The sequence below is a fragment of the Scardinius erythrophthalmus genome (genome assembly GCF_964197995.2).
Source record: "Scardinius erythrophthalmus genome assembly, chromosome: 7".
NCBI lineage: Eukaryota > Metazoa > Chordata > Actinopteri > Cypriniformes > Leuciscidae > Scardinius > Scardinius erythrophthalmus.
Window position 1 is genome coordinate 26,468,333 of NC_138227.1, and position 288,358 is coordinate 26,756,690.

Below are 288,358 nucleotides of genomic sequence, written 5' to 3' on the forward strand. Positions count from 1 at the left end.
CGTCTGTTTCATACAGGGCACGTATGTCAGGAGAGCAAACAGGGCAGCCAGTCTCACAGCCATCATGACATGCAGATGTGACATTGTCTTCTGCTCTCCAGCTCTTTGCCCACTGGTACACACTTGGCAGAAGGTTTCCAGCAGGGTTTCTCAGCTCATCTCCAGCATTCCCATTGAAATTTCCACACAGGCCACACACAACTCCATAGTAACTACTAGGCAGCTGCAGGTTAACCCTTGAGTTCCAGTCGTATGAGACGCGCAGACCAAAATCAGTTTCCAAAAGCGCAGCATTGCCACTCTCTCGCACCCTCACACGGCCATCAAGAAGATCAAGTGGAAGATTAAACACCAAACCGTCCACCTGACAGAAGAAATCAGAATCATTAAAGATATTGTGATTTTTAATTACTGTTTTATTACTTTAATATTGTTTTATTACTGCCTGTCTGTTTCTTAAGTTGTTGTTCTGTGTTTTGATTGGCCAAAGACAAATTTTCACCCCGGTTGACAAAAAAGATCTATTCTATTCTATTCTATTCTATTCTATTCTATTCTATTCTATTCTATTCTAAGTTTTTAATATGATTAAAAAAAAATAGGAATCCTGATTATTATTATTTTTGTGGGAAGGTATTCTAATATTTAAAAAAAAAAAACAGTTGTTCCACACAGAAAAAAATATCAATATCAATATATTTGACAAATACAAGTATTAACAGCATAGTTGAAATGAAATATAATTTCCAAATGATTAAAATATTTTGTTTAAACTTACAAATTTCAAAAGAAATTACTTTATATATTCTCTTTTTAAAATATGCACAAAATAGTTTAATATTCTTGGAAAAATAAACATTTAAAATATATTTTAATACATTTAAACCATAGACTGTAAAAAAATGTTTAAACATATTCAAAAAATCTTTTATATTTCAAAAATATTAAATAAAATTTCCACACAGTTTCCATTATTTATTTATTACGTGATTTGGATATAGTTGACGGTCAATGGGTGTTTTGGGTTCTGTTTAACAGGATTGTGATAAACCATTTTATTTTTGTATTCAGTTAATATTATATTAAAATTATTATATTAACATTTAAATATAAAAAGTATGTTATCAATAAAAATGTATACTAAAATAAAAGCTTATTTTTGTTTATGACATGCTGAAATGAATGATTGAGGCTGTTTTTTGGTTCATCTTCATTTATCTAAAAAAAGGCACTGCTAAGTCAAACAGGCTGAGTTGATCTGTTCATATCATGAATTTAAAATCATACTTTGACAGATGCCAGTGAGTTTGTATCTTTAAAATATCTGAAGTGACTCATTACCATGATCAGTCCCTTCTGATGGTTCACCACGGTAAGAGTGTTGCCATATACAATAACCTCCACCTCCCGCACATAAGACACACCAGGTTTGCCACGGTTTTCATTGCTCTGTGTCACAGAGAAGGGTTCCAGTCCGCTCAGATTCCCACAGGTCTTAGACAAGAGGTATCTGCAGGTGCCCTGGAAGTCATATTCATATCCATCAAAGGTGTGAAAGTGCGGATCGCCCCACGCCCAGCAGGTGCTGTTGTACAGAGGCACACACATGGCCTTGCCACGTTCAAATCGGCAGGTCTCTTTCTCTCGACAGTGGACGTCTTGACATGGATCTGTAGGCAGAAGCACAGAGAAGAAACACACAAAAAATCTTATATTTAATAATACACTACAGATGCTGTTTTTCTGCATTTTTCCTGTAAATTGCATATTGGTAATAAACACAATATACTCAAAACCAAAAAATAACATTTTACTGATTCCTTACACAAAGAAAATGAATAAAAGGACATTTATCTTGACCTGGGTGATAGCAGGCCCACACTCCCGCTCTCAGTAAACACTGCGTGTCATTAGAACAGCTGACTCTCTCACAGGAAAGTCCCTTCCCTGGATCACATTGACACTTCTGCTCACACTGGTTCAGGTAAACCACCTCCCCAGCCTGGAAAAAAACAGACTCGGTCATATGCAGGACAAGAAAGAGAATGAAATTCAGATAGGCACTACAGCTAATATGTGCGCATGTCCAACATCACTACGTTTAACTAATAGTAATCACCTTAAATGTGCGTCCCAGCTCATAGCAGCCGCATTGCTGGTGTTCAACACACTGTTGGCCATCAAAAAGATAACCATTGTCACAAGCGCAGCCCTCTGTGCAGGTTTGAGGACACTGGATTATTGTAGTGATCCCAGGACAGGCAGCAGAGCAGACGTCTGCACACAGCTCATAATGACTGCGGGCTGGACACGCCATTGCTGGAAGTTAATGATTAAGAATGACTGGATGAGAAAATAAACGATGATAAAACAGCAAGTTTTAATTTCAGACTGTTACTAATAGATGCAACTAAATATTACAATTAAGTCCACAATATGCCAAGATCTATTGATTAACAGGTTCCCAGACATGACATGACAAGTAATTATAATATATTTATAAATGAGTAAATAAAAATGGGAAATTTTACATTTATATTTTGAATATTTATATTATAAATATTTATTTATAATATAAATATTTATTTATATCTGTGAATATTTTGGCCATATTTTATATTAAATATTAAAATATAAAAGTATATTTATTAAAATATTTTTACACATTTTAAAGGCACACTATGCAGTTTCCGTTTTTGTCAAGAACTTGTATTTAACGTTACTGTCGTAAATAACACTCACGTAGAGCCGTCTCTGCACTCTTCCGACCACGCTTTCTTCGTTTTCTTCGTCGACTCTGACATGATTCACGTCTGAAATGCGTGCTAGTGTCCTTCATAGAGGCTGCTTCGTACGTTGTTGATGTATGTTACGTCGTGCCATAAAGCAAGTTATGGATTCGGCTTCGGCGAGATGTGGCGGGACGCCACCTCTCAAACTTGCATTGCTGGTTTGCTATCGAGATGATTCACCCAACTAGGAGTTTGTTTACCATCGAAATGACTTCGAAGCTGTTATATTAAGGTAAAAATCTTGCATAGTGTGCCTTTAAAATTGCATTTCAGCAAGAATGTTGTGACTGCATATCTAGCCCCAGATTTTTCTTAATTCTTCAATTTAAGGAAGTCTTTTCACCAAGGCTTCATTTATTTGATCAAACATACAGTAAAAACAGTCAAATTGTGAAACATTATTACAATTAAAAATAACTGCCAATATCTTCATAAATTTTGACATGTAATTTATTGAATGTGAATTTAGTGTGTCTTTGCTGAAGAAAAGTAATTCTTACTGAGCTTTCCGACCTCATATTTTGAATGGTAGTGCATTTCAACTATGCATATTTACAATATTATAAAATATTTGGGTAAAAAAAAATTTTTTTTTTTGATGTATGGGACATAATCCCTTTGTTTTGATGTGATATTTGATTCATTATAAAATTAGAAATCATAAAAAAAATGTTTTTCCAGAAGAACAAACTTACGGCAGAAAGAGTCTGTCCTCCATTTTTGGATAACGACTCTGGCTGCACGGCAACTAAATGCGTATCTCGCCACACTGTCGCAAACCACCTTGCTGTTTCCGCCAGACGCGCATGTATCAAAGACACAGTCGTTCAGATAAGCTGAAGGGTTCAGCACAGCATGACAGGCGGCAAATGGTCCGTTGGGGTCAACCAGAACTCCACAGTAGGGATGCTTCTCATAGATGGCTTTCAGTCTGGGATCACAGTCCACACATGTGCCGCTTTCACATCCGTCCCCACACACCACTCCAGGGACGTCCACTTTCCAGGCTCTCCCGAATACATTCACGTCCTGTGTAATATTGCCATCTGGGAGGCGGAAGTCATTGGAAGGGACTCCGTCAAAGTTACCGCAGAGCCCACAGGTTTTTCCACGGTAGTTGCCAGGAACGGTAACAGTAACTTTGTAAACCCGGTCATAGGTCACCTGGAGGCCCAAGCCGGTCTTGATGATGTAGTTACTACGGTCAGAATAGACCTGGACCAAGGAGCCATTTAAACTGTACGGCACATTAGTCAAAACCCCATTGACCTGTGGGAATAGTGTTGTATTAGAGTCATACTACATTGACAGTAATTCAACAAAAGTTTCAAATTTTTTAAGAACCTTAAATTCACATATCACCAGGCATTATGGGAGCTTCATTGAGCAGCTTCTGAAGAACAAAAGCAGACAAACCTCTACTTACCAAGATCTGGGGCTTGTTTTGTCTTATGACAAGGGTGCTGCCGTAGATGGTTAAGGCCACTAGCTTGGTAACAGCGACTATTCTATTGGGCCACCATCTCTCATTCTCCACCTGGACGGAGAAAGGGGTCAGGCTGGTCTGTTCCAGGCCACAGGATTGGGACAGGACGTAGGTACAGGTGCCCTGGAAATCAAAGCGCTTCCCATCAAAGGACACATAGTGTGGGTCTCCAACAGCTTCACAAATGGCCTTCCCGATTGGCTGGCATCTGCGAACGCCATCCATCAACTCGCACTTCTCATAGGGGCTACAAGATAACTTATTACAGACCACCTGTGGAAACAAACACAGGGCATTCATGTCTTTTTGTGCAAGATTTGTGAGATGGCTTTAAATAGATGATCTGAAATGCATAGATGCAAATCAGCAGGTTCAGCCTGTATATAGCATTATAGCATTAAATATTAAAATACTCTTTATAAACTAGGGAGGAAGACTGAACTCTTATTGTATTAAAAGATCACAGAAAAATATGATTTCTCATTATATGACTCCTCTAAACCCTTTCTCAAAGATAACAAGCCCTTTATAACCTTACAAATCAAATCAAACCCAATCACAATTACAATGTCAAAACTGTAGAATATTCCCTAACATCACTTTGGCGTGTCCACTTACCTGGCCGTTCGCTGTACATGTGCACACCTCCTCACAGTTATTGCCAGGATAGAACTGTTGGTAAAGCAAATAGTAGCGTTTGCCATAGAGACAGCCACACTGAGAGAGGGGGACGCAGTGGTCGCCACTCCTGACGAAACCCTGGTCACACACACAGCCCTCCGTACAGCTGCTACGACAGCCAGTGGGAGGAGCCAAACTATGACATGTGACTTCACAGCCAGAACCACAGAGCTCATAGTGGCTGTGAACAGGACACTGAACACCTGACAAGAGACAGACATGTGACTGGTTAATATATATTTTTAAATGGTTCATTACAATAGTATAATAGCATAGCAACATTTCAATGAAAACTCTATAAGGACTGTGGCAATCCCTTTGAACAACCCTCAGACTAGATTACATGTCAGATTTGATTATTAACTTAATACCCTTCTGTTGAATGTATTAAAACACCCTTTTATCCTTAACACATTTGTTTTTGAGCTCTGCTTTATATTTGTTGGCCTTTGTTAAGATGAATGGAACTGGTACAGTAGTGACTTACAAAAACTCTTGTGTATGAACACAATATTATACTGTATATGGTTTCTCAGAAAGATACAATCTGCCAGTGTTTGTCTCACCACAGAATTTAACAGTTCTCCAGGGTCTGATGGTTTTTCCCATCACCTGACAGGCAGATACATATGCCGTTATGGACTGGCACAGTATATCTCTCCTTCCATTATACAAACAGACATCGTAAACACAATCCTCAAAAAATGGTTCAGGGTTCAGCCCGGTTTGACAGTCCCTGAAAGGCCCCTGTGTGTCACGCAGAAGCCCACAGAAATCAGACGTTTTATAGAGACTCTTTTTGGCCGGGTCACAATTTTGACAACTGTCCGTGCATCCATGGACACAGTCTGGGATCTTGGCTACAAGCCAGCTGGCACCAAACTCCACCGGTCCTGAGGAAGGTAATGTTGTTCCTCTGACGGTCAGATCATCTTCTGGATTTCCATTGTAGTTCCCACAGAGGCCACAGACTGCACCCATGTAGATGCTGGGGACGGTGACGGTGGCAAAGCTGTTCCAATCAAACGTGACTCTGAGACCAAAAGAGGTTTGAACGACAGCAGACCAGCCACTTCTGAAAACTGAAACCTGACCTTCAATCAGACTGAAAGGGAGGTTCAACAGCTCACCATTGACCTAAAAGAGAAATCCAATTTTGCTTAAATTTCTCATTAAATGACAACATCAAGCTATTTGGAAAGATCAAATTGTTTGCATGAGGTTTAATGCATGTAACAAGAACTTACGGTAACAAAACTGCTGTATTGTCTATCAATTACAATGCTGATATTGTATACTTTGATCTCCAGTAACTTAGTGAACGTCACCGCTCTGCTTCCCCGAAACTCATTTTGCACCAGCACATCAAATGACACCAGTCCAGGATCTGAGACACAAACTCCAACCAACTGATATATACAGTTTCCCTGAAAGGAGAATGTAATAATGTTAGCATTTTACACAAAGGGTACTCCACCAAACATATGGACATTTTGATCTAACACTACATGCTAAGTTTTTTTATGTTGTCTTTCCATGACACTTTGAATATGCAGGAAATATTCAGGCAGAAGAAAATATATTTTTGTAGTTAAAGGAATAGTTCACTTTAAAATGAAAATTCTGTCATTATATACTCACCCTCATGTTGTTTCAAACCTGTATGAATTTCTTTCTTCTGCTGAACAGAAAGGAAGATATTTAGAAGAATATCAGTAACCAGACAGTTTCTGGGTCCCATTGACTTCCATAGTATATTTTTTTCCTACTATGGAAGTCAATGGGACCCAGAAACTGCCTGGTTACTGGCATTCTTCTAAATATCTTCCTTTCTGTTCAGCAGAAGAAAGAAATTCATACAGGTTTGAAACAACATGAGGGTGAGTATATGATGACAGAATTTTCATTTTAAAGTGAACTACTCCTTTAATGTGGGAGAAAAAAACAACTATATTTCACCAAGTGCAACATGTTCCTGCATCAACGTCTTTGTTAATCCTGGAACAACATTCAAATCAACCAATCAGATTTGAAGGACAAGCTTAGAGTTTATGTCAAGTTTAGGTTTACAACCAGGGTTAGATGCTTCTACATCAGTGTTATTCACCTGTCATTTTCCTCTGATTTTAGTGAGAAGTTATGGGTAGGGTTAGGTTTAAGGGTAGGGATAGGATTAGGACTGAATAGTACCTGGAAGTCGAAGTACTTCTTGTCAAAGGTGTAGTAGTGGGGGTCACCCCCTGCCATACAGGTGCTTTGGGAGACAGGATAACAGTCCCTAATGCCATTCACCAGCTGGCAGTGCTGTCCAGCCCCACAGCCTCCATCTTGGCATTCTAGTCGTCTACCTTCTGTGGAGCAACGGCAAAGCCGCTGACAAGCATCATCCGCCCAGAAAGCCTCCCCAGCGGGAATGTAGCGTCCATTGTAGGAACAGCCGCACTGGGCAGAGTGTACACATTTTGATCCACTCAGAACAAAACCAGGATCACAAGCGCATGTTTCGACACAGGGCAAAGTGCAGTTCAAAGGAGCCCTGAGGCCGCAGGTCAAAGGACAAGCGCTACCACAAAATTCATAATGACTGTTTTCAGGGCATCTGTAAGCTGAAGACACATTCGGAAATAAAACATCACAATTTTGATGAACAATGTCAAGTCAAGATGCTTATCATACTATTACTCACAACAATTGGCTGCATCTCTCCAGTTGGTTAGATGTATCCCAAAATGTTGACATACACTCGAATAGACCTCCAAGACATTACATAAGTAGTTTCTGTGGCCATCTGCCAAACAGACGTCATACAAGCAGTTCTGAATGTAAATAGCAGGATTGATAACAGAATGACACTGACTGAAGGCCCCCTTCATTAAGAGTCCACAGTAGTTTTCACCCTCCCATTGTTTAAGTGCTTGAGCATCACATTCATGGCCGCTATTGTCATCTCTACAGCCCTCATCCCATGTTAAGTTGTGAACTTTCCAACTCTGGCCAAACGCTGTTGCATTGGGAGCCTGGGTGTTTGAAGGCATTGTGAAATCATCATTGGGATCACCATTAAAGTTGCCACAGAGGCCACAGACTTTGTTCATGAAGGCAGTGGGCATGGAGACCATGAGATAGTGATTATAGTCATACTGCACATTCAGCCCAAAAGAAAACAGGATGGTGATGAAGCTGCCGGACTGGAACATGGATACTCCAACATCATCAAGAATGACAGGAAGGCTCCACACACTTTGGTCAATCTGTACAAATAAAAACATATTATTGTATATTAAACTGCAAAAAATGATCAGTCAGTATTTTTTTTGTATTTTTTTACAATAAAAAAAGCTCTAGATTGTAAGCATTTTCTCTTAAAATTTATTTTAGGCTTTTATCAGTATTTGAAGTCATCATGAAATCAAAATGTGCTTATTTTTTATAGAATATTTCAGTGTTTAAGCAACAATGTTTAAGTGTGTTTAAGTGTGCTAACAACAACGATACAACAATCCAATATAACAAGTTCCACCCTATTTTTTTCTGGTTTGAAAAACCATTGCACATGGATACTCTATTATTGTGCTGCTCCTTTAAGAAAGCAGGTAGAAGAATTACTACACCGTGCTGTTTGTCTCTTAGACTTGCCGTTACGCCGTAGTTCTCAATGCATGCAACAACCCTGAAGCACAGCTGAGCTATTTTCATCATCTTTTCAGACATCCCAAGTCTCCCGGAAGTTCCGGGAGTCTCCCGCATATTGATAGCGGCTCCCTGATACCCGCAAATGAGTTAAAATCTCCCGGAATCTAGAGCGAGCGAGCCAGAGCGCGCGTGCACAGCAGAGAGGGAGATGGAGCGAGAGACCTTGCGTGTGTGCGTGTGTGCGCACGTAAAATAGAGAGCATCTGATTGGCCTGTTTCGGTAAATCAACCAATCAATTGTCAGTGTGGGCGGGTTTTATCGCTTCTCCCGAACCGAATTAATCAGTTCAGTGTATCTAGAAACAGGAGCGCCATGGCAACGGGAGAGTGCTTCAAAAAAAACATGCAAAAAACGAAAGTATAAGATACATTTTACGGCAGACTACATGGAAGTGTACCCCTGTCTTATAAGAGTAAAACATAATGATAGTCTTGCACGCTGTAAAGTTTGTAACAGTGACTTCAGTATTGCCCATGGCGGGTTAAATGATTGTAAAAGACATGTTGAGGTGAGTTCAACAAGTTTCATTTCATTCATGTGCATATTAGCCTATTCCGACCTGTTTAAAGCTGCAATGGAATATAAATAAAAGCAGTTTACATGAATAGTATAAGCAGCTTATAAATAGTAAAAGTAATCTACAAATTGTAACATTATGAACAATAGGCCTATAGCCTATAGAAATGATGTATTATGCTTTTATATATTTTAGGGACAACAACTCTGTGGTGAATTGTCATATCCTTGTCCTCCTTCCATTTTTTTTTTTTGGGGGGGGGGGGGGGGGTTGGAGGGGGGTACCTCCCTGAAATGAACTTTTGCAGGTTGGGATGTCTGTCTTTTACACGTTTTTGTCTTCATAACTCTGAAGAACTTATGTCTGTAAGTGATGGTTAAAGTTGCATTTTCATGACAACCTTAAGTAAAGACCGTTTGAATTACATATTTTTGTGAAAAGTGTTAAAAATGGTAAAGATGCTAATCGCGTTAGCCTGTCTATGGCGTTTTCCATGTTAAGTTAGCATTCATGCTAATCGCTATATAACCATGTGTGGTTAATGGGTAAATTTAGTGTGTTACTGTATTTTGTGCTTTTCAAAGTAGTATTTAATCCTGTGTTAATAAGAATTTAACCTATTCAAGTTTATTAATAATGTACATTTGTATTTCTGTATTGCAGTTTCACAGTGTTTCTGATAAAACATCCTAAACGTCCTACTGCTTCCTGGGTGTTTATTGAAGAACCTGTTAGCTGTCTGCCAAGCTAGAAGTCCTACCCAAATTTTAGTAAGGCCAGAACAATTATTATAACATTATTATATTTCATAATAATATATATATATTTTTTGGTTTTAAGCATAAGCCTCACTATTTTTTTTTTAAGATTTATGCTTAAACCCTTAATCTCTTATGCAATTTTGCTTACTGAGTAAACTGATCATTATAAGGTTGTTTAGATAAGACAAAAACAAGACAAAATACTGATTAAAAAAAAAAAAATGAATGGCTAACAAGTTATGAGGTCTAAGCTATTATTCTCACATGAGACAATACTGTCAATATTGCAGTTGCAGTTTTAGTACTAAAATCATGCAATAAATACAAATAAAAATGTTTACCCTGACTTTCCCGGGATCAGAACCTTCAACGCTGATGGTGATACCGCCGATATTCACAATTACAAGTGCCACATAGGAGACTCTCATGTCGCCGCGGTTTTCATTTTTAGCCAAGACTTCGAAAGCTGGAAGGCTGTCATTTTTCTGACAGTTCCTGGTGACAACATAAGTGCAAGTGCCCATAAAGTCAAAATAACGCTGGTCAAATGTACTGTAGTGAGGGTCGCCCATAGCCCAGCACATTCCAACTGGTTTCTTCACACAGGTGGGGAAGGAACCCATCATCTGGCACTCCTCATCCTGACTACAGCCGATGCTGAAGCAAGAGCGAGGCACAACTACAACAAATGGAGAAAACTTCTGTTTTACACATGATACACATGATGCTGAAGTGGCAAAGTTTGGCAATTAAGAGATTACTGTGGTTTTAACAAAGTAATTAAGACAGCTGTGTTAGCTATTAAAAATGCATTGTTGGACTATACAAGGGACATAATTTACTTAAAGGAATCGTTTACACAACATTTTTAAATAAATTCTGTCATCATTTACTCACCCTTATGTTTTTCCAAACCTGTATGAGTTTCTTTCTTCTACTGAACACAATTTTGAAGAATGTTGGTAATTAAACCGTTGACGGTAGCCATTGATTTCCATAGTATTTTTTTTTCCTACTATGGAAAATGGCTATCGTCAACTGTCTGGTTACCCATATTCTTCAAAATATCTTCTTTTGTGTTCAGCAGAAAAAAGAAACTCATACAGGTTTGGAAAAACATAAGGTAAATGGTGACAGAAATTTTATTTTTGGGTGAACTATCCCTTTAAGACTGGCTATGCTGCATTAACAACAAATGTAAAAGCTTTTTTAAACAAAAGGAGGAATGTGTTTAATTGTGACATACCTGGATCAATGCATGGGGCTGGAGCTCCATATCCATTCACTTGATCAATTCCCACACTATAGACCCCAAAAGAAGCACTTGCATGGGTTACTTTGTGCCCACCTGCCTCAGGCTGGTAAACCAGCTCGGTCCAGGAGTACTGGCTGTTTTTGATGACCCTCCACTGACTTTTTCCAGGTAAAGGCAAGCTATCAAAAAGAATCCCTGCTTGCTCATTTGTAGGCACAATCAACAGGGCTCGGTTGTCAAAGCCAGCTATCCCATCAAGTGTGTACGAAGAACCGAAACAGTTGTTGGGCAGAATATTTACAAGAAACGGGTCATACATCACATTATGGGATGTTCGCACACCATTAAACAGAAAAAACACCTGGATTCCGTTGTCAGCAATGATGTTAAGACCATCTGGAAACTGGATTTTGTATTCTATGATAATACCACGCTGAAGTACATCATTTAATATAGTACGGCCAAATTGAACAGTTACATTCGTTGACTGCGATGCCTGGATATAGACGCTGTCGAACTGGCTCTGGAGGCTGAAAGGAGCCACCAGGAATTGAGTTCCCCATCTTTGCACCGGCAGGAGTTGCTCATAAACGTGATTGCATTTAGAAAAGCGCCACGTGCACATGTGGCCCGAGTACACGGCGATGGGAAGTTGCGAGGACACGCGGGTTCCTGTCAAGTCTCCTTGGCTTTGAATTTGTGCATTTTCGAAAGGGTCCATCACCAAAACTAGTTTACTGCCGACTCCATACAAGCGGCCTTCGAACCGGACCACCGCTCGAAGGAACACTTCCACCGTGTTCTGCTCTTTACCGTTGACAAGTACAAACTCCTTCAGCATGGATGGAGGAGAATTAGTAGGGGTGAACACAAAATATTCAGTGCCCCATTCGCTCATGGGGTAGACCAGGGACGTATCTGCCGTGTATTGTTTTGAGTTTAGTGAGGAAACCGTTATGTCATCGGTTGCCTGAATGAGGGCAGTATTGCGGGACCTCTTGGTGCCAGACAGCTCGACTTCTTTGGGGAGGGTCACAGTGATGCCCTGACCTGCAGTCAGTTGCATCTCCTGGGTGAAACGAAGACCAGGTACGTTGACCTTCACCAGGCAATTAGAATTCACAGAGGAGATATAAAGCTGAAAGAGCGGCATATCAAAAGGGGGTACATAATTTTGCATAAACGCGGTGGCAAATTCTTGTCCTGCAGATCGAGCCTGGCAGCCATCTTTAAGAGGTCAAGAGAGAAAGACTGAGATAATTAATTCCACATAAAAAAAAATGTTGCAACCAGATGTTTAGAAGACAATGGTATTAAATAAGTGCATTTAACAACACTTTCAAAAAGTTTCCAAACATTGTTATAATAATATATAATCAAATATTTAAATTTAAACGATTCATTTAAAAATATTTTAATTAATTCATACATCATGAAATGTGTTTACATAACAGATATTATCATATAAAAATTTATTAAATAAAATAAATAAAAAGAAAAGATAGAGCCTTACCCCAAAACAGAAATATCACAAAACAAACCAGGAAATGTTTTGCTCCCATGATTAGCTGTAAATAAATGTTAGTCAAATTAACAAAGAAGCGGTACATTTCAACATGCATTAATTTTTTACAAAATTGCAGCATACACAATAAGTTTCATCCACCATATATTTATTATGAAAAGCAACAAATTACTACTTCATTTCACACACCACATGAAAATAACTCTATAATGCTGCTTACCTTCATGGGAATCAAGAAATATACAGTCTATCTTATGCAGCCTTTTAAATACCTGTATTATCCCTGTATTATCTCAAAACCAATCAGAGATTAGATCCTGGAACCGGGAGGTGACCCATTTAAAAGGATCCATTTTCTCCCCCAAGACATGAATGGATAGCGTTAAATAATAGCGATGTAATTTTCCACATACAACAAACATACAACCTTTACAAACATTTAAAACAATCTATGTTTGACTTCTAGAACACCACAAATGATGTAAATAGTCATACAAACAATGTGTATGTAAATTGAAATACTCATATTGCAGTGAAATAAACAATGCTTTTCAAACCACGCAAACAATCATGAACAATTCAATCCTGAAACATTGTAAGCTTGGGATGGTAAATGACGTAAATGATATGTGATGTGGAATTGAGTTTTCATCAGCATAACAAACCATGGTACCGATTCGGCAGCTCAGAAATAAAAAACACACACAAAAAAACACCGTCTACAGGAATATGTCTCAAGACTATGATATTCCTGAAGGACCCAAAGGATCTGTACAGCATGAATCATTTCTATCAATTGCTGACTGAATCAGTCCAAGGGTTTTATGAACAAAAGGTTGAGCTGATTAAAACATTGGTTATTTATTTATTTATTTTTGCAATCTACAATCTACAATTTGCAATCTACAGTAATATATTTTCCAAAAAGACAGTAAAAAGTTAGTCTAGCTACATGCAACTGGTCACAAATACACACTGTCACAAAGTCTGGGAAAAGACAATCCACATGGGTTTTGAGCATCAAAAAAGGCCTGCAAACCTCACAAATACTATTATCAGAACACACAAGAGAGGATGTCAAGATTGTAACCATGAAACTTCCTGCATGGTTTGATGTTGTGTGAAAAGATATTCCCAGAGCGTCTACAGCTGAGATGTATGGCAAAAGAAAGAGATTAACCAAACACAGCCCACAATGAAGACGGACAGAAGGAGAGGAAATAAACAGTCGACACTTTAGTTCACTGTGGTTTCTGTTCATCTACAATGAAGTCCCATGAGTCAATGAAGTCCCACGAGTCCAGAAGAATAATGGAATGAACATCACTGTACATCTCATCCTCAATTTACAGAATAAGCACGGTGAAGCAGGTTGTGAATAATGCATTATGCCAAGCTCAAGAAGACAGCAGCACCCACCACTAAAACCTATTCAAAATGTACAGATTTAATGATAAAACGGCAAGTGAAGCATCCACTTGCTCGTGTTGCAGTTTTCTTTAAACTCACTTACTGCTTTTATTCTGCAAAAGTCTTGCAGTCAAAGGAGATTCATATCCATTCAGCGGTCACTTTTGATCAATTTAATGCATCCAACTTTGGAACATATCTGGTTCACCTCAATCTTACCTCCATATTTAATGGATTTGTGACCACTGACAGAGAACACAACAAAGCTTTGCATTAAAAAGGAGCATGTTTATCACTTACATGTTTATGATAAAAAAAAAAAAAAAAAAAGTGTATTTACATTTTAACAATGCGAAAAGCTGCCATTCCCTTGTGCTAAATCATAAGCAACATTTTCACTTACTGAAGATGTCCTCTGGGGCTCGACATTCACACACAACGTTATCTGTATACAGGAAAAACTTCTTTCTCTGACCTTTCTGCACACACGCACACACTGCATGCAATGGCCAAACAACGGTTTCTGGGTTTTCCACAGTATGATGTCATTGGAAGCATCAGTGGGCGAGTGAGGTTAACGGTGAGTGAGGAAAGCACATTCTTACTAATTAGTTTTTCCTCAATTGCTAAAACACAATTTCTGAAACCTTGCTCCATTTTCTGAAAACATTAAACACAAAAACTCATCTTCAAGCACTATTTACAAAACCTGACTCCTCTTGCAAAATGAAACCCTGCTCTCAAGTAAATATTTAATCTAAAAAAATCATATTTTTCCATCAGTCTTTTGATGAACGAAAACATGTTCTATCATAGTAGCTCAAAATTGATCAGTAATTACTACTGCTTTGCTCTTTGCATTTTTTTCATTCTCCTTGTACCCCTATTTTTACAGTACCTGCATCTCACAAACTTGTCCTTTGTCTCTGTGATACTATAATTCTTGTTCTTTATTGATATGAACTTGCAACCAGTCAAAAATCTATTGAGCAGTCAGTGCTGTTACAGTTTCTCGATTGCTAAAACACATTTGCTCACTCTGATACCACATTTTCAAAACAGTTAACGCACAGGATAAAACTGAAGCTCAATGGCCAAAATGACTCTTTTGTTAGCAAAATGCTCTAACACTCACAAAACATGCAACATAAGCAAATATTTCCATCAAACACCACAACTTGTGGTCAAATTAATTTATTCTTTCAATCAATCATTACACAATGGACAACAAAATACAGCCATCAAAATGTGATACTTTACAAACTCTTTACAAAAAATGGATACTGAAAAAAAAAAAAAAAACTACCAAAGGAAACTTATGGGTGGAAATACCTTTTAAAAAAAGAAAGATATACATTAGCTTTCACATTTAGCCTATTCGTTCTTGACGGTTATGCCACAGGTTCTCATCAACATCGCATTGAATGTTTTCCCTTGCAATGCACCGAGGGAAATACCTCCTTGCATGGTGTATCCATCCCTGGCAGTCCTCTGCACCTATTGCCAGGCAACCAGCATTCATTGCCTCCAGGACAGGCATCTGCTCATATGGCCGGTGATCATACACCTTCCACCTCCAAGCAGAGAAGAACTCCTCGATTGGGTTCAGAAAAGGCGAGAATGCAAGGAGGAATTGCATCATAATACGAGGCTGTGCTGCAAACCATTCATTCACAAGGCGAGAGTAGTGGAAAGCCACATTGTCCCAAATTATGACATACAGAGTAATACCAGGCCTCAACAGCCCTCTCTCTTCGGGTGGAATCAGTATTTCTTTCAATGCATCAAGAAATGTGATGAGGCGTTCTGTATTGTATGGGCCAACAGTTGGTACTGTATGTGGCAAAGGACCCCATCATTGGAGATGGCAGCACACATGGTGATATTGGCACCCCTCTGACCTGGCACTGTGACAGTGGCCCTCTGCCCAATGATGTTTCTCCTGCGTCTCCTCACTTTATAGAGGTTGAAGCCGGCTTCATCCACAAAAACGAATATGTGATGTGCTCCTTCAGCTTCAAGCTCCATTATTCTCTAAGAAAAAAGAGCAAATTATTCCAGTCACATGTAACTATGGTAAACAAGGTATTACAATAAAAAAAATCTGTACCTGCACATACTGGAATCGTGCCTCCTTTACGATGTCAGAACTCTGTACAGCTGCTTCATTCTGACATGGTTTCGTTTAAGGACTTGATCTATAGTTGCCAAACTCACTCAATTTATGCAATTACTGCTGCCTGGATTTCACACACAGTCTGATTGCATTGTTTGCCACTACCATACTGTATCTACAATGGCAGACTCCTGTGCAATACTAAATATCTTCCCTCTGCCACCAGTGTGTGGTAGTGTGTGGATTCTATAAAGTAAAAGCAAAAAGCATGTCAAAATTGACATTACTGTATGACAGTCACATAAATGGGATTGATAAAACATCTGCATTACTGTAGACACAGTTTGTTCTGCTAACAGGGCAATACAGTAAAGCTGAAATACACAGTGGTAGACATTACAGTAAAGCTGTGAATTACCTGTTCTCATTCCAAAAAAGCCTGACAATAGATGCCACAGTGCTCCGACTCAGAATGGGCTGGACCCTTTGTCCAGCCTCTCTAAAGGACAAGCCATGATTGATGACATGGTCAATAATTGTTGCCCAAATTTTATCTGAAACTTGAGCTCAATTTTGTCCTCTTGCTGCTGCAGCTCCTCCACCACGCATACAAACTCCTCTTCCTCAGGCCCCTCTGCCATGGCCTCAAGGGTGTAGTACAAAGTTCTGGGCCCTGTAGAAAGGCATTCTCTATGGGCCCCTCCCCACATCCACATGCTATTACAGTTTTTCTCGATTGTTTACACACATTTTCTGGTACTTGAGACACAATGACCACAACATGTAACTCATTCACCGACCCCCTGAGCCAATTCTGCTAAACTACAAGCACAATTCCTGTTTACACTCAAATTGCAGTTCTAAAACACACTTTTTTCAAAACACTACACACAATTCTTTGCTTTTGCCATTCAAATATGCACACTGACTCTTCACATGAGCAAACACCCGTCACACAGTTTTACAATCCGCAGTCATAGCTTTAGCATAAAAGGGCAACAGGTCAGATCATCAATGGAGCAATGGATGCCAACATTGGATTTTTTTTTTATTACTGTAACTGTATACAGTAAATTCTTCTGTTGTTTTGTATGTAGATCACTGTATGTCCTACTTTGTGTTGGTTGGGGATGTATACTGTGTACATTGTTTTTGTGGGAAAAATAAAATATATTTGTTACCGTGTATTTGTGTGTTCTGAGTATACAGTTTTTTACAATCGCTATGACAGATTTTTCAATACATTTAACACATTTCCTAAACTCTTAACGCACCAACACACCTAAAACACACAATTGGCAAAACGGTTAATTCCATGCTCAAAATCACACATTATAAACTAAACTCCAAAACTAATTTTCAAAATACAATACAGTTTTTCTCGATTGTTTACACACATTTTCTGAAAGCATGCCTCATATTCTCAGAACTCTACACACAAATCCAAAAACACACACACAATGGGCAAAACCCCTCAATTCTCCTGCAAAATGAAACTTTACATTCAAAACAATGTTATTTCTTCTCAAAATGGTGTTTTGTTTTCAAATGACACACACAAACCATCATATGAATAGACATTTATAAGAACCAGTTGAACACTGATGTGCTCAATGTAAAACACTATGATGAATGGAAAACACTTCTTCTCCATTCATCATAATGACTTAGGCCTTTTTTTGTTCAGTGTTACACTTTCTACAGACAGTACATACAAGTGTGTTGTAAAATATCTGAGAATATTGTTTTTACAGTTTTTACAGGCTCACATTCCTGTGGTCAAAGTCACTTCATCCGATTAAAATCGCAAAAACATCACTGGATGTTTAAAATGTAATATTTACAGTTTTTTTGGATTGCTTACACACTAAAATTAAAAGTAGTACACTATTAGCAAAACCTTACACTCAAGAAGCAAAACATCAGCCCATATTTGCACAACTATAAGCACATTGTCAACCTCACACTTGTTGCAAAACTCTACACACAGTGATTTGCAAAACACTAAACACACTTAACATACATTACACACAAAAATCTATCATGAAGTCACTTCCTTGCAATACCAAAGCACTGACTGTCAAATTACCGCACCGTCCAACCAATTGGTTCAACACAGTCATCAGGTGTGCAAACACTTGTTTGCTTAATTGTAGACACACCAATCAGGTGTATAAGCACTATAAAAAGCAGCAGGTGAGTTCATCAGTCTTCAAGCACAATGGAAAGAGTCAGAGAAAGAGTAAGACGAGGAGGAGAACGAGGAGGAGAACGAGGAGGAGGAGGAGGAGGAGGAGGAGGAGGAGGAGGAGGAGGAGGAGGAGGAGGAGGAGGAGGAGGAGGAGGAGGAGGAGGAGGAGGAGGAGGAGGAGGAGGAGGAGGAGGAGGAGGAGGAAGAGGAATCAACAGAGGAGGAATCAACAGAGGAAGAGGAAGAGATGGAGGCCATGCTGGAGGTAGAGGAAGAGGAAGAGGAAGAGGAAGACAAGAAGGTGCTCAAAGAGGACCGAATCTGACAAATGAGATCCGCGCAACACTGGTTGACCACGTTGTCAACCACGGCCTGACGCTGAGGGAGGCTGGACTGCGAGTACAGCCAAATCTAAGCCGATACACAGTGGCAAGTGTGATAAGAACATTTCGACTGGAAAATAGGTATTTGTACTGTATTCTATGCACTCAGCAATTCTGTTACCTTTTCCTGTGAAATTACTGTACTATTGTATGCTGTTTTTTTTTTTTCTACATAGGATTGAGGGTCAGGAACGACAAGGGGGAAGGCCTCCTATGTTCACAGAACAGCAAGAGAGGGAGATAGTAAACATGGTTTTGGCCAACAATGCTATAACACTCAATCAGCTCCAAGCTAACATTGTCAATAACCACGCCACTTTCAACGATATCCATCAGGTCTCAACATCAACACTGGCACGCATCCTAAAAAAAAACCATATTCAAATGAAGCAAATTTATCGAGTGCCTTTCGAGCGCAATTCTGAAAGGGTGAAACGACTGCGGCATGATTATGCAGAGGTATGTATTCACTTTAGCAGTGTGATCTTGCATACTGTCTCATAATCTTTTACTGTACTGTAATATGTATACTAGATCTACACTGAACTACACAATTTTGCCTGACACTGTTCTTCAGAGAGTTTTACGAATGGATGGAGAAGAGATCCAGCATGAGTTCATTTACGTAGATGAGGCTGGGTTCAACCTGACGAGAACACGAAGGAGGGGAAGAAACATCATTGGCCACAGGGCTATAGTCAATGTCCCAGGGCAACGTGGGGGTAATATAACACTCTGTGCAGCCATTACACAGAATGGGGTCCTCCACCGCCATGCCCATATGGGCCCTTACAACACAGCACTCATACTTACATTCTTGGACCAATTGCACAACATAACAGCAGCAAATCAAATCAATCATATGCAATACATTGTTGTCTGGGACAATGTGTCTTTCCACCGCTCTGCTCTGGTTCAGAACTGGTTTCAGCAACATCCACATTTCACCGTCCTATATCTTCCACCATACTCTCCATTCCTCAACCCTATAGAAGAGTTTTTCTCGGCATGGCGGTGGAAGGTATATGATCTCCGTCTCCAGGCTGAGGTACCCCTCATCCAAGCCATGGAGGAGGCCTGTGACCAGATGGAGGTAGTAGCAATGCAAGGATGGATTCGTCATTCAAGACGTTTCTTTCCAAGGTGTCTTGCTAATGACAACATTGCCTGCGATGTTGATGAAATTCTCTGGCCAGATCCAGCTAGGCGAAGAGACAATGTCTAGTTTTATTTATTTTTTTTACAGTAAACTTACAGTACAATGCGTAAAGTGACATTTTGTTACAGTATTATGAATCTCCATGTCAACATTTTGGGCGTGTTGAGAAATAAATGAGTTTCTTCAGTCTGCAACATTGGTCTTGTGTAGTGTTTGGTGAATTTACATTATATTTGTACTTTGTTGATGGTAGCCTACTCTAATCATAGGGAAGTAGAAGTGCTAAAAGTGTTTTAGGTTTATCACAGCAGAGTGTAACTCGTGCAAACAGAGTATAGTAATGTGAAACGTGTGTGTTTCATATGGTAACAAAGTGTGGTTTTTAAACAGAAGTGTATAGTTTTTACAAGAGTGTTTAATTATGCAAAGGATCTGTAGTGTTTTGCTAATTGGGTGTGTGGTTGTGCTAATTGTGTGTAGTGTTTTGAAAACACGGGCCCTGTTTTGAAAATTGTGCTTAAGCAATCCAAAAAAACTGTAAAAGTAATAGGTAGTTTACATGTAAAATAATACTAGGCAGAGCTGCAAAATGACCTCATGCAGATAAACTAAAATGTCTTCCTAAACTCACATGTGCATGGAAAAATATGGTATTATACTGTTACAGTTTTTTCTGATTGCTTAAGCACAATTTTTGTAACTATTGGCTATTTTTGCAAAACTCTACACACAAATAAGAAAACCTTTCACCCAATTATCAAAACATTGTAGTTCTCTTGCAAAAGCGAACACAGCTAGATTAACTCTTCACACCTTCGTAAAAATGGTGTTTTCGTATCAAACAGTAAACACAAGCCATCATCTACTAAGCACACAATGTGCCAACTACACACTGATGGTATGAATACAAAACACATCTGGCTTTTGCTTTCTCTGTGTACAGATGTCAATTTGAGGTCATACTTTTGTAATAGTGTCATGTAAACATACAAGGATCCAAACTTCAAGTATTGGTGTTTATTCACACTCATCAAAACCAAAGACCAAAGACAAAGTCAGAACACAAAATATTAATTTCACAAAAAAAACAAAAAAACAATCATCCTACATCATGTCGTCTTTCTGGGTCCGGCCACAAAATTTCGTCCACATCGCATGCAATATCCTCCAGTCCAAGGCACCGGGGAAAATATCTCCTTGAATGCCGTATCCAGGCCTGACATGATGCCTGGTCAATATCTCCACATGCCTCCTCCATTGCCTGTAAAAGGGCTACCTGTTGATGAGGATGACGGTCGTACACTTTCCAGCGCCAGGCAGAGAAGAACTCCTCGATGGGATTTAAGAATGGAGAGTATGGAGGGAGGTTGAGTGCCATGAAGGATGGGTGGTCTGTAAACCAGTTGCGGACCAAAGCAGCCCTATGGAAACTAACATTGTTCCATATGATGACATATCGGGTATGCTCTGGTCTCTGAACAGTGAGAATGTCATGTAAGGTGTCCAGGAATGCAATAATGTGTGCAGTGTTGTATGGGCCTATGGTTGCATGATGGTGAACAACACCATTTTGGCTTATAGCTGCACACATGGTTATGTTACCACCACGTTGTCCTGGGACATTGATGATGGCACGGTGTCCAATAATGTTCCTGCCACGTCTCCTGGTTTTACTGAGGTTAAAACCGGCCTCATCTACAAAAAGTAGCTCATGTCCCATGGCATCTGCCTTTAGCTCCATCACTCTCTGGACAAGACAAAACAAATGCAACACATCAGGCCCATGCACAGCACTACAGTATGCACTTCCAGATTCAGAACCAATGACACTATAGCTTACCTGCACATAGTCATATGGCAGTTGCTTTACACGTTCTGTGTTTCTCTCGAAAGGAACTCTGTAAATTTGCTTCATTCTTATTCTGTGGCGCGCAAGTACACGACTTAGTGCAGAAATGCTTACACTGTGTATATTTTGAAAGATGGTGTCATTATCAATTATGCGCTGTTGTATTTCGCGCAGTCTTATTGCATTATTGGCAATCACCATGTTCACTATATGGGTCTCTTGCTCTGGAGTGAACATTCTTCCTCTGCCCCCAGCATCTGGACGTCTAGCAATTCTGTAAAGTAACAATTTCAGTATTTTTGCATGTATGGTACTGTTGTGTTTCTCATTAGAGTATGGCAATGCTACAAAGTACTTACCGATTCTCATTTCGAAATGTCCTAATGATGCTTGCCACAGTGTAGCGGCTCAAATTAGGCTGAACCCGTTGGCCAGCTTCCCTCAGGGTCATCCCATGGTTGATGACATGGTCCACTATTGTAGCTCTGATGTCATCAGTTATTCTATTTCTCACTCTTCTTACCCTTCCTCTTTCCCCTCCTCGTCCTCTTCTTGCTCCTCCTTGTCCTCTTCCTCTAACTTCCTGTAACCCTCTCGCTTCTTCAACTCCACGTCCTCTTCCTCCAACTTCTTCACCTCCACGTCCTCTCCCTCGGCCTCCTCTGCCTCCTCTGATTCTCACTCTTCTCACTCTTACTGCTCCTTCCATTGTACTCCACACAGACAGCTTACCTGTGGCTTATTTATAGTGCTTAGGCTGATTGCAAAGTGAACTAATTATCTAAAACAGTTTTCACATGTGAAAGTGTGCCAGACAGTTGGCAAAATAGTGTTAATGATAGCCATACATGTGTATAATTTTGCTAGGAGTGTGTTGGAAATTTGGTAATTGTGTGTAAGCAGTGAGTTGTGTTTAAAGTTCTGCAAAAAGAGTGTTGTGCAGTGAATTGTGCCTACAGTTTTGCAAAGTGTGTGTTACAAAATTGCAAACTGAGTGCAAAGCAGTGTTTGTGCTTTTAGTTTTGCAAACTCAGTGAGTGGTTTTGCTATACGTATTAATAGTTTTAGAAATTGTGCTACAAGAATCACTATTAGCGCTTAAGCATTCAGAAAAAACTGTAAATAACAGTGTCATACTGTTGCTGGTCAACACGCAATTTGAAGCGACCAAGTTCTCCCATAATGCATTGCAAAAAACGGTAACTTGCAGTTATTACATGAAAACAGCATTTTGCTGTTAAATTTTCATGTAAATTTACAGGATTTTTTTACAGTGTATTTCACAATTGCTAAGACGCATTTTTTGAAACCTTCACCCATATTCTCAAAACTTTAAACACAAAACCCAGTCTTTAAACTACATTCACAAAACCCCTGACTCTTCTGGCAAAATCAAACACTTGCCTCAAAACCATTTGATCTGTGCTCAAAATCAAACTATGCTTTCAAAACATAAACACAGCCAGTCAATATATAAACACTCATCAGCATTCATTAGACACTACATCAAAAAATTGAGAACACAGCGTCCAGGGCATGTAGTTACAGAGAAAAAAATTATTATTGCATATAGAAAATAATTTTGCCATTAATAAAAGTAAATAATTCACAACTCAGTACAGCAAATATATTGCATACTGTAAGTACTGCAAGTTATACTGAATGTCTGTATTTTCAGTATAAAAATAAAGTAAGCCCAAAGAAGAAAGACAACTCTAAATGAAAAGCGTATTACACAAAATATTGTGCAATTGCAAAATCAAAGTCAATGAGAGACTCATGCTGTTGGGAGAACAAAGGAGTCCTTCCACCCTCATTTGGTAGTCTTGCAAATCTACAAAAGGGAAAATGCTCTTACAAATGTATACATACAGTAACAATAGTAATGGACATCACATTCATATGTAAAATGTATTGTAAATCTTTTTTTATTTTTTTCTCCAGTGCCCTGACAAACTTATGTACTGTATCAAATGTATACAGTAAACTCTCAGTCGCACAAATTAGAAAAACAATACATTTACCTGTTCTCTTCTCTGAATGTCCTGATTATGGTGGCCACAGAGAATCTGCTCAAATTGGGTTGTACTCTTTGTCCTGCTTCCCTCATTGTTATTCCATGAACAAGAACAGTTGCCCGAATTTGATCTGAAATTACTATTCTTGGTCTTGCTCTTCGTTGTCCTTATACTCTTCATCCTCGTCCACCACCTCTCACAAACTCTTCCTCCTCTGCCTCTCACATTGCTTCCATCCATTGTTGGAATCAACATTCAACGTACCTGGGCCCCCTGTGTACTCTGAACTGGCTTATATTCTAGACAACTGATTTGATCACATCATTAGAAACAAGTGTGAACAATTTTGAGTTGTTGTGTGTAAACGATGACAACTGTGTTGTAGTTGTGTTTAACTTTTGCCAAATGTATTTACCATTTTGCAACACATTTGCAAAATGTGTTTTAGTGAGTGAGAATGTGTTTAGAGTTTTGCAAAAAGAGTGGATGAGATTTGCAAACAGTGTCTTAACTACCTGAACTTGTTTAAGGTTTTGCCTACATAGTGACTGATTCGACAAAAGGGTTTAGGCCACTGAGCATTGGGTTCAGAGAATGGGGTTTAGTGTTTTAGCAATTGTGAAATACTGTATAGATGGATGAGGACTGATTGCTGATTGAAGAGTTGTGCAAATGAGCTTCACACAGGTGCATAGAGTTTTATAATTATGCAAGTACTTTCTATCAGCTGTGAATAGATGTTTTCTTTTTGTTCAACACAATGAATCCAATAGAGTTTGGGGTCTTTCAATGAGATCTGTGGTAACTGTTTTGACAAAGGGTGTGAAAAATGTGTGAAACAAATGAAAAAGTGTTAAAACATTTGCAAGAGATGACTTCTGCTGTGCTTATAATTTGATGGTGAAGATCAAGCGGATCCCAGTTTCATTTAGTGTGTCTTAGCAAATGAGAAAAACTGTAACAAATGGAAAGCACAATGTTCAGGGCCATACGATGCACTGTACTACAGTATACAATACTAACAGGGACACAAATCAAAGGAGTAAACATGTGATCAATGTGCTTCTTCTTGTCTTTGGGCTGGGTCAGGCCAGGCCAGAGCACTTCGTCGACATCACAAGCAATATTGTCCCTCCTCCTTTCTTGCCCTCCTCCTCTTTCTTGCCCTCCTCCTCTTCCTCCTCGTCGCCCACCTTGCATTCACACTCGTCCTTGTCCTCTCACATTGTTTCTTCTATCCATTCTCAGACTTTCTCCTTCCCACCTTCAACAACCTGTTTCCTCTCTGAACTGGCTTATATTGGTTGTGTCAAATCTTTTGAAACAGGTTAAATCTTGTATTTGATTGTTGCCTCTTGTGTTTACCAGTATGGATGACATGTGCATTAGAGTGCAGAATGTGTTTTGAGAATGAGAATGTGTTTAGAGTTTTGCTGAAAAGTCTAAGTGAGATCTGCAAATTGTGAAATGGTTTAAGGTATTGACAACAGACTGCACAATTAGCTAAATGAGTTCAGGCAACTGAGAGCTTTGTTCAGCCAATGGGTTTTAGTGTTTTAGCAATTGAGAAAAACTGTAACGATGTAGGTGTTGTTGATGCTACAGTCAATCGTTAGCTGAGGATTATAAATTCTGATATAAGAGGTTAAGATTGCAAGTTATTGCATTTCCTCGCCTTTTTGGTCTGAGGCTCTGAGCGAGGAAATGCCATTGTATTTCCAGTGAGGATCTGGATAAAGAGAAAACAACATTGATCAATACATAAAGGATGTGTATTGTGTAAGGCAACTTAAAAGAGATAAAGCACACCAGTTTAAAGTAAACCTACAGTTAGGCTGTGTAAAATGTGTATTTAAAAGCTGTTGGTGCAAATGGATACATTTATAGTCATCATTAATTGTAGAGTCTAATCCCCCACACACAGCTCTAAATACATGGTGCAATACTGCCATCTAGTGGTGATATATATACAGTCCATTTAGGCCCTATTGGCTGCTCTGTTCTTAAATAGATGCCAAGATGAAATTGCTCTTCTAATACCTGTCATCAATAACGGCTGTGCATTAAGAATGCATTGCACAAAGCTCCCAGGGCTCACATCTGAATATGAATAGCCCCAACTCACAGCTTACCGGCATTTACTCTGCACTATAGTGCCATCGATATCATAATACATGATATAGGGGCTTCCTTTGGCATGGGTTCATTTGGCAATATGCCATAAGTAGCACAATATGGCACAATTAATGCATCAAACTTGCTGTGGGTTGCATGAATGTGAACAGTAAAAAAAGTCTTGTCACTCAGTGCAGAGGGGAATGATCTGCTGCATAAGCCAAAATAAGTTTGTTAAAATTGTTTATCTTTTAATCTGCATAGAACTAATACATACACAGTACATTCACCATCATTTGTCCAAAACCCAGGACCACCCATTTAAACACCACTGTATGATAAATAGCAGTTCTCAACTGGTTGGTCGTGACCTGAAAATGATTTCAATGAGTGTGATAGGGTGGCAGACAGCAGGGGAGAAAAACAACAACAACAATGCTAAATGCAACTAACAAAACGTAACCGGTTAATCATGCAAAGATAGCACAATAAAAAGGCTTATAAACGAGAAAACATTACTGTCTTGCAACAACACATTGTAGATTTATCGGATGCAAATTCATCTGCCATTTCGGCTGGTGTCAAAAAACATGAACAAAAGACAAGAAACAGAGGTTCACCTGCAACAAGGACAAACCCAGGGTGTTTTGTTCAGATTTCTGTGCAAAATCAAGGCACTTTAATAAACCAAAAAAAGAAATAAAGTAAAACATATATTGGAACATGAACATAGTATCTGCACATTTTAATACACTGATTTCAAAAGTGAAAATCAAAAACAGCTGTTCAGCAATGACAGTTAATGCACAGGTGTTTCAAGAAGAACAAGTTCAACCCTTCTTTTACATAACAGTTGCAGTTCCCACAGAGACCACAGGTTGCAGCAAAGCATTTGCTAAAGAGGGCAAGACTGTAGAGATTTTGAGTCACCTTTTTGCTAAAACCCTGCAAATCTTACATTAAAAAGGCAGTGCATGAGTTATATTTATGTTATTTATATTCAAAAGATTATTAGTCTCATACATTTTCAGAATCTGTAAAGAACTAAGACATCAGGCATGTCCAAATACTGGTCTTGGCCACTTGAAAGCATGCAAGTGTCAGGAAGTAAGTGCACAAGACTGACCCATGTCTTAAAAATGCCAAAGCGCAGTGCCCTGAATGCACACTAAACCCACACTATCCAAAGAGGTATTCGAGGATAAGCGTATCCCATCATGCATCATGTTCGGGACTCACATGCCCCGAAATCGCGAAAAACATTTCACTGGAAGTTAAATTAGATATTACATATAGTCCGGTAATAAAACATAAAGTGTTGCACATTTTATTGGTGCAAAGATGAGTAGGTATTTGGTAGGTATGTGTATTTTGCACAATGTTTGCAACTGCTTTTTATCACTTATTTAGAAGCACCTCAATTTGAATTTTACAGATTCAGGCTGGAGATGATTAGAATTTCAAACACACCCATAACTATGTTTAATACAAGCCTTCTCTGGCCTTTACCCGAGTTATATCACTCCATATCGTAACCCTAGCAAACCTGAAACAAAAACCTGTTGATTTTCATATACAAATATTCAGTCAATTTTTCCTCCTCAGAGCTCCAATGAAACGCCTCAGGCTGTTGTTCGAACTTTTGTCTCTAACCGTGAACTAATTGTTTAATGAGGCGCCTTAATATCTGAATGTCAGTGCATCTACCTGTGCAGATCACCTAAGGCTCAGTCAAAGCATCATGGAAAAAATGTGACCTGTTTTTCAACTCAGCTTGCAAACACATTGACCTCACGAACATTTGTGTACGTGAACATACAACATGTACTAAAGCACATTTGCGCTGGAACCTGCCAGTTATGACGCAACCCTTGCAATTGGAAACAAGCTGCCCCCATTCTTGACTCACCGTTCCCTCCCCACACCTCCACAGCACACAAACACACAATAGAGCGTGTTTCTGTTTGTGACTACAGCAAGAACATATCCAGACAACACTCTTTTCTGCCCTTTTGATTGGTTATCTGGTCTTTGGGCAAAAGAGTGTGAAGAGTTTTCACTGAGGAGACTGTTTCTAGATCTTGATCATTCTCAAAACAACTTGTTCTTCACTATCAGTCCATCAAAGCTACAGTGCCTTATCACAAACCATCTTCATTTTTGTGGATGCAAGTTTTGAGTTCATGTTAGTTTACTTCTAAAAGTTGAGAAAATTAGCTTTTAACCAAGAATTTGAAAACTTATCTCTTCAGGGAGAACAGACCATTAAGATTCATGACTCATCCAGCACCAAACAGATCTTTGGCTGATCAAATGTAGTATGAGATTTTCCCACCCCTTATACCACCTGTCACTGGCTGTGTCCGAAATTGCCTACTCTTTTGAGTAGGTACTTACTATGCTAAAAAAGTATGTTTTATATAGAATAAGTGTGTGTAGTATGAATGTAATCCATACGTAATACATCCGCCATACTGTCATTATCATGTGACCTACCAGCTTCAGTTACGTCGCTTCACCGTCGTTCATAAATACTCTCCCATGGCCTCATTGGATAATTAAGTGTGCACACTTCAGTATCTCGCCAGAAGAAGTAGGTCATCCAGGTACTTTTTGCCTACTCTTTTATGAGTACTGTGAATTCGGATATACTTCTTCTGTCACATACTGTTTTTCGCCTACTTCATTGTGGTGTAGTATTCGATTTCAGATGTAGCCTCTGACTAGCAATACCTGGGAGCAAATAATTGCTCATGGCTTTAACACAAACTAAAGGCTACTTCCTGTTTCAGTAGGAAATATGCAAACACAGCAAAGAAAACAATCTCCCACACAAGAACACTTGTCTTCAAGGGTAAGCATCTGTGCAACAGCGTTTTAGTGATATGCTAAAATAAAGAAAAATAATAAGTTAAGAATAAAATTGGTAACATTATGAAAAAAATCATAAAAAGTCATCAAAAATAGATTTTTAATTACATTATGAAAGTAATTTTGCACCTTTATGTGTATTTAGGTGTGATTTTAATAACATTTATATTAAATTTAAATTATATTCCAAGGTTTTGAGTCAGTATGATTTTTTTTTCAGCAAGCATTATTGATTAAAAAATTTACAGTAAAGACATTTACAATGTTACAAAATAATAATAATGTAATAATAATAAATGTTTATTGAGCAGCAAATAATCATATTAGCATCATATTATGATTTCTGAAGGATCATGCAACACTGAAGACTAGAGTAATGTGCTAAAAAAAATCAGCTTTGCATCACAGGAATAAATTATGTTAACAAACTAATCAGTTATTGTAATAATATTTCCCATTATTACAGTTATTATGGCATTTTTTGATCAAATAAATGCAACCTTGGTGATCAGAGATTTAAAAGACTTAAGAGAAAAACAAATCTAATCAACCCCAAACTTTTTTTATGAAGTCAAAGATTACAAAGATTTTGTTTTTGGGGTGTACTAGAATATGTTTTCATGCTTGGTTGTTAAAAAAATCCAGACTCATTTTCGATGAAGCCCCTCCTTCCAAAATACGAAATGTGCTGTGATTGGTTAGCTGGCCCAGTGTGTTGTGATTGTCATCGCTTAATGCATGTTCGGGAAATGTCCCGCCCCTCCATAACTGTGAGTTCTGCCAGAAAGACTCAGGAGGTAAAAGAAAGAATGAATAAGATTTATTTAACAGTTGTATGCAAATTAGTATCAAATAGATGAAATGATAAAGTTCTTTGGCGTAGGCCCCGTCCGTAATCCAAATCTGGAGGGTAGCAGATGCTTGCAGTTCCTGCCTAAAGATGAAGGCAGGAGCAGAGCCTACCCCCGATAGATGGAGAGGGACCAATCTGGTGGGGAGGATGGGGGTGAATCCCGGCATCAGTAGCTGCGAATGTAGTAATGGGTGTTAACCGAAATTAATATTCTCCATATGTCGAGTGATGATTGGCTAGATCTGTGGTTATTGAATGATGTGACATTAGAGTCTTCACGGTAGACCTTGCGCTAGAGATCCCATTTCTTCTCTAGTGTAAATAATGATGGCGTCAATTTCAAACCAATTCGAGCCCGATTCAGACCCTGACAATGTTAACGAACAAGAGGATCGTACAGAACGGATTTCATGCACATACTTTGCAAGCACGGATTTCACAGGACGTTTCAGAGTGGTATGTTTTTTGTAATTTTATTATACATTATAGATACAATGTTATCCACCATTTAATAGTGATATTTGTCGGAAAACTAAGGTAATACAAACAGTAATCGATCACAAAACCATGGATAATTTTCCTAAGGAGAGGTGAACCGTCTTACAAAAGCGAGAGCTAACAAAAGCAACAGAAAACAAACTGTTCTTCACAAAATGTGCAGCGCACAGATAAACATTGGGGTTATAATGTTCAGGAACAGTGTTTAAAATCAATTTTAACCATTCTAAGTTTGTCAGCCTTAGGAAGGTTAAACAAATGAGTTTTGGAAATGGGGTGGACAAAACAGCATCTCTTTGATATGACAACAACACTGGCCAGGCCGCACACCTTTTTTTGTGTATTCTGTTGGTGCTGATTATTTAAATGAGTAACATTATGACTTCCTAAGATCCGGAAAAATCACGTTGTAGTCCAAACAAGCCGTTTGTTGAAAAGTGGATTCTTTTAAATAAAATATCTTCCTTTGGAGTGGACTTTGAGCTTTGTAACCTTGCAGATCTTTTTTATGCTCAAACAGCAACATTACACACTAACTAAAGTTGAAAAAGTGGAAAAGCATAATAGGACCCCTTTAACACAGCACTATTGTACCATCTGAACTGTTAACAAAATCAGATAAAAAATAGACTTTTCTTTAACATTTTCAAATTTGGACTCATGACAAGCATGGAGATCAGGAACTAATTATATAATAAATTCCTGGGTGACTGATTAATTATTTTAAGAATACAGCAAAGATCTCATATAGTTCTCATAGTTAGAGACTTTATACTGTATGCCTCCATTCTTTGGAAGTGAACAGTGCCAGGTACCTTTTCAAACTAACTGTTTATCAGCTCACCAGTGACTCAGAGGCTTAAGTCACGTATCCAAGAGTGACGAATAACAATGCATTTCGCAAAGCCACCTTTCACAACAAGTGTGGGACTACCATAACTGGTTCTTTTGCTTCTCGACAGCTGTATGATGCCAGCAGAACCAGTCATACCTTTGCTGACTTCAGCTGAAAAATCCGTTAGAAAGGGTGGGGCACTGCGGGTAAGTGTTATTTTGGCACTTTAAAGTAGCTGAGGAGTGACACCTTTGCCTACAGGTTTTCAGCAATCCTTCAGCTAACTAGAAGAAAGCCAGACGTGAATGAGTCAGATGCATGCCCGATACTCAAAACAAGATCAAATCATGGCGTCAAGGAGCCAGGCATACAAATCACCCATATCTTCAAGGATGTACAAATTTTCATAGAAATAACAAAAAAAAAAAAAAACGTTTTTAGACTTTAAGGAATAGTTCATTCATATGGAAACGTTTCCACTAAGGAATAAAAAAATAACTTTTTTATCCTATTATTCTGACTTAATTCTGAATTGTGAGAACAAAAAACATTTTTTTCCCCCGAAACAAGCTTCCATACTTTCGTCATTTACTCGTCCTCTTGTCTTTCAAAACCTATTAGAATTTCTGTCTTCCAAGGAGCACACAAAAAGAGGTTTACAGCACATGTCCAAGCTGCTAAAACACCAAAGGATAGGTTTAGCGGAGTGTCTGAGCTGTGCTCTTTCATACAATGAAATTGAATGGTGACCACGGCAGCGTTTCTCAAAAGCATCGCAAGCTAAGCTGATCGTAGAGACTATTGGTGGCAATGGTTATAGGCTGCACTTAGGCTTACAATGCTTTTGGGCTTTCATGCAAGATTTTTTGTGAATAATGACTTGGTCTGTATGTTCTGTGATAATGAAATGGTCTGTTCCTCACACAAAGCTATTGTATGGCTTTGGAAGACATATAGTGCACAAGTCGTATGGACTTTTATGAAGCTTTGACAACCCGTGGTCACCATCCACTTTCATTGTTTGAAAGAGCTCAGCTCAGACACTGCTAAACAACCTCTTCTTTAGTATTCAACTGCAATAAGAAAGTCATCCTTTTGGGGTGAAATAACTCTTTAATACACAGACTCATTTGGTATACAGGAGCCTCTCTTCCACTCACAATCGGATCGGATTCAGCACTTTCATTTGCTTAGACATTGCGTCCGTACATATGTTTTAATGGGAGTTGGCTGAGCAAGTCAAGTCTTGACTGCAGATTTGAAGGACATGAAGATTGTTCCTTTAGTTTAGGTGGATTATATGACTAATCCAACCCTTAACCTGTTTGCTGATACCCACAAGTCATGAAATCAATCAAACACCAGACATTAAAATAAATCTTTCACAAAATTACTTTCAGTTGTGTGATCCTTATTTACACCTGTAAAGCCTGACATATGATTTTTATAAAATGTAACAGTTATACATTAGACTTGTATGTCTCTTTTATGAGAATATGGAGCTTATAATCAAGAAGGGGAAAAAACAATAATTTTATTCAGAGGCCCAAACTGAGCAAAAAATGAGTGGTGGCATAGATGACTGTACAAAATCAAAGTTTTGATTAGGATGATAATTTAGAGGCCTTATGAATGCATGGATCAATTATGATATAGGCTTTATAGGGTTAAGCACTAATCCCTACATTACTCCACTAATATAGTCCCCTTGAAGGAGTGAATGAAAACGAGTGAGTGAATTCGGACACTGAGTGCGTCGGAAGGGCTGTCGCTTTTGTTTAGTTTGTGCTTGCTGTTTAATAATAATTTGAAACTTAACAAACTGTCAACTCAAGTAGTAATGAAAAGATTTTTCTAGAACTCTGTCGTGGAAACTAGCATGTATAAACCTTAATTAAACGATTTAAAAATCAATTAAAAAGGAATTATTACCTGCATGATATTACGCTGTACCCACATTGGACCAAAGGGCACCAACTTCAGGCGAGACAGGAATTAATTCAGCACGACCCTAACAGTGCATTATGGGTATCTCTAGCATTGAGCACATAGATATATAAACATAGATACCTCATTAGTAGCTGTTTCAACAGGCTGTTATACTGTACGTAAGCGGTCCGCCATATAGGAACACATAAAACACACTATGTTGTGGCATCATTGATCCTTACTGTGAATGGTGACTAATCGACCGATCCAAGATGGCGGGTGAGCCGACATGTCTGGTGCGGACGAATGTGCAGTATCTATGGTTGAGTGTACGTTAGTTGTACACTCGTTATTGCGGTGCATTGTAAGATTGAAAGAGTGGTTTCAGACACCACCACTGATGGCTGTCCCCTCAAATAGTGCCCTATTTAAGGATAAAGGGGTATGATTTCGGACGTTTTGTTGTTCTTCTTCTTACGGCAGTAGGCGCAGTTCTGCCACCTACTGGGTTGAAGCATGAAACCAAGAAAACTGACGTAGTCTGTACAATTTCAGAAGAATCTGTTTTTTTGTTCATGAGCCAAACTAAATTTGGAGCACCACTGAGTAAGTCATCGCGTTCGTTAACGAGGATCCACTTACCTACTGGTTGTGTTACAAAATGACTAATATGACTAACAACATTAACATAAAGAAACTCTTAATTATTCAGGCTTTTGTCTATGTTAGAACCATGTCTTTTGTTTGCTTAAAATTATGGTTATAGTTTTTATTATTGATTATAGTTGACGAAAAATAGAATACATAATATATTTGCTCTGTTGAGATTTGTGGGAAATGATTATGATGCTTAAACACTGTTTCTGGAGTCTTTTAGTAGTTTACATGCATAATATGTATTGCAAGGCTGGTTTTGGCTATGACGAATGACTTATGAACATGAAAAGACTTGCATCCACCTACTGACGTAATGATAACCTGAAGGGTCACGAAATTCAGAGTCCTAATTCAAAAGAGTTATTCAACACTAAATCTAACACTTTAATCATTTCTGATTTTAAACAGCTGAAAGAGACAACTGTAAATATATCTTTATTGCTGAAATATTGACAATTGTTTTTTTTACATTTTAGCATTTCACAATGCGACCTGCAAGACTACTTAATCAATTAGCTTCGCTACTGATTTAAAAATATAGCAATTCCATAACATCTAATAAAATACTAAACGAATAAGCTTCATGTACAGGTAAACATGTTAATAAAAATTATGCATTATACAACCTTTGAGTTTGTGTACTCATTGCTCAAACATAAAACAACGACAACATTAAAGTCACCGTGAATTCAGAATTGACAATTCTTATTTTTATATGGAATATTGCAGTATTTGTTATAAAGGATTTATCTGTGCACATAATTATATTTTTTTTAATTCATGCGCCCTCATAATCTTTAACCCTTGCGTTTTGTTACGGGTCAATTTGAGCCTTTTTGAGTTGTTGGACATACCGGTTGTCCTATGTTCTATTTTTCCTGACATTTTGTGACGTTTTCTCATTTACGGTCAGGAACAGGCATGGAAAGTTCAACACGCTGATGTGTTTTGACATATACACATAATTTCTGTTACGTTTGTGGTGTTCATGGGTCAATTTGACCCACATAATTTAATGTTTTAAGGCAACTGTACAGACCCAAAATAATAACATTCCTTTTTTTTTTTTTTTTACTACCCTATGAAGCTACAAAGGAGCCTTTTCCCACTTATTTCAATACATAAAACGATTTTGTTAGCCACAGATGGTAAAAATGAGCTATCATTTCTTTTTTCAAGCTATCTGAAATACTATTTAACCTATGTTGCTTTTCTTGAAATTTTGTGACTTTTTCCCATTTGGGGTCATGAACATGCATGCAAAGTTTCAACACGCTGATGTGTAGTGAAATGTGCATACAAAATTTTTTATACAATCTAGATGTTCATGAGTCAATTTGACCCATATAGGCAGCTATTCAAAAGCAATTGTACAGACACAAAACAACAACATTTCTTTGTTGTATGTCAGAGCTCTTCAACTCTAGTCCTGAAGTGCCAGTGTCTTGCTGAGTTTCACAAATTTTTTTAAGATTTTGAAAACAAAACAGTTTTACCTGTTAACTGTCAGTCCCACTTTTTGAACACATAAAAATGACTTAAAAATCTTGAATACTTTGGAGCACAGACTTAAGTTTGCTATCTTTTCAAAGGTGAAACATCACAGGTTATTGTAGAGCCTAAAAAGTAAAGTTATGAAAAGTTATAGAAGTTAAAAGTTTATGAAAATATAAAATATAACAACTTATACATTTTTATGTTTTATATAAAATATATATTTTTGCATAGCATGGTTGACTCTAAATCTAAGAACATCAAAAACAAACATCTGAACAAGTTCTGTGCCAAATTTTAGGTTGATATCTAAAGAAATGAACTTTTAAGTAAGATTTTTTGGGTGACGTACCAAACTTTTCCATGATATGACATTCAGGCTCCACTGGTTACCATATGAGGACTCTTTGATTTCCATATATTGTTTGAGTGATCTGACCAAAACATATTTCCATAATTTTCTAAATATTTATGAAGTAGACATCCTATTCAGAAGTAGTTTGGGCAGTAATGTTAAAATTTGATCTCTAAAACACATAAACACACGTAAAAAAACGTTTGGCACGTATACGAAATGGAAAATCTATCGCTATTTATCTATTGCGCTGTCATTTCTTTTGAAAAACAGTCACTAAATATGAAAGCTAGAGTCAGAAAGCTTTCAAATGATATGTCGTTTGTCAAGATTACTTTAGATGTACATTAAGATATTATAGTTATAAATGTGCAATCGAAAATGTCCTACATGTGTGGGGGAGGGGCAGTCTTAAAAACGTCTCAGGTTAAAAATGTAACCTTTGTTCCCTGAGAACAGGGAACGAGACAATACGTCATCGACGTTATGGGGAATCGCCTCAGCGTGACCAATGACTGAAGTACCTGTGGAATCCCGCCAATCGCATTGGCTCGCGTCAGCCGTGACGTGACGCTCTGGGGTGCCCAGGAAGTATAAATAGAGCGCCCAGAGAACATGTCATCCTCTTCGTCTGAAGGGACTGAACAGGCCGAACCGAAAGCATGGCAGGGAGACGTATTGTCTCGTTCCCTGTTCTCAGGGAACAAAGGTTACATTTGTAACCTGAGACGTTCCCTTTCGAAGGGAACCTCGACAATACGTCATCGACGTTATGGGGAACGCTATACCAACGCCGCCATGCTAAGGGGATGCCTGACCACTACAATAAGTCCAGGTAACAGGCCCTACAGCCTACACGTCAGGCTAACTGTACACCTGCTGCTTTAGCTCAAGGTCTGGACACCAATAAGTATATGGAGGCCTCAACAGTACGACTCTCAAATGGAGAGGAAGCCTAACACATATAACATTAAACCTACAACATATACTTGACAGAAAACTAGCTTGCTATTTGCATGAAGGCCTCTGCAGGATGACTCTGAAAGTAGAGGAAGCCTGAAACATGCAATATGTATATGGAGGCCTCAGCAGTACGACTCTCATATGGAGAGGAAGCCTAACACATATATCAGCAGTACAATAAGTATATGGAAGCCTCAACAATACGACCCTCATATAGAGAGGAAGCCTACTACATATACTAACACAAAACTAGCTAGCTATTTGCATGAAGGCCTCTGCAGGATGACTCTGAGAGTAGAGGAAGCCTGAAACATGCAATACCTAGCGCACATACTAACAATAACTAGCCTACCTGAGCTCAATAAGTATATGGAGGCCTCAGCAGTACGACTCTCATATGGAGAGGAAGCCTACTACATATACGAACACAAACCTAGCTTGCTATTTGCATGAAGGCCTCTGCAGGATAACTCTGAAAGCAGAGGAAGCCTGAAACATGCAGTATGTATATGGAGGCCTCAGCAGTACGACTCTCATATGGAGAGGATGCCTACTACATACTAACACAAAAACTAGCTTGCTATTTGCATGAAGGCCTTTGCAGGATGACTCTGAAAGCACAGGAAGCCTGAAACATGCAATATGTATATGGAGGCCTCAGCAGTACGACTCTCATATGGAGAGGAAGCCTACAACATATACTGACAAAAGCTAGCTAGCTATTTGCATGAAGGCTTCTGCAGGATGACTCTGAAAGCAGAGGAAGCCTGAAACATGCAATATGTATATGGAGGCCTCAGCAGCACGACTCTCATAGGGAGAGGAAGCCTAACACACACACTAACAATAACTAGCCCATCCTAGGCTCAATAAGTATATGGAGGCCTCAGCAATACGACCCTCATATGGAGAGGAAGCCTACTACATATACTGATAAAAAACTAGCTTGCTATTTGCATGAAGGCCTCTGCAGGATGATTCTAAAAGTAGAGGAAGCCTGAAACATGCAATATGTATATGGAGGCCTCAGCAGTACGACTCTCATAGGGAGAGGAAGCCTAACACATATACCGACAAAACTATATATACTGTTTACAAGCTAGCTTATTAAAAAATAAACATATCTATTCTGTTCAGCTATACACCAAGCCCTGATGCAGACCATCAGACTAATACTCCATCATCATAGGTCCGCTGGGCCTGATGTTACTTTAAAATGGGGAAAGAGGGAAGGCGGGCTTAAAAGAGGAGGAACAAAGCCTATCTGCTCCTCCCAGGGCGATCCTCCTCACGCCTAGACTGGAAATCCTCTCTCCTTACCCCCCGCCTTTTCCTCCTGGACTCGCGCCGTCTCATGGCCTTGCTCCGCACTAAAGGAGGGGCACGAGCGGCGACCGAGTCCCGCTGGTCCTGCCTACGCTCCTCGAAGCGAGGCGGGCCAGGACCCCAGGGGTGTCTGGGTGCGGACCTGGACCGGAGCGGTATACAAGACCTATATGCCGCCGAGCGCGCCTTCGCGAGGGCGAAACCGGAGCATCGAGGAGAAAAGTCCTCTCTTTCTCCCCAATGCCAGCCAGGTTCACCCACAGGTGCCTCTCCGTGACCACCATGGCAGCCATCGAACGACCGATGGCCGTAGCTGTCTGCTTAGTGGCCCGGAGAGCCAGGTCTGTGGTGCGGCGCAACTCGGCCACCGCATCAGGGGACAAGCCCTGACCCTGATCCAGGTCCTTCAGCAGGTCAGCCTGGTACGCCTGCAACACAGCCATCGTGTGCAGTGCCCCACCAGCCTGACCTGCCGCCGCGTACGCCCTGCCATTCAATCGAGATGTGGTCTGAAGGGGTTTGGATGGCAGGGTGGGAGTCCTCAGCGTCGATGCCCCCTCCCCCGCCAAATAGCTGGCGAAGGAATCTTCGATGGGAGGCATCGATGCGTAACCATGCTCCTGCATCGCCTCCACGTTTGCATAACTCAAACGCTGGAAGCGATGAATACGCGAGGAGTATGGTTTCTTCCATGCCTTCACGACCTGAGAATGGAGGTCAGGAAGGAATGGAAGGCTCCCAGGAATCGATGGGGTGTGGCCAGAGAGGAAGCGCTCATCAAGCCTCCCACGAGCAGCTTCCTCTCTTACGCGCTGCCAGGGCAACTCGAGTCTGGCAGTGGCACGCTCCATCACCTCCATTAATTCCTCGTACGCGGGGCAGGAGGGCTGGGCAGGCTCAGGCATCTCAACATCCTCGCCCGCCTCTCGCTCCTCCTGCTCGCCCTGGCTTGACGCCAGAAGAGCACTGCCTGCTGCCCTAGAAGATGCTGAAGATGCATCATCATCGGCCAGCAGTTCACCCTCATCCCGCGCTGACGATTGAGAGAGATTCACCCCTCTCTCAAAATCGTCAGCGAGGTCTCTTTGTGATGCCCACGATCTGAGTCTTCTCTCGGCCTCGGCGCGAGAGGGACCCGATCCGCGGGGCAAAGAAGACTGTCCCTCTTCCCTCGAGAAGAGGGACAGACGAGAACGAAGCGTCCTCAAAGGAAGATGCTCGCAGTGAACGCACTCCGCCCCCTCGAGAGCAGAGCGCGCGTGCTCTTCACCCAGACACCAAACACACAGGTCGTGTGAATCACCAGGTGCAAGACACCTCTCGCACGGGTAAACACACTTCCTAAATGTCTTATTAGATTTATCCATCTTACCAACTTACAGCACTCAGTAAACCAGTCCCTGAAGACGAAAAGAGGATGACATGTTCTCTGGGCGCTCTATTTATACTTCCTGGGCACCCCAGAGCGTCACGTCACGGCTGACGCGAGCCAATGCGATTGGTGGGATTCCACAGGTACTTCAGTCATTGGTCACGCTGAGGCGATTCCCCATAACGTCGATGACGTATTGTCGAGGTTCCCTTCGAAAGGGAACAGTGATTACATTTTTTTTATAGATCTTGCTGGATCTTGTACAGAAAAAAATTTAAAACAATGTGCTAAAGATAGGCTAGTGGCTGGTTCCCCGAAAATGATGTTGAGCAGATGAAAGATCTATAGAAGTAACTCATTGTGATATTCATCATGATATTCAGCACCATGAGGGGGCCAGCCAATCCTAGTCCTTGTCAAACATGTAATTCATACAAAAGTACAACACTCCCGAAACATCAATTCCTATTCATTTGAGATTCATGGAATCTTTCCCCCCAGCATTTACAACTATCCTATATAAATCATTCATGCGAAAATGCTGACTGCGTGAGGGAGAACCAGAATTTGAACTGATATATGATACAGAAAAGGCCTATCCATAAATGTCAATAACACACTTTGAATGAATCCACTCTTTACAGTCAGTATGGTGTAGGTGAAACTTGTGCAGGTGTCAGGTTTCATGAGGAACGTCAGCCAATGAGACATTCACATCCCAGCCCTGTCAAACGCGCACAGGGGTTAAGACAGTCAGGAAGTTCCCATTCTGCCAGGAAGGTTGACAAAGGAGCTCATGTAAGAATAGAGGCAGTCATAAGCGCATTTGAACGATACCTGCAGTGGACTAAAATTTGGTAAGTGGGACTTTTTTTCTTCACTGATTCTAAAAGCACTGCAGGAGTGGATGCCTGCAAAGTAAGGAGGGGTTTTCATTTTCTCTTAAATAAAACATTTAGGTTAGCTACCTCAGGAATATGAAAAAGCGGTATATCTTTAATGAAAATGATTCTTTTTCAAATGCACACTTCTATGATATGCAATTCAGAGTAGATGGAATAGCAGCAAGCTACAAGACTTATAATTGTTTGACAGCTTTTTTATACTGCAGATTCATTTGTAGGATACTTTGCAGAAACCTGCAGGTGCTCAAAGCACAGCATAACTCATCACACACCAGGTTATATATTAATCAGGCGACATGACGGCTCAAAGAAAGACATCTTTGTTCACAACTCTCGGTTAAAATTAGTCAGACGTCGCATTGCTGACAGTCATCAATTAAGGCAGTGGCCTCTGTGACTGTAAACAGAACATGTTGCCACTTGCATACCGTGTCCAAACAGTTGCATCATCAAACATGCAGGTCAGTATCAGCTAACCAGTCTAGTTTTTAACTTGTGTTTTGCATATTGCATGGATTTGGGTGTCAAAGACTAATAAATTATGCATCTATGAAAAACAACAAGAATGGGAACTTATGTCATCTACAAAACAGGAGCAGTTGCATCCTCTTTTTCTTTTTTTAAACAAACACATTTTTTTTTCCCTTTAAATTCTCTGTAGCCTAAATAGGGTTTTAGTTTCCACTGAACAGTAATTGTGTCGCAACTCCAAAACTTCAGTGCCTGTGTGTGGTTGGGATGTAAATTGCGGATTGCTCGATTTCAAAGCGAAGCATTGACAATCTCTTGTTTAAAGAGGTCAAGACAATGAAACTGTCAACTTTTAGCACACTTTTTGGATTTCAACACCGGGACACATTTAAAGGACGCACTGTCAGTTAGGCATCAACACATTTTACACTTTCATCAACACGCAAAGTGTTGTTTGAATTGCCACACGCATTTGCATGCACATTTCAGCAATGCCTAATACAGGCATTACATTTACTAGCAATAGTGTGTTTATTATTAGGATCATTCAATATTATGCATGCATCCTTTTGACAGGAGGAATAAATTCAGGTCAAACTGGGAACAGGAACGGCTCGCTCGGTTTCCAAACTCTGATGCATGGAACTTATGTTGACTCGTTTTGTCAGTGCATCATCAAAAATGTTTTATTTTTGATACAGCGGAACATTTGAAGCTCTTACTGTATGTTTTCATTCAGCTGCTGAACTTCACTCCCCCACATAAGACTCACTTTTATCTTCTGCTGTTGCAGATGAAGTGAAGCTCCAATCTGAAACTAGTGCTGTTCACGCCATGTCGTAATTACCGTAATTTCAAGATGATAACGCCGCATTCAAGCCATGTCATAATTACCGTAAGTAAAGCTCCGTATGCTTACGAATCACTCTTGCAAATCTGCAGTGGTCAGGTGGTACAGTGGCCACATGGTGCAACATGTTGTTTTCAGAAAATTACGAGTTTACACGTTGTAATTACAAGTTCTACAAGCACGTGAAGGCTTTTTACAGTTCAGAATCGGTTCGGTAATTACAACATGGCGTGCTCAGAGCTGTTCACGTCCTCGGACTGGGAATTATGCGTTTCTATGTCAACATATTAATGCCTAAATTATGTGCAGTGGTCAGGTGGTACAAATAGGAGCTCTCAGAAAATTCCCAGCTTACAATCTGTAATTACGAGCTCTATGAGGATGTGAACACTTTTTACAAGTTCTTGTAATTACGTAATTACGTCATGGCGTGAAGGCACTTTAGCTTTGGCGCGCTCCAGTAGCAAAGCTGAACTCTCATTTGGCTCGTTGTTATTTAAAATCGGACAATTAAATTGACTGACATTTAAAGATTTTAAAAGTTTGACATTTCTATTGTTGTTATTATTGTAAACAATACTTTGTTGCAATGGCGCGCTGAAAAATCTTAGCTAGGCTATATACGCCACAGATTATAATGGAAGTGTTCTGGTTTTGTGGCGTTTATGTAAATATAAGTTTACAAACGTGTTGCGTAGTCTTCACCTGTCTGTCCAAGTGTTCATGGCACACTGCATAATCAAATATTTGCATGATCAAATCCACGTATGTCTAAGGATGACATGCGCAAAACGACGAGGGCAACTGTAGCCCGATTAAGTCTCTTCCGTCTTCCATCTTAAAACCTCTGGGATCGCAAGTTTAATCACATATACTTACTTGACATTCTAGTTTATTCTAATAAAAAGGTTAAAAACAAACAGCTTATTTATTATCATTACAGCAGATGTACCAGAGGACATATATGGTGAGCTTCTGAAACGTCTTGCAGTTAAAACAGATAAGAACCACTTGTGTAGACAGTTTTTCTTGCACGTGTAAGATGACACGCATAGCGCAGTTTTTAGGTTTCACAGAATGATTCTGTTGCTCTGACTGTGACCGAGCTCCGCTTCAGTCAGCTCAGCTTCCTGTCCTATTCCGTGCGGCAGGGGCCAAGGAAGTGGTGAGTTTGTAATTAAACTTTGTTTTACAATCAAGATGTTATGCCTGAGAAGAAGCTTATATAACATTTATAGTAGTTGCGGTGTTACATTGGCTGTTGGATGTTTCACTAGTGATATTTGTATAGTGAAAGCCATATGGTCAATGGCAGTGCAGATACTGAAAATGACAACTAAAAGTGCTCTAGGTGTTTCCTCCTACTGTAAGTAATGACAGTTTCTTTCAAAACTTTGTCAGGTTCCTTTTTCCAGATTATGGTATATATATATATAAAAAAGCTCATTAATATTAAAATTACTACCTTACCAGGCGGTTTTCATACTACAAAGTGTGCATTGCATTACAACTATAATGCTTAAAGGAGATTTCTGTCTCAAAAGCTCATTCTCATGATTCATCCTCAAAATGTGCTAGCTTAGTTTTGTAAAATAAGGCTATCTGTGGTCTAGCAGAGCACAGTGCGGAGAAAAACCTTGTATGCAAACTTGCTTCTCTAGACTTTTTTTTCTAAAGTGACCAAACATTTGACTGTTTGCACAGTCATGTTAGCTTTCAGATACTGAAGGAAGATTGTGCAACACGTCTTGATTGCACTAAAGAACGCTCTTTAACCTGTCATGTTTGTGAACATCGTCGGTTGAATTTTAAGGGTTTTGAGTTCCGTGTCAACAGGCGCCCTAAATGATGTCACGCTTAAAGAGAATTTCAAAGCGCTACTCGCCAGACCTGTGGTTTCGTTTCACATGCTGAATTTTTCAGCAAATTTCCCTTCTGCAGACTCCCCCAGTTCCTGAGCTGTCTCGTACTCTTTTGGGGGGTTTTTGTGTGCTTGCGTATCTTGTCAGTGTTTTTTACCCAGACCTCCATCAGCAAATTACTGTTTAACACAAACCTTATGTAATCATAATCATATACTTATTGCATGAGCTCCATGTGGTTGGTTGCTGTGGTTAGGTTTGCGTCTGAGGCTGTGTTTTTACGTGCTTCTTTTCTCTGTAACCCTTTGATGAATGTTTGATGTCCTACTATTGTCGGTCCTGTATATCGTCATTGTTGCTTTTTTGTAACAAGTCAACCCTGTCATGAATAAAGGAATAGTTTGCCTTAAAAAGTATTCTGCTACCATTTACTCACCCTCACGCCATTTCATCTTTCGTTCCTTTGGGAAATGCAAAAGGAAAGCACTTTGAATATTGTGCTGATCACTCTTTTCCATGCAATGGCTATGAATGAGGACTAAAGGATGATGACTTCAGAAAACTTATAGCAGAAGAGTCGTATGGGCTACTTTTATGATATTGTAATAGTGCCGTTGAGATTTTTCAATCCTCATTAAAATAAAATGAAAAACCAACACAGTCTTCAAAATTTCTGTTTGTGTCCACAGAGAAAAAAATAAATAAAACCAACATTAAGCAACTTAAAGTCCCCATTTGGTCAATACTTGTATCTCTTAAAACTTAAAAGGAAAAAAAAAATTGTCTTTGTTTTAAGGTGAAAATACTCAGTAATGGTGTTGACTTATGAATTTGCACATGGTTTGTCTTAACGTACATTAAAAAACACCACATAGACATAAACAATATTAAAACCTTGATTTTCACCACAGGGGGACTTTAAGGGTTGAGTAAATGAGAGGATTTTTATTTGTTTAATGATTCCCTTAAATCTAATGCTAAAACTATCAAACTTCTCATTTACATAACTTCTGTTGTTGTTTCGATCTGTGCTTTCATTGAATGTCTTTTCTCATGGACCATTTTAAGAAAGTACCCAAGCAGGAATTCAGCCTTCTGTTTTTCAGCTTCTGCGATCACACCTGTGAAACATTTGTTTGTGTGTCTTATATAAACTATGTTTTTACCATCCCACAAGTCTTTCGTTTTCAGTTCAGGGCTAATTTAAACATTAGCCCAAACCATATCATATATTTTTGAGGTTTTTGGTTCACACAAGGTGAAAGCACTGAGCAACTGTAGATCAACAGACGGTTGTCTATGTTTAGAATCATTGATGCCATATCTAACATGTCACATGTGCCACTAAGCCAGATGTAGAACTGTGAAATATAGTAAAAAAAAAAAAAAAAAAAGCTGCCAGAATAGGTATTCACACTTTGTGAACTGGCGTAATGGGGAATAAAGCAACAATATGTTCCGTTAAAAATAATTTGATTTAGGCAGCTAATGACTGAAAATAAATAAATAAATAAGCCTCTTACACAGCATAACCATTATACTTTAGCTTTAGTCATTTTTTGTCCTACTCACCCATATCAGTCATAAACTCTTATTGTCAAGTCTGGTTAGGACGCTGTGTACTATAGCCTACTGCCAAATGCTACATGCAATTATGACATTATAAATGTACTTACTGATTTAACTGGAAGTTGTTAAAGAGTCTAGTCTAGGTGTGTATGAGACATAGATAACTGTTTGTTACTCACACTAAGTAAACAATCAGACAAAATTCATTTCCATAAGATCGGCGCAAGGCAATTTCTTAGTCACCAGTTTATTTGCTCCTGTTCCTGATTTTTTTTTTTTTGTGCTGCACAGAATCATTTTCATATCTTCTTTTTTTTTTGACCATTCCCTAATCTTCCTAAAGTCTATATGAAATCAGCTGACCCTAACCATCTTAATACATGTCCCTTCTCCTTTTGTGCATGTTATTCCCTCAAAAAGTCTAGCTTCACAGTCTATCATCAGAAATTTGAATTGAAACTTCATCTACTTCTGTAGTCATGTAGACTGATTTCCCATTGCTTTCAACATTGACACACCACCATCAGCTCAACCTGTTTGTGTGAACAATGGAAGATGCAGAAATCACACATTGTAGGACGAGGCAAAAATAATAATAATCCTGTTATACTCTGCTGTTGTTGATTTACGATTTTATGAGGTATGAAAGAGGTTTTTCATTGGTGGCTTTGCTGCAGGCTCATGTCAGGCCTCTTTCACGGGGCTACGTGTATTAATGATAGAGCACAAATTAGGTGGAGGCAAAACAAGTGCAAAAACTGGAGAATAGACCAAATTCAATTTGAATTCAAATACACACAAATATATTAGCCAATTGTTCAGCAACGCAAGCTTCAGGAGGACTGTCAACTCGCAGGCGTTGGACTGCACTGATAAATATTTTCAAATTGGTTCAGCTTATTATTTCTCCGAGGCAGCAGGGCGCACCAAATTGGAATTTAGGGAGGGGGTCTGAGGGGGTTTCAGACGGCTGTAGGTTACTGTTGATGGGAGATTTGCTGTCACATTTTTACAAGCTTGGATTTTGCTTGCTCCGACAACCAGTCCCACATCTTCTGATTAACAGCTTAATTGAGAGAATCTCTCTTGCCGTGACGACCTGAATTGAGCGTGGAAATTCCAAATTACGAGACGAGTTAAGCCACCGCAATCATTCTCTCTTTACGGAGCCAGCCTGTTTTTCTTTCTGGCTGCTGCACAGATACTGCAGTCCCTTAAGGATGAGTTTGCCAAGACAGCCTATCATTAAGACAGACATACTGGTATCACTACCACGATACTTCTTTAATTTTGGACACATTTAAGACATGTAAGCCAGAGTTGAAGACATGACAGTGTAATTAGGACAAAGTGTTCCAGGCTGGTTTCAGCTGCTGTTACCATTATATGATAATTTGCTAATTAGACTATCAAATATAGCTTTGTTAGGGTCAAAGCAAACTCTCCGCCCAGCATAGTTCTAAGTGTTCACGGGTTGTTGTACAAACAAAGCTCATTTTTCAGTATTTTGCATTTAGTGACAAGTTCACACATGCCACCAAAACACAACTTATCTCTGTTGGGCAGTAAAGGCCCTGATACTTCAAGTGAAATCTAAGAATTAACTGGTGTGCCAAAACGAAGTTTGTTCAGAGTTTGTTCAGATAGTTTGAAACTGCTTGCCAAAGCAAACTATCTGGCATTTTTGTTTTGTGTTTGTTTCATTATTGAGAGGAAAGTCCTAAATCTAAATGCCGCTCTCAGCAGTGTAATGTACAGTATGTATGTTGGGATATTCCCTATATACCACTGAAATGGAATGTCAAACTTCTTTTTATCCAGCCTTGCCAAGTTCGCGGTTTTCCCGTGGAATTGGGCTACTTTTATACTGTTACCGCGGGTTGTTTTTGTAATCCGCGGGTTGAAGAGATTTCTGTCCCTCCATTGACTGTCCATGCACATACCACTTTGTTGCCACTTAATCAAATTTTCTGATGAGACTCAATCGCTTTATATGATGAACAGGTTTCCTTTAGACTTTTATTCATATATAAACATTTATCAATATGGTAAACGGAAGCTCAAGCATGCTTGCTTGATGTATGATAACCAATGAGGTTCATTCTGGTGTTATGCAGCAAGTTTGAGCTTCAGCAAGAACCAATGAGGTTAAATTGTTGCGTTAAATTGCAATTATTTTTTCAAATATACACACCTTGTAAATTAAATGACTTTTTTTATAAGTTTCTATGCTATATATAGAAATATATGTTATTCTTGAGAATACATTAAATGTACAATGTTATATTGACGCTATTAAGGATTTTAATATCTGAACTAAGGGAATAATAAAACGTCCACGCCTGAGTTCATTTCATGGTGTCGTTGTCTAAATTTACCTGTTCTATTTGAGATTGTTCATTCATTCAAAATCACTTACTCTTTTTGTGTCAGCAAAATTATGACTTTGATTAAATTATAAATTATAGGCCTATTGTTTTAAAAGATATAGTTACAAGCTTTGCACAGCTAGGGAAACCGTACAAAGGGGACGACCAGTTGGGGTAGTAGAATGTGAATGGAGAAAGCAGGTGTATAAAGTCCTGTTTTCACTTCCCTGCATGGAGATCCCAGTTATTGTCAAAGCAGCAGGAAGTGGAAGCCCAACACAATGGGCACCAATAACAATATCTGGATGAAGAGTAGAGGCTTGTGAGATTGATATGCTGGTCACAGAAGGGGAATTTGGACCTTGGGTACTATAGCACTTATTTGATTGTATGGCATAAGCCTTTGCTATATTTAACCATTTTAAATGGAACTCAGGAAAAGGTCATTCCCGGGCTAGTTCCCATTTCCTAGTCCATAAGTGGGAACCAAAATAAATAGGTGTAATTGTTAAGAGGAACAGCCAACGGAAGCTGCACTTGGCCAGCTGTGTGTGTTAAACATCTGCCTAGATTAAATCATCAGGCCATTCTGGGAAAGGTACCATGTGGAAGTAAAGTCTTGAAAACATAATTGGCTGCGTTACTCCTGTACATGTCTATTTGTGTTTTAGTTTTATTGATTAAAGTCATTTGGCAGCTTGTCAGATGGTTTCACAATGAAGGCTGTTAAATGATAAAGGTGTGAGACAGGTTCATAAACCACATGCACGTCTGAAATGATTTACTTCTTACTGTTACAGGAAAAGAGGGGGCAGATTTCTTTACTTTTCTATTAAAATGTCTCAACTTCTGCTTGCCTCCAATTTAAGTTTAAGACTCCTTGAATGTTGTGTAGATGTTCCGGTGCGACTTCACAAGATCTTAAGTATTTTTCAGCTCTAGTGTTTGACCATTTTGATCTCTTCATTTGTGTTGTTGGTCTGTTGCAATATTTCTTAGACTCCATGAATGGTCAATACAATTTAGTTTTTGGGGTCTACTAGGTTTTCTTCCTTGAATATTCAAAAAACTTTTTTTTATATATTATTATTCTAATATTTTTTTTTACATATTTTGAAATTTTTGCAGCACCTCTCTTCCCAGTCTGTCGGTTACACTCTGTTTAGTTGTGTTGACTTCACTTCGAAAAACAAAAAAGTTGCATTCACAAGTGCACACCAGACCACAAAGTTGACAAATCATGAAGCATGAGTCAGTCCCCAGTAAATTCCGGATTGGATAAAGCCGACAGACTAACTTCTGGTGAATTTGTACTGTTTAGTCTGGTTATTTAGTCAGTTTCACACAGGACTGATTATATTCCTAGTTGCTTATTAACACTGACATATTTTCAACTATGGCATGCCATGGTGTAATAGATTACTGTGTATCTGTTTGAGATTAGAGAACGTTTTTCTTTGTGAATTTATCTAGGTTAAACATACAGTAGGCTGGGTTCACATGGGTTGACTGTATCAATGTTTTTGAGAAATGTAGATGTAGTGTTCTAATGTGTAGATTAATTTTTTTCTTTCTTTTCCTAGAACAAGAAGATGCTGCGTTTACTCATTCTGTTTTTGATTATTCAAGGTTCTGGTAAGTTCATTTTACCTACGCTTACATTATTCTGTCCTTCTTTGATCAAAAAACTCTGTCCTATATTCAGATGTTTATTTTTGGTCTCAATCCGTCTTTTACTTCTCATGTCTGTCTAAAGTATCTGTATCAGTGACAGGCTTGCGAACCAATCCCCCTGTTACTCGCCATTTAGCAGACACTTTTCATCCAAAATGCCTTGAAAACACTTTTTTTTTTACAGCCACTTAGATGTAAACAAATGAAAAGTATGTGACAAATGAAATGCTATATGTTAAAATACTAATTTCACAATAGAGCTGTTTCACCTTCACTATCTGGCAGTGGAATAACCTCTGAAGACACTCAGTTCTGACCTTTATAATAATTGGTTATAGGTTCATGTGAGCGCTAACCTCTTATTTATGTATTCGAATGAACAGCTGCAACAGAAGACACAGAAGGGAATTCTTCAGGAGATGACGGTATGACCTCTCATATTTTCTGACAATTCTGACAATTAAGGACACTTTCTTGAAATATATTCCACAAAGCTAAAAAAACAGGCTTTATTTTCAATGCAAAATAATTTTTTTTTTCTTATTTTGGAGGATGAACCATGACATCCATATAGTTTGGTAAATAACCATCACAGTTTTATTTTCTATATTCTTCATCTCATTTACCCAGGTGACGACGAGGATGGTGATGGGTATAGAGAGAAAGGTGGGTATTCATCTCCAGTCGCACATGTAACATGAAGACAAGTTGTTACTGTAAGACGTGACCAGCTCATCCGCCACATTAATTCTTGAAAGCAATCAATTAGCGTGTCCCAGCAGAGCGCCGCTGATAGCCCCGGCTCCATCCGCACCCCTGCCCGTCCCCTTAATGGACGTTGGCAGTCTCATTCAGCTCTCCTGTGCGAGGAGCTGTCCGTCTTCATCAGCAGAATGATTGCTCTCTGATAGAATTACTGAGCTGTTAAAGCAAGCCCTGCTCACCAGCTCTGACCAGAGGCAGATGGGAGGGGTAGGAGGTGATATGGAGGGATCCGCGGTCAGAATTGTGATTCATGCCCCAGCTAATTTCCTAGAAAAGACAAAAGAAATGTCAGTGATTAACAAGAAGAATTGGCTCAGAGATGTGGCCTAGATACATCGAGCTGTGAAGCTCATATGGGTGCAAATCTGGCATTCGTTTTATCTCACCACTATTAAAACTGTTTTAAAAATGTCTCTACTACACTGTAAAGATCAATAAATTGACAACATGCGTTTTTACATTGCTTTAACTCATCAAAATAAGTTACGCAATTTTCAAAATTATTTACTTAATAATTTAAGTTGAAATGACTCAAACATCCAAGTTGATTGTACTTAAAAATGTAAGGCAGCAACTTTTTCTTTTTTCACAGTGTATGTGGCAGATATCACTTTGAAAAGCCATAAACTCTGTAAACAGAAAAAAAAGGAAAAGAATGTGGCTGACCAATGACAGATGATGAAATGTTTGGGAAACCTGCTTAAAAAACAATCATATTTTTTAGCACTTCCATTTAGTGCCACTAGAGGCAAAGAAAACATTCACAGCAGCTTTAATAAAAAGCTTTAAAAAGCTGTAATGGGCCCCTGTTTTAACACATTCATTAGTAACATTAAAAAGTGTGTTACCATTGTTGATGTGATAACAGTTAAACCATGAATATCATCCTTGTGTTTGAATTTTTTTTTCAGTGATGAATGGGCGTCTCCTTGTTGAACCTGAAGCAAGTCCTGGATTAGATAAATCCACAGGAGACGAAACTGCAGGTTGAAAAAAACATCAAATTCTTCTATATATGGATTAATTCATATTTCAGACTGGCGTCAATGAATATGTGCACAAATTTAATGTACATCCTCCTTGTTTTTATTGTTAATTTGTAGGTGGAACCTTGGTAATCATCATAGCTGCCGTTAGCATCACAGTTCTGGCCATTGGGGCTATTGTAGGTAGGTTGGGTCTGTTAAAACAGTCATGCATTTAGCTTTCACAAATGTGTGTAAAAATCTTCAAACAATTTCATGATATAGTTCAACATGAATTTTACATGAAATATCGGAGCTGTTTGTTTCTTGTTGTTGTACGAGCTGTACTTCCTTTCCAGCAAATGGCAGCTTGATCTCATTAGTATTTGTAGGTATTTGTATAACATTTACATGTTGAGTTTTGTGTGTTTGGATGTACACCGAAATGTAATATATGGACATAATGACAGGTCATATAAAGTAAAAGTATTTAGGCTTAGTATATTTTACTATTATGTATATATTTTAACCCCTAACCTCACCTATTCTGTAAACCTGCTTATTAACAATATAAAACATATGATATACAGATTTGAACATATTTAATTAATGCCATTCTATTAATGTATTTTAATCAAAATGCAAATTGAAATCTAAAAACATAATATGCAATTTTAGTCACAGTATACTGTTATATAGATATTTTAGTGATGGAATTAATGTCATTCAATTTAATAGATTTAAATCAACCTATTAATTAATTGAATTTAATATTTTGTATGTTGTAGTTCATGTGTAAAAGTGCAGTTTTAGATGCTGTCAATCCGATAGCAAAGTACATTTCAGTGCTATGCAAATGTATGAAAACTTGTGCTATGAATACACTTTCATACGATACCTGCAACTAATGAGATCACGTTGCAAATGCAAGCCCAGGAATACTTCCTTTTTTATGGGATACATGCTATAAATGAATATCTAAAGTATAGCCCTATTGTCAAAAATAATTTAACATGGGTGTGTTCTTTACAAGCTCACTGAATCTAAATTTGTAGGTCAAATTCTTGTCAAGCCAAACTCTAGTGATGTGTGCTGGATGTCCTGGTTTATTTGACCGAAAAAAGCAACACAATTTCCATACAGTAGGCGTTCTGTGAGGTCGTTCGGTTCGGAGACTTATGATGTAACAATGCCAGGCCTTGTAATGCACAAACTAAAATAAAATTCTTTTTTTATCTTTACAGCTATTGTCCTCTTCAGACGCTACTTGCAAAACCGAGAACAGGGGTAAGACTGATTTAGTTTGGCTTGAAAGCAATTTTCGAATGACCTGTACGTCAGACAAACATATATTGAAGAAATGTTATTAAAAACTCATGCTGGGTTGAATATAGCAAAATCCATTTGACAGAAATGTGTGTGTACACCCCACAAACTATCACCCGCATATGCAGTGTGGATTTGTGCATGCCTTTGTGTGTAGAGGTTTGGAAATATCTGCTTCACCTCACTAATAATTTGGAAAATATTGAAGCTGAAGCTACGTATTTGCACTGCTATTGCTTGTTTATTAGTTGCTCTGCATGGTCCCTTATTACTGGTTCTAAGAAGGATTTGGCAGCACTTACTGGAAAATGGGTGGGGAAAAAAATTATTTTTCTCACCTTTAGCTTACTAGACACTTTATCTTGAGTGACACTTCAGTGCTTATATTTACAAGGTGGCTTTAGTGCTCCACCCCGTCAACTTTTGGGGTGGTCCAACCAGTCTGATGGGTAACAGATCTCTGAATCCCTGGTAACCCACTAAACACATGACGACAGCAGAATGCGAGACAATAGAGGGCCGCATGCATGAGGGATAGGCCACCTTTAGCAGCGGGTTGGTACATGTGCATTGATGACTCTACTTTCCAGCCATCTGTCAAACGCTCCTCAAGCCCTGAGCTGTTAGAAACAAGTCACTAAAACAAAAAGAAAAAAGGACAGAAAACAAGCCAGGCGTTGACTAACATGAACAAGATATGACCTGCTAAACTCTGTGAATATGTCATGGCCACATTTGCAAATGATAAGTTGCATTTAAAAAAAATAAGAAAACAGACTTTTTCCATGTCTGTTTGTCATGATGTTATCAGACAAAAACAGTGAGGGACAAAACTGCTCAAACCAGTTTCTTAGACAGAGAGAGAGAGAGAGAGAGAGAGAGAGAGAGAGAGAGAGAGAGAGAGAGAGAGAGAGAGAGAGAGAGAGAGAGAGAGAGAGACAGAGAGAGAGAGAGAGAAGAAAAGGGTGTTGCAATTTGTTGCATTTTGAATTATTATTGTTTTTTGTGCAAACACAGCCACACTTCCATACCGCAGTATAACAAATTACATGCCATTTATCTGTAGCCTACATTGCATGTATAGTGACCCCCTCAAAATGATTAATTTTTTGGTTAAGGTTCAGGCCATTTTAAAGTCTCTACTTTTTATACACTGCTTCTGAAGTAAGCATTCAGTCCACTGCGCTCTTAAAGAAACAGTTCACCCAGAAATGAAAATTCTGTCATCATTTACTCACCCTTATGTTTACAAAAATGAAGATTAGTTTTCCTTGCTGCTTGCATTCAATTCGTAAATTAAAATTCAGTTCACAATATCAGTCTGAATGATTCTTTCACAAATTGGACTCATCCGATTCTTGGGTTCAACTCACTGACTCAATGGATTTTTGTCACAGAGGTTAACAGCTTTGGCCCTGTCCCAAATGGCACACTCCATGTGCACTTCTTGCCATCTTGTAAACTCCACAAGGCTGCATTAGAAATCAAATACTTGCTATATCGTAGGCGAAAAACAGTGTGACAAAAGAAGTATGTCCGAATTCATAAAAGTGTAGGCAAAATGTACCTGGATGACCTACTTCTTCCAGCGAGATTCTGAAGTCCACATTCGATAGACACTTTACTATCCCATGAGGCCACGGGAGAGGATTTGAGAATGGAGGTGACGCGACCTAACTGACGCTGGTAGGTCAACATGGCAGATGTAGTACGTCTGGATTACTTTCATACTACACACATTCAAACTTTATAGAATATACTTTTTAGCGGTCAAAGTAATTACTTATTCAAAATAAGTACCTACTCAAGAGAGTATGCGATTTCAGACGCCGCCTGCAAATCCGTAGGGTCTTCAAGCCTGCTCCTGGGAACCCACTGTCCAGCAAAGTTGATTTCCAGCCTGCTTCAGCACACCTGCCTGTGCATGTTCAAGTGATCCTGAAAAGCTTGATTAGCCACTTCAGGTGTGTTTGATTAGGGTTGGAGCTAAACTCTGCAGGACAATGTGTTCTCGGGAGCAGGGCTGAAGACCTCTGCCATATGGTGTCCCATTTTCATTTTAGTTTTCTTTGCGGCCGATATGCGCCCTTGATTTGCACTTTTGCCGAGCTTCCACAAGCTCCACAGCAGGCTTCTATCAAGCAGTCAAAGCGGCATTACGCCACACCATGAAAGAGAGTGGATTTGGAGGAAGATCACGAGGGCTCAAGACCCGGATATACATCATTATCCGCGTTCCGCTTCGTCTTGCAAACAGTTGAGTGCGCCAGCCTTTCAAAGTATATTTCTTTGGCTGTGAGCATGGAAAGATGCGTTCTGCACGTGAGCACAGTGGATTTTGTTTTTTAAGCGCTCAAGTCACTCGTACATGTGCTGTTGTACACACACGGGCTGCATGCTGACGGGGTGTGTGGACGTCCTCGGACCCTCTTGAAGACGAAAATGACATCACACAGACAGTTACTGGACTGCAGATGGCCGAAGTATACTTTGTGCTTTAGGGTTCCATTTGGGACAAGGCCTTAATGCTGGGAAAGACTTTCAGTAAAAAATGACTTAAATTACAGTATGACCTTCGAAGACTGTATACAAATATGCCTAATTACATGATATCTAGTATGCGAAAACAGTACATCAAGAAAGTACACTCTACTTAGAACCTTAAAGGGCTCTGGTCAGGTGCTTTATTTATAGAACCTTTTAGGCTTTCCCATTATGGGATCATTTTATGGATTTCGTTTCAATTAATTTTGAATTCAATCCAAATGAGGTTCCTACTAGACAGTATGCAAGTATGAGTCACATGAAATACTTTTATGATGATATTTTAGTGCCTTTGCGTCCTTTTTGAAGCTTAAAAGCTTCATATTCAGTCCATATTCGATTTAATTGCGATAAAAAGTCAAACAGGTTTGGAACAACATCAAGGTGTGTAAAATCCCTTAAAGCCTGAAATCCCTTAAAGGTGACAAAATCAGTTAAGTGATTAAAAGTTAAAACTGTTTTTTGTCTCCCTCTCTCTCTGAGATTGTTTTGCAAAGTAGAGAAAAGGAAAGAACTGCATTTTTCTCTCTCTCTTTTTCTCTCACGTCCTGTCCCCCACTTTTGTGGCCTTTCGCTGTCGTCCTGATAGGTTGTGTAACTGAACTTGGCTGCTATGCTTACCTGTTTTGCAAAGTAATCAGTTTCAGTGAGTTGCTGAGTATGGTGATATGTGAGAGAACGCTGGGAGGGAGCGGAGTTTGTCTGACACCTGCCTCCCAACAGCAAGCTTAAAGATCCTCTGTTTTCTCTCTTTCTCTCTCACCCGCTCTTACTCTCTCTTTCTTTATTGAGGTTAAATTCTTCTGCGGGATTACAGGTTACCTCAGGGGAATGCAGTTAGCTGAGCCATGGCTTCTTCTTTTTTTCAGTGTTGAGTGATAGGGTGGCTGAAAGAGGCTTAATCACACAGCAACCACAGGCTCTGTGGATCAACACTGAACCTTTCTGAGCATGTTCACAGAAAGCACACTCAATAAAAAAACGATAAAAGCCCCCCGAAATGCCTTGCGGGGCAAAAAATCCTGCCATAGAGTTCATAAAGCCAGGCAAACTGTGAACGAATTCATCACTGAGGTAAATTAAACAGCATTTACCCGAGGAGAGCAAGCGTACGTACATGTGTTTGAACAGTATGAATGTGTCACAAAGAGCTCCATTCATCCTTCTCCTGAACTATAAGCTGAATGTGTCTCTATTCAAAACAAAAGTCAGGGTTAAGCTCCTCTCACATATATGTGTATGTATTGCTTTGAATAAAATGTGACCCATAGCTGACCCTATTCTTTACAGATATCAGCCTGGCTGTGTAAATTAATCCACTCATTGTCGGTGCTACTGCAATGCTTTCTTTCATAACACATTGAATAGGTCTTGGAGATGTTTAGCTTGGTGTGTCTGAACCATGTTTAAATGGGCCACATAAACAGGAATCACTTTAAAATCTTTTGAGACCAGATTTTGATGTCAAGTCAAGTCAAGTCATCTTCATTTATATAGCGCTTTTAAAAATGTAGATTGTTTCAAAGCAGCTTTACAGAGATAAACGTATAATTTAAGGTAACAGAGATTGTTTTGGCTTCATATCGGTTCTTTAATAAAGTTATTTTCCAGCTAAAGTTAGTTTTGATTGATTCGCTTCCATCGCAACGATCATGTGTTATTAAATTTGGGGCCGCTAAGACGACACCATTCTCTCTACACAGACTTTAAACGCGAACCTGTGAGAAACGCTAATGGCGTTCACATGATGCGCATTAAGAATTGGTTCTATAGTTATGTGTGTTTGAATATATGTGCGCAGGTTTGGAATTCCCTACAAACCAAGCCTAAACAAAGTACTGGCATTTCCTTATAATTTTTGATCCAGAATTTTATTTTATCAATTCGGGGTAGGTACGCGAATTGAGTTTCCCGACAACGCTTTATCTGTAGAGTGGTAAAGGGATCCTCCATAGGGAGAGACTAGTTGGCACTTCAGCACTGCGTTGGATCGGGTCCAGGCGAAGGTCCTTCATCAGATCTGGATACGGCCTGGATCCGGCAGGCTGCGGGAAAACCTCGGGATAAACAAAGACACTAAAATTAGCGTAGATGCCATTCTTCTTATGATGTAACGAGTACATATGTTTGCATATGGATTCAGAATGTCAGAAACACAACTGTATTATGATTGCTTTTGCCACATAAAACAGACTATATGTCATTTGTTGTGCTTTATGGGAGTGGGCGGAGCTAAAGAGTTGTTTTGGCACAATAGAGCACTGCAGTGTTCATTTTTAAAACATGTAATACACATTTATAATGCTATATTGTGTTATATTACCTTGGCAGTAAATGACAAAAAACGAATTAAGGTTCCTGCGTGATTTGACATCTTTCTCTCTTCCGACCAACGTAATCAATCCGTAATCAATGTTTATTTCCCTCTTTTGGAAAGTCGTGGAAACGCTATTGCAGATTTTTTTCTTTTGCTATAAAAGCAAATGCAAATACAAAAATGATATCTGCTGTCGTCTGCCATTCACTGCTATAGAGGTTTGCCCTACCATGACGATTTTTCGCTTTTGGGAAACCCGGAAATGTGGAGAGGGTCCATTGGATTTTTCAATTGGTTATTGGATTATTGCAGAAAAGAAGCTCTGCGACCAACAGAAGTTAATGATTTTTTACACGATTCGTCCATTATAATAATATTCACAAATGAACACAACTTTCATGAATTTTGAAGCCTAAATTCAACCAGCAGAAGGGAAAAGCTAAACGTAGAATATACACAGATGGACTATCAGTAGTAAACTATCAGTACATCTATAAGTTCAGTTGCAGTACAAATGAAAACTTGTTGTAAACTAGTACTCAGTTGTTGTGTACTCAGTTTACATTTAAAGTTGACTTAAAAGTATTATTTTATATACTAAAAAGTAGTATTTAAATAGTACACCTAAGTAAACTTAACTTACCTTTTTATTTTGTACTATTTACAGTCAGCGAAAGTATCAAATTTACCTATAAAAAGTGAATAATATTTGACTAATCTCATGACATGCCCCATTAAAAAATAAACGCCACTTTTATTAAGCTTTTATCCAGTGTGTGTCATTTTTTAAAATATCAATATAATATTGGTATAAAAGAGCTCGAGCAAGTCTTGAAGATTTAATCAATGTCTCCATAGTGATCTGACTGTTCTCATCTCTGTGTGTTTCTCTAGGGTCTACTCTGTGCCAGTAGAGCAAGGACAGAAAGCTGCCGTCTAAACGTCAGGGCCTTTTCATTTCCTCTCTCCACTGGATCCTTTCAGGGACGTGCCGCAAGTGTGGGATTTCTCATCCAAACGTATATATATATATATATATCTATAGCGGAATCTATTACGTCAGTAGACGAGAGTGTGTTGCAATCAAGAATTTTCTATGAATCGTTTTTAACTGCACAACGTCTAGCGTTCATGCACATATGCCATATGTTGCACTCACAGAGAAAGTCCTTTGACTGTGTAATACAGCTCATTGGACCTTTTCCCTCTCCACCTGCAATATTTTTTTTTATTTAAACCAAGTTCAGAACCTTTCTTAAAGGTGAAGTGTGTAATATTTTTCAATCTTTAAATACTTTCTTCTAAAAACTAACCCATTCATAGTTGTTTTCCACACACACTGTGGCTCTGTTTATTTGAACACCCTAACACAACAACACTGGCTAAACCAATGGCGTGAGTTTGGGGCAGGACTAGCCAATGTATGTTGGCTAAAATGTATGTATGACATTTTTCGACATGTTATTCTGTCGAACACAAAAGAAGATATTTGGAAGGACAAACAACACTGGACCCCATTGACAGATCCGGCCCACATCTGGTACGTGTGGATTTAAGCAAACATTCTCCCGTTTTTCTTTCCAGTACCCTGATGTTAGCCGTCCACAGCGCGCTAAAGTGATAAAGCTGGTCTCCGTCTCTCTCATTATTTGACAAAATAGAGAAAGAAGCAGGGAGAAATGCGAGTGGAAAAGTGGCTCTGAACACCCACTTGTCAACCGCTTTAAATTATGTTGTTTTCTTTTTTCTTTCTTTCTTTCACGGCGGACAACTCTTCTAAAGCACTGCAGATTTTAAATAGCTCTGGGATGCTGGGTAGCAGATTAATGTTTCATCCTGTTAGCTTTAATGGGGATGGAGGCAATCCGATGGGTGGACGAATAAGGATACGGAAAGACACAGCCCTCGTACAATGGGCGCCCAAAAGTCTAGTGAAATGCATAACAAAATGAGTGAAAAGTAAATTAGTGCACCAAAAAAAGTGCTATTTTCAGGTTTAAATTAGATTTGGAATCCCAGATCTATTTGGACCCTACCGTATCTAAAGCATCATCGATTTAAACTAAGACACTATAGCGAGATACTTACTTTTATCTTCCTCTTTCTGTCTCTCTCGCTATTCTTTTTTCCTTCCATTTTTTAGATTAAAATAGAAATCAATCAAAGCCCTTTTAATCTGAGTCTGAAGACTCAGTGTCTCGGCTCTTTATTGTGAATTTACACAAAGACGGCAGGCTAGCAAACACTCTAAGGCTGTCTGTTGAGACGAGGACGTTTTTCTGCGCTTTCTGTCTCGTTAAATGGTTAGTTCACCCAAAAATGTATGTATGACATTTTTCGACATGTTATTCTGTCGAACACAAAAGAAGATATTTGGAAGGACAAACAACACTGGACCCCATTGACAGATCCGGCCCACATCTGGTACGTGTGGATTTCACTTGTACCAGATGTGGGCCAGATCTGGGCCAACACTATGTTGCTGTCTGGGTATAGGCGTAAAATAAAAATTTCTGGCAAAAACATATTTTTTTGTGTTCCACATAAGTGTGTAAGTCAAACAGATTTGGAATTACATGGTGGTGAGTAAATAATGACAAAACGTTCACTTTTATGAAATAACTGTCTGCCCACCCCGCATCTGTGTGTAACAGAGGAGGGCTGCTAACTCCGATCTCTAAAAATGTTTCCATTTCTTTTCTAGCTCTAATTTCTGTTTCTTGATTGCCAGCTTTTCCTTGTGCTTGCTGGTTTTCTATTTAAATCTAAATGAAATCCAATCTTGCGTGCATCAGACAGCTTGAGCTCGTTACTTTGACGCGTGTGGGCGTGTATAAAGGCATTAGTCTGTAATATTAATCAAGATTTGCAATATAGTTATTCTGGTAAATCATTTGCTTAAAATGTGTCCTTACTGACAATAGCATTTCAGATGACTGGAATTGGAAAATCAAACTAAATAAGTAAATAAATAAAGCATTTCAGCTCTTTCGAGTCATTCTGAACCCCTCCCCCCATGTATATATTAAAACTGTTGGGCTTCATTAACGCCAACAACTCTCTTTTGGGCAGGTTGCTTTATTCCATGTGAAGGGACTTTATACTTCTGTAAAGAAAAAATAAAAATAAAATAAAAGATGTGTTTGACTTTCCCCATTCAAGTAACTCCTCAAATTAATCAGCAATGCAAGATAACCTTCAGCTCACATAGATTCACATTTCAATTCTGTTACTAGTTTCTCTAAGTTGATGTAAGAATGCAGTGGAAAGTGCAGATGTACATCTTCCTTCAGAAGTGGCTCTCGACAGTCTTTGAAGGGAAAATCATAAGAGATTGTATTGTATTTCCTGTCAATGGAGGCTGTTTCTGACATCAGCGCTTATTTTCTTTTATGTTATGCAAGGTATTCTGTCAGCAAAAAGGTATATGTATGACTTTCGGAGTACATTTGACTAGCAGTTTGATAATGTAGTAGTATACAACACTCCCAGTACTTGACCTCTGCTAACCATTACTGTTATTCATGGACATTTGTGTGATTTACTGAAGTTTAAATGTTAATGCCCATTGCTGTATATATTTTATAAGACATCCTGTCATCTATTTGTTGTATGAGACTTTTATATTAAATAAATATTATTGTTCTCAACTGTGCTATTATGTATTTGATTTAGGAGGAGGAGGAGGAGGAGGGGGGGGGGGGTGGCAAACATTAAATAATTATATGTAAATCTGAATGTATAGATACAAATCTGAATATATAAATGTAAATACTGAATATTTACAGATCGGAATATATAAATGTAAATACTGAATATATAGTTATAACTCTTAATATATACATGTAAATCTGAATATATAGTTATAACTCTGAATACTGTATATATTTATTAATCCTGAATATATAGTTGTAACTCTGAATATATAAATGTAAATCTGAATATATAGTTACAGATCGGAATATATCAATGTAAATACTGAATATATAGTTATAACTCTGAATATATACATGTAAATCTGAATATATAGTTATAACTCTGAATACTATATATTTATAAATCCTGAATATATAGTTGTAACTCTGAATATATAAATGTAAATCCGATTATATAGTTATAACTCTGAATATATACATGTAAATCCTGGATATATAGTTATAAATCTGAATATATTCAGTTATAACTATATATTCAGGATTTATAAATATATATTCAAATATATCTATTTGCGGCATATCTCGTTTTATGCAATATGGAAGAAAAAAAAACTTCTTTCTAGAATTTGCATGTTCAACTATTGAACATTTACATAAACACCTTGCTCTGTTTTCTGATATGCTAATGGTAAATATCACAGAGAGATGGTTTTGATATTTTCATTTTCCCTGACATCATCATATACTCATTTTCCACTGCTGACAGTCCAAATGAGCTCATGTGAGATAAGTAATATGAAACTTATCACTTATTGTACTGTATTTTTTCACAAGGACAAGATGAAGATGTTGAATTCAGATACATGAATCAGAGTCAAACATTTTTTATTCTCTCCTCTTGGGAGAACTCATGATAAATGTGTCTGGAAGCCTCTTGAGGGCGCTTGTGAGCCACACAAAGCTTCCCTCCAATTCCAAATGATTGACACACCTGAGGATGCACGTATTGAAATAATAAAACACAAGTACAGGCCTGTGTTGTACAAAGTTTGACGCTTAAACAGAGCTGTTTGGTGCAGGAGAGCAAAGGGATGAAGGGATTTTGTGTCTGAGAAGCGTGATTACGTTGGGATCTGCCGAAGTCTCAGCCGTTGTGTTACCATTGGCGTTTAGTGCTGCACGATAGCACACATCTTATTCCCCGGCGCGCTTCAGTGTGACAAACCTGAAGATCAGTTTGAAATAATGAACACGTTCACACACACACAACCTCTCCATCTTTTATGATGTTGTTCTCACAAGGGGGAAATGTAAGTCTGTAACCGCTGTCGGAACAGGTCTGACTGGCTCCTTTGTGGTCTCCTGCTGTTCTTCTGTTTATTGGCGAGCCAGCTGATCAATGTCGGGAAGAGTGTTAACTTTTGGTCACCACGTATGAACTAGACACCCAGACAAAAAAAAAAAAAAATAGAAAGAGGTTGAAAAGAGGGGAAAAAACTAAGTTTTTTCAAAGCCAATAAGTCAGTTTAAAGTAAATCAGTTCACTTAGAAATCATTTTGAGAATTCATCAATGCATCTTTTTTCTATGTAGGAAACAACAGATAAAAAACGAATTTCTTCTGTGAAGTACATGCAAGTGAAAGCCTTTCGAAAAAATATGTAGGGCAGAACTTGATTTTGTCCATCAGGAATTGATTGGATTGATATGGTTTGCTATTGGCCGATCTCATGTGAGTGACAGGTTGCCCCGCCCTCATGCCAGTAAACACATCATCGGAGAAGAGATGTTGTTGGAAGAGGGAGGGGAGGCTGTTTTAATTAAAGATTTCATGGTGACTTTAAAAGTGTGTGCAAAATAACTTCTTGCTTACAAAACATAACCTTCCCTCCAAAGTCATATAATGCAACATTGTAGCCCATAGGACGTTAAATATTTCTTTAAATATAGCATAAATCGTCTGTTAAAGCCTTTAGTGGGTTTTCACATCAGCTCTGTGAGAGGCAAGGCCATGTCAACAACTGCTTTCTTTCCAGGTAAAGCGTTACCGTTTCTAACTATTTTGCAAAGAAACAAAATTATGCCTTTTTACCTTAATAGCCGAGACCATTTGAAGGCTCTTTTCAAAGAGAAGCATGTCATTACTCTTCTCTTATATTACTGGAATTATATACCGTTTTGTTGTCTCTTTTGCACAAGTCAATTCAGTTGACATTCTGCCTATGCAATTGCTGTGTATTTTCATTTATAAATTTCCATTTTAAAGTGGCACAGAGGGGAGTATAATAAGCACATTAAAGTTAAACTCTTTGCATTCATCATATGTGGCAAGACTGCAATCATGTGCTTTGGATCAATCTATATAAAATCCCTAATGGCGTCTAAACACAATGAAGTCTGTAACGATTATAAAAACACATCATGAAGTTGCAAAAGAGGTCAAATGTTATTAGGCACCCAATCATTGAATGCGTTCAAGTAGCAAACAATGGTTAGGTAGAATAGCATACTACCATACTACTTTTAATATTGCTGAAGTATTTAGCATGTATAATATGCACAGTAGGCAAATATGCATATGTAACTTGAATTAACTACTACATTTGCCTAAATGATCAGTTTACAGGAGAGCTAACGTCTTTGTTAATATGCCATTGACTTGAGCATCACACACACAAGACATCACACAACACACACACTCACACTAGAGAGATTTTGCTAACCTTCCTTTGCCAATTCGACACCGTGGGAATCGTTTAACTTTGCCACCTTTCAGACGAAGGAAGAATGGAAAAAAGTGAGAAAAGATGTTTGAAAATTGAAACGTGACTATCATGACTAAAACTTGAAGTTGGGTTAACTTACAACCAAGCACCATGATTCCCATCACGAAAAGAACTGCAGCAATAATCAACCCTACTTGACGCAGAGAGTGGTAATCTGAAAAAAAAACAAAAAAACAAAAAACAAGTCAAGTTATATATAGATCAAAATGCAAAGCACACACACACACACACACACACACACACACACACACACACACACACACACACACACACACACACACACACACACACACACACACACACACACACTCTGGTCTAACAGTCTGAAAACACATAAAGTCACATTCATTTTAATTTCATCTCGTGGGAGACTTGAAATCATCAAGTGTTTCTCTCAGCAGGAGAAGCAGCAAAAGTCAGATTTATAAACATCTTAAACTTTATTACATTCAGAAATAATAAAAACATTTTATGAGCTCTCTCTCATCATTTAAGGGTGAATTTCACAAACATGATCACATCGCACATGCAGTATGTACATATGTTTGTATATATATATTTTATGAAATATAGAAAAAGAAAACCATGGAATATACATGCATTACTATTTTGGGAATTTGCATTTTTATTAAGTCATTATTTAGTATGTTTAATAAGCTCTTATCCCAAGGGACTGTTGTCTGGTAGCTGATTCCTGGTTTTACTATCCTTGTGAGAGCATTTGGTATCCACAAAGCAGGCAAAACCTCATACACGCACATGCACTCGCACTTTGAAGTAACAGTGAAAATCAACCAGCATAAAACACCCTTAACTGATGACTCTGGAACATATTCAAGCACTTCTAAAATCAGTTCCTGGGGAATGAATGCAGAACAGAGGTATCCACGGGTCACGGCTAATGAGGATATTTCTTGAACGTCAGATGCCCTACCTGCCCTAACAATAGGAAGTGATTGAAACAGCGACTGTCGCCAGGTCATAAGCTTTAAACTACAGCACTTGAGACAGTAATAGCGCTCATGCTCGGCACCTCTGTGCTTCTTATAAACACAATGCTTTCCACTGACAGGGAGGTGGAGTTCCTCTGGTTTGTGTGCGGACGCACTGTCAGCGGCTCAGATGCCACTGTACCAGAAAAGCCAGCAGACAATTAACACCTGAACAGCACAGTTGTGATTTTAAAAACGAAACTGCCACATTTCGTGATTAGTTGTTAATGGGTTACACAAGACAGGGTTTGTTATCTAAAACGCTGCATCCAAAATATCCCTACTTTCTTAGTAGGCAAAAAACAATGTGTACTGTAAGTAGTATGTCCAAATTCATAGTATTAAAAAAAAACAAAAGGAGAAAATTCCCCGGATGACCTGCTACTTTCGGCAAGATTTTGTAGTGCGCAATCGATGGACACTTTACTATCCCAAGAGGCCACAGGAGAGGACTTGTGAATGAAAGTGAAGCGACGCAACTGAAGCCATACCGTAGGACACATCATGACTTTAAAATCAAGTGTTAATGTTGTATATGTGGTGTTTTTTATATGCTTTAAGACAAACCATGTGCAAATTCATAAGTCAACACCATTACTGAGTATTTTCTCCTTAAAACTGCAGTGAACCAAAGACAGCCTCAAAAACACAGTTTGAAATCGCTGGTGTTTCTGACGTCACAAACTAGTGTAACCAATCAGGGGTGCGTTTCCCGTACAACGACGCAACTCGCTGCTTAACTACCATAGTACGATGCATCGTTAAAGAAATCAACTAGCCAGTCACGACTGTTTGCAGAAACCGTACTGTCGCAAATTGGTCGTTCAACCACGTTGGTTAATGATGTCACACAGGTGGGGGAGTAATAACTTTCTTTAATCAATCCTTGTCATGAGCAAAATAAGCAAGCTGACATTCAGTACAACCTGTGACTTTTATTTAGAATACATATAAATGTAATATACATCTATTAGTTTGTCAAGAGATTTAAAGCGTCATTTTTGAAGAGTGCGCATGTGCGAACGTGCTCTACCATGTAAGAACGAGCCTATAATTGAATCTGGAAATGAAGCAAAATAACTGAGAAAAATGAGAAATAGTCCTCAGATGCCATATTCGTAATTTATAGCAAAGCATGTAGCATTAATTCGATCTCAGCAGATTCATTAAGTCCACATGTCATGCAAACAAGAAACTATGCTTCTGACCACACCTCGAGGGCTGTCGTTCCAACCACACAACTTTGCGATGCTGTTTGCGAATGTTCGTTAGAACTATGGTTTCGGGAAACACCGACTCGTTGAACTACCCTGGTAACGACGGAACTTGTGACCATAGTTGGCTAACAATGCTTTTGGAAAACGCACCCCTGGTCAACGTGTGATCGTCAACATGTGGATCTCTGAGTTGGTGAGTGAAGTGGAGGCGGGGCTAATTTGCATATTCATAGAACAACGTATAGTAGCCTAAATGAGGCAAGGGTGTAGAGTTACATTCAAGCTATTTTAAGGAATGGAGATTTTTTTTAAGGAAAAAACGTTTATATATGTCATTTTGGTGATCAAAGATGAGTTTTAAGGGATAAAATGATTGACTACAGGCAGACTATAAGCAACTGCTGCTGATGGAACTGCAACGCCAGCCGGAAGTAAACGGTTAACTGATGTAGCTAAAGAACTCAAAATTCACTAAGCAACAGTGAAGAGGACGGTGTAGTAGAGGATAATTTCATTTGGCAAAATACATAAAAAGTTATTTTAAAAAGCAATAGAATGGTTGCTTTGGGCATTTAATGATATCAGAAACAATTACAAGGCCACATATCATAAAACATAACTTTCTTAATTTGTCAAGTAGTAACGACTACGGCAAATCAGCTGTTCTCCCGTAGTAGACGGTTACAGTAGAACGTTGCGAAGTAGCAGTTAATGTCGTGCCTGCGCGATAGAACGCCAGAGTGCCATTGCCGTTCTGTTGCTTAAAGTCCCTATAGTGACAACATGGCGGATATAATACGTCCGAATTTCATTCATACTACCAACAATCATGCTATAAAGAAAATACGTTTTTAACAGACACAAAGTAAGTTTCAAAAGAAATGTAGTAGCTACCTACTGTACAGTATGCGATTTCGAACGCAGTAAAACTATTAAGACATTTCTGTTAATCAAAATAAAGCTGAAATAAAATAAAATAAAATGTAAACATTAGTTGATGAACTAAATGTAAATTTGAAATTATGCCTTGGCAATAAACTGAAATTTAAGTTTAAGTAGAAGCACTAAAATTATTCACAGGAATTACAAAAAAAGACTAACTAAAACTGATTAAACTGATATAAATAAACCTACATAAGGAACTTTTTTTCAATAAATGACAAAAGCACATAATACAATTGCTAGAAATTAAAGAAATTAAACTAAAATTAACATGAAAAATAAAAATATAAAAATAAAAGCTAATTCAAAATACTAAAACAACTGTAATAAAACTATAATGAACACTAACATAACGCCACAAGATCACAAAATATTTGGTCTATTAGAATGTGTTGTTATTCTTAAAAAAAAAAAAAACTATTACTAATAAATAGGTTGAAGAACTAAAACTACTAAAACAAATAAAAATAAATAGAAACAGAAATATATATATATATATATATATATATATATATTTATATAAACCTAATAAACTGAAAACTGAAAAAATAAAAAGCTACTATAAATTAGTACTAAATGCTATAATAGTATATAAATAATACAAAAATAACACTGTGATCAGATTACTGTGATATTTTATCATCCATCACGTGTGAATCAAAAAGTCCAATAACTTAAAAACGTTCTAATGCAACTCTTATTTACAAAATATCATTCACGTCTGTAGCACAAACGGTGCAGGACGATTTACAGGCTAACGTTTAATACTTCAGGTTAGGGGTTAATAGTGATGTCTGCATTAGTAAGCACTGTTAATTACTAAATGATTAAATAGATACTTACTGTAATTAAACGGCTCATCCCATCTCTTATCTGTTGAAGAAAATGTACAAATGTAGGTTTTGACATAATAAACAAGACCTGAAGACAGTCTATGTGCCTATAAAATGTAAATGGACTCCATCATTTTCATGATATGCAAAATAAGCTACTAGAATATGTGTGGGTGTGTGTTGGCATATTCGTGTTCACTGTGATGGATCCATGAGCCTGCTGCTTCTAATGGGATGACACAATCAGAGGACTTTTCCTTTCACCCGTCCACCTTAAATTACCTCCAACACGAATTTCTATGATCCAGTCAGGGTTGAGCCAATGGGATGCTGTTTATGCAAATTACTTAATGGGTAAAAAGCAGTGGAGAGAGACTGATATGGGTTTTCATATTTTAATATATGCTATAGCCATGATGGAATTTAAAGGGATATCTTACCCGAAAATGTTATAATGTCGTTGTATGTCGCTATTTATTTACTATTATTTTGATGGTCCCTTTTGAACATTCTGTTGAATATAAGTAACTTTGCAAGTACATGTCAACTAACTCTCATTAGAGTATTAGTAGACTGTCTGCGTAATATCTGATAACTCTTTATTGTGATGGTCCTCCAACAGATATTATACTGACTATAAGTAACATGCAACTACGTCAACTTATTCTAACCCTAACCCTACCAATCTATTAATACTCTACTAACACTCTAATGAGAGTTAGTAGACATGCAGGTGCTGCAACGTTACTTATAGTCAACAGAATGTGTTAAAGGGACCATCAAAATAAAGTGAAACCGCAATTTCTATTCTATATATATACTGGCACAAGGGGAAACTACCACCTCCAATATATCAATGTATCATGAGTGAAAAGTCAGTATAAGCATAAGATGAGGAAGATGAGAAAGTTTACCCCACACTGTTACTTTGGTGGTTGTGCTGATGGTGGTTGTGCTGATGGTGGTTTTGCTGATGGTGGTGTCAACGGCAGTTGCTATGAGAAAATGAGAGGGAGAGGAGGTCAGGGAGAAAGACAAGGAGAGAAACCTAATCTAGCATGTACACTCTTTCCTCAAACTCACAGAATTATGAATAGGAGTGAGCTTTTGAATCCCGTTTTTGTCCGTAAATGTAAGTTGACAGCAAAGACTTTCAGTGTGAAAAGCAGACGCTTCCCCTTATCTCAATCCTATGCATTTGTCCGTAATTGCTTCTAATTAAATTCCAGCAGCACTCGTTCTCTGTCCGGCCCTGTCTTTCAAATTCAATTCTTGCATATTTCAATGGCACCGCTCTCCCAGGATATATGGTTGGTTGATTCTTCATAAAGCATATCAGCTCTCCACGACCGCGCTCCGCAATCCCACGGAAATGCCGCATTATCTTTAAGCCTCTCAGCATGGAAAGAGCGTTGAACATTTTCTAATTACCTGCTAATTAGTTTCTAAGTTATGTGTGCCCTTGATATGAATTGCATGAGTAAAGAGGAAGCCTCTCAGCTATTCATGCAATCCTCGGCTCTGTTACCCTCCCCCAATCCCACACTGAAAGTCCTCCTGTTTGAGTGGGAGGTTTTACCGAAGCTGTACTTAAGTCAGGGGCATCAAAGCTTACCCTGTCCGGTGGACGTCTTGTTGGGGGTCACAGTTGAGATGTTTGTGATCGCCACGGGTACGGTGATGTTTAACTGCTGTGCGTATGGGCTCATTGTCACCCCTGTCGCATTCAGGTTAACTGGAGGAACGAGGAGAACACTTCTGTGATTGAATTGTATTTGAGATTTGAGACGGTGATACAAGTCGAAACAAACAGCGCTGGTTTATTATGCCACCAGAAATCAATTCTTTCCGAGACGGATCAAACTTTACAGAGTATGTTATCAAGGTAAGGGAGACCAGGGAATGTCGTTCCACATCTGTAACTCAGTTTAGCTCTATTGGAAACACTTCGATTCAAAACAGCAAACATAGCATAGAATAAACAGATAACAATTCTATAAGACATTATAGGCAATCCTGGAATTGTTATGCGGGGAAATAAAAAAAAAAAAATCAATGCTATTAAAATCCTACAATTACCCATGGGTCCAGTGGTGTTAGACGGTGGTGTCGCGGTGGTGTCCTCTGTTTTTGTCATATTCTCAGCTGCATAACCTTCACAGACAGAAAAATACACACATTTTGGCTTTGGTGAGTAAAATAAATCATCTACTTCTTCAAAGACAGAAAAAGTTTGGGTGGAGAAATCTTGTGCAGGCAACTATCTATACGTGTGGTCATTTGGATGCTGATCATACTCTCACATATTTTGGAGTTGCCGTTAAGTAAGTTTTCTGGGATTCTGTTCAAGATCTTGGGATATTGATTTCCCTGGGGAATTTTCAACAATGTGCCTTGGCAACAATTCAAATATTATTTTGAAGGCTGATGGCTCTCTTATGATATTATTTATAGTGTATAAAAAGACCAGAAAATGGCATTAGCAAACCCCCCCATCTATTGAATGGATGAACTGACTTATAATTTAAAGCTTAATTTCAAAGTAATAGTGTGAAATACAAGTTTGTATGAATATGAAGCCACTATACTAAAAATATCAAGATAATAAAGAAGACTACAGACACAATACTGTGAAATTATAAATGCATACATTTGTAAAATATAAACGATGAACTGAGGGCTTAAATACAAAGTAATCAACGTAAAACAGAACAGGTGCGTAAATCAATTAACCAAGGAAACTAATGATGACTAGGAACTATATTATATTATATTAAATTATATTCACTTTAAACTGTCAAATTCAGAAGTAATACATATATATTATATATATATATATATATATATATATATATATATATATATATATGAAGAGTTCAGATGCAAAAGCCTCTAAGTGCCATCTGAAATTTTCTTCTAGAATGATCATTTTTATCAAGCTTGTATATTTAAGTTCAATAATTTCACTTTAATGACAATTCATAGGCACTTAGAGGCTTTTGCATCTGAACTCTTCATATATATATATATGCATATTACAGAAGGAGCGAGCGAGAATGTGATAGGCTGTGTTCAGTGGCACTCTCATTAAGACTGTAGAGACAAATATCTGAGATTTTCACAAGATGACATGAGGCATTTTTTACAGAGCATAACCAACATCTCCATCTGACACCATAATGACTTATGAGTGTTTAAAGAACACATTCAGCACAATGATGTTGGTTGGCTTCAGAGTTCAAGATTACACATGCAGCAGATGAATGCAAATGTATTCTGAGTCTGGCATAATAACAGCGTGGTGATGTAGAGTGCAGTGGTTTGTAATGAAGGCAGGCCTCTCATAGACCCTGCCACAGAACAAGGACTAATTGTGGTCTAGCAGAGATGAGTCGCAGCATTTTTTGTATGCATTTTCCGGCTACGCACAGTTTTTCCAACGAATCCCTTCACAAGATGAATGGCCACATGAGACTGAGCAATTCTACTGGCAATCGCTGTGATTATTGCAGAAAGGCTATAATCAATCTTTTATCTGAAGTTTTCATCTGGAAAAGCCCACATATTAGACCCGCTGGTCATTTGTGGTTTTTGGTAATGTAGAATTTTATTAAAAATAGGCTTTATCAGATTATGCTGACAAATGTTTATAGTGTACAGCCTACGTGTAACGTGATAAAAGATGCAGTGTGTGTAAGAGAGAAATAGAGGAGCAGAATAGTGATAACTCACTTCTGAAGACGAGTAACAGAAAAAAGGACACCCCTCGCAACATGATCTGAAAGAGAGAAAACACTCACAATCAAAAATACACAGACAGGTTATACTTAGAAAACATGATGTGTGTTCCATGTTCAAAATGACTGATTTCCCACAAACATCTGCTGTTATTTCAGCATTCTATTCTCTTTATCCTATTGCACATTTAAAGCACTGTGAAATGCCCTTTTTGCAACCCATTTTACTTCATTACTGTTTTTATATGTGAGAAACATGTTTGATCACACTTTAATTTAGGGAACTCATATTTACTGTTAACTCTGACTTTTGCTTCAATAAACTCTTAATTTACTGTAATAACCTTTATTAAAGCTTATGAATTTACCTTTAGTAAGGTAGTTGTTGTAGTGGTTATGTTTAGGTATTGAGGGATGTAGAATATGGTCATGCAGAACGAGGCATTAATATGTGCTTTATAAGCCAATATGCTAGTAATATGCAAGCTAATAAGCAACTAATTAATAGTAAGAATTGGTCCCCAAACTAAAGTTTATTAATTAGGGGTTGTTTGGATGGTTGGATGGTAGTAAAGTTGTTGTTATATACCTAAATGAGCCAGACTAAATGAGAGTTTGCCAAAACAATGTCTAAATGCGCTACCAGTCAAAAGTTAGATTTTTATTTTTTATATTCAGCAAGGATGTATTAAATTGATCAAAAGTGACAGTACATTCTTACAAAAGATTTCTTTTTGAAATAAATGCTGTTCTGTTGAACTTTGTGTTCATCAACAAATCCTAGCAGAAAAGACTTCTTTCAAAACCATTTTAAAAGAATCTAGGGAATCCATTTTAGATTTAATTTGGAATATTTAGCAACCGTGTATCTGTCATTGTGCTTTACGCTTCTCTCATGTTGCCCGTAAACATTCTGCCCATGTAATGAGAGCATTTGAGATGAAAGGTCTTGACATTTCCCAACGTTACCATTAGCCAATCAATCCTGAGATGTGGTTGTTTTAGAAATTTGTGCCTTTTGATCCATTAAAGCCAAACAACAGAAGGCTGCCAGTGTTTCTAATGGGAGGGGTTACTTAGCAACACTGCATAATACAAACACTGGATTATGACACATCAGATGACAGGCCGCCATTACAGTCACCAAGCTCTCCATTAGTATAATCAAACAACTGCAGGACCAAAATACAGCAATCCATAGGTGTGGAGAACAGACTGCAGCAGACTTGGCCAAAACTCAAGGCTTTGAATATGAACCAATGATAGCAGAGTAATAGGGTGTCAGGGAGAATGGGGTAAGATGAGTCACTGGGTAAACTGCGTCATCCCTGTATTTAGAAAACTGTGCACATATATTTAGAAAAGATCCATTACAATTGGATGCACATGAGAAAACGATAAGTAACTTTTTTTTCCATGTTAGATTTTCTATATCATGCAAGTTGTTAATATAAGCCATGCATTATTAAAATGAGCGTCACACGGTCAGACGCCCCTCCCACGATTAAAAGCTTAATAGTGGGAGGGGTTTCTCATTGGCATTATATGACCCCTTTTGTAATGATTCATGTCTGTGTTCCTGCCTTGTCCCGTGTTAGCAGTTCCCCGTTATGTTGATTAGTCTCCCCAGGTGTTTCTTATTTACCACGCCCCCTTGTTATCTTGTTTAGCTTGTTTGCATTTGTATTTAAACCTCTGTGCTTCAGTTGTTGTTTGTCGGTCGTTGTAGCCGTTTCCTGTTTCTTGTTCCTGTCCTTAGTGCCGTTGTTCTGTTATTTGCCCTGGATTACCTGTTTGTTTAAATAGATGACTGCTGCATTTGGATTCTCTCTCTGCTTTGTCCTTGCCTCATCATAACACCTTTAAAGTTTTTGTAAAGTTTTGTGAAATTTTTTTTGTCTCTTCTGCTCACCAAGGCTACATTATATAGGGATTCATATAGGGATTGTCAAAGTTTTTTTTTTCTTTTTTTTTCCGTCACCTTACTGAATTTTTCGTCAACGATACCAGGGACACCGAAGCACCGGGGAACATGAAATTTGGTGGGCATGTAGCCCCACTAGACTTCTAAGGAAAAATTTCGTTTGGTCCCCGGGGGCCACTCCCCCCCCGCGCTGGGCCCCCCCAAACCCAAAAAAATTCAGTTTTTCCTAAATAACTACCTGAACCGTGGCACCGAGGATGAAGAAATTTTTATGGTATGTTGGTCTACTAGACTTTTACGGAAAAATTTCGTTTGGTCCCCGGGGGCCACTTCCCCCCCCCTGCACTGGGGCCCCCGTAAATTTTTCGTCAATGATACCAGGGACACCGAAACACCGGGGAACATGAAATTTGGTGGGCATGTAGCCCCACTAGACTTCTACGGAAAAATTTCGTTTGGTCCCGGGGGCCACTCCCCCCCCCGCGCTGGGCCCCCCCCCCAAACCTAAAAAATTCAGTTTTTCCTAAATAACTACCTGAACCGTGGCACCGAGGATGAAGAAATTTTTATGGTATGTTGCTCTTAAGGGCCCACATCAACCTAGCCCATAATCACTCATTTGTGATTTGCGCCCCTCCCATAAAAAATGAAAATGCAATATTATTCTGCTTTAATCGCCCCTATCTTCAGTGGAGATGTTCAGAACTGCACCATATTTCATGTGTATGATTAACTTGACATCCTCTGGGGGTATCCTCTGCTAAGTTTCGTAGAATTTCATCCATGGGGGGGTATAAAATAAATTCATTTATGTGCACATTTAGTGACTGTACACTCATCGGCCTGTCAAGTCAAGTCAAGTCAACTTTATTTATATAGCGCTTTTCACAATACAGATTGTATCAAAGCAGCTTCACAGTATTAAATAAAATAGTACATCAGTGTATGTTTCTGGTGTAAAACATCCACGTTTGGTAATGCAGATCAATAGCACTGTTGAATCGATTAATCAAATTAAGTATCCCCAACTGAGCAAGCCAAAGGCAACAGTGGCAAGGAACCGAAAAACTCCATTAGGTGACCTAATGGAGAAAAAAAAACCTTGGGAGAACCCAGGCTCAGTCGGGGGCCAGTTCTCCTCTGGCGTTTATGAAGTAGAGACCGGATTTAACTGTAAGATTAAAATATTATATGAATGCCTGGCTGAAGAGATGCGTCTTTAATCTAGTTTTAAACTGGGAGAGCGAATCTGAGCAACGAACAGTATCAGGAAGGCTATTCCAGAGTTTTGGTGCTAAATGTGAAAATGCTCTCCCTCCTTTGGTGGATCTGGATATCCTAGGTATGACCAAAAGCCTCGAATTTAGTGATCTTAAAGAGCGCGATGGATTATAGGGCGATAGAAGATCCGTTAAATAAACTGGAGCTAAGCCGTTTAGGGCTTTATAAGTCAGTAGCAATAATCCTGTAGATGGTGCTGTTGAGCGAAGGGTTGCTGGTTTAGGATGATACTGTCACACACACACATGCAGGAATACAAACAAACGCAAGCATGCACACACACTGACATCCACACGCACAGACACACACCCATACACACACATACAAATCCACATGCACAGACACACACACACAAACACACACGCGCACACATGTACGCACACATACATACACGCACAGACACACACACACACACACACACAGACACACACACACACACACACACACACACACACACACAGACACACAGACACACACACACACACACACACACACACACACACACACACACACACACACACACACACACACACACACACACACACACACAGACAGACATGCACATACTATTACTTTTTTTAGGTATATACATAAACACGCAATACAGCCAAATTACTCCACGTCATTTATTTTTGTGGAAAGCCAGTGCAGGCCTGAGCGGCGGTCATATTTTGTACCGCGATGCGGTACATCTAGTTTTAACAAAAATGCAGTAAAAACGGTAATAATGTGAAATATTAATACAATTAATACAAAGAAATGTTTCTATCTTAATATATTTCAACAGATAAGGAACTCCCGCACACTATCGTTACTTGCAATTGAATGTAATCTTTATTATCTACGTTTCGGTCACACGACCTTCATCAGGAACATTCCTGATGGAGGTTGTGTGACCGAAACGTAGACTGTTGAAACGACCTACTTATTTGGTCTTGTTATCCTACGCACCTATCAGCTGCAGGTGTGCGATGGAATTTGTTCACTAATATCTTAATATATTTAAAATGTAATTTATTCTTGTGATCAAAGCTGAATTTTCAGCATCATTACTCCAGTCTTCAGAGTCACATGACCCTTCAGAAATCATTCTCATTGGCTGATTTGTAACTCAAGAAACATTTCTGATTATTATAATCGATGCTGAAAACAGTTGTGCTGCTTACTATTTTTATAATACTTTTTTAGGATCCTTTGATTAATTTGAAAGTTCAAAAGAACAGCATTATGCGGAATATAAATTTTTGTAACAACGCAAAAGTCTCTAGTTTTCACTTTTAAATGCATTTTTGCAAAGAAAAAACAAGTAATAAAAACTCGGTGAGTGTTTTAGCCATATTTTCTCACCTCATGGGATCACAACACTGAGAGATAGTAAATCTTTTCCTGGATTTTTTTGTGCGTTCCCGAGATTAGTCCTTCCTTAACATAATGCCGAAAACCCGAAGTCTCTAGGTGGTCTGGTTGAGGAGTAGATAGAAGTGCAAGATTGGTGCGCACAGACGCACAGAACAGAAATCATAAGTTAACAAGCGCAATTTCCGGGGGAAAATTGCGCTAAAAAGTTAACTTTTGAAAGGTAGTTTAGCTGTGATGTAAACTATGTCAGATACTTCGGGGTAAGTCGTGCCAGCGTCAAAACATACAGTGATCCTGAGATTTGCATTCAAATGCAGTAAATAATGTTGCATTCATCTTGTTGACAAGTAGGGGTCAATTTTTCTAATAATGTGAAGGGAAAACAGTATTAAAACGTTGAGTAAGTAACATTACTAAATGCACCAAGTACTAAGATCACAAATAACAGACAATCAGTAACAACCGATTATTATTATTATTATTTTTTTATTTTTTTGAAGGGTTGAAATTTAAATTACAATCATTACAGTTATCTCTACATAAGTTATCGTGCTGTTTGAATAGTTTCATGCTGTCTGCTCTGATTAGGGAACAATATTACAACACATTGTGCAATGATCTGGATGAGAGAAACAGCTTCCTCTAAGCCGACAGAAATGTGTCTCAATGTATGTTCTGTTGAAACCAGCACATGGAGAACACAACCCAGCAGGAAGCCGTTGCATCCATTTCTAGTTTATTTGTATCGAACTCAAGTTAAAAACTTAATTAAGACAAGTAATGACTGTTGACATGTCAAAGATGATTAATGCATCATATCAAAGCTTTAGGCTAAACATTTTTCTGAATAAATGAGCAAAACCAAACTGTGATACAGCTATACAATAATGGTTGTAGTGCTAATAACAAAAAACACATAGTACTCTGCACTACTTCCTGTAAAGCGTGAACTGCTGCACGTGTCTTCACTGAACATTCACTTTAAGTTAGCGTTGTAGAGTTGAACGTTTAGATCAAGCTAATCATTCCCATCTTTTATAACACTATTCAATGCAGAGATGATTCTGATTCATAAAGAAATGGAGCGAAAGTCTCAACGGATCAATCTATTAACGCCTGCAGACTGGCAACAGTAACATTCCAAACATGGTGTTAACTAATAAAACAAAAACTTGAACACAACTTTATAAGCTGATACTGTATAAATGTGTCTGTGACATTATTTTGTTGATTATTTTCAAATTTGTATTATTTTTATATGTACTAAAACATGCCTCATTTCTTTCTTCTGATTTTGGGGTGAAAAATTACCTATAACATTTCTACATGAAACACACAGAGAAGCCTTTATCTTTTCAAACTATTCCAAACATTCATAATATACTACACATTTATTTGTCCCTTTTCCATAAATTTGAATCTTTTATTTTGTGGCCTCCAAGACCTTTTTTTCATTAGAAGTAGCCACTTTGATATATGGAGGGCGAGCCTGTATTGAACTGTGGCTGTGTAACTGCAGGTGAGTGAGTGTGTTTACCGGTTTCTAAAGACAGATCGTCCTCTGGGTCTTACGTGATCGATGGATCAGATAAACCGAAAGGCTGGTCCACGGTGACCTCACATGCTTGGAGCATGTGTGCCTTCGACAAAGCATATATCTCTCTTTTTCTCTAATGCTTACTTTGTATTTCATACTCAACAAGCTCAAAATCTTTTAAAACAAGTCTACCTACAAATATTGACTGATTTATTTGACTTACCTTGATGCTCATTTTGATCTTGTGTATCACATCCAGTCAAGAGTTGAACAGAGAGCAGCATCTGTGGGTTCCTCGTAACCGAGAGAAAATGGATGTTGGGCAAAGCATTGACCACGCCCTTGCTGAACTTCCACTAACGCTCAGTCGTTCTCACTGGTGCCGAGGCCTCTCACTCCATCCACATCTGCCAGCCCTCTTTTATGCCCGTCTCATCAGCTATTGTCTACAATTCAAACTGTGTTAATGCCAGCCTCTCTCACATTGTGTGTGTTTCATCACTGTAACTCATTGCCTGTAGGCAGCTCTTCTCCGTGTCTGTCCATTCAAAATCTACCATGAGATCAAAATAAAGTCTGTATTTGTGCAGAACACAAATTAAAATCAATTTAATATATATATATATATATATATATATATATATATATATCTTTGTTATAGAAAAAACAACATATTTGCTAAGCAAGTTTCATGTCAATAAAATGTGAATGTGTAAAAACCATAGACTTACATTGAACCCCATGTTGCTCTTCGCGTATTTCAATGAAATGAATGTACTATATTATTGTCTAATAGTGTTTTTTTAATTACTATTTTGTATTTTTAGAGGATTTTATTGTACAAAATTATATTTATGCAGGAGTTACAATCCATTTATTCACTTTTTGAGCATAGCCAATCTGAAATCCTAAAATTAATATTTCTAACTTAAACTGTCATAAGTCTTGAATGATTTGGAGCACATACTTAAGTTTGGTGTCTTCTTAAAGATGACACCTTAACCAAGTTGATTTCTAAATTTGAGGTTAATCTCTCAAAAAATGAGCCTTCAGTAAGATTTTGTTTGGGCGCAGTACCAAACTTTTCCATGAGATGAAATTCAATGCGGTCATATTTGACTGCAAACAATGCAAGTTTTACTTTTTTTTCAGGGCCATTTCAGGGCCATCATGTCCATTATTTGTGTGTGTGTGCTGTTTGAAAATGTCTTGAACTGAAATCTGACTTGATCACATGCTTTGGTATCTTCATAATTTGTAAAGCAGCAGACTTAAACAAAAGTCTAATTTGCCCGCCATTCAATAACATTACAATATAGGATAAACATCTGAGATATTAAAGAATTTTATTTGAGAATATTTTCTCTTAGTTTGCACTCTTCTCCTTTAAATGATTACCTGAGAGTGACGTGCAGCAGAATACAGAGTTCTCTGAAATCGAGAGGAAGGAAACCACGTAACCACAGCTGAATTTGTTAACTGAATAGAACACTATGTTCCAGAGGTTGTCATGACAGCAAGGCCTCCTATGCCTACAATTTGGCTAGAGTACAATCATAAAACTATTGAAACTTTTGTTCAGTTTAGATGTTTTTAGCCTCCTCAAAAGAGCTGTAATGAACATCAAGCGATCTCTGGAAACCCTCCTCCTACACGCTCCAACATTTCTTGAGAAAGAAATTAGATTGCACAATTCTCAAATGATCAACATCTTCATTGCTCTGATTCAATAGTACAGGGTTAAGCATGGTTGACTGAACCCACCTTGTATAGACCACTGCTATTATATGTCCTCCATATTTAAACACCTACACATTATATAAATCACACTGTAAACTGTCTGTTCTGCAACAATAAACAATAGATGATTTCCAGAATTCAGAACGCCTCGTCCCCATGTCACGTTCTCAACACTAACCCCCGCAATCCCAGGATTCCTTTCCTTCCACAGAATGCTGCATATTGTCACAGTTTTCCCTTTGTCTTGTCAATTTAAAAATAAGACTTTTTAAATATGCAAAAAAAAAAAAATAATAATAATTTTGGATTCTGGTTATGATGCTAGGATGTTCCGGGTGGTTTCCAGGGTGTTGCTATGTTGTTGCTAGGGTTCTCTGGGTGGTTGCTAGGGGGTTACTTTCCTAGACATGGAACAGGTTAAAGGGATAGTTGACCCAACAATTTTCATTCTGTCATCATTAGCTCACCCCTAAGTTGTTCCAAACATGTATGAAACAATTGAAACCAAACAGTTGATGGACCCCATTGACTTCCATAGTATGGAAACAAATACAGTGTAAGTCAATGGGGTCCGTCAACTGTTTGGTTATCAACATTCTTCAAAATATCTTCTTTTGTGTTCAGCAGCAGAACGAAATTCATACAGGGTTGGAACAATTTGAGGGTGAATAAATTATGACCGGATTTTTATTTTTGGGTTAACTATCCCTTTAAAGGGGTGGTTCACTGCCTTTTTTCTTTGCTTGATTGTGTTTATGGGCTGCAATATAACATGTCTTCGTGTTTCGTTTGTTAAAAAACGCCTTATTTTTCATAAATTTCACCTTTATTGTAAGCCGCTTCCTCCTCTGTCATTTGAACGACCGGTTGACTTCCTGATTCTATGAAACCACTCCCTCAGAAAGAGGCAATGAGCTCAGATTGGTTAGTTCGGCCGGTGTGTTGTAATTGGCTAAACTGCGTCCGGAATCTTCACGCCCATTACCTTTACGGGCGACAGTTGCATGTGCTCCGGTCAAATGTAATGGTGTCAATATTGCCTCATCAGTTTGAGCCAGAATCAGACCCAGAGAGCGGTGATGAAGAGAGTCAAGCAGAACCTCCGCAAACACGGCTCTTACTAAACGTTTCTGAATGGTAATTTATTTTATTTTATTATTATTCTCTCAAAGAATTTCCATACGCTGTTACTTGAAAATGCTACTGCTGTTTGTTAGCTTTTGAGATACGCTTTCCCCCTGATTAAACATTTAATATAACTGAATACATGACTGAGTAATACCGTTTTTTAAAGATATTGTTTTATTGATAGAATGAACAACCGTTTAACTATTCACAAAGCTTAGTTTACTCAGTTTGTCGTTTTCTTTAGGTGTACATGTGATAGCAGCTGAAGTTTGCTGTTGCGATAATTTTTTGAAGTTTGTACACGTTTGTCTTATACACACAAAATAGCATCGAACTAACTAGCTACTATAAACAAACAGCTTTGGCATTGGTTTGCGTTCTTGATCAAATCAAAAAATTACGTCATAAAGTATACATGGAAAATACGTTTACAAAATTTGTACATATTACAAATTCGGGTCCAAAATGTTTGTACGCGTTTGTCATATACTAAAGCCAGCGCTGGCATTTTTTTACATCCTTGATAAAACTAAAACATTACGTCTTAAATTATACAGGCAAATACATTTAAAATGATTAAACCTTACTTGCAGGTTGTGGCCTCTGGTTTTAAAGCTGTAACTGCTTCATGTTGGAGTAATAGTTTCTTGTTGAATCCGGCATTGAACTCGTGTAGATTCTGGAAGCTGTCTTCCGTAAAATGTGCAGCACAGAGAGCTAAACTACGATTGTAATTGTCAGGAACATAACCAAACTTAAATTTGAACCATTGTTGACGAACTACAGCGTCTGTAGGAAGCCTGAACACAGAAGACCTGACAGCTACAGCTCTCCACTATAACTCCTCCTCTTCGACAGCAGAACATGTTCCGGAGGGAGGGTGGATGTAAATGTATGGGTTAGTTACGTATAAAACCCGGGAAGTATCTCGTTGTAGTCCCATTCGAGACGTTTTTGTAGGCATTAAACTTCCTGATTTTTAAAAGACAATATCTCCGCTTACGTTGAACTTTAAGCGCAGCAACTTTGCAGATACTGTTCATGCACCAACAGCAACATTACACAGTATTTAAAATGAAAAAAGTGAAATAGCAATCAACCACCCCTTTAAGGCACGTTCACACCAAGGACAACAACTAACAATAACTATAGAGTTTTAATTGTCCCTCTAAAAACTCTAAGAATAGTAGTCCACACTATACACCAGAGGGCAACAATATGATTTTTTATTTCCAGCTGATGAACAATAAAAACACTGATAACCAATCAGAATCCATCCTGTTTTAAAGAGCTTGAAAATTTAAAGCGATAGAAGCCAACTGCAGCACACTTATAATAAACAATGTTATCGTTATCGCTATGTTGGTGTGGATGCTAATTATTGTTATAGTTATCTTTATACTTATGAAATGTGCTATATAAATAAACTTGCCTTGCCTTGCCTATACTTAATGTTCTTGGCATGAACAGGCCTTTACTGTGTTAATGCAAGCCAATTATATTTTTCCTCCGCCGTTTTATCATTCACCATAGAAAAATTGTAAGTCTGAAAAGTGCAGGAATAAAAAAATAAAATAAAATAAACGTACTAAAATTTTTAAAGTTTAAAGTCACCATGAAATCAAAATGAAAATTTTTTTTTATCCATGCACATGATTTTTAAAAAAAAAATTATAATGTGCCTCATAATCTTCATAATCAAAATAACTCTCCCTCTCCCTTTCAGCGTCATCTCTTCTCTTCTCTGATGATGTGTTTACTGACGCGAGGGCGGGGCAACCTGTCACTCATATGACATCGCAGCAATAGCAAACCACAACAATCCAATAAATTCCCAAATGGACAGAATCAAGTCCCGCCCTACATTTTTCCTTGTTTGAGAGGCCGTTTCCCTTGGATATATGTCATAAAAGGGAAGAAATCGTATTGCAACTTCCGTTTCATGCCTACTTTACTAATTAGGGTAGGAATTAAAAAAAACTTTTTAAAGGTTTTTACAAGGACTCAATGGTATGGAAGCTTGTTTCCGCCACTGAATAAAACATTTTAAAAGATAATTGCGACTTTTTATCTCACAATTGTGAGTTTACATCTCGCAATTCTGACTTTATTTCTCGGAATTGCGAAATTATTTCTCAAGAATTGCGTGAAAAAGTCAGAATTGCGTGATATAAAGTCAGAATTCTGAGATATAAAGTCAGAATTGCGAGATATAAAGTCAGAATTCTGACTTTTTTTCTCGCAATTGCGACTTTATATCACGCAATTCTGACTTTATATCTCAGAATTCTGACTTTATATCACGCAATTCTGACTTTATAACACATAATTGCGAGTTTATATCTCGCAATTCTGACATCTTTTCTCGGAATTGTGAGATATAAAGTCCAATTCTAAGGGGGGGAAAAAAAGACGGACTTTTTTTTTTTTTACAGAATAGTTTATATCTCACAATTCTGACTTTATAACACGCAATTGCGACTTTATATCATGCAATTCTGACTTTATATCTCCCAATTGCGTGATATAAAGTCAGAATTCTGAGATATAAAGTCAGAATTGCGTGATATAAAGTCACAATTGCAAGAAAAAAAGTCAGAATTCTGACTTTATAAGACGCAATTGCGACTTTATATCTCGCAATTCTGACTTTATATCTCAGAATTCTGACTTTATAAAACGCAATTGTGACTTTAAAACACGCAATTGCGACTTTATTTCACGCAATTCTGACTTTATATCTCGCAATTCTGAAAAAGAAAGTCAGAATTGCGAGATGTAAACTCGCAATTGTGAGATAAAAATCGCAATTATCTTTTTTTTTTATTATTTTGTGGCGGAAACAAGCTTCCATACAATGGTCTCGTCATGTCAATACACTAAAAGTAATTGAGACTGCCTTAAAAAAAATACAAAAAAAGAGCAATTTCCCCAAAAGCTTTTTTATTAACTGTAGTGGGACAGATCTAGTTAATTTCTTCCCACTCTAACACTACCTAGCATAATGAAGAGAACAGAGTTTTAACAAGGACGTTTATGGAGCACCACTTAGCTTTGAGTGCATGTCCTTGCAGTTGACTGAAAAAGTGGCAATTAGGGACCAATGTAGTCATAATTTGTCACTGGTCATCACAGCATGGGACAGACCCATCATTATGAAATAATAAAAAATAACTAGCTATAAAACAACAGAAACCATGTATGCATGTAGAGCATGCATATGAGTGTGTGGGTCCAGTAAATCTATTCAAGTGCATTAACATTTAGACTGATTCAACTCCTGACTTTGTGAACTCATTTTAAACTTCCCTTTTCTCTTTAAAGGAGTAGTTCATAATTCTGTAATGAAACACTAGAGCCTCATGTCATTTTTTTGTGGAAGAATCTTTCAGCCCAGTTTTATGAACTGGATCAATTGATTATTCAAAAGGCTAACCTCAAAAGAAAGTTTTAAATAAATAATGTCTTAAAGTCTGTTCCTCAAACAAAGTTATCGTATGACTTCGGAAAACTTCACAAGTCACGTGGACCACTTTTATGATACTTCTATGATGCTTTTTGAAAAAAAAAAAAGTGTGAAATGTACATGATTCACATTTTTATCTTTTTGGGGAAATAAATGAGAAAATTTCCATTGTTTTCCATTTGCAGCTGCTTGAAAGCTCTGACAGAAGTAACATCTGAGAATCAATATAATCAATAACTCATCAATGAGACTTTCTTATAAATATAATAAATATAATTTGAGAAAAAAACAAAAAAACATTACAAATGTGTACAATGCAGGAATCAAACTGCTTTTGATGGGCCAAGTGGAAAAGAAAACACCACCAGATGAGTCTTTAATTACACCAATTTGGCTGAAACACATGTCTGGGTTATTATTGCATGTTTTAGAGGTAATTACCTGATTGAAATCTTCTGAGGTGTTCAGTAAGCGCCTCTGCAGAAACGTCTTTCTGGTTGTCAAGTGTCCTAAAAAAGATATAAAAAAAGATTGACGTTAAATAGGATATAAATCTGTCAGAGAGTTTAGTCTGCCATAGACCGTCAGTTTCAATCACTCTCACTTTCTTTAATGGTACTGTTTTAATTACTGGCTCTCACATTTGTTTTTCCATAAAAATGAATTATTACTTAAATTGTGCAGCTTGTTAAGGAGAGGTTTGCTATTACAGTACTTTTCAAAGATATATGATTTTGACTTGGTGGTAATTCGCTTTTTTTTACATCATATTATAAAATACACAGAGTCTGGTATTATTTAATAAACATAGTGCTGTCTAAGAAATCAAGGCTGAAACGCTGCATTTGGAAATGTCACCGCAAAACCTGTGCACTGAGAGCAAAGCCTCCTGGGTAATATCTGAGAATAACCATATTTGCAGAACTTTATCATCTGTGATTACGGAATAAATTGTGTTTGCTCACTGTTTTGGCCAACTCCACAATGCTCTGATTGCTAATGTACTGCGTTTTGTGTCATTTTCAGAAGGTAAATGAGCAGAAACCAGGAACCAAAACATACTGGGGCCGTGGAGTAATGGGAGATAGACTGCAAGCCAAATTCAATCAAAATTCTTATTACCTAAGTTCGTCTTGCTTTATTATTCATGTAATATTAAAATCTGCAGTGTGAAAAGGCAATTTTGACAGAAAACTTCAGCATGCAAATTCCATTATAAAATGCTGCTAGTTTGCACTGAAGTGCTTATGAGCTGACGCCAAACAGTGTTTCCCAGCAACCCGCAGCCAGAACCAGAGAGTTAGATGCGAGTTGTGACCAGCAGGACATGCGACTAAAACCCAACATTTGAGACTCAGAACAAATCTTTAAGACAAGAATAAAGCAACATACATTGTAGCCTAGACTGAACAGTTTACATCACCCAAAAAGCGCCAAAGATACACCATAAATTAGCCGGATTCCCCTGCTTCCCTGTCCCTGATGAATAACTTGGGATTGTGATTAATGGCAAGTCATCTTTTATATACACATATAAAAAATAGATTAATCTGTCCTCTGCAGATAAAAGTAATTTGTCACTTTTCAAAGTTAGAAAAAAAAAAAAGTGCAGAGTCAAGCGTTCTGTGGGCCTTTAACAGCGGTGACATAATCTATGAGTGCACAGCTGCAGCTACAGTAAACCTACTGGATGTAGTTTATTACAGCGCTCTACCCACAAATCCCTGCGACAGATTTGTGCATGAAAGCTGGTTGGCTGTCGCTGATCACGCCGACAGAGCTAAAAACTGCTTAACTGTGGGACACCAATCCTGATTTGAGCTAATGTCTCAATGGAAAAGAGGAAATGACAACATGCAGTTACAAACCAAGACTAATTGCAGGAAATATTCATTAATTATCTGTGCCTTTTGGTCAAAGCCTAATTTCCTAGGGTCTCTCATGACAATAGCCCATTCTTGTTCATTTTTGTTATATGACGACCACAAATTAGTATCAAAAGGTTGATTTTTTTTTTTTTAAATGAAAAGAATTACAATTAATTACAATTAATTTAAATAAAGTAGGCTAAATAAATAATACATAATTAACTGAGCTGATTGAAATATAATTAAATGAACTGGACTTACATTTTCTCAAAGTTAGCATGAAAAGTGGCCAGACAACACACACGTTGATTGAGTTTGTTTGTGTGTGTGAGCATGTGGGTGTGTTTGTGTACTACAAGGACTCATTATTATCATGTGACAGACTACAATACAAACTCAAGTGTGGAAGTTGGAGTGAGGGCTCTGGTGTTTTTGTGTGTAGAATTTGCTCAAAAGGGGAATGTGAACATACAAAGGGAAGTATGGGATTTATGCTGTTTTTCATACAGAACACTAAATGTTATCATCTCATCTGCGGTAGCCTCCTTATCCGTTACTGTGCTATTGTTTACTTATAAAGCATCATATCTCAAATAAGCAATTTTTGTCCGAATGTAGGCTATACCTGATTGTTCATACAAACATTATTTTTTTTTTTTTTTTACTCGAAGTAATTCTCCAAAGATTACAAAAGTGTTTTATGTATACTGTAATATAGGCCTGGCTAACGCTCTGTTAACCAAACTTGCCAGTTAACTCTTTCCCTGCCAGCATTTTTTTTTTTCATACAAATTTCATGGTTCCCCAGAATATTTTGTTGTATAAATATCTGAACATACAATATATCAAAAGAAATAACAGAGCTTCTGCTTTAAAAAACACACTTGAATGTGGGCAAGTTTCATGAAAAAACAACATTTTGAACAAAAAGCTGGATCGGATTCAGAAGATGATCAAAACAGAGTAGATCGGGTAGCCTGCATACTGTAATGACAGAAAATTTCATCAATGGTGGGGAAAGAGTTAATAGGACTATAATGTATTTTTAAATCATTCATGGAACATTTTTTTTAAACGTTTAAGTTGGACGGTTTTTAAGTTGGAATGTTCAGTGAACATTCAAAAGTAATATAATATTTGCAAAATGATAAAACTGAATGTTCCCTAAAAGTTCGCATGACATAAAAAACTGGGCATTTTGAATGGTCCGTGAAAATTCAGAAATAACATTTTCATAACTTAATGTGAACTTTAACACAAGCATTTTTTGAGTATTTTTTTTCTTAGCTGGAATGGACCTTTACTTTGACCTCTGGATGGTGCAGTTTTCGAAATGAGACACAAATGCAAGATCCGCAGTGTTCATTACTCCCTATTCCTGAGCACGTCGAAACATAACAGCCTATACTCTTTTAAAAAAATATAAATTGCCATACGTTCATGTAGCCTAATATACATGTGCATATAATACATCCATGTGTATTTATATACATACAAATATACATGTATTATTCATTAATTTAATATTAAAAGGTCACATTTGAAAGCGCTACCTAACTGAGACCTAATTGTCTGTTGCATTGTTTAATATGAAAATAAAGTTGGTTATACTCACTGATCTATATAATGTCATTCTATATAGATCAGTGGTTATACTAGATATGTCTTATCTTATTAATCAAGCATAATCAAGATGCTTCTCCTGCACATTGGACTAATTTACACCTGGATTTATGAACATTTGGACATACAGACTTACACTGTATTTGTACACATGGAGAAACAGTGTGATGAACGCTAAGAGGAAAACAGTACAATATACAGCGAAATAACATTTTCATTTAATATCCTGCTGTACTACTTGACAATCAACACCTCATCCTTCATTTGCATACCTTCGCTGTTGTAAGACTGTGGTTTATTGATCTGAGTTTTATTCATTATAAAGGAGAATGAGAAGAAAAAGCATAAAAAAGAAACTTTTTTTCATGTGAAATCGCATCCGCTTGGAAGCTAAAGATAATCACAGATGGGTTCATTCCAATCTAAGAACTAATCTTTAGGAAAAACAGCTATGCCCAGATGCTCTAAATATCATGGAATACTAAAAACGCAGGCGTTTCCTCCATCATAAAGCACCTGCAAGGTGGACAACATTAAACGCGGTGGAAAGGGACAGTAACTATGGCAACAATAACTTCCCATCTCCAGACATCGTGGCTGCTTGAGGCGTTTGACATGGCTGGTGAACTGGTCAACAGGGCAAGTGGATTGTGTCTACACAGAAGAGAGGAGATGAGATCGACCCACCTCAAGCCAGGTGTCTGAACAGTTGTTTTCACATTAGCAGCGTTGGAAGTCTGTTCCCTGTCACGCCGCCGCCAGGGCGCAGGGTCACGGCCGGGTCTCCATGGACATGAAGGAGAAGCTCAGCATTAAGGAGCATCGGAGAAAAAGGGAGGGAAGATTGCAGTGTTAGTTCTAGTGCCAAACGACAGCAATAAAATTTCAGAAATTAGAGCCGCAGAAGACAATGGGTTATAGACTACCTTTGATTTACAATTAAACAAGCTGTTACGCACTGGCATCCTTCCCAACCTGTAATTTAGCATCCACTCTTGATAAGCCAACTTAGTTGAAAGCATCCAGCAAAGCAGACAGAAGAAACAAGATGGATTTTAAAGGAACAGTTCACCCAGAAATAACCACACCGGTATGATTTTCTTTCTTCAGTGGAACACAAAGGAGATGTTTAATCTAAAAGCTGCTTTTTTCTCTCCATAAAACAAAGGTAGATAGAGACAATGGACTGTCGAGATCCAGAAAGGAACAAAAAAGCACCACAAAAGTAGGCCATGTGATACTTGGTACACAATGGTAACCCCCCAAAACGGCAACATAACAGAAACCCCTATAAATTCCAACATAACAGAACATTAAACACTAATGGATCTTCATCTATATTAATTCTGTGCAAAAACACACAAAGTAACACTTAATTTCAGTATTTACTCTCATTCTGTATCAAAGCACCATTTTTTTCCCTCTCTTTGAGTCTCAATTTCCTAATTTGTTACAAATATTGATATGAAATGAGTAATAATTGTAGTTCTTGAAACTGATCAGTATAATTTCTCCATTCTCATATATTTTGATTGAAATTTAAAAAAATATTAAGTATAACTTAAAAATATAATATGTTGGTCAAATACCAATTTCTTTTTGTTACAAAAACTTAAATATGCTAAATGAACTGTTGGATATTTAGTAATTTATTTTGGTATGTCCAACTTAGACAATCATTTAAGTGATATTCAAATATTTAATAGATAGTACACTTATTTATACTTTTTTTAGGGTACGTTTACACAAAATTATGTACTAAAAATAAAAAAAAATGTTTCCTTTGCATTTTTCGCGTACAGACGACAACGTTGACAAAACAATTCCCATTCACACAGATCTGTGAAAACAACTGAAAGCGCTGTATTATTCGTGCCAGGCCAGTAGTTGGTGACGCAACCTTCTAAAGAAAAACTAAACGCATAGACTGAACACGTAATATGCATGCGCATGACATCACTGTTTTCACAAATTTGTGACAATAGCGGTATCGTTTTCAAAAACTTGCACTGTTAAACCTGTTTTCAAAAGTTTGCATTTTCAGGCCCCCAAAACATTGTTGTCGTGTAAATGAACGACCAAAACACAGAATTTTTTTTTTGTTGTTGTTGAAACCGGTGTCGTGTAAACAGACCCTTAGAGGGTTTGCTGTATTTTAAGTATTTGGAGCTTGACAACACTTTTTTTTTTATGTTACATGAAAAAGTGCAGCATGAGCATTCTGCAAAACATCTAGTGTTTCACAAAAAATAAAAATAATATTGGAAGGTAAATAAATGTAAGGATTTAAATGTTTTCTCTTTAAGACAACCTTTTCCTTTTCCAAGCCAATGATTTCTTCTCAGACTAATAAAAAAATGTACCCTTTGCCTAGTTTCCCTGTTTAGCTCCTTGTGATGACATATACATGATAACAACACAAATGTGTGTCAAAGAAGGCTGTTGTTGATGTCGTTATTGTTGTCGGCTTCCGCAAACTCAAGGACTCGAGACTTTTATCCCTGTTCTCACATTCAAAGACTTCCTCTTGGGACAAAGCTCCACGCTTTCCAAGAATCCCAAGAGGAGCGTATGCCATCAGGAAAAACGATTAGGTTCAGTATAAATAATAGCATGTTTGATAGAACCTCATCGCTTAAAAAGCTGCATTACATAACGTGTGTTCTTATCAGGTTTTTTTTTTGTTTTTGTACTGAAGGTAGATGAGAACACAAAGTAAATGCTAAACTAGGCCTCAGAAAGATACATATTAAAGTACAGACAAGGGTCACACTTAGTAACTAACACGTAATCAAGTTCTTAGTAATACAAATGAATGACCTAATATGCAATTACTAGAGTAGCTTGTAATTGCACATTGTTTTTGCTATTGTAATTGATATTAATGTATATGAATGGACTCATTTTTAAAGGTTATGTTAAAATACTTCTTCTCTACACCCAGGCCTATAAGCAGAGACATATGTTTTTTGAAAACAGAAATTAGGTTGTTTTCAAAGAAATTAATTACATTTACATTTATGCATTTAGCAGACCATATTTATTCCTTTTAATTCACAATTTATAATGTTACAAAATATTTATATTTAAAATAAATGCTGTTCTTTGGAACTTTCTATTCATAAAAAAAATAAAAATAAATCACAGTTTCCACCAAAAATATTAAGCTGCACAACTGTTTTTAACATTGATAATAATAAGAAATATTTCTTAAGCATGAAATCATCTTATTAGAATGATTTATGATTTATGATTCATGTGACACTGAAGACTGGAGTAATGATGCTGAAAATTCAGCTTTGATCACAGGAATAAATTACATTAAAAAATATATTCAGATAGAAAAAAAGATTTTAAATTGTAATATTTCACAATATTACTGTTTTTACTGTATTTTTGATCAGATATATGTAGTCGTTGTGAGCATAAGAGAACCAAGACAACCAAAGTTTGAACAGTAGTGTGTGAGTAAGTCAATCGTTGGATGATTTCCAAGGAACCAATGGTGTTAGTTTGGGGGCGGGGCTATCTGCTTGTCCGAACAATGACAGACAAGTGGAGTGTTTCAAAGCCCTGTTTGATGTTTTAAAAAGGGGACATACTGTACGGCAGTAGCAGATAAAAAAAAATAAAAAATCTGATTTAGACCCCCAAAAAAAAAAAATCTATATTTACTGAACACATTAAACATTTAGGCCTAGAATGTAACAACACGGCAAACATATTTAAGACAAATAATAGGAAAAGTAAAAGGAAAAAAGTTTTATCAACACGTAAACCCAAGCCGGTCTAGACTGGCGTATTCATCAGCCCCTCTCTTATTAAACAAGCTCCCCTCTGAGCTCAAACGGCAAGTCCGTGTCTCTCCTGCGTCTGTACACCATAGAATCATAAACTCCGGCTGTTACGTCCACATCAGCTTTACCGTACACCCTTCCCTGTGGAGAAAAGTGCAACAAGCGACAGCTATAAACAAAAGAGATACAGCAAACTGACAGAATCTATTATATAAAAACTATTCTGCAATACCATAATGCAGAGTTTGTTTATATACCATGAATCCTTTGAATTAAAACTGAGAATTTAGATATGAAATGTACAGTTGTGAATTAGAGATCACACATTTGGCACACACTGGTTGTTGGTTCACACACACACCTCATGGTATGTGGAGACTGGTGCGCGCGGATCCAAGTGGCCAGCAGGGGGCAGCAGTGAGTAGCTCTGCAGGTCCTGGGACGTCCCCCAGCCTCTCACCTCCTCATAGTCATGAGCGAGAGGGCTGGTGCCGAATCTGCCATCTGGAGGGAAGGAAACTCAGCACATCAATACTTCAGCCGTGAACCTTCAAGTTGCAAAAACGTTTGAACGTTTGCTCAAATATTGAACACTCACTTTGCATAAAAACAAAAGAGCTTTTAAAAGCAGAGAACTTGGATGATGAAGTGATCTAAAAAGACTCCCCTCACACATTATGAGAGAAAGAATATATTTCTTTGTAGGCAAGGATCACTATTACGCATACTTAAGCCGGGGACACACTTAACGACTGTACGGCCGATCATGAATGTAATTCGATACTTACGACTGATCATGTCCAAACGTGCCGAGTCGCGTTAAGTCGGTGTTCACAGTCGGTGTTTAAAATCTGCTGCAGTCAATGGAAACAATCTGTAAGTGTGATCAGTTCAATCTTAGAATGTTTCAGCTAGTCGTCAAGTGTGTTCCCGGCATAAGGTATGTTCAAATCCCTAACTAACTATTAAATTAGTTAAATGCTGTTTGTGCAATAGGCGTGAATGATACATCAAATCATGTGGCTTGATGAGGGATAAGCTATTAGTTTTCTAAGTGATTTTGCCTGGCAGGTGATAAAACCCCAGTGAACAAATCCCAAAAACTTACATCTAGGGTCACACAAACACTCTGAATACCCTAGCAACTGTATAGTGATGGGCTATAACCACTCAGAACACCCTAGCAACTGCATAGCAATGAGATACAGACACTCAGAACACCTTAGCAACTGCATAGCGATGAGTTACAAACACTCATAACACCATAACAACTGGATAGTGATGGGCTACAACCACTCAGAACATCCTAGCAACTGCATAGCGATGGGCTACAGACACTCAGAACACCTTAGCAACTGCATAGCGATGGGCCATAACCACTCAGAACACCCTAGTAACTGGATAGCGATGAGCAACAAACACTCAGAACACCCTAGCAAGTGCATAGCGATGCATTACAAACACTCAGAACACCCTAGCAACTGCATAGTGATGGGCAACAAAACTCAGAACACCCTAGCAACTGCATAGCGATGCATTACACACACTCAGAACAGCCTAGCAACTGCATAGCGATGTGCAATAAACACCCAGAACACCCTAAAAACTGCATAGTGATGGGCAAAAAACACTCAGAACACCCTAGCAACTGCATAGTGATGAGCTACGAACAGTCAGAACACCTTAACAACTGCATACTGATGAGCAACAAACGGTTAGAACCCCATAGTAACTGGATAGCGATGAGCAACAAACACTCAGAACATCCTAGCAACTACATAGTGATGGGCAACAGACACTTAGAACACCCTAGAAACTGCATAGCGATTAGCAACAAACCTTAGAACACCCTAGCAACTGCATAGGCTACAGACACTCGATACAGCCTAGCAATTGCATAGTGATGAGCAACAAACAGTCAGAACACACTAGCAACTGCATAGCGATGAGCAACAGACATTCTGAACACCCTAGCAATTGCATAGTGATGAATAACAAACAGTCAGAACACCCTAGCAACTGCACAGTAATGAGCTACACACACTCAGAACACCCTAGCAACTGCACAGAGATGAGCAACAAACACTCAGAACACCCTAGCAACTGCATAGTGATGGGCTGCAACCACTCAGAACATATTAGCAACTGCATAGCGATAAGCAAAAAACATTAGACCATTAGCAGTCACATAGCAATGCCCTGGCAACCACCTACAACACCCTAACATTTGTGGCAGTGACATTAGAAGTAAAATATGTAGTTTATTCTGGGGATTTTTGCTAAATAGGCAGGAAGTTATTTGAGAAAGGGAGATTATTTGAACCTAAAAAATATAAAAAGTTAAGCTTTAAATCCCTATAAAGTGTGCATAACCACATTAAATGCAGTCTCACCATAATCCTCGGGGCCTTCAGGGTGAGTATACAGCGCAGGACTGTAGTAATAATGAGAACTCTGCTGCTATTGAGATGTAGAAAAAGAAAGGACATCTTCAGTAGCAATAAATATTTGTTTGTGAATTCAGGTGGGATCTGTTTCCTCACAAGGCAGCAAACGTTCTTTTTTTAATGTATTTTTATCTGAACGTTAAGTATTTTTATCTGAACGTTTTGCTAGAACAGCCCTTTCCATTGGCTGCGTGAGTGTCCATTGATATACCCGTCCGTAGCTCTCATAGACGCTGCTGTCAGGCTCAGAGCTGCTGTCGATGAGGAGCGTTCGCTGTGCCGAGGCGTTGATAAGCTCTCTGCTCGCATAGCGTGTTGAGCTGCTCGACATGGACCTGCAGAAACAGAGAAACTTCACATTCACAAATCACAACTGCAAGTTAGAAAACCAGACAAGAAAGAAGAACTTCTGCAACCAGGGAGGATTTTCCAAGAAGCAGTCAATCAATATAGAAGTCTGGAAAATTGAAAAATTAATGGGAAATTATTAGAAGGTTTACATTTTCAATTACAATTTATTCACTTAAAGGGGTGGTTCGGGATTTTTGACATCGGACCTCATTTTTAAGTCAGCCTGGTTGTTATTCATCAGTGGAGACATTTTTAAAAAAAAATTATCCAGTCCTTATATTTGGATAGTTAGCCGATGCTAGGCTAGCGCGAGTCAAGGGTAGATGTTAGCCAGCCATTAAAAACCGTTTTACCCACTCCACAGTGCACCAAACGCAAATCAATTATAACACTTGACTATCGATGCAAATGTACGTTGAGAGAATAATGTTAGAAAACAAACTTACCTTTCATCTCAATGATCCCAAAGGAACTAGTTTCTCAGCAGCTGCGGAATTTTACTTTGCTCCAGTTAGTAATGTGGCAAAAAGTAAACACAGAAAAGAAGCGCACTACAGTGTGTGCAGTACGTGTGTGTACCGGCTCACTCGGTTGCCTAGGTAATCAATATCACTCCGCTGCTGCTGTAGACAAAGGCTTATGATTACAGGGAACAAATTATAACTAATGCAATGTGATGAAAGGTAAGTTTGATTTCTAACATTATTCTCTCAACGGACATTTGCATCGATAGTCTAGTGTTATAATTGATTTGCGTTTGGTGCACTGTGGAGTGGGTAAAACGGTTTTTAATGGCTGGCTAACATCTACCCTTGACTCGCGCTAGCCTAGCATCGGCTAACTATCCAAATATAAGGACTGGATAATTTTTTTAAAAAATGTCTCCACTGATGAATAACAACCAGGCTGACTTAAAAATGAGGTCCGATGTCAAAAATCCCGAACCACCCCTTTAATGCATGTTGTATACATACACAGAATCATCATATATATGTGTGTATAATTTTGGCATTAATTTAAATTTATACACACACACACACACACACACACACACACACACACACACACACACACACACACACACACACACACACACACACACACACACACACACACACACACACACACACACACACACACACATATAGACCTATTCCATATTAATATATTAAAATCTGTTAATACATTAAAAATAATATAAATTATTTAATGTTACAAACTAATACTGTATGTTATATATAATTTTGAAGCGCTTTCTTACCCATATTTCACTTATAATCATCTTAACCACGAAGTAATGCCCACTTTTCACGATCAATTCCCAAAGGGTAAAATATATAATGTATATTTCTCATTGAATATTCTGGGATATTTGCTGCTTTACAAATGTAATTTCTGTTAAATTTAAAAGGTACACTATGTAACTTCTGGCCCTCTAACAGTTAAAAACAAAACTGCATGTATTTTGTAGAAGAACATTGTTTTGGTTGTGCTTCAGCTCTGCGTGACTTGCGGATGAATATGGTTATTCTACAGCTCATAAAACACTCACTATAGGCTTAAGAGAAATAATCCGTTTAGATGGAGAGGATCTCAAGATGACTAGCTGAAGATGTCACTGTAACTTTACCCATTAATAGACAGTACTTCTAAACTCCAGCACAGTTCTACAACAACCACAATGAACTGATCCTTCACAATAGATAATGTTTTACAATCAACTCTGTTAGAGAGATACATATGGCAATTTATCTCTTCAATAAAATACTTTACTCACATGTTGAGTAATAAAAACACCAACTCCATGTCCCTTTGACAACATTTCACATCCCTCAGTTCTCGCCACCTCTGAAAAGCCAAGCCAATGTTGGTTCTTGTTTTATTACAAGCTCTGTCACGTTCTCTTTTTGCCAGCAGACTCTTCTCTGTTCGGCGTTTGTTTAAAATGGGTGATTCCCCTGAGATGGGAGAATCGTTTTTGCTTGTTGTGACCACTAACCTCTGCCACTTCCACACCCCCCAAAGTAGCCGGAGCAGCTTTCCTCTATTTACAGATATGACTGAATGCCCGGGCGAGTGGCACAATTTCCTTTGAAAACCATCCCGACAAGTCTAAAATACACTTACAATTCATACTTTGCACGTGACGTCACAAGTACTGGCTGGTGGGCAAGAACGTCGTTCTCCAGCAACGAAACCCATTAAACTAATCAAGGATCTTGCCAGGACGTCGCCAGTTTTACTATACAAAAGTTGGTGTTTTGAGGTGTAAACAACATGCCAGATAGTTGTGCGATTGGATGCACTAACCGCAGATGAGATAAGCAACCTTCACAGTATGCACGTCTGTGCAGTGATCATTCCATCACTCCATCAAAGGTCATTTCAACATTTGTTTGAATACAATGGGTGTATGATCATGTAATTAATCGTGTCTTTAAGTTACGCTGTAGTTTCGTCAATCAACGCCACCAGCTGGTTCGGCGAGTCAGCTGTTTGTGTTATGAGTCTAAGCTAGGCTAACTGTACGTTCACACCGCCGCCAGCGAGAGCGGCAAAATTCATTGAAAATGAATGACTTCCGGGCACTTTGACGCTTTGGTGGCGGTGTGAACACACAGTAACAGCTGTCTTTTTTCTGCTAACAACAACAAAAGTGTGTGACGGTTGTTTTGAGGTTTGTGATATCTATGGTTTTCAATGAGAACCAGAGATGACCCAACAGTAGAGCTAGATTATTTACGGAGGAATTATTACCGCTCGATTATCTTAAAAAACCTTGTCTTCTTCACACAATTTAGCTACCTTGGAGTTAATCCTAGTCCATAGTTATGCAGCTAGCTCGCTAACAGACTTGATAGCTACTAGAAAGACCTGGAACTACAGGACTCTACGTTGAAATTACCCGTTTGTTGCCCGCCAGGTATCCATGGTAGTCACGTGACTGCAAAGTATGAATAGGCTTACAAGTTACCACAGTGAATCAGGGCAAGACAAAAACACGTTTTGGAAGAAGGATTGATCTCATTATTTAAATGTAGTTAATTTTGAACAAACACAAAGTCACATTGTGCACCTTTGAAGTTACATGCACTTAAGTTAAGTTACACACCTAAGGCTTAGGTTTCTCTTTTTTGTAAAATCCAACTAAAATCCAAAACTTTTGTCTATTCTGCCTTTTTTTTTAAGCTCATGACTCTGTCAAATGTAGGCTGGTGAAATAAAAACTGAGTCTATTTATGGAGATGCAAGCTAAGCAGCATTTCTATACACCATCTTGAGGGCTTCTATAGCCACTGGAAGCTGGAAGGCTCACCCAGACAGGCAGACGTTGTTCTGAATGCCTTCGAGCCATCACAGCATGCTGGTCTTGCTTGTTAGTGCGGCTTTCTAAGCCACACATCACCATTACCATTGCTCACATTAAGGTGTAGGGGTTTGTTCACTCTCCTAATCCCAAGCATTACACTTTGGCAGTAAATAACAACATAGCAACCAAGTAACAAGTTTTGCGGTCACATGTTCATCAGAAAGTAGTTTGTCTTTTATTTTTTTCAGGGTGAAGACACCTCAGGGTCAGGGCTGAGTGGGCATACTTGCAACAGAACTAACATGACTGACCTCTGCTCCTCGCTTTTGGTCTCCTGTGAAATGCTCCTGGTGTCCTCTGGAGGCAAAAACCAAAGGAGAGTGGGCTGTTAGAGGGCAAAAGTCATAGGAAGGAGAGCATGACAGAAATGAAAGGACACCAGAAAAGACAGAACACCAGAAAGACAGAACACGAGATTGTTTGTGTACGGAACATTCATCATACACCATTCAATTATTGGTTCCTCCCTACAAATTGTGTTGTGACAGTAGCTTTAATAAACTGATAAAAAGGGCCGTCCAAATTGAAAGCGAGAAGAGAGGACGACAGGTTCATGAATAGAGAGGAATCGAAAAAAAAAGTCGTGAGCGAGAGATGAGAGGGGAGAGACGAGACACCTGACAGTTTGAAGGAAGGGGCGAGGCGAAAAAAAAGACAGATGGGGTGAGTGAGAGAGAGAATGACAGAGGACGAAAGGGAAAGGGGCGAGATAAGGGGAGAGACGAAGGGAGGAAGTGACAGCTGCCGTGGAAAGGAGAGATGGCGGGATGATGCAGATGGCTGAGGAGCCAGCGAGCGAGATAAGAGAAAGAGAGAGAGATGGATTTAAAAGTGAGAAGTCATATTAGGATTCAGACAGTTCATCCCTTTTGCGCTGCGTGCTGTCGCTGAGAGTCGACCAGTCTGGGACACGCTGTCTAACAGCGCAGAGTTGAAGCGGTGACACGCTGAGGAGTTTCGCTGTCGGATACCTTTCAGACTCCGCCCTCTGTTTTTACATCTGACGAATAGAAAGCAGCTCAATGGATTTAGGAATAACAGGAGGCCGCCCACAACCAGGATCACCACGGCATAGACAGGAAGACCACGACCTGTTGAGGAACAAGTGTTATATAAAAAAAATAAAAAATAAAAGAGTGTGTATTTTTTTTAAGGGATACACAGTCAGTGGCCCCAAAAAGTATCTGGACACTAAAGACAAGTGACTTTAGTTGCTTATTTAATTACAATTAAATATTTTTTTAAACACAATAAATCATTATTTAAAAAAAATTATAATAAAAATGCTAATAATAATACTTATAACGATATTTAATATTATTGTTAAACATTTTATTATTAATGAATAATTAACTATTAAAAATAATAATAATTATTATTATTAATAATCTTTTTTTATATAACGGCTCATTTACTTTGTCCAGCCAGCGTTGAATAGTGGAACTAACGCCAATTTTCTTATAAATTAATTGTAATTAATTGTACCCAGTGTTAATTTAGGATCATTGATGCAATATTATAGTTTTTGTTAATGTATTCAATTAGATTTTATTTTTATATTTTATATTTATAGTTTAATTTTAATTAATTTGATCTTTATTTTATGTCAAGTAACCCATTTTTTATGGTTTTAGTTAATGATAATATCTCGATAGTAACTTAAATTTTTTAATGCCAATTAAATAGTACTTTTGGTGGAAAAGTCCTAAAAAGGAACAGACTTAATACATCCACTAAAAATCACCCTGACATCATTTGCTTAAAGGTATTTGCTCAGAAATGTGTTAGCTGGACTTACTTAGAGCATCATTTGTTACCACTTTGGTAGATATATTGGCAAGCAGTGCAGTGGCATTTTAAAGCATGACTTAAGCATTCAAAGACTTTTTGTGCACAAGATACATATATTGATGGCAGCTGTGCCATATATATGTTCATGAAGTTGAAAGATGTCATGGTTTGAATTTGCACAACTATTCTCTGTCACTGTCTTGTTGGATTTGCAATATGTCACTGTTTTGCAGAAGAGAGCGTACAGATTTGACACGCTCGAGTCATGCCTTGCCGCGTGAAAAGACCTCCAATGCCGCATGAACTAGTTTATTCACATAGACGAGAGACATTGATAAATCTCTCCCTGAAAAAAAAAAATCCCTCACACAGTGTATCATTCCCAAATCAATCTGATGACATAGGAACTATCCAAGGAAATTGCAAACCCTAATGAATCTTTTCTACACAAACCCAATCAAAATGCAAAGCAGCATCTGGCGGACCTCGAATTTGCCGCAAGCTAATGTCAGTTTATTCCGTACCCCGAATCAAGGGTCAATAACTGCCACTGTGTCCCATTAAATTGCACCAAAGCGTTCAGCCTGAGCAAAACTGCATCAAACCGCAGAAGAGAAAACATTGAGCCCCAAGGCTTTATGAAAGCACATGAAACAGGCCGGTAAAGGCCATGGAAACTGAAGTACGAGCTGAGAAATTGATCTGAATTCTGGGGTGTCAGGCCTTTTCTACATTTGATAAATAGCAGCTGCAGTGAGCCGGAGGAGGAAATGCAGCACCTGCAAAAGCTGAATCCTGGTCTTCTGGTGAGACCCCACCGTCAGCTTCCTCAGCATCTGAGAGAAACAGAGACAAGGTAAATCACTTAATGCAGAGGTTACAGAGCGCAGTCACTTTCTTCTGCTCTGACCATGAGTCTTAGCTCAGAAAATCAAAAGCGAATATTGATTCATGCATTGTTCTTGTTTGCGATGCATTTAAAAACACGCTGTATTATGTAGAACCTACAACACTAGTACTATGTGTAGTCGGCATTAGAGTCCATTAGAGTTGACGGAGAGTACAAAGTGGGAAATAATGAATTCCAATGTGTAAAATCAAAGATTATAGACTTAGTCTAGCCTGAAAAGCCCCACTGTGATATGTAAAGACTTGTGTCAGAGTAAATGGCTTATTTAATTTGACAAATGAAACAAGGTACTTGAATGGACTGTACAGTACTTTCACACCTTTGTTTTCATTTGCATTAAATTACATTTGGCTTAAACTGAGCTGAAATAAGGTGATTGATTGTAAAATCAATTGCAGTACACATACCTACACAACTCACACATGCTTTTTGGTAGTCTAGTTATTGCCGAATGCTTCTCAAACAAAGGCATACGCCATTGATCAAACGGAATTGAGTATTTGTTTTATTGGAGTTTTAGTGAGAACTGTACTATTAGTTGTTATTCATCCATAAAGGGGTAGTTTTAAAAAAATGCATTCCATGCTATTACAATGATGCTTTCACTCTTCAAATAAAAATACAAAAATTTACATGTAATAATGTAAAAATGTAAAGAAACACTTTACTAATGTTCAGAAGTTTGGGATAAATAAGGAATTTATACTTTTCTTTAGCAAGAATGCTTTGAATTAATCAAAAGTGAAGGTAAAGACATTTATACTGTTACAAAACATTTCTATTTCAAAATGATTTTGAACTTTGTTCACCAATGCATCCTGGAAAAAAAAAATCGCCATAAAAACACATACATTTATGATAAGAAGAAATGGTTCTTGAGCAGCTAATCAGAATATTAGATTGATTTCTGAAGGATCATGTGACACTGAAGACTGGAGTAATGATGCTGAAAATTCACATAAATGAATAAATTACATTTTCACATACAGGGTGGGCCATTTATATGGATACACCGTAATAACATGGGAATGGTTGGTGATATTAAAGTCCTGTTTGTGGCATATTAGTATATGTGAGGGGGCAAACTCCTCAAGATGGGTGGTGACCATGGTGGCCATTTAGAAGTCGGCCATCTTGGATACAACTTTTGTTTTTTCAATAGGAATAGGGCCATGTGACACATCAAACTTATTGGTAATGTCACAAGAAAAACAATGGTGTGCTTGGTTTCAACGTAACTTTATTCGTTCATGAGTTATTTATAAGTTTCTGACCACTTATAAAATGTGTTCAATGTGCTGCCCATTGTGTTGGATTGTCAATGCAACCCTGTTCTCCCACTCTTCACACACTGATAGCAACACCGCAGGAGAAATGCCAGCACAGGCATCCAGTATCCGTAGTTTCAGGTGCTGCACATCTCGTATCTTCACACCATAGACAATTGCCTTCAGATGACCCCAAAGATAAAAGTCTAAGGGGGTCAGTTCGGGAGACCTTCGGGGCCATTCAGTGTGTGAAGAGTGGGAGAACAGGGTTGCATTGACAATCCAACACAATGGGCAGCACATTGAACACATTTTATAAGTGGTCAGAAACTTGTAAATAACTCATGAACGAAAAATCCGATCCTGACAGCCACGGTCACTGTGTGGTTTTGTTGTATGTAAAGAGCAGCTTGGATATTCTTAAAATATCTCCTTTTGTGCTCCATGGAAGAGATGGGTTTGTTATATTGAAAGTGAGTAAAATATATCCGAATTTCCCTTTAAATAGCTAATAATTATTAAATAACTAAGGTTGTCAGTTCTGCTATGAGTGAACTCTGTGGCAGAGCCATGCTGTGTTTTCTGTACTTCCGTCAGCTGCCTGTGCTCATGACTAATTTGTTTTGCAAATCAAATGCTATGACATTACAATTGCAGAATTCATTATGTTTGCCGAGGGAATGTAGCTTATCATCATTTATCATACATCACACGGTTTTGTTTTCTGTCTCTCTCCCTCTATCGCTCGATTTTTCTCCCTCTCCCTCGCGCAACCGGGCAAAATACAGACTGAAATATGCATTCAGAAAACACACTGGTGCACTGATTGGTGTAGACGTTCAGTCATTCGGCTTATTTGCATGAGACTCAGCCGTGATCTTTGCCTTACAAATTAGATGTGATCGGTCAGATTGATGAATGGCTCATCAAATCAGTGGAAAGTAAAGCCTGTATCTAAACCTACAAGAAAACCCACCGTGGTCGGAACCCAAATGATGAATAATTTGGTCTATGTGTCAGGAAAGCTTTATCAGACAGGCTGAGCTGAATTTACCAGCAGTGGTGACCGTCAGTATTTTGTTGTTGTCTGCATAGCTGCTCTCTCCCATTGTATTGAGAGCGTTGACCGAAAAGTTGTACGCAGTGGAAGGGTTGAGGCCCGTGACGGTATACACGGTAGCTGTCGGAGGAAACACGTCCACATACATGAAACTCGCCGATCCTGACCACTGGTACCTGACAATAAAACAGATGTTTACATACTTGCATATGTTTTTTTCTTTATTATTTATTTACATACATGTCTAAGTTAAACTTAAGTTTTCCTTTCATTTTTTATTCATCTTGTGTTCTTAGATGACACCTGACTTGGGTCCAAAAATCTGAGACCACCAATTTTTATTACCAAATGTATTTTTCACATAAACATCTATGTGAAAAGTTGAAAATAAAAAACACCTTTTTTATTATTATTTATTTCCATACATTTCCATATTAAACTTGTATTTATTTTTTATTCCTATTAATTTTTAATGTTCTTAAATTATTTTATATTTCTTTTTCATAAAATGGGGTCCAAATATGCAATTGGTTCCATTTTTCATTTACTTTCATTTTTAATACATATGAATTAATGTATCAATCATTATTCATTTCATTAGTGATTTGTGTCAAAAGGTGAATATTATCTGATGTTTGGTTTGTAAAACCTGATTATCATGTGATCCAGCATGATTTGAGAATGATCCAAAAAAAAAAATAAATGAATAAGAAATATTTAAGTTTCTGCATTCAAGTTGTTCACCTTCTTATTCATTTTACGTCATAAATGTCCCGTGTTCCCTTTTGAGGGATCTCAGTGCTGCATTATGGCGTACCTAAAGGGACAACACCATGATACAGTGTCTCGTTCCCTTCTGAGGGAACCGGGTTACATATATAACCCTGAGACGTTCCCTTTCGAGGGACATCAACGCTGCATTTTGGCGTTCCTATAGCGTCAATGCCATGATGCAATGCATCGTTCCCTTCTCAGGGAACCAGGTTAGATATGTAACTCTGAGTCGTTCCCTTTCGAGGGAACTCAATGCTGTATCACGCAGTTCCTTTAGTGTCAATGCCATGACGCAATGCATCGTTCCCTTCTCAGGGAACCAGGTTACATATGTAACTCTGAGACGTTCCTTTTCGAGGGAACTCAATGCTGTATCACGCAGTTCCTTTAGTGTCAATGCCATGATGCAATGCATCGTTCCCTTCTCAGGGAACCAGGTTACATATGTAACTCTGAGACGTTCCCTTTCGAGGGATTTTGAATCCCACACTTTCAACGTGATCTCAAACTTTTGAACCAGACAGGACTGAATTACTATGAAATAAACCTACCTTTCCTATCAGGGAATCATATAGAAATGATGGTGCCATGGACTTAGATAAACATTTATATCAGCCAACTGAAATGTCTGCAGTGTTGTGACAGTAGACTGAGATATAACATATCCACAAAAAACTCCACGCTTTAGACACCTCACAGCTGCATTTATGATAACTTCACCTGACGCGGAAGTTCTGAGTCAAACCACCGTCAAACCCGGGCATCCACTCCAGAGTCACGGAGTTATGGTCGACACGGAGCAGCTTCAGGTCGGACGGGGGATCGGGGTGGTCTGACAGAGACAGAGAACACAAGCTCATTAAAACAAGAAAAACAACTACTGCCTAAATCATTTAGCACTGATTCCAGAAAGTTTATTTAAGAGGGGTAGAGAAACTGAGAGAGAGACAACGAGAAAGAAATTAACAGGCTACTGTACAGACAGAAAGAAATATGTGTGTCAATACACTATGAAACTGGTTAATTATCTTGTTGGCTCTCTTGGGAGGGGGTGAAGGGGTCAATCCGAAATAGGAAAGCAGAGAGCAAAAATCTGCACCATTCTGTTCCCCAGTCGACTGATGATAAGAAGCAAATACAATTTATTATCGCTGTGTCAGATTAATTATGAATATTCACGGCAGTAAAATCAGAGAAGGAGGTGTGGACAAAAAGAGGCGGATATTGGATTGTATTTCATGGTTTTTATGATAAACATTAAAACGTGCCTGCCTGAGTCGATTCCACAGACCTCAGAGAGAGAGAGAGAGAGAGAGAGAGAGAGAGAGAGAGAGCAATGAAAGAAAGAGACTACAATAGAGAAATAGCTATCAGTAAATAAGCTGACATATTATCAAATAATGTTTTCAGTGAATGATAAATATTCAGAATTTCATCTCTTTAAACATTTTTTGTATAACAACCTTGGTTCAAATCTCCATTATACTAAGTGTGTTAACAATGTTTGTGTAGTTTTAAAGCTACGAGTTTTCAAATGGTAATCGAGAGTGCATCTTTTAAAAGAGATTTTCTGATGACAATACTCCGAGGAACTCTCAATGCTGGAGAAATGGAGAGGTGGTTTGCAACGTAAAAAGTAACATCATTAGTATTACAAAGAGAGAGAGTGGCAGTCATTGTGTGAGAGAGGTAGACAGATCGATCCACCCAATTGTTCTGTAAATAAAGGGACAGACTGAAAACGAGCGGATGTTGATTACCACAACTTCATAATTAATTGATGCTCAGGTCGAGAAAAACAAAATCTCATTGCAGGGCAGAAGCTGGAGATAAGAACCGTGACACCTAGACATCGGTGTCTGTTTGTTTTCATTTATTATGCTTTTATTTATTCATAAATTTATGCTAATTCACTTTCACCTTTCAGCGGGGTTCAAGAGAAGGTGACCTGACTATGCAGCTAAAGCTGACCGTTCCAACTTCCTGTTTGTACGTACTGGTGCTGAGGAGCTGGATGTCTAGAGAGTCTTCTCCCATGCTGTTGTGGGCAGTGCAGGAGAAGATGGCATAGTCCAGAGCTGCACTCACGTTTATGACGGTCAGAATGCTGGTGTGGACGGTACCTGTCACCACCGTCTTCTCCATGTACCTGTATAAGGTCACATAAACATTAAAATGAGACATTCAGTATTAAAGCACAGTCAAAACTGTTTTGCATTTCTCAAAGGAATTTAAAGCCCTGCAAGGCAGCGAAGGCAACAAAATCGTATATAGATAGGCCAATTACATTTGGGTATGCAAATAAATGCAGTACACACACACACACACACACACACACACACACACACACACACACACACACACACACACACACACACACACACACACACACACACACACACACACACACACACACACACACACACACACACACACACACACACACACACACACACACACACACACACACACACACATTTAAATTATTTTCTGCTTAATATTTTTGCGGAAACTGATTCACTGCTGTTCAAAAGTTTGGAGTAAGTAATATTCAAAAAAGACTACAATAATTTCTATATTAATTTAAACATATTTCATAATTTCACAACAGAAATAAAAAACACAGTTTTGTCTGTAATTTTCATTTATGAGATAACTACTGGTCATATGGACTACTTCTAATAGTTTTTATTCTTTTTGATAATTTTTGGACATACATTAAAATATAAAACAGTTCTTTTAAATTGCAATACTAGATAGATAGATTGACAGCACTAACAAACACCGTAATTACAAGCTCTAAAACACATTAAACAAACATTAAAACTAATGCATGCACATATAATTAAATTTTACATTTACACACACATAGTTACGTGATCATGGCTCCACGCTCAGCAGAACTACCATCTTGAAAACACACACGCACATGCACACGTGCACACACCTATTTAAATGGGAACTCGCCTTTGCCTTCTACTGATCTTACTGAACATTAGGCAAATTATAATACTACACACTAACTAACCCAAACCCTAAGTCTATTGTTATCTCTTTTAGAAGACATTATTTTGTGTCTTTTTAAACTTTTTAGCTACAACAAACCAAATACAACAGGTCTTGACAATCAAGGCTGGATGAAGCTACTGTACTAATGACAACCTGGGATTGCCCAAGTCCAAAGGGAATCCATTCTTTGCCCAAGTGAAGTGCACACGAGGAACGCCTTGTGCCTGACACACCACATTTGCATCATTGCTGCCGTCCCCTCGGCTGGCCACCTTCCTCCATTGCGGTCCCTTCTGAAGCTCTGGAGCAACTGCAGGAACATGGAACAAGTGTTTTGAAGATTACAAGAAACTGAATATAGCCTACAGTACCGTTCAAACGTACTGTATGGGGTCGGTAAGATTTTTTTAATGGTTTTGAAAAAAGTTTCTTGTGCTCATCAAAGCTGCAATTATTTGAATAAAAATACAATGTATAAAAAAATGCAAAAATTTGTAAAACAATTTAAAATTACTGTTTTCTATTTAAATTCAGTGTCACATGATCCTTCAGAAATCATCCTAATATGATGATTTGCTGCTCAAAAATGAAACATTTCTTATTATTATCAATGTTGAAAACAGTTGTGCTGCTTAATATTTTTTGTGGAAACTATTTTAGTCTTTACTGTCACTTTTGATCAATTTAATGCACCCTTGCAGAATAAAAGTATTAATTTCTTTAAAAAAAATACTTACTGCCCTTAAAAGTTTGAACAGAAGTGTATTTTTTGTAATCATTTTTTTATACGTAATAAAATTACAGTCTGTTATTCACACAATGTATGGCTTCAAAAGATAAATATAAAGGATACAAGCCATATGCAGTGTTTATTTTTTACACAGTCTTTTGACACAGTTTTTTTTTAAATCCTTTAAATTTAGTCAATATTCATTATCATTACATATCCATAATGTTTCATCTGTTTTACTTAAACTAAAATGACATCTTAATTAAGCTGATGAAAATAAGTTAAATGTTAGTTGATGAGAAAGTGCAAAGTTCAAAAAGTATTATCATTTAATCATTTCACAAAAGAAATGAAAAACCAATTTTACGAGATAACCACTGGTAATGTTTATGTACTGTATGTACATGTACTACGTACAATGCACTAAAAATAAACTTGTTTTTCCACCTTAAACAAGCATAGTACATGATGTGACTCACAGCGCACGATGAGCTGTCCTTCTACACTGCCTGGAGGAGCTATGCCGTTGTCTGCTGTACACTGGTAAACACCTGCCTGGTCACGGGTCACCTTATAGATAGTTAACAAACCAGTGCCTTCATCTTCACTCTGCTCTCCCAGATCATCTACTTCCTCTTCACCCTATAAAGCACACACACATACATACACCTGTAAAAAAGCCACAGACTCACAAACAAAAAAAAGTCAGAAAGAGAGGCAGGCAAAGACTTCATCCAAACTTCAATTTTCCCAACCGCACACATAAAAAACATCCAGAGAAAGAGGACGGCTTGAGGTATCACAGACACTGACTAAGAATATGGGGCACTATAGATGCACAAATGGTAGGAAAACGGCCAGCTAACACTGAGAAATGTGGCCTTTGGAAAGGAGGCTTTAATGAAAGATATTTTTCTCCATTTAGACCAGAAGTATTAAGCATAAAGGTGAGACATTGTTGTAGTTAGAAGGGTGAAATATAGCACCTCTATTACAGAGTAGCTGTGACACATGGTGAGAAAAGAGAAGTCAGAGAGAAAGAGGGCGTTAGAGACAAAGAGGAGAGATGTGAGAGATAAATAGAGGTGATAAAAAGAGAGATAGCGAGTTAACTCACCTAACAAAGGACAATATAGCGGGAAAGGGTGAAAATAGGCAAAAAAACAGACGTGACAAAGACATCACTCACCATCCACTTCCAGGAAAACATACTGGAGGTGATGGGGTTGGCATCAGCGACACACAGTAAGTCAGCGGTGTCTCCCAACTTCACAGACACAGGATCAGACTTCATATAAACAGTCGGGGCATCTGGAAACCAGACAAAAATAATTTATTTTATGTGACTTAATCATAAAAAAGGTGACAGAATGTTAATCAAATAATATATTATGACACGACTCTGTGGAATACTTGATTCTGATTGGTCAATCGCGCCATAGCGGTATATATTTTCTTCGTGGAAGTTTTTGCGTTTGGTGAGCTAATAAAATATTAAAACTCAGTCAAATCAATATTTTGTGTACAGTTGTTTAACTATGTCATCCAGTATCGTGGACTCGCTCTCTCTCGTTTCAGACAAACGCAGCTGCTGCAATTTTCCAACGATTGTTTTAAACACTGTTGGATTCCAAGATAACAAACAGGTATGATTTTAAAACAGTTTCATCTGAAATCAATATCTTTTATCCCCATAATTATTTATGTGGTGAAATGCTGTGTAAGTGGCATGACTGTACCGTATCCTTCAATTAAATGACCGTCTAGTTTGAACTTGCCGCTTGCTACCAACTGCTCTCTCTGCTCTATCTCTCTAGCTTTGCGTTTAAAGACCTAATAAAATATTTCAACTCAGATCAATATTTTGTGTCTAATTATTTACTTATGTGGCAAGTAGCCGTGTAATAAGAGGGATAATGTATATCCAGCCGGATGTTATCTGAGAATAACCCCCCTCAGAGTGATGCAAGAGTAGTAAAATATATTATATTTTTACTATCATAAAATAAATCATATATTTTTGGAAACATTTTGTCAGTCAAAAATAGTCGATCTCCGAATGCAACGTAACAGGGAGGAGAGTAAATCAGTAATCAATATTGACCTTGTATTTGAAAAAGGATCCTCATATAAGAAACAATACTAAAATTTAGAGTCAGTTCCTTCGCATTCTGAAATCGACTATTTTTGACAGTCAAAATGCCGGCGGACACAGCTACAGTGAGTTGTTCAAAATCTTTCTTTTTAGTAAACTCTGTGTACACAAACAATGTTCTCAATGCTTGAGTTCATGTGTAGAGCCCCTGGTGATACTTCGAGCAAAGTTTCATGTTGTGTCGAGCCTTCTTAGTGTTTTAAAGATAGTGATTTTTGATGCTATTATAGAAGTGCCCCATTCACTCCCATTCACAAGGCATTTTAACCTAAACCGAAAATAGGGTCAAACTTAAAAGTGGCGTTTCCATTCTAATTATGCTTTTAAACGAAAGTTCATATTTTGTGCTTAGAGTCGTTTGAGTCATTTGCATAACAACATGCTAACATCAGACTCTTCGAGCCAACTGTGAACTTTAGTCAAGTCTCTGGTGCTTCATAGGGTGTCCTACATGTGAACATTAACCACTTCCCATGAAAAACTTCATTTTGGTTAAGATCCTTCATTAAAAGCTAGGTGTTCAGCAGCGTGCGCTAATTGTAGCGGCCCTTTTGTCAGGGCCATGACAGTTCAATTTCCACCTCAGCCAATTTCTATGACAGCACAAAAGATTTCGTGCAAAGTTAACTTACGGTGTTTGATTTTCTAAATTCGGATGTGTTGATGCTAGAGTTGCCATTGTTTAAGTCTCGATACAGTGTGTGTCTCCGCACTTCCTGTTTGAATTATTCACAGGGAGTGAAAAAAAGCCTTTAAAATCAAGGTCTATTGTGATGTCGTCCCCATTATGTGCAGTGTAGAAACACTTTTATTTCAAATCCTCCGGTATTCCTACATGGCTGGTTGCAAACAGTGTTCAAGTCGCTGTCACTACAGCACAGGCCGCACATGTTGGAAAAGAGGTAATGCTTACTGAGGCAAATTAACAACACTCTCGATAGGCTACAGAATTAACGCCCCCTCAAAAAGTATCTGTCACACTCAGTCAGGATAACTGTATTATTAAAATGGATCAGAGAACATTAATGAAGAATTATATGCAAAGTAGATATTAATAATAATAATAATAAAAAACCCATTAAGAAGCTGATTTCATTCAGCTATGTATAACTATTTTTATAGCTGAACACAGCTGACATTTCTAGATGTATAATATATACATTTGTCAATAATAACGCCATTTAGCAATAAAGGTTCTCTCTCCCAGAGCTAAAAAAAAAAAAAACCTCAATTTGTTTGAGCGGGAGTAGTACTAAAGGTTCTAGTTTTAAATGATCATTTTACATCTTTAAAAATTGGATTTGTACAGTATATGGACAAAATGTATGGCTAATTATTTGACGGCGTACAATAAAATCAGTATATTAGGTATAATTTTACACAATATCTGTAAGTCAGTGATTCTAATAAGTTTTCACAACTAAAACCTATTCTGTGCTTTCCATAACTTGCTACAGAACTTAATTTACAAGACTTAAATCACAAAAGTCTACATCCATCCATCCATCCATCCATCCTAAAAAAAATCAACAAAAATAGACTAAGTATAATAGATATTCTAATTATAAAATATCAAAATAAAAAGTACAAATTATTTAATAAAATCAAAAAATAAATATCACTGCTTTGCCTCTGAGAAGCAAGTTGTGTTGAAGTTCCTAGAAAAGTGGACCTAAAATGGTTGCCTCAGGCACGTACGGTAAACCCCACCAAAGCTGTTCTTCTGCCTCATCTCCATCCCTGCCCCCAGGAGGATCATACCCTCAAACAAGTGGGCCATTACCACCAGCGTTATCTCTGGCGTGTTGGCGTGTACAATCCTCCTCTGCATTGTTCCTAACAGGCAGAAAGAGGGGGGCCTACACGGAAAACAGTACCATCGGTAAAAGCTATTCAAATGGCCCATACATAATGAATATCTACCACTGTCAGATGCTATTGTATGAGGACGAGGAGATCCATTAGTGCAGAAGGATTTGCAGGAACATGCAGGCCTAGATTTGAAGAAGTGCTATTATTAAATCATTAAGGAAGTGGGAGTGCTCTTTCTTTCTTTCTCTCTCTCTCTCTCTCTCTCTCTGCGTCCCTCTCTTTCTCTCCGTTTCACTTTCAAGTGTGTGTACGTCTGTGTGGGTTTGAACTGGCAAATAAATATGTGGTACAAATATTGAGAACAGCATAGATTGGCTTTGCAGTGAAACTTTTGTGGTAATTTATACTGAAGGAAAAAATGTGTACTATTCTGACTGACAGCATTTTAATGATTAAATGATTAAATGAGATTGAAATGATTAAATGAGATTTTCACAGTACTGTGACAATACATTCTTATTAGATTAATTAACATTTATACATATTACATTTTAGTATTAAATGCTAATATCTTCAATTCACGTGGCATTAGAGTTTGTTAGCGAAGAAGACTGTGTCACCTCGCATGCTAATATGAGTTTGTTTTCCAATCAGCTGCAATTGTCAACAGCATCAAGTCATTTTGGTGTCTATTTTCAATCACACTGCTTAGTCTCGGCCACAGAGAAATTTCATTGTTTCCAAGTCCTGCTTTACTAAGTCCTGTTTTTTTTTTTAAAACATGCAGTGGGGCCTGAGACGACTACTAAACTCTTCAAATTAATATATTTTCATCTTCAATACAAATTTCAATACAAAATCACATTTTCAATGTAATATCCTACAGTTGAACAGAATAACATGAATATTGAATAAACATATTATAAATCTTATTGAGATATTATTACAATTTTAAAAAATTATTTACTATGTGAATATTCCTTAAAATGTAGATTATTCCTGTGATGCATAGCTGAATTTTAAGAATCATTAATCCAATCTTCGGTGTCACATGACCTTTCAGGATTCAATATGCTGATTTGCTACTTATTTATTATTATGTTTTATTATTGGCGCCAGATTATTAATAATGGTTCTTATTATTATCAATGTTTAAAAAAGTTTTTTGCTGCTTAACATTTTTTTCAGGATTCTTTAATAAAATAACTGTATTTGAAACTGAAATCTTCTGTAAGATTATAAATGTCTTTACTGTCACTTTTGATCAAATTAATTTGTTGTTACTCATAACAATATCTTAACAATCTTACCTAAACATTTGCACCACGGCTTCCACAAAAATATGCAGCACAAGTGTTTTCAACATTAATAATAATAATAATAAAAAATATTTCTTGAGCAGCAAATCATCATATTAGAATGATTTCTGAAGGATCATGTGACACTGAAGACTGGAGTAATAATGCTGAAAATTCATCTTTGATCACAGGAATAAATAATTTCATAAATTCATGTTTGTTTGTTTTTTTCTTTTTCAAAATCCTTATTTCCACAAATTTTGAATGTGGTCTCAGATTTTTGAAACTCCCCTACATATTCGGATTGGTTGTCTGTTGCTTCCTATAGCATTTTCCCTCTAGGAAGGATAAACTTGATATTCATAAATTGTTGCATATGGCCTAGTTAAGATGAGGTGTCAGAGTTAGTTTTGAGTTCCTCACACTGTACATCCAGTTTGAGCTTTGTGTGGTTCTTCCCCTCAGCGTTGGAACACTCTATGATGTAATCGCCCCCGTCTCGCCGAGAAACGTTCACGATTTCCAGGGTCCAGTCGTCGAAGTGATAACGAGGATCTCTTTCTGTCGCAAACATACAGAGACATGAAACAACCCACACAAAACAGGTGAATCACAGAGCTGCGCCAATACAGTTCCACAAAAACAAACACAAAAGTTCAAATCCTGAACATATACAAATTGAACACTTCTCCCAGGGGAACCTCTTTGGAGGAATACCACAGGGAGTTCGACACAGAACTGCTGAGATGCTTTCAACATGGAGATGAAGATCGCGACAGCGATGCTTATTTAGGCTGCATACATTATCACGAGATCACATCTGCCAAGGTGCAGTGCCAGAATCCATCGATGTTTTATTCAGAATGCATATGGCAACGTGTGTTTGCGTCTGTTTGAGTGTTTAGAGCGCCTGCGAGGGTGACACGGCTCGTAGTGTCATGTAGTGTCGTCTATTACCTTTCACAAGCTTCTCGCCCTGAAAAATCCACTCGCAGGTGATTTCGTCTGGATTGGCCAAGACTTTGACAGGAAGTGTGGCGGTTTCATCCTCAATGACCTGGACCAGATCGGGCTGGTCATCCGAAAACTCTGGAGGAACTGAATCACACATAATGACACACAGACGCGTCACAAACGTTTGAAGGTGCTAATGTGGAAGCAACATCACGTTGAACACAGGAGTCAGTTCCACGAAGCAGAGTGCTTGTCACACCATACGGTGCGTAATCAAAATATTCAACAAATAATCACATCATACATTAGCAGCTCTAATTCAAGACTAACACTTTCTCTGCACTGACACTAACATGCCATTATTTACACTGATGTTAACCACGTCAATTTAAAATGCACATCATTTTTATAATTGAATATTCAATAAGCTCAATTGGTGACACTTCCTAACGTTTTAAAAGATTAAAGTGTAATTAAAACTAATATATTTAATAAAAAAAAAAAAATATATATATATATATATATATATATATATATATATATATATATATATATATATATATATATATATATATATATATATATATATATATTATAAAACGGTTAGTTCCAATCCTTGATTCTGATTGGTCAATAGCTGTGCTTTATTCATGATAAAACACGGCTATGACCGCTTCACCCAACGGTTCTATTTATCACTGCGCCCTTAGCAACACCCTTAGCAACCACACGTATCAACATAAACAGAAAAAAACGCAAGAATTAAAAAGGCTAAAATGTTTAAAATAAATTTTGATTTACTAGATGGCATGACGATGAATGAGTGGTTTGAGGAACAATTTGGAGAGTCTTCTACAAATATGAACCGTCATGCTGAAGTGCTGAAATGTAACATTGATACATTCGAGAAGACTCGTAATGAAACAAGTAATAAAAACTCAGTGAGTGTTTTAACGCAATTTTCTCACGTCATGGGATCACAACACTAAGAGATAGTAAATCTTTTCCTGGATTTTTTTTGTGCGTTCCCGAGATTAGACCTTCCTTAACATAATGCCGAAAACCCGAAGTCTCTAGGTGGTCTGGTTGAGGAGTAGATAGAAGTGCAAGATTGGTGCGCACAGACAGAACAGAAATCATGAGTTAACAATCGCAATTTTGTCCGGTGGAAAATTGCGCTAAAAAATACCGTGCAGCAAACCCAATGGGCAGTGAAATGCTTCGGTGACTGGTGTAGTGAAAAGGGTTGCAGCATTGATTTTAAAAAAATCGCCACACTTCTCTCACTCAACGCACTTCTCCGTGACTTCTACGGAAGTACTTTTAGAGATTTTTACTTACTAGAGAAGTACTTTTCTCTTCTGCCATCTAACCCCCCTGCTTTTTACCTTCAACCCAAAAAGCAAAACCTCTCTAAATGTGTTTGGTACGTAGATCACGCAGCGGCAAAATCTGTTAAATCTTGTTGTGTTAAAGTTTTTTCTCATTTTTGACTGTTGCAGGTACACAAGAGAGCCTATGGGTGTGTGAACTACCTCGCAACAATGTTGCCGAGAATTTGTAAAGCAGCAGCACCTCCAAGGTTTACACAAATCACTGCCTTCGCAGCACCATGGTGCAGAGATTGTCCGATGCTGGTCTCGAATCGAGGGAAATTATGTCTGTGAGAGGACATAAGTGTGAAAGTTCACTACAGAGCTACTGGAGGCCAAACTTAAAATGAAGAAAGCACTGGAGCGACATTCTTGCTGCAACAGAAAACACTGCTGACAGTGCTGAGCCCCAACTAAAGAGAACCGCGTTAAATATCACCACAGTGGAGCCGTTTGAAATGAGAAAAATATTTAATGCGTGCACAATAAACGGAGATGTTCAAATAAATTTAAATAAACAACAATAAAACAAGTAATAAAAACTCAGTGAGTGTTTTAGCGCAATTTTCTGACGTCATGGGATCACAACACTAACGCCACCTTCACACTGGCAGTTGAAATCAGCTCTGATACGGCAGCGAAACGACCGGAAGTCATTTATTTCCTATGGAGATTCGCAGACCGCATGCGAATGGGTCCGAACCAGGTGCGAACGAGTGCGGTGCGAAAAAAATCGTGTCCGTTGGACATGCGGATGCGTTCAAAAAATTTAACGCTTGCGAAAGGCTACGGACGGTTTCTATCCGAAAATCCCAACGGAAGTTAGCGTTGCTATGGTACTGATAAACAAACCTGGATTCTTAACTTTTAATAAAATAAATAATGATTTTATAACGATTAGTTGTCATGTCATTTTTTTATTTTCATGATGTTTTAACGTTATTAGGGCAGTTAATACAATTAAATAATTCAATATTTAAATATACCCGCTTCCGAGGCTTCCAACCACTGATCTATATAATGACACACACACATATATATATATTGTCATTCTATATAGATCAGTGCTTCCGACGCTTTTCACCGTTGTGTACGACGTCCGCTGGGGGCGTATTGCGTATTACGGAGCTGATTTCAACTGCCAGTGTGAAGGCAGCGTAAGAGATAGTAAATCTTTTCCTGGATTTTTTTTTGTGCGTTCCCGAGATTAGACCTTCCTTAACATAATGCCGAAAACCCAAAGTCTCTAGGTGGTCTGGTTGAGGAGTAGATAGAAGTACAAGTTTGGTGCGCAGAGACAGAACAGAAATCATGAGTTAACAATCACAATTTTGTCCGGTGGAAAATTGCGCTAAAAAGTATCTCTTGTTAGGCAGCATTTTAGCAACTAAATTAATAACATTAAGAAAATAGATTAAAGACCTAACTGTTATCTATCAAAATATGTGCCCTTGTGTTTTTATTTAGGCTATGTAAATATTCAGTTTAGTGCAGAGAGAAAATAACGGAATAAACAAAAAAATAAATGTTTTCTCATGCTGAGAGATAAGCTATGCCTATTTGTGTGAAGAAATTTCACAAATATTGGTTTTGTAAAAAATAAAAAGAATGAGAAAGTTTGAGAACGGTTTGTTGTTTTTATTTGAGCTTTCATGCATATTACACATTGGAACGTTGTTGTTCACGGTCAGGGACTATTTTTTTCTAGCGGAAGGAATGCTTTGATTTAACTTCATGAAAGTTGCACTAATACATCTTTTTTACTTTAATATTGTGTGGTAACCGTTTTATAAAAGCAATAAGGTACGAGAGGCTGTGCTGTATCGTGAATAAGTAACGGCTGAAGGGCGTTGTTAGACACGACGCGAAGCGGAGTATATGTATATATAAACTCATATATATGTATATATAAACACACACACACACACACACACACACACACACACACACACACACACACACACACACACACACACACACACACACACACACACACACACACATATATATATAATTTAATTTCATAATTAGAAAAAAGGTTAAAAGTAGATCTAACTAAAATGTAAAGACAGCCACTTCATCAAAAGTAAAAGTAGATCTAGCTAAAAAATATTATAAAAAAATAGATCTAGCTGTTTTGCAGTGCATTGCTAATTATGATTATATCAATGTAGAGGGTATAGTATCTTTACGGTATTTTACTACTGGACAGAAAAGAAAAATTATAATATTAAAATGATCATCTTAAAATGGAAATATTGAAAAAAAATTTTTTAAATACTCATAGGGTCCAAATTAACCCTTAAACGCATACCTTAGACGTTGTTCGCTACCCTCCTCCTCTTTTATTTTTATAGTTAGACATCAGCCTTCTTAGTATTCCTCAATCAATTCATTATAAACAATATAACAAGAAAAAAAAATATATATAAACGAATGCCTGTTTTCCCATTCGTTTGTGGAAAAATAGTATAGGGTCGCTAATGACCCGAGGTGTCTAACAGTGTAAGTATATTTATTCTGCACAACAATAACTGAATCTTTGATGACTGAATAAGTGCAATTCAGTGCTTGATATACAATGATGAAGTGACGTTTCACTCATAGTTAAGGCGGGCAGAAAACAAAAGAATAGGAAGTATCATCAGAAAACTTGAAATGGCTCAGCGATTTACTGCAGAGCAAGTTCTGAACATGGTCAAATATTAGTGTCACTGTCACTAGATGGTGGATCTGGTGAAGAAGCTGTCAGATGTTGAAAATGATAGTTTAGTTTTAGATCGCAAATATGAGCCAGATGCTGAATGTTCTGGGAAATGCGCTCTGACGAGTACATTGATGATATAAAACATCTGCTCAAATTTAACCCTTGTAGCCTAAAGGTAACAAAATATGTTCTATTTTATTCTTCTGTAATTGCTACTCTAATATCAGAAGAGTTTTATATTATCACGGCAGGTAGAGATCCAGCCATGTTACACCCGAATACTGTATGTAATAATGACAAAGCATTCATTAATTTAAGGGTTAACAAGTGTGAAATGCAAGCAAACACTGGCTTTGGAGAGTTAATTATAACTGGACAGCTGTCTGGTAATGTTTTTAGAAATTGCAAAATACAAGAACAATATTCTATTGTTTTGATGTGAAACAAATCCAGAATATACAGATGGACTACTAAAGAAAGGTTTAAAAGACATTCGGAAAATCACTCATATTCAAGGCTAGTAACATTCTTAATTCATTAGGGCAAAAAGCTAATTTTGCAAATGCTCATAAAAACTGATTTGAGAAAGCAGAGGATTTGGAATCGTTTTCCTCTCTAATGTCTGAGTGTGAATAAGGCGCGTGATTTATTGTGCTGTTGATCTCTCAGAGGGGCTTCTGTGTCTTTGTCTCATTAATGTACATTGTGTCACTTCAGAGCAAATGAAAATGCAAATGCAGATTTTAACACAAACGATTTACTTACATCTACAAGCAGGCACGCACACGTTCAAACACACACACACACACACACACACACACACACACACACACACACACACACACACACACACACACACACACACACACACACACACACACACACACACACACACACACACACACACACACACACACACACACTAGGACAGTGAAAGATGAAATACAATCTTAATATAATACAATAAAACAGACAAAGTAATAATTTATGGTCTGTTCTTACACAAATCACAAACTGTGGAGATTCTGAAATAGTTGAGTGCGTCGAGAAAGTTGAGAAATAATGTGTGCAAACACACACACCTGGTTCGCTATCTTTGTGGGGACTCTCCATAGACATTTTTATACTGTCTAAACTGTATATTTTGTCCCCTTACACTAACCCTACCCCTAAACCTACCCATCACACAAAACTTTCTGCATTTTTACATTTTAAAAAAAAAACATTCTGTATGATTTATAAGCTTGTTTCCTCATGAGGACGTCAATTTAGCTCCCCACAGTGACACGAGTCCAACACACACACACACACACACACACACACACACACACACACACACACACACACACACACACACACAGAGTGACATTCCTTCATGCTCACAAAGCGTGTCAGGCTTTGAAGAGGTGGCTAGCTGGATCAGACAAAACAACATCAAAGTCAAACCATAATCATTGCAGACACAAAGACACACACACACACACACACACACACACACACACACACACACACACACACACACACACACACACACACACACACACACACACACACACACACACACACACACACACACACACTACCATATACTCGCTATACGCATTAGCAGGAATAGACTCATTCAAACATACATCAGAATGCTTGCCAGAGCAAAATAACACAATATATTCAATCTTCAAGCTACAGCAACCAAACTCAGGCTCAGGGTTAAAACTAAGGCTATCAATTAATGTATAAAAATAACGCACTAGTGAAAAAAGAAGAAGAAATGTATTAAGAAAGTATATGTGATGATAAATAATTAATCCCTCTCATTTATTTATAAATAAGTAAATACAACAATTAATTAGTTTATGGTATATACGGGATAATACGCAAGTAAATTATTCCATTATTTATTGTTTTATAAAGTAATTAATTAATTAGTCATCACATCGCAGAACAATTTATTTATTTAATTAATTTATGGGATATATGGTAAATAAATGAGTAAATTGTCCAATTATTTAATTAATTTATTTCATGTATTTATTTATAAATACATTTTTTTTTTATTTTTTATAAAACACAGTTAAAGGAGAACTCCGGTCAATTTTAACATTGAGCTAATTTTTTTGTACATTTGGAGTGCTGTCAATACAGAGAACAACGACAAAAATCGGTGTTGCCTACACCGAGTTATTCTATTTTTAAAATTTGCACCCTGTTGACTTCAATGGGGCAAGTACTAAACCTGCTTTTAGCCTCTTAACATCCTTGATGTGTCATTACAAGTGCACAGAAAATGTGAGTGATTCCTTCTGAGTGAACACGAGTGAATCTGACTGCAGTAGATGTGAAAGATATTAATAAAAATGATGTTATTTAAGCCAGCGCAAATACCTGTGTTTACATCCTGTTTTCGGTTGAAGTCCAAAGTAGTCGATTGCCGAGTTCACGCGCATAGGTTTAGTTACCTATGATCACGCGCGTGTACTCGGCAATCGTGTTCACTCAGAAGGAATCACTCACATTTTCTGTGCACTTGTAATGACACATCAAGGATGTTAAGAGGCTAAAAGCAGGTTTAGTACTTGCCCCATTGAAGTCAACAGGGTGCAAATTTTAAAAATAGAATAACTCGGTGTAGGCAACACCGATTTTTGTCGTTGTTCTCTGTATTGACAGCACTCCAAATGTACAAAAAAATGAGCTCAATGTTAAAATTGACCGGAGTTCTCCTTTAAAAACAACCATGGGTTGACCAAAGTGTTGTACATGAAATTACCTTATGAACATAGAAGACAAATAAATGAATATAACAAATTTCAAAACAATACTATTAAACTATTTGACTTTTAAACCATCCTCATCTGCTCAAATAAATAGGATTCAAGCATAGATTTGAAAACAAAAAGAGAAGGAGCTGTTTGGATGACTACAGGGAGATTGTTCCAAAGTGTCGGGCCGGGATAAGCAAATTCTCGTTTTGAGAAGGACTCGGACAGCAATCTTACATGTCCCGATCTGAGAGGTCTCGCTGATTTGTGTGGACGCACCAACTTATGTAATGATTCAAAAACCAAAATGAAAAATTTTAATTCTTTACTAAGTTTTATGGGCAACCAATGCAAAGATGATGTGCTGAAATTTAAACCTGCCAGTCAGAAGCCTGGTCATTATACCATTATAAATACATAAATATTGTGCAGAGGCTTACAAAATGGCTTATGTTCAATAACATGGAAATAAAACAATGTACAGTACTGACTTCTAAAGTCACTTTTTGTAGATGAAATGCTTTACTCAGCTCCAACAAATCATTTAATCGATTATCTGATATGTGCAAATAGTCATGATCAATTTTGTTGACTATATCTGCATATCATGCGATTATTTTGATTAAATACTGATCTGTAGTCAGCGGACAGTCCAAGTAAAAACTCATTCAAACATGCTCAAAAAAAAATAATACTCACAGAGCACATTGAGAGTGTAGAAGTTGTTGACACCCTCGGACAGCACGTTACTGAAGGCATGGCAGGTGATCCTTTTCTTCCAGTGATGGGAGCCAAGATTGAGGGACAGCTTACTGGTTCGGGACATCCCACCAAATTCAGCCTTTTTAGGAGCCTGGTCAACTCCTTTCAACCTGAGAGAGTGAAAGTCAAGCTTACAATGTTATTTCTCATGGATATTTTATACAAAGAAGAATTTCAAAAACATCCCCTTGGAGCAACAATGCAAAAATAGACTATGAATATTCGATAAAGCCTTCCACAGTAACAGTGTTCACCTGCTGTGAAATCTTTTTGTTTGCCCGACATGCGTTAGGGTCCCGTGGGGACCATTCAACAAAACTGAAACCATAAAACTCGAAGTGGGCCACTCCTCTGCTCACAAACACTGTAGTTTTATAGCTGAATTTCTTTAGAAATAAAAGCTGATCTGCTCACAATTGATGTAAAGATTTATTTTTTTTTTTTTTTCAAATAGCTACATATTGACAGCGCCAGAGACAGACTCTAACAAGGTAATGACTTAGTGATCACCAGCTGCCAGTCGAAATCTAATACTGAAGTAAAAAAAAAGGTCTTGGGATTTCCAAACTGCCCATCAGCCTTTGCTAACATTTCACACTTTCCAGTTTCTACAAAGAGCTTAGAGCCCTCCTGCACAAATTCTGCTCTTTTTGTACAGATACACATCACAAGTCATCTATTACTGCACACTTCTCAGCATAAAAAAAAAAAAAGCCGAATTCATCTGAAATGCATTCCAGTGAGACATATAGCCAAGTTTCCATCCAATTTTTGGCCATCAATATAATTATAATACAATATAATTTATATGCTAAAGTTAAATGGAAAAAGATTGTGTCGACATTTGCAAAAAATGATAGATACTTGGCATTTCCATCAGCTATATCGGTCAAATTTTGATGCGCTAAACCTTTTTTCACAAAAAAATCCTTGGATGGAAACCTGGCTTATGATGTATTTACCTGCGTTTTGTGAATCAAGGGTCAATGCTCTGCAGTTTTATTGATGTGAGTAAATTAGATGGGTGACGAAATGCCCTTGGGAGTGTTGAACTAAGTAATACGGTATTAGCAGTGAGTGTGTATTTGTGCATGTGTGTAATGATGTGGCGATGCGTGTATATGTATAAGTGAGTGTTTGAGTACATGATGGGGCCCAAACTCCAGCTGATATTTGCAGTGGGATTGCTGCTGCCAGCCAGGCACTCCAGATCCAGAGTCTGACCCCTGCGCAGCTCCTTCTGCTTGGCCACGATCTTCACGCTCACTGCGGGAACTGATCGAGGGACAATACAAAGACAACCAATTAGAATGTGAGTGAGGATTGCCATAGTGCATCCTCATTTTAAGGCATATTCAAAAAGAAGTTGTGCTAATTGACATTTACCAGATGCTTTTATCCTAACTCACAAGACTAAGAGTTCAAACCCAAACCATTAAAGGATTAGTTCACCTCAGAATACGTTTTAATCACCCCCACGTCATCCAAGATATTCATGTCTTTCTTTCTTCAGTCGAAAAGAATTTAAGGTTTTTGAGGAAAACATTCCAGGATTTTTCTCCATATAGTGGACTTCAACGGTCAACCAAATTGCAGTTTCAATGCAGCTTCAAAGGGCTCTACACAATCCCAGCCGAGGAATAAGGGTCTTATCTAGCCAAACGATCGGCCATTTTCTAAAACGAAATTTTAATTCTGAAGTGAACTAATCCTTCAACAATCCCTACAAGACTGATTCAAATATTAAGAGTCCTTGATAAGAAAATGTTATGATCAACAGTTCTATTCACTGCACACACTAAACAGTTGTACTTGTTGAACACTTATTATATCACTTAGGATCTACTGCCTATGTCTTGGTGCCAAACCCTGCAGGACACCTTCAGAGTCTATGCCTCGATGGGTAAGCGCTGTTTTGGCAGCAAAGGGAGGACCAACAGCATATAGGCAGGTGGTCATAATGTTTTGGCTCATTTGGTATATGGTATGTATTAATTAAGAGTTAAGAAGTACACCACACTAACCCAAATAACTGATATGGTTTTGCACACAGCACAGTATCATGTGAGTGGGTTTTAGAAACATACACAGAACCCTGAGTTTGCTTTGAGCGGAGAGCACTTTCTTGGCTTTGTTGGAGGAGTCGCAGCGGTAGGTGGCCAGATTGTCGCTGGGCTGGAGGGTGAGAAGGAGATCTCGTGACACACCACGCTCTGAAGACACCTGCTTCGATGCGGTTGGCACGACTTTGTTGTTCTGTAGTTCACGCACACACAGACATGGAGGATTTTTTAATGGCAGAAATAACAAAACACACTTGTTACTAAAACACCATCAACAAAAGCTTCCATGTCACTACACACCTTGAGCCACACCAGCTGACCTGTGGGATTTCCACCACTGGAGAAACAGACTAAACGGAGAGTTGTACCAGAGTGTAAGAAGACGTTTGGTGGAGGAGCATCTAACCACACTTTCTGAGGAGGATCTAAGAATAAGAAGAACAGACATTAACAGAACTAATATTTCAGTCAGCACAAGTGCATTGATGGGACATTTAAAAAAGAGTGTATCATTATGTTAACATTTATTTATTTTAGATGAGCTTTTATCCAAATTACAATAGATTAATTTTTCTCAACAATCACTACAGTTGACATGTTTGGGATCGCTAATAATTGTTAAATGTTTTTGATAGAAGTCCCTTATGCTCACAAAGACTGCATTTAGTTGATAAAAATACAGTAAAGCTGTAATATTGAGAAATTATAAACTAAATGTTTTCTATTTTAATATACTTTAATATGTATTTTATTTCTGTGATGGCAAAGCTACATTTTCAGCATCATTACTTCAGACTTCAGCGTCACGTGATCCTTCAAAAATCCTTCTAATATGATGATTTGTTGATCGAGACATTTTTCTGACTATTATCGATGTTGAAAACAGTTGTGCTATTGGAAACTATGATACAGTTTTTTTTCCAGGATAATTTAATTCAGTACAAAAGGAAAGCATTAGTTTGAAATAGAAATCTTTTGTAACATTACAAATGTCTTTACTGTCACTTTTGTTCAATTTAATGCATCCTTGCTGAACATAAGTATTAATTTCTCTAAAACAAACAAACAAAACGGTAGTGTATGTGTTCTCTGGGAAACAAACATATAAAATTGCCTATACCTGTACCAGTTAAGCTACTGAAATAAATTAATTCATTTATCAGGGATCATTCCACCTAAATGTTAGATAAAAATGTTAGTGGTCTCTCACAGTAAACGATAAGATCTTCAGATCGAACACTGGAGAAGCGGGTGCCTTTGTTGAACGCCTCACAAGTCAGAGGAAGACCGTTGTCCTCACGTGACACTTTATGTGTCAAGTTAGACATCGTCCTCATCCCACCATTATCCCCCTGCAACACAAATATTTCATATGAGATCTTACACGTTTACTGAGAACAATATATGGTCATCGTAAAGAGCCATTATAAGGCAACATAATATTCTTTGCGCACAAGAGTGAAAACATCAAATTATTCCACCATGATTCACTCTCTTTGACGCGTTCACATTATCGAAACTGATGTGATCTGACATATGGTCATTAAAAACCAATAAAAAACAAAAGCGCTGGAATACATTGTGGCTCTTCTATCTCATTAGCCACTTTCCGACCAAGTAGTTACAGGAACTTAGTTCTAGGAACTGTCCACTTCTAAACAGTTCTAAGAACTACTCTCACTCAAACTCGGTTTTGCTGTTTGTGTTCGCACTGGACTTGCGTTCGCACTGGACTTGCGTTCGCATAGGAACGGTAAGAGGGGTAAGGGAGTGACCCAAGCACGGTGACTTTTATTTTGACGGCGCAGACGGACCTTTATTTTGGCGGCGCTGAGACGCCAGAGCAAACAATGTTCGCATTCTCTGTGTTTATTAGTTAACGATCTGTCTAACAGTACTGTTTAATATGTTATTAGATAGAACTGTTATAGAAAGTAGACAGTATATGAAAAAAAGGTTGCTAGCCTATGCCGTGTGGTTGATGTCCAGAGTTGCTAGCTGGGCAGATAAACATAATCATGTTTGGCTTGGTCCCCTCAAAGTTGTGTTGGATTTTCTCTTCGGCATAAAGGTTTAGAGACCCATCTATCACTGTTTTCCATGTTTGTATAGTTAGTTTATGGAGTAAATATAACGTTATAGGCTATAATCTGTGTGTTTACATTCTAGCTGTTTTAAAAATGGCGGGTGCTGGTGTTCCGCGTGCGTTCGTTCAATCAGCGTACACTAACGTCACGGGTAGTTCCTATAGTGCTGGTTTAGACCCTACTCTGAAGTAGGACTTAAATTAGTTCCTCCAGAGAATGTCTAATTAGGGGAGAAATTTCACTCTCAGTACACTTCCGGCTTCTGAACTGGTTGCAGTTCCACTCTGATTCCATATGAGGGCGCTCACAGGACGAGTGCAGAATGAATGGAGGTCTATGGCGCTATACCAATAAAAATCCACTTTTCTCAGGATATAATTTTTTGTCTAGTAATTTGAATGTTGTATTCGAAAGGAGATGCAAATAAATTACACATTGCTATTGTTAGATTTTTTAGAGTCACTTATTTGCTTTAAAAAGTCTTTTAAAGTGTCAATGACATCATACACATCGTACGACCAGAGATACTGCTTAACGGCAATCCTTCAGTCACTCTGGTGCGTTCGCGCTCTGCACTTTCTTTTCACTCGAGGCATCGACAACACAGCTGACACAGGGAAACACAACACAGCTGACACCGGTAAATACACGTGCTAGAAGAGTTTTTGTTTTGTTTGTTTCTGGTCCCGCTTCGGATGCCACGATGCCATCAAGCGGTCTCTCTGGTCGTAATCAATCCTTCACTGACCAATCAGCATTCATTAGCAGAATGCTGGCGTGTTATGGGCAACAACAACTCAACCTGTAAGAAATCGAAAGGACATAGGTACTCGTTCATTCAACTTTCGACCTATAACCCATGTTGAACTTGCAAAACCTATAATCAAATCTGAGATTTCTCAACGGCAATCGGGTGAAAGAGACAAATTTAGCCGTCTAGCCCCATAGACTCCCATTCATTCTGCACTCATGGGTGATCGCCCCCAGTGGAACTCTGGTGGAACTACAACCAAAATTCGGTACAATACGCTGATTTCACGTAGCCGCCATTTTGAACTTGAAAGTGAGGCTCCGGTGGGAAGAACCCCGGAAGTACAGATAAACAACAATGCCTTGGACTACCAACCTGAAGCTGCTGCCGCGATTTACACTATTGGAAGATAATATCTAATATAGGATATGTATATAGTTCATTCCTGCTTCATTTTTTACTCTCTGAATTATAAAAAAAAATATTTTATTTATTAATAAATTTCACTGTATATAGTCTAAAGTATGAAAGAAATGTATGTACAGTTTTAGAATTGACACAACATCATTAAACACAACAACGCCATCGCATTCACGAGTCTCCTACTGTATGATTAAAGGCGACACTTCCGGTTTTCTTCCCACCGGAGCCTCGCTTTCGATTCAAAATAACGGCTGCGTGAAATCAGCGTATAGGACTTAATAGGGAGTGGGCAGGCTCTCCGTAGACGGGCTCTGGTTCCTCCAAATGGAGTTCCTAGAACTAAAATCGTTCCTAGTTCCTGCGGTGCGAACACACCGACATCCGGGTACTTTAGCCAATAGTTCTAGGAACTGTGAAAAGGTTCCTCCGGTCGGAAAGCGGCTATTAACTGCATAAACAGATGTAAGTGTGGCAAACTTAGTGTGAGGATTTAGTTTGTTTGTTTAGTTAAATTGTTATATTAGTTTGCTTCTCTTGGTGTTCTGTTGTCTCTGTTCCCACTATTATTCGTTACTATAGTGATAGATGTGATCATGACACCTGTTAGTCCTTTAGTTCGTTATCTGTTTTTTATTTAAAGGGATGGGTTGGAGTAAAATCAACCTAGGGTCCTTTGCACCATGACCTCGAGCCAAAAATATGGAACTCACTGACAGAAGGATTCTTTCAATTTCAAATACTCACAAACGCTTGGTAAAGAGAGGCGGCAGTGTGTGTGCGACTCCGTGGTTAAATGTACTTCCAGTTTCATCTCAAAATGCTTTTTATGATGCGAAAGTAATGTAAACACAGTCAGTTATGTCTTAAGAGATTAAACAGACAGGACAAACCACATTTTATAAACCACATTTTACAAGAGATCTGTGCATTGGTGTGAATGCAGCTTATTTGATCTCCCGCTGTCTATAATGTCATCGGTAATAATCCAACAACAGTAAATCTGATAAAAAGAAAAATCACTCACAGCTCTTGAATGGAAAATGTTCAGACAGCCTAGTCTTAAATACTGAAAGCACTCTTTTTTTTTTTTTTTACTAGATTTTACTGTTTTAATTGTTTTAATATTTTTTTTTATTATTTTTAAGAGTACTTATTACTTGTGTAATTAAATAATAAAAAGATTTTACATTCTATTAATACGATTAATCAATAAGAAAAAAAAAAGTAGATAAAGAAACGGTTTGGAATCAGATCGTGAGGTGCCAAAAGATTCCCACCCATGTGAAAAATCTCATTCACTCTGATATAGAGTTTTTAATTCTGCTAATTTGCTAATCTCTAATTTACACCTGCTCAGAGAGTTGACCCTGGCTTCATGGTTACGTACGGCCAAACTATTAGAAAATATCATAAAGAGTAGCTCGAAGAGAAAAAAAGAAAAATAATAAATTAACACCGGCATGTAAATGAAAGATCAGATGTAAAACACCTCCAAATGAACAAGGAGTGTCCTGTTAAGCACAGAGCAGCCTCGGGTCAGCTTTTATTCACTTAGGCCTATGTTTCATTCAAATCAACCTCTAGAGAGGAAGAATTGGAGATAAAAAAAAAGAAAAAAGAGAGAGACTCTAAAAGCCCCTGATCTCGCAGAATATTATGTAGTAACTAATAGAATCTAAAGTAAAAGCACAGTCTTGATGGAGACTTTGAATCACTCTCTGTTCAAGGCTCGCCGGCTTTATTTCACACAATAATTGAAAAATATTCCTTTAATCAAGCGCTACACCTCACAAAGCCTTTCTGTCGGTAAAATGGCTCATACGGGTATTTAGATGGTAGTTTGTATTGTTGATGAACCTATCAAAAGCAGGACATGGAGACAGTTTCAGAGTGCCAAGTAAAACAAAAGTTTTAATCATAATTTATACATTTTTGTAAGAGAAGACATTTTCACGTCCTCTATCTTGAATGTAAAGTGTTAGGTTGAATACCTCAGAGATGGTAACATTCGTTCTGTTGAGCTCCTTGAACCCGAGCCACCAGCGGATGTCAACCGGTGGATTACTGGAGGAAGTGTAACAGCACAGATTGATCTCCTGTCCCTCTACAGCTTCAAAGGAGCCCAGTAACGTTACATCAGCTGGCTCAACTGTGAGCAAAAGTGATTACCACAACAGAAAGTGAAGCAAGACAAATGGAGTCAGCATATCTTCACAGCAAATTGTTTAAACACGCTAGTCACGCCACAAAGGATTTGAGGCCATTATGATACGTTCTCTTGATGCTCTTACAGTACCGAAATAATGATCTAGCTGATCAATGAAATGGTGAGAAGTGTCTAGAGAGATCTTCTAATAAATGTCCAAATGGTATCAGTATTTGTGTGACTATGTATTCTCAATGAGCCGTATGTGCTAATGACAGTAGCTTTGTGATAAGACATGGATATTTGACATTTTGAATTTGTGGTGACAAGACCACCGTTACAAACCATCCTCTGTTAATGAAAGATTACAGAAACTGCAAGTAGCAGCAAGTATTGCCCTGATTAACTTGTCAGCCATGATACAGCCATGTGTAATTGGCTTATTGTAAGTGACAGTGTGTCATGAAAGATCAAGCTTTTGTTTTAAGGCTATGCTGAAAACTACTAGCAACAACAGGCTTGTGGCCTTCTTAAAAGTCTAATGGGTTTTTGAGCAGAAGTTTTTTAAGATGAATTTTTACTGACTACTCACACATGACGGTAAGAGTGCGAGTGAGGGACATTGGTGAACGAGATACTTGGTTGACGCTTTCGCACTGCAGCACAGCATGATTGTCCTCTGGCTTCACCTCCATTCTCAACGTGCTACTGGATCTACGTGACACAACGTCCACCTCCCAGCTAGTGGACAGGACTTCTCCATTCTGAAAAAGAGAAAAGATGGTGCTGACATACCGAGAGACAGACAGATAGTCTGAGAGATGATAGATAGACAGACAGACATATAGATAGACAAATAGATAGATAGATAGATAGATAGATAGATAGATAGATAGATAGATAGATAGATAGATAGATAGATAGATAGATAGATAGATAGATAGATAGATAGATAGATAGATAGATAGATAGATAGATAGATAGATAGATAGATAGATAGAAAAAGACATTTGTGTCTGAAATCAGTCATCCAGTCAATGACTTTGCAGACACTAACATTTGCATTAGCTGCAAATTATTAGAGATGTCCGGACTGACACATTTTATCAAAGTAAAACGAGAGTCTCCACTGTGAGTCTGTCTGCGGGACGCTACATGAATGGACAAGTAGATTTGGCTGCCTAGGCTTCACTTGCAAATGATTTAAATCTTGACATCTTCTCTCTGTCTCTAAACACAGACATTTAATAAAGTTCTTGGTTGTAGCTCTCAGCTTTCCCCTAGGCTTGTTGATTTTAGTAATTCACACACAGATACACACACACACACACACACGCACACACACACACACACACACACACACACACACACACACACACACACACACACACACACATTTCTGAGGTTGGGAAAATTTAAAGAATATAAAACCACTGGTGCACCAGCCAGATTCTAGCTAGCTTCAAATTACTTTAGCAACCTGCGTTCCACTGTGACCTTACTCTGGCATAACATTCATGGTAATTGGCCTGCAAAGCATTTTGGTAAACAGCTCTCACTGGTTGAATGATGCAGCCCATAATTTTTCATCTAACAGCTACCCGCTTATCGTAACATTTGGGCCAATTTATCTAAGTGGCACTTTCCATGAATGCAGTACACTTTGGTGTCCCATGACTTTTTAGACTTTTTTGGATTGTGAACTATTACATATGTTAGGTAAACTATACAATTATCATAATAACTACTTTTCAAACAAATCCTCCACACAAAATAACGGTTTTGGCCTCTCCCACATCAGAGGTCTTAACCTTCTTGACTATACTGTACCAAAAATGAAAATCATAAAAATGCTTTCAGCATTTCATATTTGACATAGTCTTCAGAATATTCAATGTTTTATACAATAACAATGTCTTAATTTTCTCTGTTTAATTTTCTATTTTTTAAATGATTAACTATTTAGAAAATATATATATAACTGTGTTCTACGTTTTGCATAAAACCCTATTACCAAATGGTTTCCCTAAATACACGCAAGTACACGCGCGCACACACACACACACAAACACACAACACACACACACACACACACACACACACACACACACACACACACACACATATAAAAATATCAAATATACAATTTCCTAAAAAATATTAATAATTTTCTTTCTTTTTTTTTTTTAAAAACAAATGTGTTCAATGCATTTGTCAACTCTGTTAAAGGTATAGTTCACCCAAAAGTGAACATTAACCCATGATTTACTTTGTGTAACCCGACATCAGACATTAGGCTGAAGTATTTTTTTGCACACAGTGCCGCGACCAACCAATCACTCCTTTACGACTGGCTGCCTTGCACATTCGGGGTTCTGGTACACCAGTCATGTCAACGAAATGAATGAATGAAAATTAGCTCATCAATGCATATGTAAATTTGCGCCTACGGTATCTTTGTAGAACTTCAAAAAAAGATGCTGCAGCCAATGAGCAGCCGGCGGGGATTGGCTGCAGGACAACTCAACTTCCACTGAGAGTTTCTAATGTTTTATCAGACAATTAGGGCCGGATTCGGGACCCGGGACAACAGCTTATAATTCGGGACTGTCCCGAATTTTTCGGGACGTCTGGTCACCTTAATTACATGAGACATGATACATTTCAGTAAGTTGTAATTTATCTTTCAACATACCTTCTAATGTTCATTCATGTTTTTTTTGGTGCTGTAATAGTAGTAAAGAGGAAGAGATGATTGGTTCACGCTTGATCTGCGCAGTCTCTTGAACTGAGCCTGAGGCACTACAGTGATCTGTCACGCACCAAATCTAAATTTGTCGAATTTCGTGATAAAATTTACACAATTTGAAACTTGAGAAAGACTTTGTTTCATATTAAAAATTACAATGCAGAGTTTATTGTGATTATTGGATGGGTGCACGACAAATGTTTAGAAATGTTTAACACAGAAAACAGCACAGACTAAAAGACTGATCTTGAGAATCCATATCATTATCGATCAAAGCAAGAAATCTACATGTTTGTTATCTATCCACAATGTGTACGAAACAGAAGCTGTAATTAAATGTCACTGTTTCGGTCAATGATATCAGCCCTCCAAAATCATTTCAGACGAAAATGAACATTTCTGTTTCGGCCGCAAATTTTCGGTAATTTCGGTGCATCAAATGAGACAGACCCAAGCTAAATTCATACTATAATAATAAAGAAATAACAAGACTTATTGGCTTTAAGTACTGTGGTGGCAAATAAACTTAAAGGGGTGGTATAATGCCCCTTTCACAAGATGTAAAATAAGTCTTTGATGTCCCCAGAGTGTGTATGTGAAGTTTTAGCTCAAAATACCCAACAGATATTTTTATATAGCATGTTAAAGGGGTGGTTGAATATGATTTCACTTTTCTAACTTTAGTTAGTGTGTAATGTTGCTGTTTGAGCATAAACAACATCTGCAAAGTTACAACGCTCAAAGTTCAAATCAAAGGGAGAGACTTTCTTTTAAAGAAATTGCTTTTTAAGGACTACAACAAACGGCTGGTAGGGACTACACACATTCCTCCCGGGTTAGTGTCATCACCAACCCTAAAATTTACATAAACCCCGCCCTGAACACAATTTATAGATTATCAAGACAGAATATGCTAATCAGTGACTAGAAGATAACTACACATAAACTACATAAATTCACCAACTAACCAATCAGAAATGTTGTCTACATGTTGTTACTTCTTGAGTCTCTCCATCTTTCTGACTTCGGTTTGTACATTAAAGGCTAAAAGTTTTTGAAATCTCCAGTGCATGTCTGTGTGAAGTAAAAGCATACAAGCTGTTGTAGCTCCGGCCCCTGTGCCGGGAGCAGCAGCTCATTTGCATTTAAAGGAACAGACACAAAAACTGTGAATTTTTGCTCACCCTCAAAAAGTGACAATTTTAACATGCTATATAAAAATATCTGTAGGGAATTTTGAGCTAAAACTTCACATACACACTCTGGGGACATCAGAGACTTATTTTACATCTTGTGAAAATGGCATTATACCACCCCTTTAAAATTGTCCATTTTTGAGGGTGAGCAAAAAAGCACCGTTTTGTGTCTGTTCCTTTAAATGCAAATGAGCTGCTGCTTCCAGCACAGAGGCTGGAGCTTCATCAGCTTGCACTCACACAGACATGCACTGAAAATTTCATAAACTTTTAGCCTTTTATGTTCAAACTGGATTCAGACAATGATGGAGAGACTCAAGAAGAGGTGACAACATGTAGAATGCAACAGGACATTTCTGAATGGTTAGTTGATGAATTTATGTAGCTCATGTGTCTTCTAGTCATTGATTAGCATAATTCTGTCTTGATAATCTATAAATCGTGTTCCCGGGGGCGGGGTTTATGTAAATTTTAGGGTTGGTTTAAATTTTATGTCACTAACCCGGAAGGAATGTGTGTAGTCCCTACCAGCCTTTTGTTGTAGTGATTTCTTAAAAGCAAATATCTCCCTATGCTTTTAACTTTGAGCGTTGTAACTTTGCCGATGTTGTTTATGCTCAAACAGCAACATTACACACAAACTAAAGTTAGAAAAGTGAAATCATAATCAACAGTTGATTATGATATGATTTCACCCTAACGGATCACCATTTCTATTCATTTGCCACTGAATTATGCAATCTGAAGAGCTTGGAACGGCGTAGAGCGCGTTTTTCTTCCGTGCGTGTCTGTTATGAGTCAGAGAGCTCATTCGCTCTAGAGCTGTCAATCAAATTAAGTATGTGATCATAACTCCTGCCCTTCCAAATGACTATGTTGTGTTCATTTCCTCATTCTGAGTTCCACACGGTTACGCACATAAACAACTGAGAGTAACCCTTATTGAAAAGGTGTTACCAATCAAACTAAATGTTGTAACACTTTATTTTACAGAGTCCCTGTTAAACATTTTACATGTAATTACTATAGTAATAAGTAACAGTCAATTATGCACAGAGACATTCAACTAACCCTAAACCCTTTTTATTTAATACTGTGAAGCTGCTTTGATACAATCTGTATTGTGAAAAGCGCTATATAAATAAAGTTGACTTGACTAAACCAAACCTTAACCCTAATTATATGGTAAGTACATGTAGTTGATTGCTATTACTAAGTACTAATTGTGTAATTACACTGTAACAAGGACACCTTAAAATAAAGTGTAACCGAAAAAGTTTCTTTCACTTATGGGAAATGTAAGTTTAATCAATAACTACAAGCCAAACACAAGGTCTTAGCTTGTATCCTGTTCAAGTAAAGGTAAAGGCCAAGTAATTATTTCTGAAAAGGAAAAGGGCAACCGATGAAGAATTTCGTATATTTCTCTCACCTTAATCCAATGCAGAGTGGCTAAAGGGTTGCCCCCGTACGACATGCACACCACCCTCAGAACGGAACCAGCTTTGACCTCTTCATTTTCTAATCCCATGAACACCGGAGCCTGCGGGGGAACTGAACGAAGGAAGTCACAAGAGAAAGAAGGGTTATGACATCAATAGAGAGAAGTTTGAATCATTTGTATCTATTCGCAGGGATCACAGCACAGCTACTCTTAGTAAAAAATGAAATGAGTGCAGTTCATCTGCGAAAAGGAGGGAAAATATTATTAAAACAAAAGATCTTGCCTTTGTTCTGTGAGGATGGGCATCTTTTCATGTTAGAGCCAGTCATGAAATATGAAATGGAAGAACAAAGAGCAAGATAGAAAAACGACCACTAGTTTCAGCATCACAGCGTCAGGAAGAGCACGACTCTATTTTAGTCCTGTACAACATTGTTAAATCGAGGACATTTAACGCCAGTGCAGCAGGAAGACATTGCTTGTCCCTTTGATGAAACCATTAAGAATAAAGAGCAACCCACACACTGGCACCAGTCCATAAAACAAAATAACAGATGTTTAAACCGTAATAAGGCAATGTGGAACATGAATAAATTACAGTGGCGCTGAATAATACATTTGCCATCAAATAAATTATGGGGCAGGGCCGCTCTTTGTTATTGCCCCAATCAGTTTGGAAGTGGACGCGATGGACGGATGAGAGTCTGTCATGACAAAGTGCCGTCTTGCTTACAATCTGCTGCAGATGAAAATGGCCAGTGGAAAGTTGAATTTGATGGGCCAGGCGTGCTGAGTAAGGCAGCGTTGCTGGCCATCGGTTCTGCTACATTAGCACTTATTGCACTGGCTGGGCGGTAATGGAACCATGAGCTGGGGTGAGTGAAGGGGGGCAATGTTTTAAAGCATAAATTTAGCGAGCAGAGAAAATGTGATTGGCGTTTCGGGGGAAGCTTATGCCTGTGAAATGCATCATATCACATGGATTTTGTGCATTAGGTCGCATCGGTTTTCAAAGCTCACCTAATAACATACCAGATAAGCGTACAGACTTAACACAGGAAAAAAATGTGTGATAAAACATGATGCCCTAAACTGATTCGAAAGGACTTTGGTTTTTCAATTTAAAGTCAATATGAAACGGAAATCAAACCTACTTGGTAAAAAATGTCAACCTGCAATTGTTACCTTAAAGGGATTGTTTATTCAAAAAGTTTGCACAAAAGTAGATATCGTGAAAAATGTCTCAGTGTTTCTTGTCCATACGATATAAGTCATTGGGGTCCAAAGTCGTTTAGGACCCCATTTACAGTACTTTCATTGTACAGTTCTTCAAAAACAACAACAACAACAACAACAAAAATCTTCTTTTATACTCTGCATTTATACAGGTTTGAAACGTCATGAGGGTATGGAGCCTCTAAGGCAGTGGTCTCAAACCGGTTCCACGGAGGGCCTAGTGTATGCAGGTTTTCTCTTTTACCTTGAACCAAACTGATTGAGTAGGTCACTAATTGGTTAAGATCTCCCCTCACCTGGTAGTCTAGGTCTTAATTGGGCACTAATTGAAGGGAAAGACCAAAAACCTACATACACTAGGCCCTCCGTGGAACCGGTTTGAGAACTCTGCTCTAAGGGGACATGGTGATGGAAAAAATATGAGATGGGAGGAAAAATCTATATTTCAATGCTTTTGCGTATGCTTGAAAAACTCTTGCCCTCTCTCGCAAAACATTTGCGTTCTCTTGCAAAAGTATTGCATTCTCCCAGAGAAACTTTGAGTTATTTTGCAAAACATTTGTATTCTCTTGCAAAACATTGGCGTTCTCCCAAGAAACTTTGCGTTGCCTCCCATCTCATATTATTTCCATCACAAAAGCTTTGCGAGTGAACGCAAAGGTTCCGGAAGGGTTGGAAAACGTTTACGAGAAAACGCGAAAGCATTTCAATGTTTTCTCCAATGTCCCTTTAGGGGGATGAGTAAATGATAATGAATTCCCATTTCTGGGTGAAAATTTACTTTAATGAGGTGCTTCTATCTGATCCAACCCTTTTTTTTTTTTTTTTAGGTGTAACCTAATGTATTTAGGCTAATTTAAATAAAAATTTTGACTGCCAATAAGCTCTAAATGAATAAATCAACATTTTTTTCCGCACTGAATGTCCTGTTTCACATTGTGGAAGTGAAAATGGGTTACAAACAGCATTTAATGTTGACTTTAATTGGTTCAGTGTGTACTCCTGGTACTTGGTAGTTGTTACCCTCTCAGAGTGAAGGGGACATTTATTCCTACAGTGAAATGACAAGGAGTACTACTTGACAGGAAAAAGGCCCAATTGGCTACGAGTCACGCAGCTGTGGCCATGAACTTGGCATTAAGAGAGCAAAAATCTATGACATAGTCAAAGTCTTGGTGATTTTCATTATTTTACAGTATGTACTCCATTTAATTACACTCTGCTTGAACTGAGATTTCAAATACCAAATCCAGTGGCTCTTCACATCACACACATGAATAATAAAAAAAAGCACATATCACTATTAATTATTAAGAGCACTCAATTGTAAACACATTCAGTGTGAATTTACACAATGCAGGGTTCTTACAGTATACCCTCATGGTCATGCCAGTCTCAAGAGCTCGAGGGGAAGCTGGGTTCTTCACTCGACACGTCAGTCGCCGTGTGTCGTATGAGCTTTGTGCCCTGATGCTGTAAGAGAGAGCGGGATTGACTTACGTTAATGTGTTTCACACTGTGACACTTTCTCATACCCAGTGTTGCCACAATTACCCCCAACCCCACTGATCTCATAACTTTACTCATTTGCCAGCCTGGAGCATTGCCAGTGTACACTTAACTGTACCTGGCCTCCAAAATGTTATTGTTCAGCAATACCTTACTCAAGAGTGCAGAGCAAGTGGAATGTAGAAGATACACGTTTCAGATATTCTGACAAAATTCCACATGGATTTCAGGATTTGCCCATAGACTAAACATTTATGAGGCTGCAGGCAAAGAAAATCCTTGGTCAGTCTAGGTAATTATGCTGCATAGAAAGCTGAAAAGAGGTTTTAATAAAGAAAACATGTGAAATGGGGAAATTCATAAAAAAATGAAAATTCCATTGTCCTTTTGCACGTCATTCCAACTGCTATGATTTTCTTTATTCTGTTATTTTCTTACGCATCTCATCACAGGCCTCCGTTACTAACAAAACACAATTTTAGAGCTAGTAACGGAGGCTTCATCCATTAGCAGCAGACTAATGTAGTTATTAGAGAGAGAGAGAGAGAGAGAGAGAGAGAGAGAGAGAGAGAGAGAGAGAGAGAGAGAGAGAGAGAGAGAGAGAGAGAGCATGTGTGTGAATTACCTAAATCTGTGCATCTCTCAACAGCGTTCGGCACCAGTGTCTACTAATAGCGAAACTACGTTTATTTGCTCCTTGCTAGTGAGAAACGTCATGTAGCAATAAAAAAAACAATGATGAACTAAACTAAATAAGTTTATGATTGCCAAGATAAAGGGAGTGGGTCAACTTACCCACTGGCTCATCTTACCCCACTATCCCCTAATTTTGTGGCAAATGAAACCTTGCAAATAATTTGTCGTTTTTTTCCTATTGTTTACTATATTTATTTGTCGGTCAGTGTTGTTGTGGGTTTTGGTTCTGTAACGCTGTAAAGACCTTTGAAATAACTGAAATCATTTTGGCGAAGTGGAACTGTAATGCGGTCAAGACCTGACTGGAACTACTTTAGCCATGCGTTTCCTTGAAAATAATTGCACACCTTAGAACTTTTCATCAGAATCAAGCATTCAAAAGCCCCGTAGTAGGGATTATAAGCAATAGCCTCTGATGGAATGGCAACGGCATTCTGGCGTTCTATTGCACATGCACGACTTTAACTGCTACTTCGCTTAACTGTCTACTACACATATTTGAGGTGTAACTAACAACATTTTTGCCTAACAAACTACATTTTGTTTATATATTAGAAAGAAATCAAAGTTTTTGAATGACATGAAGGTGGATAAAAGAACTGCTCCTTTAAATGTAAAAAAAAGTGTAATATTTAGCGGAACTAGTGGTGAGGTTACGAATTGCAACCAACATAAGTTACGGTGGCCGACAGGAAAACAATGTCGTCATCTGAAACAGCAGAGAGTAGCCAGTTTCTTTACAAAGATAAATTAAGAAATTATGTTTACTTAATTATTCAGTTAAAACAATATGTTATTGCAAATATTATTGTTACTTCTTCATCATTGTGTCAGTGTTTTATTAGCTGACTTTGGCTAGCTTCTTTGCTCGAAGAACAACATAGTGACGAAACGCGTTTGTCCGTTCAGGGCTACCGTAGAAACATGTCAGTGCAAAATGCCGACTTAAAGTGTAAGGGGACCCGTGGTGTATGTAGATAGAACTGGCTCATTCTAAGGTAATAAAAACATAACGGTTCATTATGTAAGGTCTTTATACCCCACTCAAAACGTAGTTATGTATATTGCATTTCTGTCAACAGATCCTCCTAAATATCACACAAAGCACCTTTAAATACCCACTTCACATATTGGTTAAATGGAAAGTTTTTTTCTTAACAAACTCCATCCACCACTGTTTCTTTTGCCTTTACAGTATATGCAGTATTTAAAACCTTATCCTAGGTATTTTCTAATTTCAAAAAGAGAAATTCTCAAGGTCATACAGTAAAATGTAAGTGGTGATGGGGATTCAACTGCAAATAATCTTTTTTTTTAACTTTATTGTTCACACACAAACTTACATAACTTCGGCATGAGTTGTTAAAAGCTTATCCTGTGAGCCTGACATTGTGAAAGAATCGGTTTCCGTCAGCTCCTCTCCATCTGAGAAAGAAGGAAAAAAAGCACAAAAGTTTTAGAGTCAGTAAGCTGCCTCAGGGTACTTCTTGCCAAGAGATGGTGTGACACAAACTTAGTAAATGAATCATGATGTCTCTTGGATTGAGTTTACAGCCACTGCTTTGAAAGCTCCCACAGAGATTTTTTTATCTGCGTTGTGTATCAACAGTGTAATTGTCTCATAAGAGCTATGCTTAATGGACGTAAGAAAGAGTGGGGCTCTTAAGTGATGGCGTACCTCTGAACATGGTGATTTCTGCAGGAGGTTTTGCATCAGGAGCGATGCAGGTCACCGTGTATTCGTCTCCCTCCACCCACGGCTCATCAGACTCCAGCTGGATGTACGGCTGTGAGGGAGGGACTTAAACAAGAGAGAGAATGAGGAGAAGGTGAGGAGAGATTAACCTGCAGGGGATTGTCACAATATATTATTTTATTGCAAGCTGTGAACTCATTTGGTGTCTGGTTGAAGAGATATTTCAGAGCTTTAAACACACACACACACACTTCTGAGAGAGGTACTTTGGACACAAAATATATGATATTTCTCCATAAGTAAGCTAAATTTGAAGGGTTTTGGCAACATAATAAAACCCTGGTTCATACAAAAAGTAAATGTAGATTTGTATATGTGTGGGGAAGCACATTTAACATTCATTTGTATCATTAATTATACAAAGTAACGTGATAAATTTTTTTTATTAATATTATATGTACATCTTATAACCTGTTATATATACTGTATATTTATATCCGTTATACTACTACTACTACTACTACTACTAAGAATAACAAATAATAATACAATCCAATACATATTAAAGGGTTAGTTCACCCAAAAATGAAAATTATGTCAGTAATTACTCACCCTCATGTTGTTCCAACCATGTAAGTCTTTCGTTCATCTTCAGAACACAAATTAAGATATTTTTGATGAAATCTGACAGAATTCTGACTCTTCCATAGGCTTCCAGTGTGACCGAAACTCACCGACCCAGAAAAGTTATTAAAAACATCGTTAAAATAGTCCAAGTGACTCCAGTGGCTCAATCTTAAGTATATCAAGCGACGAGAATACTTTTTGTGCGCAAAAACAAACAAAAATACCGACTTTATTCCACTATTCAATTCCTTCTCTCTGGGCCTCGTAGTGTTTTTGCGTAGCGCGTCTGTGTTGCACGTCATCACGCATCACACACATGACCGGCGTCGGCCAATTGTGAGCCTACGTGGTGACGTGCAACACAGACGCGCTACGCAAAAACAGTACGAGGCCCAGAGAGAAGGAATTGAATAGTGGAATAAAGTCGGTATTTTTGTTTGTTTTTGCGCACAAAAAGTATTCTCGTCGCTTGATATACTTAAGATTGAGCCACTGGAGTCACTTGGACTATTTTAACGATGTTTTTAATAACTATTCTGGGTCGGCGAGTTTCAGTCACTCTGGAAGCCTATGGAAGAGTCAGAATTCTGTCAGATTTCATCAAAAATATCTTAATTTGTGTTCCGAAGATGAACGAAAGACTTACATGGTTGGAACAACATGAGGGTGAGTAATTACTGACAGAATTTTCATTTTTGGGTGAACTAACCCTTTAATTTTCAAATGTTTGGGATCATCAATATATGTTTTAACTTTTTTTATACTTTTATTCAGCAAGGATGCATTAAACTGATCAAAAGTGGAGTGGGCAGGATATTGGGTGGGATTGGGTCATCTATGATGAAGAGTGTAGTGGGCTGGAGAGGGTCGAGGTCCGCAGTGAAATTGATGAGCCAGCGCTCCTCAACTGGCTCAATCGGAGAACTGTCTCACCGGACCTAACTCTTCGCTGGATCTGGTGATCAGCTCCAGCCTCGGGACGGGTGTGTCGACCTGCTTTGTCTCTGAGAGAGATGGCTGCTGGAGGTGTAGATAGTCCTGGGGAGTCAGAGATAATGATGTTGTTGTCCTCAACGAATCCCATAGTGACGGAGGATCCGCACACCCGCAAGTCGTAATCAATGAACTCGATGAACGGACAGTGATCCTCCCCAAACAACGGCATCTGGCCGAGGATATCGTCCATCCCACTCCAGAAACCCCGTTTCAAAGTTTCATCGTCCCAGTACACCTCATAATAAAGTTCCAGGTACTCCTTCACATAATCGTCCAGCTACCAGCCGTTCTGTGAAAAGCAGTCCTCATAATCTGTTTTGGTCACACACTTGTCTTGGCAGTTAACAGAATCATGATGCAGAATAGCAGATACTAACTAATATAATGGACACGAAGAGAATACACAGGTAAAGGCACGAAGAATCATAACATTAACTGCACATACGTAAGACGAGAACCGACAATGAACTGAATGAGACAGGGAGTATAAATACACAGGGAAACTAACAGACAGAAAGTAATCAGTAACCAAGGAGACTAACTAGGATGCAATCAAGACTAAACTTAACTGAAGCACATTAAACACTAAACACAGCATAATCCTGCAAATATGTGTTTGACATCTTCATTTGGGGGCTTTTCAGAACATATATTAATAAAATATATTAATTTACCAGCAAGCATATCATGTAATTAATTCAACAAATGCTTTTTTATTTCACCCAATAAGTGCCAACATTTTAACATCAAAAGTGAAGTGCATAATTTTTTGCCATTTGATGACCCTCTTTTTTTAACAGCTCTTCCGAACACTCAAACTGAAAAAACGTTCAAACTCCCTTTTAGGCAAAATGAAAGTAGTGATGCCTAGTAATGTTGACGCTGCAAATTAAACTGGGATAGGACAACGTATTTATTCAGTGAAAACATCACATACTTCATCTGTAAGGGTAGATTTAGCGTTTGGTTTACACCGTGTCCTGACCAAAGCAATGAAAGCTATTTCATTCATGTTAAGGGCATTCACACTGACAGCGCTTTGCAGAAACAAAGCGACCAGAAGTCATTCATTTTCAATGAGAGCTGGTGATCTGAGGCAACATTAGGGAGAGATGAATTCAAGAAAGTTCATCTTCATGCAAATGCACACTGACAATGCAGAGAATGCCAGTGGGAGTGCAGATAAGTTCTGAGTGGTTTTTAGCATGTTGTTACAGTATGTGACAGCAAAGTTATTCTGGCCAAGTCAAAAGAGTCTACCGTCTTTACTCTATGATATGGCTCAGGTCCATCCTTCAATGTAAATCTGACAGATTTGTACCCTCTTTATTGTCTGGCAGGAAATACAATTGTAGGTCTGATTGCTTCGAAGAGTAATAGCATCCCACTTCTTCACAAGCCACACATTATTATTCATCTAAGTATGTCCAGCTTATAGTCAACTAATGTAAAGTAAACAAGTCTCATGAGGTTTGCTCTATGCAAATTAATCAATTATTTGTTAGATTGAATGCATGCATAAATAAATCATACAGGTTGTATAAAATATATTTACTTATGATTATCCACTTGTCCAGCATAAAAAAAAGCCTTTGCGATCATCTCTGGTTTATTTGTTTTGGATATTTCAGTATTTTTTACTGACTTGAATCCAGGTTTACTTAAAACAGACAATAAAAACAGATTTGATATTATCCAATTTATCTTTATTCTTTAAAGAGGCCATATTATGCTTTTTTACAAAGTCTTGATTTTGTTTATAGGGTCTACTAGAAAAGTCTTTCGTGCTTAAATGTTAGAAATGTTAAAATGTTTTTCACATTATTTACAATGTTTCAGCAACTCTCTTCCCAGTCTGTCAGTAACACTCTGTTTAGTTCCTGTCTCTATGAAGCCCCTGCTTCTGAAAAATGCAATGTCCTCTGATTGGTCGACTGGATCAGTTTGTTGTGATTGGCCATCTGCTTCAAGCGGGTTTCAGAAATGTCACTCCCCTTACCATGATCATTAGTTTCAACACACTACTAACACTAACTCAACCAGGATTCGTCCCTTTATTTTGTGTATGCCTTGGGCGGGAATCAGAGTCCTGGGGGTGAACTGCTATTATCTGATGTAACGGGTGGAATAATATTTACATTGTAATTTTCGTAGCGTGTCGGATATCAATATGCACGGCTGGACTGGGGGTCCTATAGCCAAGACTGTTTCAACTCTTTTCGACTGTTTCGATTCAGTACCCATTGATAAGCACCTTCTTTTAAATGGTCCCCTTGCTTATTTGTGTTCACACTCAGTAGACTGAAGACCGTCAGAGGTTTCTAATTACAATCTGATTTGCACCGTAGAGCACAGTGTTTGCACGCTGCAACTGTCAAAAGTGACTGACAGCTTCAGTCATTAAGGGTGTCAGAAAGTCCGTCCTGGTATGGAAAACAGACAGCAGTTTCTGATGGTCTGATATGACAGTTGTTGCTAGCAGAGTGATGTGAAAAACACCTCCACCTGCTGTCTCTGAACATTGTTTTTGTTTTGCGATTTTGCAAACACATATCAAAACATAACCTTCCATAAATCTCCACAATGATAATATTGTAAATGGCTGCCTGACAAGTTGAAATAAATAAGACAAACTTCCTCCAGTGCTTGATTCTCTAGCCATAATCTGTGTCCATATTTGTCCGCTATCAAATCAGTGAAATAAAGTAAATGTTGGGTGGCACTTCCCCACATAAATTTTGTCCTTCGAGCCGGAATTTGGTCCTTCGAGCCGAAAACGTCCCATAGTAAAGCCAGCTCAAATTTTTAAATCCAGCTGTCATTCCATTATCTCCAGTGTTCATGCTACATCTGCACTCACAATCAGCCAGGCAGCCACAATGGAGAAGAAAATAAAACAGCAGCAGTATGACAACATCCTTCAACAAATGGAGGAGGACATGTTGGCAGAAATAGAATATCAGAGACTACGAACTCAAGCTAAAGAGGCTCAATGTGCTCAGGAAGAGGCTCTCATGGCAAAGGAGGCATTACCTAACTAGTTAGAAAGACGACGCAAGCTGAAAAGAGCAGAAACTGATTTAGAAGTGGCCAAGCTGGTGAGTTCCCTGCTCAGATACAAGTTTGACTGATCCAGAGACTCAAGCATCACCAGACAACACCGGGCAACCACCTCAATTCCTTGTCATACTCAGCCGACCAACCTATATTTCAACAGTCTCCCTACTCATTATCTTCCATGATCCAAGCCACACAGACTGTTCCAGAGGCACAGAGAACATGTGCCCAATGCACAGTTCAGTCAATAACCAAAACTCTTAGTTGACATTACAAGCAACAATGCCTGCATGAGTTCCAGCTCCCACAGCACAATTTTCCCCAAGTGCAGTCACTCAATTCCAAGGAAAATCTCAAGCTGCATATTCTTAGGAGAGCATGGCACCTGTCCCATAGCAGTCTCCTAGCCATGCTTCTAGGCCATTACCTCAATTCAACTCAAAGCAACCATCTGCAACCCAATTTGTGACACCAGACACAGATAGTGTTCGAATTTCACAGAATGTAACTCCTGTTGCAAACATTACCTCAACATCAAATGTGAATACTTTGTTACCAGTCCAGGTAGCTACACCAATCAGTCAGAAACATCCCTTTCCAGCCACTCATCACATAGTGACAGTCTCATATAACACACCCATCTATCCTCAACAACACCAACATCCACCTGTTCCCAAAACTCGTTACTTACCTCAACCCGGAACCAAACTTTTTATTGCAGCTGCCTATGGCATCCCTCATCCCAGGCTACCAGTGTTTGAAAGTGGCACCAAAAGTGACTCTGCCTTGTTGAAATTGGCCTTGGACAATTTATTAAGCCATCATACTCATTTTAGTAAGCAGTACAAATATTAAACGTTACTGAGCCATCTGAAATTTGACAGTGCTCAGCAGTTGACTGAGGCATACATGCACCACCCACAAGCCACAACCACACCCACAAAATTGGTGATTCCAATGTCTTTGACTCATTTGCCTTATCTGTCCAATCACTCAAACCCTTTGTTGGCATTCTGGGGACTCTAGAGGGACAGAATGGGTATGAGCTATGAGCTTAGGTGTGGTTCTCATGTGGACTGCCTTCTAGGCAAGATGCCACCTGCTTACTAAGACAGCTTTGTAGAGTACCGTCTAAGTCATGGCATTCTCCAAACTGGTACAGATAGAACCTACACTCTCCCTGACTTGGTGGCTTGGTTACAAACAAAGTCACAAGCGAAGCGCATCTCTAGCCAAACAGCTGCCATGTTTCAGCCTTACCCTAAGACAGAGAGTAGTCAACACCTGACATCTGAGAAAGCTGTCAAGCCCTCTGAACCTGCCCAGGCTAAAGTCATTTCCAAGCCTACTGTCCTCAATGTGACAACCGAGATCCTTATCTCAACTCCTGTGATAAATTCAAGACATTGACCACCACCCAGATTGTGACGGCCATGTGAAGTCTGCAAAGAACTGCTCCTTACTGTCCTACGTGACATTTGACATCCACACAAATCTATCTTGACAGACCCAACCGCTAACACAAAGTTATGCTTAAGGTTGTCAAAGTTCTCTTGCACAATGGTGGTCAAACAATGGAAGCCTATGCTATTTTTGATGATGGCTCCGAGAGAACCACCATCCTTCCTCCAGTAATTCAGCAGCTTAAACTAAATGAAGCCCCAGAAGTTCTCCCTCTACAGACAATCCAACAAAGTCATATCAAACTTGAAGGGTCCATAGTAACCTTGGAGGTTTCTCCCATCACCAAACCAACAGCAAGGTATGTCATCCATAATGCCTTTACAGCCTCTGGTCTATGTCTTGCTGAACACAATTATCCTGTGGCAACTCTCCAGAAAGCATATCAGCACCTAAAAAGTCTACCACCATAACCTGTAGACAGAGTCAAACCCTTACTCCTCATAGGGTCCGGTACGCCCCACCTCCTGACTCTTCCTCAGCCTGTACGTAAGGGAACATTGGATGGCCCTGTCACCATATGTACAAGGCTTGGATGGATACTGCCAGGCCCAATGTGTCCAATTCAGCCCCTTAGAGGCCAGCAACAATGTCTGCACATTATGACACCACGTGATGGGCTATATAAGCATATGAAGCGCTTATGACAATTTAACACCTTGCCATACAATAGAAAGCTGATCACAAGATCAAAGCAGGACCAACAATAATTTATATAACCTCTTACAGTCTGCTGCGGTGGTCAGCGGTATTCTATCCCATTGCTAAGGCAGTCTAATATCACCTTGCTCCATGTAGACCAAGAGGCCTTGCTAACCAGTTTCAGAATATTGAGAAAAAGCTGGCAAAGAATCCTGAGCAGGCTAAAACTGCTCTGAAATTCAAAAGCTTGAATCTGCAGGCTAAATAGCCAAGATGTCACCAGGGGAGACAGACAAGACAACAGAGTCCTGGTTTATCCCACATCACATGGTGTATCATAATGGGAAAGACTGAATAGTCTTCAACTGTTCCTTCCGGTACCAAGGTCAAAGCTTGAATGAACGACTGCTTCCTAGGCCAACACTGAGGCCATCTTTACTGCGTGTTATCTTGAAGTTCTGGCAACATGGCATTGCAGTTAGTGGGGACATCAAGGGCATGTTCCACCAGGTACACTCGTTATTGCGGTGCAATGTGGGATAGAATGAGTGCACTCGATTTTGTCCACTATGGTTTCCACTACAAATGGCTGTCCCTTCAAATAATGCCCTATTTGAAGGCATAGGGGCGATTTTGGATTCAGCCATTGTTTACAAGCTGTTTTATTTACATCTTTCTGCAGTTGAAACACTGATTGAGCAATTACTTGAGAGACATGATACGGATGTCAGTAAGATGGACTGTATCTTTAAACATATTTTCTGATGTTCATTCATGCTTATTTTGTCCTGTAACATAGTAAAAAGGAGGACTGATCACGTTCACTAGCCCTCCGCTTTGAACTGAGGTGCTACAGTGATCTCTCGCTCCACATTAAAGAGTGTCAAAATGTTTTTTATTGTTTGAATTACATGATAAAATGGACAGGATCACAAAGCACAAAGTTTATTGTGATTTACCGGACAAACATTAAAGAGGTTTTCAACATTGTTGGGTCAAGCATTTTTTCTTTGGTTAATACATCTCTCAGCTCAGGGTGTGTTCCAGCTGGTTTTAAACATTGTGCAACCGCTGTTAAAAAATAATAATCTGGATCTTTCAATTTTGGCTAATTTTAGACCTATTTCTAAACTTCCCTTTTTATCGAAAATCTTGGAAAGAGTGGTTTTGAATCAACTTAAATCGTTTTTAGATGATTGTAGTATTAACAAAAAATTTCAGTCTGGGTTTAAGCCCCGGCACAGTACCGAAACTGCTCTTTTAAGAGTTTTTAATGATCTTCTACCTGTTGACGGGTAAATCTGCTGTCTTAGTGCTTTTGGATTTGACTGCTGCCTTTGACACGGTCAATCACTCCATTATTTTATCCCGACTTGAACAGTGTGTTGGCATAAAGGGCACAGCCCTTAAATGGTTCCAATCGTACTTGACAGATAGGAGGTTTTCTGTTCACCTTGGTGAATTTTCTTCATCCGCTGCTCCTTTTACTTGTGGTGTTCCCCAAGGGTCCATATTGGGACCCATGCAGTTTTTGTTGTACATGCTGCCTTTGGGGTCCATTTTTTAAAAACACAACATTTCCTATCATTGTTATGCAAATGATGTACAGATCTATTTGCCCGTCAAAACAAATGATAAAGTTTATATTCAGTCATTGCTTAACTGCCTGAGAGACTTAAAAAATATGGCTAGATCAGAATTTTCTCTGTCTTAATGAAAATAAGACTGAGGTTGTTGTGTTTGGTTGTCCTGGGGATCTAAGTGCTTGTGTAGGTGTTATTGGCTCGTTAGGATTACACATTCGTCTATTTACAAAGAATCTCGTTGTGATATTTGACATTGCTTTTAAATTTGAAAAACAGATTAGTTCTGTTGTAAGAGCCAGATTTTTTTCAACTGAGATTGTTGGCTAAAATCAAGTCCTGCCTCACAATGATTTTGAAAGAGTAATCCATGCTTTTATTATGTCTAGGCTAGATTACTGTAATTCTTTATATGTTGGACTGGATCAGTCATCTCTTTATCATTTACAGTTAATCCAGAATGCAGCAGCTCGGCTCCTAACTGGGACTAAAAAGTGTGAGCACATTACTCCGGTTGTAGGCCCGGCTCCACTGGCTTCCTGTTCGTTTCAGGATTGATTTTAAAGGGGCCATATAATGCCATTTTTGTACAAGCTAATATGATTCTTTAGGGTCTAAATTAAAAGTTTGTAATATACTTTAATTAAAAATTTTCATTAGTATTGTAAGAAAACACTCATTTTACCTGGTCAAAAACAGCTCTGTTTTCAACACTCGATCACTTCAGTTCTTCTGGAGGTGCAGCAGGAACACGAATAGTTGGTACCGATCCTTTTTTCAGGAGCAGCTTTTAGCAAAACCAGCTTTATACTGACCTCGTTTGTAAAGCAGTCTGGTGTGAAATGATTCGCGCAAACATGAAAGCATTGTTAATCGATGTTAATCGCGGGGAATATTCCCTTCGAAAACAAACTCAGCCACTGCGTCTTCAGCGGTTCGGATTTAGGAACATCAAAATGACTGTTGTGTTCCTTATTGCACCCAAGAACAGAACACCACAATCGCTTAGACGCCATTCTGCTCACAGATAGTGCTCCAGTATCAACAATGACGCGTGGGCTATGATTGACAGCTCGCTCACGAGCAAGGGCGGGTCTGTGTTGAAACGCTGCTGTCAATCAACAATCGTGGGAGGGGGGTCGATTTTGTGACGTCACAAAATCGAACGGCTTGATTTGAGATGGGGGGAAACATAAGAAGATTAAAAAAAAAAAAACACTGGATGGATTTTTATCATTTTATGATGGTTGTGTACAGGCACTGCCAACAAACATTTCAGTACAATCAACTTGTAAAAGTGCATGTACCATTATATGACCCCTTCTATTGCTTGAAGAAGATTCTATTGCTTGTTTTTAAGAGTTTGAATGGGTTTGCGCCTTCTTATTTATCAGAACTTTTACACGTTCACACTCCTGTCAAAGCACTGAGGTCGTCCAATCAGATGTTCCTCGATGTTCCGAGATCCAGGTTGAAAAATAAAGGTGGCCGAGCCTTCGCAGTGGCTGGTCCTAATCTCTGGAATAGTTTACCGCTTCATATAAGAACAGCTACAGTAGGACTTCTGAAATGTTTAAGTCATTGCTTAAGACCAACCTGTATTCGTTAGCTTTTATTTCGAGTTGAGTTTTGCGACTGAGACACTTTCTACTGTGTTTGTTTTCTGTTTATTTGTTTACTTGTGTGGATCTTGTCATTGTTAAGCACTCTGGTCAACTGTTGTTTTTAAATGTGCTATATAAATAAATACATTTGAACTTGAATAAAAAGGAAAATGTGAACAAAAATAGAGCCTATTAAATGGCTTATTATCATTAAAATATGAAAATTTAAATGACGGGTAATAGATTATTACGACCCTGTCCGTCAAAATCATGGACAATGCTGAAGTCTATATATATATATATATATATATATATATATATATATATATATATATATATATATATATATATACACACATACATACACACACATATACATACTGTATATATACATATACACACACATATATATATGTATATATATTGAACCCTACCTCGAAAACTACCTCGACCTTATACTCTTGCCTTTGCTGACACTCCTTTCCCTGTTAGGGAGCTACATGTCTTTTGTGACACATCAGAAAGGGTATGTGGATCTGTAGCCTACCTTCAGACCACAGATGTCTCAGAGTCTCAACCCCAAGAACCTCAGATGATTCAGAATAACATCTCGATGTTGAAGCGCCATCTCCTCTGACTGTGCCAGGATGAGCCAGTCGTCGATGTAATTGAGAATGCGAATGCCCTGAAGTCTTAGTGGGGCTAGAGCGGCATCCATACATTTTGTGAAGGTACTAGGCCGAATGGAAGAACTCTGTATTGATACACTTTTCCCCCAAAAGCGAACCTCAGAAACTTCAGCCTTCATTGCCTGAATGACAGTCCTCAGATCTGTCTTCGGCTTGGAGGACTTCGGCTTAGAATGCTGCCTCTGGCCCCAGGCCTTTTGTGGGGGGGCATGAGAGGCAACGCTCTCCTTCTGCTGCTGCAGGTCCGAGGAGCTGGCGGCAGCCTCATGGGACTGCCCCCTGGCAGCAGACTAGCAGACAGCGGGGGATGAGTTGTTGAATGCGACTGACTGTCGCTTCGCCTCCTGAAACCTCTCAATGACAGTATTGATTGCGTCACAGAAGAGGTCAGAAGGTGAGAGCGGGGTATCGAGGAGGAAGGCCCTGTCCTTCTCCCCAATGCCCGACAGGTTCAGCCACAGGTGTCTCTCCGTTGCTACCAATGCTGACATGGAGCGGCCGATGGCATGGGCCGTCTCCTTGGTAGCACGGAGAGACAAGTCAGCCGCTTGACGCAGTTATTTGATATTGTCAAGGGCGACCTCCCCGCTGTTGTCCACCTCTTTGAGGAGGTCGGCCTGGTATGCCTGCAATATCCCCATAGTAGCCCGACCTGCCGCCATATATGCTTTCCCCACCAAGGCTGATGTAGTACGGCAGGGCATGGAGGGGAGCACCGGATCTCTCAGGGACGATGCAGCATCGGGCGAAAGATATGATGCTAATGTCTCTTCAACCCGTGGCATACTCCCATATCTCTTCTCTTTTGAGCGCACGATGGAAGAATAAATATGAACATTGGGGCTCGACAGATGGGACGAGAAGGGCTTATTAAAAAAATGGTAGGCTCCGGCACGAAGGCTTTGACCGGGCTTGCAGGAAGCGTTCATCTAACTTGCTCTTTTTCTAAGCTTCCTGCAAACCATCGGTTTCCTTCCTGCTTCTCTGCTGGCCAATCAGTTTAATTTGGCCCTGGTCACAACCTCCAGCTCCTCGAAAGCAGGAGAATGGGGTGGCGAATCCTCACATTCTCCTGCCTCGATGCTCAAAATATCTAACTCCTCTGAGCCAGAAAATTTGAGCATCGGGTCCTCGTCACGGGCGGAAGAAGCCGCAGAGTGGGCTTCAGACCCGTGCGCGGGACCAATGGAGCTGGCTGCTGAATGCTGAGAAAGGGCCGAAGCAGTCTCAACATAATCTGCCAGCTCCATTTGCGATCCCCATGAGTGAAGGCGCAGCGCTGCCTCAATAGACACGGGACCTGACCCACGGGGAGTGCGAGCCTGGCCTGATTCATCGAACAGGCTCAGGTGAGAGCGGAGCATTCTCAGGGGCAACAGATCACAGTTTGCAGTGACAGCGCCCTTGAGCGCTGCCCGTGCATGCTCCACTCCCAGACAAACAACACAGAGTGAGTGTGTGTCACCCTCGCTCAAATAACGCGGGCAAGGGGATGCACACTGTCTGAACTGTTTCTCTTTATTCGCCATTTTTCTTGTCAGTGATAGACAGACGACATCAAATAAGACAATACAGTCACACAGAACGCTTGCTGAAGACCAGAAAGCTAACGCTGTTGTGATCCGGCGTCCTTTTATAGCTTCCGCATCACCGTCACATGTGACGTCACGAGTGACGTAATGGCGCAACACCAATCGAGATTGGACTAGTTCCAAGGCGTTCCCCAATGTGTCGATTCCCGACGCAGCTCGTATTCCCTCGAAAGGGAACACCAAGTATAGCCTAATAAGTATGGAGCAAGAGGCATGTTAAAATGTTTTAAGGGGCATTTGTTGCATATGTGAATGTTTCTCCTTGCTTAGCCCATTTTTCATTTGCTCTCGGAAACATAGGTGAATATGTATTTATACTTGGCTGGTAATGAATTTGCACTTGCAAGTTTCCAATAAACAAAAATGAAAGATGTAGATGCGTTTGTCATCGCAGGGGGTGGAGTATGGAGTGTTGCCAGTGGGCAACCACAGGGAGAAATCGCCGCCTATGCATAATAGGTCCACTTTAATGCTTTAAAACAAATAGTGAAACAAATCTTACTTAGGGCCTCACAAACCCCAGCACATGGTTATTTAAGATCTTAACGAAGGGCCTCGCAGTGTTTCTTGGTTGTTTTCTATCAGAGCACTTTCACTTTCAGTGGCCTCAGCACGACACTGCAGAAGCAGACCATCTCATTATCAATTGAAACGCCTGTGTGAATCACAGACGGATGATGAAGCGTGGCCCCTGCACTGTCGACAAGCCTGTGGAAATGCACTAAATGCTAATCTAGCATAGCGCTCTGCTTATAGGAAAAAAAGAGCAGCAGCAACAGCGCTGCAAATCACCTCCAGCAGAAGAGACGCGCACGCCGCCGATCAAAGCGCTCCCTCTTTACCTCTCCGCTGCGCAACTTTCCCCTGCATCGCTCGGGGCTACAGAGCGCTTCTCGCAGCTTTTGACGAGAGAGAGTGAAAATCAGTTTTTGTGCTCTGTTCAAACGAATCGAACTCAAATGTGGCACTGTCCAAGTTTACCCAAGTTGCACAGTTTTCCCACTGTGAGCTTGATATTGGATGCAAAAGTGTGAAACGGCAACATTTTTTGGTTGTACAATGTGTAAGGAATATCTTAAAATCCTGCTTATGAACTTAAGGCTGTTCACACAGGAAGTGAGTTAGCTGTAAAAATACCTAGACGGTGCAAAACAGTAGGGAGCAAAAAACACAGGTCTTGTGTTATTAAAGGCTGAATTATTAGAAAAAGGCAAAATGTACTTCTGACACAACAGTTAAAAAACAGTGCTGACCAAAAGCAAGAACATGTCCTGTGTGAACGGCCCCTGAAACTTTTAACTGAGACAATAAAGTCTGACAGCTTTCTACATAATATTGTTACACAGTAACAGCTTAGAAGAAAATAAACAAATAGCATTATGATTACAATTAAAATCTCAATTGACTATAAAATTGTTTATATGCACTATAATAGAATGAAAACTTCTGTTTCTCTACAAAATAAAATTAAAATAATAGAAGTCGTATATATATATATATATATAGTTTATTATATAAAAATAATATCATGATTATATTTTCTATATAATATCAATTATATTATATAAAAATAATATCATGATTATATTTTCTATATAATATCAATTATATTATATTATTCTATCTAGTATTATATATTTCTTATAAATAAATATATAATCTAATAAATAAATAAATAAATACATCAATAAATTTAATAACATAACATTATAATATAATATAATAATTATTATAATAGTATATATTTTAAATAGTAAATTTAAATACAATATTATTAAGATTTATTATTTAATAAATAATAACTTCATTAATACATTCATTCATTAATGACATTATTATTATTACATCATTAATTATAAATAAGTTTTTTTTTTTAAATAAATTGGACTTCTAAGTCAAATAATAGTCAAATAAGATTATTTGTGATTTACTATGTGAACTACTTTGATTTTCTGGCTTCCTTTGAAGCACAAGTCTCTCTGTGGAACATTCTCAAATTATACTGGATGACATGATGATCATCAGTTTGTTTGTGTTTTTTTTTTCTCAGAGGGGCAAGCTTACATACCCAAAACAATATAAAATCCTTAATTTCACTATGGAAAAAAACCCCTAGCAAATAAACCAAAGAAATACCCAGTGAGAACTGGCACATTGTAATTAGAGCCTCAGTGTTGTTGTTCAGGTAGCCAGTTGCTCCCCTGGAGTTTCAAGGCACTAGGGGGCGTTATTGCTGTGTGTAGATCGGCACTGAGGAGCGAGGGGCTTCACACCGAGACAGATGGGGCAAGTCTTGGGCTTCAAATGGATTTAAAGGAAGCAATAGGAGCTGTACAGACACTGATGGCTGAGGAGAGCACTGCAGAGGAGCCCGCTTAGATAATGAGATGCATTTGTTTTCTCTTCTCTTCTGCTCTCCCTTTCTTTTTAACTGCTCACAATTTCCTCTCACTCTCTCGCTTTCTCACCCTTACGCCATCGCCCCCTCACTCTCTCTCTCTCATTCTCTGCAGATGAAGCCAGGCTCATCACTTGTTGTGGTAGAGAAGACATTGTTTAGGCACATAGATTTCCCAGTAAAGACTGATGGTGTGCTCACAGACCAAGCAAGCAGGTAGAGCATTTATCTCTTTCTCTCTCTCTCTGCCTCTATGCATGTCTTTCACTTCATCCCTCATTCTCGCTCTCTCAACTTTTGGCTCAGTGCTCGATATATAGCAAAGCTAAAAAAGCTAAAAGGTGCTTCAAAACAACAACAGCAAAAAATACAACAGCAATGCCAAGGTAGCATGTAAAAACAACAGTGTTTCATCACAGTGATGTCATATCTACAACAGACCATACTACTGTTCTTGAACTAATCTGCTGGTACCGAACTATTTCCTCTTCTTATTCACATAACATAACTATACAGGATATTAACATAGCAAAATAGGTAGATTAAATAGATTAAATGCATTCCAATACCATTTCAAGTATTGCCATGTAACGATTATTGTCCTGTAGTGTTATAATATCATCATATGTTTCATATTATATTGTTTCTTTTTTCTTTGTATATGATATTAATATTTTCCATGTATTAATCACTTGCAAATGTGAACAGCCTGTAACAAAGCTTAAAAAACGTGACCTTTCCCGACTTCCAAGGATACCAAAGAAAGGTGAAGGTAGTTCGCTAGAAAAATCAAAAGGATGTGACGTTAATGCCTCTTTTCCGTTCTACAACACATGAAATAAATGCTTATACAATGTTTAGGACGATGCTGAAAGAGCCATTTGGTATTGTAGTGCCAATGTGTCGTGCAAAGAAAAGGGATATAGTCTGACATTGTTCGATCTACATAGTCTATAGTCTCAATTATATTTTATAATCAAACTAATCATAACAGTGTGATTTTCATGACCTCATCTGTCGTCATGATGCCGGTGAATTGCATACGTCCACATTGCTATGATCAGATGCTTTCTTAACGGCTGTTTTCTCACCGCTGTCATTTTTGTTGTGTGTTTCTTTTGTTATTGAGAGGAAAGCATGCAGCACATATTTACATATTTATCTAGCGTTGCTCTCTGGATGTTCGTTAAAGGGTTACTTCAGGATTTAGCATTAAGCTTTGTATTAGTAGAAAACCTGTAGTATTTTCGAATTACCGTGCTTTCCCCCCTCATATCCCCCTGAGAGGAGAGATTTATGTATTTTTTGTCTGGAAAAAATCCTCCGATGACGCAAAAATCGTCATTTTGCGTCATCGGAGGATTTTCTGTCCAGAGGCTAAAGACTACAGCCAGTAGATGGCGTTGTTCCGCATGTTTTCAACCCGCCCATAGAGGGTGGGATCTCACTCACAGAATGTACACAGTATCAGCCGTCTTTCTTTGGAAGCTAAGCTAGCATGCTCTTGTTCTGTGGAGAAAGCTGAATAATAGGAGAAAGCTGAGTAAGTAGGGGTTACCATCTTTTTCCCGGACTTGTCCGGCGGGCGAGATCGTTAAAAATGTCCGGGATTCGGCTTTTGCGTTCTGCGGTCGCCATTCAATGTTTACATGCACACCTCTCGTTTCAATCTAGCTGAATTAATTCCGATCGGTGAATCTGACTGTAGTGTTTACATGAACGCTAAACAAGGTTAGGATAGGTTGATGTGCGTTTTAACATTGCTAAGAAAATTCCCGCTCCTCCGTGAGAGATGCGAGACCCGGCGCGTCTCAGTAATGAAGCCACCGGCCTCGCGCCGTTCTCCCGCGGCCGTCAGCCTCGTCCTGCTCGCCACAGTAAACATGATGAATGGCGACTGTAGAACGCAAAAGCCGAATCCCGGACATTTTGGGTCTCTAAATCCCTGGCAAACTCATCACTTACTTAGGCTAGCCTTGTTGTTTTCAACTGTGCTCTCTAACCGGTAGGCGTGGCCTCCTAAGGCAGCGAAGCAAGTGCATTCTGGGAGTTGTTTATGGGATCAAATTCCCGCCAAATATATAGCGGTCACGTATAAAAAAATAATAAGCGTGAATCAAAAATTTAAAAACACATGTAAAAATATATTGCACAAACTGAAAAAAAGAATGCAAAATGATAAGAATAGCAAACAACGTGGTCACGGATCAAAATATAATAAGCGTGAATAAAGAAATAACAAGCATGAATAAAAACTTTAAACACATTAAAAGTTATTTTGCACAAAACTTAAACTTATGGTCATGCTTTGTTAAAAAGTATGGTTTTATTACTGTGTACTTTGTGCTTTCTTGCATTTTCTGCTCATATTTTACTCTTTTGTACGCTTGTGATGTTTTTCTCTTCGCTCTTCTTTCTATGTTCTGCGCTTGCTCTTCCAAATGTTGCAGTTCGAGTTTCATGTAAATTAGGGCGGGCTTAAGCGTCACCATTGGTCCACTAGTTCTAGATTGACAGATACTCCTCTAGCCAATCAATCGAAGAGGGGAGTTGACGTCACACTAATGCGACTCGTGGTACAAGCTGTTTATGTTTGTACAATTTCTTCAATCCCATTATAATATACTAAAATGTTATTTTCTAATACTTTTATATACTGTTCAATTTCTTATTTGTGCTTTGATATGTGCATTTATTAAATTAATTATTTTCGCTTGGCATACCAGCGTGATTACGTCACCGCACACTTCAGTGGGTGGTGCGCGCCCGTGAAGCACTTCATTCTGAGTAAATATAACAACAAAGAAGCACTGCTGCACTCTCTTTTGTTTCATTTTTCTTTAATCATTATACTCTTTTTCAGGAGTGCTACACTTACAAGGGAAGACGGCAGTTCAATTTAACTTTACAAAGACTTTCAAGCAGTAAAGCTATCTGAACTCTGGACATAAATAATTAAATTCATTTTTTTTTTAGATACATGAGAATGTTAATGTGCACACAGGTAATTGGTGTTAAACAATATTACTTGGCTCATGATGTCAATATGTTAAGGCTGCTGTTAGCGAAACATCCTGCAATTATGAAACACTACAATTCGTCGCAAAAACTAAGTTAAAAACGGCCATTGTCTGAAGACTTTAGGACTTTGACCTGTCGCCGCTACGTATTGCCTACCTTTTTTTTATTAACCTCGCCAAATTTGACAAGATTATTGAAAATGATTGTGTTACAGAGAAGATATAGAGAAACCAGTTGAATTTAATACAGTGGTTTATTACAAACTTACTGTGTTTAATTACATAGCTACATAATTGCATATTACTTTAGAATTAATGTTTTAAATATAGCTTAAAATTTGAATACAGTAACATCTCCATCAGCGATAGGTAACGCTGTTTCTAGAGTGCCGCTGTCCTGCAGAGTTTAGCGTCAACTCCGATTAAAAACCTCACCTGTCTTAAATATCCTAAAGACGATGATTAGCTGGTTCAGGTGTGTTTGATTAGGGTTGAAGGAGCTAAACTCTGCACCCAGGAGTCAGGACCGACATTACACATCCTTGTTATTGATTAAATATGATTTTAAATATGAAAGTAAAACGGCCAGTAGGTGGTGGTGGCTGCTTGGAGAAGATCGACGTTCGCGGTGCCAGGTCCAGTGCATTAGAGGTGAATGATGGATCATCAGACAGGCATAACTGTAACAGGTCGTTGTTAGGATGACGAATTTAACTATACCATATTGCCAGGTATACGCGTATACCGGCAACAGTTTGAGTTGCAGGCACACATGCAGTTTAAAGGTGTCCTGTTGATGGTCGTCTTCCCCTGTATAACAAGTAAGCATCAGTAGCCACGAGTCGCATTGGTGTGACGTCAACTCCCCTCTTCGATTGATTGGCTAGAGGAGTATCTGTCAATCTAGAACTAGTGGACCAATGGTGACGCTTAAGCCCGCCCTAATTTACATGAAACTCGAACTGCAACATTTGGAAGAGCAAGCGCAGAACATAGAAAGAAGAGCGAAGAGAAAAACATCACAAGCGTACAAAAGAGTAAAATATGAGCAGAAAATGCAAGAAAGCACAAAGTACACAGTAATAAAACCATACTTTTTAACAAAGCATGACCATAAGTTTAAGTTTTGTGCAAAATAACTTTTAATGTGTTTAAAGTTTTTATTCATGCTTGTTATTTCTTTATTCACGCTTATTATATTTTGATCCGTGACCACGTTGTTTGCTATTCTGATCATTTTGCATTCTTTTTTTCAGTTTGTGCAATATATTTTTACATGTGTTTTTAAATTTTTGATTTACGCTTATTATTTTTTTATACGCGACCGCTATATATTTGGCGGGAATTTGATCCCATAGTTGTTGTCTTTCATCCACATAAGCCAAAAATACATTTTCTGGCTTTTCTCAGTCTAGAAAGCTCCAAATTCAAAAATTTCTCCACATTTCTTCTACTTAAATGACCTATTTTAAATACACATTCATCTTCCCAGAGGTGAAGTATCCCTTTAACAGTGTATCAATTCAAAGGTATTTCCAGCTTCTTTTCACTTCTGAGCAAAGAAGGAAAAAGAACTTTGTCGTAAGTATATTGGGGCCTTGAATCAAGTTCAGTCTCTTGTACGTTACGTGTGAACGAGAGTGAGCACGAGCAATAAGTTGCTGGCTGCAGTTCAGTTCACGTCCACAGATGTCGGTAATAACAAGGGTTTCTCAATTCTACATATAGCCTATCTAAAATTAAAGTTAATTACTGTCACTTCTAATATATTTGAACTCATTCATCTCAAGTCTAATGTCATGGAGACCAAATTTTTAAATGACTAGGCCTCTCAGACTGTTTTTAGAAACAACAAGGGGTGCAATGACTGGAACGAGGGGTCTCTAGCCCCCTGGTCATTTAAACACCCTCCAGTTACTTTCTCCTCATTCTTTCTCCTTTCACTTTCTGCTGCAGTCAAGCTGCGGTAGAAACCAGGTGTGTGTGTTCAGCAGTCTGTTCTTTGAGACCGGAGAGAAGGAATGATGAGAGAGGGAGAGGTTGTGTGTGTGTGTGTGTGTGTGTGTGTGTGTGTGTGTGTGTGTGTGTGTGTGTGTGTGCGTATGGGGAATGTGCAGAGGTGTGTCTGGGTATGTGTGGGGAGTTTTATGTCTGTGTTACTGGGAGCATTAGGAGCCAGAGCATGACAGCCAATGGTTAGTCAGGCAAAGATTATGACCTCAGAGAAGCCCACCTGAGTCGCCCACCATACTTCCTGCGACCTCTCCTCCCTTGACAAATGTTCGCTCACATGAACAGAGCAAATACAAAGCCATACATGCACACATACACATTTGTATGCAGAAGAACAGAGAAATGAACACACACACATTCAAGCGCTCAGGCATAGAAACATTGAGCAGTGAATTTTGATTCATTAGACAAATTTAGACGAATGGACAGATATGGAAGATAAGAGGCTCATTAGCGCAGACAGATGAACATACCCTTTCGGTTTTTCTCTCACATACTCATCAATAAACATATAAACATGCAAATGTTTTCCTCAAAACCGATTCACACATGCAATAGCGTAGTGAATGAAAAGATAGTCAAAAGGCAATAATTTGATCACAGATGCTCGCTTCAAGCTCTCTCGTGTACAAATAGACACATTTCCTGGTGAAATAAACAAAAACAGCTCCCTCCCACATGAACTATAATGTGTAAATGAATGTTGATGCAGTTTTGTCATCGAGATGAAGCTGTGACAACAGTGATGTTTACTTAAAGGTGCACTCAGTAATTTTTCCCCCATTAAAAAGTTTCGAAATGAAAGAAATGAAAAATACTTTAGAAAAAGAATTATGTACAGTGACATGAGATGAGGACTCTAGACATATAAATGTAGTTTAACTCACAGAGGCAGTCATGTCGAGATCGCATGGCCAGCCAAACCCTTGAATTTGTACTGCATTTTGGAAGCAAAAGATGCAGAATAGAACCTTAAATTTCAATGCAAGGAAATATAATAAAAAAGAAGTGAAATACAAGGAAATTGATATGACTGTAATTTTTAGGAAACAAATGTTAATGTTGGGATGACAAAGTCATATTTAAAGTTCTGAAAACAGGTAAAAAGCCTTAAAGTTTGTTGGATGGATGGATGGATGGATGATGTGGTCCTTGTATTCAGTTCAAATATTAGGAAAGTATTCAAGTAAACATTTACAAAACATTTTTAAGCAATATGAGACAGCAATGTTTTCTTTTAAAACTGATGTCATCTAAGCTGTGTAGACTATTGGTTGTTAACCAATACCCAAATAGCTGGTTAACATTACCCAACAGTGATTTCAGAAACCGAGCAGATGCATTTTGTTAATATTACAAAAAAAAAAACGATTTTTCCTTGGAATGAAATGCATTGATGGTTCACAATAAGACCAGAAACGTGTATTAAGAAAGTAAATAGGGTCAACGTTAATGTCAAGTTCACTGAGTCAGAGAAACCGTATTTGGCCGTATCTGAATAGAGATGAACGCCTACATAGCCAGGTAACTTGAGGCAGATGGAGGGTCATTCATCTAAACCCAACCACTGCCTCAAATTGAAGACCGTCTTTTCTCATGGCATGTGTATCTGCACAACACACACACACACACACACACACACACAAACACACACACACACACACACACACACACACACACACACACACACACACACACACACACACACACACACACAGAGCCTTGTTAGACCACATGAGCAAACACAGTCTGTTAACAAGTTTTGACCAGACATGCCTCAAAAGGCTTGAATACACTCATCCACAAACACACACATACACACAGTTACACTGGGCTCAGGTGTGAGCTTTGAAGCTAAGAGCCATTGAAGCAGTCCCATTTCTTCTCCTCTGCTCTATCTCTTTCATTCCCTCTCTCATTTCATCTCTTCTTCTCGTCTTCATACCACTGATCTTTCCACCTCTTCCTTCGCTCTGCACCTCTCCTCTCATCTCCTCCCATCTCGTTCCTGTCTGAAGAGTGCAGCAGGTGCATCTGAGGCAACAGAGATAACAGCAATTTCTCCCTCTCTCTGTCTTTCCTGCTCTTACATTCTTCATTTTCAGCCCACTGCATATGACAATAAACACTTTCAACACTCGACCGAACAAGTCTTGATTTGAGTAAATCAAACCGACATATGATAAACAAAATAGTGTCCGAACCAGTTACCAACCATAATCTAGAGACTCAAATCCACTTCCCTACATGACACGCAGTCCCAACAGACACTGGCGCTCTCACACTATATAGCACTTTCCAGAGAAAATTGACAGAATTCTTGCTGTTTAAAGGGTTATTTCGCCCAAAAATGAATATTCTGTCATTATTTACTCATCCTCATGTTGTTCCAAACCCTTTCGTTCATCTTCCAAACACAAATAAAGATCTTATTGATGAAATCTGAGAGATTTCTGTACCCTCCATAGACAGACACGCAACTACTAATTTTACTCTTCAAAAAGTTCATAAAGAAACCGTAAAACTAATCCATATGAATTGAGTGGTTTTGTCCAAATGAAGAGATGAAGAGACTTGATCGCATCATTTGATGAACAGATTTAATTTAGGCTTTTATTCACATATAAACATTAAGTATATTAATTATAATTATAATAATATATCATATTACATAAGAATAGGTCTATTTACAACTAAAATGTATTTATTTTTTTTAATATGGAAATTATATAATAAGGACTAGATGTTACAATCCCAACTGATTCAGTCCGATACCTGTCTTGAGTGGGTTTTAATATGCAATAATATAATATGCAATAAAATGCAATAATATAATTTAATATATGCTGTAATGTAATATAATATATTAATGCAGTAATGTGATGTATTGTAATGTAATATATCTATTCACAACTAAAATATTAGCTTTTGAGATCTGTTTCCAGAGTCGCTACTCTCAACGTCTATAATAGCATGACAAATCTAACCATTAGCATCCCCATTCATCTCAGTAGCAGTTTCCTCATAGGCAAACTTTTTTAGAAACTTTTTTTTTGTTGAGCCAATCATCTGATCTGAGAATGCCACATGACTAATCACTCTGGGGCTGCAGGAAAAAAACATAATCAGCCAACCATTGAGCCTCTTTAAAGCTTCATCATTTCAGGAGGAAGCTGTGTTGGACACAGTTTTGCATTTATATGTAGTCTGAGGCTATGCAGAGAAGCAAGAAACACCTCCGGGCTGGAGCACTAGGACGTGCAGTTGACTTAATGTGAGTGACAATCACGTATATGTGGCACAATTCATGACTCAGATACTGAATGTGGGCGGCAAAGAGTTGCCTGAAGAAAACCGAGATCATGGCGACTAAGCAGTGACTCTCATCAGGAATGAGATTCCAGCTCTGCTGAGAGAGCGTTGGGTCACGAAATTGCTGGACATTCTGTGTCATATCCGAAAGTTCAGAAATAAAGCCAACTTCTTGCATCTTTCCTTTGAATCAAATGAATCAAATGAATGAATGAATCAAATGAATGAATGAATCAAATGAATGAATGAATCAAATGAATGAATGATTGAATCAAATGAATGAATGAATGAATCAAATGAATGAATGAATGAATGAATGAATGAATCAAATGAATGAATGAATGAATCAAATGAATGAATGAATGAATGAATGAATGAATGAATCAAATGAATGAATGAATGAATGAATGAATGAATGAATGAATCAAATGAATGAATGAATGAATCAAATGAATGAATGAATGAATGAATCAAATGAATGAATGAATGAATGAATCAAATGAATGAATGAATCAATCAATCAAATGAATGAATGAATGAATCAAATGAATGAATGAATGAATCTATCTATCTATCTATCTATCTATCTATCTATCTATCTATCTATCTATCTATCTATCTATCTATCTATCTATCTATCTATCTATCAAAAAACAAAAAAAGGTAAACCAATTCTTCTACAAAGACATAGTCAGTGTTGAGGAAAGTTACATTAAAAAGTAATGTGTTATAATACTGCATTACTTTTTCTTAACCAAGAAAACACTTTTTTTGGGGAAAATGTAAAGGCTCTTTCACACCAAAAGTACTAATAAGATTTTAGCCATTAGTGGTCATACAGAAAAGTGGTAATACATCATTCAAAACTGTAATGGGTCACACTTATTTGTGTAAACTTACAATAACAACTAAATGTTGTGCACTTTTCTAAATAAATAATACAAAAAGAATATGCGCTTTCTGCCATCTCAGTCTCCATGAACTGAAGCGCATCATAAAAATGAACCGAAACTCAGCGTATAGGCTACTTGCCTCGAAGACATTAGAAATATATCTAAAGAAAGCTTGAAATATCTACTTTTAAACAAACCAATTAAAATAAAAAACAAATACTCTCTGATTATGTAACCCCTATGAAAGATGCATAATGGCGTGTCCACTATAGGCTACTGTAGAGATGGACTCAGCATTGTCAACTCCATCTTTGCAGCTGACACTGACTCAGAAATCATTAGTTTATTAATAAATTATTAAAATGTCTCCTTGCTATTTTATCCGACACATTCATAATTATTACTTTTGCTGGTGCTTTGCAGCAAGCTTTATGCGTTTGCTTGAGCGCGAGGCATATATTACACCCATATTAAAGGCTTGTTATGTTTTAGTATTCCCCCTAGTACATATTTAAGTAATTAAATTAATATAAGCGTGCAATTAGTCGACTTATGGCTTAAATGAACGACTACTAGTTGACTAGAATAGTCGGGGGCAGCCCTTTTATCAAAATATGTTACTGTATATACACTCACCTAAAGGATTATTAGGAACACCATTCTAATACTGTGTTTGACCCCCTTTCGCCTTCAGAACTGCCTTAATTCTACGTGGCATTGATTCAACAAGGTGCTGAAAGCATTCTTTAGAAATGTTGGCCCATATTGATAGGATAGCATCTTGCAGTTGATGGAGATTTGTGGGTTGCACATCCAGGGCACGAAGCTCCTGTTCCACCACATCCCAAAGATGCTCTATTGGGTTGAGATCTGGTGACTGTGGGGGCCATTTTAGTACAGTGAACTCATTGTCATGTTCAAGAAACCAATTTGAAATTATTCGAGCTTTGTGACATGGTGCATTATCCTGCTGGAAGTAGCCATCAGAGGATGGGTACATGGTGGTCATAAAGGGATGGACATGGTCAGAAACAATGCTCAGGTAGGCCGTGGCATTTAAACGATGCCCAATTGGCACTAAGGGGCCTAAAGTTTGCCAAGAAAACATCCACCACACCATTACACCACCACCACCAGCCTGCACAGTGGTAACAAGGCATGATGGATCCATGTTCTCATTCTGTTTACGCCAAATTCTGACTCTACCATCTGAATGTCTCAACAGAAATCGAGACTCATCAGACCAGGCAACATTTTTCCAGTCTTCAACTGTCCAATTTTGGTGAGCTTGTGCAAATTGTAGCCTCTTTTTCCTATTTGTAGTGGAGATGAGTGGTACCCGGTGGGGTCTTCTGCTGTTGTAGCCCATCCGCCTCAAGGTTGTGCGTGTTGTGGCTTCACAAATGCTTTGCTGCATACCTCGGTTGTAACGAGTGGTTATTTCAGTCAAAGTTGCTCTTCTATCAGCTTGAATCAGTCGGCCCATTCTCCTCTGACCTCTAGCATCAACAAGGCATTTTCGCCCACAGGACTGCCGCATACTGGATGTTTTTCCCTTTTCACACCATTCTTTGTAAACCCTAGAAATGGTTGTGCGTGAAAATCCCAGTAACTGAGCAGATTGTGAAATACTCAGACCGGCCCGTCTGGCACCAACAACCATGCCACACTCAAAATTGCTTAAATCACCTTTCTTTCCCATTCTGACATTCAGTTTGGAGTTCAGGAGATTGTCTTGACCAGGACCACACCCCTAAATGCATTGAAGCAACTGCCATGTGATTGGTTGATTAGATAATTGCATTAATGAGAAATTGAACAGGTGTTCCTAATAATCCTTTAGGTGAGTGTATATATATATATATATATATATATATATATATATATATATATATATATATGTATATATATATATATATATATGACTTAAATAATGTTAAATATAATCACACAAAACAAGTGCACGAAAAAATTACAAGAAACAAACTTGCAACTGTGAGATAAAGACGCAACTTTGAGAATAAAAGTCACAATAGTGGTATTTTTAACTGTAAGACTGGAAAAGGTTTTCAAAATGAATTATTTTACACAGGCGAAAAGAAGCTTTTGAGCCAGATTTGAACCTGGTTGTATTTGTGAAATGCTAACAATGGTTTTGCTAGAATGGATAGTCAGGATCAAAGGAGAAAAAGGACATGGCCGCATTATTGTTCAGGATTATAAGGTGCCACTTGAAGTGACAGCCATGGTTATCTTCTATAACCATGGTCTATGTGTGACAAAGAAGAAAAACACACACAGAAGCCTTGAGAAAGCTTCACGGCAGTGCTTGTGGAGATAGCTATTGACGCTGTGGCCACGCGCTTAGCTTCTAGCAAGCCAAGGGTGATTCATCTTGAATTAGGCCATTATAAAACATATCACATGGACATAGGGAATCCAATTAAGACCCTGCCTCATCTTTTAGTCTCTCGCTCAGTCTTCTCTCCTTTTTCCCCCACCTCACCACTCCCCTCTGTAAAGACATTATGCCATTTGGATTGGATTTACTGAGGTAGATTAGAAGCAGACACAGCAAAAATCCAGCCCCGAATGGGTGCAATGGTGAGGTAATGGATGGGAAAATACTGCTGCCTTCAGCACTCACATTTGCAAATGTCCATTTCAAAACATCACATAAACAAAAATTAGCCTATAATATTTCAGTTATATATGGAAACACTAAACAAAAAGTAAAATGGAGTGATGCATCTTTCACATAAGCAGACTAGCGGGCTCAAATACATATTGTAATCAAATAAATTAAATTAAATGGCAATTAACAAACCCTACAGTTAATACAGTTAAGTTAGTAAAATAAGACATTAGCCTACATTATTGTGGCAGATAAGTAAACCACAAATAGACATTACAAAAAAAGTGCATTTGAATAGTCACCTGAATAGTCAATATATTGTTTGCTTTTTTCCTAAATAAAAATTTATTATTAAAGCAGCGCTATGCAGCTTTGCCGACTTCTTCGCTGTTTTCTCGCTTTTTGCTCGCGGGTTTCTCTATAGAGCTCCCCCTACAGCTTCGGAATAGATATTTGACAACACTGTCGTTAAAACTCGTTGGGCTCGTCCCATCTTCTCCCGCTGGTCATGTGCATTTGTTTTCAAAGAACCCGGCGAACGCACGGAGCCATGTCCACTGAGGTGTGTATAATACACAGAAGGCTAGCATATAAATGTTTAGATAGTATATGTGTGCAGTGCCGAAAAGCAGTTTGTTACATCGCGAGACCTGATATCACGCGATACTTCCTGATGCTGCGTCCGGCGGCCCGCCGGCCCAAAGTTGCAAGGGTGGTTTTTCGTCTCACAGGCGCTCGCGGGGTGCGAGATGACCACCATTCAACCCGAAAACAGTCATATAACCATTCCAATGACTCCGAAGCTGTTCGATTAAGATAAAAAAGTTACTTAGTTCACCTTTAAATTATCATTGAACATATTGATTCTTTCCAGCATTGCAATACATAAATAAATAAATAAAACACTTGAATCTGATTTTTTTTACTGCATAAAAAAAAAAAAAAAAAAAAAAAAATCAGTATTTGGAACCTCTCTGACTCTTCATCATCTTTGGATCTTCATATTGTAAAAGATGGATTCTACCCAGATGGATTTCGCAACAAAATTCACTGCTTTAGCCTGCCGAAGCCTTCATTTATTGGATTTTTCATCTCGCCATCACCTGCTCTAATGACAACGAGACCCTGAAGTCAGTTATCTGGATCGGTGCTAACTACCACAAACCAGTAGACCTCCCAGACACCACAGGACTTGACTGGATGGAGGCCGTCATCAGATGTCTGGAGAGCATCTATCCCCGAGTTTCGAGTTTCTGTTTCGAGACAACTCTATGAACTGTTATTTATCTGTTTGTCCTGAATCATCGCTGTTTCAAGACCGCACTGAGACTGTTTAGTTGACCTTTTGGGAATTGGAATACCATTCTTGATCACCTCAAGCTTACCCCGTCACCTTCACCTCTAAGCTCAGCCAGTCCTCCAGCCCCGCCTCTGCTGGATGCCTGCAGCCCTTCGTCTTCCCCGGGAATGCCTTGCTGTGCTGTGAAGCCGCAGGCCGTGCAACCGCCAGACTCACCCGAGAGAGAAGATTCTGTGGCTCCGCCTCCAGCCTCTGATCCTTTCGCTCCACCTCGGCCCGTCGACCTGTCGGATCCGCTTTGGCTCCTCCAGCCCTCGCCTTCACCAGAGACCCTCGAATTTGCGGCCCCACCGGGTTCCCTCGTCCCACCGGCTCCCCCTTGGTCAGTCATCACTCTATATCAGCCACGGACTTCCACTGCACTCAGTCCCTCCAATCCTACGGCTACAGCAGATTCCTCCTTCCCTCCAGCTCCGCCTCTGTCTTTAGTCCCACCGGCTCAGCCTCAGTCCTCGGACACTCTGGCTCCACCTCGAGCGCTCGTCGCCGCACCCTCGCCTTGGTCTCCAGAGCCAGCGGTGTCACTCAAGCCAATCAGCTCTTCGTCTGCGCCCGGGGATCCTCTGACATCGTCTCCATCTCCGTCGGTCGTCACCCGGATGTCGGAGGTCACCTTTACACTGTGGCACCTCCCGCAGTCGACTCCTCCGTGGGCTGTCAAACCATCTCGGTCACCAGGCAACTACCATCATCGCCTCCAGGGTCTCATCCGTCTCCTCTCACCAGCCCTTCGCCACCTACTCGTCACCTCTTAAGCCCCCGCCTCCCTCACCTCTTCAGTTTTGGCCTGAGGTCGCACCTTCTCGGAGGGGGTGTAATGTCATGATCTGTCAGTTTCGTTTTCATTCTCATGGACTTTTAGTTTTGCTTATTTCCTGTTGTCTCTGTTTATATTTCCCACCACTTGTTTGTTACCATGAATATTCATTTAATCATCACATCTGTTCGTATTTGAGTTTGTTATCAGTGTATACTTAAGTTCCCTTTTTCCTCAGTTGTTGGTCGGTTGTTGTTTGTGTCTAGAGCAAACTGTTGCACATGCTGGAATATTCTGGGTTTATTTTATCATTAAATCACTTAATATTTGGAATCTTACTCTTCATCATCTTTGTAACACATATACTTTGTTACATATATTGTAACATATGAATAATTGTTCTGATTATATATATATATATAGTATACAAATAAATATAATAATGAAATTGGGTGAATTATATAATGGATGAATTATATAAACAAATAATTATATCAAGTTTTTAATATATGGTTTTATAATCATATTTGGAAATCATACATGGGTATTTAAGTACAGAAGGCATAATTGAAATTTTTATTGCACTCTTAGAAAAAAATATATATTTATATATAATCATATAACTTTATACATTTTAAAAAATGCAATTAAAATAAACATTTTTTTGTATTTTTAATTGAATTTTTTATAATGTTTAGAATTTATTTTTATTTTTATTTATTTAAAATGAAAAAAGTATTATAATAATTAAATAATATAAAATATATTCAGATTATTTTTTATTGTTATTTTTGAATAATTAAAACACACTAAAATAATATATTAAATGTACAGTCCTATTAAAGGCGCAAACACAATCTGTTGATTGTGATAAATGAGTGACTCAGTCCTGCTGCTGTTGATGCAGCAGCGTGTGTGTGTGTGTTTGTGTAAGTGTGTGAAACTGAGATTCTGTTACAGCCATAACTATCTTCACTCTCTTGTCCTTTCTCTTTTTCATTGCTGTCAATAAAACCTGCTGCTGCCTTCCCAGGCAAAAGAAAAGCAGTCACCACAGCAACCGCCCTCCATTACAAACACACATACACACACACACACACACACACACACACACACACACACACACACACACACACACACACACACACACACACACACACACACACACATCTCTGGGACAGAAGAGGAAGTGAACGCTTGATGACTGGTGAAGAAAAGGGGCTTTCAAGACCCCCTGCCTTAGACATATGGGCCGGCTCCCACCACAGGAGGCAGAAGAGATGGTAGGAAAGCAAAAGTCAGAGGCTGAAAGGGATTGAGCAATAGATGGATAGATAGTTTGGGGAGAAAAAAGAGAGAAAGTGTGAAACAGGGAGGATTACGCATGCATTACAGAGTGTGACTGTGAGAGAAGCCTAGAAAGTGAAAGAATGATACAGTGATATGACGTGGACCAGTGACCATGCTCAGTAACATCCATCTGCCACACGACGCCTCAGATTCATCTTGAAAGGTACGTTACACAAGCAATAAACTACAAACAAATGTATACATGCATGCCTAAACTAAGAAAAGTGATGGAATAGCAAACCTTTAAGGCATATGTCATTACTGTATTTTTTCCCTCATGTTTTATTTTTAATAAAACAAAAGGCAATTCTTTTTGAAGAGCCTTCATGCATCTTTTTTCCCCATACAGCAACAGTTCATAGTAGCTGACCACAACTGTGGAGTTCCAAAAAGAACAAACACTATCATAAAAGCATTCAACATGACTTGCATTATATGTCAACACTTTTGAAGCGGTACACTAGCTTTGTGTGAGAGACAGATGAAAATTTCGATTGCTAATCACTTTAATAATCTTGATTTTGCCAATGATTTGAAAACTCATTTCCCTTTCGGAGTGGAACTTCAACACTGCATCAATCTCATAAGAAATAACAACAGATTAGTATAGACAAAATTCACGAATGATTCATTCTTTTCAGTTAGTCCTTGTTTAATGAACTCAAATCAGAATGAACAATTCATTTGTGAATCAGTATGTCGGGTCTAAGTAATAGATTCAACAACTCACTCTCTCTCAATGATACAATGAGAGCTTTTCTCAAGCTAGCACCTCACTGAATCTGTCTTCCGGTCATGTTCGAATCAACGAGTCAAGAACGGTTGAGTAATAACATCCTCAGAGCTCGAGTGCTTAAGGAATTGACATGTTGAAATGGCTCCAAAGATCCTCAAATTGAACTCTTATTGGAAAGAACAGCTGCACAGCATTGAACCAATAACTAACAGCATCTTCCACTGAAATCAATTCGACACTAAGTCAAACTCCTTCCCTGTGATGTCTATGAATTTCGATTCGGCCTCAAAGGTTCACACAATACAAAGAGAAGCATAGCCAAGTCACAAAACTGATACATTGCACTGAACCTGAAACTCAAAACTATGGTAAGAATTTCAATTTATTATCCATTTTATTCCAATTGGTCCAAAAGTCTTTTCAAATCTTCCATTCTCTCTGTAAAACCATAGCAGCACTTAACTTAACTACCTCCATAAAAGTTTCTACAGCAAAAGAAAAAGTGAAACTCGTCTGGACAAGTTTTATAAGTATATACATTTTAAAAAATTGCAATAATTACAAATAATTTTATTTAAATTTTCATTTATTTGTATAATAATTTGAATTTATTTTATTTAATTTTAATATATTATATAATTTTTTTTTTATTATTATTAAAAAGTGAAACTTTTTTTGCTCCTTCCAAATCTTTTCTCTCTCTAAAACCTTAGCAGCATTTAATTGACTACCTTCATACAAGTTTTTTTTTTCAATAATTAAAATAATTTTATTTAAATTTTCATTCATTTTTATAATAATTAGTATTTATTTTATTTTTCTCTTATTATAAAATAATTATATTAATAAAATTATATAAAATATGTTGATTATTATTTTATATTATTTCACTTGGTCAAAACGTGCTACTTTTCACTCTTTCCAAATCTTCGTTTCTCTCTCTAAAACCTTAGCAACTCTTAACTTGACTACCTTCCTAAAAGTTTCTACAGCAAAGGACAAAGCGAAACCCACCTGGACATGTTATATTTTACAGTGGAGTTTAAAAAATAAACTAAATTAAAAGAAAAAAGTTATCACCTACGAGCAGGGGAACCTCAGGTATAGGTAAGTCTCAGATGTTGCCCGCTATAAGTGCCCTATCCGCTGTGGCCAAGCGCGCTAACTAATTGGCCACATCACTAATGCGAGCTATCACCGCTGTCATACACCTGTGACCAATGGGACTTTATCTGAAGTGCAGCACAAGGGATTCTCCACGACACTGCAGAGAAACTCCATGGCTCATTAGTACCCTGAATGTGGCTATAGTGACAGGCTTAGGTTTGCCACCGAGTGTCACCTTTTCAGTGCGTGTGCAGCCATTAGCGGCCCTGGTTGAGCGATCTGTCATGGCTAAAGTTGTCTCGCGTGCTTCTTTTCACCATTTGCACCCCACTCCTTGCGCGGTGGTAAAAGATTGGTTTGCTTACTCTGCACATTGAGCCAGGCTGTGCGGGACACAATGGCACGGCTGCTTACGGACCGCCCCACTTGGCACTCGTAGTTGCCGTCGTCTTCCAAACTCACGTTGAAAATCTGAAGATGGTACTGGCCTGTAAGAGAAAGTAGACAGAGCAGAAAATATGAGGCGTAAAGAAATTAATATGAGAGAAATATAATGTTTCAATGACTTCTTGGTCACACGGAAAATTTATCGGAATAGAGGCTTGACAATATAGAATGAATACTCAGAGACTTATTAAGCTCTACTGGTATCATTTGTAATGCTGTTGAGTACTATAGAAAAATAATTCAACCAGTCATTCAGTTTGGAGAATGGGCTGAATGTACACCGGTTTCAAAAGTGCAGACATAATACTCGGAAGTCAACTTATAATTAAAATTGGCCAAACTCATTTTATTTAATAAAATGTGGGAAGAACCAATATAGTAAGATTAGTGAAGATCCCAGCATCTAAAGGTTAGTTCTCTTTAATTCCAAATGCACTACTAAGCATGGCAGGGGAAACATAATGCTATCGTGGACGCATGTCTACAGCAGGTGTTTGTAGGATCTACAAAATTGCTGGAACTTTGAAAATGGATCAATATTTGTGAATCCTGCCGAACACAGTGTAGACGAGTATGGAGAATCTGTTTGGAGATCAAATATGTATTTTTCCAAGATGATAATGATCCCAAACACACAGTAAACACACAATGAAAGTGATCAGGCTGAGCATTTTGAAGTCTTCAAATGGCCTCCTCAGTCCCCTGACCTTAAAGCCATTGAAAACTCTTGGAAAATTATAAACCTGAATTGTGATAAATCATAAAGGTCTTCCAATGAAGCTTAACTTTGGGAAGAACTTAAAGGGTTAGTTCACCCAAAAATGAAAATTCTGTCAGTAATTACTCACCCTCATGTTGTTCCAACCCCGTAAGACCTTCGTTCATCTTCGGAACACAAATTAAGATATTTTTGATTAAATCTAAGAGCTGGATCACTCCTCCATAGGCTTCGAAGACACCATGGGCCCTATCTTCCACCCAGCGCAATTGACTTTGTACACCGACGCATGTACTGTATCATTCCTATTTTGCCACCCGCGCAAAGCGCGCTTTTCCCTCCACAGAAGCACGTCGCTAAACTAGGGAATGAACTTGCGCTCCCTGGGCGGTTCAGCGCAAAAAAGGAGGCGTGTTCCGGTGCAAACAATCCCTGGTGCTATTTTGCTGTTCCATAAAACAATTGCGCCACTGACCAGAAAAAACCTAGTCTAAAGTCAGTGGCGAAGTTAATTTGGGTGTGTTTCTCCATCCCCAATGTCACTTCTCTGTGTTTTACGGCCCTGACGAGAACGTCGGTCTCCTCGGCTGTGAACCGCTGCCGGCGCGCGCCTGGCAAATCCGCCGTTATAATAGGAATCCGCTATAGAACAAGCGCGTCTACTCTTAAAGGGAATGTGAGATGACGCTCTGATTGGTTTATTTCACGTTACGCCCAAACCACACCTATGAATAATGAAGCTACTTCAGACCAACCCCTTTTAGATTTGCGCCGGGCGCAAGAGTCATGTATCCCGCCGGGAAAATAGCAACAGCGCCAAGACCCGCCCACAAAGTTACTTGCGCTTTGCCTTGCGTCTCAGATCGTTAAAATAGGGCCCTATAACTTGCTTGCCCAGAAAATGTATTAAAGAGATCGTTAATATAGTTCAAGTGACTCCAGTGGCTCAATCTTAAGTTTATAAAGCGACGAGAATACTTTTTGTGCGCAAAAAACAAACAAAAATAACGACTTTATTCCACTATTCATTTCCTTCTCTCTGGGCCACCACGTCACCATGTATCACACATGACCAGCGTCGGCCAATAGTGAGCCTACGTGGTGACGTGCAACACAGACGCGCTGCGCTATTACACTACGTAAACTAACTCGAGGCCCAGAGAGAAGGATATGAATAGTGGACGAAAGTCGTTATTTTTGTTTGTTTTTTGCGCACAAAAAGTATTCTCGTCGCTTTATAAACTTAAAATTGAGCCACTGTAGTCACTTGGACTATATTAACAATGTCTTTAATACATTTTTTGGGCCAGCAAGTTATAGTGTCTTAGAAGCCTATGGAGGAGTGATCCAGCTATCAGATTTAATCAAACATATCTTAATTTGTGTTCCAAAGATGAACGAAGGTCTTACGGGGTTGGAACAACATGAGGGTGAGTCATTAATGACATAATTTAAATTTTTGGGTGAACTAACCCTTTAAGGAGAGTTGGAAAGAAGTTAAGCATGACACATGCGCAAAGTTTAGTAAGTCGATACCCAGGAGAATGGCTGCCATAATCAAAAACAAGGGGAGAACCAATACAATATTAATAACTGATTACATTGTAGTCAATGAATGCTTTGTTTCCTGTGAGTTTTGTTTTTCAATGCCTTTTTTTGCACAATACAATAAAACCTATTTTAATAATATGCTGGAGTTTGCCTTTCTTGCCAAATAATTTTGCCATTTTAATACCTCAACCAAGTTTAGTGCATTTTTTTCCACATATAATATACTCCTCATATTTTGATTGTTTAATAGAACCTGAAGTGTCATGAAAAGTAAATATTTTGCAAATATCCCCTACAAACACCACTTTTGGCCACTACTGTATTTGAAAAAGAATTTATTGTAAAGGTATTTACAGTCCCTTTTGATCAATTCAATGAATCCTTGCTAAATAAAAGTATTAATTTATTTCCACAAAAGAAACCCATGTCAGAATACAATTTTGCTCGTTGTTGTTGTTTTCTGCAAACGTACAGTTTAATTTAACTCAGAATATTACTTGAGCGTATGCGCTGATTGATGTCTAGGGTTTTTCAAGAGTTCCCACCAATAAGAAGAATTTGGAGATTTGGCATGTTCAAATGCTTCTTGAAATCCACTTATAATTACCTAGAAACAAATCAGAGTAAAGAAATTGCAATTGTCAAATGGCAGTGCTAAATTTGTATGCAATCTCAAATTAACGGTCCCAATTAGCTATGAACACTGTGGAGAGAAGAACGTGATTCATTCTGTTTGATGCAGCCCTTCAACATCATTCCTTTGTGTGCAAGATGCTTGTTATTTACTAGCAGAATATTGTGCCACCAAGGGGTTGTTTGTTCAACTACCATTCTGCCAGGATTAATGGCTGCTCCGGCAAAGTTTATGCAAGCTGTTCGAGCTTTGAGCATTTTTTTTTTGCTCCTTTTTCCTTTTCTCCTCCCCTCTGAAGAAAACCAACATGCAGAAAATAGTATCCTGATATGACAACTTCCACGGCTGAAAAAAGGAGGTGTCAGCCAGGATGGCAGGATAATTAACACCAACCAGCAGCAATTTTCAGATCTATGTGATCATAGAAGGAAAGGAAACCACTTTCAGATCATTAATGATTTTCCACTCTCTTGAAATTGCACTCGGAACACGCTGCCGCGGTGTTGCAGTTCAGGGTGTTGTGAGCGTGTTTCAAGGAGTCCAATAATTATGCCTCTGACAACCAATACGAAATGCCGACAGGGACTCTGACCCGTTCTCTCACTCATTTCCTTTTGCAATGTATAACCTACCGTTTGTCACGCCGTCTGCGTGAACTCATGTGGATACGCGGCTGCGTATCAGTAGATTAAGGTTGGCAGGGTTAACATTAAAGATGCTTTCAGCGTGTCTTTTTTATGATATCATTTGTCCCTTACATGGCACTCTTTATCTGTCATGCTATCAATGCCTGGCAGGAAAGCGGTAGCATTGAAGAGTGTAAGCATTTTTTGAGCATTTGTACTTCTCTCTTGATATGCCGAATAGCAGCTTTTGTCCTCTATAAAGAGAAGCATATGCTCGGGACTTTTAATTGGCTTTTTTATATACAAAAAGCACACTGGCCAAGCATCATAGAATGTTCAGTGTCTCAGCCCATCTCAATTTACTCTCAATGTACATTAAAAATAGGAGTAATTCAGGGATGATTTTATCTTTATTTATTTTTTTTATTTGTAAGGGAATTGGGGTGGGGGGTGGATGAGGGCTAGGGGGCTGGGGTATTGCAGTCCTCTCACTCTCTAATAAAAAAAAGAGAGCTAATTTCTTAAATCTGTCTCCGGTGCTTAAATTAGAACCCCTTTGATAGCATCTCGCTAAGCTGTTTTAAGAGAGCTGAGTGCATTTTGATGAGGAAGGCTGCATCTAAACTAGAAATTGAGACTGAGGCATCTATAGCCCTCTGCAGATTATGAGCAAAACATTTTCTAATGATTCATGTTAATAATCTTTCACGTCGAAGTAAAAAACCTGATTTATCATTTCCCAAACACTCCAGTTCATTTACCTAAGACAACAATGTATTAATGGTAATCTCACAAAATCTGTCAAGCGCATTATGGGTCATATTTCACTCCAAAATCAAGAAAAAAAGAAGAGGGTGTGTCCCAATTTGCATACTTATGTGTACTATTCTATGATGTTTTTAGAAAAAAGTACACTTTAAACAGATGATGCAATTGACTGAAAAAATGAAGTGTGGAATGTTGGACACTAGGGGTGGGAATCTCTAGGCACCTCACGATTCGATTCTATTACAATTCAGAGGGTAATTATCGATTATTAACGATTATTAAATTAAATTATTAAATCATTTTTTTACTACTTGGTACTTTTAAAGCAAAGTATTTATGATGACCCATAAATAACTTACTTCCAATACTTCCTATATTAATTTTATTAATAAAACAAATGGAAGTGATTTGGCAAGTCAACTGTAAGGTTACATTTGCCAGCATATGTCCCAACATTGCTGAGAACCAACAGGAAAATAAATGTGTGCCTGTACTAGCTACTAGCTCCTGTAAACTTCAGCATATTCTTAATAATTGACTTCTAACCAACATCCTCTTGTTATTTCCAATGAGCAATATAATCCTTCAGACAAAAAAACCCAAACATTTTGCTGTAGCAAATTCACAGACAGTTTTCGTTCAAAAATATAGAATTATGTACCAGCAGCTCTCATACAAACATAATGCTTGTGGACTTACGCATATTCTGAATAATTAGTGACATACAAAGCCGCTCTTATACACAACTAAATAATAAAGAGTTATGACTTGAAATGTTTGCTGTATACCACAATCAAAAACAGCTTATACAAAGAAAGTGAATGAACATCTGCAGAGAGCACAGTCAAAATGTAACTTTTTGTGACTGGCATTGCACATATTGCATACAGATCGGTTTACAGCATATTGATGTGAAAACTAAACAATACAGAAAGCATCTCTCATACAAAAAATATTAAATAGGTCACAATGAAATTGCCAATTTTCCATACGTTAGCTTTTAACGAAGAGGGTGCCGTTCGAATTTGGCGCTCAGCCATCAGGAGTCTCTGTTATGTGCGCGACTCTGTTATGTTTAGAGTTACACCTTTTGCGTTCCGTCAATATTACGTTATTAAAAAAATATATATATATTTTTTTTTTGAAAATCCCGCATCGCGATGCATCTAAGAATCGATTTTTTCCCCCACCCCTATTGGACACTTCATGCACTCAACTGTCGCACCTTTAATTTAATTACGTAGTGGAGGGGAGGGGCTATCAGACTCTGACGTTGAATGACAAACTAAAATAAATATTAATAATAATAATAAAACCTTTTAAAGTTCATACACTGGCTGAGTACATAGTGTGTAGAGCATTAAAAGTAATGCGTATCAATATTGTGTTACTCAAAAGAGTAACTAATTAAGTTACAGTTACTTTTTATGGAAAGTAATGAGTTATGTTACTTTTGCATTACGTTTTCTCTCCTAGGCTGGGCTTATTTGTAATAATAACCTATTTGTGCAATTTAAAATCACTGCAGGTTTGCGTAATATTCTGAGTTTGCATTTATTATTATTATTTTATTGATTTTGTGGAATACTGAATCTGTCTTTTGCCAGTGAGATGAGTAAATGTTCACATTTAGTTTAGAGCTACAATATTCATTATGTTCACACACAACGCCTCTGCACTTACTCACAATTTCTCTCAACATGAGGACAGGAGAGCTGCCAGTCAATACATGAGAAAACAAAGTTGCATCACTTGATTAAAAAAAGTAACTTAACTATTTTGTTGTACATTTAAAAAGTAATGCATTACTAGTTACTTGAAAAAAGTATTCTGATTACGTAACTTACGGTACTTTATAAAGCGCTACCCCCAACACTGTGGATTACAAAATAAAAAAAGACTAAATAAAATATTAATAATACCATTAATTATTTTTTTACTTGAAAACATATACCATGTATTAAAAAAAAATTACACATGAAATATATATTTATGAAATGTAATGAAATATTCAAATGTATACATTTTATTTATGTATTTATTTATTAATTTATTTATTTATTTTGGGATGAAATGTGAGGCAGCTTTTGTGAGATTTACGCCCAAATTTTTGTGTCCGCACGGATGGTGCGCAAGTAAGTAAATAAATAAATACTTTCTCTGATTTAGCCAAGTTTATTAAATGTACTGTAACTTTTTCTACTCTAGCTGTTTTGAGAACAGTTTCACATTATTGTACTCTTAGGGGACAGTTGCTCACTCATGCACATCTAACAACATGTCAGCAAACATTTCAGCAACTCGTAGACGTTTGTTTTTAATCACCGCATGTCATTCTTTCCATCCCTCCGAGTTCTCACCTTTCTTCTGGTCTCCTGTCATGCTGTAGCGTGGGTAGCCAGGCAGTGATCTCTGAGGTCCCAGGAGCAGCCCATCTTTAACCCACTGCACGGCCCCTGAGGCCCTCAGCACTTCACACTTCAGCAGAGATGTGGCCCCCGCCCTGACCGTCACATTACGTGGCTCTGTCTTGAATGCCTGCTGCCCACACACACCTACAAAAAAGAAAAAAAAGAAAGACAACAGAAGAAAATGGGCGGGTTGATGCGAGTCAAGGTTAGGATGGTGAAATCTTTCATTTTCGACACAAGCTTCTATTGCTGAACGATGAAAATATATTTGCAGGGACTGACTAACTAAACTACAGTAACTTACAGTTCCCTGTTCATTAGACTGACAGTAGTTCAGGGGTTTGTTGGACAATTTCATTGTAATGAATTGGTCCTTTCTCTTAAAAGTACACTGGAAAGTCTGATTCATGTTAGTGAATTGGTTCGATCTAATATGTAGCGCTGAAAGGAACGATTCATTTCAGTGAATCGATTAATCCTAACTGATTCTTTCACTCATACATATAATTGGTTATGTTATATTTAATCTGGGTTAAATAAGCAGATTCCAAAAAATAAGTAGTTCTAATTGGATTAAATTATGTTTTAAAATACTCATAATCAGACTACAGTTATTTTTGCATGATAACATATTGTTCACACAATGTCAGTAAATTGTTCCTAATTTATTTATTCTTTTTTTAAATACACAAATTCATGTAATTTCATATTTACATGTAATACATTTTCACGGTTCTCTGATGTCAGTTAATGCTCACATGCAGGTAAAATATTTAATCTTTTTTTAGAATGTTTTTTGTTTTTATTTATTTATTTTAGTTCTACATTTTTATTATTTAATTACTTATTGTCATTTCATCAACTTACGAAACCACTGCAATTCCTTCACGCAATTCACCCGCAACCGCAAACCCATCTAATCTGCAATCAGTAATGGACTATAACTTGTATGTAATCTACGCAGCACTTTGCAGAACTGGAAAATGTGATTAATTCTAATTAATCAGTTCATTCAGACTGAAGGAGAAAATAAAGATTCACTGAAAGTCCATGCATGTTTTTTTTTATAGTGAAATATTTATTTAAATACTTAATTATATAACTCAGTAATATAAAATCTACATTAATATCTATATAGAGTGTTTGATGATGTCACACAAGCATATAAACCTGGTTGCTTTACCAGAGCAATTCAAATCTCATTTCAGTTAACAGCTCTCAACAATAAAAATGGGATCCAAATAGAGCTCAGTAAGTGCTCTTCTTTAATTATCCTCTGCCATTGTATCAGAGGTCAACAACTGTGGTAAGAGATTTATTTTCTTCAGAAGGTTTGAAATGGCAAAGATAATTTAATGCCCCTTCAAGTTTCCATCTCTTAAAACTCTTGAGCTGTTGTGCTTATAGTCGGTGTGAGTTCAAATCTGGTACACAATATTTTCTAACTGGCTTAACTAACAGTGATAGTGAGCTTTGCCTCCAAATTCACAAAAAAATCGTGACGTGAAAGAGAACTCGTTTCGGTACTCGCTGTGTAAGACGTTTTGTATGCGTTCTCTGGCGCGTGCTTCGAATGTGTGTCGCACACACAAATCTTCTAACACAGCGAGTACCGAATTGAGTTCTCTTTCGCACCTTCTTGCGCTTGAACAGACATATTTGCACATAATTATATCAAAATGTCAATATTACCGAGTATCCTCATCAACATAGTCGGTTATGTTTTAAGTGAATGTAAACAGTTGATATAAAAGGCTTGTGTAACAGTATATTGGATCCATGTGGCTCTTAAAGTGACAGCAGCCTAATAAACATGCTACTGTCTGTTTTTAATGTTAATCAAACAACAAAAGACAAAAACATCACTCACTCACTCACTGACTAACTTTTGTAACTTTAATAAGGATTAATCTGTATTTAATTTATCCAGTGAAGATTATGCAGTGCTATTTTACATTTGATTATTCAATTTCTACCTGAAAACTATTGTTAGACCTTCCTGAAAAACCTGAAAAGCACTGTTTATTTGTTCTATTGTAATTATTTGTGCTATTGCCCATAATTGTGTTTATTTGTTCTTATTTCATTAATGTTACTTAGTTTATTTGTCTGTATCACTTTTTTAATTGAGTTGAATTGATTTGAGTTAGGCTAGTAGTTTTTGGAGTCATAACCTTACGGTTATGAGTAAAAAAGAATGAAAACAATAACTAGACCTATTTTAATTGATTTTACTTATTTATTACTTTATCTGTTGTAGGGCCAGTGAATTTTTGCAGGGCAAGTAAAAAAGAAAAAAAAATCCTTATAGCGTTGAGCCCTGTGTCATATTAAAAAAATTCAGATTACTACTGTATAATGCTTCAGTAAATTATTTTTAGATTTTTATTTGAGACATACATCATTCACGTATTCCACCAATATTCAAATCATAATTATATGGCTGTATGTTATAGAAGTTTTCGTTGAATTCCAGTTGATAACTAAAGCCTGAAATACAATGAGGCATTATTTCTCATTTGTCCTTATCTAGGGAAAATTTTTCCTTTTGTATATATGCCAAGAGTCAAATGTGAATAAAAAAATACTTTAGCAAATAAATAAACATGGTTTGCAGGTTGAAAGAGAATAGGACACTGGTTTTTATACCAAAATATCTTAAATTTGGTCCAACTGTTTAGTGAATTTGCTCAATAGTTTTGCATAAGATTACCATAATCTTCTGATTAAGAGTACCATAAATAATGTTATGCTTTCTGTAAGGTTGTCACATCTAGATGCTGATTTACCAGGGCTGCCATGACACTTTCCCCATTGAAGAAAAATTTGCCTCCCACTATGATCTTGTACTTAAGCATTACTGTGCTGTTCCTCATCTCTGTGTTTTATTGACGACAGATTGGAGCCAATTCAGCTCTGCAAATGAGTCAATAAAGTAATTACAGAGAATTAAATCTCTCCTCAGTGAGAAGGAGAGCAGGGAAAAATGAAGGTATGAAGAGATCTCAAATCCCCTTGCTGTTTTCTCAGCTGTCAATACACCTACGGCTAATATCCACCCAGAAGAATAATGGCTGGGCTACAAAAAGGCGCCTATTTCCTCACCACTTGGGCTGTGGCATTATGATTTGTGTGACACCCATCTGCTGATCATTCTTTCGAATGGAGTCAGCTTGTACCTGTCATAAACATGATTTAACAGGACATAACACTGACGATGACTCTCCGACGACCCCGTTGTGTAACATCAGGCATGCGATTGTGGAAACTCAGCGTGGGAGATCGTACCTAATTAAAAGAATGTGATATTCAATAGTGGTTTGAGATTTAAAGGAATAGTGTGGGATTCTGGGATTTTTGTCACCATTATCAATGAATAACAACTCAAAGAACTAGTTTAGCTAAAAAAGAAAATTCTGTCATCATTTACTCACCTCTTTCCAAACCTGTATGACTTACATTCTTCACAAAAGATTATACTTTTGAAAGTAAATGTAGTCCAAACAACATTGGACCCTCTTGACTTTTACTAAATGGGGGAAAACACATTGAATACGTGAAGAAACTTGAATAAAATATATATTTCTATTTGTTTCTCATGCAAAGCTATTATTTGGTTTCAGATTAACTCTTAAAAATAAAGGTTCTAAAAACAGGCATCTATGGTTCCACGAAGAACCTTTACCATACATGGGACCTTTCCATTGTACTAAATGTTCTTTAGATTATTAAAATGTCCTTCAAAATTAAAAAAAAAAAATATCTACATATTTTAAGATTTGTTTACTAAAAGATTATTTGGGGAACATTCAATTATTCTTATACTCTCACAGTGATCCATTATTTATGGATTTTTTTTTTCCAATATAAAGAGTCTTTTGGCTAATAGAAATTTCCATTGATGTTAAAGGTTCTTCATGGAGCCATCGATGCCAAATGTAAATGGACATTTTAAGAACTTTTCACCAAAAGGTTCTTTGGGAAACCCAAAATGGATCTTAAATGGCAACCTTTATTTTTAAGAGTGTATACCAGTGTTTTTTTTTTGTTGGCCTTTTTGGAACTTGAAAACTCACTATGAATGGTTGAATAGCAAGAGCGGCCTTTGTTTTTTTGGTGAGCTATTCCTTTAAAGTGATATAAACGCTAGGTAGAAGGCATTCACACATTTCAAGAGCCCCAGGCGTACTTGTTATGAAGGCGGCGTCATACTTTTATCCGCCTTCTCTGATCCGATCGTGAAGCCAGCCTTCAAAGACCTCTTAGAGACCATGATTACTCGGACACTCTTTAGTGTGTTAAAGCAAATGTAGCGTGCACAAAAGGGTCAGTTATTTTAGGACGCATTTTCTTGAAAGGCCACTCACGAGAGCACGAGCGAGACTTTTCAAACCCCGGCACCTCTTTTGAGCCAATGACAAGTATCCAGTGCATCTGGGCGCACTTCACTGCTCTCAGAAACCCGAACGACAGAAGCTGCAACTTCACATCAAGGCTGCATCAGTCACCTCACGTCAAACTTGAAGGGCACGATTGGACACAAGCGACAAGCCGAAAAACACATTAGCATAATGTTTACATAAATGAATACGTAAACACAGCGGCAAGATAATCAGCATGGCACATTTAAATGCTGCAGCCAGCCGTACTCGTGCGCTGAGAAGTCGCACTGCCTGGGAAGCAGCGATAGGAGAGGAAAGACATGTCAAACACGCACACCGGTCTGATTCCGACTCCTGATGCGGCACGTTGACGTCTTATTTAAACAAGAAAATGACATGGGATTAGGCTGCAGCATTGAATCTGACTTTTAGTCTATATAGCGGGCAACTCTAAACTACAGCTCTGGAACAGAAAGTATCAACGCAAAGCGATGTACAACAAAGCACTATTCTGCTCTTTTTAAAGTCTAAATAAACACCACTTTGAGATTTTAATCACAACCTGTGTGTTTTTCATTCAATGACTCAAAGGGGATATAACAGAATGAGATTTCAAAGTCTAGAACAAAGAAAAAAAACACATTTTTGCTCATATCTCCATCTGATTCCAGAGTGAATGCCCGCTTTAGATTGACATTTGAGTCATACATATAAAGTTATGCATAGACGAAAACACAGGTGGTTTAAAGGGTTAGTCCAAATTCTGTCAGTAATCATTCACCCTCATATTGTTCCAACCCCGTAAGACCTTCGTTCATCTTCGGAACACAAATTAAGATATTTTATTTATAGGAGAGCTGGCTCACTCCTCCATAGGCTTCTATGTAATCGATATCTGCCACCCCAGAAAAGTTAGAAAAGACTTTGTTAAGATAGTCCAAGTGACTACAGTGAATACAAAACACACTCTCGTCACTTGATAAACACACTCTCGTCACTTGATAAACTTATGGTTGAGCCACTGAGCCACTAGCAGTGTCTCATATTTCACATACTGCAATCTCATGCAATCTCCTTCGCTATAAAGATTGTTGCACATTGCATACAGTATTAAAAAGGTTGCAGTTAGAAGCAAACAATTGGATTTCTAATTATATTTACAAAGCAAATACTGACACCTTTTTTTTATAAACTACTTCTGTGGTTTTCAATATGCAGAGCTTCAGCAGTTTTCAGTTGCGAAAACCAAGCATGACAAAGTTTTCAGCAACAATAAATGGTCATCTACAAATATAAGAGTGTAATTACTGAGCAACATGACAATCACAGCCAATTAGAAGTTTGAATTTTGTACCAATTAAATTCACAGTGGGCAGAGATACACAGCGAATAGAAATTGAAACCAAAAAAAATCTTTATAATGATTTAAATTATAGTCACATTACATCGCCAGTTGCAGCTAAAACATTTAAATCAAATGTTTTGATGAGGCCTTCACTATTTTAATGATCATTAGGTTTGAGAAGTATTTGTGGTGTATTTTATTCCTTTAAAGGAACACTCCACCGTTTTATGAAATAGGGCTTATTCACTTTCTTTCCTACATTTAGATAGGTGGGCAAATGCGTTTTTGTCTCAGTGCATGCATTGTTTTAGTTTGACAGGGTCGGCGCTAGCTTGGCTTAGCATAATGAATGGAATCCTTTGTTGCCAGCTAGCATGTCCTGAGTAAAAGTGATAAAAAAAAACCCACCTAATTACTTCTTATGGCCTGCGTATTCACAACAAGTACAAATAGTGATGCAGATTAACACTAGGCGATTTCCTAGGCAGATATTGACTTATATATTAAGGACTATATTAGGGGGAAGCACAGGCGAAGCACTGCTACTTGGGTGTGATATATCTGCGCCCAAGTAGCAGTGCTTCGCCTGTGCTTCCCCCTAATATAGTCCCAAGTCAATATCTGCATAGGAAATCACCTAGTGTTAATCTGCATCGCTATTTGTACTTGTTGTGAATATGCAGGCCACAAGAAGTAATTAGGTGGGTTTTTTTTTTTTATATATATATCACTTTTACTCAGGACATGCTAGCTGGCAACAAAGGATTCCATTCATTATGCTAAGCTAAGCTAGCGCCGACCCTGTCAAACTAAAACAATGCATGCACTGACACAAAAATGCATTTGCCCACCTATCTAAATGTAGGAAAGAAGGTGAATAAGCCCTATTTCAAAAAACGGTGGAGTGTTCCTTTAATCTCTTTCTCTAATAAGGTATTTTATTTATGTACTGTATACTATCTTATTTGTATTTTTTTTTATTATTATTATTGTACAGCACTTCCGTCTATACTCTGTGGTTTTAAAAATGCTTTACACATTTGGTTTTCATTTTTGGTTTAAAATAAATGAATTTAAATGTATTTTCTTTACTCTTCTTCCATCATTCTTCATAAAAATGCTATTTATTATTTTTCTTTATATCCTCTTGTCTTATAATACACAAGATGCATCCAAACACACAAACACAGACATACAGACTACCACTCCTGTATAATGACACGAATGTTGCACACACAGCAGATTATTTCCTTGGTGCCATGCAACAACATATGCTACCATCCAGTGCAAATTGAGCTTTGGCATACAGTACACGGATAACCAATTTCAACTCCACTAAACTTGATTGTTGAAGCCTTGATTGTTGGAGCTAAAAGCTAACAGCAGGATGGTGAATAGAAGGAGGAAGGCCTGGTATTCTGTGTCAAAAGCTTCTCAGACCGAGGAGGATGAAGGCAAGTTGTAGCTCCACGCTGTGTCATGTGGTGTTAGACTCGCAAATTGTGTATATGGAGGCAGAAAGGGAAAAAGCAATCATTACAGTAAATTTCCGTGGCCATTTTTTTTATTCAGATGCAGAACCGGTGAGGGAGCATTTACCGCATATAGCTTTGAAAATAGAAGATTTGAACATTTGATCGTGGGCCAAATTGGCTAGATACACATTCAGTGTGGCTGGCAGGAACTTTTTGAGGACATCTTATAAAAGAATTCCACCTACTGTATGACAAAAATGCTTATATATATACAGTATATATATAATTGTGACATAGGCAAAAACATTTTTGGGCCCACCAACTCCGACCTGTCAGAAGGAAACCAAGACTGTATTTTTACAAATAATTAAACAGTGTTGTCAAGTTGATATTGTGACTTTATGAATGATCATATACTTGCATGTGTAATTATTTTATTAACAAAATCAAGCTCAAATGAAGCTTTTGATCAGCGGATGTCTGTTTGTGTCCGTGATTAGAACGGCCGCATCTACGGCAGTAAGTGCATCGCATTACGTTTTCAACATCAGGTTATGAACTTTATTGTAGCTGTAGCTTTGCAAGCACTCCATTTTTTCTGTCAGTTGGCCAAAATCTCAAAGATGAAGTGTTATGCGCAGGTTAAGACAGTATTGCCTATGATGACTCGATGGCAAGACTAAAACACTGTTCTTCGCTCCTCAAATACATTAAAAAATTACTTTTATATTGTTTCTTGATTAAGAAAACGCCATTCTTATTCAAACAACCAGTTCTTTATTTACTGTTGCTTTGCAAACAAGCAGTGACCCTCCAAACTGCGAGCAGCACTTCATTCAAGATTCAAGAAGTGGGTGGAGTTATGAGGTTTGACCGACAGTTTAAGGAGTCAATGGAGTTACAAGGTTAAGTCACAAGCTGTTTTTAAAACTTTTCATTGGTTAAATATTTGCAAAATCCACAGACAGACGTAAAGGGTGACCAATAGTAGTAATTTATGATGAAATATGGAGATACAAGGTTTCTGCCCAACAGTGACAAACAATTTTAAGTGTAAAGTAATTGTCTTACAGAACAGAGTTTTAGCATTAGAATTAAATAATAATAATAACAATATTATTTGTAATTAGTGTTCCACTTCAATACTTTTTGTTTATCTTTGTAAAAAAGCACTAGACACGCAACCTGGAATAAAAGTTAGATTTTTATTAAAGGGGTCATATAATGACATTTTTGTACAAGCTAATGTGATTCTTTAGGGTCTAAATTAAAAGTTTGTAATATACTTTCATTAAAAATTCTCATTAGTATTGTAAGAAAACACTCATTTTACCTGGTCAAAAACAGCTCTGTTTTCAACACGCCGTTTAAGTGCATGTGTCTTTAAATGATAATGAGCTTTGCTCACCCCGCCCCTCTGTTCTGTGCGTACACCGTTTGAAATAATAACACAATAACCATACCGCGTTGTTCATTATAAACGTGGGATTATGAATTATATTGAGAACGTCATACATAGAAAACATGCCGTAATGTGCCCTGAGTGTAAAAATAGCTGCATTCATCGTGAAGCGTGCAGCAAGCGATTTGCAAAGATTAATATAAAGATTAATATAAAGGTTAATAAAACGTTACACTCACTTCAGTTTTTCTGGAGGTGCAGCAGGAACACGAATAGTTGCCGATCCTTTTTTCAGGAGCAGCTTCTTAGCAAATCCAGCTTTATACTGACCCTCGTTTATAAAGCAGTCTGGTGTGTGAAATGATTCGCGCAAACATGATTCCTTATTGCACCCAAGAACAGGACACCAGTGAGTATCAACAATGACGCGCGGACTATGATGATTGACAGCTCGCTCACGAGCGAAGGCGGGACTGTGTTGAAACGCTGCTGTCAATCACAAATCGTGGGAGGGGCGTCCGACCGTGTGACGTCACGGTCGAACAGCTTGATTTTAGAGATTGGAAAACATATAAGGAGATAAAAAAAAAACCACTGGATGGATTTTTATCATTTTATGATGGTTGTGTACAGGCACTGCCAACACACATTTCAGTACAATCAACTTGTAAAAGTGCATGTACCATTATATGACCCCTTTAGGATATATTTTGTTATTTTTGCACTGATTTTTTTTAATTGGATTGCACAGGAAAAAAGTTGAGGTGAAAAGGTAAAACAGCAACAACACTTCCTGATAATGATAAAATAAAATAAAAATAAGAAAATGTAAAAAATATCAATTAAAAAATATACTTTTTTCTAATTACAAGTTGTGTTTTTCGTTTCATGTGTCACACAGTAATGATCAATCTACAGGTTATTTAGTGCTGTGTGACACATCCAGAAGTTTTCCATGTCAGAGTTTTTCAGTATAAATGTAAATCAGGTTTAAATGTCAGGAGTTCCTGTCGGGACGAAAGTTTTTGTCCTGCTACAGTGAAAACAAGTGTTTCTTTTGTCCCGCTGCTAATGTGGTGACAATCTGTGTGTTGCAGCATTTATTAAAACATGTTTGTGTCATATTATACCAACAGAATAGGGCAAGAGTGAGGGTCAGTAAGACAGACAGAGGTCTGATTCAGCCAGATGTTTATGAGAGGGCGTTTAAAGCTTAAGTCACATTTAAATCAGCTGATTTCTGTGTCACCGTTTTTTTCACTCAATCTGTTTCCATTTACCCTAGTCACATTTAGGTTTTAGCCATACCTTATAGCTTTTCCACCTCCACCTATGAATTTGCAGGGTTTCCATCCAGATGTTTTTATGCACATTTTAAATGTATGCATAAAAACAGCTGGATGGAAACATGACTATTGTTACATTATGTTGAGAATTTATATTATGCTAATTTAATAAAATTTTATAAAATGGACTGACAAACAATTCAAGTTTGTACTGTTGGGTTACTTTTGAACAGTGATGGGGACGAGACCGCCTATGCCGAGTCCGAGTCAAGACTGAGTCTTTGAAGGGTCGAGTCCGAGTCGAGACCGAGTCCGTTGGTTTTCAAATTCAGTCGAGTCCGAGTCAAGACCGAGTCTTTGAGGAAGCAAGTCCGAGTCGAGACCGAGTCTTTAGGAGTCGAGACCAAGACCATAAAAACATGTCAGTTTTCATATTCATGATTTAATATCACCCCAGTTAATAATCAACAGTTAGGCCTACAGACTAAGCTAGATTGGGAATTGTTTAGAGGAGCGGTCTTAACGTCTTAATATGCACTATGTTTTATCTATCATTAAAAAAATTCCTACCACATGCATCATCTTCTGCCTATTTTTCTAAACTGCTTCAACAGTGCTGCTCTGTCATCAACATGTTAAGCCCACCCTGACTTTTTTAATCATAGTTAGGACATGCAGAGCAAATAAAAAATTTCTAGTGGTATGTATTCTAGTGGACTAGTGATGGGGACGAGACCGCCTATGCCGAGTCCGAGTCAAGACCGAGTCTTTGAAGGAACAAGTCCGAGTCAAGACCGAGTCTTTGAAGGGTCGAGTCCGAGTCAAGACCGAGTCTTTGAAGGAACAAGTCCAAGTCGAGTCCGAGAAAGCAGAAATCGGTCTCGAGACCGGACTCGAGTACTACATCACTACTTTTGAAACATTTGATGAAACTGAAATTTGAATTGAAAATGTAAATTAGCAATTTTTGTAAAGATAAAGGCCAAAATATGTTGGCAGTTACATGTTAACAAGGTCATACTCTGGTATATTTAGGCTAATAAACAAAACAAAAAAAACAAGAGTAACACAAAAAAAAAAATCTAGCTTGTTTTGTTGTGTTACTTTTGACCCACCTGTGTGTTACTTTCGTCCCAAATGACAGGGTCGAAAGTAACATGAGCAGTCTTAAGTTCAAAGTGAAATTATACTGAAGTTGTTCTATCTTCTATTCTATTTCTATTTCTAAAAATATATCTCTGTCTAAAACATCATCTTTTAAATTTTTTTTTTTTTCTGAAAAATGGTACTTTCGCCACTGCTCTCCCCTACTTTAAAAGTCTAAGGGGGAAAACGGATGTCACTTTTAACCCACATACATTTCAGGATCTGTGAATGTTTCTGTGAATCTGTTAATACCATGTAACATTTTTGAAAGTGTAGTTTAGTTTAAGGCTAATACAATGTCAATGGAAAAGCAGTTTCTTTTTTTGAAAGAAAAAATTGCTTCTCCCAATTTTGCCAAACTTTTTTGTATTTGTACCTTTGGACCACTGATGGGCAGTAACGCGTTAGAAGTAAGGCGTTACAGTAATCCGATTACTTTTTTCAAGTAACGAGTAAAGTAAGGGATTACAATTGCAAAAACAGTAATTAGATTACTGTTACTTCCCCGTAAGCAAGGTGCGTTACTGCGTTATACTGCGAGACTGTCTCGCGACGTGAGCCGTGACTCGTGAGTGACTGTCATGAGCGCCGTGAAGTCAGTGGTAAACACTATGGCAAGCGATCGCGTTCAAAGTCTTTAAACGAAACGCGTGAATTTTGACGCGTCAACACGAACCGTTTGTCCGTGTTCAGACGTTATGTTTATTCATGAACGATGCCGTAATGGTAAACTGTATGCACGTGCAAACATCAGACGTTCCCTTTCGAGGGAACTCGCGATGCGTCGATAACGCTTTGGGAACGCCCCTGGCGTGAATGCGTCTGAAGCATCTATGTCAACTAGTCCAATGGAATGAATGAAATGCGCGTCACGGGCGGGTGACGTCATGACCAGGAAGCTATAAAAGCGCATCCGGTGAAACCGGCTTTAGCTTCTGTTGCCTCAGCAAGCGATCTGTGTAACTCTGTCTGTCTTATTTACTGTTGTCTGTCTATTGAAATGGAAAAGCAAATGTTCAAGCTCTGTGTTCCTCCTTGCCCGCGTTATTTAACGGGTGGGGATACACACGAGCTTTGTGTCATTTGTTTGGGAGTGGAGCATGCGGTGTCAGCCTTCGAGGGGGCTGACTGCCAGCATTGCGAGCGGCTTCCTCTCCGCACGCTCCGCTCCCGGCTGTCACTTTTTGAGGAAAGTGGTCGGCCTCGCGATCCTCAGGGTGCGGGACCCGCGTCTGCCGAGGCAGCGCGGAGAATGCATTCCTGGGGATCGCAAAAGGATCTCTCAGAAGGGTTGGAGACGGGTCCGAGGACCTTATCTCCTTCCTGTCCTGGGGGATCCAGCGCTCTCTCCCCGGTGTCGGAAGCCCGCGCTGCGGCTTCTTCCGCCCGGGAAGAGAGCCCAATGCTTCAGTGCTCCAGCTCTGAGGAGTTGGATGTGCTGAGCATTGACAGTGAAAAAAGTAAAAGCACAATAAGGGAAGAGGATTCACAGTCCTCTTCTCCAGCGTATGAGGAGTTGGTGGATGTGATTACTCGTGCTGTTGAAAAGTTGAATATTGAATGGCCAGCCGAGAAAAGGGACGCTCGTCCTAAAAGCAAACTAGATGAGCGTTTCCTTCCATCTATTAAATCACTTCCACCACGAGGCCTTCCATTTTTTCCAGATCTGCACAGTGAGCTGTCCAGATCTTGGAATAAACCATATTCCTCTCGTCTCTATAGTCCCCATGTTCACGTTTATTCAGATATTAGGGGGCTGAGAGAATATGGTTATGGGTCGATGCCACAGGCTGAACAGACGCTCGCGAGCTATCTGTCGCCTGGTTCAGCATCGTCCCTGAAGGCCTCAGCTTTGCCCACAAAGCCTCTGAAAACTACATCATCTCTCGTGGGCAAAGCATATACGGCAGCAGGTCAGGCTGGAGCATGTCTACACACTATGGCAGTGCTCCAGGCTTATCAGGCTGATCTGCTGGGGGATTTGGACAGAAACGAGGGGGTGGGGCCCGATGAGGTTCGAGAACTTCGTCGGGCCACTGATTTGTCTCTCAGGGCTACTAAGGAGACCGCCAGAGCAATTGGGCGGTCTATGGCAGCCCTTGTAGCCACTGAGAGGCATCTTTGGTTAAATCTGGCAGAAATAAAAGAAAAAGATCGTGCTTTTCTGTTAGATGCACCTATTGATCCCTCTGGTCTCTTTGGTGAGGCTGTTAATTCGGTTGTGGAAAGATTCCAGGAGGCTAAGAAACAGTCAGAGGCATTTAAAAAATTTCTCCCTCGCCGTGTCCAACCCCCTGGGGCTGCTGGGCGTGAGCAGTCCCAGCCGTCAAGCTCCTCATACAGAGCACAACAGAAAGAGAGTGTTGCGTCTCGTGCTCCGCCACAAAAACACTGGAAACAGACGCAGCACTCTCAGCCGAAGCCTTCAAAGCAGAAGCCGGATCTGAGGACCGTCCTTCAGGCTAAGAAGTCTTCGGCTCAAAAGAAAAGGTCCTGACTCCTATGGAGTCAGACCCATGAGGGCAGCCCCACCCGGGGTGGAGCGGATCACACCTCAGCATACGGTGTCCGCTCCACCTCGGTGTCCTCAGGGAGCCATTCTGCCAACCCCGCACCCTTGGTCTCGGGGCGCAGTGGTTCCCAGCGATCGTCTGGTGCAATGTCAACTCGACATTGCGTCAGATATGAACCTTCTGAGGGGGGTTCAAAAACATTCAGTTCGGGTGGTTCCTGCCGATATGTTTCGGGCCCCCGGGCCGAGTGTCTCAATTACACCAGAGGCCAGCCTCGAGAGGCTGGTTCCCTTAGTAGATTTTCTGACAGAGTGGAAGAATCTGCCAAATATTTCTCAATGGGTCCTGCATATAGTAGAGAAAGGATACAGAATCCAGTTCGGTTTGCGTCCTCCTCGCTACAACGGGGTGGTGCCCACGCTGGTACACCCCGAGCAGGCTCTGGTGATGGAACAGGAGGTGAAAGCTCTTCTGGCGAAAGAAGCTATAGAGCAGGTGTTTTCACCCGACAGAGAATCGGGTTTTTACAGCCGCTATTTCATCGTTCCAAAAAAGGATGGGGGGTTGCGTCCCATTTTAGATCTTCGTCTGTTGAATCGTACAGTTCAAAAACTCAAGTTCAAGATGCTGACACTCAAACAGATCGTGACTCAAATCAGATCCGAGGACTGGTTTGTCACAATAGATATGAAAGACGCTTACTTCCATGTCTCCATCCTCCCTCAGCACAGGAAGTTCCTGAGGTTTTCTTTCGGGGGCAAAGAATACCAGTATCGGGTTCTTCCATTCGGTCTAGCTTTATCACCCCGCACATTCACGAAGTGCGTAGATGCAGCTCTGGCCCCGCTCAGGCTGCAGGGCATACGTATTCTGAATTACATAGACGACTGGCTGGTTCTAGCGGAATCAGAACAGTTAGCGGTTCGGCATCGAGATGTCGTCCTCGCACATATGCGGAAATTGGGGTTGAGGCTCAACGCCAAGAAGAGTGTGCTATCTCCATTACAGAGGACCACTTTTCTGGGTGTGGTATGGGATTCAGTCACGATGCGAGCCAATCTATCGCCCGTTCGTGTAGCTGCTATCCTAACAGCCATAAAAGAGCTAAAGCTAGGTCAGTCACGCACTGTGAAGCAGTTCGAGAGACTGTTAGGGCTCATGGCAGCGGCGTCCAACGTGATACCTTTTGGCCTGCTGTACATGAGACCTTTGCAGTGGTGGCTCAGGACCAGAGGGTTTTCCCCGAGGGGAAACCAGCTTCGTATGATCAAGGTCACGCGGCGGTGTCTCCGCGCTTTGGTTATATGGAAGAAACTTTGGTTCCTGTCCCAGGGTCCGGTGTTGGGAGCTCTTTGCCATCGAGTTGCTATCTCGACAGATGCTTCCCTCACCGGCTGGGGAGCGGTAATGGAAGGCCGCTCAGCTCAGGGTCTGTGGAGGAGTCATCATCTCTCTTGGCACATAAATTGCCTGGAGATGTTGGCTGTTTTCAACGCGTTGAGACATTTTCTCCCAGACCTGAGGGATCACCATGTGCTTGTCCGGACAGACAACACATCGGTGGTCTCTTATATAAATCGTCAGGGGGGTCTGCGGTCGCGTCCACTATGCAAGTTGGCACACCAGATCCTCCTATGGTCCCTGGGGAAGATACTCTCTCTGAGGGCAGTGTATATTCCAGGGGGCCAGAATATCGGAGCAGACGTCCTGTCGAGGCAGGAGCTGAGGCCAGGGGACTGGAGACTTCACCCCGAGGTGGTGGAGAAGATTTGGGAGTTTTACGGCAAGGCCGAAGTGGATCTGTTCGCGTCTCAGCATACGACGCACTGTCCACTCTGGTTCTCCCTTACCCACCCAGCCCCCCTGGGGCTGGATGCTATGGTGCAGACGTGGCCGAGGCTACGTCTGTACGCCTTTCCCCCTGTTGCTCTGCTCCCAGGAGTTCTGGAGAGAGTTCGTCAGCACGGAATAAGCCTATTGCTAGTAGCACCACGTTGGCCAAGTCGAATCTGGTTTGCGGACCTGATTCATCTACTAGACGGTCCTCCCTTGGAGTTACCGATCAGGAGAGACCTTCTGTCTCAGGCCGGGGGCACAATATTCCACCCCCGACCAGAGATTTGGAAACTTTGGGTTTGGCCTCTGAGGGGGCCCAACTCATAGAGAGTGGTCTTTCAACCGAGGTTGTTGAGACCATTCTAAGCTCCAGAGCTCCCGCTACGAGGAAATTGTACTCTTTGAAATGGAGAGTCTTCACTACTTGGTGTCACCAGCGTCAGTGGGACCCGGTTAACTGTTCAGTAAACACAGTACTGGAGTTTCTGCAGGATCGCTTTGCGTCAGGTTTATGTCCATCCACCTTAAAAGTATACGTGGCAGCCATTGCGGCCTTCCACGTCCCGGTGGGTGGTGTATCGTTGGGTCGAGACCCCCTGATTACTCGTTTCCTTCGTGGCACCCTGAGGCTAAGGCCTGTAACACGCACTAGGATGCCGGCTTGGGACTTGGCGTTGGTACTGGAGGGCCTATCGGGGGCTCCGTTTGAGCCCTTAGAGTCGGTCTCAGAGAAATTTCTGACTTTCAAGACTATTTTTCTTCTAGCCATTTCGTCCCTCAAGAGAGTCGGAGATCTTCAGGCCCTTTCGGTTTCTCCCACCTGCCTTGAATTCGCACCGGGAATGGTCAAGGCATTCTTGTATCCTAAACAGGGTTATGTCCCTAAGGTGCCAACCATTATTCCGAGGCCTATTGTGCTTCAGGCTTTCTGTCCTCCACCTTTTACTTCTCCGGGCCAGGAAAAGCTGAACTTGTTGTGTCCAGTGCGAGCATTGGATACTTATGTTCATCGGTCTTCTCCATGGAGGAAGTCCGATCAATTGTTTGTCTGTTTTGGATCATCCAAGAGAGGTTGTCCGGCTTCTAAGCAGACAGTTAGTAAGTGGATAGTCGAGGCTATTTCTCTTACCTATGAGTCCTCTGGCCAGCCCTGTCCTTTGGCGGTCAGAGCTCATTCCACTAGAAGTATGGCGGCCTCTAAAGCCTTAATATCTGGAGTGTCCCTCCAAGACGTTTGTGATGCGGCGGGTTGGTCTTCTCCGCTCACATTTGTCAGATTCTATAGCCTGGACCTGGATGCTGCCCCAGGGTCTCAGGTGCTCAGTGCTTAGTGTGGGTTTTTTGACAACAGGCTTACACGCAGGCATTTGGAATTCTGGCGGCTTGGGTATTCTCGTTCCCAAAGCGTTATCGACGCATCGCGAGTTCCCTCGAAAGGGAACGTCTCAGGTTACGACTGTAACCATAGTTCCCTGAGAAAGGGAACGAGACGATGCGTCGCCCTGCCATACTTCCTGCATTCCTGTAATCGACTTGCTTCGGCAAATTTCGAAGCTAAAGCCGGTTTCACCGGATGCGCTTTTATAGCTTCCTGGTCATGACGTCACCCGCCCGTGACGCGCATTTCATTCATTCCATTGGACTAGTTGACATAGATGCTTCAGACGCATTCACGCCAGGGGCGTTCCCAAAGCGTTATCGACGCATCGTCTCGTTCCCTTTCTCAGGGAACTATGGTTACAGTCGTAACCTGAGACGTTATATTTGTTCATGAGGGATAATGCATTGGTACGTTGTGAGTGATGTCAGTCTTATGTCATGATTTGTTATGCCTTTTTAAGTTGTTCGTTTAACGTTCTTTCCCAAGGTAGAAAAGTCAACAGCTCTTAGAATGGGTCTTTTATTTTAGCAAATTGCCAAAAAACCTTTTCAGACTGTGTGCAGCTGAACCAAGAAAAGCTTAAGATTGCATAGAGCTGATAAGCATGAATGGAAGAAGAAAAAGACTGCAATTAAAAAACAAAACAAGAGAAAATTTAATGCAAGCAATAACAAACTGCACACATCAGCTGTGGAATAAAAGAAAAGAAATGAATGATCAACTAGATTAAGGCAAACTCCTGTCTTTATGTAAACCCTGTCCACCATCCCCAAAGGTTTCACAAAGTTATTCTTGCCACTGTAACTTATGGCTTCCTAAAGACAGGTTTATGGGTAAATAAATGAATAATAATAAAAAATATATACCAGGGCTCAACATTTAAGCCTTTTCATTTGTCCTTCGGTCGGTCATTCACTTGTCCGAGTAAAAACGTTTGTTAGAACAGGATTTTTTTTTTTTTTTTTTTTAGTGTGTGTGTTGTAAATATAATTTATTCCGAATCAGTATTCTCATCAGTTCAGTCAGCTTTAACATATATAAATCGGCATATTTATGATATTTGAACCTTTTAAAATGACCTTTAAAGGGCATTTTTCCCTAATCGTTTGCTTCATCTTTCATTTAAAATTCTTAAATTTGATCAATAAATTACAATAGAATAATAAGATGCTAAAGGGCTGTTACCAATCAAATAAACTGCATTAAATAATGTAATGAGATTATTTAAAATATTTTTTGAATATACAAATAAGAAATATTATTTGTGCATAGAAATAATATTTATAAACCGCCAGTAGGAGGCGGCAGGCGACCATCTTAATGAGTGAGTCATTGATGCAAAGTGCATAAAGTTAAAATACTGAAACTAATAAAACAAGTTTTAAAAAAGAATGTTTCATTTGATTCAATTTTAGATGATGGAATATGCAGAAAGAATAGAATTAAGCAGAAAGGTCTATTGCTTTATAGCGTATTCATTACGTGCATCATGTTTTTGAAAGTAACTAGTAAAGTAACTAATTACTTTTGAAAATAAGTAATCAGTAAAGTAACTGGATTACTTTCTTGGAGAAGTAATCAGTAATCAGTAACTAATTACTTTTTCCAAGTAACTTGACCAACACTGCTTTGGACACATACGCTTATGCTTTGATAAAGGACTATATACTATATTCTATGTTGTTAACTGCAAAGCTATGGACAAGGTATTTGGTATAATGACTTGTAGGTTTCATTACAAAGTTTAGATTAAATACATGTGCATGGAAGCTTGTTTACGTCATGGAATAAAAAATAAAATAAAAGATAATTGTGACATTTTATCTTGCAATTCTGACTTTTTTCTCCGAATTTTGAGATATAAACTCACAATTGTGAGTTATAAAGTCAGACTCTGAGGGGAAAAAATACTTTTTTCTCAGAATTGCCATTTTATATCTAGCATTTCTGACTGTAAAACTGGCAATTGCTAGAAAAAAAGTCAGAACCTTTTATTCAGTGTTAGAAACAAGCTTCCATTAGTGTGATCAGGTAAAAGCAAATAAGATAGCTGTATTTTGCCTTTCTGTTTCAAAATGTACCTTTGAAATCCATAAGGTGAAAAACCCAGGCACTTGACAGTACAAGTGAATACAAGAAGTCCATCTTCTCCGATCACTCACCAACAAAACAAATCTGTAAAAATAAGACAGAAAGGTACATTTAAAAAGACGCACACACACATACACAGTTACTGCACTTAAAAAGGTCTAGGACATTACAATGAGTCCTTGATTTTTTTCCTCTCTTTTTTACCTTCACTCTCCATTGAAGCGCTCCCTTTGAATAAGTTCAAGTTTTCAGAGAGAACCTTAGGAACACTTCAAAGTGAAGCCCAGGGAGTGTTTCTATACTGCATGGAAAGAGCTCTCTCGGGTTCATGGCCATTACGACACGCTTTAGCCTCCTCCAGTACTCCCTATCTCTCTCTCTCAAAGCCAATAGCGCTTGCATTTCAAGTCAGGTTGCAATCTCTTCAAATTACCAACCACACTGGAACAAATAATAGTGATTTACTTAATTAAAAACTAAACATTTTCCCATCTAAATAAACAAAAGAAATTGAAAGCGCTGGCTCCTTGAGGCATCTCCCTCGGTCCATTAGTTGCAGTCCAATGGGCTTTGATAGGAATTAACTCACACTCAATTATCCTCTGTGCCCGCAAACAGTCCCAGACGCCAAAATGTGAATGTGCCGACTGCAATCTCCCTCCTCGCAATCGTGAATGGATGGAGGGCTTTCAACCGGAGAGTACGCAAGCTGTATTTAGACATTCTTTAAACATATCCCTTCATTTTCTCTGTCTGTCTTCTTTCGTCACATGCGCCCAGGGACGTTTTTAGCCTTTCATCAGTACTGGGGAACTGGCTGCCAGCGACCCTGTAAAAAGACTAGACTAGACTAGACTAGACTAGACTAGACTAGACTATACTATACTATACTATACTATACTATACTATACTATACTATACTATACTATACTATACTACACTACACTACACTACACTACACTACACTACACTACACTACACTACACTACACTACACTACACTACACTATACAGTACTATGAATGGGTCTTTTCCAGGTAAGTACATTTTTGTAGGATTGCATTGTGTCATCTCAAGCCAAACTGATTATTTCAGTTTATGTTGGAATATATTTAAGCCTTCAGAAAGGTAACTGTTACTTTTGTAGTTTAATTCAATGCTCAAGTTTGCAGAACTACAAGGTGCTTTGATGTAGAAATGTCTGCATTCAAAATCATAACAGTTTGATATTTCAACGCATCCCCTTTTGCAAACAAAATAGTGAAGAAAAAGAGCAGACTTGAACTTGTTCTTGGAAATTTCACTTCTTGAAAGAATGATTATGCTATTACGACAGCTTTATGGAATATTTCATAACTCACATTTTTAAATATTTTTTAAAGGTACACTGTTAAGTCAAATCAAAAATTCAATACCGTTCAGTTTGGGGTCAGTAAAGGTGGTGGCAGTTTGGCTCGATTCTGGCTGACATCTGGGGAATCTGGCACTGTTGTGGACCAGTTATGGCTGATCTCTGGGGACATAGAAGAAGTTGTGAGTGAGTTTTGGTCTGCTTCCGGCATGGATCTGGTTTACTTTCGGCAAGTAGCTTTTGGGCCAATCTCGGGCCATAACTCCATGTGGTGTGTGGGCCAAACTCACAGCCGAAATTCAACCAGATTCGGCCCAATACCAATTTGCTATCTGGGTAAGATTTTAATTAATGCATTAAATGGATAAAAATGTGATAGTAAACACTTTTGTAATGTTACATTACATAATAAACGTTTAAGTCAAGCAAGTCATTAGCAAAGAATCCTGAAAAGAAATGTGTTCCATAAAAATATTAAGCAGAACAATGGTTTTCTTCATTATAATAATAAGAAATGTTTTTGAGCATATATTATAATGGTTTCATCACAATAATAAGATTATAAACAAATTACAATATTTCACAATTTTTACAATATTCTTGATCAAAGAAATTCAGTCCTGGTGAGCATAATACTGTAGATTTATTTCAAAAACATAAATATTACCGACCCCAAACTTTTGAATGGTAGAGAGAATATGTATATAGAGAGAAAGAATAAAACGTGTACAAGAACTTCTATATGATGAACACATCTTTTGTAGAATGCCCCAAATGGCTACTAGGCTACTGCAGGTCAGTATAATCACATCTATCTACATTTCTTCACAGTGTATTAAGTAACCTTTGACCTCTTAAGCTCCTAAGCTTATCATCAAATTTAACTGGAGTATTTTGTGGATAAGACCACAGCTAACCAATGAAAACCCAGATATCAAATTCATAGGGCAAGAAACAAGATATTCATGACCTTATTCAATAATTTATAATATCAAATAGCTACTCATTTACCATTAACCACTAGCCACTAATCAGTCTTTCTACAGCCTCTGTAAGTTGCCTATTCACAACGTGATCTCTGAATAAAAACTTTGGTTCCACAGAAATGATGTGAGTATGATTATGATTACTTTGTTAGGGCTCATGGCCTAGTAACAAGAGTCTAGTGACACCCATGGATGTGTTGCTAACGCCTTTTTCTTTCTTATTCTAATGTTCCCTGAGTGTGCCGAGGAATAATCAAAAGAGAAACTCAGTTTTTGTACTGACTTTCACTGCTGTGCTAGTCACTGCTCGTTTGGAAAATTAACTTCTCTCTTCTTTTCTTTTTGACACAAATCTTATTTTTGTCTGAGGAAGGTGTCGGAAGTCTGTCAGGGAGATGCGATAAAGGTTCGGAGTTATAACTGGAGTCTGGAGCTCTTTTGAATGACTCAGTGGTTCCTGTCCAGGTCTTTAATGAGATGTTTTTCAGGCCTGTCTAACCTCCCTTTTCCTTCGTCTCCAAAGACAAACAAGTACCTTAATTGCAGGGGGGAAAAATCAACATGGCACAGGAAAAGGAAATTAATTAATGTTCGTTTTTTTATATATATATATATATATTTTTTTATGTTTTCATGTCTTGTCAAGTTGTGGTACTGCAACACTGGTATTAAATTTACCTGATCAGACAAGGAAATGTAAAAAAACAACAACAACAACAACAACAACAACAAAAAAAAAACAGAGCTTGGGATTAATTTACAATTAATCAAGATAACTTTCAGAAAATTTTAAGTAAATCATGCACACAATATAAGTCATTAACAAATTTTAATTTAAAAAAAAATATATATATGTATATATATATATATATATATATATATATATATATATATATATATATATATATATATATATATATATATATTAATATATATACATACAGTATGAAGAGTTCAGATGCAAAAGCCTCTAAGTGCCATCTGAAATTTTCTTCTAGAATGATCATTTTTATAAAGCTTGTGTATTTAAGTTAAGTAATTTCACTTAAATGACAATTAATAGGTTATTTGCATTGCCATTTAAGTGAAATTATTGAACTTAAATACACAAGCTTTATAAAAATGATCATTCTAGAAGAAAATTTCAGATGGCACTTAGAGGCTTTTGCATCTGAACTCTTCATATATAGGGCCCTATTTTAACGATCTGAAACGCAAGTGTCAAAGCGCAAGTAACTTTGTGGGCGGGTCTTGGCGCTGTTGCTATTTTCCCGGCGGGATAAATGACTCTTGCGCCAGGCGCAAATCTAAAAGGGGTTGGTCTGAAGTAGCTTCATTATTCATAGGTGTGGTTTGGGCGTAACGTGAAATAAACCAATCAGAGCGTCATCTCACATTCCCTTTAAGAGCAGACACGGTTTTTCCATGGCGGATTGCTATGGTAACGGCGGATTTGCCAGGCGCGCGCCAGGAGCGGTTCACAGCCAAGGAGAGCAACGCTCTCGTCACGGCCGTAAAAGAGAGAAGTTACATTGAAATGGAGAAACCCACCCAAATTAACTTCGGTTAAACAGGCGTATGATAATTTGGGTAAATGTGTAAGCTAGATGTATGCTTTTATAATAAATCTATCTATCTATCTATCGTAATAATGTATGATTTGCAAAAATGAAAACTGCTGCTTCTGTGTAGATGAGAGAATCAAAGTGTATGTTGTGCACACACTACATTGATTATGGCCAAGCATGCGCCCTTAAAATAGCATATGAATAACATGCGCAATGCGCCACTGACTTTAAACTATTTTTTCCTGGTCAGTGGCGCAATTGTTTTCTAAACCTGCAAAATAGCATGAAGGAACGTTTGTGCTGGAACACGCCTCCTCTTTGCGCTGAACCGCCCTGGGGAGCGCAAGTGTATTTCCTAACTTACCGACGTGCATCTGTGGAGGAAAATAGGAATGATACATGCGTCGGTGTACAAAGTCAATTGCGCTGGGTGCAAGATACAGTAGGGCCCATAGTGTATTTTAGTATCATGATTTTTGTCGTATATGTAATATTGACACAATAATGTCTCTCAGAATAAGAATGACCTTTTCTCTGGTTAGACTGAACAGCTAATCTGTGCACATACAGGCTGCTCCATCGGCATGTCATATGATTCCTGCATGCTGTCGTGGATGTCATTGCACTCAGTGACAAGTGATGCTTGTGTTGCAATTTGTTTACATTTCATATATGTCCTTGTCAATCTCCTTGTGTTTTCTGAAGAGTGAAAGTTAAAAGATATGAAATTCGATTCCCTGTGGGTACAAACCCGGCAGGGTTTCTGGCTGGGCCGGAGAGGCATCACAGATAGTGACCCTTTCAGGTACATTTTGTGTTTTTTTTCCTTTTCTTATTACATCAACAAACAACCCTACACTCAAGCCTGTACCTATTTTATGCAAAAACAGCATGAAATATCCCAATGTGCAGAAAATGAGATCGACTCTCTGCTCTCCGACTGGGACATGCAGATGTTTTTGCAAATTTTAAAACCAGTTTCATAACCAGCATCTCCTGGGTTGGTAGAGCTCAGTTATACCTATAGACACATGCACACTACGGTTAAAAAATTTGGGGTCGTAAGAATATTTAATGTTTTTGAAAGACGTTTCTTAAACTCACTCAGGCGGCATTTATTCGATCAATAATCCAGCAAAAACAGTAATATTGCGAAATATCGTAACGATTCAAAACAATTGTTTTCTATTTAAATGTATTTTAAAATGTAATTTATTCCTGTGATGATTTTTTACCATTACTCAAACTTTAACCATTACCAAGCCATTACTTCAGTCTTTAGTGTCACATTCAGAAATCATTCTAATAAGATGATTTGCTGCTCAAGAAACATATGATCAATGCTGAAAAAAAGTTGTGCTGCTTAGTATTTTTGTGGAAATGTCATTTTTACCCGGATTCTTTATTGAATAGAAAGTACAACTTACAATAAAAATGTAAACAATTTACAACACAATTTTTTTTTTTTTGAAATAGAAATCCATTGAATTAGTTGAGTTAATTAAATAAGATTTGTAATACTGTAAAAATAATAATTATTAAAGGAATTAACTTCATTACAGTAGATTCACCTATCGTTTAATTTCTACATCTGTTGAAAATGCCATCTTCAAAATCTTGGTGACAAATATGAACACTGCAATGAACACAAAAATACTCAGACAGGAAGTCATCAACAGATTCCGGGATTATTCTGGTAAAAGGGAAGAATTTTAAGGCCACTAATGGATTTCACCCACTTTTAGCTTCCTGAGGCAGCAGCGCTATTAAAATGCTCTTTGTTTTGACTCTTTGTCATACCGTTTCAACTTAGTATCGCAGCTTCCACACAGAAACACTTCTCCGTCTCTCCCTCATCCATCCCCTTGACACAGAAGTCAACTTAAAACTGACAAGGGAGAGAGAGTGAGACAACGGCCTTCTTTCAAGCCTCCATCTCCTCACTCTTCCTTGTCTTAAAGCCAAAAGAGAGATGGGGAAAAGAGGAACCGTATAAAAAAGGTGTCTTTGAGCGTGATAAAACACTTGCATATGAGAGAACGCAGCTTACCTGTTGAGCTTCACCGCTCGCCTTTGTCTCGGCTCATGTGGAGGTTCTTCTCTGAAGACGTTCACCAGCTCTGGTGAAGAAATGCCAGTGGGGCTCCCCTACACACATTCCCCTCGTCCTGACGGTTTCTTAACAACCTGACAGCATTGGAGGAGTGATACGAGGGAGGATAAGTGAATGGAAATGAGATGAGCAAACTGCTGACTGTAAAAAAGCAGAGGAACACTTGTAAAGTGGCACTGCATCTGTCCTTTCACCTCATCATATTCGGCCATTAGCGGGCATTTAATGAGCTTTAAAGAAGAGTGCTACCACAGGACACGACCTTTCAAATGGACTACATATAGAACAACAGTGCCATTTTTTCCTTTTCTAATTCATTTCTTGTTCTTTTTCACTCTGTTTGTATGTTGAGGGACCCTGGTACCCTTGTCGACACTGAAGTGAACGCTGCAGTTTCCACAGCGACCAGTTTTGTAACATTTATGCTCATGCATAATAAATACTGCACAGTCTATTCACTTTATTTTATATACTGAACACTCCTTAGGGGCCCTTGGTTCTCTCACTGTGCACAGCAACAGATTTTACACAGAATTCATTTTCCACAACTGAATATTTGATTGTCTGCTGAAAATCGTTGTTGTTTTTTTCACCCCTCTACAGTTTTTCTATTTTTTTGTTATTATTATATGCCACCTAATGGAAACCCGAGACATGGATTTACTCACTGGTGACGCCACCAAGAAAAAGCAGTTGGAATTTTGAGTGATTCTAGACAATGGATAAAGATTTTTCTTCTTTAGGAAAATCTATGCTTATAAACACAGGACAAGGGTCAATAGCCATGGCTCGTCTCATCATTTTCTGCAGAATTTAGCTTTGTGGGCATTCAGGGATGCTTCTTTTCTACACAATGGATTTTAAAGCTTGCATACGTATGCATTATAGTGGTTATATAAAGAAACTGTATATCTCATAATAACTAAGTTTCTCTAAGTTATATATACATAGAAGTATCCTTCGCGGCCTGTTATATCCCACAATCCTATGCGTTCCAGCACCTCACTCGGATCCCAGTCACTTCTAATCACAGCCACCTGTTATCAATCACCGCACTCACCGAGACCATTTGGACTACCTGTATTCCTTACCTGCAAATATTACCTCCTGTGATTCCCAAGTTCCTGTTTCCTTGCTCCTGGAGCACAGCGTAAGTACACTTAGGGCATATCCGAATCCACTTTTGCTAGTTTAATGACGAGAAAAATGGTCGGCGAGTCTAAAAGGGTTGTCCCTATTCTCTTAATGAGTAATGGGTGTGTTTTGGGCGTAACGTGCAATAAACCAATCAGAGTCTCATCTCCCATTCCCTTTAAAAGCCAGTTGCGCTCACGCCATGGCGGGTTGCTATTTACATGGCGGAATTTGCAAGCGGAACGCATCTCCAGAGAGGAAACGGATCTGTTCGTGAGCGAGCTTAAAGGGCGCAAGCAGACCATCTACGGGACAAGCCGGATTCCACCATATCTTTATGTACACAATAATAATCTTTTACATTGTAATCCTTTATTTTTAATATTTGGCATGTTTGTGTGCTGTTGCGCACCCCTGTGTGTGTAATGAGCAGAGTGTACACGAGTTGTGGACCCGCATATAGATGCATACTAACGCACTCTTTAAATAACAACAAATAAAAAAATATTGCGCCATTGACTTAAGACCAGGTTTTTGTTGGTCAATGGCGCAGTCTATGTCAGATGGGGAAATGTAAAGTGGGTTGAGGGATAGTATGGCCACCTGCCAGACAACTCGAGAGAGTGGGAGAGATAGGCGTCATCCCCATCCTGGACAGGAAAGTAGTTTTTCTGCACTGGTCCATGAATGAGAGTATTCTAAATAAATAAATAAATTGGTTTTAAGGTTTCTAAAATATCTGTCTGGCTCTAGTTCCTGGGATTCCATTAGTGTGTAGAGGGGTACCTCTGACACCTATTTCAGTTACCTCAAAATGCCTACCAACATTGCGCCTGAACTCACCTCGTTTTCAGACCAGCATGCACATGGGCGCACAAATAGGCGCAAATTGCATTTGCTATTTAAACAACGTGAAGGTTATCAACGGTAGAGTTAACCAAGAGAAGGTTGGTCTTACAAGATAAGGTTATCAAGGCCATTAGTTTTGTTCGATGATCAAATCCTCACAACAACTACATAGAAAAATTTAATTTATTCTTTTATTTTTCATAAAAGACATTTATTCCCACAAGGTCTCACATAAAAGCGTTTTCACTGTATCTCGGAGATTTGAAAAGTGCATTGAATCTGAATGTGTAAAGAGCAAGAAGTAAAGTTCAGTCACAAGAGATAGATCATAGATTTAAGCTGAACTCTAAAACCCTGGGTGTAGTGTTCTTATAACAGTTTGTGCCTCTATCAAGGCCAGGGCCTTCAACACACACAGATCTACATGCACGCATACAACGACACACACAGTGAGACGTGCTTTATAAGTGGAAGGAGGCATGGGGTAGGCGCTTCATAGAGAGCTGGAGAGACAGATGTGAACAGCTGGGGCCTGTTGCTCAGTCATTATGTAAAGTGGCCCCCAGGCACAGGTTAATATGTATACACACACCCAAACACACACACATATGCAAATGCAGGCACACGCATTGCACAACAGCATAAAAACCTTACTAATCAACTTGCAGTCAGTCTCAGTGAAAGAATAAAACTAAAATGAAAAAATTGTCTTTGTCTTTAAAGGGGTTCTTAACCACTGGCAAAACGGGCTTTCAGTAGAACGTGGCTGCCTGTGCAGTAGAAAGGTGGGGAAAATGTTTAAATCTGTGCTAACTGACTAGAGAAAACAGAGGAAAAGGGCAGTAGTCTTCCCTTTTGCCAAATAGGTAGGAAAACTTCAACACCCATAATGCACTGGGCATGTTGCCGTCCAAGGCCACTTCCACCAGTCTGCTATTGGGATACACTTACTAGAGTCAAATACTGTCTTTTTATAGTACTAGGAAATACTTCTTAGTAAACTTTTAGTCATAATGGTGTCGACTTGTATTGTTCCCGGGTGCAAGAATTCAAAGAGTAAATAGCGGGAGTGAATTACTTTCAGTTTCCAGTGAAGGATCCAGTGCGTTGTAGGCAGTGGTTAAAGGCTGCAACGAGTCGTAAAAATACAGAGAGAACGCCGCAACAGAAAATCTAAATGACCTCAATGTTTGTTGTCAAGTCTAGTCTTGATAGTCTAGTTGACACGGTTTCTGCTAACACTTCAGGGCTGCGTTGTGGTCGTGTCTACACAGGTCTTTCATCAGTATAATCACATCTCTACAATATATTTACTATATATATTATCATAATTATTATTATATTATATTATATGTTAATATAAAATGTATATATAATTTTGTTTGTTAATTTAAATCATTGCATTACAGTAATTGTTTTACAGTACTTTGCCAATATTGCCATTACTAATTTTAGAAAAAGTCAAAAGTTAAATGTCCAGATGCATTATGGTAAAATATAATACAATTTTACAATGCAAATTTAAATGATTCAATTTCTTTGTCATATAATTTTTTTTTTTTTTTTTTTTTTTTTTTTTTTGGTTGAGGATGAAGTGTGACCTGGACATGTTTTTGAATCAGTTGCAGCCATAAAACTATTTTAAGGGACTGAAAAGTGAGGTTAGAGGAAAAAGAGAAAGCACACACAAATTCAGAAAACAGAGGGATGGCATCCGAGCGGAGGTGAAAAGTGAACGAGAGATGGATGGGGCAAGGCTAACCAGTGGAGATAGAACCAGGAGATACAGCTGCTGCAGAGTTAGTTTACAGAAAGTGAAGAACACGCACATTTACACACACACACACACACACACACACACACACACACACACACACACACACACACACAGTCAGGAAAGATTCTGTGAAGAACAAAAAATGGTCAGGGAAAGCAATATCCTCAGCAATAAAAGTGTAGGTGCAAGAGGGGCTCTGTAAGTAAAAATGTAAGCGAGAGACTGTCATATATAATACAACAACAACAACAAAAAATGCTAATATAATACAAATGTTTTCATTAAAAACAAATTTTCACCTTTCTAAGGGTTCTGAGAACATAAACACTGAATTCAGTTGCAAACCTGCAATGACCACAGTGGAAACGATGCTTTTATTGCATGGAAGCATTCACAGTATTATGTAAAACAGCACCAATGTTCTGGTAATATTGTTCAGTTGACATCAGGGCCAAGGTTGGGGGCCAAATAATATCTTCAATAATAATAATAAAGACAACAATAGTTATAATGTCAACAACTGTGCAATAAAATTTGCTTTAAAAATGTATACAATAATAACAATAATAATGCATATACTATATAAATACAATTATTAACACATTATTAACATATAAAAAAAAAATACTCAGAATTTTCTTTACTGACAAAGTACAGCAAGCAGTTAGTTACTTCCACAGTATTTGGATCAGTTTATTCTCTGTGTACACATTACTGTGAAAGTGTTCTCTTAGCACAGATACATTCTCCAAAACACATCACCACACACACACACACACACACACACACACACACACACACACACACACACACACACACACACACACACACACACACACACACACACACACACACACATCACCACACACACACATCACCACACACACACACACACACACACACACACACACACACACACACACACACATCACCACACACACACACACACACACACACACACATCACCACACACACACACACACACACACACACACACACACACACACACACACACACACACACACACACACACACACAGCATCTATTCGCTTTTTAAACCACAGTGAGTAGAAGACAGGAAGTTTAATTACAGAATGTAAACAGTAGCTACAGGTTATAGAGATAAAAGAAGAGGAAAAAAGGTTTTATAGACACTAATGTCCAAATTCATCAGAGGGAAATTAACACTCCCAGCAGCTCACTTTAAACAAGAGCTGTTAATGAAAAAGGACCCCACTGACCCAGGCAGACCTCCGAGGGCCCTAGCTCAAGATCGGATCCCATTTGTGTGCTCTGAGCCTAGGAATTACAACCTAACCCCGTAGCCTTCATGATCTGGATCCTATAGCCCTGCTGTCAGATTGAGAGTGTTAGCGGTAGAGCGCCGAGCTAATACCGTACAACAGCACTGCAGTTTTTCTCATGATTAGTGCCAGATCCAACTGGCATGACTTCTACAATGCATTACTTCTGAATACAACTGTGCCATGGTGGCATAAACCATGTTTTTAGTTTTTAAGAAAACTTAAAAGTTTCACTGCAAATCTGTTCTGAAGCTGCCTCATCACATAGGCATCTACCTTCTATCACACGTGTTTCTGTGGCTAATGGTGGAATGAAAAAAACCTGCAAGCTCTTGAGACGTGTGTGTTTTTTTACTTTTAAAAGTTGAACTTTTAACTTGAGCACCACAATTTGAGAATGTGGTGTCATGCGTGAGAAAAAACCCATCTGTCTAGTGCATGTTTACAAATAACGATGGAAAAGTAGTGCAGTGGAATGGGCCTGTTCATACCAATGACAACTATAACCATAACGTTAAAGATATAGTACTAGGAAATATAAAAGAATAGCAGGGTTAACACCACAACTATAATGATAACGGCATAGATAAACGCTATTGTTGGAATGACATTCACAACGATTATTTCCAGTTGATGAACGATGAAAACATTGACAGCCAATCAGAATCCATCCCGCTTTAAAGAGCTTGAGCATTTAAAGTGACAGACGACAAACCTGAGGCAAGTACTTAGAATATACAGAGCGTTATCTTGCGCTGGGAGTGGATGCTAATATGGCCTACTGTAGTTATCATTATGGTTATCTTATTATTGACTTTGGTGTGAACGGGACTTTAGATTTAAAATTCTACATGCAAACCAATCTGTTTATGTTCAGTCACATATACAACACACACAAATAGCACACATCACATTAAATCCACAATAGTTGACTAATAGAGTGACATTAGCATGTTGCTAAGCTAACAACCCCATATGCTATAAAATGACATTTGGGGTCAGTAAGACTTTTTTATTTAAGGAATTCATATTTTTATTCAGCAAGAACACTATAAATTGAACGAAAGTGACAGTAAAGACATTAATAATTTTACAAAATATTTGTTTCAAATAAAGGCTGTTCTTTTGAACTTTCTATTTATCAAAGAATCCTGAAAAATGAAATTAAAATTCAACATTGCCATCACAGTATACACTACATTTGAAAAATATATTAAAACAGAAAACATTTTTTTTAAACGTTTTTTTTTTTTTTTTTTTTTACATCTTACCAACTCCAAACTTTTGAAAGGGAGAGTGTGAATATTCTGTGAAAAAGCTTACTTACAGAAATAACTTCCTATCAATTAAATATGTAATCAACACTCTCCTCATTGCAGTGCATTGTGGGATTGCCTTATGAGTGGTCAGAAGTAAAAAATAAGGTATTTTGCTCAAAAGAAGGTATCTTACAAGGCAGCATGATTTTGTTGCCTACTTTCCTTCTGAAACACACCTGTGATGCATGACAATGAACAGAGATCTTATGTATGGATTCACTCCTGTTCCTAAAAATGGCACGTACTTGGTACTTGCAGAAAGAATTAGCCGACTTAAGAATTACCCGTCTGATTACATTTGATTCAGTGACCTCTTTTAGATTATGTGATTTGCAAGAAAAAATGGGCAGGTTTTTGTTAAAACATTATCTCTCCTTCCCTGAAGGGAGAGTTTAGCCTACTTCCATGGTGGAGATTTACATTGACTTGAATTTAGGTTAGTTCATTATATATTATTTTATTTAATCCTTTAGTTTTTTTTTTGAGTGTGTGTGTGTGTGTGTGTGTGTGTGTGTGTGTGTGTGTGTGTGTGTGTGTGTGTGTGTGTGTGTGTGTGTGTGTGTGTGTGTGTGTGTGTGTGTGTGTCTTTTAGTTCTGATGCAAGAATCCAGCTAATGAATATGCATCACAGCTCCAAACTCAATGTTCAACAAAAGCATACTCATTCAGATCATACCTTAAAACAATTGATATAATGTCCAGAAGTCATTGAGCTGTTTAATATCCAAATTGACCCTATTTACTTTCATGATACACATTCCTTCCTGGTTTTATTGCGAACGATTCGCGAGCACACATTACTCTGTAGAAAAGTTGGTCTTTGTCTATAATCTTTCAACAAAGAAAAATTATATTTTGCTTGCCTATGAAACGACTTTCCATGTTCGGCTGACGTTCCCAAATCAATCTTTTTGGGATTTGGAATTTGTTGATGCCTCTCCTACAAATAAGTGTCATATAGAAACAACTTTTTACATTCAAGTCCCCTTTCTGCATCTAGTTTCACTCGCAAATATACACTGCCATTCGAAAGGAATGTTTGGGAACGTTTTTAAGTTTTTGAGAAAAACATCTTATATGCTCACCAGGTCTGCATTTATTTGATTAAAAACACAGTAAAAACGTAATATTAGTGAAATATTTAAAAAAAGTAATATTGTGAAATATTATTAATATTAATATTAAATATTGTGAATGTTTCATATTTCAATACATTTTAAACTGTCATTTATTCCTGTGATGGCAAAGCTGTATTTTTATCAGCATTTTTTATCATTTTCACAAAAGTTTCATCATTGCCCCCAGAATATTTTGTATGAATATGTGAATATGCAATATATCAAAAGAAAGAATTCAATGACCCTCTGCTTGAAAAAAAACAACAACCTGTTTTATTCTAGCTTTTTATTCTAGCTTCATGCATTCCTTTTTTTAATCAACACTTGATTGTGGGTAAGTTTAATTAAAAAAGCAACATTTTGAGCAAAAGCTGAGAAAATCACATTTTCTGGATCAGATTCAGAACGATGATCAAAACATTGGCAGATTGAGTCCATCAACACCCCCATAGCTTCACAGTCCTATAGCTTGTCCTGTGTAACATTAGGCAGTTTTGATGCTGTTTAATGTTGATGAATGATCATGTTATTTGACATACTATACATTTGCTTACATATCGCTTGTTTCTGCTTCTTCACCTGTGTTTTGATCGGGAGATTGATCGGGAGATTCTTTCAGAAGATGTGTAATAGCGCCTCCTACCGTATAACAGTAAAAACACGGAAAGATAGAAATATTCATCAGTGGCGGGGAAAGAGTTAATATGCAGATTTGCTGCTCAAGAAACATTTATTATTATCAATGTTGAGAACTTTTTTTCAGAATTCTTTGATGAATAGAGGTTTAAAAACAGCATTTATTTAAAATAGAAATCTTTTGTAACATTGTAAATATATTTACTCTCACTTTTGATCAATTTAATGTATCCTTGCTGAATAAATATATGAATTTCTTAAAAAATAAATAAAAAAAAAGTTACTGACCCCCAAATTTAAAACAGTAGCATGCGTCCCATTAGGGTAGTAACCCGACATTTACTTTCACTGACATTTGCAAGGCATCCCAAGTTAAATATTTCATTCTTGTGTTCTGGTACTGAATTAGCAGTAACACTGTACAATACAGTTCCATTTGTTAACTAAAGTTAACAAAGATTAAGAAATTATGTAGCAAATATATTAATCATTGTTAGTTAATGCATTAAAGGAGAACTCAGGTCAATTTTAACATTGAGCTCATTTTTTTGTAAATTTGGAGTGCTGTCAGTACAGAGAACAACTACAAAAATCGGTGTTGCCTACACCGTGTTATCCTATTTTTAAAATTTGCACCCTGTTGACTTCAATGGGGCAAGTACTAAACCTGCTTTTAGCCTCTTAACATCCTTGATGTGTCATTACAAGTGCACAGGTCATGTGAGTGATTCCTTCAGAGTGAACACGGGTGAATCTGACTGCAGTAGATGTGCAAGATATGAATAAAAATGATGTTATTTCAGCCAGCGCACATACCAGTATTTTCTTCCTGTTTTCGGTCGAAGGCCATAGTAATCGACTGCCGAGTTCACGCGCGTGATCATTGGTAACTAAACCTATGCACGTGAACTCGACAATCGATTACTATGGACTTCGACCGGAAACAGGATGTAAATACAGGTATTTGCGCTGGCTTAAATAACATAATTTTTATGTTCTCTGTATTGACAGCACTCCAAATTTACAAAAAAATGAGCTCAATGTTAAAATTGACCGCAGTTCTCTTTTAACACTAACTAATGGGTGCTTATTGTAAAGTGTTATTGAATTAACAAATATTGCAGGGGCGTTTCCTCCAAGGAGGCAAAGTGCCACCTCAAAAAAGTGGATGAGAAAATAATCCAAATTACATAAATAAAACAATGCATACATTACAAAATGTAGCATTAAAAAGTGTATAAATCTCTCATTTTTACATAAATAGCTCACCCACTTAGAAATCACTGCTTTATGTCACGTCAAAATCAAACTTGAAAAGGCCTGAAAACATGACTGTGGATTTTTTTTTTTTTGTGATCAATCAACTTGATGAAATGAAAGGTTCATCTTCGTGTCTCACTGTAAAAAAACAAGTAATAAAAACTCGGTGAGTGTTTTAGCGCAATTTTCTCACCTCATGGGATCACAACACTAAGAGATAGTAAATCTTTTCCTGGATTTTTTTTGTGCGTTCCCGAGATTAGACCTTCCTTAACATAATGCCGAAAACCCGAAGTCTCTAGGTGGTCTGGTTGAGGAGTAGATAGAAGTGCAAGATTGGTGCGCACAGACGCACAGAACAGAAATCATGAGTTAACAAGCGCAATTTCCGGGGGAAAATTGCGCAAAAAAAAAAAAAAGCTGCCTTAAATTTTCACGTACAGTCAACTTGGATGTTTACGTCATTTCAACTTACATTAAACTGACTTAAATGAGCTGAATCTTGTTTAACTTATAAAAAAAGTTGAAAATTGCTTAACACAGTATTACACTTGATGAGAGTTCTGAAGTGCAGCCCACTATGCGATAAGAACAGCCTTGACCCGAAGAAGACTCTCGCTCCGGTCCATCTGCGGCTAAGTGCTCGGCTAATGCACTGCTGGAGAGCAAGAACCCGGCGGTCCTCATGAGCTCTCCAGCATAATCAACCCAACCAATAGGGCTCTGTGTCTCTGACTTTATAAGGGATATGTCACGGAGGGTCAGTGTAAAAGGGGAAATGACTCAGTTGTTGTGCATTAACTTGAAATAACTGGGTATGCCACTAATGCTGACACATCTTGCTCTTACTAGGCCAAATCTGCTTTTAAAAGACTGCGCACATACAGTACACACACACACACATAAACGCAAGGCAACACTCAAAACACAGGCACAACATAAAAACACACCAATCTGCCTATCTCTGATTACAGAAATCGCCTTCGTCAACAAGCAACCGTCTGGCCGTGGAAGTCTGGCCAGGACACAAGTCCGCCGTAATCTCACAAGTCTCGGACAGATCTCTGGGATCTTCGTGCTAAGGAACGTCACATCAGCGTTAAAGGTCGTATTAATCCCTTAGTTGTTGGTGACCCTCAAGGCACTGTTTTGAGCAGGTGGGAAAAAGTGATTAATTTCGGTTAAGAGGGATTTGGACCCCATATCGGGTTGGTTTTCGCCACCGTACACTCACACACAAACACACTCTGGCAATGATACGAGGGGTCAGACAGTGTGTTGAGTGGAAACCAGCTGTGGTAGCCAGATTGAAGAGGCGCTAATCCACAAATCGGCTCGGTTTAACCCAAAACCGCAAATGAGCTTCTGAATATCAGCTATTTAATACAGTGATATTCTGACAGCTGATGAAGGGGCAGTTAAAGAGATAGTTCACCCAAAAAAAAAAAAAAAATCTTCAATATGAAAACAAAATACTATGGAAGTCAATGGGGATGAGAAAAACAATCTCATAAAATGATCCCATAGTGGGAACCCCTAAAAGTTTCTATATATGAAGAGCCTGACAGAACCCTTTAAGGCTCTACATAACCTTTTCTGAATTTCTCACTCCATCTTTCTCCATCCGTCGTTTTTCCAAAACTGCAGTGTTATGCTTGCTGTTTCCACGTCACACTGCTAGACATGCACTGTGTAGGCCAATGTCATGGAGAAAGGAGAGATTTTTGATTAAATTTGTCATTAAATCGACCAATTCAATAAAAATGCAATGCACATCATTACATTTTGAGATACTCAAGTATGGAAACATAAATCCAAAAAATAATCTGATTACATAACGTGCTTACGTCGTAATGTTAGCCCAACACTGATAATGCGATGCAGAATAAATGCTTCAATGTTTGAAATAGATTTTTAATTAAAATTTAATGAGTCTTAAAGATTAAGGCTCATTTACCAAAGGAAACATTTGCTAGTGAGAGATGCATTTAAACTGGAAATACCTCATATATAGGTGGAAAAGATTTTTTTTTTTTTTTTTTATAAATTTAATTGACAATATCTGATTCCAAGAAATGCATATGGCAATGGCACGGAAGACATGCCGTCAATGTCAATTACTTCAAAGTCACCTATTTAATGTCGAATGGCTACATAAACGAGCCCCATTACTCATTAGTTGTGTGATTTCTGTTCATAAAACAGATTAAAAATGAAAATAGATTTATATCTAGATATAAATAATAAATAAAACTGACATATAAATATAAAATCATCATATAAATATAAAATCATCATTATGTCTATGGAAAATCCCCATAAAACAAAGAATGTGTGTGTGTGTGTGTGTGTGTGTGTGTGTGTGTGTGTGTGTGTGTGTGTGTGTGTGTGTGTGTGTGTGTGTGTGTGTATGTGTGTGTGTGTGTGTGTGTGTGTGTGTGTGTGTGTGGACATGTTTTTCTACACCGGTGGGGACTTAAACCTGAATGCACACAGACTCATGGGGACTCATGTCACCGTGGGGACCTAAATTGAGGTCCCCATGGGTACAAAAGCTTATAAATCATACAGAATTTGTTTTTTTGAAAATGTAAAAATGCAGAATGTCTCCTGTGATGGGTAGGTTTAGGGATAGGGACAGTGTAAGGGGATAGAATATACAGTTTGTACAGTATAAAAACCATTACGTCTATGGAGAGTCCTCACAAAGATAGTGCACCAGACATGTGTGTGTGTGTGTGTGTGTGTGTGTGTGTGTGTGTGTGTGTGTGCGTGCAACAACGCACAAGAGAGAGGAAGTTGTCAGAAAGATAGAGGGAGGGAGATAGAGAGCAGAGAGAATGTGTGAGTGGTAAAATATTATCAGGTCAGTGTGAAGAGGGAGAGGGGTCAGATAATAAGACTCAATCGCGCTGAGTGAAATGTACTGGGAGAGAAAATGCTGACGTGTTCCCTCCACTCCATCCAATTCTGGAAGCACCAGCCCTCTCTTTCGCTCCCTCTCTTTTTTATGCAGTGGTGTGGGATCCACGGCCCACAAACTTTAGCACTTTACTGTCCATTCACGTGCCCATCTATCACAATGAAGGGCTGATGAAGAGACAGCAGGGTGAATGAGTGGAGAAGAGCAAGGGAGGGGAGGAATAAAACGAGGGATGGGGCCCATATTGAAACGGGAGGTCAGAGAAGATGAGCATCGTTGCCAACCTTGTGTGTCCCGTTCTTTTATTTACCGCTCCACCACGTAAGCCTATTACTGATGCTATCTCGCTCTCTCACACAAAAGACAAACTCAAACAAACACCCCACATGTGACCTTTTGGGAACACAGCTAGAAAATGCTCATTTGAATAACACCAAACTCATCAAACAACCCCATACACACAATGCTGCTAAACATGCTACATTAACAAATTGCATGTGCATGTCCTTGTACAGACAAACACACACACACCCACACACATGCAGATATTTAAGGCTACATTAGTGATGTCAAAGATGGTTTTCACATGACGGGAAAGCTGTTGCTCTCGTATGTTTTTCTGTCGTCTCCGGTCATGTTATATGTAAATTGTGTGAGCTTATTTGATCAATTAAATCGAAAGATCTGAAAAAGCCCAAACATTTACCTGCCCATAGACCCTCCCCTTGAAGAAATCAGGACAGATGTGGACCAAAACTAATCTTAATACCAGGCAGGCGCGCAGATGGCACTGGGGACGGGGGGGACATGACCCCCCCAGATTCATAGTGACCCGATCCGTCCCCCGCCCTCACTATCCCTACGAAACGCGACAAAAATCGGTAAAACAGGGGATTAATCAGTGTTTTCGCTATACATTATGTGTATACACTATAGCCTACATAAACGTGTTTTTGCCAAACGGATTTAAATCCGATCTTCAATTCCCGCGCTTGGTCCCGCGTCTGTGACTTACTTTCACTTTGATTTGCGATAGTTTGCTTGATGAATATGTTCAGCTTCTCGTCTGCGGCGATGCTGTTCCAGTAGCGTCGCCATATCCGGCTATAACATTACATATAGCCTATAACACGCTCTCACACGTTAATTTTTTAGCATTTTTGGAAGGAGTAAAATTTACATATATGGTTTCAACAACCAGATGCATTTACACTTGTTCAGTTTCGTCTGGGATGCGGACCAGACCTCCTCCTGAAGTGGTTTGAGCGATCGGATTCAAATCTGTCTCGAATGCGTTTCGGAGGGCATTTACACCTGGTCTTTTCACGATCGGATAGCTATCCCATCACAGAAAGCGCATGAAGTGGCCAGGTGTAAACAGCCCCTATTTCTGAGCTGAGCCGGTGATTTTCTGAACTGAAAAAAATTGACTGTATAAATGTCATATAAAGGCGATGAAGAGACAAAAAAAAATCACCTCGTTTTTTCAAAAACCAAACAATTAGTATTATTATTATTTGCACATAGGTTCTTTGCTTTTTTGTTCATAATGATAGACTTTGTATGCTGAGATAAGCAAATGTTAAAAAAAACATACTTTGCTAAAGACATGAAGTTTTGGTGGGTGATTGGCAAACTAGTCAAATAACAGTCTGATCATGCATTGCTAGTGGTGATCAGGTAGGCTTTTGTTTACCTTTGGTCATTGTTGTTTATCCATGATTTCAAATAACAATCCCCCAATGGCTTTTTAATGCAAATCATTAGCCCAAATTATGCAAAGTTACTACTTGAGCACTAGTTAAAGCCCAAATTACGAAAATAACGAATTGAGTTTAAATCATTTGCTGACAGCTTGGTCCCCCCCAGTTAAAAAATTCTATCTGCGCCCCTGATACCAGGTATAAACAAGGCCTCAGTAATGCTCGGTCTAGATCCTCTCTCTATGAAGCCCCTCCTTCCGAAAAGCACACTGTGCTCTGATTGGTCAACCACTTCCACTATCAGAGATTGCATGCCCCTTACCATAACCGTGTTAGATCTGGCTGGGAAAAACATCATCTCTTGAACACACGACTCAACCAGGCATCACCCACTTTTTTGCGGATATGCCTTGGGCAGGAATTATTTAAATGAGGAATACCGTAACGTGAACGTTCCTAGAAGAAAAGTCAAGGCTACAATCGAGGCGTTTCAGGGAGTTCAGAAACAATGCGCACTGATATAGAAAATAACTACTTTTGGAGGGACTTTGAGCTTGAAAAAGGTCTGCAAACTTACCAAGCACAAACATCAACATTACACACTAAAGAAAGCTGAATATGTAAAAAAGCCTATTTAAAGGGGTAGTTTACTCAAAAATTAACATCCCGACGTACCAAACCCTCAATTTCTTTCTTTCTTCCAACAGACACAACAAATTAACTTCACTTTCAATCTGCAAACTGACAAAAAAGCTAAATAAAAGTACCATATAAGTGGTCGGTATGACTCGGCTATATTCCCAACAACGAAAATCTAAATGCAATGCATAAATACAATGTCAATTTTTAAGTTGTCATTCTCTGAAAATCTTCTCTATACAGAAGCTTTCAAATATCACATGTGCAACTTGAACATGCACATATTCAAATTTACTGTGTCAATTTGTTATGAGACACATGAAAACTAATAAGGTTATATCATTTTAAATAAACAATGGCAATATATTCAAATATATGTAACTGTAACTGAGATATTGGAGTTGCGGTGGAAAAGAAGATTTAATAAACAGCAAACATTTTTCCTCACACAAAGCTAATTTTACTTCAGAGGACTTTAAATTTAGACTATATGAGTCTACTTTTTGGTGTTTTTATGGTTTGCTATTTTTTGCATCAATTTTCTGTTAAACATCTCTTTTCGTGAACAAGTGAGTAAATGCTAACAATTAATTTTTAAACGAACTACTTTAATGCAAAAAAAAAAAACAATATTACAGTTTTACAGCATTTCTGATCAAGTAAATGCAGCTTGGTGAAATTCATTCACTTAAAGTCCTCCTGTAGTCAATCATTTTATCCCTTAAAACTCATCTTTGATCACCAAAAGGACACATTTAAACGTTTTTTCCTTGAAAATAATTTCTTCATGCCTTCAAATAGCTTAAATATAACTCTACAGCCTTGCCTAATTTATGTTGTTCTATGAATATGCAAATTAGCCCCGCCTCCACTCACACCAGCTCAGAGATCAACTCGTTGACGATCACACATTGACCTGATTGGTTACAAGTTAGTTGTATCACACCAGTGATTTCAAACCACGTTTTTGAGGCTGTCTTTGATTCACTGCAGTTTTAAGGAGAAAATACTCAGCAATGATGTTAACTGATGAATTTGCACATGGTTTGTCTTAAAGCACATTAAAAACCCCACATAGACATATAAACAACATTAAAAACTTGATTTTCACCACACGGGGTGTGGTTAAAAAACCTTACTGAACCCAACTTTTGAGCAGTAGTAATGCATAATATATTTAATTCAATATTATATACATTTTGTGCCTCAAAAGCGGACACACACTAACCCTCTCTCATTTAGTGCAAAACAACTGCTCTAACACAGAGCTACAGACTACAGGTCTCTAAGGACCCACAAACTCAAGTTGTGCCAAAGCACATCCGTTGTTTCAGCGAAGACACGATCATATCTGACAGTGATGGACATGGCAATGAAGTAGAGCCGTCTCAATGAAGGAGAACACACACGCGCATTAGTGGGCGCAGTACAATGGGCGCTGCAAACAGGTCTGAGTATCGCTAACAAAAAGAGTCAGATTAGAGGGGTAAACTCGGTTAAATCCTCCAAAAGAGGGAAACTGCAGAGGCAGAAATAACCCAGAACAGATCTGCATGGAGCCTCGAACAAAAAAAACGATTAAGCTGTAAAACAGTCCTTTAATAGCTTAAGCCATGTGCTCTATTATCTCCCATCCTCCACCCACATGCACTGTCTCATAGCTGCTCCTGCCCACGCGGAAATACACACACGCGCACATGCTCGTACAGTCACGTAACCCAACAGATGGGGTTTGGGGTGTGTTTTAGGTGAAGGCCACTCTATCAGTTCTTCTGCTTTGCGAAAGGCATTTTAATTAAGAGTTGAGGTCAAAAACTAGTCTAATCCTACGATAAAGCACCTTAGTTTAAAACGGCATAGTTAGCATTATATTTGAATTCATGCGTCACATTACATTGCCCCCATATCTGACCATAGAATTACGCCGTATACAAACTCTCAGGAAGCTTTCAGTATTCGCAGAACTGATTCAAGTGTGAAATTCTCAATCGTTTTCAAGTATTAGGCCTAATCTCGGCAAGTCTCTGCATTTCTCATTTTAACCGAAGCATATTTAAAATATCTGAGGCGGCTCTGATTCGAGACGACCGCACAATGAGATCTTACTCAGCTATGCTTTTCAGCTATACCTTTTCATCTCCATGTGCAAGTTTTTTTTTTTTTTTTTTGTGGAACTTTGTCTGATTAAAATCATTTTTTACTTCCTCAAACCTTCAACTTCTCAACTTGTGATGCAGGGAAATGTAATTATATGAAACTTGCATAAATAGCTGAAGGCATGATGGTGCATGAGATAAATAATAATGTTTAGTCAAAGGCTAATTGCTGAGCGCGCGCATCTGCATGTAATTTCTATCATGACTTAATGTGTTGACAAGTGTACAAGACCTTGATCATCTGTAGATGAAAAAAATGACTTTTGATATACAAGGTGAGACATAAATTAGAGCTTTGTTCGCTGTTATTATTACGGCCTTCTAGATGATGTTCCATTACAACCATGTTTGCCTTTATCTATTAAATAATGTCAAATAAATTAACTTGTGAAACACATCATGGACATAAAATGTACAGTTCCACTTTCTTAAATGGATAGTTTAGGTGAAGGTACGTTTAAACTTTATGTTGGAATTCTGGGTATGACTTTTATGTTGCTAAATGGATTCAATACAATTCATGAAAATGTACAGAGTATTAAAAAAAATCTGGTAAAAACAGTAAACCTTTAATATTAATACTTCTCACATAGAATGGCTTAACTTGAAGTGCTGTATAAAAAAAATAAAAAAAACTTGGACAAAATATTGTTTTAAGGTACTTTATGATATGTTGCCATATGGCAACAACATACAATAGTGGAAATTTTTTGGGGGAAAAAATCCATTTTGATTTTTTTCAAATCTTTTTTGAAGAGGAGTGGACCAACATTCCACAGGCCACAATCAACAACCTGATCAACTCTATGCGAAGGAGATGTGTTGCACTGTGTTACACCAGATACTGACTGGTTTTCAGACCAGAAGTGCTCACTAACTATTTAGACAGATTTGTGAACAATATTTGAGAGAAATAGGCCTTTTGTGTACATAGAAAAGGTCTTAGAACTTTGAGTTCAGCTCATGAAAAATGGGGGCAAAAACAAAAGTGTTGCATTTATAATTTTGTTCAGTGTAGCTGCCTAAGCTATTGCAATAATGTCATTCCACTATTGCACAGTGTTGCCGCTTTTCATAAAAACTTTTCTGAGTGGTGATGTTTCAGATTTTTTTGTGTATGTGATATGGGCTGGACCGTGCAAATTATACAAATTATATGTAAAAAAAAAATACATAATAAATATACAATAATACAATAAGCATATTGTGATTGTCAAAACATTTGGTAACTAAACAGAATTTTATTAAGTTTAGTGACAACATGTTACAATGTTTACATGGTACAATGACTGGTAGGCTACTGTTTTATTATTACTTGACACAAATTTCACGATTTCAATTCAATTTAATGCTTGTAATTTGATTCCGATCTTGATTCAATATCGATCATTTGGATAAATATTAGAATCCGTGTATCATTCGTTCACTCATTTTTTTATTTAAATATTAAAAGTAGAAAAATGAGAAAATAGTTCCTTTTTCGATTTTTCATAAAAAAAAAAAAACCCGAAAAACAAGAATTCAGCTTGATTTTTCGTTTTTTGTTCTGAGGTAGAAAAATTAATAAATAGCTTGAATATTCGATTTCTACACGTGGGCGGGAATGAAACGCCCCTTTCCTCTGATTTGTCAGCCGAAGATAAAACTGTCCCGTCATCAGTTCTTCCTCAGTTCTGCATAAGAGTGCAGAGTCCTCTGTTGTGTGGATTCTTAACGCGTTTATTGCAACTACATTTCATCTTTTTTTTATCAAACAGCCAGACTAACATCAGCTGGGTATGCAGGGTAAATGACGGCTGTTAGCCTACCATGGTTGCCCTCGCCCAGTATTTATATTTTAAAAATAATAAATGAAGATATAAATCAATATAATTGATAATTAGTTGTAAATTAAATATTTTTAACACTAATACAAAAAGAAAAGAATAATGCATTGACTATATGATAAGCCTATATTAACGTAAACGCATGAACTGTCATTCGCAGACTGGTGGCTTCAGTTCTCACCATCTAACACAAATAACGACTTTATTCAACTATTCATTTTCGTCTGTGTGGGCGAATGAATTCACGTAGTGTAACAGCGCAGCGCTTCAGTGTTGTACATCACACGCATCACACACATGACCAGCGTCAGCCAATAGTGAGCCTACGTGATGACGTACAACCCAGACACGCTGCGCTGTTACACTACGTGAATTTATTCAGGTCCTCAGACGACAATGAATAGTTGAATAAAGTCGTAATTTTTGTTGTTTTTTTGCGCGCAAAAAGTATTCTCGTCGCTTTATAAACTTGTTGTTGAGCTGCTGTAGTCACTTGTACTATTTTCACGATGTCTTTACTAACTTTCTGGGTTTGCAAGTTTCGATCCCATAGAAGCCTTCAGGAGGAGTGATCCAGCTCTCAGATTTAATAAAAAATGTCTTCATTCGAGTTCCGAAGATGAACGAAAGTCTTACGGGGTTGAAACAACATGAGGGTGAGTTATACTGACAGAATTTTCATTTTTGGGTGAACTAACCCTTTCAAAATTCATTGTTGTGTTCATCTGTGATAATTATATTGATGGACAAAATGTGTAATTATCATAAACGTTTGTTGATCACAGAGCTTGTTTTTATGTGTGTTTTTTTTTTTTTTTTTTTTAATAATCCAAAAGAAAAAAACCTATTGGGATACAAAGTGACGTCATACCTGCACAATGTCTTGGTCAACTAGGCTTCTTCTAGCCGCCTAACGTTTAGTCCACTATTAGGGGGCAGCCCTAATTATAATTTTGAAAAAAGTGTTTTATATTTGAATATATAGCCTATTGTGAAGCTGATTTGAAATATGTATTGTGAAAAGCTATATAAAGGCAGTCTCTGTACAAATAAATGTGTATTAAAATGTAATATTCTCCGGTCTTCGGTGTCACATAATCCTTCAGAAATCATTCTAATATACTGACTTGCTTCTCAAGAAACATTTCTGACTATTATCAATGTTGAAAATAGTTGTGCTGCTTAATATTTAATATTTAACCATGATACTTTTTTTTAATTATTTGATGAATACAGCGTTCAACAACAGCATTTATTTGGAAAAGAAAACTTTTGTAACATTATAGATGTCTTAAAGGAGAACTCTGGTCAATTTTAACATTGAGCTCATTTTTTTGTAAATTTGAAGTGCTGTCAGTACGGCATCGGTGTTGCCTACACCGTGTTATCCTCTTTTTAAAATTTGCCCCCTGTTGACTTCAATGGGGCAAGTTTTAAACCTGCTTTTAGCCTCTTAACATCCTTGATGTGTCATTACAAGTGCCCAGCCAATGTGAGTGATTCCTTCAGAGTGAACACGGTGAATCTGACTGCAGTAGATGTGAAAGATATGAATAAAAATGAAGTTAATTCGGCCAGCGCACATACCTGTATTTACATCCTGTTTTCGGTCGAAGTCCATAGCAGTCGATTGTCGAGTTCACGCGCGTGATCATAGGTAACTAAGCAACAGTGGAGAAACTGTAAAACTGACCGGAGTTCTCCTTTAACTGTCACTTTTGATTGATTTAATCAATACTTGCTAAATAAAAGTAGCCTATTCATTTCTTTAAAAGGACCCCAAACTTTTGAATGATGAACTTTTGAATATGTTAAACTTATATTGAAATAAGCATCACTAATATAACCTTGACAAAAGGAAGGTAATTTTTTTAAATATACACGTTTAATGATAATTCACACCTGTTAATACTTTTACTTATTGTTCCTTTTTTAAAGTTTTCTTTTTAATTATTTTTATGAGGCATGGAAAAAAATGTGGTCACATTTTCTCTATCATCACCATGATCTGTCAACTCCATCACACAAATTGCAAAGAAACTATTTGGGATTTTTAGACAATTTAAGTAGATTCTTTTTGTTTATAAAAACACCAGAAATACAAAATGGATACTGTATGTGTGATATGCAAAATCTGGTTATTTTAGTCACTTTCAGCTGTCAGACGGTAAGATGTCCTGTCTGACTCTGGGGACAATTCAATAAATAGAACTGAATATCAGTGTGAAACCATCTTGTAGTCTCAGTTCATTGATTCACCGTGGTGAATGCCAGATTTGTCAATATTTCTAATAAATATTTGACACATTATTTTTGTATCTGACAGCGTTGACCCATATCGAACGATATGTGAGAAAAACAAAACAGAAGCGGAAGATGTAGGTTGTTTAATAAGAATAAGTGCCTAATTTAAAATAAAATATTCCTAAAGACACTCTTAATATTAACTAAAGAGTTCCTGATGACTGCAGTGTCACATGATCCTTCAGAAATCATTATAATATGCTGATTTGCTGCTCAAGAAACATTTCTTATTATTATCAATATCGAAAACAGTTGTGCAACTTAATTTTTTGTGCAAACCATGATCGATTTTTTTCAGGATTTTTTGATGAACAGTAAGTTCAAAGAAACAGCATTTATTTAAAAGAAAACACTTTTATAACATTATAAATGTCTTTACTATCACTTTTAATCAGTTCAATGCACCTTTACTAAATAAAAGCATTCTCTCTCTCTCTCTCTCTCTCTCTCTCTCTCTCTCTCTCTCTCTCTCTTTATAAAAGACCTATATATAGACATACCTGTTTTATAAATAAATATACCTACTTTCACTTATGGTGATTTTTTATTTTTATGAGGCGATGAGAAACACACATTCTGTGAGAAAACAGAAGCAGCAGAAGATGCACCAAGACGTTATTTCCTTTCCGGTTTTTGCAATATGTTTTGTAAGAATCACAGTCCCTGAGTTCAAATAAAATATTCCTAAAGACTCTCTCTTTAATGATTGCAGAGTTCCTGACAACTGCAGGTGTTCTCTCCTCAGTCTAGGTAGGTGAGAGCCATTAGTTTAGCTCTGAATTTCACCTCTCCCGCTTTGAAAGTACTTAAAAAGCAGCTGAGCGGTCTCTCGGCGCACGTGCAGCTGCCTCGCCAAAGCTCCAAAACGCCGTTAAGGGGCTTTCCCCAAAGGCTCTCTCAAAATCTCTTTTCAACCAGCCTCTCTTGCTTCCTTTAAGTCACCATCACGCCGTTCTCTCCCTCTCTCTCGGTGCGAGTGTCCATGGAGACCGAGGCTGGATGACGGGCCCACCCTCCACCTGCAACGACTCGAGTCACAGAGTCGTGGGCTCACGGCCCCCCTGAGGAGAGCCTTGGGAAAGAAAGTCTCGCAAACAGATGGAATCTATTGTCTAGAGAGAGAGAGGAATAAAAGGAGAGAGTGGTGGAACTCAAGGGTGCAAATGTGGAAAGAGAAGGGGGTGGCGGCGGTGTTAACACTTCAGGGTGGCGCGGGTGGGCTCCAGTTAACTTGGATGGTTGCCTTGCTTGGTTTTTAATGAACCTTTGAGCCAATGAACTTAATGAGGCGTAGTCTCTTAGCCAAAACCCATCCACACACATAAACACAGGCTCAAACATGACGTCAACACCACACTCGCTACTAGAGAGGAATTATGGAGGTCAGGGTTGGACCGTGTCGCTATTCTGTTCTGTCCGCCTTATGTGTGTGTGTGTGTATTTAAATTTGTTTTTATTGTATTTTCCATTGACTTTAGACGTTGTCCCTTTTGGCTTGCTTAGTTGGGGTTTAAAAGACACTTAATATTCAATCATACTGGATTATTGATTTGACTGCACTGACGCTATTGGATGAGAAGAAAAACTTGAAATGAATTGCGCTGGATGATGACACATCTTCTGTCGAGCTGCTTTTATAGCCGAATCGACTTTGTTTCATACATGACAAATTTTGCAACATCACGACTGTTATTGAACTGAATCAACACAGAACTGGCTTGAGTGGAATAATGATGAAACTGTCTTTGCAAAGATGTTTTAGAGCAGAATTAGAATGTTCTCATATTTGATGTTTGAATCAATTGTTTTTTCCCTGTTTACTACTGCATAAAGCGCTATTTAAATAATCAGTTTGAAAAAAAGTCGTTTTAGTACATCAGTTTTCATTTCAAGTAACAAACAAAAAAGATTTTGGTTACACTTTATTTGGTAACACTTTATTTTACAGTGTCAGATTACATATTACTATGGTCAGAACATGTAATTAGGCATACTTACATGCAACTAACTCTGAACCAAAACCCTAATCCTATCTTAACCCTAAAGTAAGTACATGTAGTTAATTAATATTACTCAGTACTTAAATTTATAATTACACTGTAACAATGACACCTTAAAATAAAGTGTAACCCTTTATTTTAATGGGTCCCTGTTACAGTGTAATTATACATTTAAGTACTGAGTAATAGTAATTAATTACATGTATACTTACTATTGGGTTAGGGTTAGTTGCATGTAATTATGCCTATTTTATAGTTATTACTATAGTAAATAAATGCAATATGTACAAGGAAGGATACATTAAAATAAAGTGTTGCCAAGATTTTTTTTAATGGTTTTAGTTTCAGTTAACTATAATAACCCATCAACACACACAAACGCAAACCTGACGTCGACACACTCGCTACTCGTCTAGGGAGGAATTATGGAGGTCAGGGTTGGACCATATCACCATTCGGTTTGTCTTTATTAGCACAAGAAGAGGCGTTCAAGAGCTCAGGCTTTCATCATTTCCTCGTCCGCCTCTTTGTTGTTACTGTTGTGTGACACAAAAAGATGATCAGCACCTAGACCTGGTCCCTTTCAGTCCCTTGATGCATTCTTAGCACACTCAAGTACACACACACATTCTGAACACTGATTGCAGTTTTACTGTCCCTGGTGCAAGCGAGGACCTCATTATATACCAACACAAACCAGGACAGACAAAGAAAAAGAGGTGTGTGTGTGTGTGTGTGTGTGTGTGTGTGTGTGTGTGTGTGTGTGTGTGTGGTGCTCTATTAAACTGACAAAGCTTCTAATTAACCAGACCTTTTGTGTATCGTCTGTTGAAGTCGTATAAACCAGCATGCCTCAATATGGAAAGGAATTCGAGAGTGGAATGCACAAATCTGAATGGGCCATGACAAGAATGTCCCACTTCAAAGAAACTCCTTTTTAACAGCTGCTTTTTGAGTGGATTCAACCTCACAATGCTTGGAGAAAACAAGGAGCAAATGAAATGCCATTGCAACTATATAAACACACCGGCACAGGCTGATGAGCTCATTGATATGAGGCTTGTGCAAAACCAAATAATTCACAACCTGCACTTTTGAGTGTTAAGCGGAAAATGGGAATTTGTGTCGATAGATAGATAGATATATAGACAGACTGAGTGTTAAGAAGTAAATAAGAATTTGTGTAGACAGATAGACAAATAGACAGACAGATAGATAGACAGGCATATAGACAGGTAGACAGAGAAACAGATAGACATACAGAATGGCCTTTTTTAATTAGAAAGGATGAAGGAAAAACATGGAGTCATGATCCCATTAGAGGCAGAAATAAATAGGGGGAGGATGGGCGGTTGTGTACGTTTTTTACAAGTAAAGAGTTTGAACTCTCATGCCTGAGCGAGCCATTCATTATGACTCTCATTACAGTAAACACACAGTTTATTAAAAAATAACACGCTCAACCTCAGCATACCAAGACGAGCACGCCTGTGCATACATACACAAATGAGAACATGCAAACATGCTAAAGTATCGCATAACCCGATGATGCCAACAGGTGCCTACAGCAATTTTCTTTTCAATCAAGTTCAGTGTCCTCAAACAATCATACCTAACCATCTGTACTTTTAGACATATTTGTGCCAACATATGTCAACACCTTTGATATGACAAAAACAAATCTCAGTACAGACACACAAATACAACATTTCCATATTCTTTTATTTATTACAGTCAGAACTGAAGAATGAGTGTAAATTTGAATTGAATAGGCCACACCTCACAGGAAGTTGAACTGGAATTTGAATTTGAATGTCAGGAAGAGAAATGTATTTAATTTAAAAGTAATTCAACATAGGTAATTCTGGGAGATTAAGTATTCCTACACCCTAATTCACAAAGAGTTGAAAATTCTGTCATTTACATGCCATTCCAAAACTGTGAACAAATTTCTATGGGTGAAATTTCAAACTCTTCCAATTCAAGATTCCAATTCAATTGAATTTCTTGTGCACAACCCTACTGCTAACACAGCTGGCATTTAAAGTATGAAATAGATTTTTACATAGTTGCTATGCGATTGCTATGGTATTCTAGGTGGTTACTTACTGGTTCAACCACAAATCTGTATGATACAAGTCTGTATGATACTCTGGTTTCTAGCTATGGCTCGGGTCTATCCTTCAAATGTTTATTTTATTGCCCACCAGGTAGAAATTAAACGTTAAATCGCTTAGAAATAGCAATATTTTCCATGGTTTGAGGTGTTATTCCAATACCAACAATGAGCTAAGAATGAGCAACAATGATAATAAGGATGCTGGTTAAGCCCAATAAATTAAAGAGATAGCCTTTTTATCCTCAGAATTGGACTTTATAACTCGCAATTGCAAGTTTATATCAAGCAATTCTGACTTTTTTTTCCTCGCAATTACGAGTTTAAGTATTTCTGACTTTTATCGCAACTCTGACTTTTTTTTCGCAATTCTGACTTTTTGTCTCGTAATTGTGACTTTTTTCTCGCAATTGTGAGTTTATAACTATTTCTGACTTCTTTTATCACAGTTCAGACTTTTTTTCTTGCTATTCTGACTTTATTATAGCAATTCTGACTTTTTTTATCGTAATTCTGATTTTTTATCAGAATTTTTCAGACTTTTCTTTCTACTGTAGCAATTGCGAGTTTATATCTTGCAATTTGGACATTATAACTCGCAATTGACCCTTCGCTAAGCCCCGTCCTCCTTAGTTACTGTTGCTACGCCTGTCAAGCTTTTGCGCCTGGCACGTCTATTACAGTGTGTATGCACTGGTTTCAGACATTCCTAAGGAGATAATTAGTCATTTTTGGCGAACAGGTGAAAATCTGAGAGAGCAAGACTGCAGTATGCATTCGAGGGCTATATCCACGACATAATATGCAAACGATTAGAGAATAATTTCATCAAAATTAAAGCTAAAGCCTATAACGTTAGGTCCCAGCGCAAGCAGCAGCGCCTCATACGCTGACCATTCAAATGGGAAACACACAAATTCAGGAACAGCTATGTGCATGCACAGCAGGGTAAGTGAAATTTGAAAATATTCTAATATTTATAAATCAAACAGCTTATCCATAAGTATTGTGGAATAAACACAAGACATTAGCCTGACCACACTGCAATGATAACATTATCCCGCTTATATTTTTAGCGCGCACATTATATTATATCTATTGCTCACACGTCGTGGGTCACATAAGTGACTACTGTTATGAACTGATTAAGTTTGCATACCAACCTTTTCCTTGGAGATCTCCGGCAAGCCCGATAATGTTCCCTCCTTTTACTAACTACCTTTTACTTTTACTAGAACTAACACCGGGAGAGTCGCGATCGGATTGGCGTAACGTTACTAGTTTGGCCGTCGATTAACAAAATGCTGAAATATATTTTTAAGTAACGTTGATCCATGAACTTGATCCATGAGCTGGATAATAACTTTATTCTAGAGCTATTTATTCTTTCCTATTATCAATGTAAAGCTGCTTTGGAACAATCTACATTGTTAAAAGGACGCCCGGCATTTCTCCTCTTGGGTTTTAGGTTTCGGGAAGGGAACAAAATCCACTACCCCGTCCAAACTTTTAGGATACCGGGTATAAGATTTGCACAATCCATACGCACAACGCTTCGGCATGTTTCCCTCGCTCGAAAGCTTGCCAGACCTCCCGTGCATAGTTACGGTTGCTAAGCCACGATTGGCCTGTGGCGGTTTTCGGGCGTGGCTTAGCGAAGGGTCAATTGCGAGTTTATAACTATTTCGGACTTCTTTTAACATAATTCGGACTTTTTTCTCGCTATTCTGACTTCTTTTATCGTAATTCTGACTTGTTTCACACAATTGTGAGTTTATAACTATTTCTGACTTCTTTTATCGCAATTCTAACTTTTTCTTGGGGTTGGGAAACAAGCTTCCATACATTTCAGCCAAGCAAGTGATTATGTATGTTATATATAATTGTTCTGAACATAAGCAGCAGACTGACTGAATGAAAATGTGAATTTACTCCTGGTTAGCATGTTTACCTGCACTTATAAACACTACATTGGCCTATATTTCAATGTCAGAATTGCGAATTTCGCTAAAAGGCAATGTATACTCACCATCATGTCATCTCAAACCTGCATGACTTTCTTTCTTCTGTGAACACAAAAGACAACTCTTGGGTCTAAACATCACTGGAACTCATTGCATGGACTGAAAGAAAACGTGGTAAATGACAATGTTCTTTTTTTTTTTTTGTGAACTATCCTTTTATGGCATTAATTATTCTTTACGAATTCTCTACATGCTGAGAGATATCCACAAGGAGATTCTGTCAGGTTTAGATGTTCCCCTGGGGACACTTTTAGGAATTGTGTCCCCACTAGGATTACAAAACCTGCCCACATAAGCACATATGTACTTAGCACTGGTAAGACACAAACCACAAACCTCATGTAATGATTTCTGGTTAGCCAGTCTCTCTTTTTCTGTCTTTCTGTATGCACTCTCAGCAAAGCTGTACCTACTTCCACATGCTCTTATTTAAATGCCCTTGATTGCTTTATTGTTGAGTAATAGTTGAGTGTGATAAGCCACTGTGTGTGCGTAAAGAGCAGTGTGCCTGTGTGAGATAGATGGAATACTGTGAGCTCAGAGTTGCCTGGTCGACATTCCTCCACAACCCTAAGACTAATTGATTGGGGTGTCAGAGTGTGTGCGTGTGTGTGCGTGTGTGTGCGTGTGTGTGTGTGTGTGTGTGTGTGTGTGTGTGTGTGTGTGTGTGTGTGTGTGTTTGAGCGAGAGTTCATGTGTGTGAGGGTGAATGTCTGCCAGATGGCTGAGGGATTGCAGTTCGATTAGTGTGAATGGGCATGAGCCTAGCAATTTTGTGCTTGAGAGTGTGTGCATGCACCGCAGTGATTTTAAAACCTTAAACTCGCTCTAAAAGATAGGACTTTGTGCTATTATTGCTTATTGCACAAAAGATTTGTTTAAAAAATGAGTGCACGACTGCTTATTGAACACATCAGTTACTCAAACTATTCTCCTCTCATCTTGATAGCATCATTACCAAAGATTTCTTTGAGAAAGAATCTCATTGGATCACTGGATGTAACCATGGAGATCATAAGGGAATGATGCTTCCCATCTACGGCTAACAAAAGAAGTTAACTATGCCATATGTTCACCTCCAAATCTCAAGGGTTAAATTGGGATGTCATTTAAAACCACTCTCCAGCCACCGATGAAAAGATGATATGGATGGTTCATGTTATTATTTTAATTGTCCACAATTAGCCTTAACAATACTCTTCAGATGTTACCTATCCCTAAAAGGTTGTTTTGCTTGTTTTGTAAAAAAAAAAAAAAAAAATCTCACTTGGGTAATTCGAAATGCAGCATCTGACTGATGCCTTTATGTTGGTTTGTTTTGAATATCCAAGATTGTTTTCTGAGCACCAGTGAATTTAGATATGTCATGTTGTTCCTGATTAGAGAATTTTTCATTGCACTTTGACCTAATGTTTGATGAAATACCATTAATTTAGTGTGTAATCCAGCAAAATCAGCTATCCATGCCATACCTCTCAGCACAGATCTCTTTGTTAAAGCACATTTTACCTGTCTGTCTCTCCCTGTCAGTGTCATTACGTGTCATTATAGGTTAGCCATCTGTGGTGCTACTATGAGCCATGAAGACCTGCAGGACTCTGTGTGTATGGTTGAGGTGGGTGTAAGGTATCCACATGCTCCATTGTTTCCGAGCGCTCAAAAGCATGAGCTTTCCCCTACATCCTTAATGGAACAGACTGGATAATATTTAACTAATGATTCTCTCCTGGTTCCTTTCACCCTCCCTCCCTCTCTGCTCTTTTCCCACTAACCATAGCCATTTCCAAAGTTAATGACACAAAAATGGAGACAGAAAGAGCAGCTGATAGGGAGGAGAGAAACTGAATGAGGAAAGAAAAAATGATTGAGGGTGTAGGAAAAGAAAAAAATTGAGAATTGAGAATCAGGTGTATTGAGAGAAACTTGACAGACAAAGGAGCAAACAGAATTTTAACATCCCAATTATTTTTTCCCATCTAAAATGTATTTGTATACAATTTAGATAAATTACTTCTTATCATTACTTGCATAGAATTTACCTCATATCATGGACATCATTAACATTGTTCAAGTGTCAACATTGCTGGGAAAAGTGTAGTCAAAATGGCCACAACAGATTCTTACACAGCACTTTAGAGAAGCAAGGGATGAAGGAGGGGTGGGAGGATAGAGGCCGAATGTAAGAACGAGAGCGAAAAGGGACTGACACAGCAGAGTGATAAAACTATGGCAGTTCAAATATGTATCTTGGTCATGCCAATATAGCTAATTGAATCTGAAATTGAATTTAGCTAGAGGGATAGACGAAGAAAAAGGGGGAGAGACTGACAGAGAGGGAGGGATACACAAATGGGGAGTCGAATACTGGTAGTTGTGCCCCTGCCATGGATTAAAGTCACAAGTGCTCTGAGGCAAATGTAGTATTAGTCACTTTAATAATTAATCATCCTCTGAGCATGTTTTTTTTTTTTTTTTTTTTTGAGCCATGCAGTGACCCATTTTTAATTCCCCTCCACTAACAAAAATAAAGCAAAGAATTTGGTTTCTAGCTTAAAAACTAGCTAAAATTAACAAGAGTGGAGAGTTTGCTATTCAGGGTCTGCTGGGTCAAACAAACTCATCTATTATCTAAATTCCCAGGGTAAATAATAGGGAATTCCTGTCTTTTCACACCTATTTGGCTTTTAGAGGAGCCAAATAGGGGAATACAAGAGAATAGAAGAGGCTACGATGGGCTTCCAAAGGTCTGCAGGATGCCATCCTGGAGAAATATGCAATGTGTCCCTGGTGAAAGGAGATCTCCCGCCGTGCTCCTCCTGGCTTTGATGCTCACCACCACAAAAGCAGATGGTTCTAGCCCTCAACACTCTCTGCTCCTGTCCCCCACCCTTCCCGAACCGTTAAGACAATCCCATCCACCGCTATTAGCCCCCTGCCTGCTTTGGCTCTCTATTCGGCTGCAGCTTCAGGCTCCTTTCAGGCCACTGCCCAGAACCCAGGGGGCTGCCGGGGCAAAGCAACCTAGTCAAGCATTCACCATCGCTGGCTGGCTTTGAATGGAAGTCAACTGAGTGAAAAAGACATGTTTTTAGAGGACAGAGCGGAAAAGTGAGGAGAAAAAAAAGCAGGTGAGGAGAGATCGATGAAGGTTTTTTTCCCCTCCAATACCTCATTCAATGCTCGCAGGTTACAAAGCAACAGCAACTGCAGGCGGTGTGGAATTTTCCGGATGCTTCTTCCGATCGTCAAAGGCCAGCAGTTGGGGAACCTTCATGCAAAACGAGATCAAAGATGGAGACACCCCAGTGAAGCTTTTTGCACTGTTTTTTTTTTTCCTATTTTAGTCCCAGTCGCTCTTAAGCAGTTCTGCAATCAACGCAATAAAGAAAATCTGCAAATGACCTCCGAAACCTCATCTTTGTTAATACCTCAGCTTGATCTCCCGGGCTCTCACTGGCACAAGCCAATTAACTGCTGCTCTCGGAGGCTGGGATCAAGTTCTTAATTGATTACATGGCGATAGCTTATTCAATTATCAATTAAAGAAAGAAAGAAACCAAGAGTTTAAATAAGGGTAAAGGAAGTTTCCCAAATGAGATCCTCAGAGGTTTTGCCTTTGCCTGGTTTGTTTCGAGACAGTATAACAACAAATTTATCGAATGCAACTGAAAGGGCTGACAGGTCTGCTTAGCTGCACTGCTCCAAACTTCACCCCTCAAGTTCAAAACCTGAATTACGGGGAGAGAGCGAATATAGAAAGTCCGCTGAATAACATCAACAGGAGACTTTCCAGCTCGACCAAGTCAGATCTTTGCATCCTCCACATAGAAGTGTGCTTTCAGATCACGAGGGGATTTGTTAGATTCACTTCTTCTGCTATCTGCCTCTGGCATGGAGGTGAACGGCTACCCTTGGCTCTCTATCCTCCAACTATCTCTTCTCTTGTCCGGATGTTTACCGAGTCACAGAGGGATACCCCTCTCCAACTTTAGCAGTCAGCTTAAAAATAAATAAACCATTGTGTCTGGTATGCTACCAGGCTAATTTCCCGGGATGGCATGCTAGCTTAGCCTCACTCTGCAGCTAGCACACACTAATGAGAACTTGTTTTAGGGACACACCAATTTCACAAATGTCTGTGACAAGTTGTCAACTCCGTTGCAAGGTATTTCTCAGATTAATATAGCTAATGGTTACTAATGCTGCACGGTTAGCCTGACCAAGATAGCCAAACAAAATCAGCACACAGATCATTAGTCTGACAGTCTTCTTGGCAGCATCACATATTTTAGAGAGCATCATCGCCTGGAGACAATCAAAACAGATGTCACCCCATACGTCTGACATCTGGAGGCTACTGTCCAGTGTATACTGTAGCTAATATTGTCAATCTATCAAAAAAAAAACAAATGTCTCAATTACTCTTCATTTGGTCATAAACTTCATTTGCAGAGAAGTAATCAGAAGTGAGTTTTTAAACCCGTCTAAGGCCTGCCCACACTACTGCGTTTTCGTTTAAAAACGGAGACCTTTTGCTACGTTTGCACCTCCCGTCGACACTAAAACGGCAAAAACGGAGACCCAAAACGGAGAAGTTTAGAAACGCTGCAGACCCGTTTTTTGTTTTGAATCTCCGGAGGGCGTTTTAGTGTGGACGGGTCAAAACGGAGGACTTTAGAAACGATGACGTAGTAGAGGCTCACGCTCGGCTCTATGATTGGGTGTCATCAGTTATGGAGTACAGGTAATATTCAGTACCAGTAAACTCCACCCGCTAGAACAGTTTCTTACAGAAAGAAACTGCCGTGTCTCAGGCGCGGCTCGCGCGAAAAACGCGCGCATGCTAGAAATAGAACCGACGCCTATTTTTCATGCGACACGCAAGAGTGTTTGAAGCGTTTCCAGGCAAAATAGAATAGGAAAAGATGTTTATATGTCATTTTGACACAAATATATATTAATAAATGACATTTTGATGTTTGAAAGTCTCTAGAGTTTCACCGGCACGCACATGCCCAGTGTTGGTGAATGGTCACGTGATCCGCGTTTTCAGTCGTTTTAATGTGGACGGAGATCAATTCTAATATGCAGCTAAAACGCTGGGGGGGACGGAGATCGTATTCGTTTTAATTCTCCGTTTCTAAACTAAAACGCAGTAGTGTGGACGGGGCCTAAGATGGTTTGCTGGGTGCTTAGTTAAAATGATGCATGACATTCTACCATGGTTTAAAATGGCCGCCCACACCTGGCCAAACTGTTGCTTAGCTGGTTTAGACCACTTAACCAGCCTAAAATGCTAAAGATGTTTTTTTTTTTTTTAAGCTAAGAACACAAATTACTCTTCAGTTGGTCTTTGCACTGAAACAACAAAAAAAGTTTTTAAACCAGTCTAAGATGGTTTGCTGGGTGGTTAGTGTGTTTAAGATGGTCTCCCACAACAGGCCAAGCTGTTGCTTAGCTGGTTTAGACCATTTAACCAGCCTAAGGATGCTAAAGACATTTTTAAGCAAAGAACACAAATAACTCTTCATTTGTTATTGCCACTTAAACAACCAAACAAGTTTTAAAACCGGTCTATGATGACTAGCTAAGACCATGAAAGCTACAGTAAATATGTTTTAGCAAAATATATTTTTAAAGAGGTTTGGAAAAAGTCACTGACATTTAGTTCTCAACCAAAGTTTAGAACCAAAGTTCTTTAACGCCCAAAAGATGCCGATAACCATCAAAGGATTAGTGCAAATTTAACCATTGACCTTGTTGACTATTTTGTATAATCCCGGATGAGTGATGTCCTCCGGCTCCTCCCTCCCGCAGATGAATGGAACAATCCGTACAGTGGGAGGGCTTTATGGGGAAGACGACTGTGAACGCTCGGCTGGATAGTGAAAGCTTCACCGAAGGAGAGAGAGGATGGACAAAAGTGTGTTGTGAAAAGAGCTCCGTCTTTCTGACAGGCCCAGCATGGCATTTAGGCCTCGCTCCAGATGGTGATGTCCCGGCTACCGGCTGGGGGGCTCTGGACTTTTTCTATATGGCTGTCAGCTGGGCTTTTCCTCCCCCTGCCTGGGCCCAGTGATTTCATCCTACAGCGTTTCAGTAATAAGATAATTCACACAATACTCCACATGCTGCTCTCACATAAGCATCACCATCCAACACACACGTGAAGCCAAACTGCCTTCCCATTGGAAGCATGCGAGACTCTCACAACATTGTCCAATCCAGGCTTGGAATTTTTGAGCTCACCTCAAGGAAGGGTCGGGGTGACCTTAAAACCTCTTCAGTGTGTCAAAAGCATGCCACCACTGAAGAGGTGAAGTAGGATCCAAAATATTACTGCTTTCCAGGCAGTTGTTTCTAGTAGTAGTGCTCCAGAGACCTTTAAAAAAAGCACCACAAGAAAAAAGGAACCAATTCAACATTTATTATTTAGTTCAGCGACAACTAAAAATAAAATAAAACTGAATAAAGTAGGTTTAAAATAGTATAAGAATAGCTCAAAATATTTTACCAGTGCTACAGAATTGCTATTCATTTATGTACATTATCGTTCAAAAGCTTTGGGGGCAGTAAGATTTTTAAAATGTTTTTGAAAGAAGTCTCTTTTGCTCACCAAGGCTGCAAATATTATTGCAATGATTTTTCGATTTGAAAACATTTTAAAATGTAATTTATTCTTGTGATGGCAAAGCTGAATATCAGCATCATTACTCCAGTCTTGAGTGTCACACGATCTGTAAGAAATCATTCTGATATGCTGATTTGCTGCTCAAGAAACATTTCTTATTTATTGTCAATGTTGAAAACAGCTGTTTTACATTTACTGAAGAAAATATGATTGGAGTTTGGGCTGGGCCATTGCTATGCGGTTGCTAAGGTGTTTAGAGTGGTGGGTAGTTCGTTGCTTTGCTGATTAATGGATGTTGAAAGGTGTCTAGGTGGCTGCTAGGTGGTTACTTACTGGTCCATGTCAAAAGAGTCCACCTCCAAGTCTGCATGATTTCTGGTTTCTAGCTATGACTCACATCCCTCCTTCAGTGTCAGTGGTATTTTTCCAGGCGTTTAATCTTCCACTAGGCAAATTTCAGAAAAGTAATTTCAGAAAAGTAAAACCTCAACAGGTATAATTTATAGCACAAACGTGTAAGACGAGTTAAATACCTGACACAACGAATGATAGAAATTAATAAAGATGCTTCTTACTAACCATATATTTTGTTTCTGTAAATGTTCAAATATGAAATCAGCAAAAAAATATGATCCAATAAAAGTTGTGATCTTTTGGCCTTTCATATCATTCTATTCATTGACCAGGCTCACACGTGGTGTTTTCTATCTCTTGGTTCAAAGTTATAGTGAGTGTGGGTGTTTCTTTTTTTTTTTCATGTCCTGACCTACTTTGCTAGGACATTGGTGGAAGGGCACATGAAAGACAAGGATCTCCCTATAGACCGAAGGTTATGTGGATGCTCAACCGGCACAGGTTGTTACAGCCTGGTCAAGGCATTGAAGCAGAAACACACACACACACACACACACACACACACAAACATACACTCAAAAGGAGCAGGGGCCTATACCATGAAGAAGGTTTAGGTGGATAGCCAGGTATGTTTCAGTTTAGTTTGCGCCAACCCTGGGTTTTAGGCACCATGAAAGTGGTTTGGCTCTTAGCAGTGTTCATCGCCATAGTAACCTACGCTCCACGGCTAACCTGGTCCGGGGCAGGTTATGTTCCAGGTAAGAGGTTGCAAACCAAACTTGGACCAATCAGCTGTGAGCAAAGTGACACATGTCTGAGGCGATAAAGTTACTCGACCTGTTTCTGCTCCAAATTAAAGGTCACTAAATAGCAAATGATTTTTAAAGACAAAATCGTCTGGCTTTTAGTAATGCTTATTTAGAATAATAATTTTGTATGATTTATATATTATTTATATAATTATTATACCCTTAATCGATCAATTTTAGTTTATCAATTATTATTACACACAGTTTAAATTAATAAATATATAAAGGTAATATAAATACGCTTTAGAATCAATAGATAAAGTTAAAAAATGACTACATGTGAGCTTAAATGTTCAGTTCTCTCTATACCCTTATCAACTGTATAAACTAACCTCACAACTTTTACTTGCACTGATATAGCAAGACTTTTAGTCGTCCTCTTGCATAGACAGCTATTTCTTCTTGCTGTGTAAATTTGCAGTTTTCACTCTTTCTCAGCATGTGATTGGCTGTTCGCTACTGATGTCACACCTAAACTCCTAAACTCAGGATCAAAGCCTGAGTTGACAGAGAAAGTTGATGATCAGCATCATTGTACTAACAAAGCCTGGTTGGATTGGTTTGGTTTTGTCAACTCAAAACTAACCCTGTAACTCTGAGTTTGTTCAACTACCATCATGGTACAGGCCCCAGGTCACTCAAAAATGAAACTTCTGTTATCATTTGCATAATCTCATGTTGTTCCAAACCTGAACCACTTACTTTCTTCTGTGGAGCACAGATATACAATTTGAGGGCTGTTGTCCTAGGTTGACATCTGAAATCTTGACATCTGCTCTAGCTGTCGATTCATTAACTATAACTATCAACTATTCTTTGAGACAGATCTTTTAAATTAATCAGCCGATCCAGTTCACAAAACCAATCTGAACGATTTGTTCATGAATTACAGTATGGAAGAAATAAAGTAAATAGGTTTAGAGCAAAGTGTGAGTAAAATGCCTCTCTCTCCACACACACACACACACACACACACACACACACACACACACACACAAAGGCACACAAAGGCACACAAAGGCACACACGCACAAATTAACAGAAATTGAAGTCTTAGTGGATTCAAGGGTGGCCAAACACGCACAGAATGGACAGCTCAGAAATCCTCAGGATATGAAATATATTGTTTTTGTGACCTCTGGGTTGTGTCATTGAAGAGACACCAAATAAAAACCATACAAGTCTCACAAAGACAGAAGGAAAAAAATAACCTCTCATATCCTGTGCAACATGCCTGTAAAACACTGTACAACATCACAGCAGTTAATACAGAGAAAGGTTTTAATATATAGAGTGAAAGAGACATGTGGCGCGTAGGCTGTATATCATACTGAAAGGGAAAGAGAGTGGAACTATTGTTAAGAGTGACTTAAAGGAAATTACAATGTTGAGGACTGAGAGAAAGAGAGATTGAGAGAGAGAAGTTGAAATTGAGAAATAAAGAGCAGAGGCAGCTGGAATGAATGACACAGATAAGGAGAGTGAAATAAGATATACTGTTGAGCTGTCAAGAGGAAACATTAAATACATGTGCAAGAAGAGCGAATGCACCATGAAAAAGAAAGCGACTAGAATATTGTGTTTGAAGGAAAATTACACCAGTTGTGTGAAAAGAATAAAGACAGTGAGGTAAGGAGAGTGCAGACCTTTTGACAGCGTTAACTATAGTCTTTCGCATAAAACCACATGGTTCTCCAAGACCCGAGCCACTGCTGTACTGAGCAAAGCGCCTCACATCTTTCTGTCACTCTCAGTCTGACATATACAGTGGAGGTCAGGGCAATTTTAACACTAAATTTCTTCAATCACACATTTTCTTCAAATCAGTGTGATGATACTCAGTCAGCACATGATCAGTAGAGAAAAAGTGTAAACATTTCATTTTGAGAGAAATCTTTCACACAAAAAGAAACAAAAAGTTTCTGAGGCATAAAAGTGATTTTTGGGGCATTGGATATCTATTTTAGCTCTAGGTTGCTGGTTAAAAATAAACATGAAAGACAGATGCTAGATGCTAGCTTACAATATATTTTTCTTGGTTTAAAGGTTGAAAACAATTAAAGCACTTGTCACGAAATACAAGTTGTATGAATTTTGGATCTTTAAAATATGTAAAAATAAACATGCAAACACTAACCTCAGTTTTGTAGCAAATGTGCAAAGCATTGCTACAGTAGTGTAGACATTAGCTCACACTGTATTTTGTGGTCAACCATTGTCAATGCAAAGCAACAAGTGATAAAGTCTGCATGTTTATAGTTGGCTACTTGGATAACAACATATCTAGTTTAATGACACATGCATTTGTAAGATAGACATTGTGATTATCGCCTCTTTTAGGGTTGTTACCATCAGGGTTCAAGATTTGGCTAGTTAGCATTAGAAATTAGCCCTTGATGATAGATATGGAAACTACACTATAATATGGGCAACAAAAATCTTTGTCCTTTGATATTCATTCATAAGTAGCTATAGTAGCTTTCGAAAATTGTCTTCTGTCAAAACATCTGTCTTCCATACAACATAAAATAAACAAGCATTTCGATGTATTACAGTAGATGTTTAACCAATTATTTAGTTATTTTGAAGGACTCTTAAAGGGATACTCCACTTTTTTTGGAAATAGGCTCATTTTACAACTCCCCCAGAGTTAAACAGTTGCGTTTTACCGTTTTTGAATCCATTCAGCTGATCTCCGGTTATTGCGGAGATCGGAGGCGTAATGATTTGCCTCTGGACTACAGGTGAAAATTAGCATTTATGCTATAACCTGGCTCATTTACAGTCTGTACAGAAATGTTAGATTGTTCATTAATGTGCACTGTCCCGAATGAATAAATAAATAAATAAATAAATGAATGAATGAATGAATGAATGAATGAATGAATGAATGAATGAATGAATGAATGAATGAATGAATGAATAAATAAATAAATAAATAAATAAATAAATAAATAAATAAATAAATGATATGACGCAGTGCCTGAAAATAGGCTACCTTCCGTCAACATAACCAACGTGACAACCTGCTTGCACAGGGAGCGTTGGAAGTTACCGAGCTGGGGACTATTTTCAGGCGCTGCGTCATATCATTACGCCTGCTGCACTCATGGTACTGCAGCAAAGTTTCTTGATTATTACGCAGGAATGAGGGTATAGTTCCTAGCCATATCAGCCTAGAAAATCGCAACTTTACATTTTCCGTCGGTCTTAGTGCACGATGTAACTACAGAAGAGTCAAGTTTTAAATAGGAAAAATATCGAAATTCTTTGGTCATTTTTTTGAGAGAAATGCTAATGGTCTTGTCCACTTCAATGATCTATGCTAAGCTATGCTAAAAGTGGTACCGCCAGAACCGGAGATCGGCTGAATGGATTCAAAAACGGTAAAACTCAACTGTTTAACTCTGGGGGAGTGGTAAAATGAGCCTATTTCCAAAAAAAGGTGGAGTATCCCTTTAACTGCATGAAATAAAAAATTTATACAAAAAAATAAAATAAAATTTAAAAACATAAAAATGTATTATTTTGTGGTGCTGTCAGTCAATTAGTGTTTAAAATAAAGTTAAGTAAAAAAAAAAAAAAAAAAAAAAATATATATATATATATATATAATTACAATATTTGTACTGTATGTGTTATTGTGCTGCTGTCAAACAACCAGTGTTAAGTGAGCCGTTGCCATTGAGATGAATGGGAACGCTAACAGAAAACGGAAAACACTCTGCAGTAATACTCTTCTTAGTTACCAACCCAACAAAAGCAAGATGGCACGTAAAGCACGTGCAACAGGATCACTTGCTGAAAACTTGCTGACCTTATTAATTCACTCACTCTTTTCTACTTTTCTTGCTCTTTCTTGCTTCCTCTTACAGTCGTTTCCTCTCTCCCTGAGGAGCTCTGCTAAACGCTGTCGCCACAGCGACCTGATGAAACATCGCCATAAAGCCAGACTACACACCCACCCTCTTCTCAAACTCTCACTCTCTCATGAAAAATACCACACAAACAACAGTTTTCAAGAGGTAGGAGCTCAGCTGCAGGGACGCAGTAAGAGGTGGCACATAGGGAGAGAAAGACTGCGAGAAAGAGAAAGACAGGGCACTTTGGAGAAAGAAATGCAGTCCCAGCAGCCATTATAGAGAGAGCACCTGCAGTCTCAAAGTACCATCCAACAAAATGGCCCCATGTGGTCTGATGACACATACGGCTTGCTCTGCACAGAGAATATGGAGCTCACACAGTAGGGAGGGGAAAAAAATAATATATAAGACATCTTTCATGTCCATAGTGAATCATAGGAGCTGAATTTAAGAGACAGACTGCATTCAAAGTTTTGCTTTTATAGATAATTTGGCCTTAAGTGTCCTATATGCACTTTATACTTTGAGACATTCAGCATTGATGTACATTTGGATATTAAAATAAGTTTTACTTTCCCAGTTTACTTGGAAAACGTAAGTGTGGTTTGTTAATGGGTGTGACCTGGCACAGGAGCAATGATGGCATGAGCTTGTGGCGGGACTATCTGTTTAGCCACCAATGGCAGATTAGTAAAGAGTTTAGGTAATTTTTATTTATTTATTATTAATTAATTATTTTTGCTATTCTTTTTGGTGCCACTAGAGACTCAGGAATGAGATACTCAAAAGAAAATATTGTACTCAAGTAAAAATCTACATATACAAAGCATACAAAATCTAGATGAAAGTGAGATGTCATTGTATATTTGCATACTGAATTGTGTTTTTTAAATCTATTTCTGTCATGACAACTCTCAGAGTGTTTGGGTTGGTAATGGATATGATAATGTTGATATGTTTGGTCTTGGCAGAATATATCTGCTTTGCTGCTGCAGAGCAAGTGCGGGACTTGCTACTGTCAATACATACAGTACACGACACGCTGCTGTGAGCAAGTACGACATTCTGCTGCTGCACAATATAGCGTACATGAATTATCCGTGGCAGATCTGTACAGGTGGAGCTGGGGAAGTAGGAGGGTTTCTGAAAGTGCACTGCAACTGCTACCAAAAATGCTGATCAAGTATTTGAAGGCTGAGCAGCGAGTTCATTGGCCAATGATACAGCAGGAACCAATCAGCATTGCCCTACAGTATATATAGAATGATGTGATTGCAAACAGACTGAGTAAAGGACCTATCAGCATGCACCATCTACAGTTTCATGACAGAATTTGTAGTTACACATCTATAATACTACCAATCAACCAATTCTTAAGTTTTTCCAAAAGTAAACTTTTTTACATGTCTTTCACATTTTCGATTTAGCAATTATTCGGAGTATTCTGCTTAAAATAATGGTGTTTTTAATCTAAAGTCTTTTACACAAGCTAGTTGTTTTAACAAAGTCACAGATGGACAGAAGTGAAAAATTGGCCAGTAAATCACTGCTAACACTTATAATGTCAATAATGTCCCATTAGTAAACGTTAGTTAATGCATTAACTAACAATTTGCAATATTTATTAATCTTTGTTAAAGTTAGTTAATAAAAACACAATTGTTAGTTCATGTTAGCTCTGGCCCATTAAATAATACTAACAGATACAACTTTTGAATTTAATTATGTATAAGTAAATGCTGAAATTAACATTAAATGAGGGGCCTTTAACACGACACCGTTTTCAATGAAAAATTCTAAACTTTTTATGTGTTTTGGTCATTCAGTTACAAGACAACGGCATTTCGGGAGCCTGAAAACGTAAACTTTTGAAAACGGGTTTCACATTCAAGTTTTTGAAAACAATACTTTTATCGTCTTTGTGTAAACTATAAAAGCACGAATTTGTGAAAAGAGTGACATCATGCGCATGTGTAGTACGCGTTCAGTCTATGTGTAGTGTTGTTATGTGTGTGTGTAGTCCTTGTAGTGTTCCCTATCAGTCGGTCACTCTCGACGTACGTCGTGACCGACGAATAGGATTCTCGCTAGAGAGGCCAATATACTTCGAGTGAAACTAAATGAGCCAATGCACATTGGTGTGCAATCATTTGCATCAGCTGTTCAGCCACGCAGCGCAGGTATCTAATGAGCAGCAGGTGTGATTTGCACTTCAGCTTTTTGCTTTGGAGCCGATCAAGAGTTCTCTACAATCAAGAGTGTTACAAGAAGAGCAATCTCTCTTCGGGACCTCTCCAATCTGGTGCGGGCGATACGGCACGGCATCGTGGTTGAGTTCTCTCTTTCTTTTTGAGCAAAAATAAAAAAGCTGTTTTTACAGCTGGTAAGGTGCGCCGTGAGAGCGCTGAAAGGCTGTTTTCACGGCTGGTAAGATCGCCAGCAAGAGAGACAGCGCACGACAGGTGCACATTCCTGTCTGTGTTCACTGCGACCGTTCCCCTGCGTGCTTCAGCACCAAGGAGAGCAGTCCCTGAAAGAGCTTACACGGATAGAGCGCGTGTTTTTAAAGATGTCACTCTACCTGTGTGTTTCTGGACGTGGTCATTACCTGGGATCACGGGATGGTCACAAGCGCTGTATCGTGTGTCTAGGCACTGAACACGCTGAACACGCATTCGAGTCATGTACCCATTGTGGGAAGATGACCATCTTGGAGCTACGGTCGAGACTCGTTCCTGCAAAGGGGCGGAGTCCCTGCACCTCCGCCGCGATCTAACCCACCTCACTACCTTAGGCGGTAGAGCGGGTGACCTGAGGATCATGGTGAGCACGCTTACCCCCCTAGGAACCCTCATCCCTCCCACGCTCCGCAGCCAGTAGAGCCGCCAACGGAACGTGCTGGACCATCCACAAGGTGTGTACCAGTCGTTTCCTTCAGCGCTCCCCATGATACACAGATGTCGATCGCTGCATCGGAGGGTGGGTCAAACTTCTCTGCGGATGACGATTCGACGCCGTTGACCCCTTCAGGTATGGCAGCGGTGCCCGAGTCAGACCCGAAGATGATGGCCATGCTTTCCCGGACCGCCAACAGGATCGGGCTTGTGTGGACCCCTCCACCGTGTCCCGAGCGTCTCGAGGCTGGACGATTGGTATCTCGGGGTGGCGCGCGCTGGTTCTCAGCAACCCACCCCAGTGCTTTTCTTCCTGGACGTGCATGAGGAGCTCACGGGGGCATGGACGGCACCTTTTACTGCTAGAAACGGTCCTGGTGGCTCCTCCTCCCTCACCACCCTTGATGCTGGGGCGGCTAAGGGTTACACGTGTATCCCACCAGTGGAGCGGGCCATTGCTATGCAACTGTGCCCTAACTCAACTTGGCATGGAGAACCCTTCCCGGGCCTTTAAGTACTCATCAGACTTAACCAGCAAGGCTTACAAGGCCTGTGGGGAAGCCTCCTCTGCCATACACGCCATGGCGTTGTTGCAGGTCCATCAAACCAAGGCACTGAAGGACCTGCACGAGGGTGGTCATGATCCACAAGTTCTCCAAGAATGTTCTCCACTATGGTGGTCCAGGAACGCCATCTCTGGCTGTGTCTGGCTGACATGAGGGAGCTCAGAGGGAGCTGACAAGCTCAGGTTCCTTAACTCCCCCGTGTCCCAGACTGGCCTCTTCAGCGACGCAGTTGAGAACTTCGCCTCCACCCCGTTGCCTGCAGACCCTCAGTCTGCTAGTCACCGGCCCTGCAGCAGCCTCCACCTAAGCGGCGCCGAGGAGCCAGTCGCAGGCAGGCCGCCCCGCCTGTCCAGGCCGCCACCAATAGGGGCGGCAAAGCCAGGGGTAAGCAGCCCAAGGACGGGCGATAACACCGGCGTGCCACCAGACCTTCAGCCCGTGGTCAGACCCCTCATTCCTGTGGGCAGGAGTGCCCTTGGAACAGGTGTCCAGACATGCTGTGGTTATCACAGATGCCTCTGCCACCGGCTGGGGTGCCACGTACAATGGGCATGAAGTATCAGCTGCCCCCAACTGCATTGACACATCGACTGCCTCTAGCTGCTAGCAGTATGTCTCGCTCTGAGCCTTTTAAAAAGGCAGGGCAGGGACGTGCTGCTCCGTACAGACAACACTGCGACCATTGCGTACATCAACTGACAAGGTGGTCTACGCTCCCGTCGTATGTCGCAACTCACCCGCCATCTCCTCCTCTGGAGTCAGAAGCATATGAGGTCGCTTCGAGCCATGTATGTCCCCGGTGTGCTCAACCGTGTGGCCAATGAGCTGTCACAAGCTGTGTTCCCAGGAGAATGGCGACTCCACCCCTAGGCGGGTTCAGCTGATCTGGAGAGAGTTTGGGGAGGCTCAGCTAGACCTGTTTGCCTCCTCAGAGACCTCCCACTGCCAGCTATTTTACTCTCTGACCGAGGAAACACTCGGCACGGACACACTGGCACACAGCTGGCCCTGGGGCCTCCGCAAATATGCGTTTCCCCCAGTGAGCTTACTTGCACAGACCCTGTGCAAAGTCAGGGAGGACGAGGAGCAGGTCCTTATGGTGGCTCCCTATTGGCCCATGCGGACTTGGTTCTCTCCATGAAGACTTTACTGCTGGTTGCTGGGACCTGCAGGCATTTTCGGTCGATGAATCATGCCTAGAGTTCGGGCCGGTCGACAACCATGCTGTACAGAGATCCCTGCCTGGCTATGTGCCCAAGGTTCCTATCACTCCCTTCAGGGACCAGGTAGTGAACCTGTAAGCACTGCCCCTGGAGGAGGCAGACCCAGCTCTGGATTTGCTCTGTCCAGTCCGTGCTCTGCGTCTGTACATGGACAGAACTCAAAGTCTCAGGACCTCAGACCAGCTCTTTGTCTGTTACGGAGGCCAGCAGAAGGGAAAGGCTGTCTCCAAGCAGAGGATGGCCCACTGGATAGTGGATGCCATCGCCTTGGCTTACCTAGCACAAGGCGTGTCCTGCCCACTCAGGTTGCATGCTCACTCCACAAGAGTCGTAGCATCCTACTGGGCACTGGCACGTGGCTCCTCGCTAACAGATATATGTACAGCTGTGGGCTGGGCGACACCTAACACGTTCAGCTGGTCTCCTCCCGTGTTCTCACCCTAAATGGGCAGAAGCACTGAAAGGCCCGGCTCTGTCAGGTTGCTGCACCCTACTGTGCACCCTTATTGCTCCAGAGCGAAAAAAACCTGTTGAGTCCTCCAACATCCTCGGGCCGGACGTGGCGGAGCATCCGGCGCCAGGCCCATATCCGTTAAATCCTTGAGAACCAGGTCTGGGCTGGGTCCCATATGTGTGACCCTGTGGGGATCCCATATATGTATTCCTTTCATGGCTGCTCCTAAACGGAAGCCTGTGTCTTTTTCCTTGGGCTAAGTCACCCAGTATTCATATGCAGTACAACCTTCGGGTTAGTCCATATGTATATCTCCACATAACTCCTTTAGGGAAGAATGTGGGTTCCGCAGCGTTCTCCTTCCTAACAGAAAGTACATATCCGTTCCCTCCTTCAGGGAATGAGGGTTAACATATGTAACCGAGACGTTTCTTTACAGAGTGGCATCGCCAACTACTGGCCTGGTATGAATAATACAGCGTTTTTTTAGTCATTTCTGCGGATAATTCTTTTTCAACATTTTCATCTGTATGCAAAAAACGCACGTTTTAGTACATCGTTGTCTTGTAAACGTTCCTCAGATTAACAAATGCTTTACAAGTAGTTTTCATCATTATAGTTCATGTTAACTAATTGAACATTATTGTAAAGTGTTACCAATTTGCTTATCTGTCAATCTAGCATGGTCCTAACAGCAGTCTAGCTGGTCTAGCAAAGTCTATATAGGTCTACACATTTTCCCTGGCAAAGGTTTTTTTTTTTTCTTTTTTCTCAGTGCTCTCTTTTCTCTCCAGTCTTTTCAGAAAGCCTGGGAGCTCACCCACATGTTTCAGGTCTCAGAAGGGTCTCTCGGGGAGTGTTGATGGGCATGTCTGAGTGTGTGCGCAGGGAAAGGAGGGGGGTCAGCGGCATAAAAGCCCTTTTCTTCTCCTCCTCCTCGCCTTTTTCTATCGGATGAGAGACAAGGGGTTGCCAAGGCGATGAGGTTGGTGGTTCTCCCACTGCGTGGTCTGGGAAGAGCAGCAGCTTGTTCTGACATTTACTGAGGGCGTTCACGCCAGACAACCTTCAGTGGGAGAGAAAAAGAGATTGAGAATAAAAGGAGTGGGTCTGCACCTGTAACATCAGGAGAGTGCAGCTTCCTTCTGTTGGGAGACAGCTGTGAGCTTTCCCTTCATCTGGCTCTTTCCAGACGTCTGTGCGATCCTATCCCCTGTCCTCGGTTTGTCGGTGAAGAGCTTTCATTCACTCATTCTGTCGGTTAGCAGAAAGTCAGCCAAGTCAAAACACAGCCTTGTTCTCGCTTTAGCTCTTTTTCACGGTTTCTCATCTTCGCTCTCTTTCAGGCCCCCTTCACGTTCTGTCAGTCTCACAACCATCAGTAGATCTTCACATTATCTAAACCCCAGGGAGCAGATTCAGCGCAGTGTCAACAGCTCACTGGCCGTCATTCAGACAATTCTATATAAAGATGCTTGCGCTACATGAATAGCACTGTTTTTATACACTTCTTCAACAAGTGTTTGTTATCTGAAGGCACTCGGTAAGGGAGGTCATTTCGTGATTGAGAATAACCGTCTTCTTTGATCTCTCTCATGCTGGTAGTGGGAAAAAAAGTATTTATTTTTTCTCTTTTTTTCCCCGTTTCTACAGAGACGCTATCAAAGTTGAACTAGCAGTGAATCTTATGAAAACACATTTCACCTGAAAATTAAAACTATATTTTGGCATAAAAAAACTAAGCCTATTTTAGGACCATAAAAAATTAAACACGCAGTTTATACAGAAGTGACATTCCATAGCCAGCCCTCCTTATCTTTACATTATCATTTTAAATGTATTATTATAAATGCTGCAGTCCAATGAGCGGTACACTCACATAAATGTATATATGGTATAAATAATTCTAAAATAACATTGTAAGCAGCGCAACTGGTTTCAACTTTCATAAGGAATGAGTTGTGAAGGAAAAACAACACCAAATCTTTGAACTCATACCCCACATAAAATAATTTTGAAACTAATGTTTTTTTACATTACAGTGATGATAATGATGCAATTGTTTTCACAATGCAGGGGGATGATATATATATTCTGGTAATCTGGACATGTTCTTTACAGGAAAAAAGGGTAAATCTGATTTTGATCTTCCATAAAAGATTCAGATTGCCATGTATAAAACACTAAAACGTCTATGGAAACCCTACAGGACATGATGAATAACAATCACACTTGTGAACCATCCATGTTAGATGTGCTTGACAGACTTGGAAATGCTTTTGAAATACAGAACAAATTACTTTTCTTTACCATTATGGGCTGCAATTGGTGATACCCTGTCCATTATCATTCATTATATTATCAGCACAATTTGGAACATTTAACTATGAGACCTGCAATGCTACACGCTGAAAAAGAAACACATATGACATAGAAATCCATTAGTCTAGGGTGTGTTTCTCTTTTTCCCATTTTTGCAAGTGCTGAGGAAGTAAGAGGCAACACAAGCCACCCCCTAAGCAGCATCTTGCCACTCACATCACAACAGTGGCATAAAAAAGAAGCCTGTGACGAAGAAAGCCAATGGAAGTCACAACGCGACACGGCGGCGCTATCACACTGTATTCAAATGGAATCTGTGTTCGCAGTTAAAAAGAGCCAGACACATCTCTCAGGCCTTCATATCAGCCAATGCAAACCGCAGAGAAAAAAAAAAAAGCTACAGAATGTGTTGCAATGTTGCCGCACAGTTCATTCTGCACAATCAATTCAGAAGCACCAAAAACATCTTTATTCTTCCTTTCATTCATCTTCTCAAATAATAAACTGCTTTGTGTGTGCTTTGACGATGTGATGTCTGGAGACCATACAATACAGTGTGTCACACACACATACATTTGGTCTGATATCAGAGATAGAGAGTTCCGCTCATTAAATGGACAGCATTTTGCACGCCAAGTCCATATGTGCTTCTTTGTGAACTTGAGACGAAGAATATGCTAATAGGGGGATTTTGTGAGGAGCGTGTGAGAGAGAAAGTGACTGAGAGAGTGATTAAGAGAGAGGATGAGGGGAGAGTTTTAAGTACACAACTTCACCAGCATTTGCAAATGAGCCTTGTGTTGTTTTTTTTTTCTTCTCCCTCTCCCCACAACCATCAACGGAGCTCCGATCTCTGTTAGCAGTCTGTGATTACCAAGGGAGCGGAATGAAGATGAGGACGTTTAAAGGAATGCAAATGCTCTCTGTGACGGCATCCCTCTATTTCAGCCATTCTACGAAATTCAACTATACAACTGTATCCGTATTCCTGTAGAAGCTCCATGCTGAAAACAAAAATGGCTTAAAACTATAAGTTCTCCACATCTTCCCATGGGACACTGACATTCTTCATGTCTTCGTGAAACATCTGTCTATATGTATTCCTTGGTCTTCCCTGTTTCCTGCATCCTTCTGGTGGTTTCCACTTCATAACTGTCTTTGGGTGTTGTTGTTTGGGCGTAGGATGTGTCCAGCGAGGTGCACCCTTTGCTCTGTCACAGTTTCTGAAAGTCTTCATGTGAAGTCCCACTCCTCCTCATGATCTCTTTGATATATGCAGAACCAATTGAAAATAATCATTTATCTTTTTCAATGTTGTTAAAGCATTTTGTTTTCTCATTTCAGATTCATAAACTGTACTTGATGTCTTTATCAAAAAAGTGTCAGTGCTCATTCAGGAGTTTTGCTAAAGGACATATTCATTGCCATCCATTAGCTTCATTAAACCTTTTATTACAGTGGTCACTATAGTAAATGTCCACCATAACTACATCTATGGTATAATTATATCACTACCTGGTTAATGTAAATGTAATATAGGCCTACCCATGAATGTATTTTATAGAAGCATTTTCTTGCAGACATTTATAATCATTAACTATTTTAAGCTGCCTTTCATTTAGTTACAATAATCACAATGATATAGAATTAAAGATGAGAATGTAAAATGTTGTGCTAAAGTTTGTTCTTTAAAGGGAAGAAACAAATGGATTTTCACATAACAAAGTTATGGTGATATTATGGTTATGTTGTGGTAAAACTCTTGGTTTGTAAAAATATTATTTCATCATAGTGATTTTTTTTTTAACATTACTGTATGTGTCACTATAATAGATTGTCTCTGTATCTGGCTAATTTGTTTTTATATAATTAACAGATTTGTGCAGTAGTTTTGGCACTATCTATATCGGCTCCTGATCGATTGTTCCTGTCTGCCCTGCTGCTGCTGCTGCTGCGTTGCATTGGTTTGCGTCTGTAAGCTTCGTATCTTTCTGTTTTAACCCTCTGGGGTCTGAGCTGTTTTCTGGGCCCTGGAGGTGTTCTGACATGCTCTGACATTTGTGGTTATTTCTGTTACTTGTGACATTTTCATGGCTAAAGTCTAATTACACTGTATTCAGCACAAACTCTGCTACAATAATATATCAGCAGCATGTATGTAAAAGTTTGTAGTTTTGAGATAATGACATTTATGCGTGGTTTGTGAAAATACAAAAATAAATTCTCACTGAAATAAGGTCATGAAACCCATACTGATTATTTCTTCACAAGACTTTTGAAAATTGTATCACGTAGCCTAGAATATTTGCTCCAAAACGATGTGAGAATCACCCTGACTGCTCATTCAGAGAAGACAATATATTGATTTAAAGATTTTACGACGTGTTTTGTGTTAGAAAGCAATATGCGAAGGGGCGGATCACCTCATTAATATGAAAGCTTTCCACACCTGAGAAAGACAAAGAACCTCCCTAATGGCCCTATTAGGAGCTTATCAGGGCCCATCATTCTGACCAACCTTGCACAAAGAATGAGGAGATTTAAAAAAGAATGGCTTTTAAAATTGTTTGGATTTATTTACAACACAACATAATCTAAAGATACACAACAAAAAAGCACTTATTGAAGAAAGAGACCTTTGTGCCATTCCTAAAAACATTGTACATACCTTTCATTTTCTAAGGTGTTTGACTTTCACTTTACCATGTTCATGTACAGAGACATGTACTGTGAATGTTGAAGTCAGCAGGACTCAGTGGCATCTGGGCCCTGAAAAAAAAAGTGAACATACTGATATCAAGAGAAAGGCCTGCACGATTTTGGGAATACATTTTAGATTTTTCTTGTTAAAATTGCTTTTTAAAATTCACAGAATACACACACACACTCACACAAATGTTTCCAACAATATATAATGAACACCAGGTTTGTTGTGCCTTGTAGGTATAGGCTATGCGCAGTGCTGCATAAAATAATAACAATATAGCAGCCTATATATATTTTCAAAAAGATTTCAGTAACAACTAAGCTAGAGAAAAATATATTGATTATCATGTTACTTCAAATGTTTCCATTCGTTATGATGATATGAAATGAGATAATAGTAAAAACATGAAGCCGTTTGGAGCGTTTTGCTTTTCCAAAATATGATACATTCAAACGCGATCGCGATCAAAAATATGATACATTAAAACGCGATCGCGATCAAAAATATGATACATTAAAACGCGATTGCGATCAAATATAAAACATTATGGTTAGGCCTACCATATACATAGCCTATCTACGTTTGAGCAGATATCCACAAACACAGTAACAGTAAACACGGGTCTAAATATTATAATATTCACCATATATCTAGCAACAGTTCAACTGCAATGTGAAATTTATGCAACAATAGCAAACTAATATGTAAGAATTTCTTACCTTATCTTTCTTGTCTTCAAATATCGTTCTTCTTCTTCTGATGTAAATCCAATGTAAGCTCAGGCACGTCTTTCAAACTCGACGAAAAGTGAAGTGAAGTGTTTTGTTGTTGAGGTAATGAGGGCGATCGCGTTCCATGTGGAGATTTGCATGTGAATATCTTTTGCGCGAGTGGGCGTGGCCGAATTAAAAATAATTAGGAAGCGTTTGAGAAGCTGGAAATCTTGTTGGTTTTATACAAATTACTTAAACAGAGAATATTTGTTTTCGTTTTGAATCCGATCATTTAAAAGTACACACTTAAATGTTTATAAAGGTGTATGGCTCATAAATGTGTAACAAGTATTCGCTGAGTTTTGTTTCAGTTTATAGACGTGCTCAAGAAAAAAAAGTTCACCGCGACGGAGAGGCAGAACGCACACACTGTTTTTTTTCCTTATTTTACAAAAGCACAATGTTTTGATTTGATTGGAAGTGGACACATACAAAAGTAGAAATACCACAGATTCTTTTTTTATATTTATTTTTTCTGTATGACCATAAATGACGGAGAAATTTAAGTTTAAAGTGCTACAATGTGGAGAAAATCCAGCAAAACGCGCCGGCGCGTTTGTCGACCTCAGAGGGTTAATCATTATGTACTATCATTCCTTGTTATTTACACTGCTAAATATAACTTAATCAACATCACACATTAACCTGACATCGCTAGCCTCAATCTAAATCGCTATTGCTAGCACAACACGCTAGTAATTCGCTAGCCTGTTAGCGTGCCATCCGTGCGCTCTTTATTTATTTATTTATTCTCTAGCGTGCTCGCGCCTTCCGTGCGCTCTTTATTTATTTATTTATTTATTTTTCTCTCGCGCCTTTTACGAGTTCATCAAAAAACTGTGGTGAGTATCAGTCAACAAACACGGTGAGTCATGTCATCTTCTCATCTTATTGTCACCTGCACCTCATATAACATACAGTAGCATAGCCTTCTCTGCCAGCACAGGTTTTACATGTGATAAATGCAGGGAGATAGTCAGGCTGGCAGAGAAGATTTCAGAACTAGAGACAAGCATCCAAACTTTAATCAAGGTTAATTGTAAGAGTGCAAGGGCTTTAGATACTGCTTTGGATGCGACTAGCTTAGTGAACTCTGTACATTGTTCGGTTCCGGCTACAGAGCCCGTGCAGCAGGGCAATTGGGTGACGGTGAGACGCTATAGTCGCGGGACAAAACACCGCTTTTCCGTTCCTATTACAACATCAAACAGATTCTCCCCACTCAGTGAAACACCCACTAAGAATCCTGTTGATTGTGCCCTAGTTATTGGCGATTCTATTACACGGAACATGAAAATAGAGACACCAGCCACCATAGTCACATGTTTGCCAGGAGCCAGAGCGCCTGACATCAAAGCAAATTTAAAAGTGCTGGCTAATGCTAATCGTATATTCTCTAAGATTAGCCTATTATTCACGTCGGCATAATGATGATGATGTTAGACTCAGTCGGAGATCACAAAAATTAACATTAAAGAGGTTTGTGAACTTGCAAGTACGATGTCAGGCATTGTAATTTGCTCTGGCCCCCTTCCTGTTCGTCGGAGTGATGTGATAGTTAGTAGACTGTCCTCACTCAATGGCTGGCTGTTGAGTTGGTGTCCACAAAATAATATAGAATTCATAGATAATTGGAAAAGTTTTTGGGACAAACCTGACCTGTTGAAAAGAGATGCTATTCATCCCTCCTGGGATGGTGCTGCTCTTCTCTCTAGTAATATGGCACATAGTCTTAGAGTTCAAACATGACAATCTGGGGCTCAGGTAAGGAAGAAACAGACTGGCTTAACTGACCGTCTGCTAGCGGCCTCGCGTCACCCAGGTCAGATAAATCCCATCACATAGAGACTCTTTCACCTAGATATCATCATATAGAGACTGTGTATGTTCCCCGAATTAGGACAAACAAAAAACTCCTAAACCCATTCAAGGGTACAAATTTAATTGATGTTCAACAAATAAAAAACAGCTATAATACGGATGAACAAATGATAAAGCTCGGGTTGCTATTCGATCCCTTACTTCAAAAGCACTCATTGTTAATGATATGATTACAGATTATAACCTAGATGTGCTGTGTTTGACAGAAACCCGGCTAAAACCAGACAATTATATTACTTTAAATGAGTCCACCCCACAAGATTACTGTTATAAACATGAACCTCGTCTGAAAGGCAAAGGGGGAGGTGTTGCTGTAATTTATAGTAATATCTTCAGAATTACTGAGAAGTCTTGTTTTAAATATAATTCTTTTGAAGTGTTGTTGCTAAATGTAACACTATCTAGTGTAAATGATAAATCACGTTTAACATTTGTGCTGGCTACTGTATACAGGCCACCAGGGCACCATAAAGACTTTATCAAAGAATTTGCTGATTTTCTATCAGAGTTAGTATTGGCTGCAGATAAAGTACTAATTGTTGGTGATTTTAATATACATTTAGATAATGAAAAAGATGCATTGAGATTGGCATTTAAAGATATTCTTAACTCTATTGGAGTTACTGTAAATTTGGTGGGCATGTAGCCCCACTAGACTTCAAAGGAAAAATTTCGTTTGGTCCCCGGGGGCCACTCCCCCCCCGCGCTGGGCCCCCCCAAACCCAAAAAAGTGCAGTTTTCCCTAAATAACTACCTGAACCGTGGCACCGAGGATGAAGAAATTTTTATGGTATGTTGGTCTACTAGACTTTTACGGAAAAATTTCGTTTGGTCCCCGGGGGCCACTCCCCCCCCCCCCCCCCCGCGCTGGGGCCCCCGTAAATTTTTCGTCAACGATACCAGGGAGTCTTTGTTTATCCCAAGGTTTTCCCGCAGCCTGCCGGATCCAGGCCGTATCCAGATCTGATGAAGGACCTTCGCCTGGACCGATGACAACGCAGTGCTGAAGTGCCAACTAGTCTCTCCCTATGGAGGATCCCTTTACCACTCTACAGATAAAGCGCTGTCGGGAAACTCAATTCGCGTACCTACCCCGAAGTGACAAAATAGAATAAAATTCTGTATCAAAATTTATAAGGAAAGACCAGTACTTTGTTTAGGCTTGGTTTGTAGGGAATTCCAAACCTGCGCACATATTCAAACGCACATAACTATAGAACCAATTCTTAATGCGCATGTGAACGCCATCAGCGTTTCTCACAGGTTCGCGTTTAAAGTCTGTGTAGAGAGAATGGTGTCGTCTTAGCAGCCCCTAATTTAATAACAAATGATCGTTGCGACGGAAGCGAATCAATCAAAACTAACTTTAGCTGGAAAATAACTTTATTAAAGAACCGCTATAAAGCCAAAACAATCTCTGTTACCACAAATTATACTTTTATCTCTGTAAAGCTGCTTTGAAACAATCTACATTGTTAAAAGCGCTATATAAATGAGGATGACTTGACTTGACTTGACTATCTTTGTCTTTAAACAGTTTGACATTAAATATTTAAATATGCTTTCAAAATTGTGTGCATTCATTATGCTTTTGTTACATTTATTTGAATATAATTGATACCTTTGACATACTATAGCCTACATACACTGTAAATGTTAGAAGCACTTTAGAACATGTAATTATCTTTAATTAAAATACTGCAAAACTACCCCCGCTGTAGGTCATTGCTAAGACCTCGTTTTTCTTTCAAATGTATTTATGCATCAGTCTAATCATAAAAGCAAATTTGCAAAAAGCAAATTTGTGTCATTGATCATGTGAACTCATTTTTGGATGGTAACCACACAGAGGAGTCTTTTGTTTTTAAATGTGAGTTTTATTATTTAATTAGAAGGAATACATGTTTAACAGCCCAAATATTAAATATTTAAGGTATCTATCCCTGCAGCCGGAACCAGAAGAGAACTGTCATCATTTACCATAAATGGGCAAGTAAGTGTGACACATCTGTTCAGCTGGATTGTCATTGGCTGTGACATTATCGCAGGACTCGCTGTGATTGGTCTATCTTTTAACCCATATAAAAGGGCGCTTCATGTTACAAAGTATGTTTTGGTGTTATTATTATGTTAGTTATACATTAAGTTAACTATAAAGTGTTTTTTTTTTTGCTCTTCCAGGGGCCGTTGTTGAGTCACATTTAAATACACCTGATGTAGATGACGCGGTATGCTTGGACAGAATATGAGACAGAGTTCTTTAGTAAATTCATAAAAGATAAAAGAATGACAGGAATACTGGATTCTAAACCTCAAAGAAATGCCACAATCAAGACCTCGAAGCAGATATGAGGGAGAAACACCCAGAAACATCAACCGCTCCAAGTGTATAAGGGTCCTTACCATTAATGCTTGGATAACACGCATACGTCTCCTTCCATTAATAATAATGGCCAGTGCAGTGGCTGGGATATATGTAAACCTACCAACATCGTCACCATTATCGCGAGAGGAAAAGAAAAAAATGTAGTTTTAGTCGCATAACATCGGTTAATGGAAACGCCATTTCGCAATGTAGTTTTTTGTCGACATTTAGAATTTTTTTTGAAAGTTTTGTACAAATCTGTAATGGAAATCTGTAATGCCTTCTATCATGTTCATGTTCTTCTTCCTCATCTAAACAGTTTGTGGATGAGTTTCAGTTGTGGATGTGATCACTGATGTGGTGTAGATTTTTCTCAACCAGAGGAAGAAGTCTCAACATTCCATTGTCAGGCGTTCTCCAGTCCTGGTCTGAAAGAATAAAAAAAAACCCCACAAACAATTCAAATTAAGTTATTTAATAGACAGTCAGGTCAGCTTATGCTCTGCGTTATTTAAAGCAGTGATGGGCTACTCTGGCCCTCAGCGTCCACTGTCGTGCAGATTCAGCTTCAACCTCAAACCCACCTGCCTATTGTCTAGAAGGAAACCTGAAGAATTTGGTTAAAATTTTCAGGTGTGCTCAATTAGGGTTGGAGGTAAACTCTCCACCTCAAAAAGGAGAACGCAAAAGGGCCAGTCGAGAGTTGCCTGTTCCTTATTTAAATTTACAAAGCAGTAGTCAGTACATTATATAATATACACGTTGAAGTATTATATAAGATTGCAGCACATAATTCCTCTTTACATGAGTTTAAATTTAAGCTAAAGTTTTATCTTTTTGACTGGGCATTTCACTAAATCTCAATTATGGTTTTATTACATTATGTGTCAATGGTGTATTTTGCTCCTTCTTTCATGCGTCCTGGACTTTTACCTTGTAAAGCACAGTGGTCAACTTCTGTTGTGTTTGTTTGTGCTATATAAATAAAATGAAATGAAATAAAATGAATGAAAATAATATAAGCTAAGTACTGAAGAAAAACAGTTTTACCCATATTAACCTATTTTAAAAGATCTTTTAGAAAGGCATGGTCTCTTTTGAGCCAGTGATGCTTGATTTCTTTTTTATATATAACTATAGGATTTATTTCTGTAAAGAGTGTTGCATAATTAAATGTTAAATGCATTTATGTACGTTCACTGATATGTGGGCATTTCTATGAATAAAAATATGTCTTTAATAGCAAACTATATTCATATGAATTTGTTTAAATTTGTTTTACATGCAAACTGGACAGTTATCAGCAGTGTAACTGATCTGATTATGACAAAATAATCGAGTATATGATGTCATGTGACAAGTCAAATGAGCTTTTCCACTCTTGCAAACAGAGAAAGGTTATGAGATTTGGAGAGACATCACGTATCATTGGAACATGAACAGACAGGGTCCAATTTGTAATAATTTTAAAGAATACAATGCAATTAATATAAACTTTCTGACTGTGTGTGGGACATCCAACTACTTTCCAAGAAGGGGCGCAACTGATTTATAAATGTTGCGATAAATATGTACAGGAATTGAGGCAGTAGCCAATGACAGCAGTAGGAGTAAAAGCTGCAGGATTATGTACGAGTATACAAATATGAACTAGTATCGTACAAATTTGACAACTTGATAAATCTTGTGAATTATTAAGACTTTGAGACAATATTCGTACTGATTGGGATATGGGTTTTGTAAGAAAAAGTTTAAGAAACAACTTGATCAAGTGTTAAAACCAACAAATACACACCATTGCGAATATTTGCTTTTGTAGCTGGCCGTCTCCTCCAAGTTGTGGTTACTATCCTTTTACTACACCTATCACAGTACAACTAACGTTACTGTGGTAAAAGCATGGTAAGTGTTGTGGTTGCTGTGAGTTTACAACAAATATCACATTAAAACTACCAATAATGTGGTAAAAGCATGGTAAGTTTTATGATTACTGTCCTTTACTACACCCATCACAGTAAAACTGAGGTTACTGTGGTAAAAGCATGGTAAGTGTTGTTTACTGTGCTCTTACTACAAATACCATTTTGGAACTAATTTTACTACTTTGAACCTGATATGAATATGATTAACTGATAGGCCTATATCACGAAAAAATGGAAGACCGGAAGTACGTCTTTTAGTAGGGATACAGCTCTTCCGGTTAGCTCTTTACAATGGCGGAGTCCGATAGATACCGCTGGACCAAATCTCTCCGCAACCTGCCTGAAGTCACATATGACGATGTGGTTCGGATGGTAAATGAAAACTCTCAAGTGGAAAAGCGTGAAAGCTGAGTTATGGCTGTGTACGTCCTGACGCAGAGCAACCCGGTACACTACAACAACAGCGGCGGGCCGTTCGCCAGTTAGGTAAACGTTTCTATGGTAACAGCGAGTTGGACCAATCAGCAGACGTTGCTGCTACGCTTAGGATTAAGGGTAGTGTAGTTTTTTGTTCATAAGATCGCGGATAAAACATGTTTTTCTTAAAACAAGGTTGATTTCATACAAACTTATAGCTTCTACAGGAGCAAAAACCTTCGTTTCACAACCTCATAGCTCCTGGTCAGTCTACCTCGGATGGTTTAGACATTATGGCTGATAATATAAATCCTTATGGAGAAATACTGTTGACCGGAAGTTCTGAATCCCTACTCCGCGTTCCAGAAGCAGGAAGTGTGACACAGGCCTATTGAAGGCCTATAGCACGTCACGTGACAGACAGTGTTTACTCACCGTATTATTAAGGTGTTGAAAGAAAGCAATGAAAAGCAAAGCCTCCGTGGAATGACAGATATAATGCAGTGACTGAACATGAGCTAATCTGATTAATATCGACAAACAGAAAAAAAATTATAACAAACATTATTAGGACAGCGTATTTACGATATGGTACACGTGAACTGATGCCAAATATCGCAATGTGTTCGAATTGAGACTTCTTCAGCGTGATTTTCAACTGATAAAATTTGCGTCTGTTGTTGACGCCACAGGTTTCCCATTAAAAACTATGGAGTTCCAAATCCGTCCATATAGTGACACCGAGGGGCACCTTCGGCGTCTTCATTGTGAGGCCGGGGGCGCTTGACCATGCTTCAGTTTTTGACGCCTTGGGAGTGAGAATGGGTTGCATGGACAAACAAAGGAAGTCAATGGGAACTAAAACTGCCAAAATATCTTCTTTCATGTTCCACAAAACAAAGTCATAGATGTTTAGAATGACATGAGGGAGGACAAACCCCCAAGACAATACCTTCATGCTTTTTAAAAGCAGTGCATCCGTAGCATAAAATAACCTGCTATTCTGATTTGCTGGTGATTTAAACTGGTCTAGATGGTGGGGTCTTCAGCTGTGCTTTAGATGGTCAACCAGCTAGCCTCCCCGACTAACTAATGTCTCAAAACTCCTCTAAAACCAGCAAACTAGACCACAATAGGAGACCAGACCAGTAACAAACCAGTTTAAGCTGGTTCTACCTGTTTTTTCAGCAGGATAAGATAACTGGCTAGATGGAAAATAATGAAAAATCAATCATTTTAACAAATGTTTTTGCAGCTTAATGTTGTCGCCCTGTCAAGTTTCGTTTGCTTCTTTAACAGCGATACGTCATGCCCCCTGAGGGCCACCATAGAAACAGCTACTATGACACATTTGCCAACTCAATGACAGCATGTCTGAATGGTACAGTAGTTAGTGAAATATATTCCACCACTAACTTTTTCTTGCTGCTTCTACACAGTTGACAAAGCAATGAACTAATCCCTACCTTGCATCTTGTTGGTAAGTCTTAAAGGGAACCACAGGGCTTGGGTTCTGCAATCCTTCTTTTTCTAGGAGGGTCAGGGTTTAAACTGAGTGACAGGCCAGAAAGAAACAAGCCCTTGGGGAGACCTCGCACTCTTAGACTGGTGATTACTTCCAGAGCTCTAAGTTATGTTAATGTATTCATCTCCAAAAGCATAATGATTATTTAGAGTTTCTCAGCAACTGTTTTAGATTTCTTTAACTTACCATTTTATGCAAAAGGGGCTTCTTTTTTCTTTCCATTTCTTTTTTTGATAACTCTATCCCCCCTTTTCTGAAGCAAGCAAAGTGCGGTCGTTGTAGATAAGGGGTTCAGAGTGAAAGTCATAAAGAGAGTATAAAATCTTTTAATATTTTGCCAGTTATGTTAATGTGACCTTGATGTACGAATAAATGCAAATGAAAACGTATGGAAGAAAAGAAAAGAAAAAAGGGAACAAAATATGATGGAATTCTCATGTTGAAATTTCACTAAATTACAGGAGAGGAGAAATCAGCGTGCATAAATTCACTCATACTTTCTCTGTTTCAATTTAAATAACTGTGGTGTCAAGATGAGATATTCGTTTTGAGAAGACTTTTCATTCTTTCTACCACCCCCCCCCCAACCCCCCTACCCCCCTAGACCATCAAATTAGAATGGGCTCACATTTGTCTTTCCTGGTATAAGAATGACAGAATAAATCATGTGTGTAATTTCTTTATTTATTTGGACTCCAGTAGCTGGGTATTAATCCGGTAACAGGCAGTAAAGCTTAACCAGATTTGAGGTATGTGTTATTGGACACCATTGATCTAGATGAAAAGATAAACTTGGCCAAAGAAGTGCTGAACTTTTAATGTGTTTGGCAGGTATGGACCAGTGGCCAAGGAAATCTCAATCTAACTCCGTGTGAGGTCACGCTTTACACTAGTGTCCATTATACAGTGTAATTAACCCTCAGTTGACCTTGGCTACTGTTGCTAGAGCTGACAAGCTTTTCAGAAAATCCCACTGGACTGATTGACTTTTTTACAGTCTATGGACTTAACTAGATATTTTCTGTAAGCATGTTAAAAAATGCACTGCGATTTTTGCACTAAAAAATAAATTGTGCTTCTTTTGAACTTTCTAGTTATTATACTGGCTGTCAAAAGTCTTGAATAACTTTTTTTTTTTTTTACCAATCCTGCATTTAGTTTATGAAAAATACAGTAAACGGTAACATTGTGAAATATTATTACAATTTAAAAAAAAGTTTTTCTATTTTAATATATTTTAAAATGTAGTTTATTCATGTGATATCAAAGCTGAATTTTCAGTCTGATTACTCCAGTCTTCATTGTCACATGATCCTTCAGAAATCATCCTCATTTGCTGATTTACTGCTCAAGAACATTTCTGATTATGATTATGAGGAAACCTTAATACACTTGATACACACAATTTAATTTGTTTTGGGAAAGTATAAGATCTTTAATACTTTTATTTGACAAGTACGCATTAAATGAATTAAACTCAATGTAACAAAAAGATTTCAATTTCAAATAAATGCTGTTCTTTTGAACTTTCTATCCAAAAAAAGAATCCTGGAAAAAAATTCATCACAGTTTCGACAAAAATATTAAGCAGAAAAGCATTGATAATAAGAAACATTATTAATAACTGAGCACTAAATCAGCATATTAGAAATCATTTCTGAAGGACCATTCATACGGTTCAGAAGACTGAAGTAATGGCTGCTGAAATCCGAGGAATAAACTATATTTTAAAAATGTATTTTTGATCAAATAAATTCAGCCTTGGTGAGCAAAAGAGACTTATCTTAAAAAAAAAACAAAAAAAAAAAAAACATACAATTAAATTCCACACTTTGACCGGCAGTTCGCTTTCAGCGCACATTCATACGTGATTTCAATACTGCGCATATTGATAGCGGCTCCCAAATGCCCACAAATTAAATGCAATGCCCACCCCACACACAACCCGGTCTTATTGGTATTATCAGTGTTGTCGATAGTTTAATAGCCAGGATGAAAATTTCCTTTACTGTGACAGCTATAACACCGTGTCTACACCAGACGCAAGTAGTGCGATGGGATAAAAGACAATAGAACCCATTATAATCTGTGATGCTGTCTACACTGGATGCAATGTGACAAGACAAATCCCCAACAGTAAACTGATACCTCGTTCTATTTATGACGTACTCCAAACACTCGTGATACTTCGCATAGGAAGGAAAAAGGGATCTGCAACGCATGCAGTGTAGACAGGTTATAGCTGTTGTGGCGTGATGCTATGCATCAACGGTCAGGTCCGGTGTAGATGCGGTGTAACATACACATGTGTATCTGTGGTTGACCAACTGAACACATTCTCTGGTTTAGCCAAACGTACACAGCTCGGCGGATCTCTGACCTCAACCCATGCTGAGCACATGTGGCCAGAAGACACGAACATGCAAGTTCCAGCACACACACGACGCGCTGCTGGTTTGAGGCTTGGCTGCGACTTTTACAAGAGACGGCACGGAAAATCAGCCTGGGAGCAGATGGAACGGGCTGGAGCACGTACGCAGTAATCCCAAACATGGTGTAATCGGAAGAGACTGCTGCTGCTCTTAACGGCTTTGACAGCCTGGAGCCCAGAGACGTTCACCAGGAGGAAGAGAAGAAGGAGGAGGGGGGGGCGAGAGTCACGGACGGACACACAGAAAGCCGGATAGATGAATGGAGTGAAGACAAGGGGGATGAGGATGGAGAGAAAAGAAAAGTGGACTAGGAGGATAGAAAACAGATTGATTGAGCAAACGATTGAATTGGAAGAGTACTCAGCGCAAAGACAAACGGCCGTCAAAGGCAAACAAAGACTATGGTCGGAGAGAACAGAAGGAAATTAAATAAGAAAAATGAAAAGGAGAAAGAAAAGAGAAGAGGAAAATGTGGAGGGAGATTTAGGCGGATTTAGGCTGCAGGGATTTGTAGAGAATTTGCCAAACGATTACGAAAACCTCTCACGCATGGTTATGACAGCGAGCTGTACTATTAATTATAGTAAAAACATGTGAAGGCACACTGACACCTTATACGCCTTTACATATAGAGTATACACACTGAACCAATCCCTCCATGCCTTTTAGAACCACCTCTTCATCTTTTCAGCAGTTAGAAGACTAGTAACGTTTTCCAGGAACAGGTTTTCACGTAATTGAACAGGAAGGAAGATAATAAAAGCAAACACGTCCTCACACACAGTCATTATTATCATGTGTCCAGCTAAATAAATGATACTGGAGAGAGAGAGAGAGAGAGAGAGAGAGAGAGAGAGAGAGAGAGAGAGAGAGAGAGAGAGAGAGAGAGAGAGAGAGAGAGAGAGAGAGAGAGAGAGCAATTACAGAACACTACAACTGTGAAGCTAGTCATGTGTGCATGATCAAATCAACTAGCTCTTTGTCACTTATGAAGTCGCTGATCTCATATCGCCGAAACAGATTTCTTTCAGGACAGCTTTACGTCCAGCTGACGGACCACCGGGGACAGTTTCCTCTGATATCATTGTGATGATGCAACTCAACCCACTATTGGCCTACTTCAAAAGACTGATTGAAATTAATTTAGATCTAGAGACTGGGTTCATGTGTTGAAATTCAAGGGTTCTGGACCAAAATATGATTAAATAATAATATCCATCTGACCACATAGTTTTACATAGTTAGAGTATCAAACAACCTTGCTTATCAATATTTTAAAAGAGAAACACTTCCGATATCTTTATGTTGACGAGGATGTCAAATCATTTTTTTTATGCAAAAAAACAACACCACAATACTACTGAAGGTTATAAAAAAATCAACCTAGTCTCCATTAAAAATGGTTCCTTTTCAACAGTGATAAATATGGTTTACACTGATGAGACAAAACATTATGACCACTTGCATATTATGCTTTTGGTCTGCAAAGTGCTGCCAAAACAGCGCCGGCCCATGGACTCTACAAGACCCCTGAATGTGTTCTGTGGTATTTGGCACAAAGACGTTAGCTGCAGATTCTTCAAGTCCTGTAGGTTGGAGCAGCTGTGGATTGAACTTGTTGGTCCAGCACATTACAGATGCTCATTTGGATTGAGATCTGGGGAATTTGGAGGCCAGGGCAACACTCTGAACTCTTCATCATGTTTCTCAAACCATTCCTTAACAATGTGTGCAGTGTGACAGGGTGCATTATCCTGCTGAAAGAGCCACTTCCACCAGGGAACACTATTGTCATGAATGGATGTACCTGGTCTGCAACAATGTTTAGGTAGGTGGCACGTGTCAAATTTATGTCCACATGAATGGCCAGACATGGGGTTTCCCAGCAGAACATTGCACAGAGCCTTACACTCCCTGCATCGGCTTGTTGTCGTCCCACAGTGCATCCTGGTACATCATTTCCCCAGGTAAACAGCACACACTCACACCGCTATCTGCGTGATGTAAAAGAAAACAGGACTCATCGGTCCAGGTGATCTTCTTTCACAGCTCCAAGGTCCAGTTCCATTTGTAAATGCTTATGACGGTGGGCAGGGGTCATCATATAGGCACTCTGACTGGTCTGCACTCCTCAGCCCCATACACAGCAGAGTGCGATTCACTGTGTGTTGTGACACATTCCTCCCATAACCATCATTAAAATTTTGTGTGACTTGTGCCACAGTAGACCTTCTGTTGGCTCGGACCAGAATTGGACCCTTGTCAAAGTTGCTCAGATCTTTATTCCTGCCCATTTCTCCTGCATCCAACAAGTTGGTTAAAATAACTGATTATTTGCTTACCATCTAATCCACCGCGATTTTAATATGTGGCCTTGTTAGGAGATGATCAATGATATTAGCTTCACCTGTGACTGGTCATAATGTTTTGGCTCATCAGTATGTCAACTACAATGTGTTTTGTACAGCTGCGTAAGTATTGGCTGCTAAGAGCATGAAAACATCAACAATCAAGAGGCATTTAGAAACTCAAGTTGCCAGTTTTCCTATTCAGCCTGTCATGTTAAAAATCCAGTTCAGTTTAATTGTATAGTGCTTATCACAATACATATTGTTCCAAAGTAGCTTTACAAAACCGCGCCTTACAAAACCCTCAGGGAGCAAGCCAACAGTGATATTGGCATGGAAAACTAAGCTGTTAAAGAAATCTTAGAAGCAAGCAGGACTGAGCTGAGGAAGGCCTTTTCCTCAGATTGCCACATATTTAATAATAATATATATATATATATATATATATATATATATATATATATAGCACACTACCATTCAAAACATTGGGATCAGAAATATTTTTTTAAAGAAATGAACAGGCCTACGTTTATTCAGAAAGGATACATTAAATTGATAAAGAATAACAGTAACAACATTTATAAAATTCCTAAATATTTCCTGTAACGGGTTCAGATGTTACGGGAAGAAGGAGGCGGGAACCGGCGGACATTCAAACATATTTAATCAAAATAAAACAAATACAAAATGAAAGTAAAAGCCAGCAGCCCCTCACGGACGACTGCTGGCAACACCAAACAGAAAACAAAACACAACATCAAATAAAATCAGGCCTGTCCTCTCTCGCTCTTCACTGTCGTCGCTCCTCCTTTATGCTTCCGCTCCTCCGTGAGAGATGCGAGACCGGTGCGTCGCGCAGGTGTCGCTCATTTGCAATCACGCCACCGGCCTCGTGCCGTCCTCCCACGGCCCTCGACCTCGTCCTGCTCGCCACATACCCCCATCGCCCCTCGCAGGCCGGGGGGTACCACCGAGGCTGCGCCTACTCCCCCCCCCCCCTCCCGTGGGGGGACCGATCACGGCGGCTGCGGTACCTGGGGGTATGGACAGACGAGGCGAGAGAAAAGGAGACGGAAGCATGAGGAGCGACAGAGACGAGAGAGGGGAGAGAGGAGAAACAAACAAACAAAAAAAAAAATTCTTGATCCGGTTCCCGGACACACTGCCGCTCGGTCCTCAACCAGCTGAGAGTCACTCGCGGTGCCATGCGATGGCACTGGACATCCGTTGGGGGACGGCTCGACGCTCCTCCGCCTCCTGGCGGACGGCGATGGCTCCTCCGATCGAGGGCAGCCGGCAGCGAGCCTCCCGTCCCCTGCTCCGCCCCCATCATGGCCGACGGCAACAGGCTCCGGCCCACGGCGAACGGGAGCGACTCCTCCGCTCCCTCGCGGATGGCAGCCATCCCTCCTCGACCCAGGAGGACGGCAGCGAGCTCTCCGTCCCACCAGATCTTCTTTCGATCCAGCACCATCGCCTCGGGCAGCAATCGGCGGCAGACGCTCCCTCGTGCTGCCCGACCTCCTCAGCACCGCGATACCTCCCAGCAGCGAGGGCTCTCCGACCATGTGTCCCTCCTTCCTCCCGGGTTTCGGCACCAATGTAACGGGTTCAGATGTTATGGGAAGAAGGAGGCGGGAACCGGCGGACATTCAAACATATTTAATCAAAATAAAACAAATACAAAATGAAAGTAAAAGCCAGCAGCCCCTCACGGACGACTGCTGGCAACACCAAACAGAAAACAAAACACAACATCAAATAAAATCAGGCCTGTCCTCTCTCGCTCTTCACTGTCGTCGCTCCTCCTTTATGCTTCCGCTCCTCCGTGAGAGATGCGAGACCGGTGCGTCGCGCAGGTGTCGCTCATTTGCAATCACGCCACCGGCCTCGTGCCGTCCTCCCACGGCCCTCGACCTCGTCCTGCTCGCCACATTTCCATTTCAAATAAACGCCATTCTTTTGAACTTTCTATTGATAAAAGTATATCATGAATCATGAAAAAAGTATCATGGTTTCCACAAAAATATTAATCAGCACAACTGTTTTCAACATTGATAATAATAAGAAATGTTTCTTGAGCAGAAAATCAGCATATTATAATGATTTCTGAAGGATCATGTGACTCTAAAGACATGACGGATTTATATGTATATTAACATTTATATTATCAATTAAAATTATTTTAAATATTAAGTATTAAGTATTACTGTTTTAATCTGTATTTTGATCAAATAAATGCAGCCTTGGTGAATATTCTTTCAAAAACATTGACAAGTTTTACCAGTGCAAATAATTTCATACAGCTCTAATCCAAACACACATATGCATCAACTGTAATATGGGCTAATTTAATGAAATTGTAATATTCTATTAAATTATATATTGAATAAATAAAAATAATATATAAAATAAATCACTGAATTTTCCAAAGTAGGCTATGCTACTGGCTGCAATTCTTTGAAAGCTATTCTTTATTTGAAGCACTAATAAGCAAATTAACTAGATATCCAGCAGTATAGGTTAATCACTCTCTTCACAACCACTTCCTGTCCAAATTTGTGGTTGTTGATCAGAATAAGGGTGGTTTCACAATGGGCTCGTTTGCTGTGGTCCGAGCCCGAGCGCGATTGTTCCCGGCACTCCCGCGAATACACTGCAGGCTCACTCTCGCTCGTATCCAAGGTAAATCATCAACACTATCATCCCTTACATGTGTTTTATTTAACTAAATACATCATAATAATCAGCTAAAACACATGCGCAGGTCATATACTTCCTGAACAAGTGTGCACCCGAGTCCATGTTGCTTTCACATTCATGTGATCCGCAGCACGGTTCGGGAGCAACCGAACTCAGACCACCACCGGGTTCGGTACCCCAGTGCGCACACGGGTCCGCATGACAGCGCTCATTAGCGATTTTTCGTGCGAAGCGTGCCCCGTTCCGAACTAAACTGCCAGTGTGAAAGCATCCTAAGCTGCAATGTAGACAAGACCTCAAAGGTTTGGCTATGAGATACTAAATGTTAAGGTATTCAGTATTTTGTCACAGCTGCAGGCTAATGTTACAAGTGGAGGCCGCAGTTCTCCTGATATTCACAGGAAAGCTAAAAAAGTGATTCAAAATGCTAATTGGATTCAACTCTTCAGCACATAGGCCAATTCTAACACCAAATTAGCTGTGAATTCGTCAAATCGCACCAAAAGAGCTCTGCGGGTAACAGCCATTCCCATGAAGCACCACGAATGATGTATTCAAGTTGGTCTCCCTCACAAAATGCTTAAATACATATTTGAGGGTTATATAGCTTGGTTGTTTCAAATATGGACAAACTCAACCTTTGGTTTAAATTTTTCCACTCGCGAACAACTTGACCAGCCCACAAACAAGTCATTTTACCGACGACTGCTTCTCAAATCTTCAATGTGGGATTCACAAGACACTTGCTCTTGAAAGATGGGTCAGTACCCAGTTTATTTGGACTAGCTTGCTCCTACAGAATCACAACCTGTAAGTATGAATAATCATTGATGTATATCATTTCTACAGGGTGTTTTATATTGTTTAGGTCTCCGGCTAACTCACGTTATTACTGTCTTACTGAAATACTACTGAAAATTAGCTGCGTGCCCACTACCTAACTGTGTCTATTATTGCAGATTGTCTATCATTCTTACTACTTTGAGTAATGATAAAGGATGGAGCAAGGTTTAGCAAACTTTAATGTTACATCAGTCATTCAAGTTAGTGCTCGACTAACGTATGCACCGTTAATGATACAATTAATACAGTTCCCGCATGTGCACAGCAATAAATTAGAAATATACACACACATCGTTGTGTATGTTGATGGACGTACACTTGTTAATGCTGATAGCGAGGAATTACAGTTGAAACATCTCATAATGTACATCAAACTGAGTAGTGTATAACTGAGAAACATCCTGCTCAAGTAGTCCTTGCGATGGAGTTGAATAACTAGTTCTTCCAATGTTTCATCATCGGACTCACGCTCAGATTGATATGGTAAAAATCAACATCATAGTTACTGTCTTTACAGTGTGTACAATCGCTGAGGACTGAGGAAGCCTCCGGAGCTGAAGTGTATGGTAATGGACGTTTAGCTTCCAACACGCGCTGCAAGCGGTAGACCAATCACAACAGACTGTCCCATCTGGCCAATCAGAGCAGAGTAGCTTGCGAAAAGGAGGGATTTAGAAAGACTATCCAACGAGTGGTTTGAGAATCATTGAACATTGTGGTGATGTGCAATGTATATTATGAGAATTTTTTATTTTTTTTAAACCTTTGATGCATATAAACCTGTTGTAGGAGACTCCAAAACAAATTAGGAAACTTTAAAATAGCATAATGGGGCACTTTAAGTTATTTCAACTTAAATTGCATTAAATCGACTTAAAATAATGAGTTGAATCTTGCTTAACTCATAAAAGCAATGTAAAAACATATGTTGCCTTAACTTAACAATTCTTTACACACACACACACACACACACACACACACACACACACACACACACACACACACACACACACATATATATATATATATGTGTGTGTGTGTGTGTGTGTGTGTGTGTGTGTGTGTGTGTGTGTGTGTGTAAAGAATTGTTAAGTTAAGACAACATATGTTTTTACATTGCTTTTATGAGTTAAGCAAGATTCAACTCATTATTTTAAGTCGGTTTAATGCAATTTAAGTTGAAATAACTTAAATTTTATATATATAATTTAAAGAATAGGAATTATGTTGTGATTCACCTCATAGCTGGTTGACTTGGTTCATGTCTTATAACACTTTAATGAAGACTTTTTTAAATACCTTAAAAAAATGAATGTAAAAAAATATTTACAGAACCAAACGCCACTGAAAAATTGGGCAGACACTAATGCACTCTATACGTAGGAATAAAGCAGTGATATTTGCATGATGATTGTATGTTCCTGTACTGGATGTCATTCTGTAAGCAAAATTATACTACTGAAACCCGCCATGACAACAAAGCGACATCCGAACTAAGCCGGGGTGGTCGGGACTCAGGAGAATTGGTATTCTCCCATTCTTACAATACTTCTCTAGCACCAAACTCCTGACCTCCCAGTGGGAGCTCCCGCTTTAATTCCCCCACTGATGTTGGGATCCAAAAAAGCTTTAGTGAATAAATAAGATTAGGCTCGTGGACATGCACTAAATCTTATCGTTTTGGAACAGAGAGGGTGCGAACGACAGAGCTATAGGGAAAGAAGAAAGGGTCAGTGTGGGCCGAAGCACCAGCCACTGCCTTCTTCATCTGAAACAATCCCGTTACCCTCCCCAATTGGAAATTATATAAAAAAAAAACATTAAAAAACCCATCTCCGTCTGTCCTCCCTCTTGCCATTCTTTCTCTCTGCCGTTCTTTCTTCCGTGTTGGGGAGATAGCGGAGACAGCTTGTCCTCCTCGCCACCCAGTGAGACTGAGGTATAAGCACTTCTTGGAGCTTGGCAACAAAATCGTCAACTTTGCTGTTTTAAATATGCTTGTCCTCACAGTGAAGGGGGATTTTGAGGGCTGAGGAAGAAAAGGGTGGGCTCTTTTTGTCTGCAGTGTGGGGTAGTGTGGCACACTACACTGGGAAACTGAGCTATAATGGGTGTTCACTGCAGGGCAGATGATTATGGCGCATTACAATATATCATGGAAATGCAATGACACTTCGCTGGCCAGACTCTGACAGTTTATATCAGGTGACGCTGTTTAGCAAGTAAGAGCGCAAAAATTGTGTTAGCCGCCTAGCTAAATATGATTTGGAATAGATGAATAAGCCAGTGAGGCGGAATAATCAAACAAGGTTATTAACTGTGCATATTGCTAGCATTTCATGTTGGGGATTCATTGACAGAGTAACATTACTACAGCTGAGAACAGTAAAATTGTTTACTTATTTGGGGGGATGGGGGGGTAATGGATATGGCAATGTTAATGTATTTGGTCTTGGCAGAATAGATCTACTATGCTGCTGCTGCTGCTGCTGCTGTTGATTTTTGCTGCTGAGCAAGTACAGCATTGTAAGAAATTCTGCTGCACATATAACATACATGAAATAACCCCCGTAGCAGATCTATACAGGTGGAGCTGGAGAAAGTGGAGGGTTTCTGAAAGTATGGTGCAAACAATGCCAAGTATTTGAATGTTGAGCAGCAATCACACTTTATCACAAAATAGTTTTAGCATGTTAATGAATATGGCAATGTTAATGTATTTGTCTTTGTAGACTAGTTCTGCTCTGCTGCTGCTGCAGAGCAAGTACAGAGACTTGCTACTGCTAACAGATACACAGACACGCTGCTGTGAGCACGTAAGATATGCTGCTGCTGCATAAATAGACATATATAAATCCTGTAGAAGATCTAGGCAGGTGGAGCTTGAAGGAGTTGGAGGGTTATAGTCTACAGAAAACACTGAACCAGACTATTTAAATGTTGAACAATTTAAATCTTTTAAAGGCACAATATGTAACTTTTTTGCTTTAAAAATAGCAAAAATCACTATATCTATGTTATATTTTTTTTTGTTGTGTACTTACATTATCCCGACTGTTTCCAACAACTTTCAAACCAGGAGAAATTTGTAATTTAATTCGAAGACATGTCACGTTTCTTTATTTCCGTTTTGTCGCCGTCAATGGCGTCATATCCGCGTTGTCCCTGGTTTCCACTCATACTGCCATAGTAACCAGAGCCCTCTGATAGTAACCAAGGCGACAAACGTGGACAACTGTGTAGTTCGTAATGTCTATCTGCACGCTGTTGTTGTTTTGTTCAAACATTATGGATCATGGCAAGCAGACTTTGGATAAAAAAGGAGAACTAAAACGAGAATCAATATCAGCGCAGTGTTTTCGAGATGCCTAGAGCTCCACGTCCGAGACTTCGACCGCTCCTACATGTACTTTATTAAACAGGTGAGCACATTTACATAAAACTAATCAACGTTATATAGTTCAACAATGATAAAATGTTAGAATATGATCTGTATGTTATTCTAATGTTGATCTACCTCACTGCTAGTCTCATACAGACAAACTAACACATAAATTTCAACACATTCAAATGCAGTTTAGTGTGCTAGTGTAATGTTAGACCAAGTGAAACAACGCTGTGTTACCTCACAAGTTTAATTTGTCTAATAAACTGACCTGTGATTAGTAATTCTGCACTTGCGTGTAGTTCGGTAGAATAAAATGTCCAAATTCCTTTTATATCCGCGGGACTCGCGTCGCGTGTGGAGCTGATAGCTGTCTCTTAGCAATCCCGAACTGCTTCATATCACAGATAAAAACATCGATGTATTTACTCATCCATAAACATTATTAGATCGGTCGGCTTGACGTTGACGACAAGATCCATAATTCTTAGCAAATGTTGCGTCAACAGACTACGCCTTTGTTATTGTAAGAGGTTAGCGACCCCTAGCGGCGAAAAAATTACATACTGTATGTTTAATTTAAAACGTTTAAATGCAGAGGCCAAATGTGGCAATTATGTGAATTCTGTCCGATTGCATGTAAAGGATCTATCAGCCTACCCCCACTAAAATTTAATGACTGAACTAAATATAACATAACATAACATAACATAACATAACATAACATAACATAACATAACATAATATAAAAACACAGCTTGTAGTGCACCTACTATAAATTGGAGTAGCTTGGGAAGTTACCGTTTCATAGCAGCTTTCCTAAACCTGGCCCAGGAACAGATTAACCAGGTTCACAAAAACTATGTATTATTATACTTTCTAGGACGACGACACATCTTCCACAGAGCGTTGCAAGCTGAGGGCTTCAGGGCGACAATTACACTACACATTTGTCATTGTAAATATACGTTTAATGAGCAAAGCTTGGTTAAAATATAGCCAAGAATTGTGGTTAAGAGCGAATTCCACACTAATTGCACTTTGGACTGTAAAAAGATATCTGCGTCTGTGTGTGTGTGTGTTGAAAGCCAATAACCAGAATTTAGGGTTCACATATGGGATGGATATGACGCTGATGGGTGGGGAAGTCACTTATATTAGGAACAGACTTGAGACCGGCGGGTTTAATGCAACCGAATACAGTAAGAGCAGGGGAAAAAAGAACAATCAGGCTTATGTTTGAGAGGAAAAAGATCTAAACACAATAAACCAAAAATTTGTTAAATTAGGCAAAGAAAAAGGAAGTGCAATTACTTCAAAGGAGTTTGTGACGAATGCCAGACAAACACAGGAATAGGTTAAAGCTCAGTATCAACCAGCAGTTATGAGGTCAATCCATGATTGTGAGACCAAGTGATTAAGGACTGCCAATTTAGAGGTTTGAGATTTATTATCGTATTATCAGATGATATTAAATAAATCATCATCATCTAAATGGTTTTAATTAGGGGGGAGACATGGATCCAAATGCTTAAGTATTCAACAAAATGATGGACATCATTATTGCAATTCAAATATATAAAACATTGCACATATGCATCTATATGGAGAATCTAGCCTATAGTGACATGGAAACATGCTGCATTATGTAAAGATGGCATCAAAACAAAGATGACGGATGATGAAAAGAACAATAATAACAATTGGGATCTCTCCTATGACATAAACAACCCAAACAACACAAAAAAAGGAAAGAAATGCTAAGCTATTTTTTCCTGTTTCTGTGTGTGTGACAGACGCTGATCTTCATAAATCCCAGTGTATCTCACGATAAATCCGCGTAATGTGGATTAAAAGCTGTTGAGATATATATAGTTATATCAGAGGAACAGATTGGACCAGACCTTGCCACCAAACAAATCCTCTGCACCGTGCCCAGAAAGACAGGGAAATTACTCCAAATTAAGGTCGAGACTAACTGCCACCCACCTACCATCCATACTCTCCCTTTCTGTCTGTTTTTCTGTCTCTCCAACTCACACACACACACAAATATACTCTAGCTTGTAATCCAGGCTTGCTCTGGCCTCCATCAGCTCCTGTCCATTAGGATGTTTTTCTTTTTTTTCCCAGCATGCCCCCAAATCCCCTCCACTTTGCCTTCATCAGTGCATAAAGAGCCACAGCTGCTTGTCTCTGTACAACATTAACACACATTCAGACTCACAGCGCAACACAGTTACAAGTCTGATGGGTAAGGCACCTCAGTGCAAAACATCAAATTGTGACGTGTTCCTTTGGTTCCTTTACTGGACCTCTGCAACTGCAAAAGCGGAGCTACAAAGAGTAAAGTTAGTAATCCATCTACATTCTGAAGAAGAAAGCTAGTAGCATAGCTATTTCTACATCATGCCAATTTCGTCAAAACTTGTTTCCTTCCCTGACAAATATTTTAACATTTAGAATTTTCATTCAAATGTTTAGAATCAGAAGAAGGGATTCCTGATGTGTCAACGAATCGCACGTCTTAAATCAGTTCTTTCCAAACAAACTGGTAAAGCAAGATAACAACAGTCTGAACTGGTTTGCTACTCTGAATCATTCAGCCAGTGTTTTACAGACTAGTGTGTGTTTTCTTACTCCATAAAAAAAGTGGATATTTCCCTATAATCAGCTGATACCAAACCTGCAAATGCATCTTATTATTTGGTAGAGCTGAAGGTCTACATATATAGTCAATTGTTTTATTTGTGATAACTCAATGAAACATGGCAAATTGTGCGGACATCATTTTTGACCAGGCGGTCATAAAAAGAAATTATGAACACATGCAAAAACAATAGAGAACCAACAAAATATTATATCATGTTCCAGTCAACGTATGCATTTTTTCCTGTGAGCTTTGCATAGTCAAATAAAACCTGCAGCGGAGTTTGACTTTTTACCAAATTATTTTGTCAAATAAATATCTTAACCAAGTTTAGGGATTTGTTTTTCCCCTCATCTTTGAAATATTTAAAAACATAAAATATTTGTCAAAATTTTCCTTAAAAATGTCAGGTTTAATTCAATGTGTTATTTGCTATTTCGTAATAAGTGTAAGTGAAAATTGTTTCTACAACAATTTTTGTTCAGCGTAGCTTAGCTCACATTTTCTGAGTATCTTGTTCAACACCGCATAACTTTGTATGTTATAGAAATGTAAATGTAAATGTAGACACCAGTTGCACCACAGCTGAACAACATAAAACAACACAGAAATAGAAGATATTATACCACATGATATGTATAAGAGTTGTAACGTTATACCATGTAATCAATGTCACTGTGTGAACAGTTAGTGATGTATAATCATGCTATAACCCTCAGCATGTACTTTCACAGGGGCAGGTGAAATGATGGCACGTCAGCTCATTCAGAGAGATGAATGGCTGCGGATCAGCTCAGCGACTGACATTTATCTCAGACTGAAAGTGAAACTTATATATTAGAAAACTACTTCACTGATTTATTGAGGGGACAGGCCCCCAAAGCACAAGTTATTAAATGCAGCTCATTACAACTGAGCAGTCTAGGTTGCTCAACCTTCAACCTCAGAACTTCCAGCCCAAATCCCACTTTGTCAGTACGATAGGTCAATCATTTAATCCCTGGTTTCTCAAACACTGAGTGTGTCTCAGTCAGCTTCTTAGTTCAATGAATGGTGCACTGGCCATTTCTAGAGCATTCTCATTGTCATTCGGTGCACTGAAACATTCACTCCCTTCTACAATGCACTCTAAAAACTAGAGCTCACTATATTTACTAACTGAAAATGTTACATTTATTCATTGGATCGCTCTTAATCAATGCGTTTTCTTTAGCCTCAAGCAAAGAAAATGGAGGATGAGTGAATATTTAATGATAGCAATGCCTACTTTTAAACATTTACAATATTACGAACAAAAATCATTCCTATAAAGGATATCCATCTAATGCATTGTAAAAATCACTTTTCATGTGATTTTTTGCTGTTTACTCTTGCTAAATCTGATCGGTAGCTACCACATTTGATTTTGAAATTACCGTGAAAAAAAAGTGTTCTATATAGTATGAATGAAATTTGGATGTACTATATCCGCCATGTTGTTACTGTCAGGTGACCTACCAGCATCAGTTGTGTTGCTTTACTTTCATTCACAAATCCTCTCACACACAATAACTGACACACACAATAACTTATGTGAAGCACTACGAGCACTTTATTTATTAATGAGCAATACGGCCTTGATTGCAATAGGCCTATGTATAAACTACTCTTACCTGCATACGTTGGAGAGTCTAAAAATTTCGTTGTATGTGAAATTGTACAATGACAAATAAAGAAATCTAATCTAATACTAATGTTGGCCTACTGTTTTTCGCCAAACTATATAGTTGGGAAGTATTCAATTTCGGACACAGCAATAGTTTTATCGAATCATTCATCATCAATAGTGGTTCACTTGCGCAATTTAGTATTATTGCGTTCATATCAGCAGCGAACTGTATACCGGAGTTCACATGAACCTGACACTCCAGACCACCCTTTTTATGCAGACTCGGTTACTGTCCGTGGGTGCGCATTTGAGTTCGAAAAACAGCGTCAACGCCATCCAGACGAACCGAACTCTGATGTCAATCGAACCCGGGTGCACACCAAAAGTGCTAGTGTGAAAGAACCTTAAAAATGTATGACTTTCAGTGCATAGATCAGGGTTTCCCAAACAGGGGTTCGAGAGGGGGTTTGCGAGTTGATGAAAAGTTAATAATTAGGTCTATTGAATGTAAAATTTTCAAAATATATGCGAGATAATCGTGATATTGCTTAGTGCAATTATGAATTTTAACGAAATAATTATAGTGTGATGCACTGCATATTTCAGAGTGATGTATGCAGAGCATTTCATTATATTTACATATTGTCTTAATTTTTGTAATTAGAGTTAAAACATACTACAACTAAAAATTATTCAAAAATTTGAAGTTGACCATAAATAAAACTTTGGGGGTCACTGTAATTTGGATACATCTGCAATCTCGTTCTTAGCAAAGCAAGCTTTTGACCATAAGGCCACCATACCATTATAAGCCGCTTTTTCATCTTTTTGCCTTGAAGCAACCAGCGGTTTAATGACGCTCTCACAGACAAGCGACTATTGAATTAACAGATTCTGTAAAGCTCAGCTGACACGTCTCGTAATGTATATCTCTGTCAACACAAAGCCTGTAAAACACGATGGTCTTGATTAAAAATGCTGCTTCTACTGTTACCGTCTTGTTGCCAGTAAATAGTCTGTGATACAGGGAAAACTGTCTGTTTTACTCACTCGCCCTCACAAAAAAGTGCACAAATAAAGAAATAAAAGCATCCTACAAACATCCTGAATAAAATTTCTCTGACCAAAGGTTTTTTTTTTTGTTTTTTTGTTTTTTTTTGCCGAAGAGCCCATATGTTCATCTACCACCCAAAACAGGTGTAGCAAAATAACAGATTAACACTCATTCCCAAGAGCCACGGGCCGCTTGTTTTCACTTTACTTAAACGCCATAGCAGCTGTGAAAAAGAGACCATCAGCGGCGCTTGAAAAATCCCAGCTAACACCGAATGCACAAGATCAAGAGACCAAACCACACCTGGGGATACAGGCCTACTTGTCTATTCTATTTTATTTATTTATTTTAAAACACAAGGCCTACATTAAGTTTTTTGAGCACACTCGCATGGTCTCTGGGGGTCTTTATTGGAGGTGGCCAACACCAGTGAAATCTAGTTCGTTCCCAAGGTTGGAACCATCTGCATGCAAACTCACCTCCGCAAAACAGAAATACATATATTAAAAAAATCCGAAACCACGTGTGATGAACACCTGCTCAGTCTGGGGAATATCTGTGTACCAATCTGCGCTGATTTCTATCTCTATCTAAATAAACAGTAGGTTGGAAGGGGTGAGTTTTTCAGCTTTTCCCCCCTTCCGTCTGTCTGAACATCAGCCCAGCGCCGTCAAGGCCCGGCAGCTGGTGGGAGTCTGGTAACATAAGGGCCGGGCAGTAGGAGAATAACGAACGTAACAGATTTATGAGCTCCAAAAAACCCATTAGGATAATGCTATTAACAGTACAGAGGAGGGGGTCTGTGACGCATGCGCCACAATTATCTATGGAAACCAATATTTGACACCTTTTGAACCTTAAATGATGATTACTCCTTGGCGAACACTTCTGCAATGTTACCTTTCCAGCTTATATTTTATGAATGAAATGGTGAGAAGCACATGCTAATGCTTGAGGCTTGCGGACGGAATAGAGAACGACTGGCTTTGGGATTCTGGGCGTGACGCACACAAGGCTATGTGAGACTAAAATAAACATGAGATCCGCTAAACTCGACGCCTCAAAGCATTCACTAAAACCACCGCTCACCTTCACCTCGTACTCATAAATACATCCTCCTCCATCCGTCTGAATTCGCAATCCTAACGGTGCGGAAGAGCAGAAAATTATGCTCTTGGAATTTGTTTTAGAGCAACGGTTTCTTGTTATTTAAATTCCTTAGACTAATTTAATTCAGCACGCTCAAGCATTCGCACGGATGTAAATTACAGCGAGACTATAATGGACTCGTTATCAGGGTGGGAAGCTCGATATCGTGGTTTACGTTTGGAAAACTCTCAAGACCACAGAAATGTCTTGTTGATGGAGTTTTGGTCTGCGTGGCCCCGGGCTGGTCGGAGCGCTGGCGTACATCCTTTAGAGAAAATCCCTGTTGTGGAAAAACACAGCACAAAAGGGGCATTGAAGTTTTTAGCATTGCACTTTAGAGCTGTAAAACCTTTTATGAATTAGTTCTACTATTGGTTTTCAACTGAACTCAGCGATGCTTTCAAAATGTAATCTAGCAGCATTGCAGCATGTTGACCCAGACAACACTGACCCAGAACAAAAGTGTAGATAAGCATAATTCATAAGACTTGAGGGGTCGGGTCAGAACCTGGACCTAGACGACATCGGTTAGAGGCTCGATAACAAGTTCAGCGTGGAACCACAAAATACTGAACCTAATATAATGCACTTTTGCACCGCATCTAATCTTTCTGCTATAGTGGTTTGCGCGCGAGCACAATAAGCTGGATGTAGTGGTCAGATTGAATGAGGCTCTTTGTCTGCACTTGAGAGGGCTGTGTTTATAAAAGCATCTTCTCAACACAGAGACGCATAGATGAAATATGAGGACCCTTATTGAGTAGATGGCTAAAGACTCTGAGGTAATATAGCAGCACTAGACTGATGAAAAATTCATGCTGATAAGCTAGGCAGGTGAAAGCGTCGCTCTTCAGGTTTTCATTTTCTCTGTTTGATTTCCTTATTGGCTGCCTGACTTCTCACCGTATTGAAAGTAGAGGGCTCTTATTTGCCTGTGTACCCATAATGAATGTTTGTATGTTTGGGCGTTTGCGTGTGGTCATGCGTCACCTGCCACATATACGGTTCACTTTGATGTTCCATGGCTTTTTAAAAGTGCAAATCCCTAGTTGTTGTGAGACCTATTATTTTGGCAAACTTATCTAACATTAAATGAATCTAGCATGAAACGTAGCTTGAAAATACACCAAACATCTATGAAATCAAATCAAATCAAATCAAATCAAATAATAAAAAGTAATAAAATAAACAAAAAGTAATAAAAAGTAATAAAATAAAATAAACAGTAATAAAATAAACAACTAACAGAATGTTAGATATGTCCCACATTTTGTGCTTCTACCACATTAATTTCTCTATTACAATATATTGTAATATCAATACATTTTCAGTCCAGTTTTTGTGTTGCCATTAATTAAGCTCAACCAATCCGCCCTGCAAGAAAGTTTTTGATATTATTTATTCAGTAGGAAAATGTTAATCAGTACCTACAAAACCAACTAGCCCCTATGAGAGATCAATATAACTTTGCAAATCTTTCACCATTTCTAGTGTTTTAAAAAGATTCACATTTAAGTTATTAATTATCAATAATTATTTTTTAAATGCATACATTTTCTCTATTTATTTTTATTGTTGTTTGAAAACTGCACTAAAATAAATACAATACAATAATTAATCAATCAATTTATAAATGAATTGATAAAAAATAAATGGGGATCTGAAGCTTAGGCACCTTCTTTCACTGACATCCATTACAGTAACAATTACTCAATATAAGCAATCATTTCTATTTGGTACCCTATTTCTGAAAAGTGTCACACGCTTGAGTAAAGACATTTCTTTATTAGTAGGTTTAGTAGATTCTTGATTAGTTGAGCATGTGTGCTAGTTTTCATCTACCCCCGCGTCGAAACCCTGTCAAGGCAAACGTGTTTGTAACGTGTGTGCGTTTGTGCATGTGTGTCCACGCAAAAGCGGAGGAATCGGATGCCTGCGGAATCCCGAACAGCGGGGCTGTCAGTCAGACAAGTGTTGGAGAGCTTGTTGGGCTCTGATAAGTGCATTTATGGAAAAAGCCAGCCAGCCTTTATCTCCTCATTGCAGGTTAGATCACCAATAAAAAAAGGGCTAGGTGAAGAGAGAGGGAGGGTGTCAGATAAGTGCGCTCCGTCGTGGTGAAGCGAACATCTGAACCCTTCACTACACAGATGAATTGGAAATGCCCATAAGCCGCACTCATCAACAGCTGCCAGACATGCGGGTCTCTCTCGCTCTGCGTCTGGCTTCAATCCGAGCACCATATCATCCTCGGACTGCATTTTTCCTGTAAACAAAGGTCTAGAAATCAGGTTAGGTTACCTCCTCACCCGAAAGCCATCTCTCTTTGTCTCTCCGTTCCAATTTTCTAACCCCCATCCTTGTTTATTTCACTTTTTCTGACCCTTACGACCTCTCCTACTTTTTGCCTTCCTATTTCCTTTCTTCCCCCATATCTGCGGCAAGCTGGAACCTGGAGCTTAGGGATGATGGAGTATGTTTAGCTCGCCTTGGGCTCCGTTCCTTTCAAAGCCGCATGCAGAACTGCACTATCGGTTGCTAGCTAACGCCTCACCGTGCAGGACAGGGTACCGTGAGGAATCACTGCTTGCCCAGCCAAAGCCGAGCACCGATAGGTTCGCCCGATTCTCGCTTTTAAAGTATGAGATAGTGAAGAGGGAAAAAGGAAAAGCCGCCACGAGCTAAAAGCATGCTGGCACACATCCTCTCATAGCACCACATTTATTTGTGTTTCATGTTTTCCATCTGCAGAATTTAATTTATGGGCATGACAGCGAGTGTGTGTGTGTGTGTGTGTGTGTGCGAGAGACTGTCTTGCCACCACGCACAGACACATTCACGAACAACAAACATGTTATATAGTCGACTACTGGCTCAAATCCACAAGACATGCCCAAAGAAATCAAAAACTTGAGCAAATAAACACCATCACGCATGCAGGCATCACAAATTTGCTGTTAATTTTACCTGGCACGCATCTCAAGCGATTAACCATCAGGTAATTTCCCAGTTCTTTCTCTCTCCTGATTTATTTCCTAGTCTCTGTCTCTCTTAGAGACCCTGTGTCTTACACTGGAATCCATTTAAAAATCCAATTTATTGATTTCTACACTCACTTTTTTTTTTTTTTTTTTTTTTGTGACTTGACCCCCACGGTTAAATATTCATAAGGCATTAAAAATAAAAGATGCACATTTTGTACGTCTGACCTATTGTAATATACGGCGGCGGTGGTAATCCGCTCCATCCGGCACAGCGAGGTGAACCTGGCAACATCAGAGACAAACAAAACCATCAGCGTCCCACATGCTCAGCGTTGATTAGTACGCCACCAAAGAGACGATGCAATTTTCCCTTTTGCCAGTGCAGGGGCCTCCATGACTACCTTTATAACATTACGTTGTTGATGATTTTCTCATAAATGGCTTTTTTCACTCTCTCCCAAAGCCAAACTGGGGAAATTGGCTTTCATTGTGGCTTTTAAATAAAATAAGCACAAAGCAATAAGAACTGAAACTTAGGAAAGCCATAAAACCGCTAATTAAGATGCGCAGCGGCTCAGCTAGCGAGAGAGATACCGTAAAACGGAAAGTATATTTCTTGAAAATCCCCACAGAGAGAGGGGAAAAAAAGATGGTGGCGGTGGGGGAAGGGGGCTGGCGGAAAGAAAATAGAGAAACGAGCTTTATTCCCTGGGTGAGGCTTAGTCAATCTGTCCTGTCTGGATCCAATATAACGCATTAAAACAGAATTATACAGCAACGCTCGGCGCATTCACTTTAGTGGCAGAGGAAACCAGGGACAAGCGGGTGCGAGTAACTCTTTTTTTCCCCTTTTTTTTTCCGTGACTGTTCCTATATTTTCTTTTTTCCCTCCCTCTCTCGCTCTCATCATTATTTCTCAGAATGGTTTACAAGGCCTGTGATATGTAAAAAGGATGGCATGTTGGCTCAGTGTGGGCCCTTGCATCTTCTGAGAGGGAGGAAGAGGAGATCCAAAGCTCCCTTGTGCAGCCATATGGACGAGAAGGCAGTGTTGAGGGGTCCCTGACAGATAGGAAGAGGCTCCCCCTGCGTCGCAGAAACGTCTCAAGGCAGGCTATAGAAAAAGGGCTTTAGGAACCGTAGGGGTCCCTCGACGGGAAGTAGGTGGTAAACGTTTTAACTACGACAAGACACTCCACAGGAGCCTAAGAAGCGAGGAAGATGAGGATGAAGGCATTCGGAAGAGACAGATTTCACATGAACGTGATATTCATACACTGTTTATTAGTCCAGCAATCCTATTTAAAAAAAAAAATGTATCCCAATTATCTATTTTTTTTTAAATCTAATTTACACTTTAAAATTAAATTAATAGTTTGATTCAGGTAGGACGCATTAAATTAATCAAAACTGACAAAGACTTTTACAATGTTACGGACGAAGGATTTAACATTTTTAAATAAAGTTTCTATAAATCAAAAATTCCTGTAAAAACAAAATGAATCACGGTTTCCATAACAATATTGAGCAGCACAAGTGTTTTCAACACTGATAATATTAAGTTTATAAGTTTAAATATAAGAATTTTTTTTTTTTTTTTTTTTTTTGAGCACCAAATCTAAATACTGGAGAAATTAATGCTGAAAATTCAGCTTTGCCAACACAGGAATACATTATATTTTAAAATATAATAATACAGAAAACAGTTATTTTAAAATCATAATAATATTTCATTATATTATTGTTTTTACTGTTTTTATTTATTTATTTTTTTTATTAAATAAAAGCAGCCTGGATAAACATAAGAGACTTTTTAAATTATTATTGTTATTATTATTTAAATCATTTCAATATAAACATTTGGGGACGGTAAGAATTTTTAGTCTCATGCTCATCCAGGCATCATTTATTTGATCAAAAATACAGTAAAAACAACAACATTGTGAAATATACTCATAATAATATATAATATTGTTATATAAATACCTGAATATATTTTCACCTGAAAAACAGGCTAAAAACAGATACTATTGTACTAAAAGTTTTGCAAAACATGGATCATATACACAACATCAACACAGAAATTCATAACTCAGCAGCAATGTTTCTACTTCAAATAGTGTTTCCTTTACTGCTTAGATGAACAAATGCATACATACAAGCAGTATTACTTGGATTTTAAGAGTTTCATGGCACTTTGATCCAACAGGATAAGGGATAAATCCCAAACCAATGAAGAACCAGCAGTTCTTTATCAAATAGATTAGGAGATGAGCTTTACTATGCAGGCATTATGGAAGATTTGGTCACAAAGTGTCACAGTTCTAATGTGTTGCATCTCTATTCCATTTACTCTGCCCAGTGACTGTGGAGAGGTGGGTAAATGGTAAATCCGCTCATGCTGGAATGGATGATAAAGTCATATGTAATTCCTTTCCTTCTTGTGGTATCAAGTGCTTAAACTACTGCTTGAAACTCCTGTGACTTACATATAAAGTCTAAAACTAGCATTGATGCAATTGTTTTTCCTTTTATCCAACAAAGACAAAAGACAGTGACCAGAAACGATTAGGGAGAGAGAAGGAATGTGATCTGGACTCAATCCTGCATGACAAGCACGTCAGAAGCATGTGTGTCAACCGCTGTGCTATACGGCTACAACGAAGATACGATTTCATGGTTAAGATCTGGTTTTATCAACCTTTTGTCATTTTCATTCGTGTCATCCTGCTCGTTTAACCACTTCTGAATGTTAGGGGTCTCATCTATTGGAAAATCAGGCTGTTGGCTATTGACTGACATGCGACAGATGGATGAGTAGCAGATAACTGAGGGTCAGATTGAGAAGTCAAACCCAAACAGAAGCAGAGGAGGGGGATGATGTCTTATTAGGGATTTACTTTAAGATACACAAGTGATTACACCACAGACAACAAAAACACACAATACAAGCAGACTAGAATGAAACAACATCAACAACTGATATGTTTTTCTCAGGTGGGCCACCACATGGTAAACTGACAAAAATATTCAATGACAGTGTTTTTTTTTTTTTTTGTCAATAGCCTGGTTTCCATTACAGATTTGCGCAAAACTTTTGCAATGTTTTCTAAATGTCGATAAAAAACGATTGCGAAATGACAGCATTTCCATTAACCGATGTTATGCGACTAAATCGTATTTCCTCTTGCGATAAGTCATTCCAAACATCATGGTGACGCACTAGCCCAAGCCCACCGCACTAGCCATTATTTTTAATCGAATAAGACGTAGGCTTGTTATCCAAACATTAACGGCAAGGAAAGCTCCTTATACTTAGGAGTGGCCACGTATGAGGTGTTTCTGGGTATTTCTCTGTTTTGCCTTTTATGAGTTTAATAAAGAACACTGTCCTGTCTTCCATCTAAACATACCGCACCTTCTTTAAAGGAGAACTTTAAAGATAACTTTAACTTTTTTAACTTAATAAAACTATCTAGAAATCATTTGGATGGTTAAACTACCTGTTCTGGTGATATTGGTGACTTTCCCCGCTCCCCCCAGCGTTCCCAGGCGGAAAACCAACCTTGCAACTTGGGGACTACCGTCCCGGCAAGATAGAAATGGGAAGTCTCGTGAGAAGCGAGAACGAGAACGAGAACGAGCGCGAAACACGAATTGCTTTACGGCAATTCGACATAAACACACACGCATGTATGATGTATTACCAGATTACCCACCTCGGTAGACATAGCTCCACACGATACAGTTGGCTTTCTCCGATCAAAACAAACGCACATGAGCAGCGGTAGAGAGGGGGAGGAGGCCGCCGCAAGTGAGTTTTTTACGACCGTGTTGTGAAATATACGCCCCCCCACAGCTGTAGGGGGAGCTCGTGGGGAAAACATGCGACAACAAAAGAGAAAATCAGCGAAGAAGTGACTAGAGTTCGCTAGAGTTGCTGAGTTCTCCTTTAAAGAATGATCGACTGTTACGTACGGCAGGTGACCTTTAATTGCGATAAAACTGTTTCCATTGCAGTTTTGCGAAATATTCCATTTTCTAATTGCCTGACGAAAAAAAGTTTTTGCGATATATGGGAGTTTTTGCGAAATTGAAAATGTTTCCACTGGGTGTATTTTCAATTCACAATTTCAATTTGCGCAGATTGAAGGGTAATGGAAACACAGCTAATGAAAATAAACACAAAAAAGTTGCACTACGACACCAATTAAAAATTACTAGGAAAGTAACACTGCAAGATATAAAAAAAAATGTAGAAAGAGTTGTAAATGCAAATCATTTAAAGTACGTGTCTGATTGCTTCACTTGAGCTCAAAGAGAAAAACTCTATTAATTTTATATATTATATGTGAAACGCACAAACACACACACGCATGCATAGTTATGTCACCTAAATTAAAACATTTTTACAATTAAAATAATTGTATTCAATTAAATTACTGCATTAATTTTGAAGGATTTTTTATTTTTTTTTACTAAAAGACAAAAACTATGAAACTGACATAAAAAGTTTAAAAAAATTACACTGCTGTCATGTTCCACCAATAGGTCGAAAGAAAAACAGAACAAAAAAGGACATATTCTCATGGTGAAAATACAGATTGAAGTAGCTCCATGTCATTCCTAACCCTAAATGCATAAGAAAATCCATTATCAGCCAAGTGAATTTTAAAGCATGCAATTTGATTACAAAAAAAAAAAAAAAATGTAGTTGGCAGACACAGCCCTATGCTAAATCTAATTAGCTTCTTGGCAGCTTGGTAGATTTTGAAAAGTGAACATGAGCTAAAATGTCACGCATTCATTTTTATATTATCATTAGAATTTTGTGAGGTGCAGAAACTTGGGATTTCAAGCTTATTCTGACAACAGTCTGAAAGACTATAAACACAAAGTACTATTGTTGATCCAGTTATCTGAGGTTGCACAGTGTACATTGACTTTGAAATGATTGTGGCCGTCTTCCAGTTCTTATTCCGGACCCTTCACTGGGATGTACGAGTGTGTGATACAACCGAATGCTGTGTTTATGGGGAGCGTAAAGTTGCCATTGAGGCAACATGCTCCAAAACACCAGCGTCGCCAGCAAATCTGCCCCCGATTCCCAGACCCCCGTCTAAAAAATAGGTCACTTCCAAGTGAAGTCAGTTGGCAAACAAAATAAAACAGACTTCCCAAGCTACAATAAACAACAACTGTAAAGAGAAAAAAAAGATGCCCGAAGAAGATGAGATTCAAAACCCTCTCTTTTATTTGTGACTTTGTTGTCTAAACCCCTAAATGCTGAAATTCCCAGGATGCAGCGGAAGGAATTTTGCTGGTGGGGAGCGAGAGCAGCATTGTCTTTAGGCAGGGTGTTAGAAAAGAAAGCCCGACATAGCCTACATACAGCCAGCCCACAGTGAGCGCATGTAATCCACCCAAGACATAAGCTGGAGGGAGGGATGTAATTGAAGCTGCCTTGACAGGAGTAAGGAAACACAAGATTGGAGATTTGGAAAGGATGAAGGGGGGACCTGGCTCCGGATGGGTGTGTATGTGCGTGTTATGTGGCCACAAGAAACAGCAGATGGTTCATTTCCTGTGTTGATTTGCGGGGCAAGACAGACAAAGCTAATGATGACTTGTTGGGATATAACAAGGAAGTCCATGACGCCATACACACTCACAAGCCAAATACTTTTGCATGCTCGCGTGGTTTCCTCAGTGGGAGATGTCCTTTTTTTCAGCTGTAGGGGGAAAAAAACGGAAAGACAAAGATTCCGAAGCATCTCGGATGCACGTCTCCGAGGAAAAAGATGTAACCAGGAAGTGAGAATAAATCTACAGAGGAAATACTGCACTAAATTTGTCTTTGTCTTGTTTTCTAGTGAAAATATGTCAACATCCTAAAACAGGATTCAATTACTTAAAAAGGACATAGGATAATCTTGTTTTGAGAGGTCTACTTAAAACAAGAAAAAGTATATATAAGATTTTTTCCCCCTTTAAATCAAGTCTATTTTTTTTCTCCAAATGGCAAATTCTTCTCTTTATTTGAAAATTTTATTGTAGTTTTGCTTCATGTTTACTAGAAAATGGAAAATACATTTTACCATGAATGTCTTAATTTAAAGTCCTACTGAAGTCAATAATTGTATCCCTTAAAACTAATCTTTGACCACCAAAGTTACATATTTAAACATTTTTTCCTTGATTTCTATGAAGGAATGCAAATGTGATTCTATGAATATGGAAGTTAGCCCTGCCCCCACTCGATCACACATTGACCTGATTGGTTACAAGGTAGTTTGTGAGTCAAAAACACCAGCAATTTCAAACCGCATTTTTGAGGCTGTCTTTGATTCACTGCAGTTTTAAGGAGAAAATACTCAGCAATGGTGTTGACATGAATTTGCACATGGTTTGTCTTAAAGCACATTAAAAACCCCACATAGATATATAAACAACATTAAAAACTTGATTTTCACCACAGGGGGACTTTAAACATTTTCTGAAGCAAGACAAAATAGGAAGCAGTTTACAATGTGTCAAAGCAGGTTTGATATTTACATGGTGCGATTTCAAATCAACAGCACTGAATAGATGTAATCACAATATGCAAATTATATGCAACCTGATATTTGAAACCAAGGTAGTCAAAAACATGACTTGCTGCCAAGGTTATTATAGTTTTGCATTTTAAAATAAGTTTGTATTTTAATTTCAGTTTTAATCTAGTTTAGTTTTAGTTAGTATAATTAATGGGTTTGTTATAGTAAATAGTTTTAGTTTAGTTTTTATTTTGTGAACACATTTCTATTTAGTTTTTATATATTTAGTGTCAGGTTTAGCAATTATAGTTTAGCAAAGTTAACAGAACACATCCAGTTAAAGACATTTAATTTCAGCAAAGTTTAATGTTTGTGGTTTACAGTTAACTTGTGTGCAAACCTCTTAATAATAAAAATAAAATAATTATTTGAGATTACATAAAGAACCAAATAAATGCAACTTAAAATTACAAATTATTCATTCATACTCATTCATATTAAAAATTACATTTTGTTAAACATGGTGTATAAGAAAAAGAAAACAAATATTATTTTATGGTTATTTCTATGATTAATCATTTCAGACATTATTCTTGTATTGATCCATTTATGCTTTTTGTCTATTGCATATTTTAATATCAAATACTCATATTCATGTGTTCTATTCAGACCAGACATTTAATTGTATTACTTCATTACTTTACTATTTGTGGTGTAGACATGCTCGGCTATTTGTTTTTTCCGTTTTCTTCCAGAGTGGTATCCTGTCTAATATGTGTGGTAACTTTCATCTGAGATGGTTATCTTACTTAGAATTAAGGTACAGCTGTATTTGCAT

General features: G+C 38.6%; 3 protein-coding genes across 6 annotated transcripts; 1 reads left to right on the forward strand and 2 right to left on the reverse strand.

Moving 5' to 3' along the window:
* The first annotated feature begins 42,425 nt into the window (after positions 1-42,425).
* On the forward strand, positions 42,426-60,370 carry LOC308693015 (uncharacterized protein). Its single transcript, XM_081369698.1, has 8 exons — positions 42,426-42,496; positions 48,715-48,766; positions 49,189-49,230; positions 49,436-49,471; positions 50,482-50,556; positions 50,674-50,739; positions 51,780-51,822; positions 57,617-60,370. The coding sequence occupies exons 2-8, from the start codon at positions 48,724-48,726 to the stop codon at positions 57,660-57,662; spliced, it is 351 nt and encodes a 116-aa protein (XP_081225824.1). The 5' UTR covers positions 42,426-42,496; positions 48,715-48,723; the 3' UTR covers positions 57,663-60,370.
* An 876-nt stretch (positions 60,371-61,246) lies between these two features.
* fxyd5 (FXYD domain containing ion transport regulator 5) lies at positions 61,247-89,748 on the reverse strand. 3 transcript variants are annotated; one of them, XM_081369702.1, is made up of 12 exons: positions 87,737-89,505; positions 87,498-87,615; positions 83,761-83,828; positions 77,209-77,431; positions 70,880-70,925; positions 69,227-69,301; positions 68,763-68,882; positions 68,062-68,142; positions 67,158-67,187; positions 63,243-63,317; positions 63,101-63,146; positions 61,247-61,817 (listed from the first exon to the last, which is right to left on the reverse strand). In XM_081369702.1, the coding sequence occupies exons 4-12, from the start codon at positions 77,218-77,220 to the stop codon at positions 61,793-61,795; spliced, it is 510 nt and encodes a 169-aa protein (XP_081225828.1). In that variant the 5' UTR covers positions 77,221-77,431; positions 83,761-83,828; positions 87,498-87,615; positions 87,737-89,505; the 3' UTR covers positions 61,247-61,792. The 3 variants fall into 3 exon arrangements, with proteins under 3 accessions (XP_081225828.1, XP_081225827.1, XP_081225829.1); XM_081369701.1 differs by having other exon boundaries at positions 87,498-89,748; XM_081369703.1 differs by having other exon boundaries at positions 63,081-63,146; positions 87,498-89,343.
* On the reverse strand, positions 88,921-202,065 carry nphs1 (NPHS1 adhesion molecule, nephrin). Of its 2 annotated transcripts, XM_081369699.1 has the most exons (31): positions 201,932-202,065; positions 197,392-197,489; positions 195,968-196,061; positions 177,070-177,264; positions 170,331-170,453; positions 138,116-138,238; positions 137,781-137,862; positions 135,602-135,705; positions 132,985-133,106; positions 128,200-128,371; positions 127,453-127,610; positions 123,411-123,552; positions 122,501-122,625; positions 122,225-122,393; positions 121,283-121,412; positions 120,075-120,247; positions 112,540-112,680; positions 112,006-112,143; positions 107,507-107,628; positions 106,797-106,959; positions 105,741-105,897; positions 104,576-104,727; positions 103,299-103,410; positions 101,799-101,980; positions 99,346-99,402; positions 97,747-97,866; positions 97,027-97,072; positions 93,266-93,389; positions 93,001-93,067; positions 90,969-91,111; positions 88,921-90,748 (listed from the first exon to the last, which is right to left on the reverse strand). In XM_081369699.1, the coding sequence occupies exons 3-31, from the start codon at positions 196,029-196,031 to the stop codon at positions 90,632-90,634; spliced, it is 3,723 nt and encodes a 1,240-aa protein (XP_081225825.1). In that variant the 5' UTR covers positions 196,032-196,061; positions 197,392-197,489; positions 201,932-202,065; the 3' UTR covers positions 88,921-90,631. The 2 variants fall into 2 exon arrangements, with proteins under 2 accessions (XP_081225825.1, XP_081225826.1); XM_081369700.1 differs by lacking the exons at positions 197,392-197,489; positions 201,932-202,065 and adding an exon at positions 196,182-196,587.
* Between the last annotated feature and the right edge of the window lie 86,293 nt (positions 202,066-288,358).

Coding starts and splice junctions, on each gene's coding strand:
- LOC308693015 (XM_081369698.1), top strand. CDS start 48,724: ATGCTGCGTTTACTCATTCTGTTTTTGATTATTCAAGGTTCTG. Junction 49,231..49,435: donor GAATTCTTCAGGAGATGACG/GTATGACCTCTC, acceptor TCATTTACCCAG/GTGACGACGAGGATGGTGAT. Junction 49,472..50,481: donor TGATGGGTATAGAGAGAAAG/GTGGGTATTCAT, acceptor TTTTTTTTTCAG/TGATGAATGGGCGTCTCCTT.
- fxyd5 (XM_081369701.1), bottom strand. Junction 69,302..70,879: donor TCTGTTACTCGTCTTCAGAA/GTGAGTTATCAC, acceptor CTGTCTGTGAAG/GTTATGCAGCTGAGAATATG. Junction 67,188..68,061: donor CACCAAAGTAACAGTGTGGG/GTAAACTTTCTC, acceptor TTTCTTCAACAG/ATAAGAGATGGGATGAGCCG.
- nphs1 (XM_081369699.1), bottom strand. CDS start 196,031: ATGGACTTCTTGTATTCACTTGTACTGTCAAGTGCCTGGGTTTTTCAC. Junction 137,863..138,115: donor AGAAATCACCATGTTCAGAG/GTACGCCATCAC, acceptor CTTCTTTCTCAG/ATGGAGAGGAGCTGACGGAA. Junction 121,413..122,224: donor AAGCAAACTCAGGGTTCTGT/GTATGTTTCTAA, acceptor TCCCTCGATCAG/TTCCCGCAGTGAGCGTGAAG.